We start from the raw sequence: 271856 nt of genomic DNA, 5'->3' as shown, positions 1-271856 counted from the left end.
CACAAATAAATCCATTTGGAGACGCGGATAAACGGAACAAATAACATAAATCGTTGATCTCCGGAGCACTTCCTCCACCTCCTCCTCCTCCCACCTCTCCACCCTTTTGGATAAACCTGCCAAACGTGGGGTGTGGGGTGGGGGTGGGGGGGGTGCTGCTGAAACTCTCAGAAGCATTTCAAAAAACACGCACAGCACAATACAACAGTTATGGTTTATGGTTACTTTCATTTTAGGAGAATGATGCACAAGCTCCCATCCTTTGCGGCCTCCTCTGTGGGTGTAGGTGGTGTAACTGGCCAAACCCCAGCTGCACTGACATGGAAAAGGAATCCAAACAAACACAAAGACATTGATCTCCAAAAATGTGCAGAATCCTCTGGTTGAAACATTGTTACATTTTTAGTAAGTGTTTTTTTTTCAAGATGGGGACTAGCTCACTTGACATGTGTCAACTGATGGATTTCAGTGTAACACCATGTATTGATTCAGACAAGCTTTATAAACTGAAATAAAAGCAAGATTAGTGGTTTGTTGAGTCAACACAGCTTTAGTGTAAAAACACAAAGCATGCTGGCTGGTGTGTCAAGTCAGCAGAGACTCATGGACACAATACAAGTGAAGACAACAGGTTTAACCTTCAAGTTTAACATTTAATTCACAGTGTTAAGTAACACTTGATGAAAGTTACACAACATTTTCACACAAATGAATGCATTCAGTGGGGTTTGTATCCATGAAAAACAGCACTGGGCTCATGCACTGAGGCACACTAAAGCTCTCCTGGTCAGTGAAGTTTAAAAAGACCATGGTACAGGGAAGAACCTGGATCCCCCAGCGAGTGACATACTGTATGTTGCATGTATTGAGCCACACAGCACAGACGATCAAGATCAAATTGTTCTTTTTAGAATGGCCACAAAATGAGAGTTATATATAACCTTTCCCTATTCAGAAATGCCTGGTCTTGTATGTATAGTGCCCATTTTAAAAGTCTTCATTTCATACTAATTTACATGCTGTGCTGCTTTGGTACCTGCTACAAAATCTGAGCTGCGATCTTCTCCAGTTTGGCCTCTGGCTATGAAACATCCATTGCCTTGAGCAGCAGAGGGAGATCGAACACATTCCATCATCCCCATCCTCTCGAGATGCCAGTATGGTGCTAATATTCACCCCCACAAAAATCTCCTATTCACACCGTTTCTTTTTTTTTACACTCAATGACAAGCTCTTTGAAAAGAAGGATTCCTTTGTTTATTGAAGTGCTTGCCTTTTGGTACATCTCTGGCTGTGAAATTTGCAGTCTCTCACGCATGCTTAAGTGTCTGTCTTTCTGCCATGAATCCCGCACCTTTTGATTCCATGAATGCTGTTTGGATGCACTGTATTCTGTTTTTATTCAACATTTTTTTTTTGTATTCTGCCCTGTATGCAGTTGGAGAAATTGCATTACCAGCATGAGTCAGCTGGATCAATATTTGGCTGAAGGTTTGCAGCAGTTCAGGGGACTGATTAGGTCATTGCCACACAATTCAAAATGGGGTAGTTTATTTTGTATACATGCCAGCTGCTGTCTGGAGTATCCTAACCTACAAGGCATAAATTCTAATCAGGGGAAAACCTAGGGAAGCTTATCAAGAGAATCACAGGAAGAAGGCATTACAGATTTTTAACAAAGGTTGCACTTGTTTCAGCCGTGTCACAAAATGGAAGATGGTATACCTTTACTCCTTCAGAGAATCATTAGGCAGTAATAATAAATTCTGGATGTCACATTTTAACAAGGCGAAGCGAGACCATTTGACCCCTGGGGAGTCAAATGGTCTTTTTTTTTTTTAAACAGACATGTACAGGGAACAACCCGAAAGAGAGAACTGCTTCTACTGTCAGACGCCCTGCTGTGTCTATAATTGGACCTCTGCCCCTGCGACATGGGCAAGGATTGATTGTGCAAGATCAACAGGACATCCTGCACTCTGGCCCCGGGGCTGAAACTGCCACAGAGCAGATTGATCAGAGAACCGATGTGGAAAAACTCCAGAATCATGCCATCCTGAAACAGCAGTTTCTGTACTTAACACGTTTTGTGACCGATAAACATATGTTTTCCCATCCTGCAGCAGCGTCTTACAAAACTGCTAGCACAAGAACTGCAGATGCAATTTGCTCATCTCAAAAAAAAAAAAAGGTGAGATGCCGAATGCAAATTGGAAGCCAGCAAAACGAAAATGAGGGAGGCAAAGGGAAAGAGAACTGCTTGCAGCTGTGAAATCTGAAAGGTGACAAAACAGACCACCTGTGCGCAGAGGACTCTTTCATTCTGGGGTTTTCATCCATATTGCCTGTGCGTGTTCACCAATTCATATGGGATTTTTTTTTTTTTCTTTCGCCTCGCTTTGATCCAATAGGGGGTGAGCCGCGCAAATCCACCACCAGACTTCTCCGTCATCCCAATCAGTGCTTTAAGAACTGAGCTCTACAGCAAGCCAGTCTGTCTTGCAGGCATAGATGCACTATTAGAGAAAAATACTAACATATTGCCAAAGCACTTGGAAAAACAGCTGCTGTCAAGTCAATGTTCACATTTGTCAATCCCATTAATGTGACTATTTCTGCCAGAGACATTGCGTTACAACCTACAATACAGAGTAGACATGTTTTATATTTCACCAGAGGGCAGTGTATTATATACATCTATGTGTGTGCATACACATGATATGTACTGTGTATATACATATATAATCATATACTTAATGACACACAGTATAATATTAGTTTATTACTATTATGATATAGTATCCTCTTATGTTGTACTAGGATGAAGTGACAGAGAGAGCAACAATCTGATTTTAGCAATCTATCTGTTAAAATTTTTTAATAAGGCATAAAACAAGCAATATCTACCCTGTTAAATATGCATCTGTCATCTGTCAGAAGACCCCGTAATCCTTTGTTTATCATATCATTTTTAGAACTTCAGAGCTTTACTTTAACTTATAAGATCACTACTTAGCACTCTTTCTATACTTATCATTCATCTTACTCATGAAATAGTTTTTTATAAATGTTTTTACCTAAAATATTTCACATTAGCTATTTGGTTAACATTTGGACAAATCTAAAATTCACACTATTCTATCCACCCCCACCTCTTCTTTGCATGATTAACAAACCATGACTTTCAGTAAGGATCATCCATTATCATCAGCTCATTCCTTATTACTTATTTGTGTCTTGTGTGGTTTGATACAATACTGTCTTCTCTAATTCATTGATTACAGTGATGCCAGCAATGCTGACATGGTACATGAAACTGACAGTGCCAATTACAGTATGAATTGTGAAACAGACAGTTCTCCACCTCAGGCCGAAACCTGTTCACAACTGGCCACAGACTAACTACTGTAAAAGCTAAATACTGTAATACAGTACTTAAACCACTCATTGTGTGAAAGCAGATTTTTTTCCCAGGAATATGTCTGGATTTTTTTCCATGCTTTGAATGGATCCATTGCTCTAGTACACAAAAAGAAACAGCCTACAACACAATTTAAAATGTCACATTTAGAACTGGGCTCAGCTTTTAAAATATAAATGAACCGCCTTGAATTATTGAATGCTCACGTCCAGTAGCACAATCAATCCGAATAACTGTATCCTGTCAAAAAGTTGAGAAGATGAAGGAGACAGTGAACTTACCATCATGTTCCAGACTGATTTTAAGATGTGTAAATTGCATTAGAAGAACTTTGAAGCCACACATTTGAGGATTTTCTCGCTGCCTTTTTATATTGTTCAAAACCTGTACCTTTTATCACTCATAAAAAGATTTCAGTTGGCCTTGATGACAGCCAGGGTTAAAATGCTATTCACTGTCTTGGAATTTACCTTGAAAATGTCTGTCTTCTCAAGTTTTCATTTCTCAGTTGTAATAGAAGTTCTTTCAGTTCAGGTTGTTTTCAACTGGCTGCCGTACTTGTGCCAAGTGATAAAATATTGATATGTTAGTTACAGTTTGTGTTGTGAATAATATAAATCCTCCTTTTTGCCCTGAAAATTAAGACTTTCATATGGTGCATTCAGGGTAAACAGATAATTATTTTGAGCAATTGAATGACCTTTTCTGAAACATGTCATTTACTTTAATTTTCTCTTTTCTAATGAGTCATTTGTTTGTGGAATAGCATTTTTTTTCTTTTTTCCATTTTTCCAGAACACTCTTCATTGGTGCCATGGATATAATGATACTTCTACATACATTCTACTTAAAGAGCTTCATCTATTTCATCCACAGAATAGATGAGGCTGGGATTAATTTTAGCCATCTTTCAGCCTTACAGCCATATGATACAGAGCGGTCCTTTTTTTACTCCACTCAAATCCATCATATCCGTATTAATCCAATCTCATCTCTGAAATCCACCTGTGTGTAATATCTGACCACACTAGACGAACGAGGTCCATGCCCCAGCCAAGACCATTCAGGGTGAGATATTGTACTGAAGAACTTTGCAAAGGCTCTGTGAATGCTTGGTGGTCTGGGAAGGACAGAGGGAAATGAGTCGTGTGAGAAGTGTCACTCAATGACTGTGCGTCGGGAGCGTGATGATCCCTTTTACCATCAGGCTTCTCATTAGATCTGGTGGCGTCACTGTACCATCTCCACAGACCTGAGCCACAAGGTATGCTGGGATACAGAACCAGAAGGGTAAAACAATGGAAAGCACAGTGGGATGGAAATGGTAACGAGGTCTTGAAAGCTGTAATGATAATCTTGCAGTTTGGGAGAAACTTATCCATAAAAGCACTTCCAGGCACAACCACACTGGAGGTTCCCACAAGGCTTACTCACAGCATATCAATTAGTTGAGCGATATCCTTTCATAACACACCCAGTATATCCATTATTACAAGTTCGAAATGCATGCAAGTGATCTGAGTGGATCATTCAGTCTAACCACTGTTGCACATAATTTACTGTCCTCTACTCTCACCGACTAATTCAAGACAGCATTGTGTGCCACAACAGTCATGTTGAGTGAGCGCCCCTTTAAGACTCAGGTAAATTACAGAGGACCAGAGTCTCTAAAGAAGGAGTGCTTTGCATGTGACTGGCGGATAGGCTACCGACGGTGAAATTCATGAACAGCCATGTTCTCCGCCCCTCTGTGTGGGCACTACAGACACGTCATCGATCCTGGCTGACAAAAATGGCCGTGGGCACACCACTCTGCAGCGGTGATTATTTCAGACGCAAAAAAAAAAATGGATAAGGTGACAGATTCTGAACTACAGGGAAAGAGCTGGTGTCATGCCGAAATAATATGAAGGCCTATCATGGCTTTTTTTTTGTCTGCAGACTTCTGAGACCTTGCAGGGGTAGTCAGTGAGCGCAGAGCAAGGACAGCAGGAAGAAAGAGAGGGAGAGCTATACTTTCACCTTAGGAAAGAGAGAGAGAGAGAGAGAAAGCTTATACTTCAGGAAAAGCAGAGAGAGATACACCTTAGAATGCAGTTTGGCTATTGGAACTCCCACTGTGTCCATTAGGCTACGAATGAAGACACAAAGGCTGTCATTTCTGTATTAATTAAACCAAGCTGTTCATGCAAATATCCAGGCACACTCCTGTTAATCCCATATCATATTTTTTGGAATTGCAGTTCAAAGGCAAACTTCTGTTCCTTATCTCTACATTGATTAATGCCTACGGAAAAGCACCGCTCCACCAAAAATTCAGAACATCTCCATTTCACTTGAGCAGGTTCCCTAATGAGCAGGCTAACAGAGCAGCGCAGACCGCAGCTCACTGATGCCACTAAAAAAAAAAAAAAAAAAAAAATCACAGGAGTGGATGATGGACGGCTCCGTTTCCTCATGCGTGAGATGAATTTATACATGTATAAGCGCAGCCCTGACTTTGGCGGCAACGTGACTCACGCTCCCATGCTATTTCTGTGCATTCCCTGGCAGGATCCAGCTTTCTGCTGCCTCTCATTTCGGGTTATTTATTCATTTGTTTGTTTCGCCCCTGTTCCATTGTTCCCTGACAATTTGGACCTCTGTCAAGGTGGTGCGCCTGCCACCACCTGATGTCATTATAAAGGCTCCCCTGCCAGAGCAACAAAGATAGATGGTGTGTCAGGCGCTCAGTTGCCGGTTAGTTCCAGTCCTGCTTCGACCCGCAGTTCTCCTCTTTAGTCAGGTAGGAGAATTTGCAGAGGACAGAGGAAAGACCGTGCGGAGTGGACTCACGCATGAGGGAAGCACTCACATGCATTCATTCACACTTTTGATTATGCCACGTGACGCAGACAGTACTGTAGGCCTGTTGTGTTACAGTACTCTGTTTATCAGGAGCACACTGTGGGGAAATCATCAGTGATCTCATTCATTTTCAGCAAAAGCATTTACAGAGAATCCTCAATGGAGTCTGTGTTTTATGATGACAGAAGTGATGCAGAAATGTGTGTGTGATAAAGCCAAATGAATCAGGACGAATATGCCTTTTTTCCTGTGTACATTTTCTCATAGGAAAGACATGCACAAACAGACAGATTTACACCTTGTTCGATTCTCTTTAATAATTAGCACACAGTAATTAGTCTTTTTTTTTTTATAAATCAATAAGTACAAAACAAAGAATGCAACGTTCAAATGCGTGATACATACCTACAGTATATGAGGTATTAGAACTTATGAGGAGAGGACTGAATTCACCATAAAAACAAGCTATTTATATCTAAAAAAAAAAAGTTTGTGTCTGCTCATATGTATGTGCAAGAGTATCCGTGCGTGTGCATTCATGTGTGCGAGTGTCTGTGCATGTATATTTGAGAACATGCGTGTTGGAGCACAGAAGCACTTAAGATGGTGAGCAGGAAAGGTAAAGTTTTCAAAGCATCAGCATTTCAGAGGGGACATGCATTTAGATGACTGCAGTAACACAGTGTCACTTTAAGAGTCCCCATTCCCTGATTTATTACCACGGGAGTGATCAAGCTCACTCCTGGCAAATCGATGGCACATAATTCAAAAGCAGCTCAAGCCCTGCCTAATTAACGATCTTGGATGGAATTCACCCCTCTCCTCTCCTGTGGCCCCACCTGCACCTCCAGGTGTGGGCTGTGGGGACCATCTCCACTCTTAAGGTACACCATTTCAAAAAGGGCCCATTGTAAGACCACGTTCATGATCACAACCATCATCACCATCATCATCATCATCATCATCATCTTGTGAACCAATGAGAAAAGGAAGCTGGTCTGTCAGCAGATACTGTTATCTGAATCCTTCATTTTGCAATTGCTGGTGTGATTGACTAATTAGGATACAGGAACACTTCTGTATGCATGTAGAGTATGTACAGTTCCAAGTTTGGACACGCCTGGTAAAGATAATGGGAAACATGCATCCAAAGACATTTTCATATAAAGACTTTTGTTTAAATTTTTGACATTTGTTTCTTAGGCAAACATGAATAGTGAGGTTGATGCCTGTGTATGGATTTCTTTCCAAAAAAATTAATTTAAAAAAATATTTTGTGCTACTTTAAAGAATTGAAAATATAAGATAAATTTGATTTGTTGAACGCTTTTTTGTCACTGCATAATTCCATTTGTGTTATTTCATAGTTTTGATATCTTTACTAGTATTCACAATGTTGAAATGTGGTAAATATAAGATAAATAAACAAAAACCCTTCCATGAGTAGGTGTGTCCAAACTTTTGACTGGTACCGTATGTACCACATGGGCAGTGCAGCATGAGGTGAGAGCGCTGGAGGCGAGAGTCATGGATTCCATCTGAGGTGGAATGCTGCTGCTCTACCCTTTACAAAGGTAATTCAGCCCTAATGCTTTGAAAAAATATCCAGACGTGCTATGGAGCACACTGGGTCACTCTCCGCATGCCGACTGTAAATATAATTGTCTATTATTTAAGAGGGTCATTGACCAAGCGACAGCTTTGTAGGTGAAGTTGTTGGTGGCTGTCCTCTTCTCTACACTTAGTTGACACAGAGTCGCTTTTAGTCAGAAGACGCCAATGAGCAAATGCCTTTAATATGTGTTTGTGTGGGCGGGGTGGCATTAGTGCAGGCGGCATGTAGCTGGATTCTTGGCCTTGTTAGCACCATTACAATGACCAAAAGAGCACGGTCAGTGTTTTTCGTTAATTAAAAGGGGAAAGAATGTGACCGGACTGGAAGGGGGGAGGCTGTAAAGTGATCTGGAGTGTTGGAACAGATTCATTTGTCTGAGGCCCAAATATAGCAATGGCTCAGGCAGAGAACTCTTATCACCACGGCAACACAGTCCCTCAGAGTAATCAGCTGAGCGCCTCAGTAATGTAACCAATCCCCTAAAGCTTTGTGTTTCTTCCCATCACGACAACAGCGAGATATGGTATGCTTACACTTATCTGTCTTACTTCTCTAAGTGGAATTGGACTCTAATGAGCCGGCCTGCACCTGCTTTCTAGGGCGTTGGTGATACTCTGGCCTCAAGCACTGCCCCTAGATGAAGTCCCAGTTTTTGACAAAATTGAAAAGGTTTCTAAAGAGCTGGTCCTGAATCAGTTATTGGGGATAGTAACCAGAGCACTTTATGGCTGCACCTGGCAGGGAAGTGGTAGATGGGCTGCTCGTACCCTTAGCTTTTCCTGGAGACGGGTTATCCAGGTATTAGCGTGTGTTCACATTTACAGTTCAAAGCTGCATTAGACGCCTCCTTAATTAAAACTCAGACATAGTACCTGGGTGTGATTTTTACCTTCAAATGATTCTCATGCGCAAAACAGGACTGAAGCTGAGTAAGATTGACAGCCTTTGCCCTTTATGTATCTTCCTTATAAGTAATTTATGATGTTTATACTGTGGATGAAAATCAATGAAGAATGTTCAAAATACAGAGAGTAAATAAGAGAATAGTGGAGAGTGAAGCCTGACCATATTCTTATTGTTTATGTAATATATCAGATGATATATTGTATCATGCCAACATGATGCATTATGAGCCAGAGTTGATTGTTTAGATATTTTCTTCCTCTGCTCTCGAGTGGACAAAAATCAAGAGCCTCTACAGTTCCTTTTTGTCAATAGCTACAACATAAGCACAAAATTCAATAATGGCTCTCAATCTCATGAAGGTTAGGGGGCATTTCGATGTGATCGCGCTGAAATTATAATCCACCTTTTGCAATGAAGCTATTTGCACTGCTTTCTCTTCGAAGTAAACTGCAGTCATTGTTAACATAAGGCATTGGGTGCAAAGACAAGAAACCAATCACAGATTGCTTCAAAGCAAACACATATATGTGAACATGACCTAAGTCCATTTCTTCACTGGTAGGCAGCACCTGGAAGAGGAAAAAAACTTTTTTATATATGAATATGATCTCTGTTTATGGCACTCAGTGGGTCTAAAACATTTTCTAGCTATGTTATAAAGATGTCACTTAATGTTTGCTAACTTTGGTAAACTCAAGTCTACTACTAGTGTTGTCATAAAGCTTTACTGTATTGTTGGTTGGCCCATTCATCTTCTCTATAAAAACATGTTTTGTATTCAGTGCTCACAATGAAAACGATAATTAGTAGAAGTGTTTGCATTTTCTCAGCATTAGTGTCCCGGTTTGGCTATGAATTCTGCTGTTGATTTGACAGTTTAATCATTGGGGCTGATCGGATATGAATTTCACACTTTTTACTCTTTCGGCCTCATTTCATTTTGCATGCTTCTGTCCCTCGTTAAATGAAAACATAACATTTAATGTACCAGTGATGCTGTCTCAAAAAATCAGGTCACTTACACAATAAATAGAAAATTGCCAATAAATGTGCTAATGTTTATATTAAGGGGAGACTAACGGTCAAAAATTATAATTTGATGTGATGTATGACATTGTGGCAAGCATGAGTTTGCCATGGGAGGTGATGAGTTTAATTGCTGGAGCTGGGAACCAAATGTGGTCTCCCACTTAGCAGTGCATTGACATTACCACATAGCCAAAAGGCTGGGATTTGTGGAGAGGCAATAATGTCCTGCTACAAGCTCATACCAGCAACATCATCCTACCTAACAGGCATGTTGATTTCACAATGTAAGACTCACTCCAGCCCTTGCAATATCCTTTAGATCATTTAGACTATGCATTCTGAAAGTCAAATGGAAGTCTGGAAGTTTTTTTTTTTTTTTGACTGAGATGTAGACAAAAACTCACTCCTGCTGTCTCTGAAAGCACATTACTTTTTAAAATATAAAATAGCCTCATTATTCTCTGGCATTTTTTGATACCAGTCACAGAAATAAAACACTTCTGAGGTTCTAAGAAAAGTCCCTTTCAGTTGTTACAGTTGACAAGCAAACGAATAACAGGTCTGTGCATACACAACAAAAAAATACTAAGAAAAACGGGAAAATCTTTTGTCCCAAACCCCTTGTTTTTGTCTATTCAGGCTCGTTCCAATTGTGTCTCTCCAGAATACAGAAGTGTGTTACGAACAGCTGCTGTATGCCCCCTTGTGGTAAAATAGCAGTATTAGGATTCAGGCAATACCAACTTAAGTCTGGGAGGACACAGATGCTGAGAATCACTGTCAATCACACAACCGATCAATTTCATTGCAAGGCACGGGTATAATTAACTCTCTTAATGGTTTGAATAATTGACAATTAGCGAGACCGCATGATAAAACAGCTTGTTGAACCAGGGTCGAGATGCAGGAACAGGCTTCACTATCGACTTCCATGACTTCATAGGAGTGGCTTTCACTGTGGATTAAGAATTCACATCTCAGTTACTGCATAAACTGCTGTACCATGACTTTCAATTAGCCAAAGCGGACATATGGAGGGGGGATTCTTAGTGGGGGGGTGGGGGATGATATGTTTGCAGCGGTTCACCGCTGCTCTGAGCATCAGGAAATAGAGCGTGGAGCGCTGAGGTGATTCTCTCTCAAACAAGGTTCATATGCACAGTCCCAGGTAATATCCTTTATACCTTCAAACATCTTTCTGCATCAGCAGTCTCCACTGCTGCTGCTGCCATTACAGTCAATACCTCTACTGTCACAACTATTTTTGCTAGTACTACAGGTCTGTGTATCCCAAATAGAAATGTTATGTTTTAATATAGCATCCATTTATGTAATTAAAACATAAAATATGTAGTAATAATTTAAAAAATCATTTTGTGTGTGCTCTAAAACATTTTTCACATGGAAAGCCTTTGCTGTTTAATTTGAAATTAGATGTTTTCTAGACCCCATTGAACAACCAGCCAAACAAGTGAATATTTCAGCTTAAGAAGGTAAGGTCTTCCTGTATACAGTATGCATCTACTGTGTCTGGGGCGGCAGTGAAGCACAGAGGTCAAGGCCCAGGACTCATAACCAAAAGGCTGCTGGTTTGATTCCCCGCTGGGGCACTGCTGCTGTACCCTTGGCCAAGCTACTTAACTCACAAACTGCCTCAGTAAATATCCAGCTGTATAAATGGGTAACACTGTCAAAACAAAAAAAAAAACACTTAAACTGTAACCGATGTAAGTCGATCTGGATAAGAGCGTCTGCTAAATGCCAGTAATGTAATGTTTTTATTCTCAGGCATTGTTTAAACTCAGGCCTAGTTTTGTTCCTGTTAGTGCTACCAGTGACCGCAACATGATATACAAATTATCTCTGGCATAGTGTGTTCCCAGCCGTGGGTTGGACAGTCAAGTCGCATCGCCCTCTTCCCTGCTTTGCCCTCAGATAAGAGTAAGGAGAGCACGAGGGAGGGGGGGATGCTCTACCTCACCCACCAGGTGCGTCTAATTAAATTCCACTATATATAGTATGTATCTAACCTACCTTCTCATAAATATGAACTAAAATCCCAGTGTAAAGTTGAATGTGCCTGACATTTCCATCTCTTTGTCTGTGCAGATGGCCTGCAGGGTCTTAGTGGGAGGGTTGAAAGCCTGGAGAGTTGAAATGTCATTTAAACTCTCAGGGGGACCTTGATGGACACTGTGTCTTTGTAGGTATGGGATGACCAGGATGTCTTTTTGCACTTGCACAGCAAGAAAAGGTGAGCATCAAGTGTTGAGCATCAAGGTTGCAGTTGCTTCTGCCCATGCCCAGAATGGGAGGAGGAGAAAAGGGGGGAGGAAAACGCACCTAAAAGTGCTCTGAGAATCATGTAGATTGGACAGTAACTGACCATTACGTTTTTTGTGTTGCAACAGGTTGTGTCCATGTGCACATGATGAAATAACCTGTATCAATGGATTTAGTTTTCGAAAGCTTGCATGGCCTGAATTCCTGAATCTTCTCATTCACTCATTAATCACGATAAAATTGAATATTGGTCTTACTCTATGAGTCATTTGTTGCAGAGGCTCAAATGAATATCATTAATTAAACATCAGCTGAAACATCTTTGCTTGTATACTTCAAGTAGAATAAACCCATTTCAGTTAAACTTATATTTGTAACACACAGCAGCTGGTCCTTAAGTGATGTCAAGCCGATACCTGTCTTCAATTAACAGCTCATTCAAACCTAACTGACTGCTCAGCTGGAGCAAAAACCAGCATACGCGGTGGGTTTCCAGGACCAGATTGTAGAAATGCTATACCTCTGCACTTTATCTACTGTGCATTGTAGGTTGATATCCAGGCTCTGCTCCTATAATAGTAGCTTAGTGCTCAATTTGAATGACCAATGTGGATAAAAAAACTGAAGATGGATAAGACATGCTCATAGTTTTCTCCTCTAGATCTAAGGTCTAGTCATCCCTAGTCATCACTGATTAATCTAGTGATTATATATCACTTTCCTACCAACATGAACTGAGGGGACAACAGAACCTAATATCAACATTGTGTGCACGTCCTGTCTAGCACAGTTAATGAAGATATCCTAATTGCCACACTGGTCAGTTCTACCCGGCACTTGCATTTCTGAAATATTCTGGGGGAGGGGTGACCCACTGGGTGTGAAAATATGCTCTAATTACAACATGGCCAAAAGACCTCAGTTCCAATAATGAGGATACAACATATCATAACCAAGCTCAGTTCTGGTGACATCACCCAGGATTGCCACACTGTAATTAGTGCCACATGCCTTATTACACCTTCACCCCTAATCATTATTGCATTACACAAATTAAAAAGAAATGCATCTGCAAAATGATTTAGCTTTATATATATATACACATATCTTCGCCTAATATATCTGTATTTGAGTTTTAGGCACCAGATGTCATGGAGCCCCTCACGGGGAAGTGAGCCACAGCTCTGTTGCTTTTTAAAATGAATCCTGTACGTTCCTGCTGTGCAGTTTAGATGTCGACATCACTCAGAACGCCTCTAAACCTGTGCTCACCACTCAGTGTTGTTACAGACTCCCTTCAACTCTCGCCCTGCTTAGAAGAACAGATAAACCACAGATCGCTCATTGCCCGCATGATACTGGCTTATGGCGCACATGACTACCTTATCAACTCTGCATAGTGTAGATTAAATTGTACCTGAACTGCTCCTTTGTGTATGTGGAGACTTTGGAGTTGGGAGAGGGAATAAAGAGTCAGAAGTGTGTGTGTGTGTGTGTCTGTTTGTCTGTGTGCTTGTGTGTGTGTTTCTGTCTGTGTGTCTGTGCCTGTGTGTGTGTCTCTGCTTGTGCCTTTGTGTGTGTATGTGTGTCTGTGTATGACTCAGAGTGCGTGTATGTGTGTATGCATGCATGTGTGCGTGTGTGTGTGTGTGCTGTTTATCTGCATGAGTCTCTTAGGCACTGGGTAGACCCTGCAATCCCTGGTTGCACTATTATTGAGAAGGTGACTCAGAGGAGGCAGACCTGTTTGTCACTATGTGGGAGGGAGAAGTGTGTGAGGTTTCAGTGTACAGAGAGAGGATTGTGAGTAGTGCAGTTTGCTCTGCGAAGACTATGTGTCTGATAGCAATACTTCAGCATTCACCTCATCTAATGTGTACAACAATAATTACAAAATTAATGTTATAAATTTTATTTTCAGCATGTCTGTTAATTATGTAACTTATCCGTGTTAAAGATTACTCTCCTCTTGTTTTTTTTCCAGTTGCTCTCTGTCAATTTCTCTCTCTCTCTCTCTCTCTCTCTCTCTTTCTCTCTCTCTCTCTCACACACACATACACACAGGACCAACACATACAAAACATATTATTTGCCTAATACTAAGTAACCTGCTATGTCACAAAACCTGTTTGTTTAGTTCCTGCTATGTCACAACGACCCACCCTCCAAATATGGTGCCGACCTCCGACTGCTACTACATCAAGTTGCCAAGGAAACCTCATCATTGCTATGGTATTCCACCTCCGGAATTATACCTATTGAAACGGTACACTGTGAAGGTCTAAATTTCAGATCTCAGCTGAATTAAATGACAGCCGCATCTTCAGTGCCAGCGCCTATGTGAGGAATCAGGGTTTTATATCAAAAGAAACCCAGTTTTATATGAAAGATTTAGTCCAGACGGTGATGTACACAGTCTCCCTAACAATCACTCCCACAGGTCTGCTCATTTGGAAACGAGGCATCTGGAGGAGACTGTATTAGAAAATGCATAGCAGAAAGTGTTTCCACCTTTGATATTTACTAGCTGATTTATTGAATGATCAGAGGCTTTGCCACAGGGAAATGCAGGAGTTCATTTGTTAAAAGTTTTAAAGCCAGGTTTAAAAATGCTTAATCGCCAGACAAATCTAATTGAGGACTGCCATTAATATTTGGGCTGCCAAGTGGTCACTGGTGCCAGTGTATTTGTGTGAGGACTGGTACCAATCATGCAATTATATCCATCAATCATGCAATTAAGAAGATTTACTCAAGTCTTTTAGCCAACTCATTTCCAAAATATGAATTAAATATTTTACTCTTTCCAAAGGGGAAAAAAACAGAACACTACTCCTGTGAAGCAGGGAGTAAGACACTGCATACAAAAGTGAACCTTGATCCCTCGGTCTGTTAAACAAGGTGAGATAGAGTGAGAGAAAAATAGAGAGGGTGTGACCTATAGCGACACACCTGTTTCGGTGTTCAGGGGGACTGGGAGGGGAGGAACAGGAGGGAGGGAAGGAATGAGACAGAACGGACAACGTTTGTTTCAATCATTTCTCTGTCAGGCAACAGTGGCAAAAGGAATTACTTTACCTGTGGATTATTTCCCTGCACTCAGGTAAACTGACATTGCAATTCAATTTTTCGTATGCCAATGAAGAGTGTTTTGCTGAGAGCTGAGGGCAGGAATGATTTTGCAGGAGGCGTTTGTGCTGTTTGTTCTGTTGGTTCCCTGAAATCAGCATCATGTGACTTTTTGGCTAGTAACTGATTGTCATCAGAAGTGTTTTAGACAAACATTTAATTACTTTGGTGATTTCATTTATATTAGAGTGAAATGGGGCGTAGTGAATATGTTCATTGGGGTAAAATTGTGGCCCTGATACAATACCAAGGAATTTTTGGAAGTGGACAGGACAAATCTGAATTGTGCTGCTCATAGCAACTTTCTCTAGACTTAAATGAAATCTCAGGAACTCATAACCAGGTTTCTATACTGTTAAACTACATGTTAAATCAATTGGTAATCAGAATGATTTACATTCACGTAATTAATATTTTTCAGTCATATGATTCCCTCCAAAGATGGATGCAAGGTTTTACATAACTACTGTGTAAAACCTCATATACTAAGTAAAATCTCATCTCTTATATAGTCTCTAATCCTTAGAGAGTATATAAAAGGCAAAATACTTGCCAAAGAGATAAGCACTATATATTAGTATAGTATCTATGACTCTTGGAAGAGGCGGCTAGTGAATTATATTGTGGTAATGAGTGCATGGCACCTGCTCTGTTTTCTTTTTCATTTCCCTGTAGACTGAACCATCTTGCAATCCTGAACCTTGTCCGTCATTCAAATACTGCAGAAAGGACTGTTTTTTAGTCTCTGCATCCACACATGACAATATGTGATCAGTAACTGTCCTGAAGGAATATTTAAATACCGCAAATATTCACAGCTCCCATTGAATCAATGAAGTCTTACATACTTTTGCAAGATTGCTCTCTGAGGTGATTGGATGTTTGTTAGGCTTTCTGTTTACTGCCAGTCTCTTTGTTATTCTTGATAAAGGTAGAAATCCATGATAGGCCCAAGTTTCTATGACAGGAGAAGGAGTTTATTATTATTATTATTATTATTTGCATCTACAGGTGCTCGTGTCCATAAATTGCATGGGTTTATTTTGTAAGTTCCCATCATGAATTTATCTTGTACATGCCTAAAATGAAAGTTTCCCCACACAATCACAGGGCTGTGATTGGCCAAGCAATCACACAAAAGCTGGAGCTGTTGGTACAGAGCTCCAGTAGCATGGTGGATAAGGATGGGGATTTGCAACCAGAAGATTGCAGGCTTGATTCTCAGAGAACAGGCCATTATATACTTGTGGAAAGTGCATTACCTGAATTTTTCTCATTAAACAGCTGAATAAATGGATGATTTCTGAACTCTTTCTGGATAGGGCTGCAAGGAATATAGCACATATTATTTGCTCAGTCTCCTTATATGTTATTGTAAATTAAACTGGTTTACATACAATGAAGCCTGGTGTCTCAGGAATGTTCATTACACATCTGCTGGAGTTTCTGCAGATCCTGATACTCAGAAACTCTGCTAGAGTTTCTGGTCCATGCATTAGCGTAACAGTCAACACCATTCTTGTGTTGGACAGTGATTGGGTTCATTACCCTCTTTGTTCTTGAACTGTGGGTGGACCGTCATGGTGGGTCCTATAAAAACACTGTGTAACATTTCTTGTATTTGCCTTGCCCTACAGTGCCCAGTCTACATTTTCACTTACTTTCTTCGATAAATCATGTTTGATTGGAACCTGTGTGAACTCTTGAGAAATTTCACAAGTAGCAATTCATACAAGGGTATCTACTAAACAATCAAAAGATAACAATATGTCGTCATACACAACAGTGAGCAGCCACACAGGGTGGAGCTACCTGTTTTAAGACCCATATTTTTTAATCACCCATTGCTTTCTTGTTATGAGTATAAAAAATCTGTATCCGCATGTCACCAGACAGAAACCGTTGGTGTTCTTTTACCGATGATTATCTGTGTGCTGTGCAGTCTGTCATCTCGCAGATCTGATAGAAATCAAAACAAGGAAGTGTGCTGCTGGGTCCCAAATGGCTGAATGTGGGCAGCTGTGAATGAGGCCCTTTTATCTTTGTCGTTTATTTGAGGCATTCTCGTGCCCAATTAGGGTGGCTCGGAGAGTGCCAGAAAATGCAGCGCAGAATACAGTTAGCAAAAAGACCAAATGGATATAGCCTGTAACATGCAGTTTCCTAAAAGGCAACACAGATTCCTAAGTGTACTGTGTATAGCAACTCCAGTGAAAATCATAACTAGCTTTTAGCAATCAGTGCATACAGTACAAATAAAAAAAAAAAATAGATGGGTGTTCTTTGGGTCTTAGCAGATTGGGCCAGGCCCAGGACAAATGGGTCCGGGGGCAGTCTGAAGAGGTGTTTTTGCCAATGATAGCATGTTGTTTAACACCACTGTCCTTACAAATTGCAGTGTTCATGCCAATGATGTAGGATGTTGTTGAACACCTCTGGCCTGACGAATTGCTATATCATTTACCTGTCTACTGTGTTTCTCAGGCTTTCAAAGGACCTCAACATGAAGAAGCACAACACGCAATCCATGATCCTGTGGATTGTGGTCTGTGCAACAACTGTGTACTTGGAGTCAGGTAAGCGGTCACGTCATGCAGTACAGCATAAGATATGAGTTTTACAGGCATGGAGCCAAACCACAGGTAACACAATAACACTAATTTTGGAGTTACCAAGTAGGTCCCTGTTGCAATTTATATAGAAACAAATGAGTAATCCGGTTAACAAGAGCCAGCCCATCCCCTCATTTCCTAAAAGAGCATAAATTATATTGTACATAACATGCATGCTGTGTTTACTCACTTTTGCATGATGTACACCTACCCAGTGCCCCATGCAACTCATCAGTGAAATTTAGCACTTATTAACACTGTTGAAGCAGCAGCCTGAACACCCACGCTTTTAGTTTTTCTTGTGCATGCGCATGTGCATGTGCATGTGCGTGCATGCGTGTGTGTGTGTGTGTGTGTGTGTATGTATATATGTGTGTGTGTGCGCACGCGCGCGCGTGTGCATGTGCGTGCTTCTGTGTGTGTGCGCATGCGTGTGTGTGCGCATGCGTGTGTGTGCGCATGCGTGTGTGTGCGCGCGTGTGTGCGCGTGTGTGTGTGTGTGTGTGCGCATGCGTGTGTGCGCATGCGTGTGTGTGCGCGTGTGTGTGTGCGCGCGCGCGCGTGTGTGTGTGTGTGTGTGTGTGTGTGTGTGTGTGTGTGTGTGTGCGCGTGCATGCGTCTGTGCATGCGTGTGTGTGTGTGTGTATGTATATGTGTGTGTACACATGTGGCTGTTCGCAAACAACTGGCCATCGAAGAAAGGGTAAAATCTCTGCTCCGCTCTTGGATTATTAGCAAGCCGGAGCAAATGTATGCTGACAGCAGTGAGGTGGGTGGCTCGCGGTGCCACAGTGGAACTATGGTAACGAGTACATAAACAAAGCCCAGCGGTGCCAGCTGTCATGATCTGACCCAGAAAATCCAGGGTGCGTGACAGCGGCCCTTTTCATGACACAAGCTCAGACCCGGAAGACTGTTATTTCCATTCATTTATGCTTATTTGTGTTTATCCTTGCAATTGTTCCCATTATTTTCCCTTTCTTTTGAGAGGAACCGTGCGGCAATAGGGAAACGTCACCTCGCTTTGCCGTTTCTTCGGCAGACGGGTTGCGAAAAAAAAGGCGCCCTGATTAAGGTCGGCATGAAAGGAATTCGCGCCATTCGGGGAGTATCTGCCCGGAGGGCTCTTCTAGTGACACTGTGTGCGTTGGCTTTGCGTCAGTAGAGGTAGAACAGTCACCTCAGTGGCAGGCGCTGTCCGTATGCATGTGCGCGGACTGTCTCACAAAGCAAGGGTGTGACAGCTGATTTCGTGAATTCTGGCACTCGCCTTAGGAGCCTGGAAGGGTCTGACATACATACATACTGGGTGTGGCGCAGGAAGAGGGTGTGAGCTGATTAAAGGAATTAAGGTTCCATTTCAGAACGCCCTGGCCTTGGGGTAGGGCTGTTCTCTCATTGAAAGGAATTGGAGGGAGAAGCCAGATAACAGCGCATGGTTTGTGAACATGAATACATGTGTATGTGTGTGTGTGCTCTGTTTGCTTCTGAACCTACAGGTGTCACCGTGGCCATGCAGGTGACCTCGACAGGGCCCCAAACCATTCAGAAAGCCCAGGGGGAGAAGGTGACGATTGGATGCACGTACACTCCGGGCTCCTCTGACACTGGAGAGCTGGACATCGAGTGGTCCAACGTCAGTCCGGACATGACCCAGAAAGACCAGCTGGTGAGCCAAGCCCGAATCCCAGGAAGGGTAGTTTGTGGACAAGTAATGAAGGTCCCTTGATTGAGTTTCTCACACCCATTGTGGCTGTCCTGCAACCCCTTACTTGTAGCTTAGTGTGTCGTCAGAACTCAGTGTGCTCTCTTCTGAACCTGGCTGCGCGAGATGTTCCCACTGTGTGTCATAATTGTCAGTGGAAAAACCTGTTCTCATTATATGGGCTGCGTCTCTCTCTCTTTCTCTCTCTGCCAACAGAACATTTGAACAGCATTTTTGTCTGTCAGATCTTATCTTTCTCAGGTGGGACGAAGTATGCCTATGGCAGTCCAGAGCAAATGAAGAGACTGGACTTCATCATGAGTGATCCCAGCCAGGGCGATGCATCCATCGGCATCACAGACCTCCAGGTCTCAGACACCGCCACCTACCAGTGCAAAGTGAAGAAGGCCCCGGGCGTGGACATGCGCAAAGTGACACTGGTCGTGATGGGTAAGATACATGTCAGATATTCGACCCCTTCCCCCCAGACCGGTTTTGGTTTTGTTTGTTTTTCCTTTTCCCCTCTCTCTATTTCAGCAACCCCCCCTTCCATCATTCTCTTGGGATGTGAAACTTTGCATCCACTCCATCTCCTCAAACCTGTTTTATTTTCCCTTTTTTATGTCTACTCCTCTGCCATTTTCTCAATTTTTTTCATTCATCTTTTCCTCTGAATGGTGGGAGCTAGTTCAACAAGACTCTCACAGGTGAAATTACTCATGAAATTGCTAAATGAAAAAAAACACATTTCTGAAGACACAAACTGTGTAGAATTATGGCTGTGAGATTATGTAGAATTAGTGCTGTGAAAGTATTTTTAAGTTCATCACGTTCATAAAAAAAAAAAACGAATTAATCACAACTGTTTTATGTTTTTACTAAGACAATTAACTTTAAATACAGTTACCAAACATTTATCATTCAGCCTTTGGCTGCAATCCAAATTGAGTCTTCTGGACTTTAAACCTTATGTTTACTTAATCCCTTTTTTTTCCCAAAAAGACTACTACATTACAGCCTGACAAGTTTTGAATGATAATAGGAGGTCTTTTACAACTTCCTGTTGTACTTTATTGAGAGATCTCAGGTGCCCTTTAGTAGTATGTAGTATGAAGTTTTAATTTTACAGTAACATGTTTTCAAGTAAAGGAAGATATTTTTAAATAAATATGATGTATGTAAATAAAAGAAATATATAGGAGACAGTTTTCATCATACAACTTTTTCATTATTTGAATGTTTATCAGCTCCTCAGATATAGTTTTGAAATAATAGAAATATGAATCGTGTGATACTTAGTATATTTTTCATTGCAACATTCATATGCTTCCCTTGTTGTTGAAAGTTGTTGAAAATGTCACAAGCACAATTTCTGTTTTTGATAAGCAAGAAGTTTTGAAACTTATTTAAGTCCTTTTAAAAAAATGTCTGTAGCAGTGGGGCTCAAATATAAAAATCAAGTTAGGAAAGAATTATGTGAGAATCCGCATTATGAAAATAAAGTTTTTCAAAGCTGCTCTTAAAAACTACACCAGAACTCACAGATTCAAAGAGCATTTTCATGAAACAGACATTGCAGTCTCTTCCAGCTTGCTAAGGTGTCGCGACAGGAAACTTGTTTTCAAGAGATAATACTGCTATCTTACGTGCTCTGTTAACCAGAAAAGTGTGAGAAGCCAACAGCAGGTTTGGCTGGCTAGCAATGTGTGGTGACAGATTATGGGGTGGTACTTTGTGAATAGGTGTGAAAAGACACGGTCCCAGGTAAAATGCATTCACTGACACATGAATGAAGTGTGAAATGGGGAATTTTAAGTAAACAAAACTTTGTAACCATGTCAAATTCTCTACCTGAGATTGATTAGGATTCCTCTCTGAAATCTGTAAAATAGGGTTTTAATGTGTCCGCCATACCAGATAGCCTTCGTGAATTGCACTCTTGAATTGTTCACCCTTTTTTTTCCACCATGGACGTCAGTTTGTTTTGAATAGTCCTGGGGACAACGACAGGTTTGACGTGTTCACACCATTTATAGTGGTGGGGACGAAATGGGCCACGACAAAAAGTGGTAGGGACATGTCCCCAGCATAAATGAAGCCTATGCTTTTCACACTGGCCGGCTCTTGTCTTGGTTCCTAAGGGCAACCACACCTACAGGGACTGCCTCCATGGCCAGGCAGCTGGCAGGTGTTACATGCAGCCTGACAAAAGAATCTAGGTCTGCACCGGGTTCAGCCAGCTCACAGCTGCAAAGCATCACAGCTTCTCACATAAACATACGTGAACCGCATTAAACAGGCTCGGTGATAGGCCGAACGAGATGACGAGATACGCCTCCACCTCTTAGATCTGATCACCTTTCTCCATGTTAGCATTTAACTCTTACTTGCTTTTGAGAAGCGAAGCGTGGACACCATGGCCATTTTCACATGCACACCTCTCACTGTGCAGTAAAGGAGATTAACTGGGAGCCCACTCTACAGACATCAAAGAATGTGGAAAAACCACAGGCTCTGCTATGTACTGTACCACACCAACTGCTTGCCAGGGTTTATGTGCATGCAGATTTTGTTTCCAAAACAAATTAAGTACTTTTTGTGAACAAAAACTATTTGTATGTGAAGTATATTTAAGTAATAATAGATTAGGTAGGAGATTAAAATGTATAGTCATGTAAAAACAAGCAGGAAATAGGGATGTTGTATGAAACGGATGCTCAAAATCACAGCTCCACAATACGTGAGCTTCTAATGTAGTGTGTATGTGGCAAGAACACTTCCTTCTAACTGACAAAAAAAACTTATCACCACAATTGAAGTACGGTGTTTACTGAGGGAATTTAAAAAATCAAGTATTTTTAAAATGCATTGGAAAACACCAATTGACTGATAGCTGTGTTTAAAGGTAATGAATGCTGTATTGATACCAAAACATATTGTCACATAATTTTGTATCTTCTCTGTCTTCTCCTTTCAGTGAGGCCCTCTGTACCCAAGTGTTGGGTGGAGGGCAGTGAGGAGATAGGGGGAACAGTCTCTTTGCGCTGCAAGTCCTCCCATGGATCCACGCCCATGAACTACGTATGGAAGAGAGAGAGTGGGGGTGCAATTCCAGCAACTGCAATACAAAGTGAGTGCAAACGCACAAGGGTATGTGCACCCAGAAAAGTGATGCTGCACATTGGTGAAAGGAAGGTTTTTATTTTGGGAAATGAGACAATTCCAAATTTTCCCTCACCAGTTAGCTCACAAGACACATTTTGAGCCAGAAACAAAGTAGGGTGTTGTCATTGATGCAACTCATATATAGTTATGAATCTGTTGTAATATATAAAATGCATAATCATTTAATAGTGTGAGGTTTGAAATGAGCCAATGGTCATTGATTGCATTTTATAACAAGAGTCAAACTCATGGTTATATCAAGGAGGTTTATAGAGGGAAACGACACACAAAGTAAACTCTTTCAGGCATCCTTCTCTCACCTAGCGAGTATGTGTGAATTTCTGACTCACGGTGGGGTTGGGTGGGTGGAGCCCAGGCAGCAGTTTCTCAGAGAGGGCTCGTCTCGGGTGTCCCCACACAAATCAGTGTTTGTGTGCAGCAGTCACAGCATGGGCCTTCACACCATTTACATAGTACAAATTAATGAAGACGCTGACAACCCATCCAGAATGGAGAATGACTGTTGTGAGGGGGTATAAGAAGCTAGCGGGGCGCCCGAGACGGTATTCCCGGATCTAAAAAGCTGTTGACTTAAGCTGAATAGTATCTGTTGCGGCAGCGTGGCGTAGTAGTAACGAGCAGGGCTCATAACTGAAAGGTTGCTGGTTCGATTCCCCGCTAGGGCACCATTGCTGCACCCTTAGGCAAGGTAATTAACTCAGAATTGCCCCAGTAAATATCCAGCTGTATAAATGGATAACATTTAAAAAATGTAACCTATACAGGTTGCTTTGGATAGGAGCATATGCTAAATAACAACAGTGTAATCTACAGCGAGCCTCACAGGAACAACTGAAGGCAAAACTGGTGGTAGTAAAAGAACACAGCAGTTGTTAACACCATGCTCTTCTTCTATAGAGCTGCTTGTTTTAATAAAGCTCTTCCCCTTTGTGTCACCCACAGACTCTCAGACAGGAGAACTTCTGATCAGGAACCACTCTGCCAGTTTCATGGGAAACTACGTGTGTGAGGTGAACAACGCAGTGGGCTCGGAAATGTGCAAATACACCCTACGAGCGGTCAAACGTAAGTTCAGCCGAATAGAAAAATGACCTCCAAAGTAAACAACTTGATCAAACATACGGATATCTTGATAGTTCCAAGAACAAGCCATGGAGTTCCCCCGTGGTGTATCATTCTAAGAGTCTGAGTGTTGCTCCTCCCTCGCCAGCCACCAACAAAGTTGGAGTGATTGTGGGTGCCGTGATTGGTGCTCTGCTGCTTTTGCTCCTCCTCCTGCTGCTCATCTGGCTTCTGGTTTGCCTCTGCCACAAGCGACGCTATGAGAAGGAAGTAGCCAACGAGATCAGGTAAGGGACACCGCTTTTCTGGAATGCAACTGAAACTACAGTTCTCATCTATGTGAATTAATGTGGTAATACATTCCAAAATAAATGAGCCATTGAATAACTGAGTCACTCTAGAGTAGTTATAGATTTGCTGTAGAGATGGAAAGTAAAAGCTTGATTCAAAAAGAAAACAAAACAATTGTAATGGTCCACATAAAAACAAAGATCCCAAAGATCAAAATCTGTATTTATCAATCTCAACCCTCTCTGACTGACCTGCCCGATCTCACAGAGAGGACGCCCCAGCACCCGAGAGCCGCCCGACCAGTCGAAACTCCAGCTTCCGCTCGGTCCTGGGATATCGCTCTCACCCGGGCGTGGCTTACAGCTCGGTGATGAATTCCCGGGCATGGCCAGGGTCGGCCCGCAGCAGCACGAACACGGACAGAAGCAAAGGCACCCAGAAGCCCCCTGCCAGCGTCCAAGGACCACCGCCACTGAAATATGACCACAGATATGGCTATCCCGTATAGGGAGGCCGCTGTTGCATGTCATGCTACCCAGGAATGGGAAAGACTCAGACCTGCCCCAGTGTTTGGGTTTGGAGAACAGTGTTGTGTCACATAAGGACCAAGGTGTTTTACAGTCAAAGAAAGGGAGAAAAGTTATGGGTTGAGGTTATACACTGTCAGTAGTAGTTGCATTCCATTTTGTGTGTGTGTGTGTGTGTATGTGGGGGGGGGGGGGGGGGGGGGGGGGCAGAGAGAGAGAGAGAGAGAGCGAGAGAGAGAGAGCATGTGTGTGAGTGTGCACATATATAGATGATTTGTCTAACAGAACATATTTTACTAATGTATATATTGTGAATGGTTGTATGATCTTTGTAAATATGTACAGTACACTGAAATTGACATTCTGTAACTATAACACAATAAATAAATCTGGCTAAAATATTTATACGGAAAATTTGTTTTAACAGTATCTCTTACTACCGTGTTGGTTATACGGGTCAAGAACTGAACTTTAGAACACGCACTGTTGGGTCTGTTCTCTCCTTAGCACCATAACTGTGAACTGTTCTCCTCTGTAGCATGAGTCCGATAAGGACAGGTACAAATACTGACGTACAGTAATCAGAGTCCTGGAACAACCTCAAGCAGGAACAACCTCAAGCAGCACCCACCTTCACCTCCACTGACTCATATAAATAATAATATCCTGGGCCTCTTGTAAGAAGAAAAACTGCTTTCCATCATTCAGATAAGCTTCACAATCTGACGTTTATCTGCAGTGCAGGGCTCAGTAATTTACACCATGTTAAAACCATTGTCTACCAAGGCTGTGGGGCATAACGGCTGTCAATATAACTGTAGAACAAATAATCTTGGTGTCCTCGGTTTCAGCCCCATTAAGTTCTATCTTCAACTTAATTGTACATATATTCCTCTGCAGCTTTGGTATACATACAGTTTGCTTATAGCGTGATCAACTCACAACTGCCTCAGTAAATATCCAGCTGTATAAATGGAGACTGTAAAAATTGTAAGTCGCTCTGCATAAGATTGTCTGCTAACTGACAATAACATAATGCAATGTAATATAATGTGAGCAACACATAACACAAATATATATTCAGTTAATTGCTGGAATGAAATAAAAGCTTGATGCATCAAGACCAGACAACAATAGTCAAAGGTATTAAATAAAAAACGAGCATAAACTAGGATCCCTTTGCAAAAAGCATACTTTTTGCAGAATGTGTTTTTCTTCTATAAAATACTATAATATTGCTAAATATAAAATGACCCTGAGCTAATATTTGCATTCAAGTAAGTATCTTCCCCACCTACCAGTTCAATAACACATCAGAATGCAGCCCACTCCTCACTGTAGGGTGCTGATCCTACCATGGGAAGAATACATGGGGGAAAAAAATATTGCATTTCTGTCCAGCCTTACACTAAGGGGATATGAAATCTAAGCAGTAAGGTATGTTGCCCTCAACGTTAACTTTTGAGTTTATGGAGCTCTCACAAATTTTGTATGCATGCAAAATAGTGTTAATTTCAGTCATTTCCAAGTTCAGTAATAAAAATATGTCCTATTGGGTTAGATTAGTCAATAAAATGCATGGACTTTTGGAAAGAACAATAGCAAGTTACAATAATCAGTGTTGCCACTGCACTGGCAAGAAACCACTCTATTTTGGGCAATTTCTCCCGTCATTAAAAACGATTCCTTTTTCACCTTTTCTAATGCCATCCAACTTTTCCATTGATTATAGCTTTGCCTTTTAGTCCTTCTGTCATCACACTTTATGAATATTTTTAGTTTACAGCTCACCGGGAGTTTACCTGGGGTGATGCTGCATGCATACCTGGTCTCTGCTATTGATACCACGAGAAAGCTCAGGTGCAAATCAGTGCAAATTGTCGTTTGACAAATTACACACAATTCTTTCAGTTGTGCTTTCTCTGAGCCGAAATATCCACAATCACACATCACACACCACAATCACACCGGAATATTTTTTCACTCTACAGAATGGAATGTTTGTTCTAACGTTATACTCCAAAAATGCATTCACAGCTGTGTAGAGTCATGGGTCAGCACTGAAACCTGTTTGTGTGTGTGTGCGTGTGCATGTGTGTATATGTGTGTGTGTGTGTGTGTCTGTCTGTCTGTCTGCATGTATGTGCACGTATGTGTGGAGAAGAATATGGAAATTTACTGACAAATTTTCTATTGCAGTGCGTTAATACTCTCAAAATGAAATAGACACTCCAAGGATAACGTTCAGCACCTCAGGGCTTTTTATTAGGTTATTAATTAGGTAAAGCTGAGACACTCAGCGTACTCTTAAACTGTCCACCAAATTCCAGATGCAATAAGTCTTAAATATTACAGAATCTAAGCTTTTTTTTCAAATATGAAAGTAATTTTTATAACACAGGTAATGCAGGGGCCAAATCTCAGATCCACACAATGCAAATGTACCTACCCACACACCACCAGTTTCAATACCGGAGGAAGGTCATTGAGAACACTCAAATCAGTGGGTTTGACCACAATGGACCTGTGGGTGACCTTTCATTTCAGAGGAATTGTTTGTTCTCTTGTTCTCAAGGGCAGTAGATTAGACATTCATTTTGTTGTTTATGATGGCATTATTGTTCAAAATTCTATTTGTTCCAATGCATTCACTGGTCATTGTCTGGTGTGACAATTACGCATTTCATGAGGCTGACGTATTTTAATTTTTCAGTCTAAAAAATCAGAGTTTGAAGTGCTGTATTTGAAAAAACAGTGCAGACAATTATTAAAGGTAATTGTGTTTCTACAAAAGGTAAAACAAAAAAAAAAATAAATCAATGAAGAAAGAATATGGTAGTAAAAAGGCTAGCTATAATGAAAACATGTTTTGATTTTCTAAACTCATGACATATTTTAGCAGAACACTAGCATTCATTTTCATGTGCAAGTTTGACTTCTAATTATATTAATAAATATATTGCAGTCCATGGTTTGCAAAAAACCTCTCCCCTAAAGAAAGACAGACCTGAAACCTGAAGAGGGAGTATGCGAGGGAACGAGAGGAAAAATCACTTGGAAACAGAAGTGTGCAGAGAAATGGACCTTTGTTACCTGGAGATTATAGATTCAAAACCTTGAGCAATCTAATAAACCAGGATTTCTTCAGTAAATGTCCACCTCTTTAAATGGATGACATATATGCTCTGCAGCTAAGATACCCTGCATCACGGTGACTTATAAGCAAATAAATACTGTTCAGAAATTATAATAAAAACTGTAAATATTGATTTGAGCATTATGAGCTATGAGGGAGCATATCTGATGACTATTTTGGTAAAGTATGTCTTTTTTATTAACAAGCTATGAAATAACTTTTTAAATTAAATGTGCAGACTGCATACCAGTGTACAGATAGGATAAATCATATTAGATTCCAAGGAAAATAATTTAATTCACAAGAGTGATACTTATTCTGAGTGAGTCCACGGTTTGTGGATCATGCCCTCAATAAGTATCAGAGCATTCGCCAATGAAACTGTACTCTTGTTTAATGGTGTTGAAATCATGACAAATTGATGCGGTTCCACCTGTGATTCAGTTAAAGCAAGTAATTAAAAGTACTGGCTCGGGATGGGAAAGATTAGGGCCATGTCATTTTGCAGTGTCAGCTCACAGACACTTTTTCCTTTTTTACCAGGTAGTAGGCGGCTAAGCTTTCTTTTTTGTACTTTACCTGACACTGTATTTACAGTTCAACAGAACTTTTGATCCAGCCTGTCAGCACTATTCAATCTTCCTTTGCAGCAGTTTAAAGTGCAGTTGATTTGAATTTGCAGGCCTGTCTTCCACTCTCTGTTTTCTTTTAAATGCATGATGCTCAAGAGCGCTGCCAGCTTCAAGGATTGTGCGTATAAAGAGCTCATTTCTCTGTTACTATAGATACTGCTGGATAAACCATCTGGAGAATCAGGCCCCAAAAACATTCACAAATAATCATTTGCAATAATTCTGCTTGAATATTTTCTGTAATTTTCAAATACAGAGCGTCTGACCCCTTCACTCTATACTTGTGTGCACATTGTAAATGACTCACAGTCATTTAGAAAAAAAATACTGTATATCAATATGTGATTAAATAAGAAATCCAATGTGTCCCAAGTTTTCGTAGTTAAAATACAGACCAATGTACAGACCATGCTTGCGTAGCTAAATAAATCTTATATGTGAAATCCGTTCAATTTTTATCTTATACATAAAATTAATTTAGCTGTGTATAATTTGTAAAGTCAGAAATGAATTAGATTAGGCTGTAATCAGAATAGTTCAAGGCCTTGTCTTTTTTTTTTTTTTTTTGCTTTCCACTGCATGTTTTTAGCATGCTCCACCAGAATACAAAGACAAGGTGAGATTTGAAGAGAGGGGGGTGCTCTCTCATTGTTACCTCATGTCTTGTGAAGGGATGGCATGTGAATCTCAGGAGGTAGCACCAGGAAGAGCATTTGAATGTTGGTTTCACCTCCCCACAGACATGACTATTCAGCATCTGTCATTCAGTAAACCAGACATTCCGAATCAAATCAGGCACCATGACTGAGCCAGGTAGATGAGCATCCTGCCCACGCACCTACCTTAAATCATTTCTAGGTCCCACCCCCACCCCGCACACATACACACTCCTTCCCCTCCACACCACCTTAATCCACTGTCTATGCAAATGCAAGCCTAAATAAAGTGGATTGCTCTGGCTTCTCTGACACTTCTACATTTCATCTGCCACTTGAGACACTTGTCTGGATCAAGCCGTGCATCTGCCGTACAAAGTTATGCTCCATCAGCTTCACTTCCTTCTACTTTTTTTGTTATTATTTTTTAACGTTTTAATTGGGATGTGAAGGCTTCGTTCTGACAACTTGTTTTTCAAATGTCTCACTCTTTTTTAAGCATAGGAACAGGAGGTGAGCTCAAGAACATCTACACCTCAAAGGATCTTGGATGTTACAAGCCTACCAAATAATACTGCCTCTCATTTTCAGATCTTCTCAGTACGAAAGCTCGGCACCCAGAGCTTCAGTAGCAGGGACATGTGAATTACTGTATTGACACCTTCAGATATGAAAATATCCAACTGTTATTAAGGAAATAATGGACTTCGGTAGCCACCTGTCATGAGAAAGATTCTACACGGAAATCAATCAGAATAAAATTTAAAAGGACTTTCTCTCGTTTAATGGACTCAATGAGTGGTTGGATGCTGCACGACAGAACAGCTAATGGCTATCTGACAAGATGTGACAAGTTAATATAATACATCAATTCCTACATTGCACAGGCGTCAGAACAAAACAGAAAAAAAAAAAATTTGAGGCTCAGATGAATAGAGGAACGTGAATGATAAGAGAAAAGACCAGCACACTGCAAACTTATTTTTTGTGTATATGGTATTGTAACACATTGTCTTGCATCTGACATTCCTCATTGCACTTTTTTCATTTCTCAATGTTGGAAAACCGACTTTAAACGTGGACCGCAACATTATGGAATATTGAGGTTGGGAAAAGGGATTTAGAGGTTTCTGTAAATATCTGTTGATGTAACACTGCATGCATGCATTAGGTCAAAAGTAGCTACAGATCTTTCCAGATTGAAATTAATTGCTGCTTTCTAGTCTTACTGCCCCACCTACTGGACTCTTTCACATTCACCGTAAATGATTAAAATTACCCTCATATGTTGGCACACATATATTTAGTCCTTAATCAGTGCTATATTTACTGCTGTGATTTTTACAGGCTATTTATTTATAAATGCAGGATATAATCACCTTTTTTCGCCTTGCCAGCAATATAGCGTTTCCTTTGTTTAAAGGCTGGTAGGTTAAACCACACAAATTGCTTTGCACCATCACGTTGTGAAGGAAAGAGAACTAAAGCACGATGCTGTCCAGTGAAGACAAGATGGCCATCTGGATACTGACTGGCATGACTGCAAGCCTCACAATATTCTTCAATCTGTACATCCTGCTGACGAACCTGCGGAGCTACAGACAGAACGGCCACTGGCTTCCCTGTGAGACTATCATCACAGCCCTCTCTGTGGTTAGCGGCACCCACCAGCTGGTCTCTTATTTCTGGATAACAATGGACAAGATGGACACCGACTGTCTCCTGAATAGCCTCCCTTTCTCCATTCTGCTGGTGACGGTACACAGCCTGAAGTTCTCTATTATGTGGATTACCGCCTTCCTGACGTTCTACTACAGTACTAAGCTGGTGATCGAGCCCATCCACTGCTACACCAAGATCCAGGAGGCCATTCTCAAGCACGTCACCACCGTGGTCCTGATCATTCCTCTGTGCGGGTTTGCCAGTTGCATGCCCCTCCTGGTTGTCCTCTCCCAGCACAACAGCACAGAGACTAACCCTAATCCCGACTGCGGCAGTCTGGCGACCACCGGCATCCAAGGCATGGCGTACCTGGCCTACTACCTGCTCATGTCCGACATCATCCCCGGTCTGCTGATGGTGAAGAGCAGCATCTCCATCAGCGTCCACCTGGCCATCCACCTGCGCCACATGAAGGCCAGCACCAACAGCTTCCACTCCCCCAAGCTGGGCTCCGAGATGCGTGTCATCCGCATGAACCTGGGCCTGGTCAGCGTGTTCCTCTGCTTCCTGGTCGTGGACCTCTATGTGCACTATATGAGCATGGTCAAGAGGCAGAACGTCCTGGTGCTGACCATCCTCTTCTCCTCGGTCTATACAGCGGTCAATTCCCTGGTGCTCATCTACGGGAAGACAACCTTCTGGAAAGAGCTGCTCCATCAGTTCAGCCTTTTACTGGATGTGTTCCCCTGCCTCGCCTGCTTCAAGGTTCCAGAGACCAAGCACAACTTAAGTGCCACTTAGTGGTTGGGATAGCATGGTTAAGACCTAAATTTTATTAATTAGCATTAACACTCATTGGCAGAAGAATTCTTATGTATGAGATCATCCCAAACAGGCTGGGTAAGGTAATGCAAGCATAATGGAATCCATGTACTGCATGTGAGACACCTCGCACAGGAATGTGGGGGTTCATATAATGAAATAAATAGTAATCAAAGACTCTTTTATGAAGCAATTTTATACTTGGATTTATAGGGGATGAAATTATCTTCAACTGTAATGAAAAACCCTGTGTGAGAATAAAAAAAAATCATGTCAATTTACCTTATTTCGCACATCTGTTCAGAAATTCAATTTTGCAAAAGGCCAGCTGCACCTTCATGCATACAAGCTGATCTTATTGTACACATGATTTATTCAACGAACCTACAGATCAAGCAGCCTGTTACAGATTAAAAATAAAAATGATATTATATTAGAACATGCCAGAATATTATATATAAGGCATATACATCCACTCGCTGTTACATTACATCATTGTATTTCAACACTGCACATTTTGAGCTTGTTATGATTTGTAGCCCTATATAAAGCTGACTGAAACTATTACTGAGTTCTTTTAAATTCAGAATGTCTATGAATTTTCCCTTGTCCTCAGGCCCGTTATATTTCTGATTAATTGGCTTCCTTTTGTTGAGTGGCCACTTCAGATGAAAACTCATCCATGTCTTTGTTTCCTCATGGCACCACCTTACTGTGGAAGTCCAAGTTGTCAATTCTGTAATTTCAAGGTTTAAAGAAAGAAATAAATTAAACAGGTTCCACCAGCTCTGTCATCGTATTACCATGTCCCTATTAAATAAAGTGCAGGCCTGAGTGAGGTCATTATTGCATATGATCCTGGTAGACCCTTACTCTCATTTGCCTCTTGCAGATGGCTACATGCTTATAAGAGTTGTAAGAGTTTAATCAGGATACAGGGTCCAGAAATTATTGAATGACTTATTTCATCAGATGTGGGAATTAGAGACTGTTTCAATATCTGAATTTCAAATATTATTTCAGCATTTCTTTAGCCTTTTTCATTAACACCTTAGACTCCTACGTAGATGAGTTGCCCTCTGTTCATTCATTCTAGCTTGTGAGCAGCATAGTTTCAAAGTTGCAATGTTACTTTTGTTTTTCTGCTTGGGGACAACTACTGTGTCTTTGCGCTATGTAGAATGAGTGACCTGGCTGAGGTTTAAGTGTATAGCACAATGTAATACAATTAGTCACCTGCTGCAGTACCATGTGCAGAGCTAGATAGCGTACCCCCAGGAATACAAAACAGTACATTACAAAAGTTAACAAATGACCAAATCTCACATCTGTCTTTCCCTTGCTCCTCCTGATCACTCCCCTATGACTACAAATAGCCACTGAATGCTCTTAAATTGTTGGCACAATTACAGAGTGAGGCAGTTACAGTTTAAGGGGCACATTCACTAAATGTTTTTTTCTTTGGGGGGGGGGTTAATGCCCCCAAATTTGTCATCTCGCACAGTAAAGTGCCTGGGAATATTGACTAAACAGGTTCACTACGTACTAGTGAATTATATACGCTAGTACGTATAGTGCGTAATAATATATAATGGGAGAAAACCAGGGGCTGGTATTTTTTTATGCAAATGAGTTTTTGAGAGTTTCAATGTGTGATCAAAACATATTGGGAAGAGTGGATGCATTTAAATACATGAGAAATGCATGCAGCTTATCAACACATGGTGGCAGCTACATGCATTTTAAAACCTTTATGAAACAGCATCAGACTTCCTTGGTTTCACACACTAAAGCATAGGTGGTCTGTCATAGTTGTGTATGTTCACTTTCCCAGCACCCTGGGAGGCAATGCAAGAGTTAAAGCAGCATGGGTTGCTTGATGGCAACATGAGTATCAGGCTTGGGCTGGGTATTGTTTTAGATTATTTAACCTAAGTGTGTTCATTAAATCATACATTGAAAGAGGTATGGCAGAGCCTAATGAAGTTTAAATTGCTTTGAAAAAAAAAACAAAGACCAAAGTGTAATGTTATCACACAGCTGTTAAGTCAAGTGGATGCTGAGGTAATTAAACATAACCTCTTATCGGGAGCACTAATTATGGTAGTGAACAAGATAGGTGGATCGTGATTTGGAAGTGTGTTCCAGTTGACAATGTAGGCTTAACTAGCACCAGAAGTGTTAACATCAAAGTAAGATGGATTGGGCAACCATTCAGTAGTAAAATGCAATCTTTTTCCGCTTAAGATGCTGACTTCTTCATTGTCGTATTAGCCAATGCTTTTAGTGCAGATATTGTGCTTGCATTCTTTGGATGTCGTCTCTTTGGATGTTTTCTCTCTCAGTTATGTGCTACTTGGGCCTGGAAACGCTGTACATTGTGTGATAACAACAAAAACATCAGGCAGACATATGTCTTGCTGTTGTGATGGTGGATGCATTGATGCAGTGTAAACACCCACATTGGAAGATTTCATTGCTTGTTATTGTTTCTCCATCCTCATGGTGACAATGGATCAACAAGCTATGGCAATGGGTTACCATTGTTACCACTGATAACACTGTTGAACTTGTACATTGTGGGTATCAAGGAACACAGGCATCAAGTTCCACAATGCAAGACACGTGTGCCCTTTTCTCCCACTTTAGCAGCCGCTAAGCCATACCCTCATTTTTCTTTCTCTTGAAATTCACAAGGTTACTAAAACATGTTCTGCAGGGTCATGACATGACTGAAAATAATTCCACTTGGTATGTAGCAATTACCAAGCATGCATGTGAATAAAATACATATGAATTCCTCAGGTCAGGATGCTTGAAGATTTTACAAAATGCATAACTTCTGTGAACCACACAAAAGAATATTTCACATGTCAGGCTTTGTGTTGACCAGTGAAGGACTTTCAATTTTCCACTTGTCTGCAAACCTATTGCATTCAAACAGCTTTTGACTATTTTGCTTCCACGTTCAAAAGACTGAACCTTCAAAAGAATGCATCTCTCTCAAAGTATTTCCTGAATGCTCTTCATTTCAGGAGAGATAAGACTTCATTTGCAGTATAAAAGCGGGACAAAAAGTCTTATCACATCCAGTTGTGAGATATTCAGTATAAATCTGTATTGCAGGCCTGGTGGTATTGACATTTCTTTTATGATGCATACCGGCAATATGTAATACTTAATATGGATGTTGCAAAAACCAGGGAAACAAGGGCGTTCCTAAGGCCAATAAACTGTCTGCCATAAATGAAACAAAGCCATTCCGGAAAGTTGACACACTTTATTCCCCCAGAGAAAGCACTGAAGAAGATTGCCATTTCCTGGTTTTCCAGTGTGGTAAGTCTTTGATCATCAATCTTCCAGTTCTTATATTAAATATATGGAACAATGTTTCACTAAATGTAGAGAGAACTACTTTGACAAATTATTTCAGACATGTGCTATAATGTTTATCTGCTACTGTATTTGGTGTAATAGTTTAAGTGGATTGAATGCATAGAAGTTAGGTCATTTTCTCTTTCAATAGTTGAACTTTAACACTAAGAAAAGTTCTTAGGGGGCATAGTATCACATTATAAGAGGATGTTTACTTTTTCAAATTTAATTCAGTGAAACAATCACCATCCACAATTTTAAAAATATTATTCACACAGAGCTGAAGTCAGTTGGCTCCAGTGTAATTATTAGCCCCTTATCTTTTCTGGCATTTCATGGAACTTGAACATTCACCTCAAGCATATAAAAACTAAAAAACATTACCAATTTTGTCATTCAGCTTAAATTTTTAAAAAAAGGGAAAAAGACTTTTGTCCTGCAAAGCCATAATGGAATGAAACATTGAACAAAAATGTAAATGATCATAGCTTTCACATCATTTTCATTTGAAATCACAAAAGACAAATAATATTAAATGAAATGTCTGAACTACTTGCATAGCCCTAACAAGTTTGTGTTGAAACATATGTATTGAATCACCTTTTGTATTGAGGTAGCAATGTTATATAAGGGTAAAGGAACCCAGTCTGTCACCCAAAGGCTTAAGGTTCTGTTCATGGGGGGGGGAGGGGGGGGTTATCCTGAAGCAAGGTGTTTACCCTACAGTACTTCAGTAAATATCCAGCTGTACAAATGGATATAAAATATCTTTAATTAAGCTATGTAACCTTTCCGGGAGAGAAAAGAAGATGGGTAAAAATAATTTTCCTTCAAGTACTCTTTACTCAAGTAACCTCAATTAATGAGATAAAGCTATGGATTTGCTCAAAACTCGAAGTTATTAGTTTGCACTGACCTTATATTACCAGTTTGACAGAAAAAAACTACACTTCCTTACAACTGGACTAATTGCAAAGAGCTGCAGTGATAAGGTGATTCATGCAGGACACAAATCACAGATGTCTCATTCTTAAAATTCAAAAAAAATATTCAGACGTCCTCTGGCAATATGAGTCTCATGCAAACAGAACTTTATTTTCAGTAGTGTTAGAATAACTGCAGAGAAATAAACTGGACAGACAAATAAGAACAGTGCAACAATAAAAAAAAAAAAAAACAATGATGATATGCAGTAAACTCAAATTAGTTGGAATTCTAAATTTAATAGAGGACAACAGTAACAGACAAGTGGCAAAATTTTGAGGGTCTAGTTTTTGTGATCCGTGTTTTCACCTGATTGTTCACTGCGCAGGAGAAAGATGCTTGTCCTGTGGGTGATAACCGCCACTCTGAGTTTGGTCCCCATGTGCTATTGTGCTGGTGGGGAAACTGCAGTGAGTGGCCGTCTGCAAAGAACATCCCCTCCGATGATTCGGCCTTCTCATCAGCCATACTCAGCACAGCAATTTGATCACGTGCGAAGTAGCAGAGCTGTCGACGAAGACCGTGTCCGGAGGAGGAGATGGCAGTTACATAAGAAAATGGCACGATACAGTCGAGAGGCTGGCAAGTGGTACACCACCTCGACCCCTCCGACAACGGTGGTTACACTGACATCTCCAGCACCGACTGCTACTATGACTGCTGGCCCCATAGTTCACCCCTCCAAGCCTCCCCTCACCACCACTCCTCAGTCCACCACTGCCCCGCCCGACGGGGATACCCCAGTCATCACCTTCATCGACGACTGTCCGGATTGGGGTGACTTCTACAACTGCACAGGACTCAGCGCTAACCAGAGCCGGGACGGGATCTGCTTCTATTTCCGAAACAATGACACGCTCAACTGTGAGGGCGCCAAGCTGACCCAGGTGAGGTTTCTGATGGTTCCTTGGGTGCAAGATATAGGTAGAAAATAAATAAACACAAAGAAAATACCTGCATAAAAACACCACTGATACAAAGCTCCCAAAATAAGTATTGCTATTCCCAGTGCAATAATGGACAATGTTTCATCTAAAATCTGGTCTTCATCAGGTCATTGTTCTGGGGGCTATACACCAGTATGCTCCTATTATTTCCTTTATCGCAAGCACATTTGTTCCCAACTGTGGAAGGTCAACAACACCAATGTAATGCCATTATGAATTGCACCTGTCTCCCAATAGCTACCAAAGGGAATCCCCACTAAAGCACGGACCATGCTTCTGAGTGGAAACCACATTCAGACCATCAACCAGTGGACCTTCCACGAATTCACATCTTTGTTTTTCTTGGATCTATGCTATGGCTGGCTTCACCAAGTGGGCACCCACACATTCACTTATGTGAGGTCCCTGGAGCATTTGCAGATTATGCAGCATTACTCCATGTTGCAGGTAGGATCCCAGGCTTTCTATGAGCTCCCCAATCTCAAGTCTCTGCGAATCGGCCCTATCCAGGAGTCCGTTCTAGACACTGTCTTTTTTGACCTCAGGAACTCCAGACTTGAGTACTTAGGACTGTACTATGTTAAATTTGACAACATTATGAAGAGCACATTTGACGATCTCAAACTGTGTCCTCTGGCCACCCTTGAGATCTACGAATCCTCCATAAACCTTTTGGATGCCTTGGCTTTTTCCTATATTTCTGGTCTGTATCAGATGGTTATAAGCAAGTCCCCAATTAATTTGGTAGACCGTGATGCTTTCCTGAGACTCAGTGCCCTCCGGTTTTTAAATGTAACAGATTGTAGCATTAAGGACATCCCTGCTGGGACCCTTGACTCACTTAAGAGCCTTGAGATACTGAATTTAAATAGCAACATGCTACAGAGTCTCCCAGCTGACCTCTTCAAATACAACAAGAACCTGGTACACATTGATCTCGGCAACAACCACCTGGTGACATTGCCCGAGGGTCTCTTCAGCTCATTCCCCTTTGATATTTATGTCGATTTCAGCTCCAACTTCTTCATTTGTGACTGCGACCTTGCTTGGGTGTCGTCTTGGCTCGGCTCCCTTGACAACCAATCAGTCAAGTAGAACTTCCTTTGTCACCTCCCACTCGGCATCCAGGGTCTGTTGCTAGAGGATTTCCACCCACTCTGCATACCTGCGTATATCTGGTATATCCTCTACATCTCGCTGGGGATCATAGTGCTGGGAAGCACAGTTGGCCTCCTGTACTCTTATAGGTGGAAGATATACTATCAGTGGTACATCATGTTGTCCAAGAGAAAAAACAGAGAGGTTTGGGTGAACCACCCCAGGTTTGCTTTCGATGCCTTCGTGGCCTACAGCGAGAAGGACTTCCAGTGGGTCCTGCACGAGCTCATCCCCCACCTGGAGGACAGCGCGGGGCCGCCCCGTATAAGGCTGTGCGTGTCGGACCGCGACTGGGACCTGGGGAGCACCATCCTGGACAACGTGGAGGGCAGCATCCAGCGCAGCCGTAAGACCCTGTGCGTCATCTCCAGCCACTTCCTGAAGAGCGACTGGTGCAAGCTGGAGATGAGCATGGCGCACATGCAGCTCTTCTCAGAGAACAGGGACGTGCTCGTCTTCATCTTCCTGGAGAAAATCCCCTCCCGCAGGCTGTCCCAGCACCAGCGCCTGCGGAGGGAGCTCTGCAAGAAGTCCTGCCTGGACTGGCCAGGGAGCGACCCCAACGCCCAGCAGCTCTTCTGGGAGAAACTGCGGTCACTCATTCTGAAATCACATCAAGAAACAAAGCCAGATGCAGTATTCTGAGATCTTAGGTGCAAACTGGGTCAAGAGGGATACTGCCCATCAATAAGACAAAATATTATCTTACTTTTATATTTCCCTGTGGTGAAATTACAGGCACTCTGTACACAAGCATGGTAAATGATATCTGCTATAAAAGCATATATGACACAGCAGAATATCATACCCATTACCTCAATTCTTTTTATTGCTGCTGCCAATTTGTAGAGGGCAGTATCTAAACAGGGCCTTATAATGTGTAAGATAAGAAGTATTTATCCAATGCAGCAATTAAATGAGCACAAACTGTTGACTGATAAATGGCTTTACCAAAACAACAGTTAAGATGGTAAATTTAATTTAGCACTGTCATAATGATGGCTTGGTGTGTGTAAGATATTAAAAAGAAGACTTATAGTCTATGAGACAGCAGTACTTCAACAAGATTTTTATTACTACTGTTAAATATTGGGCAGGATACACAACAGAGTAGCAGTTGGTAACTGGAAAGAGCAATTGCATTTGATTGAATAAAGTATTTGATGAAAAAGGTTAGCTTATGCATGTCCACTGAAAGTACATAAGTATGTAGCTAATTGTAATTCAAGATTAAATGAAAATTGTGAAATTGATCTTTTAAATGTAAAATACAAGATATTGCACCAATAAATACATTTAAGCAGCTTACAAATCAATCCATCAAACACAGCTGAAGAATTATTGTACATACATGTATGTGTGTGTGTATGTATGTGTGTGTATGTGTGTATATGTGTGTGTAAATATACAGATTTAAAACTTACTTTACTTACTTTAAAACTTATCCCAGATTTAAAACTTGAGTAATTAATTCTGGCTCCCAAAACCTTCTTCCTAGAACTGTAACTGTTATGTAGTGTTCTTTGTGTCTTTACAATACAAACAGTGTACTTATTTCCTACTGGTCAACCATGTAATACTGCCTTTTTCCTGTTGACTTCATATACTGGAAAATCCTGAGCTAACAATCTCACCAGCCAAGCACTCATGAATTCAATCTTTTATTTTTGTTTGGTTAGCTTTACAAGTTGATTAAAAAGTTCAGTGTCTGGCGTCGCCACGCCAATGCTATTGTACATCCCCTCACAGGCGTCTCTTTTACAGTATCATGATTCTGATTTTCTTGTACGTGTTTAAAATAAAAATATTACTTAAAAAAATAAAGTTAGGTCCATTCCCTTCCCTAAAAGTTTTTGTTTAGGTCCCTGAAAATCTACAATACTGACAATCTTACACCACAATCATAGTAAACTGGACATTAAAGAAAATTCCTAAGCAAACTGTACACAAAGCAAGTCTATAAAATGCTCAATCATTTGCAAAATAACTCTTTAAATGGGTTTTATTTTAAAATAAACAGCATTAAAATAGTTAGTCTCTTTGTTTCCATTTAATTGATTTGTTCATTCATCTCATACTTGCAATCACATGGTCCGTGTTGTTCGGTACACTTGAATTATTCAATAAGGAGCGCTAGGTTGTAAACCCAAATAGATGGGACTGCCACTGGAAATAAGTTAAAGGAGGCAACAATAAATCAACAAATGACCAAACTCATTTAACAAAAAGCTGATGTCCCGTGACTAATTCTTATAACAAAAGACGTACCAACATGAACCACTGTTCCATGCTCGAACCTTACAGTGTCAAAATGAAAGACACCAAAATACAAACACAGTTCATTTCTGCTTAGAGAAGCAGGAAATCGCTACAGATACATTATTTTGTTCTTTATAAAGAAAATAACAAAAATCGCATATACATAACAGCCATCCAGTGCATGTCTCAAAAAAATATGATTTGATGGAAGAGGTCATTAAAGCACTTAAGCAATAAATCTTTAGTGTGCTGTCATCCCCCTCACAGTATGCATAGTCAATGTGTCTGCAGATGATTTTAATTATTATTACACTGATAGTCATCTGAGAATACAGTCTGCTCTTCTAGATAAATATGCATACAGCCCCATGTACGAATGTTTGCTTAAACTAGCATCACAGAAATATGAAATGATACTTTTATTACACCAGAAATATTATTGATCCGATGAATGTCATGGATTACCTCAAGTGCGTGCATTAGAGGAAAATTAATTAATTTCAATATATTGTGATCGTAATGGACCGTTTATGATGTCGGAACAGATAGGCTCTGTGAACTCTGGAGATGCTCAGTACAAAATAACTGTTTTACATCTTCATTGTATAATTATAGTCATCTATACAGCAATTATATAAAATGTATGGAAAATATTTTAATGCAGCATCTGAGCACATTTTTAATACAGAATGCCCCAAAACACTCTGGTATTAATGGCTTAATACAGTCCAATTTCAACATATAATGAAAAACCACAAAATAAACCTTTGGTCAACCCTTTGCCCAGTAGTAATACACACGATTTATACAACAGTATATACAAATATGTATTTAAATCATCTCAGTTTAAATGTGCTACAATTTCTAAACAAGCCACAGAAAATTCATAATTGGAATGCAAACCCAAAAATCACGCCTCCCTGTCCAGTTTCATTCCGGGACACCTGGTTGAGCTGGTTGAGTCCAAGGAAACTACAGGCATAATCCTCCTCCATGATCTGGTACAAAGTTTTCCAGGTTCTGTCTCTTGTTCAGTCCCTCAGTATTGCTCACAATGGCCCTAATCAACCCCCTCTTCATTCTCACCGCATTCATGCAGATCAGAGAAGACGGGGAGGTTATGGGAGTAGAACACAACCCCCGGTTCCTGACTTGTTTCCATGTGCTCTCACTGTGGGCTGTGTTCATATGATGGAAACATGGATTTGCGGGTTTTGGGAGGGGGCGGGGGTGGCCTGTTGTCCACTTTCATAGGCAATGGAGGAACGAACTACAGGGAAAGAGAGGGAAACTCAGAGACCATACCTTAGGTTCATTTCATACAACTTCACACTAACCCTACTCCTTGGTCGTATTACTGTTTTCTATGTTGAGGGAAAAAAAAAATTACCTCAGCAGAGTTGCGAGGACTGTCGCCGTCGTGGGGGTGTTTCTTCGGTGGCATTGGCGGGGGGGTCCCTGGGGGTTCAGAGGTCATGTCGTTGTCATTTGGGAGAGCCGTGTAACCTAAGAAAGACAGTGTAAGGCACAGTCTTACTTTTCAAAGATCAACAGCGTCATCAACAGACTGTCTATGTTGAAATCACAGCTATTTCGAATAACTGTTTCTACAAATCTTGCATTTTTTGTTGTGTTCTCATAGCATTAGCTTACGCCACTAGATATTTACTAAAGCTACTCGGCTCAGGTTCAGGTTAGGGTGCAACAGCTGTACCCCACCTGGGAATTGAACCTGGTACCATTAAGTTTTGTGTGCACTGGGCTTGGCTACATACTAGAGCTGCGAGGGGTGTTTGGAGAGGCAGGCAGGGGGCTCAGAGGGTTGGACAGACTGAGCTGAGAGGAAACGCCCTGGAAGAGCGACAGGGTGAGACGCCGGTCTCCAAACTGCAAGCTCTTCGGCCTCTGCTGCTTCTCTGGTGGCGTCTGTAAGAGTGTGAAACAGGAAATGAACAAAAACGAGCTACCCAGAAGTGGCTTTCCCTTTTAAACAGGAAACATGACCCAACTCTGATACACAGCGAGATAAGCTATAATGGGGTTAACTAATTAATGGTAAACAAGTGAACACAGCAGTTCTTAAATATGTTAAGTATATATCACTGTCTACATTCGGCTCTGTTTTTTGCAGTCAGCGGAACCCAGTCACCTCGTCTGTGTCCATCGGCCTCTCCACCAGAACCTGAGACTTGCTCACGCTCCACTCCTTCCGGTTCTTGCGGCCGATCCGGTTGTCCTCTTCAGAGTGGGAGAGGGCCGAGACCCGGCGATCGTTGACACGGGACAGCAGTGAGCTGGAGACAAACAGGCAGGTGAACAGGGAGCACAGGAATGAGGAAGGAACATGAAGCCGCGAAGGCGATCATTTAACTTGAATGAAAACACTTATGCTCTATTGTGCTGGAGGTCGCTCTGGATTAGAGCATCTGCTAAACGCATGTAATGTCATACAATGTAACGCAATGTAATCATGGGACTGAAAAGGCAGAGAGAGCCAGACACAGAGCGAGCGGGGAGATGTCTGTGGGAGGCTGTAGCGTGAAGCACAGAGAGGCGGGACAGGCGAACGTGGGGGGGGTGGGGGCGTGCAAACTGACTCCTGCGAGCAGGGCCGGGAGGGGCCGCCTTCCGAGGAGGCCGAGCTGCTGGAGAGGCCGGAGGAGGCGTTGGAGAGGGTGGAGACGGTGGACATGCGGCGCAAGGTGGAGGACATGATGTAGGGCATCACCATGGAGCCCACTCGGCTCTTCTTCCTCTCCGTCAGCGAGCACGGCTGGGGGGCACACACACGAGGAGGCAATGGGATTACAAGCGTGCAGCGAATCACAAGAATGGTCTAGGCAGGGAGGAGTATGGTTTAGGGTGTGGTGTGTGTGAAGGTTCACAGCACCAACACTGTTATAAGAGGCACCCTTAAGTTCTGAAGGCCGAAGCCAGCACCCACTGACACAGCTACTCAAAATAGCTACTACACTACACTAGATTTTACACCAGCACATGAGACTGACCAGAGTGATGACTCCATATTGTTTCTCCACTTTCTCCTTTAGGTCCTGAAAGCAGGTGACTAGGCGGTTATGTAGGGGCTTCAGCTCTTCTGTCGATTTCTCCCCGTGGATCTGTATTCCGTCTGCCAGGAGGGGAGTCTAGGAGGACAGGACCATTTGGGCTTTTGGCAAAGGAACTGACAACAGGGGGTGCAGGAAGGGGTGGAGGAGGGGTTGCAAAACTCACTTGCAGGGCAATGAGGTGTTTTATGAATGTCATGGATTACCTCAAGTGCGTGCATTAGAGGAAAATTAATTAATTTCAATATATTGTGATCGTAATGGACCGTTTATGATGTCGGAACAGATAGGCTCTGTGAACTCTGGAGATGCTCAGTACAAAATAACTGTTTTACATCTTCATTGTATAATTATAGTCATCTATACAGCAATTATATAAAATGTATGGAAAATATTTTAATGCAGCATCTGAGCACATTTTTAATACAGAATGCCCCAAAACACTCTGGTATTAATGGCTTAATACAGTCCAATTTCAACATATAATGAAAAACCACAAAATAAACCTTTGGTCAACCCTTTGCCCAGTAGTAATACACACGATTTATACAACAGTATATACAGACAACAGGGGGTGCAGGAAGGGGTGGAGGAGGGGTTGCAAAACTCACTTGCAGGGCAATGAGGTGTTTTAGGACCTCGATGCGCTCCAGGTCTTCAGGGTGGTCGTGAATGTAAGCGTTCGTGAAGAATGCCTGCAGAGACACAGAAAACAAAGTCAATTAATTCTGGAACTCCAGACACATTGGAGAGCTTTTTACAATGCGATATCAAAATAAAGTCTGTAACACTACTTGAACTACCATCTAATAAATTTAATATATGCAGTCACAATGGTAAATGTAATGCATTGTATCGATGGTCATTCATTTTTATCAATTCCACTTTCCCTATGAGGCACAAATCTAGAAACGACAATGAGCAAAGATGGATAATGAGGTGAAAGGATGAAGTTACACTGCCACATGGACAGGCAGATAGGGCCGCAAGGCAGAGGTCAACTGACCTTCTCGTAGTTAGAGAAGCCGCCCATGACGGCGGGGTCGACGATGCCGCTGAGCATCATGGATAGAGGGTGGACGGACAGCGAGCGGTCACACGCCTGCTGCTGCACCAGGTTGCTCAGCTTCTCATTGGCCATCTCCATGGCCTCAATGGCGTTCTCCAGAGGGCTAATCTCCTCCTGCAAACACACAGAAGTCAGGTTTAGCATCCAACACAGTCTCACCACTATGCGGAAATATTTTGATAGAGGGTGTCTGTTCCATGCAACCTATCAAAATCACGCTGTCCAATCAAACACACCAATTTAGCCCTGCATGGCTGATCTACCAGGTTATTGGAATCTTTGTGTATGTGTGTGTGTGTGTGTGTGTGTTGCTATGAAAGGCACTTGACCCTTCATACTACAAGGAGCTATCAAGTACTGACACAGAGAAGTCAAAAGCAACAACCGCAGTCGCATTCCTGTCTGGACGGGACACTTACAACAGACATGGACTTCACTTCAAACCACTTGAGGATCCCAGGGAAGCGGTAGGCTGTGATGTATGTGGTCCTCTCAATCCACATGGTCTGTAGAGGAATGATTGTGAAAAACAAGGAAAAAGCAAAAAAAAAAAAAAAGCAGAAACCAGAACAAAGCCACTTCTCACAACACTGCTGGATTCTGGCCAGCTTGAACTGCTAACACAATTGTTAACTGTGAGCAGAGATGGAGTGGAAATCAGAGGCAACAAAAGTCTACAAGCAAAGCCTCCCTCCTGCGCTGAAGGTTAACCAAAGACAAACACAGTACGCAAGGACCTTTAATAATGGATGGCCCTTCAGCCTTGCCTCAGAGAGAAGCCACCTACTCTCACAGAGATTAAACACAGAGATAAACAATGTGTGGTGTAGTGGTAAGGAGCAGGGCTCGTAACCCACAGATTGTCGGCTCAATCCCCTGCTGGGCACTGTTGTTGCACCCTTGGGTAATGTGTTTAACCCAGAACTGCCTCAGTCAAAATCCAGCTGTACAAATAGGTAACATGTTAAAATTGTAACCCACGTAAGCTGCTCCAAATAACAGCCTCTGCTCAGCAACTAAATGTAACTGTAAGACAGGCTCTGGAGGAGCTACTCACAGCAAACTCATTATCTGGGTCCTTTTCTCCTTTCCTGAAGGGTCTAGAGTACTGGAACTGATCCACTTCATTAGCTCTGTAGTAACTGGAAAATACAGGTGACAAATTACAGGTCTGCAAATGTGCCTCCCCAACACAGTGCTCATGGTCTAAGCTACTTCCCAGGTTCTGGAACACTACAAATGCACGCATGTAGATATCATGCAGAGTGCAGGCTATGTAGGTCACACACGACAAAGGCAGCAGATGATCAGACCGAATGACGAGAACGAAATTGCAAAATTCATTACTTGAGAATCTGCTCTGGGACTCCTTTGTCCTTGAACTGCTTGGGCAGCGTGAGGACTGGTTTGACGGTGAAACACTGGATGTCTGTAGGAGGCTGTTAAGGACTGCTGCCGCTGCTTTCTGTGTACCCATCTGCGACGGCACGTGGTCACGGCAGATTCTGAAACGCTCACGACTTTATCTAGAAAATCGCCCGCCCCAAAACAGCAGAAAGATAATTTACCAACTGTTCCACTTCCGCTGCCGTTCTCCACGTATTCATCGGCACACAGTCAGTTCACAAGGCACCAGCAGTGTTATCTGAATTACTGATTTACGCTTTTAGTTTATCATTCAACACACATTTCCAGCTGGCGCTTGAAATCAATTCGGTGTTCTCAGGAACAGTTGGTAAGTTTTTAAATTCAAATCAAGTTTTAGTTTAGTGTAACTAGCACACTTTAGGGTGACGCCTCCTACAATGACAAGCAACAGATGAAGGTTATGTCCAGTCAGGTGCCCCTATTGATTCTTGTTGCCACAGACTAGCCTAAGATGCCTCCTGGATCCTGTCTGTGAACATTTTGCCCCATTTTCCAGAGCCCAACAGTGGCAACAAAGCGCTTAACAACTGAGTACCCCATAGCTGACCATGCTATCAAATCAAATCAAAAAGGATACGCTGCCCCTGTGAGTTACAGATGTCATCTCCAGGGGGCGCTGTGCTGGTCATTTTCACTGCCACAGGGAACTGGGAGAGTAGCTTCATGCTGAAGTCCTCCAGTCGCTCATACTCCTTACCGCGGTAAATAAAGACTTTATTCTGAAACGATTCAAGCAATTCAAATGCAGTGAGACAACAGTGCAGTATACTGTACACTCAACAATGAACAGTTACAAGGCAGAAAATTCTGTTTAGACCTTGTACATCATACACTATTTAACTGACGGAGAGCAATGAAACAGCATTTACTATCACAGGATTAATTGCTGCTTTCAACAAAGTGATACAATGAGAACACTGGTAGCAAACTATTTCTTCAGATTCTCGTCACTTCATTCCAGCTGACCCTGCAACAACATTCTAACTCAGTCCTATTTGAGAGGCTAAACAATGACATGCTTTTTGTTTGTTTCAGGTGAGGAAATGGATGTACTTCTGTTTTTTTAACCAGCAAAAACAATACAGAAAGAAGCAATATCCTTGGGTCAGTGTTGACAATATGTTATTGCATTATATAACTTAGTATGACGGTCTCTCAGGGTCTCCCAAATGCGTTGAATGACTGTTTCTAAGCCGGCGTGGACCATAGAGGGGAGGATATAGAGAGATGGTGGGAGGTCAGAGCTCCTTTGCAAGTAAAAACTCACCCTGAGGAAGGAAGGGAAACCAAGGCCATAGTAACCCACTGCAAAGTACTCAGGCTGTGGACGCATTGCATGCATGATGTTCTCGTAGAACTGTGCCTGCTGTTTCTGTGAACACAGTAGGGGGACAAGGACGGGGACACATCAGGCAGGCGGAACTGGCGCGACCAATCCAAAGGGGCAGAGACATACTGAGACCAGGAAACTGACGTGACCGAGCAAACAGAATGGGGACACATCAGGCAGGCGGAACTGGCACAACCATTCCAAGGGTACAAGGACGTATCAGGTAGGAGGCCGGCGTGGGTGAGAAAAAGGGATGAGAACACTGGGGTCTCTCCAAAGAATGGAGTAATGGCTCTGCACTATAATACTGATTCAGCTGTGCCCTCATATAACTTCCCACTATTACACTCTGATAAGAGCTAAAATGTATTAAGGTAGAATATGTACGAAAAAGCCCCAGCACCCAGGCACCTGTTTTCTCTAGCATGCACTCAAGGCACCGTGCTTGTGTCTTTTCTCCCTCAATGATGAGCACAAGAGTTACAGGACTGGTTATATATTTTCTGAAGCAAATTAATAAAAAAATGTGGCTGGTGGATTTACCGATAACATGGATATTTTAGGAGAGCTTTGTTTCCATAGAGATTTAATATGAGACAGGACACGGGATTAATTTCATTTGCTATATGTGAATGAGTTTGCAAAATTGAAGGCTTTTATTTTAGTCCAAAAAGATTAGCTCATCAAAAATTGATACTTGTATCAGTTATATTCATATTACTCATATTCATTCTAAAAACATTTGCAAGTGGTACAAGAGTGAACTGATTTTTCCAAGCATACAGATATACCACTGACACATTTGACTAATTTTAAAAGACTTGTTGAAGGAGAATCTGCCTTAATAAACCATCTTTTAATAAGAGCTAAATTGGGTCCGTACAAAAGGAAGTTAACTCAAGCTTTCAAGTTGTTCCAGATCAAACTGAATATTTTTGGGGAGACCCATGGGGACACATCAAAAGCACAACACAACACAAATACAAACAATCAAAAGCACAGGGATATATCAAGCAGGAGAAACTGACACACCCTATCAAATACCCAACACAAAGATGGGTCATGGCTGCTGTTGGAATTCATCATAGTAAGTGAACCAGGTCTGCGATTGGAGTAGTGAGAGCGTTTAGGTGTTTGTTTTATCCCAGCCTTAGTCACCATGCACAACTGTTGTGACTCACATCACCACAGATGGTAAACGGCGAAATTTGTCAAGTCAAACAGCATGCGCACATAACAGGCTGGGCTCCTACGCCGATTGAAAGTAAAAGACAAACTGTGCCGACACACCACCGTGGCGCACGCATGCCGTCCCCCTCTGATCGAAGCGACTGCCCTGCAGCAGATGGCGACACGCCCCCCCTTACCAGTAGCTGGCTGAGCTCCATAAAGTCGAACATCTGGTTCTCGTGCATCCTGGCCAGCTGTTTGCTCATCTCGATGGCTTTCTCCCACATCTGAAACCCAGCACACAAACACAGCGAGGACACTTAGCCACCAGCCTCAGAAACGTAAAAGTGAGGGCTGACACTGACAGTTCAATGTCGATCGGCCCCGTGGAGGTTTGGAGACGGGCAAAAAGAACGGACGATGGTGGCCACACCCAGCTCCGAGGTACCACCTGATGGTAGGACCCTCACCGAGCCGTGGGTGAAAGGACTCACCTTGCCCTTGTCCAGGTAGCACATGATCTCCTGGAAGAGCCTCTCCTTCAGCTCCTGCTGAGTCCAGATGTGCGAGCCATCACGAGGGATCAGGTGGGGCTCGCAGGGCTTGTCGGACCACTAGGGGGCACACGTGAGCGCGGCTTGTTACAAACTGCATTCATGTGCATTTCCTTGCAAACACTTTTTGTAATGTGCCGGGAACTGCACCGTTTAGGACGTTTGTGTTTAGCATGTAGCTGGTGATACAACACAAAAGTGTTATGCAAAATGTCCGCCCGTGTGTGGTGTAAGCACACAAGCGCCCACACCCTTCCGCACGGCTCCTCACACCCTTCAGCTGACTGTAACGCTAATGAAGCGTGCTAAGTGCACACAGAACGAGCCACCACAGGAGCTCCGCACCACAGACCTCCAGCAGCTCAGCGTGCAGCAGCAGGGTGTACGCCGCCTCCGTGTAGTTCTCGCTGTCCAGGTGCAAGTCGCGCAGCTTGTACAGATACCTGCGGAGCAGACGGCAAGCCAGACAGATGGAGGAAACACTGGCTCGGCAGCCATTCATTAAATAACAGTTCGTTCATTCAATGGCTCAATTTAGATACAATTCATTCACAAATCAATGGTCTCACCGAATGTAGATGTCCTCCCTCTTCTTTTCCTTGTAAAAGTTCTGTGAACAAAAACAACACAGTCACACTCCACTAAATCACAGAGACACTGTAAAAAGCTGGCGGAGCCACTGATTCATAACTAGACTCATATCATCTGGACATCCTGCAATGTCCAAACAGGTAATTGTCTTGAGATTTAACCAAATTAGTAAAATGAATTACTGCTTTTTACTTTGTGCCTTCCACCCTTTCCCACAGCCCTAAAGAACGGATTCAGAATCTCAGCAAGCAAAAGTCGATACACATTCAAAGGGGCTATCTGACTTATTGATGCTCAGCTGGCCACTCCAGTAAAAGCCAGATTAAGTTTGCATGGGCAGGCGGCCAGAGCTCTTTAGAGCTCTCACGTGTGGCTTTGCCGTGGGCCGGAGCTCACCAGCACGTTGACAGTGCAGCTCATGCGGTGCTCGGGACTCTCGTCGTGCGTTATGGTGCGGTAGGCGAGCAGGTTCTCCAGGAGGCTGCTCAGCAGGAGGGCCAGGGACTCCCCAGACTGGGAGAGGTACCGGTGCCGTCTGCAGTGCTCCAGTAACCTGCGCAACGGGGAAACGAGAGATGATGCTTCTGCTTCACAGAGGGAGCAGGGTATTGTGAGAGGGGCACGATTTCACCGCATTCGCCAGTAAGAGGAGCAGAGAGAGGAGGGAGACATTCTTACGTTTTCTCCAGCAGGATCTTATACTGTTCGTCTCCCCGGCCCCCCTCCACCTCTTGGTCCAGCTTGGTGATGAGTTCATTCTCAAACTGCAACACACGCAGACACACATACAAAAACATATACACAAAGACACATACACAGACACACACACATTAGGACGGCAGAGAAGTCCGTCTATCTCCGTGAACTGAGAGGATCTTGTGTCTTCTGTGAGTGTGAGTGTGACTGTATAAGTTCTTTACAGTTTCATAGGGAAATAGAGGTCAGAGGACAGCAATAACCGATGGAATGGTTACTATGGTTACTATGACTATAGAACATGGAAAAAATAAATGTGAACTTCTGCTGCTATAGTCCAGCTTCACTCCTGGTATTTATCATAAACACATGAGGAAGAAAAGGTCAGGGCCGTGGGTCACGGATGGAAGCCTCACCATTTGGAAGGTGTGGTTGTGGCTGAAGTTGTGCTCGCACTGCATCATGTCGAAGAAGATGGGAATGGTGGCTTTCCTCAGCTCCGGCTCGGGGACGAGGGTGGCCTCCAAAATGGGCCCCACCATAGATGGGATGAACTTTATCTTATGGGGCCCTGATGAGTGTGGGGAAGGAGAGGGGAGGGTTTAACTTACTGCAACGAGTGCCTGCACTCAATTCTATTCATAAGTCACTACATGTACATAGCAAAGGAACTGACCACAGCAAGCTCTTGACAATGCCGTGCTGCCCAAAATGTCATCTTGTCTCATTTTGGTGCTGTGGTCAAATGAGGAATCTACCCATGTTACTAAATGAGAGATGCCATATGATAAAAATGGGAGGGATTCCTTACCAAGGTTGTACCACATGTCTCGGATCTTGAAGCCAATAGTCCTCCTCATGTCTCCGTATCTGTTAAAAAAAAAAAAAAAGACAGCACTATTTGAAATCTGCTTTTTGACTGCAGAGGACATACACAATGTCAACTATGCACACTTCTTCAATAAACAAGGGCTTCACAGCTTTATTATTCTCTGTGATTACTACAAGAAAATGAAGGAAGGGAGTAAGTTCATTTATCATTAAAATCAATTGCCTATGATATGCAGCTAATTTAAGGACACTGCACTGTGCACCACCAGCTACTGAATATTCTTACTTGTTGAGGATCTTGTTGCGTTTCTCCTGAGAGAAATTTTCCAGCTGCAATGACTTGTGGGTAAGAAAAGCCACAGTCAGGTGGAAGTAGTTGTTCCACAGCTGGCAGAGAGAAAAGAGAAAAATATGACAACATTAGTGGTGCAGCGTGATGGTAAGGAGCGGGACTTGTAACCGAAAAGTTGCTGGTTTGATTCCCCATTTGGGCACTCCTATTGTACCCTCGGGCAAGGTATTTAACCCACAATTACCTCAGTAAATATCTAGCTGTATAAATGGACAACATTTAAACATTGTATCTTATGTAAGTCAGTCTGGATAAGAGTGTCTGTCAAATGACAATAATGCAAGGCAATGAGCAACAGTGAAGGAGTTACAACTTACCTTATAACTTATAACTTTACCATAATTTACAATTTCAACCACAGAGTTACACGCTCACCTGGAGCTCAAAGTGTGCCTGGTCCAGGAAAAACTTGTTGAGGACGTCTGAGTACTGATTGATGGCACGCAGGAACACCTGAATCTGCAGAAGGTTCATGATCATCCAGTCAGAGGGAAAGACGTTTCCCATCAGATCCTTAAACATGATGAAAGTCTCCATCAGGAAGTCCTGCAGGGGGAAAGAGAGAGAGAGAGAGACAGAGAGAAAGAAAGAGAGAGAGAGAGAGAGAGAGAGAAACAGAGATAGAGGGATGTGCGGTCTTGTGTGAGCAGCCTTTCATGAGCAAAAGAGAATTCTCAGTACTTTGGTTCACAAGCAACAGTGTTCTATAATTCTGGTCCTAGGTCATCAGAGGCCCGCTGATCTCCATTTGAAATGTCTACAGATCTGCTGGGTTACAGCCCAACGAGACCAGAGCCGAGGAACACTGACATACAGCGTCAGACATTGACAAAACTGGGTCTGCGGAAAAAACTGTAATTAGACCTCAGTGTCACACCAATGATGAATTCATGAGGCAGAGACAGGCTCCGTGAGAGATGGCGCTGCCCTGGGTCACAGGATGATTTCTGCACCAGCCCCCTGACTGGGCACTCTGGGGGCAGATGTGGGCAGGGCAGTACCGGGGAGGGACTTACAATGATGTCCTGTCTGGTTTTGAAGGTGCTGATGTAGTGGGAGTAGTGCTCGTTGTCCATTTGTTTCAAGATTGCCGTCATGCAGGCCAGATAGTGCCCCTGCCACGAGAGAGAGAGAGAGAGAGAGAGAAAGCAAAAACTTAGAGATACACACATCTTTTAAAATCACATGGAATGAAAAGAAACAAGGTAAATGTGCCTTCTGTCCATTGTCTGTCTAGACAGTGTGGTCGAAGATGAACTGGTTTCTTGTTTTAGGACTACATTACATTACATTATTGTCATTTATCAGACACAGACAGCAACTCACATAGGCTACAATTTTTACATATCATCCATTTATACAGCTGGATATTTACTAAGGAAACCGTGGGTTAGGTACCTTGCCCAGGGGTACAGTAGCAGTGTCACAGCTTCCCACACACAGAATTGAACCAGTGACCTTTCGGTTACAATCCCTGCCCCTTACCACTATGCTAAACCGCTGCCCCCCAGTGCTGATGCCGCAATAAGGACTGATGGTTGAATCTGCCTGGTGCCTTACAATGAGAGGAGAACTCCGGTCCATGCTGATGACGGTGCGATTGACCCGACGAAGCAAGCGTTCCATGATCATCTGAACATGTCCCCTTGTGGGGCCCTGGAGATGGAAAAACAGACAGGTGGAAAGACACAGACAGACAGACAGACAGTCAGCAAACTTTCACTTTGGCATCTGCTGCCTGAATATTGCAGTGAAGTGAAGCTAAGCATTGTGTGTATTTTTACATTTAGAATGTAACTGATCATTTATTCATTCTTATTTTAAAAACTACCACACACTATCTACTCAAGGACAAATGTTTTCTATACAGCAATACCACTGTTCTGCTACTACCCACAGCTAATCTACAATAAGGACATTTTATTCCATTTTTATTCATTTTATTCAATATTTTCATTCAATTTTAAGTGTAATTTCAAGATCTCAATTCAAAAGCTACGGCCTTAGCAATGCATCAGATTTGCATTCACTTGTATTCCAGTCTTACTACCAATATGTTTTAAATATAAGGCAAGCATGTGGAAAATACTTTAACGTGAATATGTATAACAAAGGCTAACCATTTTAAAATGGAGGTCTAAATGAAATGGAGAACGGTAAGCTTTCTGCAGAATGTGTTTTTGTACTGTGAAGGACGATGCTCACCACATCCTTGCGGTCCAGGTTGTCCAGGACAGTGCTGAGCAGCTGGACGCAGGCCTCGTAGTCGGGCTTGTTGGAGTGGTCATCCAGCTGACCGCTCAGCTGGTCGGTCAGCAGGGGCAGGAGAACATCACGGCTCTCTGAGGGAAGAGGAGGAGGAGGACATAAGACTCATCCTCTTTTCTCTTGTTACTGATTTGCATCTGCTCGCTAATGGACTGCCAAATAAGAGTTACAGTATTTTCATAGGCTATGACCCTTGTTTGCTTCTTTGAAGTGGTCAGCTGCAGTGATGGGAAAACGATGGCTCAGAAAGCATGAAGCTACCATATGCACCGAATCATTGAGTTTTTCAAACAAATGATAGATGTTTTCTTCACTTCAAACCCTATGAGTGGTTAAAATCAGTCAGTCGCTCATGGGAGACTGTCCAACTTTGAAGTCATGATCCCTCAGGCTCCCATCTCTGATGGTCTGAAGGGTTAAGTGTGGTGAAATGTGTCCACAGAAAGCAAACATAAACCCATAATCTCAGACAGCAGAGAGAAGACACTGAGTTTGAGGGACACCGTGAGGATACCCCACCTGGCTGCTTGAAGAGGTCACTCTCCACCATCTTACACATACAGCCCAGCTTCTGCCGCACTAGCTGGGCATCTGGAATGCTCTCTATAAATTTGGTCAGAAGAACACTGGAGAGAAGAAGAGGAAGAAGGAGAAGATGGTGAGAGAAAAAAGAAAAACAGGAAAGAAGCAGATGAAGATTGGGCTGGTCAGACACAGGGGCATTATCATAAAAAACAAGGCAAAAGGAATATCACACCAGTCACCAATGTTGAAATCCCCTTCCCCGCCAGTCAATAATGGACAATGACCACTGCAAAGTCACAAAAAGAACACAACTCTCTAGGCTGTATGAAGTGACTCTGGTAAGTGGATCTGCCGACCAGCGAATCCTCCCCGGCTTACCTGAGTTCCACAGGGTCAAAGACATGCTGGATATCATTGATGATGGTGGGGAGGTATTTCAATATCGCCCCCTGTGTCACAAAGACAGACCCCAAGACTCAATGACCATAAAAGTACACAGACATTTGTTTCCTTTCCTGTTTAAAATCTACACCAAACCGAAGGTTTTGCAGCGTCCATAGAGTAAGTAGCCTTTCTCCAAGTCACACTTTAGAAATATTTATGGCTGTGTTTGGCTCATTGGCTGACTGCTCCTCTCCACCTCTCCTTACTCACTTTGATTTTGACCCCCTCATCCAGGGGCCTGTCCATCAGCGTGTTGAAGGACAGGAAGAGAGTCCGTATGGAGTTAAAGAATGCGTCCCCGTCCTCGCTGTTCCCGTAGAATCTGCAGAGTGTGACAGGGTTACAGAGGTTAGGACAGCCCAGACCTGAACGTAACCTGGGGACACTACACACAGGTGGGACAGGAGGCTGACCTGAGGTAGAGAACCCGGGACTGGACGATGAACCTGAAGAGGTATTTTAGGGCTTTGAGCGCAGAGTAGAGTCTTTCTGTCAGGGCCGGGTCTTCTGCATGCCCCACATAGTAATTCAGCACCTTAGTCAGCTTCCTGTGAGAGAGAAAGAGAACAGAAGTGAGAGATGGAGAGAAAGAAAGAGGGAAAGGAGGAAAGAGGGAAAGGAAAAGAGGAAGTGGAAGAAAAAGACAGGGAAGGAGAGAGGGAGAGAGAGGGAGTGAGGTGTGGAGAGAAAGAAAGAGCAAGAAAAAGCAAGAGACGGATGATGGAAAGGTAGGGACAAAATAGGGAAGGAGAGAAAGAGTAAAAGGGAGAGAAAGAGGGAGGGAGTGGGGGAGATAAAGACAGAAAATATAAGAGAGGTAAGGAGAGAGGGAAAGAGTAGGGAGAGAGGGAGGTGGGAATGGTGCTGGTCGATAAGAGGGTGAGAGAAAAAAAGAGAAGGACAGAGAGGGAGAGAGCCTTGAGAAAAATGACTTGAGCATTAGCGGACCACCGAAAGATTACCTGACCACAGTCACTGATTCAAACTCAGAAACACCTTGACAAAGTGCAGACTCAGCAAGCAGAAAGAGGCTGCAATTTTGTGAGCACTGAGAGTGACCCACACAGGAAGTCCTAGCTGCCCAGCCAGCACAGGCTGTGTTTACACCGTCACTCTCTGAAGACAGAGACAGGCCTGCACTTTCTCACAGAATCAGACAAGTACAGCCACAGAACAGGAAAAAACCTCTCCCCTGGGTCACTCTGTTCTACCCAGATTTTGCCAATCTGACAACCATCAAAAAAACTACCCATCCTCCTTGGGGGGAGGAAATGGGCAGCATCACGTTGCCACCAAAGCACACACAGCTGCCTGCTGGACAGCTGCCTAACAGCCTGAGGGACAGAGACCACTGATATGCCAGCCACAGGACTTCCTGAGCAATAAGATAATGCACTGCCTGATAAGAAAAAATGGTGAGAAATTTACAAACTGTTCCCCTTGAAGTCTGAATGCTTTGTTATTGGTTTGCAAACTAGCATTGCATGTCATACATTTTAAATCATTATGTCTGATGCCATTGCAAATGCCTTAGCAATATGTCCTGTATTGCATTCCACATCAACAAACCACGGTGGAACAAAGCCTTGACTTTAAAGAGGGTAGAGGGAAAGAGAGAGACAAGGGTGTTGGTCACTGTCATGTTGCTGGGTGGGGCCCTGCTGTCTAAAGGGGGGGTTGGGGGGGGGGGGGGGGGGGGGGGGGTAAAGAGGCAGACCCACGTGTAGGCCAGGGTGGCACTGAAGTGCTTGTTGATGTAGGTCTCCAGGACTGGATTGAAGTGCTGAAACTTGATGTCCCCGATCAGGGAAATGATGAAAACCTGTAACGTGAACAGGAGACACGTGAACATGCTTCATCCTGAGGCATCATGTGACTTTGCGATCATGTTGAATGTGAGAAGCAACATTTCAACATGCAGCAATCCAAGGCAAGTCCTGAAAGATCTAAGAGACGTGTGAACCAATCTGCAAGTTAGCTTATCCTTGATTTCTGATGATTTTTTTAAATTTCTTTATCAATGCAACTAATATTGGAAAAACATTTTTACAAAAACAACCTCAGAACCCCACATCACACAAGGTCACCTGTCACCTGAGCACTCACCAAGGCGTTGAACACTAGTGTGTCGTACGTGTCCTTTTCTGAGGTCTCCATCATGATGTTGAACAGGGCATCCAGGGTGTCCTGCAAGAACTGCAGCCGCAAATGGGAGCACAGTGAGTACATTCCACACGGAGCCACGACGCAGCCCGAATTTCGACCCCTCCCCACCCGCTCCAGCGTAGCCTCACCTTGACGATCTCCCCTCCTTCAACTTCCATGAGGCGCTGAAGGGTCTGATCCAGCTCCTCGGGGTGGGATCTCCAGTTCAGCAGGCCCAGCAGATCCACTGACCGCAAGGACATTAGCATGAAAAGAAAGGGCACTCTGCGCCCTCCATTATCACTGCCCAACCTGTGCTAACACCCCGGCTTATGCACAACATTTTATTTTACTGTGGTGCACGCACATTAACCTTCCGTGTGCTCATTTAAAACCAGAGTAATGGTGTGGCAGTGTAGCATAGTGGTAACGAGCAGGGCTCCAAAAGGTTGCTGGCTCGAGTTCCTGCTGAGGCACTGCTGCTGTATCTTTGGGCAAGGTACTTAACCCAAAATTGCCTCAGTAAATATCCAGCTGTACAAATGGGTAACATGTATAAATTGTAACCTATGTGAATCGCTATGGATCATAGAATCTGCTAAATGACACTAACGTAACATAATGTAATGTAATGCAGCACAACCCAGGACTGAGCATAGTCATCTATGTTCTTTTGCCTTCTGTGTACGTGCAGATACGAATGTAGCGGTATATGCTGGTACAGGTGTATGTGTATGTGCATGTATATGTTTGGGTATGTGGGTATGTCCAGTATGTGAAAGAATGTCTGTATCTGTAAGTACAAATATAGACATAGGAGTATATGTGATTGACGGAATCAGGCCTTACCGTTTTGAGTGAGTTTCGTGGAGCAGGTGAGAGTGGCTATTTGGAAGCTGTCTTTGGTTACAGGAATCACGCCTGAGTGATGGAAAGGCTTCCCGGTCTGTCTTTCCTTCTCCTCCACCTCGGCCCATGACCCGGGCATCGTCAGGTACGTCTTAGCATCCTCTGCCTTCTTCACATCAACCTGAAACATGAAAAAAGGCTAATCGAATCCTAGAAGCCATACAACACGTGATACCCACACAATGGAATTATCAGTAGACTGCAGACTAAATTTTACCAGTATACAAAAATGAACAGCATTAAGGGCACCACTGAATTTTTTGTGATAGTGCAAACTGTCAACATGACTTTTAAAGGTGTCTAACAAATAACCATCTAAAAGATAATATATCCAATCTATAGGGACGGATTTTTACAGGAAAAGTAGACAGGGGAGCCCGCTCAAGGGTACACAAATAGTGGTACAAGTCATGTTTGTGTGTTCCCGTCACACACTGCACTTCACTTCCCCACCTTCAAGTGTCCCAGAGGGGCGGAGCAGAGCTTTGCCTTACCTTGTAGACGATGAGGTCGTGTTTACCGTCGCGCAGCGTGGTCCCGTCGGACTTCATGAGCCGCACGAACGCCATGCCGAAGGGCTTCTCCGATTTGTCCCTGGCTGGAAGAGACAGAGGTGTCTCAGGGCAGGCACTGCACACCGTCACACGACACGCCTTGCGCACGCGTTCCTTATGCAGGCCCCTGGCAGGCCTGGTTAGGTTAGCAGCCACCACCCGGGGCCTGGTGTGCGGCACGGAACTCACAGTCTTGGGACGATCGGTGTCGGAACATCAGCCTGAGGTGACAGCGACACACATCCTCGATTGGAATTGTCACCTGGGGAAGGAAGGAAAGTAAACAGATCGAACAGGGCAGGAGAGAAAGATGCGAAAGCGTGGGTCAGGGAGATGGATTTGAACACTGAATTACAGACAAATGGACAGGCTTCACAGACAAATTAGTGTGAGCATAACATTATTCAAGTTAACTAGTGGGTGGGCTGGAATAGTGTTACACCCACGCTCAAATTAATGGATACGTTTTGGAGTCGCTCTGGATAAGAGGGTCTGCTAAACGAATGTAATGCAATGTAATGCATTAAAATCCAAAGAACATGCTAACATCTACTTTCTGTCTGGGCAAAATAACCTCCCATTTTCATAGCAAATTACCCCATTAATAATTCAAGTATTTGCTGTCATTTTAGCAAATGAGCTCTGCACCGAGCTCCTCCTGTCCACCTGTGCGCCTCACAGCGCCGGGAGACGTACCTTGACAGTTTCATTCCAGCAGGGCTGTTTGACCTGGTAGTAAATAACCGACTTGTACTCTGTGATTCCATCATACCCAGCCCCAGGGAATATAGCTTTCTGCAAAGGGGAGAAGGTGGGTAAAACAACAGAGATCGCGTTTAGATTCCAAGGCCATGTAAATTCTTATCTGCGTTTTCAGAGGAGAAGAGGAGACAATCGCATTGACAAATTCTCACGATAAGATTTAGTGATTTTTTCTGGCGATAAGCAGTTTTTTTTTAGCAACATACTCCACCGTCCCTACATCACGATGATAATCTTATCTGCTGCGGTGGAACAATTTTGTCTGGTTATAAAAATCTTAATTGAAGGAGAAACTATGGGGTAGACTTTGCATAAGGATGATACATTTTTCAAAGGATAAAATCGCTACAGTTTGCAGCCACTGAAGACTGTTGCTGCAAGAGCAGAGAGTGAAGGAGGGAGAGAGGAGGGAGCAGGAAGTTGAGCGCAGGGAGAGGACTCAGCTTACTTCCATGGGCGTGCCTTCATCATCCAGCACACTCATCATCACTTCCACGTTTTTTGGTGTCTTCTTCTTGCCTCGGTCAAACTCCCCCTGAAGCAGCGTCACGTAGATATCGTTCCTCACGTTTCCTGTGGGGGGGTGACCAACACCATTACGCCTTCTTCTTTGCACCTCGCTCAAGCTCTTAAGAAATCTCACACATTTTTACATAGTTCTCGTTCTCTATGCACAAATGAACATTCAGGCCCACTTTTCTGAGACAAAAACACACTCTGGGGCCTCAGACCTGGAAGGATGATTTCAGGGAAGCCCATTTTCCTGACGATGGCCGTGCTGCGGTCCACGAAGTGAGGGTAATCCTTCTGGACCTGAGCCAGATCCCCTGGGAGCAGCTTCAAGGTCACAAATAGTCCTGAAGACATGGCCAAACAGGTAGACAGATGGTCAGAAAAACAGGCAGACTGAATACTCTGACGCTGAATGATATTCGTAAAGATGAACTCCAAGACCGTTACATTACATTCTTGTCATTTAGCAGACGCTCTTACCCGGAAAGACTTACAGCTGGATATTTACGGAGGCAACTGTAGGATAAGTACCTCCCAAGAGAACAACAGCAGCGCCCTAGCAGAGACTCGAACCAGCAACCTTTTGGTTATAAGCCCTTTTGGTTATAAGCCCTGCTCCTTACCACTACACCACACTGCTGACCCACTCATGTGCTTCGGCTCCTACGACACAGGCACCACGGCTGTTCCTCACCTTGACCCTTGTGGTTGACCTCCCGGGTGGCGATGACCTTGTTGAAGACGGCGGTGAGCGGCTCGTTCTCCCCGATGACGCGGGACGGGATCAATGGGGACATGATGAGCTGCCTCTGACGAATGTATGTTTCCATCGCGATCCTAACAGCGAGAGACAGAGAGAGAGGGAGAGACAGACACACAGAGAGGGGGATGAGCGGTAAGAGTGAGAAAGAAGGAGCAGAGAACCATCAGAACAGCAGAGAAAATGGGAGTTAATGAGAGCGAGGGAAAAATATCCCCAGGAGCAGGGCTCTCAGAAAGTGTGAGAGAAAGGGAGAAGGCAAAGAAAGGGATCGCATTTCATGAAAGAACATAGAGATTATATTTTTAACAGACTTAGTTGCTCTTCATGACTAATCATATGAAGAGGTCAGACATGACCATTAAGCACAGTGCATTCTGCGCAGCTCTGAATACACCCAATTAAGCAATTATAGAGATCAAACATACACTCTGCTTTAGATGAAAGCATTAATCAGGCAGTCTTTTAGGTCATGCCCCACTGGCTCCATTTTGGTTAATATTATGAACAACTGAGGTGAAGCTGTTTAACTTTTCAAAAAAAGAAAAATATGTCCCTCATTCAGAACTGACTGAACTGAAAAATTTGTACCATGAATTTCACTAAGGTACAGACTGCGGCGTGCCTCAGCTCGGCACTTCTCCTGCAGGCAGCTACTGAATCCACCTCTCACAGCACCCTGCTATGAAGAGACATGTGAGGACACGCCTCTGTCAGAGCTGATCTCAGATCAGAACTGATCGATCGGACGACGCCCACTTGCTTCGGCCTGCAAACCATGTCGCGTGACTCACTGCTGGAAAGGGATGAAGTGCTGCTTGTCCTCGTCATCCGCCTTCCCGTGAGCTATGTCTGTGATGTCCATCACTGCGAAGACAAGACAGCATTGAGAAAATGAAATAAATGTACTGTAATGTACAGAATGTAATGTAATGCAAATGTCCTTTACATTACATTACTTACATTACATTACTTTACTTTAGGGGGCCTTCTGTTTTGTTGCTGTTGTTATTGCTAAAGCTTTTATAAAAATTAATAAAGATAGCTGTGACATTGACTCAGTTCCTGGCTGCAGTGTGCGACACTCCAACAGTCCTGGTATCAGATATCCAGAGCTAAATCCCTCAGCCTTCACTGAGGAATTGAGAGTGGACCCACAATGCCTTTTGTGCGCCAGATGCCGTTATGGGCCTTCGCACACCTGCTGCCACGCACCAGCGAGATCGTGTGGCACACGACAAAAGAGACGCCTAAATCACAAAAGCAGTGATTTTTACCGGGCTCGTATGACCTTGGATTTGGGTATTGGGATACAACACGCCTCAGGGGACAAGAGATTTCCCCCCCTCCCCTCTCATTTTCTCTCGTTTTTGTGGGTTACCTCTGAGCGGGGCTGAGAGACAAAGAGCGAGAGGCATTGAGAGAGAGAGAGAGAGAGAGAGAGAGGGAGGGAAGGAGGGAAGGCAGTGGGGGAGGGGTGGAACCTCCTTACTTCCTCTATCTCTGATTCAGCCCATTTGCTCGCCATGCAGGTGGCACAGGTAATGACCGCTCTTCATCCGACTGAGAAATCCAATCCTCCTCCCGAAAAAACATGGAGGGAGCAATTCATTACCTTTCCAGTCATTGCTTTTCCAGGGCACAGGGGGTCCAGGCTTTCATGGGTCATAGGAGACAGTTAAGCAGCAGGGTTTCTGTTCTGAGTTTTGTTTATTCAGTTTCAATCCCCTCATTATTTATAGTTTCCCTGTGACGGATTCGCAAGATAGTATCGCCGCAAACTTATGACACCGCTTACAGGGGATAATGGCAGGAGGTGACATAAATTGGAATGATTTATACGTTTGGCAGAGGACTTTTTAGAAAACAAATGAAGCCATGTGCTCTGCTGCAGTTTTTCTGGCAGGAATGAGCTTAGTTAAGATGCAAAAATGAGCAGCTGTAGAATTGCTTGGGGGGGGTGGTGGGGGGAGTATGCTACAGGGGAGCTTTAACTTACATAATACTTAAGACACTTTGCTAAACGTTCAGTTACACAATAAAAGTTCCATTTTTAAAACTATTTACATTTCACACGTTCAGAGAGGGGGTGGTGGGGGGATGCACAACAATAATAATCTAAATTGAGTTCTGCAATCTTAGATAATTCATCCAATTATATTTTTGTGAGTTTGGAAGAAACTATATCTTTGGCACACCAGGACCAAGACTGCCTGCTGCCAGAGTAGACACCAGCTAGCCAGCTTTATGCTGACATGCTAACATCTGACAGAAGTGCACGCACTGTTGCGCAGAATGGCAGACCAGTATTTACATGGAACCTTGGCTTATAGCCTGTAGACAAAACTGCTCCCACATTTTCACCATTGGGAATCTGTATTCCTTTTTTCTTCTGCAAAGATTTTTTTGCACTCTCAAAATGGAAGGTCATACCTGCAATGTGGTTTCACGGAACTATTAAGGGTGCTCAGAGCTCTTGGTAATGCGCAGTGTCTCAATAATAACACTGCAGGAAAGACTGCATTTCCGAATGAAACGAGGAAGGAACACTTTGCTTGTGGTGAAGCCATCGCGCCGGCTTGCCATCTTTGTCCTCTTCATCCGTGATTTCAAACGTTGCGGGTCCTCACCTGCCACTCCGAAGGGTCTCCTCAGCCCTCCGGTGTGCTTCTTGCCCTCCTTCAGCTCCATGCACCCCACGCGGATGATCTGACAGACCAAGAAGACCCGCGGACGGATCAGGTCGCTGCTGCTCAGATCCTGAGAAGAAAGACAAAAATGGAACACAATAAATACATGGGGGACGTGACGATAAGGAGCCCAAGTATCTATACTTTCAATTGGGCTTATTGCCATAAACATGTAGATGATAATGAACATGGGTATCCATACATTCAAATAACCATAAACTTACACAGTAGGGAGATAACCAGGTTTACGACCCTATACGTGTACACTGGGGAGGTGATCATGGTGCATACAAATATGCACACTTTCATTTGGATTTACTACCATCATTAATGTGAAGGTAATGGCAATGACCAAAGATAATTGTAATGTTGAGGTCATTACCATGAATCACACTAATAATTAGGAGACATCTACAATATGTGGGGTTAATGTGTTTAGTGAAGCAAAGGGACCAAACCAGAGAACAAAAGGTAACAGAAGTAAAGAGAGAGTACTTTGAGAAGAAAAAAGAAAAAAAGAGGAAAGGCTTAAAAAGGGGAAGGACAAATGAGGAAAGAGTGAGCACATCTCCTTTACCGTGAAGAGCGCTGGCAGGTTGTTCAGCTTCTCAATCTCTTTGGGCATGCCCGTGCTGTCCCATCGCACCAGGAAGTTCTCGCTGCAACACGTCACATGGTCAGCGAAAAAACTGCCACCCTTCCTCCAACAGGCGATTGTCATCTTAGACGTGTAAATAAGTTTGTCCTAAAGCTTGATGAAACTTGTAGTTACTGTAACAGACCGGCAACATATTAGTCTACTGCTGCAAGACTTATCTCCTGTGCCTGACCACCACCTGGTGTGGGCTTGACATTACGCAATCTACCACATCTACCACATTCCCAGCCTTTATGCATCTCCAAAGAGCTGTCAGCAGAGGAGAAGCCGGAAGGTGACCTCTGACCTGATGAACTCAGACTGGTCCGGGTCATAGAGGGACATGAGCAGCTCGGCGTCCTCCCCAATGTTACACACAAAGTTCTTCAGGTTCATGAAGAGGCTGTAGGTGTGGACTGTGCTGAAGAGGGACTGTCGCCTCATCTCCAGGTTCTGGAGCCGGGTCTGCACAGAGGTTCAGAGCATTACTGTATTGCCACATCAACAGAACTTTCATTACAGTTCACAAATGCTGAAGTTTACCACGCTGCCTAACTTTGGTAAACAGCAAGTTGATTCACAAGGGGCTTTAAATCAATTAGCAAGTGGAGCATAACAGCTAATGGACTAGGAATTTGAGAGTCCATCACAGACTATTAACGGCCTGATACATAACGCCACTGCCAGCACCTTCTCCTCCTGTATCCTTTCATCAATACTTCGGGACGCGGTCTCGTGAGCCCGGAACAGACTGACTGTGCTGGTGCAGTCCGGATCCAAAGTGTTCCCTGCCTCATCCCGCACAACCAGGTCCAAACCTAGTATTCTGCAAAAGACCACATGCCATTCAAACATAATTATAATTGATATGAATATAATGCAAAGCCTTCATCAATAAAGTAGAGGCCTTTCCAAAACAATTAAGAAGCAGTAAATGGCTAAGTAATATCATGCTGTGGGACTATACAGACATGCAAGAAGTCCGAATTGTCTCAATGACAACGTGCAAGAAATATAAAGACTCACCGGTTTCCATAATCAATTTTAGCCGTGACTTTCTTCTTGAGCTCTACCAGGTCATCTTTGGGTAACGTCCCTGACACTATCTGAGATCGATACTCTATCAGGCTATAAGCCATCTGCTGAACATTCCGGAACAGTGTGGTCTTGTTGTTCTGTAACACAGACAAACATTCGTATAAACCTCACACGCTGCATGTGTTTGTATTCAGCTATGAGCCAGACATTTCCCCACTCAGCTCTGTCTTTGAATTGCTCCTTTCCTTTTTGAACTGCCTAATTTCCATCTGCAAACTTTTTAGTGGTAGCACATTAAAGGGAGACTTAAACAGCATGACATTTCATTTAGAACAGAACAGAAAGGGGTACAGGAATTACTACTTGTGAGACAGGTACCCCAGGCAGCACAAGGCAGGGCAAATACACAATGAGAGTCATTATACAGTATTTCACTGGACCCACCATGATGGTCCACCCACAGTTCAAGAACAAGGAGGCTGGTAAACCTATTTGTTCTTCTGTCACAAGAACTGTGGTGACTGTTATGCTAGTACATGGACCAATTAATTACCTGAAGACAGAAACCCTTGCAGACATGTCAATAAGCTGTCCTGAGACACCAGTTTCCAATGTCTACTTTAACTTATGAGTGCATTTAAGGAGACTGAGAAAATCGTATGGCCTTCATTCTTTACAACAGGAACACTCACCACATAGAGCATGTGCCATATCTGGGCCCACTCCCTGAGGGTGGCACTCAGCTCCTGCACCAGGGGAAGATCAGCTGGGATAACAATCTCCTGCTGGCTTCAAGGGGCAATGAGGTGGGACACAGGGACAGGGAGAGAGTTAGGGCTCTGGGCCACAGCCAAACTGTCCTCACACACACATTCACAGGTTGGAATATTATCCCCACACACACACACATTGTAGCTCTACCAAGGCCAGATGGCTTAGCTCTAATTTTCTACTTTTTCCCAGTGGATCAATATTTTCATAACAGTCTTACCTTTGATTTATTTGCTTGATTTTTGCACTGTTGCAAAATTGGAGTGCTTGATACTGCAGCAAACTCCACCATATGACCCTTCAACAATGCTTAACGATATCTGCATTCACCATATTTGACTACATACTGCCACAGTGTTCAAACTGAAATGGTAGCAAATTATAAGAAATACTTCACAGCTGAGCAGTGGGAGTTAGGGAGTCCCCCCAGTTAGCTCACAGGGTGATTTGCCCTACCCTCCAAACTTACCCTGTCCCTTCAACTTTAGCCTCTTTCAGGTGGATGTAGGAAGCTGGGAAAATGCCCTAACGGACAGAACACCAAAAAAAGGACAGTCAGTAATTGTATTTCTTATTTCTCATCAGAGCTGTGAATGAAGTTAGGTTTGTGACCACACCTTGTGTGATTTATTCCGTAGTGTGTATCCTCTGTACCACCCTGAGTAAATGAGGGAGAGACAGAGAGAAAGAAAGACAACTATCAATATAAATATTATCTTTGAGGGGCAAAAACATTAGCAACATTCATTGTGGGTGACTAACGCATACTAGGTGCCCGTTCACATATCCAGTTATTTACTACATTGTACATCAAAGTTTCAGCATCGCTCTGCATTCCACATGACAGAACGGTTCCTGAAGGCAGCAGATTTTCTTTCTGCCCGAACATGTGTCGGCTTGTCATTAGCCAGGATAAGCTGATACGTTTGGGCCTGTTTGGGTTTGGGCGCTCACCTTCAAATGTCTCCAGTATGTGTACCGTGTCCCCCACCTGCAGACACAGCTCCTGCTCTCCTCTGGCATTGTAATTATAGATCGCTAAATAGGCAGGCAGGCACAGAGAGAGAGAGAGAGAGAGAGAGAGAGAAAGAGAGAGTGAGCATTGGTCAAAGGGAGGCAAGTTAGGGAGTCAAAATGGAGAAAGTGTCACATTGACAATTATAAGAAAAGCACAGGAGGAGTGATGGGTAATAAAGAAGGGCGGGAAAGAACAGGTCATCATATTAACAGGTAAATGTATTATAATCTAACAGCAACATAATTCTGCTTCCTGAGTGAAGCCCCATACAAGCTACTTCTTTCAGGGTCCTTATATCCACCAAGGAACGCCTTAACTGAACAAAACCCAAAAACATGGCTCGAAAACAGCCCACCTTGAAAAGCGGATGGAGTGTAAAATCGTTTAAACAGATTTCTGGGATGGGCTGTGCTTGGTAATGGCTCTAATATTTTCCAATTTTCACTCCTAGTCCTAGTTCCGGCGCAACGGGCTTTCATGAGATAAGGTCTGTGCTTAGTGAATGAGGGGGAAGACAGTCAAAGGCTTCTAAAGGAATTGTTTCTGTTGGATGCAGTTTGAAAACGTGGAGCAAAAGCTTTACTAAGAAAAGGCTGTATTAACAGAAACACAAATTCACATAAACAGAATTAATCTGGACTTGACCGATTAATCCTTTCATGTTTGCAACGCTTGTTAATGGTAGTTGCAGAAAGAAAAGTTGCAGAAGGATAACTGAGGTATGTGAGTGTGTGTTGTGTGTGTGTGTGTGTGTGTGTGTGTGTGTGTGTGTGTGTGTGTGGTTGGGGGGGGGGGGGGGGGGGGGGGGGGGCATTACAAGGGGGATATTAATAATGAAGGCTGATGAAAGAAAAGCCTCTTTACTGTAATATTGTACAGCTCTTCAGCACCCTCTGGCGAAGTACTGGTTAGTGTTACTGGACCATGTATTTGGTTTGGGTCGGTAGAGGCATTCAGTGTGTTTCTTTATTACTCTGAGGCTCACTACAAAACTGTGGGCGGTGCTGAAAAAAGTGAGGGGTGTCAGGAGGACATAAGGTTTCTAAATACATGCACCACAGAGGCGGTTTAGCACACACGCATGAAAGTGACTGGCTCGGCCAAGTGGCCATTCTATCAAAGCATTTCTCCCCCATTTGTCGACTGTTAAGCCTTCCTGAGAGACAGGCTGGCTCTGCCCACCTACTCACCCCCCCAGAGACCCCCCCCCCCCCCCTCCCCCGGACAGCCACCTCTGTTCTGAGTGGGAGTGGGAATGGGATCCATCGAACGGGACGCCCGCATCCCCACCCCCAAAAGCTCCGTGTTCCACTCCTCCTCCCCTCCCCTCCCCTCCCTCCTTCGAAAGGCCCGGCGTGGAAACCTCTGTCCTGACTTGCTTTTATGATAATCCCTTCTGCCAGAGGCTGAATTACACTGCAGGCTTGGACTAGCTCTGCTCATAGCACCTCGGTGTATAATGCAGGAGAAACCCTCAGCAATCCCCTTTCTTGACTCTTTTCAGATCAATGTGTTCCAATCACAAACTGCAGGCACAGAGATCTGCAGGCTTTCAATGAACTAGTTTGATCAAGAACGTGACAAGCTAACATTTTTGCATGTTCTGTTCAACAGTATCTTCATAGTTTGAACAATTAAACCTGGAGGGGTACAGCACACATTACTTTATATCACTAGCTTATACAGGTTATGTAACTGGTGCCTAAACGAAGCTACCGCGACACATTTCATGGGGGTGCCTGTGCTAAACTGAATAAGGACTGATTTGATACTAAATTCATGTTTATTTATTGTTGTCACTTTATAATGTGTTGTTTTAACTTACTTCCAGGAGTAAAGCACGGCTACGGTGTCTGCTCGAGATTGTAGGATTAACCTCCAATCGAGTTATATCAAAGGCTTTGAAAATGGTACCCGCTGCCACCCTGCTTGGCACTCAGCAAAAAAAAAAAATGGATTCAGGGTAAAGTTGCTGTGATAGACTGGCATCCTGTCCAGGGGGTGTACTTGTATATCTAGCCGCTTCACGCCACAAGAATGGGGATAAACTCTGACCCTACGGGCGATCAAGTTCCCAACGTGGTTTATTTACTTCGGCAGTCACCATACAGTTCAGCTTCACCAGGCAGCACTGTTCACCTTATCCAAACTAATTTGGTGCTACCATCAATTTCCTAATCATGCACGCTGCGAGGGGTATGCAGAATTTTGGTCTATATGAGTGTGGGTGCACGTCCAACTTCAAAAAAGTTTGTGGACTGCAGATACGCACTAAGCTGTAGGCTTTTATCTCTGAAGAATGACTGGTTTATCACACTGCGCCAGAAATGGTTTAGGATGCAGGAAATGAGAGGGGAGAATTCAGACGCCTCCGGCAGCACTGTGTTAAGCTGCACGTTTTCAGAGTGCCTCACATCGGTCTGCTTGTTACAAGCTGTGTCGGGTGCCTCCAAGACCATACAACATTAAATTGGAATACTATTCTGCAGCTGAACACACAAATTCTTGAGAGTTCCGTGATGCAAATAACAGTTAGAGTTCTGCGAGTGAAGTTGCTCTGTTTGTTCCAAGATTCACTGCCTTACATTTTTGAGGAAATGAAATGCTGGGAATTTAATTATAGAGGACAAAATAATTTGGTGAATATAAAAACTGTAGGTATTATATTTTTAAAATAAGGATATTATCCATCATGTACAAAAGGATTCATTTACAGTGATTAAATAAAACCCAGGAAATGTGTTTCAGCTGGATATATCAGGCTTTATGAACTTGTGAAAAACCCATTTACATTTTTTTTTTTAAATCTGAAACAGGCTGTCAACCTTGTGTGCCTGGCACGGAATGACCCATAAACTTGAACAATTACTGAAAGGTATACTTCTAGGAGCTGTCCTAGGTCCCCTTTTAAATCCTAAAGGGGGAGCTATAAAGAGGATGTCAAGCCTGACACATTGAAGGTTTGACCTACTAAAACTGATTTGGAAAGGGAGGAACACGAGAACCTGCATCCTCATCTGGGCTCCTCCTCTCTCACGCTTCGCATCTCTACCAAATACCAATAAAGGCCTCGCTGCCTTTACCCCAGCCAGATAACAATAGCCTGCATTAAAGCCACATGAAAAAAGCAAGACGCAGCAATCTCCCATGGCACTCACAGACGCTGACAATGGACTGTTTCACGGACTTGACACGGTCTGGATTGTGCCTGCGCCTGGTGACACAGAGGCACTGCTCTGTGGCCGTGATAATGACGGGAGTGTTGAGATGCAGAAGTGCTTCCAACCGACGCCTCTGCCCGTGCCCAGCCACCACTCACAGACCCGTGTCACTCAGCCCTATTGTTCACCTCAACCTGTGACATCACTGCCTGGCAGGCAGTGCATCAGCTTGCACAGTACTTCCTTTTCAGCATGGCATACTGATCATTTCATGGTGTAAAGTTCAGTCACATGCCATCTCTGTTGGCTGCATGTGGCTTCCAAATATGTTCAGGGAAGGATTTTAAAAAAAAAAGGGTCAAGAACCATTAAAAATGTATCTTGGGGTTCAACATTCGATAGACCCATAAGCAAAAAAAAATGATTTCAGGTGCTGTGATTTTGTGTGTGTGTTTGTAAGAGTGTGTATTTGTTTGTGTGTGTGTGTGAGAGAGAGAGAGAGAGATTGAGTGAAATCTATGGTACACTCATGTAGACACATTTCAGTGTTGGCTCTAACCGGGTAAGGACCCAGTTACTGCCAGCTAACCAAACATAATGGTAGTAAAAATGACTAATTTCAGGGAAAAAATGAAGTACACAGGGCAGTCAGCACCTTTTCTTGAAATTTACACCTTCAATCAGTGCTTGAAAGGAGTCCTAAAAAAGCAAGTGACCTACATGTGACGGAAATGACATCTCACCCATGAGCTGCAGCAACTCTGATTAACACTCATCCTTCACTATTCAAGGGAGGAGCAACCCTGAAGCAACTTAACAGCAATTGCCAGGAGCAACGATGAACCTGAAACAGAACACTTACCACCGAAATAAAAACACTGCAAACTGAGCTACACCTTAACCGCTTCACATCACACCAAGACACTACTGTTCTTCAACTGTTTTAAAGGGAAGGTGACGACTTCCAGGGAAAACAAAATTACGCAACAACCTCAAACCCTCGGAGTGTCATGATCACTCCCAACCAGTGAGACAACTGTAGCTGCTTCAGAGAAAACTGCAGGGTTGACTCGGCTCCTGAGAGTACCTGGATTGAGATGCATAGAAACACAAGCACAAATTCCACAGAGCCTTGCTAGTTTGGGTGGGCTGACCACAAAAGGCAAGGCTGTACTCAAAAGTTCAACAGCTTCTGATCCGCAGATTACAAATCACCTCACAGAATTCAAACCAAAAACAAAAAAAAACAGAACGGAACCTGCTTATGTTTTCATGCCATTCACACAGCTATGTGAACTAGAGGAATACCCTTAGGTTTTGGTAGCATGTTTATATCAGCCTGTGTTTAAATGCAAATTAATCTGTAATTTCCTCCATTTGAGATAAGCGCAGACTTTGTTCCCATATAACTGAGTGTGCCCTCAACAAAGCTGCTCAAAGTATATTAAAGTCCTGTAAATACAAATTAAGTTTCAGAAAAATATTAAGGTAGCTGCCAAGTTGTTTCTCCCAGAACAGGACAACAAATTGTCTATATGCAAAATGTAACCAAACGAGTAACACAAGCATTTGAACTCAGTCGTGCAAAGTTGTTACATTCAATTTATTTTCAGAATGCATTAGCTGGTGTGAAAAATAAGCAATTAACCATTTTCAGATATTTTTATTTTGTTGCAAAGAATCTATAGGCACAGTATAATGCAACTCAGAATTCGTGTTTTGAGTCAGTTTAAACAGTGCTGTACTTAACTGCTTTGTAAATAAATTTCTTTTATATATACCTGTAATCCTTACCCTAAAATTACTACAAACATACGTCTCAATGTCATAAATATTAAGGCCTGCATTTTTTCTTATTGTTTTTAAAACAACTCATTATTTGTTGTGTTGGTAAATGTGACTCGCTAGTTATCATAAATTCACCTTGGCCTAACACACACGTCATATTTAAGATTTATCAAGACATTATTTTGGGGTTTTTTTAGTGGTTATCGTATGTAATGGCGAAATAGTTTGCCTAGAGCAATGGCACATTAATGTTTGTGACAACAGTACGTTCAGTTTAAACAAATCCCTCGACTTGGACTGACGCCTAATTTCAAGTGTTGCATTTGGATTGGAATTCCACGCTCCCTTGGTCCTTTTCAGTTGTGTCAACGGTTTCGAATTGTTACTGCAAAGTACAGGGACTATAAAAGCAACTTGCTCACAGGCATCCAACTAACCAATGCTGTTTGTTGTAAACTCTGACAGTCAAACGACTAGGTGTGCCCGAATGCCTTTCGGCTTGCATTTACCTTCTGGGTGTGTAATTTGCCCACTCTTAGCACGCTGGTTCGCATGTCCCTCTACCTAATCTGCACTTTGGTATGTACCTTAACTTTTTCCCCCCCTCGGTGAGTGAAAATGCTTCTTACTCTGTTTGTGTGTGTACGTGAGACACAACGGAAAGTGACCATGCGAAACTGAAAAGTTACCAAACTTTTAGTGGGTACCACCTTCCCAAACAACTGCCGAAACACTGCCGTCCCATCACATACTGAACACTGCGCACTACAGTTCACCCCAAGTTTATGCTGTGGCATAACGAACACTCATTGTATTCTCCCAAACATGTATTAAACATGAATGTGCCAAACTGGAACAGGTAAATAACAGTGACAGTAACACTTTCCAACTTCTGAACTTAAAACAGTTCCAGGGAGTCAGCTAAGCTAGCTACTTAGCTAAGAGTTAGGGAGGAAGGACGGTATGATAATAATAAATCATAGTTAACATCGCCAAAACGACAACATGGCTGTCGTTACTCACCAACACCATATTTCTCTTTTTTAGTCGGAATCCAGCGGGTCATTGTGGGGAGGTTTGTGATAAATAAATAAATAAATAAATGAACTCCAGGGGCGGATGGTACAGTTTTCTCGTCCTGGACATTACAGTTCCGCCATGATGACTAACATAGGGGGGAGGGGTGAGAGCAAAGGGTGCAGTGCGATTGAGCCCAGCGAAACTATTTGGCAGTGGCGGCGTGTGTTGAAGCGTTTGGATCGCAACAGCCCTATCCCCAAACCGCTCTGCATTGCTATGTCTCACTTACAATACAGTAAATGACAAAAAAAAACGGGAAGAGCCAGACCTCGCGCATCCGCATACGTTTAGCTTACTCATTTCTCTGCAAAATTGTGCAACTTAAATTACAACGTAGCGCTAGATGGGTTACGATCTCTAAACAAACATTTAAAGGTACACCAAAATTACAAAAAATTCTCACTATAAAGCGTTCGATGGGAAAAAAAAACACGTGTGAGTGCACCTTGATTTAAAACTGTTTAATTGCTGTACATTCCGAAATTACAGCTAACTAGATAGCTAACAGTATGTGCATATTGAGGGTTTCGAGTATAGATAGTGAGTTCGACTGTGATTCGGACGTCTATCAATAATGGGTTGTTTAGTTATTTATCTTATTGGTACAACTTATCACGCGTCCCCGCTGAGCCGTTACCGTAGTGGCTGAACTTTGTATCCACTTTTTATTACTGCAGCAAATCTTTTTCTATAGTTACCACTTGAGGGCGTAGCGGACTCAAGGTGACTTTCTTCTTAACACAGCCGATTGTATTGACAAAATAAAACAACAAAGCAAAAATAGTATTGGCTAAATACCAACGCCCGGTATAAGTTAAACTTGTTCAGAGTGGAAATTTCATAAGATCTTCCCTTCGAAAGAGACACAAAGGTACAACTGTGTACCTGTCTGTACAAATGTTCCAGATTTAAATATGCTACTTTTATAATAACCTTTTATTTTAATCATTCCTTACCGTAGAGTATTTCATTATTTTATAGTTCTTCTGCTTTTTAATGTATTAAAGATAAGATCATTGCTTATCTATAAATAAGAGATTATACCGACGAAGAATTAAAGAAATGTAAAAATATATTAAAGGCCCCCCCCACCACCACCACCACCACCACCACCCCCTCACCACAGAGTGACTCTGCAGCTGTTAAAGTGTGTGGCTGGTCTGCTACTCTAATTTGCCTTTTGTTCTTCTGGCGTCACTAATGTCCTATGACGGCCAAATTGCGGACCGCAGTCAGCTGCAGTGCGCTTCAGTCTACCTCGTATCATTTGTCACTCGCTTTGCCCATCGCCCCTCGCGGTGTTCATTCAGCTGGTGCTCTTAATTAGATTCTCTGGAGATAGTTGGATTCAGAGATTTAGTGTCAGGGGTAGGGGTGGCGGTATGCTGAGTAAAAGAGGCTATGAGTGTCACTTGTCGCTGGTGTGTCGCCTCCTGTGTTGCCTCCTGTGTTGAGTTTATGCCCCTGTGGAGCTCACAGCCGAAGGGAAGCCTGATCTCGACTCTGAAGCAGAGAGGTTGTGGCAATCGTGTGATCTGTGAAAAGGAGGCCACCTCCCCAACATGATTGATTTATCCACAGGAGACCAGCCCGGTTTAGTCTGCTGGAGAGGTTCAAAGTTACTAGAGAGAGTGTTTGGGAGGGAAAGAAAGTCAATTAGACCGACACAGATAAGGAAATTGTTCCCTAGATAATGACTAATGTCAATGTAAAGCATAACTTCAAAATCAGAGTACAGCATAAGTCGAAGACAAGCAAACATGTTTTCTCTCTCTCTTTCAAACTGTTTCAGTTTGAAAATCTGATATAAATTTTGCTGAATTGGAGGACAAACCTGTGGAAAACTTTATATGTGTTCACAGTAGGTTGACATCAAACATTCTATATTACAATAGATCTTAGCACATGAAAGAATCTCTGTCTCTCTCTCATGTGGGTGGAATGTCCATTGTTGTAAGCTCTTGCAGGCTGAATCACTCATTGTCTGCAAGGTTTCAGTCAAGCTGAAGGGGCTGGAAGAATCCAAGGGACTTTTGTAAGATTGGTTCATGTAAGACAGGTCTTCATGTACAGTATTTGAAACAGCATTGTCATTCTGTGATTTAGATACCGTATATATAGTCATCTAATTTACACTAGTTAACTTGTCATTTCCCTTGAAAGTATTGTCACTCCATCCTTGCAACATGAGTGTGATAAATCTCTCACATTTATTCTCATTTGACAACAATACATCTTAATCCCTTTAGTGTCTGCATATATATTTTGAATTGAAATATTCAGGATGTATAATGAACTCTCTTATCTCTAGCAAGTTCGTTTCTACTCAATACTATGTGAGGACTCTGTTACCATTAGGGACATGTCTGATGTATGGCTGAAAGAATTTAGAGCTAGAAGTCATTTGTCTTAATTTGCTGATAATGGGTAGTCATTAAAAGTAATTTTAAGTTAACAATTCACCCAGTCCATTGAAGCATGGCACAGTGATTCCTATCAAGTGAAGTCTTTGGACTGGGAAATGGAGAAGCACACTAATGCCATCATGTGTTAAAGCAATGTTATTGCAGGCAGATTTCTTGGGAGAATTGGCTATGAAAAATTGTCTAGTCTTACACCTTCTGACAGCTCAATATATGACATTAGTGTATTATTTACTAGAGGGCTGCAAAAGGACATAAAAGTGAGAAGTCCACCTCTGACATGAATCCAAACTTTTGGTGTCTTTGGATACTTGTACTCTATTTGTACAGAGGGCATTTTGGATGAAGTCAACCTGCAAAGCAGAAATTTGGAATATTAGTAAACATACAGCAGGAAAAACATTTTGTTAAAAATGATTGTGGTTTCCTTTACAAAAAAATAATGTATTGAGGCATTGCGCACAATCGATACATTGAAAATATATGAACTATCACCATTTCGGTATATTGCAATATATTTCTGCTTTACGTTAACATATTTGAAATGTATTTGCAATAAATTCTCAGGTTGAACAACATCATTCTCAGTATATTAAATTATATCATTATATCATTTTCATTTGGGTCATATATCATTTTCGATTGGGTTAGTAGAGATGCATACTTTTTTCCAGTTCGGTGTTTGATCTCTCCCTATTATGTTTTCATGCTCAGCCTATCCAATGCACAGATGTTCGAGTACCCTATCTTGCAAAGAAAGTGACCACAAATGGCTGAAGTCAGTGAGTCAGTCAAGGGGAAGGCAGGTGTCTGTTATTTCTTGCAGTCAAGCTCTGATTAGCACAAGTTTCTCCAACCCCCCCCCCCCCCCCCCCCCCCCCCCCGATTGCTTGAATTTAGATCAGATTGCCTCCCTCAAGGGACCAATTTCATTAAAAGCTCCTGAGGAGAAAAGCATGGCTCATTACGGGTCTTCCTCCATCATGCTCAGCAACAAGACGGTCTTTATGTTGATTACAAGATGAAATAAACAGAAAGATTAGCAATACCCCTTGCTTGCCAGAGTGGAGACTGACAATGGTGACCCTCAGTTTGAGGAGTATAGTTGTCTTGTCTTGGAAGCAGCCAACAGGTGTTTGGCTGTACAAGGGTGACAGAAACAGGTGTACAGGTGTAGGCATTGCCAGGACAGTAAGGCATAAAGACCGGACTCTCTCCCAGTCTCTGGGGTCTATCCTTGGAGAGAGAGACCCAGAAGAGCAGGCACCGGAGAGCATGAAGAGATGCGACCAACTATTCCCTCACTGATGATGGCTTTGTCTGTCTTCTGCCCCATCACCACAAGGGGGCTCTATATTTCACACCCTCAAACTGGTGTAGGCCTGGTAATGAAACATTAACTGTCACTTACATTAGCTTTAGCATGCATGATGTCATATTCTCTTTCTGTTTGTACATGGTATGTTTACACAATGCTGGACCGTGATATCTTTAATATATAGGCTGTCTTCGCTTTATAGCAATTTGTGTTTTAGACAGAAACGAAAGACGAGAGAGATGTTGACAATGGAAGCAAGGAAACACAACAACTTTAAAAAAATTCTTTCCACAGAGGGCTACTGTTTCAGTTTGTTAGGTGATCTTTCTTTTATTAGATGGGTGATTTCATTTGGTGAACTTACGAGGAGCTGAGAGAGATGTATTTATTTTACCCTTTTATTTTATTATTTTATGTAAGTGAGTGCTGTCTGACTCACCCTGCAAAATGCCAGTCTGAAAACTGATTTGCATCTCACTGTTCTGTCATTCCAAAGCTGTCACACAGAATGTGTCACGGTATTGAATATTTATATTATACTTTATTTGTGTAAGTATTTTCATATATACAAAGTTTTTTTCAATACCGATGTCCTATAAATATTTGACTCAATTCCATATTTAACTAGTCATCAATGTCCATTTCTAGCTCATGCTCAGAAATATAACCCTTGTTTGTACATATAAAACATTGTTTATACCTTTCTGTCTTTGCGACAACAGGATTCAATTCATTACAGTTTATTATGGGGTATCCAGGGACACACTGTGTCATAGAACCGGGGGCTACCTGCACATTGCTCCATCCTTTTCCTCACAACTGAACAGATTGAATGTGGGTGGCTTTCATTATCATGTTGGAACTCTAACATAAATCTGCTCTCTTCTTTCCCTTAAGATTTCCAAGCCTAGGTACTTTACCCCAAAGAGAAGTGCCCTTGTACTTGGGTCCAGTTCTCACTCACGACAGAGAAATGAGGGTTTTGGGGCTCTGAATGACAAACCGGACACTCCAGGTCCCTCGCAAGACACCAGAGGAGTGACAGAAGCTAAAGCTTCACCCGAAGACAATCAGTACCAAAGCTTTCCAGCTTTCCGTCTCCTCAAGGACAACCAGCTACCGTTCCTTGACCTCCGTGCTCCACATGAGCTCTGTCACATGGCCAGGAATGGCAAAAGAGCGATGGGTGGTTCAAGCAGGGACTGGGACTCCAGGGCGCGCAGGTACAAGCGCTCGCGGGGGCCCAGCTGGTCCCAGGGCCCGATGCCGGGGATGGCGTTTGCCAAGCAGGGGCTCCGGTGGCGGCTGCTCGCGGAGGGCCACAGTGCCCACCTCCCCGCCTGGCAGCAGAGACGCGCCATAGCGCTGGCCTTCAGACGCTGGTCCGAGGTGGCCCCCCTGTCGTTCCAGGAGGACTCCAGCTCTCCGGGGAACGAGATTGATATCCGACTGGGATTCGGCACAGGTGTGAACTATTCATTTCCCTCCAAGCACATAGTACAGTATATGATTATCAAGATCATGTACTGCACAATGTAGTGTAGTATAGTGGTAAGGAGCGGGGCTCATAACCAGAAGATTGCCAGTTCGATTCCCCACTGGGGCACTGCCATTGTACCCTTGGGCACAATGGCACTTAACCCAGAATTGCCTCAGTAAAATATTCAGCTGTATGAATGGATAACGTAGAAAGTGTAACCTATGTAAGTTGCTCTGGATAAGTGAAATGAAAACAATGTACTGTAGTTACACAATGTGTAATCAACCGAAGAAAGCCTGATTTCAGATGGTTTTTTTTCTGATGTTGTTAGCTCCCTTTCAGTTTTGTACATGATGAGAAATTTGTCCTTCTTTACTAGATCCCAGGAATTTGCTCCTGTTGAGATCTGATTTCATATTTGATCCAGACCATTTAAAAGGCTCCCTTTAAAAAAAACATAGCTGGTAAAATTAATCATTTCAGTAACTAATAACTCAATCCAGGGCACATAATTATTCAGAAAAAAATGTTCTAAAATAAATGAGGTGATTATTACAGATTAGATATGGTCAATTTTTAAAAAATGAATCACCATGATGTATGATGTAGAGCTGCATTGCGATGTGTATGTTTTAGCTCACCATTTAATAGATTCACAGTCTAAGGTAATCAGTATTCTAGGCGGCAACCGGTTGTCACTCGCTCTGTGAGGATGTGTACCGAAAAACACTGACCTTTTCTGGCTGTGTTTGTGCGTGTCTGTCAATCTGCAGGGCGTCACCTGGGCTGCCCCTGGCTGTTTGACGGGCCCGGTGGGGAGCTGGCACACACCGCCCAGCCAGGAGAGATACATCTGGATGATGACGAGCCCTTCAGCGTCTCCCCGTCCGATCACGGGGTCAATTTACTGCAGGTGGACACACACACACACACACGCGCATACATGCGTGAATACATGTACACGCATATACCACATGCTCTTTCATACCTACGTATAAACATGCACATTGATACATGCAGGTATTACATTATTGTCATTTAGCAGATGCCTTTATCCAGAGCAACTTACATAGATTACGATTTTTACGGCTGGATATTTACTGAGGCAATTGTGGGTTAAGTACCTTGCCCAAGGATACACCAGCAGTGCCCCAGTGGGGAATCGAACCAGCAACCTTTCGGTTACAAGCCCGGTTCCTTACTACTATGCTGCCACTGCTGCCCAGATAGGCACAGGCATACACAAACATGCGCATACTTACACATACACACATGCACATGTATGCGTGCATACATACACACTTATACTGGCATATGACACAGTAAAAAATATTAATGTGTTTAATGTACGTACATTCCAGGTGGCACTGCATGAGATAGGTCACGTCCTGGGGCTACCTCACCTGTCCTCCCCTGACTCAGTGATGAACCCTCTGTATCCCACCACTGGGGGCAGTATGGAGTTAGACTGGCAGGACAGGAGGGCCATTCAGGAACTGTATGGTGAGTGTTGCACAAGAGGTCACTCTTAGTAACATGAGGTACACAAGAGAAACTCACAGGCTCTCACGTAATCTGCCCTCCACACGGGCATTCACAAAACCAGTGCTGTGGGTGCACAAATTCCTTGTATGACACTCTCATAAATTATGTAGTCATTACTTTGTTTTGGAGTCATATTCAATCATTATTATTCATATACTGTGATTACCACTACACTGTCATTATTTACATTACCAGTTGTACTAACAGAACCCAGAAAAACCCAGAGAGTTTTTTCTGAACATTTTCATCTTTAGAATGCAAGAAGATGCAAAAACATACATGTGCCTGATAATGTAATTTTGTATTACATATTTGCTATGTAAAGAATCACTATGTAACACAGAAGGGAAAATAACAGAGAAGTTATATGAATGTGAAGGCCAGTATTGATGAGGGAGCAACTCTATTAATTGTAAGGGGAAGCAAAAATTCCCATTCTGTATCTGTATTGCTCAGTCTGCGTTTTTTGCTCACTTTTTCAGGGAAGTGTGAGGGTCCCTTTGACACTGTGTTTGACTGGGTCAGGAAGGGATGGAGTGGCCAGCAGGAGGAGCCAGTGATCCAGTTCAGCACTTACTTCCTGCGCGGAGACCGATATTGGCTGTATGACAATCGCCAGGGGCGACCTCGACGGGGAGACCCAAGGAGTCTGGAGCAGGGCTGGAGGGGGCTGCCTACTGGTGGAGTAGATGCTTACCTCCACATCTGGACCACTGACATAGACAGGGCCTACTTCTTCAAAGGTAACCTTTTAAACTGCACAGTGAAAGGCAAAGACTATCAGAGGGCCTTGAATTGCATGGCATTCCTGCAGGCTTTATTGTGCTCTGAGAATATCCCTATAATAAGGTGTAGTAGCGCTCTCTAATTAATCTCTGTCCGGAAAAAAAAACTGCTGCTGTGGCTTTAAACATTATTAATGGTTTGAATGCTGGACTTCCCATGTGTGAATATTATCTTCCATATTTGCAGAAACTCATGTTAAAAAAAAAAACCTTTGCTGACCCCGCTATTTGTAGGCACCCAATACTGGCGTTACAACAGGGACGCCGACCAGACTTTTATCAAGGACGGTGAGGCTGAACGGTACCCACAATGCATCTCTGAGGGTTTTCCGGGCATCGCCGGACCCCTGGACACTGCAGTATTCCTCCAACAGCGTCGCCTCATCTACTTTTTCAAGGGTCATCAGGTCAGTCTCCTCTGCATCACTACAGGGCTTGACAGAAGATTTTGCAGTGATCGGTTTGTCATTATACTCCCAACTTGAAGCTGTAAAGTGGACAGCCAAAACAAATGTAAATCCAAAGGGCTTATGTTCCAACATCAACCAACGTGAATATTCACTCAGACCACTGATTGAATGGCATATGCTGGTATAAGCACCAAGTGCTGATTAGGACTCTTGACTCATGTTTACATTGGAATTCTCCTACAGAGTTAAGAACAGAGAGCATGTTTGAGAAACATGAATTGTTTGTTGGAATTTCCTACTGTAAGCCAGGGCAAATCAAGCAATGTCCTTTTTGGGGGCTACTGTGGGTGTGGTACAGCCAGGCAGTGACTGATCTGTTCAAGCACTGTAATTACACATTACATGCAGTATACCATGAAACAGAACAGAACGGTCTTTAACAAAGCGCGCCGTAATCTCTCCGTGCCTTACCTGAGCTGCACTCCATTGCTTCCTGATAGAGTTCTTCCCCACAATGTGTCAGCGTTTCCTGCAGCCCAGACAAGGAAGGCAATGACTCTCCCCACAGCAGGGGGGGCCAAATCGAATTTGACTGCGCCTGACGCTAACGCCGGCACAAGCTCAGAGCGTTTATAGCTTTACTAATTCAACGCAGAGGATTTTTTTCCCCCGGTCCTACACCCAGAGGGAATGCCCAGACTGCTATTACAATCATCAAGCTCTTTAGGGAGAAAAAACGTCATTGGTAATTTGTGATTAGCATGTCAGTGAAGGTTTCTATTTGAGTTTGGCCTCTCTGATTAAAGGCTTACATTATTCAGGGCTGAGCACTAAGGACAGCAAATGTATTATGCCACGAAGGGTAACGCTGGCAAACTTAATACAGGGGCAGCCCGTGAATAAAAGACTTGAATTTTTGTTCTGTGTGCTTTGTTTTAGGTGTGGGCGTACAATGTGTCGCGTCAACTGACATTGGAAGGGTTCCCTAAAAGTTTAGAGGATGTATTTCCAGCTCTGGTTCCAAATGACCACCCCAAAGGTACAGGGAACACTGTTCTTATGTTTTTTAGTTCCTGCTGCTTTCCTTCTCAGCCTTGAGATGGATCAGAAAAGAATCAAAATGAAAAAAAAATAATTTGTGCATAGCAGTTTTACATAGCCCATGGTTGTGTGTCAAAAAGTATCATTATTGATACATAAGTGCTATATTCGAAGGTCATTCTTAGACTATTTTTTTTTCAATAGATGATTTTATTATTGCAACATGTTAATATCATTATAAAATACATTTCAGCCACATTTAATTCAGTTTGTTCCTAGAATGATTGGTTTTAGTACAATAATTGTTTTGGCAGAAGCTGGTTCCATGTGGTAGTGTAAACTAAAGTAAAATGTACATGTCTCCACCAGGTTGGATATTTTCACCATTGTGTACACATATCTGTTCGAGAACTCATATCTAAATTCCTATTTAAATGTTTCCGCGCACAAAATAGTTCAGAAGTTTTGAGTATCACTGCACTTACAATCATGTTACCAGATACAAGGCAAGCCAGGGGAGGTCAAGGGGAGTTTACAGAACGTCACACTTCAGAGAATAGCAGAGACAAAGGAAGGAGAAAAAAACAGCAAACTCTAACATATGGAAAAAGCAAAGGAAAGCTCAAGGACAATAGCAATCAGAGTTGCTTATCTTCGGCCAACACTGTATGGAAGCCAAACTCTTTTTTCCTTTTCTTTTTCCCATGAGTAATTGCAACCTCTTTGGCAGAATAGTGTAAGGTGCTGCCCCATGGGTCTGAATGAAGTGACATTAAAGTAACCTGTATATTTTTTATGGTTCATCTTTGCAGGCAACTTGGATGCTGCATACTACTCCTACTCCCATCGTGCCTTGTTCCTGATCAAAGGGTTGTACTGCTGGGAGGTGTCCACAGGGGGCGATGGTGAGAATGCCCTGCAGCCCCAGAGGAGAGTAGCAGAGCAGTGGCAGGACTTGTGTGACGTCCACCCCAGCTCTACGGTTGATAGATAAATTTTTAAAGAAAAAAAAGAGATACTTCAAGCATTTTCTGAATTCTTCCCCTTATTCTCAAAGGCTGCCAGATTGTTTTAACATTTTATTAATGACTGCATTTTATTCGTGTCTAGACCTCTCATATTTAATGAAACTGTGTTTATTTTTTTCCACCTCTAAATAGGTACTCATTGTTCTGATTGCCACTCAGGCAATGAAAGAGAGTGATTATAAGCACTCCAGCCTGCTGCTGCCCTCTGTCACTCATATCAAGGGCTCTGAATAGCGTTCACAGCACTTACTCTCAGAGAGTCTTCAGGCAGAACCTTCTAAGTGCTTTCATCAAACGTTGGTTAAACTGTAGGGAATCAAGTATCTAATGTGCTGCTTTTCCATTGTTGTTATTTGTATTGTTTAGAAAGTAGACATAAGACATTTTTTTTTACTTCGCACTCTATCAATATTGGTGCTCCTCACAGACCTGTGAGTAGCTGTAATAGTGTTTAGGAATGCAATCATAGCCTTGTACTGCCTGGGAGAACAACTGCTTCAGCAGAGGTGAGATTGGATGGTACATGTTTGTGAATCTGTTCACACACTTTACTCCCCTCACTGATCTCTGTATATACTGGTAATTCTGCTGTCAGTTCATAATTACATACTTGCATTGCATACATACAACTTCATAATTGCATAGGGCAATGCTTAAGCGTGATCTGAAGCACCTGCCAACATGCTATATATTTAAGCATAAATTTTATTTAATTCATTTCTATGTATAATTTAACAAGCACCATGGAAACTGGTGCTTCAGAGACATAAATGTTAATTCCTTTATATGTCCATAATATAGCACTATTGTGTGATTTCTTTAATCTCATCAACAGATCTGTTTCAATGGATTCGTTACATGTAATGGAACACAGTTCGATCAAAAGGGTAACGTATTCTTTTAACATGGCCATTACGTTGTGCCCATTTCGTGCGTCAATGGTTTAATGTAGACACTAGGTGGCAGTGCACTAGTGCATGTCCCAACAGCTTTAGTACTCCTGTAGTGTCAGTTGAGGTTAGTGCCACAAGGTTTCTGTTAACAGATATATTGAATGGCATAAGACCTGTTTGAAGTATGTCTTTAAAACTTCAGATAAGTGGACGTTTCATTTGGTTAATGCAAAGAGGTGATACCATGGTTCCGTGATAATTCAGATTTAAGAGTTTAATTTCTCGTATTGATTGCGTTACATTTGTTCATTTTGTCAGCGTAATCCGCCCAGGAGATTGTAGACCAATCGCCGGTGCGTTCCGGGGGCGAACGCATTTGGCAGTAGTGCAAAGTCCCTTTCAAAAGTTATTCACTGAAGCCAAGAGCTCAGTATTGTACCTTTAAATCTTGTCCAGCCAAAGAAACGCAGACTCTTTCTGCCCGAAATGCTGATGGAGGGAATGCTGCAGTCCTGGGTGAGACATAGATTATACGGCCCGCTGTCTCACTTTAAAAGGTTCTTTGGCCAGAGTTTTACTTTCGTCTGCAGTTGGAGACAGCCATCGTTCTCGTATAAAGGGTAGGCGCTTGGGGGAGGGGGGGGGGGGATTATTCTTTTAAATAATCCTTTAAATATGTTTCAGTCTGGTGTGGTCTCTTCAGTCTTCACTGAATCCCTGAAATGATTATTTTTTCCATGCATATCCTCTCCAGCGCAGTCCCTGCAATTCGTTCAGAGTTGTTAACGTGTATCTTAACGGCTGTCGGGACACAGCGGGAACTCTAATGGCTGTGCCTCAATTCAATTTATAGGTTCTCTTGCACCAGCCGTGTGATCTCGAATGAAAATTAATATACTCTAGAAACTCTGCACTGCAGACCAGTTGTATCTGGTCATTACAGACTATACACGCAGTTCACTTTCCACATATTTTAAACGGAGGAAAAACACAGTAGAAGAAATAATCGCTGACTGATTTTTCTCAGTAAGCTATTCAGCAGGAGTTAAGGCTGTCTGAAGGATTAAATAGTTTATTAATGCCATTGCTTTAACATAGTATGTCCGATACTTTTTCAGACCTTGATTTTTTTTTCAAGGTCAGAAATGCAGAATTATTTGATCTCCCCCTAGTCATTGCTCTGCAAGTAGCTGGTTATTAAAGTTGACTTGCTGGTGATGTGGGCGCAGGGTGGCATCATGGAATACGATGTAGTTAGTCATCAGTTGTACAGCTCAGTCTGAATTTGCAAGTTAAAGTTTTTTGGTCATAAAATTGTGAGAGTGCCTGCAGAATTGGGCGAATTTAAGATATGCTCCGGTGTCACTGTCCTGCATGTGTGTGTGTGTGTGTGTAGGAGTTGGTCTGTGTGTGTGTGTGTGTGTTTGGGAGGCGGTAGCTGGATGCAGTTGCTAGCTGACAGACGTCACCAATGAGCACACATCTCCTCATCTATCCACCCTCCTCCTCCTCCTCCTCACTGCAGACAGGAGAGAGGGAAAGAAGCAGAGAGAGAGGGGGAGGAGAAGAGGAAAGGGAGAGGGGAAGGAGAAGGAGAGTGGGGGGGGGGGGTGGTAGCAGGGGAGGCGTTTCAAACACTAGTGAGAGGATGAACCTGAGCAAAGGGAGGGAGAGTGCAGTGCTGTAGACTTTGGGCGGTGGCTTTGCGCTTGGAGAGAGGACAGAGAGAATGGCAGAGGGTAACATCAGAAAAGACACCAGCTGAAGCATATGCCAGACAGACAGCTTTTGGCTCTATAACTGGCTGTAGAAACAGATGCCTGTAAGTTTAAATAAACTTTACCTTGGAATCTAGGTTTAAGGAAATACGTTTCCTAATCAAGCAAAATCTTCTCTGTTGAACAGCTGTTAGATAAGGAGATAGGAGAGGTTGTTGTGTGGGAATTACACTGTATTCTTCTGCACTAAAGTTCTGAGATCTGTACTGAACTTGAATCATTGTCAGTTATTGTTTAATAAAGAGAAGGTATGTTTACCTAAAATATTACTTCATTTTGTGGGGATATGCAAGTGGATTATGTAGTTTCCCATTTGGATTATAACTGTTGAATAACTTTTTTGTAAAGTTTTCCTAACATTTGAAGAAAAAGGGTGAATATTTGTAATTTAATGCTTAATGTTAAATCAGTGTATACAAGCATATTATTTCAAACTCTTCTGACTCCTGTATTTAGGTCCTTTCTTTTTTTTATTCGCCTACTTTTGTATGCATTGTCACAACATCAATAAAATTTCATTGGTAAGCATTTGCATATGTCTCTCTCTGCCTGTCTGTGGGCTTGCATCATTGTCCGCATCTATCCCTGCATAAGTATATCGCTGATTGAGCATAACACTAAAGATAACAGTGTGAAAGTATAATGCTGATTGGGCAAAAAGAACAGCACTGAGGATGAAATGGAAAGTGTGAAGGTGGAAGGAATAAATGGAGACTCCTATGAGACGTATCCAGAGAGAGAGATGAATATACAAAAGAAAAAGAAAGTGAGTCTCGGCATGACAGGATGATGCATGATACTCCCTCTGCTGTGAGTGAAAGGCATCCACTGTGTCCCGGATTGGCCAGTAAATCTAACATTTTGGCTGGATGTTACTGACAAGCCATACTTTCCAGCCAATTCCTGTACAGTGCCAATAAACAAGGGTACACTCAAAGTATACACATGCAAAACAGATACAAATATCAGACACAGACTTGATTTGTAGCAGGCGATAAATAGCTTCATGTTGAGTTGAGTTGGGCAGTATTTCTCATGCCGGATTGCATGCCTTTTATGTCAGACAGATTCAAAGTCTGGGGGGCAGCAGAGGGTCGATTTGGTAAAATGCAAAGATGGGATTTGTCATTTAACATAATCAGTTGAGCATGAAAGAAGAGACACAGATGCCGGATTCCTCCTCCATGCTTTTGTTCTCTGCCCCAGCCTTGACATCCTTTACCAGATGCCCCACTTCAGGGCCTCGGAACTGTAGAGAATTGAGTTGTCTGCTTTTCTGCCTGTTCTGTTTTAGCACCAGAGGAATGCCGTTAGATATATGCTCCATCCAGCACAGAAAAACCTCCCCGAGTGTCTCCCTCTGAGTCGCAGTCTGCTCTGCTTCTCTATCAGCCATTTCTTCAAAACCCCAAGCTTGTTCAGAGCCCACAGAAGAACAAAGACTGGAGGAAAGTAGCATCAAAGGGAAACAATGGAGAAGAAACCAGCGCCTCAGCCCAAAAATTGTACTTACTGTTTATTATCCCTGGTGCATTATGGTTATTAGATTCTGCTCACTTCAGCAGCCCGGTAAATAAGGTGTCTGTTAAGGTTTTCAACCGCTGTAAATACACTGGCACAACCATCTAACCACTAACTCCATACACTGATACACCTTTCCTTGATCTCCATACTTTTCAAAGATGTCTTCAGTGGCACTGCGCCTCCTTGAGGGAGTTTTAATAGGGAAAGCAGCAGGGAGCCTTGAATGAAGTCCTGCAAATGACAGATTCTAATACCTGCACTTAGACTCTTAAAAGTTTAATATGGTTGAGAGCATGATATTTATCTGCTTGGCTGCTGAGTCAACCGGAGGGAAGGCTGTTATAGTCATTTCGGAGAAAATTACTCCAAAAACTTCCACATAACTTTTCAACACTATAAAAGAAACAGTGGCACAATGACGCACTGGCAGACTGGCCTACAACTCTCACATACGTGAGTCCGCAGCTTGCAGATACTATGCAGAATCTCGCAAGCTGTTATTTTATGGCTGGCTTTTTCTGGGCTGCTGCCGGATTCAGTTGTGGAGATTGTGCCATCTCCTCTTCCAACTGCCCAATTCCCGTCTCCACAACAGTACGCATGAATTCATGAACCACATAGATGATGTGAAATATTGTTGAGGTCATTTATAGATTCAAGGCAATATTATAAAGACTTAAATGCAAGAAGAATGTTTGACGTAACTAGGTGTACTTGAACTGTGCACCTGCAAGCGGTGGAGAAAATGGAGTAATTGTTTTTCGTGGTAATAACATGAAACTTGATGAACTTGTTTGAACAAAGTTTAAATTATATTTAATAAAGCGGTAAGCTGTAAGCTGTAAGGCTCCGAAATGCCTGTCGAGACAGGGGTGCTTTCCAGTCTAAACAATCTTAATAAATCGTTTTTTAATTAGGTCAGTGTTTTTTTCCTCTCTCCTAGTGCCCTGTGAATCTAAAGTACTCATGGTTCCAAATTATGACAAACAAACTATTTTTGCAGTAATATTATGGAACTACCAATGAAACAGGTACAACGTGTCTAATTTAATTAATGAATATTAAAAAAAAAATTGATTCTGCAGTACTTACACATCAATGCGACCACTGCCTGCATGATCCCATATGCACTTTTGAACTTAAACGTCTGCTGTTAAATTGGCAAAAACACAATCATGTCTGTACAGCAAAGCTGGTGATTTTTTTATTCTTTCCCACCCATGTGGTCAGTCAGTTTTAAATAAATTCTGTCAAACCCACTTCACAGTCCTTCATTTCTGCTTCTGCTCATAGTTCACTGCATGCTAAACCAGTAAATTGTTCAGTATCTATTATGCCGAATACATACTCCCTCTTCAACTAACAAGAATCATAATGACATGTGCTTCTGATGGTATGTGGTTCTTTGTCTAGGGCGAAAATTTGGATGTGAAAGTCTGTTCGCAACTCTGAAATACTCACCCTGAAGTGAGCTGTGGTGCAAACCCTGTGATTTCCTCCTGTTGATATCTGTGGCCATATTCAGACCATTGAGAGTAGTCACTGAACCCTTATATAAGATCTAATATGAAGCTTTGATATTAATGAAAGTTTTTTTTTTTTTTTCAAATGAATGAAGATGACTAGGGTGATCTTTGATGCTGTGTCAAACCAACAAGCTCAGTCCCTTGACAGAGGGGTGAAAAGGCCACTCAGAATGTGGTATGACAAACACTAAAATTGAATTATGTCCTTTCAGATGCTGTTATTTTGTGTGAATTACAAAGCTTAGATTATACCTGTTGTCCATGCATGCAACTCGATATTTACTGAGGCAATCTGGGAATTTGTCCAAGTGTACAACAACAGTGATAAATTACCACCAGTCTGGTGCACAGCCAATCACACATGGGCACATAAACAGCTGCAAAGATGTGGAGTGCCCTGCTCTTCCCCCTTTCAGTACCCGGTGGAAAACCTCAGAGTTGTCACTCGGAGTAATATTGTCTAGCCACCTGCTGCATGCATGGGTACGTGTTTCAGCGAGTGTGGGTGCATTTGTGCGTGTAGCCGTGTACATATGAGCATGTGTGTTTGTGTATGTGTGTGGGTGTGTGTGCGCTGCTTTGTACCCCAGAAGTACTAGCAGCAACTAGATCAGACTATAGCTGGATTGTGTTGCAGAGTAATAAGGGATTGATGCATTTGGCAGCAATTCAATTCCCTTTACTGCAGACTTACATTAAAAATCCGAACCGGCAGCTTGCCGGCCTGACATGGATGAACTTCGATATGTAAGAAAGCAGGGTTCACGACTGCAGAGTCCCAGCCTTGAACATATTCCAATGATGCCGTGGCCTGATACAGACTGATATGACAAGAGATGATAAAATGCACCTGGATTTATGCAGCCACTTAGTCTCACAGATGATTTGTTCGTCTGTTCCATCAGTTTTGCTGTTAGGCGCACAGCTGCATCACCTCTCAGAATGTGTTAGTGAACAGATGCTGTGCTGGAAGTGGAACAGGTTGTTGCACAGGTCGTTGTGTTGAGTCAACACTTTGTTGTGCACCATAACTTTTGATAAGCATGAGCAAAGTAGAGATCGGAGTTTTATGACCAGGGAAGCTGTCCCCCTTGATCTGACAGCTTTTATGCGAGTTCTCTCTCATGCAGTGATATAAAGATGTGATACTCCGAATAAAGTAGGCCAAAAGATCCCCAAGGAATAAAACGGTCCCCTGCAGAGGTTATACAATGCAAACCAGAAATGTTTTATTCATTTATGCTACTGTTTTAGTCACACATCACTGTGAAAATAGCACCCATGTCTGCTGAAGTATAATAAAACAGAAAAAGTTTAACAAGTGATTATGTGAAAAAGTTCCATAACTATTTTAACGGAAATCTTTATTACACTCCCACACACAAATGCAACAAAATCTCTGAAGGAAGGAATATTGTGTAGTACAACCTTTGTACACCTTACACCTGTCTACTGAATATTGTGTCAAATTTCTTGCAACAGGTTGATGGCAGTATTATGTGTTAATTTAGCTTCATGTAAGAGAAGGGACAGCAGGTTCACAAAAGTGCCTGTCTTACATCCCTAATGAGGTGCAGGGACAAATATGTGTTTGCAGTACAAGTGTTTAAGGCAATTTTACCCCTCTTACAGGTGCAATTTACCTGTACTTAAGTACGTCCTAACTGTTCATCATTTTCCCCACAATGAATCACACAGCACCGGCAGAGGGCAGTGTTGGATTATTTGCCGAGCTGACCAATTAGACTAACGTTGAAAAGCACTGAACACGCATCTGCGGACAGATGGTAATGTTAAACGGTTTCAGTTGCCCTTGTCTCATCAGAAAGCAGCACTATAGACGCCTACAGGCACAGCTATATTGCTATCGCAGAGCATACTTTGATCTGTCCAGTTGCATTATTCATGTTATTTTAAATGGAATTTATTACAAGGATGTAATACAAAGATGCGCTCGCTCGGGCATAGGTACATAGTGAGGGTAGTCACGCTTAAGATTAACCAGTGACAATGTAGGACCTATGGCCTGTTATATCTACGTAAAGGTTTTAATGCCTTTTCGGTATTTTTAAAGCGGGAGTGGTGTGGCTGACTGCACGCAGCTAACGATCTCTGTTTACAGCGCTGATTCCCGCAAACGTTGCTGTGAAGTGTCCTCACGTGAACTCAGGGGACTGCTGCTGGAGCTAATGACTGTAAGCAAATCTATATCTTTGAAACATATTACATTTTGAAGACCGAAGATCCCCCCAGCTCAGGTTTTAACGTCTTTATGATGCATTTATCTTTTCTACACCATAAATTAGTCCCATTTTCCTCTGAAAGGGGAGAATGTTATCACTGAAGCGCATCCCTGGCAAAAAAAAAAAGGCAGTGGAAGTTGATAAACTGTCTGTATCCAGGGAGACTGCTAGACTGAAGGCAATTAGCATCAGTCTCTCCGGGTTTGAGCAGCTGACCCGCACACGCCCACTCAAGCAATCATCTCATTGCTGCTGCCCCTCCACCATTTCATTTTCGTTGTCACCAGTGCTGCAAGCAGTCCCGCAGCGTGCTGGCCTTCTCCTGCTGCTCATAGCCCTCGGTAATATCTCCAGGCCCTTCCATCATTAGAGAGGTGATGGATCCTCCATACGGATCAAGCGTTACAGCCCTGCAGCACAGTCACAGTAAAAGCTCCCAATCTTTGGTTTTGCCCCGCAATCGGCCCCTGTGTGACACAGCGGTGTTCTGTTATGTCACAGCATTGTGTTCAGAAAAGCAATGTCAGTTTTTTGCTGTTGTTTTGCACTGTGGCTGAGGCCAGGTTAATAAAAACCTGTATTGATCAGAGATGGGACAGGACTTTTGTGCCCTACAATAACTTGACGTGACATAGTGATTTACCATACATGTTACATCTCTCTCTCTCTCTCTCTATCTCTGTGGCTCTGTCTGCATGCAAGCACTCAATGATTTAATAATAGCCTACTTGCTGCAGAATTTATCTAAAATCATAATGTCCTCAGCAGCTGTTGATTTTAGTGTTTGTAGAGGGGTGAAAATGCTGTCATTAAATAATTAATGATACAACATAAATAATAAAAACAGAGAAATCTCACAGACTGTGTCTATGGAAGTTCCTCACTGTCTGCATTGGAGGGCTTGTGACGGTGGCTGTTAACACTATAAAAGGTGCTAGTAAACGTGATGAATGGGAAGTCACTATAACCATCTGTGCACAAAGGTCATTCATTTTATTTTACAGATATGGACAAAAGCACTTACCACTTGAATTTTTACCTTTTATTAATTTCCTGAGGTGAATCTGCACTAGGGTCCTTGGATTAATGGCGCAGTGACAAAACCAGGGTGTGTTCAACTATGCGGTATTTAGAATGACATAGTCAGGAGGGGGAGAGCTGTGCTGTGAGAGGCACAAAGAAGGAAGTCATCCAAACCACTGCGGAGGGAACTTACTCCCTTTTATTCAAATGATTCTAGCCACAGACTCCTGCAGAGTGGAGGCTCTTAATGACATCCAACTGGTGTGTGTGTGTGTGTGTGTGTGTGTGTGTGCGTGCTTGCGTGTGTGTGTGTGTGTGTGTGTGTGTGTGTGCCCACAAATTGGTGGATGCCTCCTACAAAAAAGTTGGGTTGCTCTAAGGCAATACATATCCTTGAAAATAACAAATTTGTTTATAGCTTAAGTTACTTATTTGAAGCAATATTTTATTCCTCTGTAGAATTTACGCATCATCAGTTCCTCTGTATCCTATTGATGATCCTATTATTCATGACCATGATTTACTGTTGCAAAAGAAAGGAGGACCATTTAAAATGATGGCATCCATGTCCATATGTACTGTAAGATTACTGTAGAGCACAACCCCCCATTTTGGACATTCGCTGTCTGTTTTTTGCTAACTCAGGAAGCAGGCACTTTCTCTCTCTTTGCATCCCAGTGCCTATCAGGACAGCATTGTCCCAGGGGATGAGATCGAGAGACCTACCCCCCCCCCCCCCCAACTCTCCACCCTGGATGAGATGCTGCCAACAGTGCCTGCCATTAAACTGCTCTTATTTATTCAAGACTTGCTTCTCTGCAGGGGCGCCTACCTCCCTCTCCTGGGCGGTGGTGAAAGAGTGCCGCAGTCCCCTGATGGCTCCGTCTCACAGTGATGACATATCCGTTGCCGTGACTGTGCTCCTCCAAGGACAGTTCATTCACTGGGGTCACAGCGCAGGCGCTGAACAGTACGGTGTGCTTAATGTATGTGCGCAGGGGACCTGTTTTACCCCCCCGAACACAGAGCCAACCTCAGAAAAGCCAGCCTCAATCTTTTTTAATAACACAATTCAATTCAAATATTGATCCAATGTTGCTTTATCTCCTTATATATTATTTCTAGAGTATATCACACATCCAATATTTTGTTATCACCAATCAAAATGGAAAGCTAATATTGAACCCAGTAACCTGAATCACTATGGAATCACTATGAGTGTTCAAGTAAAGTTTTAAAGACTTTTGGCCATCTCACAGTGTGCCACAATAACAATATAACCCTTGGAAGTGCATTATTCTGCACAGCATAACACTTTAAAACACAGTACTGCGTGGTATGGCAGGATGTGGATGCAGCAGTTTTGCTCTATAGATCTATTTCCACTAGGAATGTATTTTGAAATCTGAAATTGATTGAAATCAGTGGACTGTAATTTCACATGTTAATGAAAGCTTATTTAAATACAGAAGAAATCTTTTTTATACAGTTTTGGCCATATGTAAAGAGTTACATTGACCTATTAACTAGCAGAGTAGAGCATGGGTGAGCTCATTTTTCTCAATTTTTTATTTTCAGACAGACAAGAATTTAATCTTATTAATTTAAGTAATTAATATTATAATTATAGACTTTTTTTCTCTTAGTTATAGCCACTGCAGAATGCAGAATATTCCCCATTTATACACCTATCAAGTGACTTAAATATATTTATGCAACATGTTGTATTGTATTGTCATTGCTTCAGCTGTATAAATGGGTAACATGTAAAATTGTAACCTATGTAAGTCATTCTGGATGACAGCGTCTGCAAAATTATGATAATCTAATGTAATTTGTCTATCGGCAGCACAAACATTTAGAACACCAAACTTTGATTGAGCTTCAGTTACCTGAAGCTGATTGAGTTTCAGTTACCAATTAATCAAACATTTCTTCTTATAACAGAGAATCATACATATGACAGTGGAGGTCTCTCTGTTAGAATGTCTCAAGGTTGTGGACAGTGAGGTGACGCAGGCATTTTTTTCTTTTACCACGCTTTCACTCCTCTACTCTTCTGCAAGACGTTTGGCAAAACCCCTTGGTGCAGAGTATAAGCTGAGCCATAAATGTTTCAGCCAGCCGTGATTTACAGACAGTAATGGGGAGGGGGGTGAGTCTGCAGGAAAAACAGTGATGTCAGCTCGCTGATGACCACAGGACTGCCAAGTGTAATGAGAGGGAGAGAGGGGGGTGAGGCGGAGAGGGGGGGTTTTCGGAAGCGAGTGGCAGGGAGAGGAAGTTGGCTGACTTTCTTGTGGGTATAAGCTCAACAATTCCTTAATGGACAGCAGAACTTCCTCTCACTAATTACTGCAGCTTGATCACAGTTTTGTGTGTGTGTGTGTGTGTGTGTGTGTGTGTGTGTGTGTGTGCCTGTGTGTGTGTGTATGTGTTCATGTTTGTGGACACTACATATGTGCCCAGGGATGTGCATCAATATGTTCAACACATATTATAAAATCTAACGACACATAGGAGAGCTACATTTTCTTTGTTGTCAGAGTTGAGCTGCATCATCGAATGATTATCCGAATTTCTTTCACAAAGTGAAGGTACTGCAGTGCTACCCTCTAAGCATCACTATAATTCTCTTGGAACTTCATTTGGTTTTTGTTGCCAGAGAGAAGCATGGTGCAGGGCTGAACTTGAAATGATTGCTTTGGGGATTGCAGATTGGGCCACACCCTTTGTCTCAGGCAGTGCAGGTACTTCTCTCTTTATCTCTTATCTCCTCAGTGTCCCCCAGTAACCCTGAAGCACTGTCAGTCGGCTGCAGCTGGAAAGAATTCAGCAGCATTCCCAGCAGGCATGCTTTGCAAGCTGAACCATGCATTACCAGTGCAAGGGACATGCAATCAATTGTTTTCATGGGGTGGGTGTCACAGGTGATTTCAAGTGAGTGTGTATCGAGCTGGCAGGGTACATGAGTAGCTAAAGGGTTACTTTTGTGCTGATTGATAACAAGGACCTTTGATGGAGTATAATGATGAAATGTCAAGGTGTTTTAATGTACAATCCTCTATTGGCCTCAGCATCTCGGTAAAGTGTAGTGTGAGTAAATGGGTCTTTAAAGCTGTCATCTTTGTTAAGGGCTGGAAAAAGGTGCAGTCAGACTTAACAACAGCATCAATGAAATAGCTTTTACAGGCAATACTGGGGAGGCAACCATCATTTTGATAAAAGAACATTAAGTGGTCATAAAAGTGCAATTTTCATGAAATGCCAACATGGATTAAATAATAGCCTGAAATTACTCATAAACTTTTTTTTTGTATTTGTGGTAAAATGCCAGGGTGTTCACCCTTGAGCTATTGCAGATTGCTGCAAGATGCTGACAGGAATCTGCATAAAGGAATCACTGATCCAGGGTCAGCTCCATAACATCTTAATTGTATGGGAGCTGTCTGTAGCTGTGTTGAAATCAGTCTTGTCCTGCACTGTTTGACCATTAAATGTGCTGTCTTCATCACTTCTATATGCAGGGCCATGTCCCTCAGATAAGTATGGTGTCCTGGGAAAATGAGATAACCCACTTTTCTGTTTAATTCACTGCTATTTCAACAGGATTCGTGACAATCACCTTGAGGAGGTTTCTTTCCCCTGAGTGACCTACAGAGGAAAAAGAGCCTTTGATTAGTATTCCATTAAATCCACACAAGCTGTATTCTCCAGAAAATCTAGTTTTGGGATATGTTTTGAGATATTTTCCACGATGCTTATTTGGCTGCTTAAATATTGGATATGAGGATTCTTTAAAATTCCCCCAGTGCTGTTTCATCTCCAGTCCCATCCCCCCATTGTCTGTGTTTTAATTTTATGCTAGTGATGTGGGACCTCCAATGAGAGAGGGGGGGAGGGCTCATAGAGACAGAAAGAGAGGAAGAGAGGAAGATGGATAGGGAACGAGCATCTGATGCATTGCAGATAAAACTGCAGATTCTGAGGCAGCCCTCCCTCTGCTCCACTGGGACACCCTAAATACAGCGCTTCCCCTGCCACGCCCGTCCACCCCCACGTTCGATATGACATCACTGGGAGATCCCTCCTCCCTTTCTCACCCCATATAGCTCATCATCCCGCCAACCTGCTGAAAGCTGTTACCCTAGGGCTGGTACATGTGGAGATAAACAGCGACCAGTTTATAGCAATTATGTTATTGAGAATTCTATAAATAATAATATAATAAATTGCTTTTGGGAGCAGACAGCATGCACACAGTTAATTCTTTGTTATAACACTGTTAGATTGCCATATTGTGTTAAATCATTATTGATGGGGATATCTGGGAACAGTTCTGCAGGGTTTCTTTCAGTGTGTTTTTCAGGGTTCAAGGTGTTTTTCACAGCGGCTGTGTACACTGACACAGGAGGGATTATATGCTATATGTGCATTCAAAAGGTCAAAAAACAACAAGTTTCTAGACTTGCAAGCAATGTTTAAGCTCAAACCAGCAGTGCGCCCTACCACTGAACAGTGGAGCCGCATTCGTTCCTTTAAAAAATTGTTTCAGTGGTCAGCTCGGCACGGGCGAGAGGGGACGAGTGCCAGGGGGCCGCTGCGCGCCATTAGGAGGCCTGTGGCTCCACCGCTGGGTACATTAGCGAAATGAGGTGTCTGGGTCTGAGAGAGAGAGAGGGCTGGGACGGCTTCTTATTTATGTTCGTCTGGGATGGGACAGCACGATTATACCTCACCCCGCCATAATCTCCATTTCCACGTCCCACAGGAAGAGGCAAACAGGGCTTTGCCTCTACAGCTTCCATTTATTTGTCTGACGCCAGTTTTTGCAGTTCAGAAGCAACTTTAAGCAGAATTTACATTTTCAGTTTTTTTGGGGGCTGCAGTTTTGTGTGTTTAGGGTTTATGTATGTATTTGTACTTCTTTAATGTTATTCATTGCTGTATTTTGAATACATTCATTCACAGCCTTTGGTATGCATGTGCTTTATTTCTTTGTTCAGCTTTATATCATTAATTGTGTGAACAAGCAGCCTGGGTCCTATGTGGAGGAAGTGAAGTCTCTCTACTTACAAAAATGCTGTTGTACTTGTGTTGACTCATTGCAGTAATGGTGAGACAGGCTTTGGAATGAATGCATCAGCAAGAGGGCGGGGCATTCCGTGGAGAAGATATATAGGAGCGCATCCTTGGAATTACAACTATGTTGTCCTATACAAACAGAAGAGCAATTACCATGCATGTTAAAAGTGCTGCATCAGTCAGTGTTTGTGACCTTTTCAAATTGTCAAAAGGAAGAACGGCACAGGCATGTGATTTGACTCACAAAAGATTTGGATCTAATCCACAGTGTACTGTAAATTACATAGTTCCCCCTTCTCAGCCCCACTTTTATTTCTTCCCATAAATACATGATGAGGAGTTTCAGGCCTGTCGGTTCAAATGGGGTCGCTCTACTCATGCGTGCTCCTCTTTCCTCTGACTGGCACAGGGCTGTTGCTCAGCGGGTCTCAGAGGGCCTGAGTCACCCCGCTGCATCACGCATTGCTAGCACCATTTCCCCATCATGCCATACTCCTGACAGGCAGTCATACATAAAACATGACCATGCTTTCCACAGCAAAGCAATGAATATCTACTGCTTAAGAATCCATGCAGGGAGTTTTTTTTTTTTTGGGTTGCCACAGGCACACATCTCTTCCCAGGTTTTTCTCACCTCGGTTGACCTTCATGGAGAATCTCGTGTGCAGCCAGTGGTGAAACAGTCTGTGGATGCAGTATGTGTTTTCATTCATGCTGACATCGCACTTATACACACAGCACATACAGCTAGGCCTGTGTATATAGAGCATACAGTGCTGGTCTTCAGAGCTGTCTGCAGTCTGTCAGATTTTGCCTTTTGCCATTGATCTGCTCCTTTGTTGCTACCTTGTTTCTGGTCTTTCATCTTCCTGATCACTCCATCATAGGTACCGCTCCTCCGCTGCAGACTCCTTCCCCTCATCAATTCCTGACCAGCTGCCTCGCCACATTTTAATATTGACTGCTTATTGATTTCCCCCTTTCTGTCAAGTAATGTGATTCTTCATTTACAGCGCTCTCTCTCTTTCACTAAAAGTGCTGCTACTGTCAGACTGATCACTTCAACAAATGAACATTCAGGCAAGAACACAAGCTCTCTATGAGCTAACAGTACTAGCTAGTTAGGCATGAGACCATGAATTCTGTCCTCTTGGACATTTGTATGCCATCAAAGAGCAACTTAGAAGCAGCATGGTAAATCAGGTGTCCCTGTACTGTGTCAGTAGCCACCTGGTCATCGGTGGGCACCCAGGACTCTTGCTGGCCTTCACCATCATTTAAGTCATCTATTTACAATTCACTAACCACTGGTGCTCATTGTTTATGTAATTAAATTATACTGGAATTATATTAGACAGTGAATGACCCTTGCCCTGTTTTCCGCTCTGAAAGGTTTGCATGTAAATTAATTTCTATCAACCGCCTACTCATTCTACAGACCATTTTTGTGATGGACCATGGAAGTGGGGTATAAGATACTGAAGCAGCAAACCTGAAGTTGAAAGAAAAATCCAGCTCCAAACAGTAATACCTGAAACAGATCAAAATGTGGTACAATCAGATTCAAGTCATGACAGCATGATCAAACCACAATGTATCCTCAAGTAAGTTAGCACTAGAGAGCTAATAAAGTTGAATTATTCCAAAATACTGAAAAAATTGCCAAAATGTCAGGTATCTTCTGGTGTTGAAAGGCAACCTCAGCTTATGCAAGCACAGTCCTTCTGCTTACAAGGCTGTATTTGGGCTTTGACAGAAACTGGTCTCCATCTCCCACACCTCATTACAGACTGGATCAGTTGAGTCCCAAAGGTCGGTTACGGTTTCCTCTCTCTGTATTTAACATGCAAGGTGTTTGTGACATTTCGTTAAAGGCTGAGTGCTGAGTGGCCCTCCTCAATAATGTTAGGAACAAGTCACTGGAGCATTTCGCTTAGCGTGATTTGTTGGCAATGTTACGCATCCATTCTGCTCCCCTCTCAGTTGCCTCTCCTTTGGTTCACAGTCATTCATTTGACCTTGGAGAGAGGAGAGTTTGACTTTGGATTCCTTGGCCAATTAGCTAAAAACCCCAACCGTTTTCATTTTCATGATTGATGGAGCACGATTGTCTAAATATGTCCGGGGTTAATGCATAGTTTCTTTCATTTTTAGGACCATATGATTTTTTTTCTTTTTTCTTTTTTTTTTTTAGTATCAGCACGCTGCAATGCCTGCATACCAAATCAGTTCTTTTTATAACCCATGTTTGAAGGTTACAAGATGTGACAGACAGGAATATATAGCTTCCATTCAATAATAATCCTTGGAAAGAGGTGCACTAGGTCTGACTTTGATGACGTGAACTGAAAGTACAAGCTCAAATTACTGGCTGGCGCTCTGTGTCTGTGGATGGTGATCATAGCTATAGCGCCTGTAGTACATGCTGAAGGAGAGCTTATGTAAATGAGCCATAACTATCCGCAGTGTGTGTGGGCGTGTATTTTACATTATACAAACGCCTTATGCAGTCCACTTTTCTAAATCCATTTTCTTTCCCTTTTCCTTTGTCTTCTGCCCGACCTCTTTCACCCTATTTGAGCGGTTTCAAAAATCTGTGTCAATACTTTGTCGATGCCTAAGGGCCAGACACACAGGGCAAAGTCATGACTCCCATGTCCCACTGTCTGCCATTTTACCTCAGCTATTTTCATATTGAGACAAGATACCGGTCTAAATCCGATCCAGTGTCCTGATATCTCTTACTGTCACATGGGTTTATCACGACAGAAGAAATCGAATCAAACTGTCAACGATGTGCATGTGTCGAAACAATAATAATAATAATAAAAAAAATTGCACAAGATTTTTATTTGCTTTTGATCCTCAAAATGAGTGGTGTTTTTCTATAGCTATGTCTATGTCTTCACCTCATTGTATCTCGCTGAATTTGAAAATGCAGAAAGATCATTTTTATCACCACAGTTCAATACTCAGAGGTGGAAAACCCCGGCTTCAGAAAGTAAAAGTCCTGCCACGTATTTGTTCTAGCCATTCACTAAACAAGGTGATTTCACTACTTATCTCCTCTACCTGGCTGAAGAGTTGTGCTAATTAAATTCAGCTGGTGTGGTGCATGGGTGGAACAAATCCGTGGCAGGACCTTTACTTTCTGAAGCCGGGGTGTTCACCTCTGTCAATACTTATTGGTGGTGGTAATGTTGTCAGCCAAATAAAACATTGTCAATTAGGTAATGTTTGTTAGCTTGCTCTGTCTGTTTGTGCTGCTACTTACATTATTCATGTTTACATAAGATTATTTGAGGTATTTTGTTCAAACAATTGAGTCAGAAATAATTAGGTTTCACTGTGAAATTAATAGTCATCTCTGTCTATTTATTGATTTTCATGTTTATGCAACATAGTTACGTAGCCTAACTAGAAATCCAGCTGGTTCATGTTGTCTTATTTAAAAAAAAAATATTATTCACAGTGTAAACCCAACTGGAGACCCTGTTTAAATACAAATGGGTTAGTAGCTAGATCTACCTCACTGATAATGGCCCCTATGCTCGCTATCACATTAGTAAATGTGTCTAGTGCTACAAATAAGTGACTAAATAAATAAAGATCATTCAAAAACCCCTACTTCTGAGTCCACATGAGAATGGCTGCTTTCTACGGTTTTCACATGAGATGTGTTAGCCCCTCCAAAATAGTTCATTCCAGTATTGCTTTGCCATTGAAAGCCTCTTACACTGCTGCAACAGAGGACCTGAAATCCAACACCATAATGTCCCATTGATCACAATTCTGGGAAACAACGGAGCACAAGCGGAAGATTTTCCAGTTAGGACTTTCCAACCATGGATCAAGCCCAAAAATTTGTCACAGTATGTATTGAATTAGTTTCAGTAATACAGAAATAATTCCATCATAACTTTTCATAGTCTCCATATTAAATAGTTTATTCTATTCTAGTATTTATCTATTTATTCATTTGAACATGCTCCTGACTTTAAAAAAGTATTGGAAAATACAATACATAGCAATAGCAATCAAGTGCAGTACAACCTCGTAACATACTGTACAACTACCTAAAAAAAGAAAGCATACTACCACCTTGTCCAATTAAAATGTGTGATTCAGGTTCAGCCTAGCATAGTCGATTTGGATGAATCAAGGTCTAGTTTGATGGTAAGCAAGGTTGTGTGTCACATTCCCAGTGGGGTAAGTAGATCATTATGCTAGCAGGCGGCAGGTACTAACAGTGGGTGTGAGGTGTCACTGTGAATCCTCTGTAGGGAAGGATGGATGGACTAACAGCAGTGGATGGGTACAAGGTGATCTGTTGGCTGAAATTACACTGTATGTTGGTGGGGAGGTAGTCAGGAATCGGTGAGGGCCCAGTTCGTCAGTACCAGTGGTTTGAAGAAATGTGAGTGGGGAGGGGGGGGTGCTGACAAAGACAAAGAAGATGCTATGTTGCTTGTTTGTGAAATAATTTAGGTTCATATGAACTTATGGGAACTCTTTACTCCCCAGTCAGATGAATCCAACATACGTATATAAACAAGGAGCACTCACAGACACATGTACACAAACACACATATCACGCATACATACACTTTCCAATGTGATGATAATTGATTCTTATTATTCCAAACCCAAATGCATATAAATCCATGCCATCTTTTAACAATGGACATTGCCATTTATATCTCCAGACACTTTTACCCTGAAAGAACTGTAGTATACCATTCTGCCTTACTTCCACCTCTGTATAACCAGAGCATGTGGGTGGCTACGGGCACTTAAATATAGCCCCTTTCACCTCTGTGCTCCAGCAGGGTACCCTCTCCCCTGGCCTGTGCACATCACTGACCTCAGATAACTGCACTGAGGAGGCTTTGCCACTATCCCGTGAGTCAGCATTGCCCCGGCATGCTCTCTGATCTACTGAGCTGCCGTCGGTGTGTGTGATAGCGATCGGGACTCTGTGATTGAGTGTCCAGCCACCACAGCATTTGCAATTCAAGTAACAGAGACTTTCCCCCCAGTAACGCTGCTGCTGCCACTGCTGCTGCTGCGGCTGTATGCTGCCCGGTTACATCATCCAGCCTGCAGGGATGCGTGCAGCTAAACTTGGCTCTAGATCAATAGGACTTTAAAAGCGGGCTAATCCATTAGTTCCAGAGATACGAACAAGGAAGTGCTCTGACAAATCTTTTTCCCTATACCAGTGTAATTGGTATGAGAATTAAGTGTAGAGACAGACAGCTCTGGCGCTTAAGTTGTTTAAAAATGTCCGTCTTTCACAATAATTCTACGACTTTGTACTGAAGCAGCAAGGAGCTGCTGCATAGACAGAAGACATGCTATCATCACTGCAGTACGGGTGATAATTGTTAGTTAATGCAAGTGCCAAATTAGTGATAGATCATGCATAAATATGAATAAATATGCCTTGTATGAGGAGCCTGACTACCTTTTAGCTACGCACCGCAAACTGCATAAATATGAGCCCCTGCTGTGTGGGCCTCTTGCAGGTTGCTGGATGAGTGTGAGGTTACTGCTTAAAAAGCTCCATTGATCGGAGGCTGATGAATGAGGCTCCATCGGACAGCTCTGCTTTACTCTCCCCTCTGCTCTCTGAGAAAGGCACCCTGATGCTGATGCGATACTTCTCTGTCCCTCACACCACCTGTACTCTTTTTCATGAATATGGAATATTCCCCAATGCGTTGGAAGGACACAGGATGAGAAGAAAAGAGATATATGGAGAGAGAGAGAAGGAAGAGGGAGAAAGACTGTAGCATCCTACACCTTTATCAAGAGTTATCCTCTCTCTCTCTCTCTCTCTCTCACACACACACATACACACACACACATTTTTCTATATGTATGGATGCTTAAAATTTTGTCACGTGATGTCTAAAAGAAAGGCAGCGTTGATTTGTCTGTTATCAAGCACTGATATCCTTTAATAAGTATTGATGTAGTTTGCAGTAACTGAAGGGTCATGGGGGAACTCAAAATGGGGCATGTTTAATTGTTTTTCCCTTCTTTCCTGAAATAAATTTCATTAGCATAGGTTTAGCATTTGCATTAGGCTTTAGGATCTCCATCCTCAGTGTGGCAGAGATGGAAGATGGTTGTTTACAAGATGAGTCACTCCTCGGGAATAACCATCAATTCTCGTGCACTTTCAGAAGTGTCAGAGGTGTCAGGGCAGAAACAAAAACCTGAGAAAGTCTTTGTCACAGCCTAAAGTAGAAAGGGAAAAATAAAAGACAAAATGGCTCAGTTACTGGATTGAATGGTCCATCAGTTTTTAAGTGGCTCTTCAACAAAACAGCTCAAGAACGACAGGCATAAGTAATATGCCTCATGGTCTTATTTTCTTTGTTTCTCCATAGAAAGGGAGAGCCAGAGAGAGATATCTGCAGGGGGGAAGTGAATTGATACCTCCCACAGTATTGATGGATGAGTGCTGTTAGCCTGTGTCTCTGTCTTTCTATTTTTCAAATTCAGGCTGGATGGACTCGTGGACTGAGTGGTTCATGTTCATGCAATGTAGTCATTATAATGGTCATGCTGCCTTTCCCTTTTACAATATTGTATTCAGCCAAGAATACAGAGCCCTGACACAGATATTTGTAAGTAAGATACACTCAGAGCACCCAGGACAAACCAAGACAGTCTGGATTGTGATCTGCTAGGTGGGTGTATTTATTTAGCATATCATTAGTTAGTTTGTCCATTAAAATCCTGAGGAACTCCTGTTTATAACTGCCACTTCAGTTTTAAAGGGGTCAATATTTTTAACAAAAAAGCATGCAGACATTTTAACAGTGATTGTAAAAGCAGAAAAAGTAGTAGGACAAATGATCAAAATTTAAAAGATGAATGAGGAAGCATTACAAAAGCTTGCATTGTACCCTGGTATAATTTTCCTATTTCAAGTGTTAAAACCAAATTAGAGAATTACAGTCAGCTGAGTTTGTTTGAAGATATCTATGTAGATCTCAACTGATTTTCCCTGGATCTTGCAAGGTTTTGCAAGTCAGATACAAAAGGAATCAATTTCTCATTACTGGTGGCTGGATGTAAAGACTATGTCAATATCTGCTAAGCAAGTTTTGTTTGTCTTAATGTTAAGTGTGGAATTTTAGTCGATGTAGAACACAATCACAGTGAAAAGTGAAAGTGAATTCACATTGCAAAGCAGTGATGCCTTGACTGAAGAACTAATTATAACCAGCGGGCCAGTTTTTTCTTTATGGAAATTTGGTTTGAGTTGTGATGTTATGATGAAAGGTAACACCACTGAAATTCAATGCAGTTTGACTGGATCAACAAGAAAGTCCTTGTTAAATAGATACATGAATCTTGTGGGTAATTTAAGATTTCAAATGAGGCTGCAGTTGTGTGCAACTGTACAAAACCATTATGAGTTAAGTTATCTAGAACCTGTTTTGTTTTCTACAAGCTTATTTTTTTACTCATTCTACAACCATCTTCTGCTTCATGTTCATGCCAAGTACTTGACAATATGTAGTTAGTTTACACTAAGAGGTGATAGGAATTTGTAACCACAGAAATAATAGTTCTACAGGCGCAAGAGTTTATGACAAATTAAAAGTGCATTTCTGATGTGTATCTCCCCATCTACTTTTAACAAACCTGTTTTATATGAGCGCAGATATAAACAATTACATATAATCTATGTCACACTGGTGTTGAAATTCAATCGACTAAAAGCTACACATGTCCGAATTCCACATAAAGGGATCGAGGGTCAGTCAGCAAGTGGGTGGGGGGTGAAGGTGAGAGGTGTGAACAGGGAAATGGCTGTTCTGTATTTTGGCTGAAGTTTGTGCTGAGTTATGAGGTCATTTCATTGCAGCATTCCAAAGGGGGGGGGGGGGGGGCAGATGCAATTGAGTATTCAGTGTAGTACTCCACACTTGGCAGAATTTTAAGTCGCGCTCTGCAATTTCACCCCAACTAAGAATCGATCTGTCAGATTTATGCCACCTAAAAGCATTCCTTTTAATGTGCCATTCCTCCTAGCGATGTATCCATATTCAAATGTCTTCTTATCAGTCCATCTTTCTTATGCATTTGATAAGTCTGATGGTGTTAACCTTATTTTGAAACTAAAGTCTTCACAGTTCTCATTTTATGAGGAAAGTCAATGGTATTGATTAACATAAACTTCACTCCTAAAAAATGTCAACTGATCTTCAGCTGTTATGCTGCAAAGTATGTCGTACCTCCAGAACCAGCATCAACACACTTAAAATGATCCTCATATACTCAGACAGTAATGTTTGTTCAAGAAAATATGTTAAATATTTTTCAGATTAGGCCCACATATTATATAGCATTGTGACTGTGTGTAAAAGAACCTTGACAGGTAAAAACTCTTATATTGTTTCCAATTCAACTGCACTCTGTGTGAATGCATCCAAGTCCTACTGTAACAACACCCAGACTTGAAAGAGATTCTTCTGTGACTCGCCTCTTCTGTTCCACTGCACAAACATTGCACTCAAAAACGGACAATATCTATGCTCTGACAGCAAAAAGGGTTCTAAAAGAACTTTCCGGAAATGGTTTGGTTTGTTTCATGTTGAACACGCAAGTGTCCTTTTTTATTTTTTTTTTTCCTACCTTCATTTTACCTATAGAATGACCCCACAAAATTGTTAATGAGAAATGTACTACAACATTGAATATCCCAGGAACATGAACAATCAAGTCTGATCAGCCATAGAATCCTCTTTGTGAAGAAAAGAATCATTTGTGAGCCCAGTACAGCAGTCTGAAATGATTTACGACATGTCCACACTGCAGAAATTCCACTCAACAGAGAAAAGATAAACTTGAGCCAGCTATATTGGAGGTACATGACCTTGCAAAATTACAAGAGCAACTAAGAATAATTCACCTGCTACATTCTGTGGGGGCCAATAGAGACAGGGTTAGGTAGTGGAACCAACTTTCAGCAGTGATGCATATGTGTGTAAAGAGTCCAATTCCTTCATCACCACCTATTTGCAAATAAATGTTATGGCATGTATCTATACATATACCAGCAAGCAAAGGTATGTGGGAATGTTTGACCAGCATTCAATAAACAACCCTGGCATGTCTTCCACTTTTTTGATCTGTTTTTGTCTTTATTTTTATGTATCTCTCTCTGGTGCCACAACAGACGAAGGTCATCCGGCATTATCAAAAGTGGTTTGTGGAATGTCCGTTTCAGACTGACCGCAGCAACGCACGATACAATCTATACAATGACATCATGACCATGTGATGCAGAAAACTCCTTACATAGAAACACGTGCCTCTGCCCTCACATGCCCCCAGTGGATGCGATGTCGGGCTGGTGAAAAAACAGCGTGTGTGCATCAGGCCTAAAGCGATTAGACAACAACTTTTTATATATACAATAAGAATTGCACTTTAGAGGATTGTTTTTAATGAGCATATGCGTGTACTTGTACTTCGACTCATTTTCCCTACAACAGAGGAATATTCCTAAAATGACGCTCGGTATTGTGGTTGGATCGTAAAATAAATAAATAAATAACTAGATGGAGACAAGGAATAAATGCTCATTTGGCGTACAATTGATTAGTTTATGATTCCTCAAATACCGTACTGTTAATAATCTGTGAGATACCTGACTAAACCCTTTTCAGAACCAACCCGTCTGATCTTCACTAACGGATTTCATTTAAGGAACTAATTACTGGATATTTCATGAATAGCCATATATTTTTGCATAATAGTCTGCTCTTTCTTCGGTTGAAAGGCCAAAGTCCACCAAGGACTGCAAATAATCTTCACTGTTGGTGAATATTAATTTCATACGTATTATCGTACGCCCTGCTGAAAAAATAGATTAATTTTATTAAGGCAGCATGTTTTAACCACGTTGCGCGCTTTCTGTAAACGCGTCTTTTTCACTTTTTGACAGTACAAGACTACAGAAATATGTTGAATTGTTCAGAAATGTGAAGAATTATATGTCTAATTAATGTCTACTGTAACACACGCCCACTGTTCAGTGTTCAGGGGATTTACTTTAGCGCTCGAAAAACCACGTTGTTATAGAGCTTACAAGGAAACTATCTTCCTTCCATACCATTTCGCATTTTCTCAACTTCTCTGTCCCTTTTTTCTTTTATACATGCTTTATCAATGCAGACATTTCATCAGCATACGAAACAAATGAGGGGAAAAGACTGAAGAACAAAAAATAAACCCTCCCCTTCGGCGGATCAATTACCCGGCAAGGAGCCTATTCTTGCCCTGTTAGCGAATATGGCTCTTGCCTCGTGTATAAAAGGGTGGTCGGCGGAACAGACGGCGCTGTGAGAGCCACACACCACACACCAACAGCAAGCAGCATACCCCTCCACTACACACCGCCCCGAAACATACCCACTCATTCCCGGTTCCGCAGGATGAGCTACCTGATGGACCCCATGGGGAGTCCCTCTTACCGGAGGGTACCAGACTCTCGGACTACCTACACCCGCACCAGCGCCTCCCCGTCCAGTAGCTTCCGATCCCAGTCCTGGTCAAGAACGAGTCCCGGGACCTCACTGACGACTTCTTACAAGAGGACCTCCGCCGTGCCCAGGGCGTACAGCTCCACTGTGCTAACCTCATCCGACAGCCTTGACATCAGTCCGTCTGCCTTCAATGGGGACTACAAGCGCTCCAACGAAAAAGAACAGCTACAAGGGCTCAACGACCGCTTTGCCGGGTACATTGACAAAGTGCATTATTTGGAGCAGCAGAACCGGGACATTGAGGCTGAGATCCAGGCGCTGCGGCAGAAACAAGAGTCCCACTCCCAGCTGGGCGACGTTTACGACCAGGAGTTGAGAGAGCTGCGCTCCATGCTGGAGCAGATCCACCACGAAAAGGCACAGCTTCAGATTGACTCGGATCACCTCGAAGAAGACCTGCAGAGGCTGAAGGAGCGCTACGAGGATGAGGCCCGCATCCGGGAGGAGACAGAAGCCACAATCCGAGCCATGAAGAAGGACATCGACGAATCTGCCCTCGTGAAGGTAGAGTTGGACAAAAAAGTGCAATCTCTTCGCGACGAAGTAGATTTTCTGCGCAGCCACCACGAGGAAGAGGTGCAAGACCTCCTGGCACAGGTGCAGGCGTCGCAGGTTAGCGTAGAGAGGAAAGACTTCCAGAAGACCGACATCACCGCGGCGCTCCGCGAAATTCGATCTCAGCTTGACGGCCACTCTTCTCAGAATCTACAGCAGGCGGAGGAATGGTTTATGAACCGCTTTGCGAAGCTGACCGAAGCCGCCGAAATTAATAAAGATGCGATCAAGGCAGCCCGGGATGAAATCGCAGAGTACCGCCGCCAGGTGCAGACCAAGAACATCGAGCTGGAGTCTGTCCGGGGCACGAAGGAGTCGCTGGAAAGACAACTGAACGATATCGAAGATCGCCACAATAACGACTTGAGCAGTTATCAGGTGAGGTCCGCCGGACATTGTTACAAAATTAGTTGATAACTTTTGGAGTGTTTTAAATGTATACAGTATGACACTGAACAGGAGAGGTCCATAACCATGGACACTCATACGCATATCCCGAATACACTGTAACAAATTAATTTAAAATTAGCAGTAAAGATGGAGTTAATCTGTATTTCACCTATATCTGCCTGATGAGGGATATCTGTATTATTTACAGATTATTAGTAGCAGTAGTAGTAGCAGTGTGTGAGATGGAGAAGTGAAACTTCTGCGCGTCACCTTTTAATACCTATGGTAATTACAACTGGCTTTTGAGACAACATCAAGAAAATGTCCACTTTATTTCGAATGAGAATTATAATAATTTCAGCGCATTCGTATAATGTTGTAAGATTAAACAGTCAAACGACTTTCAATTTGTTCAATTCAAATGTCTCTGGGGAGGGCAATCATCTAAATCTGAGGGTTCTGTGACAGAGACGACAAACCTCTCCCTGCAACTGATGACATTAACGGGCAAAACTGTCACTGTTATCTAATATATAAAGCATGAAAGTTCACTATTTCCCCTGTATGTGAACAAATCTTCGCAACAATAAGGTTTGTGAATTTGGATAGCTGAAAAGGTGGTTGCCCACCTAATGCTCTTTTTGCGTAATTCTAGGTATATTTGCCTAATGTTAGAGATAACAATATACATGTGTGGCTGTTTCACCTCACATTTAAAGTAAAGAGGGCAGTAAAACATCTCGCAGTTAATTATTCTCCTAATACATTTTACATGAGCTATCCGCTCGACAGAATACATCTAGCGAGATGGAACTAATCGGACTCCAAATTGCGTTGTCCGAGTCGTTTTTTCAGGCCGTTTGCTGCTGAGTTGAAAATGCATCCCGCATTAGCCTGCTACTTGCATCAGCCCACGCAGAGACTCCAGGGATACTCGAATTGTTGCAGTTCAATGTGGCTATCAGTGATGCATAACGATGGTATTTTTTTTTTATCTGAGTGATACTTATGTAGAACAAATTTATTATTTTCTGAATTTGTTTATAGCTTGTTTTATTATTGCCTCTGACATACAATTTTCTACATTCTGAAACAATGGCCCACTAACAATGCATAATGCTAACAAATAAATTTGCCATCTTACTACTTGTGTCTCTTACCACATCTCAGTATAGTTTTTACTTCTTTGTTTTTGACCTGTGATCATTTTTCCTGTTTTGGTAACAGTCCTTTCTCACATCCTCTCAATTTTATCTTCTAAAGGAGACAATCCATCAGCTGGACAATGAGTTGAAGGGCACCAAGTGGGAAATGGCCCGTCACCTGAGGGAGTACCAAGACCTGCTCAACGTAAAGATGGCTCTGGATATTGAGATTGCTGCATACAGGTATGGTCAGACCATCATGTGAATTCATATTTTTGCCTGGCAGACACACTTATTCAGCTTAATTTGGACATCCTGCAGCTTTTAACTATAATAACTAATAGTTCTGCCTCTTACTCACTCACTGAGGGAGTGGCTGCTGTAGTAACTATGGTTTACCACTAGGGGCATACAGGAGGCCATCAGAGAAGGCCAGAATGAACTGTGTTGGTTCAGTTCTTTTTATTAACTATTTATATATTCATGCATTATTAACTGAACCAGGTAAGGTTAAATTCTGTGTTCAAGGGCACAACAGCAGTCCTCCACATGGGGTGCAAAGCATTGTTTTGGTTGTGTGCCCAGTCCCCAAATATTATTCAGTTCCACATTTTAAACATCATAGCCAGTATGGAGACATACAACAGAGAAACTAGCCTCACTAATCTCAGTAGCGATGTTCTACTGTCTAAAAAATGTCTCTGGTCTTTGTTTGTGCAGGAAACTTCTGGAAGGTGAAGAGACCCGCTTCAGCACCTTCAGCCCCTCTTTCCCTTTCCGCCAGCCCATCACCCCCTCCAAACCCGCCAAAGCCAAACCCGAGACCCCTAAGCTGAAAGTGCAGCACAAGTTTGTGGAGGAAATCATCGAGGAGACGAAAGTGGAGGACGAGGACGCAGAGATCGAGGACACCCTCGCCGCCGTGGCAGAAGAGCTGGCCGCAGACCTTGGAGAGGGCAAGGAGGAAGGAGAGAAGGAGGAAGAGGAGGAGGCAGAGGAAGAGGAAGTAGTCGCTGCAGCTGAGGCCAAGGTGAGCGCCAGCCCCCCTGAGGACAAGGACGAGGAAGGAGACAAGGAGGGAGAGGAGGAAGGAGAGGGAGAGGGTGGAGAGGAGGGAGAAAAAGAGGAGGAAGAGGGTGAAGAGAAGGGAGATGAGGGAGAGGATGAGGGAGAGGGGGGTGAAGGTGAGGAAGAAGGACAGGATGAAGGAGGGGAGGTAGTGGAGGAGACTGCTCTTTCCACCAAAGCCGAGGAGGCAGTACCCGAGAAAGCAGAGGAGGGAGAGAAAGTGAGCAGTCCCGGAGAGGAGGAGGAAGAAGGAGAAAAGAAGGAGGAGAAAGAGGAGGGCAAAGAAGAGGCTGACAGTGACAAGGGATCTAAAGATGGTGAGGAGAAGGAGGGAGAGCAAGAAGCAGAAGGGGATGAGGGCAAAGAGGTAGAGGAGGAGAAAGACAAGAAAAAGGCGGAGGAAAAAGAAGAGAGCAAGTCCGATGAGGAGGCTGTAACCAAGAGTGAGGATGCCAAGGTTGGGCCAGAGAAAGGAGACAAGAAGAGCGATTCAGAGGGAGAGGAGGAAGCTAAAAAGAAGACAGACAAGGAAGACATAGCGGTGAACGGAGACGTGGAGAAGAGGGGCTCAGATGATGAAGATAAGGAACCAAAGGGGAAGAAAGAAGCTGAGGAGAAGGAAGAGGGAAAGGAGGGGGTCGTCAACGGAGTCGAGGAGAGCCTCACCAAAGGAGATGCTGGCCAAAAGGTGGTGATCACCAAGACAGTGGAGACCATCACCACTGGAGAAGACGGGGCCAAGCATGTCACCAAGTCCGTCACCGTCACTCAGACAGTGGAGGAAGTGGAGGACACGGTGGAAGAAAAAATGGTCTCCACCAAAAAGGTTGAGAAGGTCACCTCTCAAGCAGTCAAGAAAGTCACAGAAACAGAACTTAAGGAGTGAATCAAGGGAAGAAACAGGGAGCTATTTCTGACAGATAAGAATCAAGATATTCATACAGTTGAAAGATTACAAAAAACATACAAGACAGCCATAAGATGCAAGAAACTAATCCAAAATGCATGTTGAGCGATAGCTATAAATGGGCTTCACTACAGATGAGGTTGGTAGTCTAATTCTTTTTTTGAGCAGTGCGTGGAAAGGGGATAGGGGTGGGGCAGACCTGCATGCAATCTCAAAGAACTGGACCCTCCCTAGGGCTAGGGAGAGAAAATTCTTTTGTTGTAAGTATATGTACACATGCACAGTGTAAATGCAGACAGCATGGATGAATGAGTGATATTAGTTTAAGACAAAATGAGGTTTTTATTTGAAACAGGATTATGGAGGACACATCACATGTGATACACATTATGGTATCACTCGGATGGTCACTCTTGAGAAATGTTTTAAAAAGAAGCAGCTTATTTATGCAGAGAATGAACTGAGCCAAACACAATACTAACAGTAATGTAAAAATAATCATGAATAACAATAATGTACAATTTAAATGGAACACGATGGTTAAACTGTGGAATGACCAAAACTAAGTAACCAATGAAAAGAAACAGAAACGCTCCAAGCCTTAAAATGCTGTTTATCATTGTCAGTTATGTTTACCCAGGAGTGCAACGTAAAAATAAACACGCACATATGCACACGTTCACTCGGTGATGAACTGAAACTGAAACACAACAAAGGTGCTACAGTTTGCAACTCATGTCTTTGATTTGTGATCAATCTGTCATTGACATTTGCTCAATAAAGATGATACTGTAATACTGTATTGCTGGTGTTGTCTCATTTTTCCATTCCTCGTTGTCCTCTTCTGCATTTTTGTTTTTTTGCTTGCGTCCTCTAGATGAAGGGTATGATGATATGCTTATGGTGCCGAGTTTCCAATGAACGCGTAAATACCAGTGACAAATCACTTTCATTTGCATGTGCATTCAGGCTTAAAGAGAAAAGCTATTAATTCTTGCCTCCTCTGTGTAAGACTCAGATATCCTCAACTGACCTTAAAGATGTTGTTTGTGAAGGTATAGACAACAGGACCTCTATCAGAAAGGCCATGTGACTGTGAATAAAAAACACATCACATTTCTTCATCATTAAATAGCTATACTGTAAAACTGTAAAGTTATTTGCTAAATTAATTTGCATGCACTACTATTCAGCAAGGCAAGGAACAAACAATGAACAATAATGTTGCGTTGGCAGTGCTCCTGTCTAAATCCCTCCACTTACATAAAGTCATCGATTTAATAAAGATGTTAAAACAGTGATGATTCATGTATTTTAATTCGCATAATCCTAGATAAGGACTTTGGTCTAATTGGCTTTATAATTTTGGTGGTAGAATATTCAGAAAGTGTTGAAAGTACCAAAATACAGCACATTTTCAGTCTTTTTTATCACTTATTACAGTTTGTCAGTACATTGTTTTTTTTATTGCTGTGTGTGTGTGTCTGGAACCAGGGATAGTGCTGCTCTTCATAATAAGTAATAAGTAATGAGTAATAATTCCTATCTGGCTTTACTGTAGTCACAAAAACCCATGCTTAATTGTGAGGTATGAGGTATGGGATTAAATGAGGTATGGCATCTTCTTGCCCCTTAGGACTGATGAATTCATGCTGTACAAGCACTTCCGATAAGAGTCATATTTTTGTCAGTACCATAAAATCTGAAGAAATCTAACCACTGAAAATGAAATGCAAGTTTTAGCCTATATAAGTTATACACATGCTGGCCTTTTATTCATAGGCTAAGATGCCCTTTTTGCTTATTCATCATTGATGCCAGGGCCATGCACACTCTTTCTGAAGGTCAGGCACTCAAATTTATAGGCATGGCTTGGCAGTGGATGATCATTCGGGGCACTTTTGACTTTAAGACCTAAAGGGCAGGGGCTCAAGCACCTCCCCATACTTGCTCCTGATGCGCTAGTTTCATGTGCGAATGTAATCAAGGCACACTAACATGAGGAATTGTGATCCACAGTCAGGCTCATATACATCTATATGAATGCCTTTTCAACAAATGACGCCGATTGATTAATCAATGAAGTAAAGAGCAACATCCAATTACATCTCCTTCAGTACCAGAGGTGAATGCAAGTGTGTAACATGTGCTGTGCCTAAGAAAATGCTTTCACTTAATTCAGTTATGTAGACTTGAGTGGGGTGTTTTTATTCTCAAATTCAATCAGGAAAATAGCTAACAATGAACTGAAAAGGAAGACTATGCACAATGTTTCAGATTCAAAAACTGTAACAGTTTCATGGAAACTGCATGCCAGTTTGTATACAAAATACATTTGAACTGTCATAGCTGGAGTAAAGTCCTCTGGCTAATAGATTCTAAAAGTTTATGTACAACACATGTAATGTGATGTACTGTACCAGCAGGTTTAGGTATTTTCACAGAGCACATTTGCACTCTATAGCTTAATTCTTCAATATGCATACTCTGTCTTGGTTTCAATAGTACATGTCATGATTGTAATTTGTGTGTGTAATTCAGGGTCAAGCTGATGATCCAGACAAGGACATTCCTGGTCGTTGGTGCAGATTTGTTGAGCTTGAAACAAAAGCATATATAAATCAAAGTAATGCTGCAACAGCCTGTCCAATATTCTCTTCAAATAAAAGCTATTACAGATACTGGCATTGGAACAGATATCACTGCCAGTTGGATTATGCACTTCTTTAATCTTTAAATATTTTAAACACCGCAATGCAGGGATACCCCAAGAGCTTCTGTGAATAGCATAGCATTGGACAGCACCTGTCTCTTTGTCTCTTCTTTTGTCAAATAACATAAATGATTAACACAGTCCTCCGTCAGATCTGCTGAGAAGAGATTAGAACTCCCAAGTATTAAACCGGATCAATGCAACCAAAAGTGAAGATGATCTCTATGCATGATTATGATGATAATGATAAAAGGTACTTATTGATCTTTCAGAAAAAAAATAAATATATGTTTCTTGGCACACATTAGCACATCCAATCAACCACATGAATCAGCGTGTTAAGTTTACGGATACTTGTGTTGTGGTAGTCAGAGTGATGCTGTGTTGAGGTTTATCAGTTCATTTGCAGAGTTCACGCCATAATTGGAGCGGTCACTTCAGAATCCATTTGTCAACCCCAAAATCACAAAGTTTGCATGAAAGAAGTTCAAAAGCACATGCATTTGAACTAAACCAGGATTTATCAGGGTAAATAAACCTCTGATAGACCACCATGGAAATTAAAAGGGGATAATGTCAGAAGAGGAGCATCTGGGATGGGCCAGATCACAGACTACAGCAAAGGGCTGATTTTAATTCATGGACACTGGCCAAAACATTTTCCCTACCGCCCTTGCCTTGGCACACGGTCGAGCAACAGAGACCGGGGATGCTGGCGGACTGCAATCTAAAGCACTTACTGATATTGCCAAGGGCACAGGTGCCACACAGTGCCCATTCTTTAAACAGCCTCACGTCGGCAGGGGGACAGCAGAATAAATGAAGGGTGCTGCTAATTTAATTTTTTATTTTTGCTCATGGTCAATGCCCTTCCGAAAGTTCTGCATCGCGATGCATTTTTAGTGTTAAATCAATAACGATATGCTATTAGGCTGGGGCACGGCCACCATCGCCTCAGCTTCCCCCCAGTCTGCAGACAGTTCCACTGCTGCATTTGCACTGCCCCGATCCAGTCTCAGCATGCAGGGTCACATTAGCGTTAGGTTCTGTGTGCGTGCATGCGTGAATGTCTGTGTGCGAGTGCACAAATGTCTGTTTATTTGTCTATGCGGGTGTTCACATACATGTGTTTGTGTATATGTGTGTGTGTGTGTGTGTGTGTGTGTGTGTGTGTGTGTGTGTGTGTGTGTTTGCGTGTGTTTGCATGTGTTTGTGTGTGTGTGTGCGTGTGTGTTTGTGTATATGCGTGTGTGTGTGTGTGTGTGTGTGTTTGCGTGTGTGTGCGTGTGTGTGTGTGTGTGTGTGTGTGTGTGTGTGTGTTTGCGTGTGTGTGTGTGTGTGTGTGTGTGTGAGTGTATGTGTGTGTGTGTGTATGCACATTGATTGCACTTCTCTCACAACTGACTTTGGCATTATGATGTTATGATTAGACAGTGAGAATTACATTTTCTGAATGCAATTCTTATGATAAATACTCCCTTCCGTGACATTCCCACCACCTTCATAAAATGCAGTCTGTACTGGCTGTTAAAACACTAGTTAGAGTACATTACATTACTGGCATTTGACAGATGCTCTTATGTAGAGTGACTTACATAGGTTACAATTGTTTTACATGTTACCCATTTACACAGCTAGATACTGAAGCAATTCTGGGAAAAGTATCATTCCAAAGGGCGCAACAGCAATGCCACAGCAGAGAATTGAACCAGCAACCTTGTGGTTACAAGTCCTGCCCCTTATCAGTATGCTACCTGCTGCCCTTAGAGTAGGTTCACACTGTTCTACCATCATATTTTTTACATTCCAGTGTGGTCAGGCTACTTGTGTCTTTGCACGTTTCTGTCTGAGCTTGACTTGGCTGTTCTGGGATCCTTGTCAGCTGTTAGGTTGAGCTGCATCAAATATGTGCTAGATCATTTCCAACATTGACCTAAAAGACATCAAGAGTGCTCTCCATTGATCACAGTCCTTATTAATAAGTAATCCTCAGCATCACTTATAAAATAATGCTATTATCCTGTCAGCTGTTCTCTATGCCTAGTAGGAACCCTAAGGAAAGTGTGTTATCTATGGGTATCGTGAAATATAAACTGCATTATTAATTAGCATACTCCCTGAGCTGTACAACTTTTGAGGTCAGTGATAACTTCATAGTGTTTAGTGGGTGAGGAGTGGTCTACAGTCCTGAGAACACTCCCCACCCATATTCAGTCTGTTAAAAATGACCTTTGTATGAGAAGAAATCAATTTTTATCATATATGTATTTACAGGACCTTATCACTGCTGTTGATTAACTGATTGATTGAGAGGTAATGGTACTGGAAAAATAATACGAGACTCAAGGGCCTAAAAAACACACTGTATCCCAGAATACCAAGAATGAAGCAGCAATTCAATGCTGTGAGGTTGATTTTTTTGGTGTGGGCATGGACCACTAATCTTTGGGAGCCTAAAAAAATTCTTTTGTGAGCAGTTCAGTATTGTGCATATGGTGTCTGAGTTTGGTTATTGAATGACAAGTTTAAATTTCAGCCTCTGAAATCTGTAATAGAGAGCTGTATTAATAGCTATAACTTTTTTGTCTACTTGGCTAATCTCAGTGCTGCTTTGCAAATATAAAGTTAAAACCATAATATTCAGGCTCTGGAGATGTGACCAAATTTCATCCTTATGCTTAGTTGTTACATTTGTGTTCTGAATGCTACAAGTTAGCAGTATTGTTTGAGTTATTAATGTGATACAAGTGAAGTAATAATGTGTATTTTAACAGGTTAATACTGAAATGGGAATATATCAATGCACCATGATATGTGTACACCCAAATTAAGCCCACCAACGTCTCTTTGTGATTAGTGTGTGCTGCTACATTGAACCCTTTGAGTTTTTATTTTTTAAAGATGTCATTAGCATAAGGGGTCAGGACTACTGTATTTGCAAAGCAATCTGCAAAATTATTGCTTAGGGGTGTACGATAATTTGCTATTAACTGCACCCATAACCATGCTGACATCTGACAGATTAAGATGTTCATGCAAAGGCAACAAAACATTATGAAACAAGGTATCAGCTCAAAAATGTAAAACACAACTGAACAGCAGTATTTTCAACGGATTAGCCCACTACATATTCTTTGCTGAGGTTTTGGTGTTGTAGGGACATAGCACTTATAACTTCAACTTAAAAGTATATGAATATGATCCCTTTCCATTCCATAGTTTCAGATCAATGTTATGTTTCACGAGAACACATGCTACTGTACCTTTATCCTCAGATCTCTGTTGATGATGTTATTGATATAAAGTGATCACTTATCCCCTAAAAAAATGACTCACAATAATAGAGTTTCACACAATTACGGGAAAACTCAATGTCACTGGAAAGACTGTAGTTGTAGTTTTTGTAGAAAACGCAAGTGTAATTTAAGTCTATTGAATAGTTTGCATGCTCCTTTTATTTGGCTCTTGCAAAAAAGAAGAAAGATATGAAGTTCAAGTTGGCAGGTATTCAGTCTTTATTTGTATTCAGCACAGTATATTGTAGACCCTCAGTGGAGGCATTTTGGCTAAGGCATTTTGATTTAAATCATTCCGTTCTTTGATAGGCAATTTGTGGTGACACATACAGTGTGGTCCATGTAGTTCTACATACAGACAGGTTGAAGCTTAAAGTCATTTATGTACACACATTTGGCACTCAATCTCGCACTCACTCACAACCACACACTTAAGTATGTGATCATGCATACCCTTCTTCCCATAATTTGTAGCAATTTAGCATCTTTGCAAGCAATCACATTTCTTTTATGTTGATGAATTGTTTTTCCCTTCAATGGACAATATCTGCCCACTTTTACAATAGAGCACCTCAATAATTAGTACACTTGTGAAGTTTGTTTAGATTTGATTTGCTTATCAGTGACATTTCATTCACCTTGTGGAATGGCTCAGGAATTTCCACTTACTCCTTCTTTTTCTCCTTTGGCTTTTCTTTTTCTTCCTTATCCTCAGCCACCTCTTCTTCTCCTTTCTTTTCCTCATCCTCATCTTTTCCTTCATCCTCATCTTTCCCTTCATCCTTATCTTTTCCTTCATCCTCATCTTTTTTTTCCTCATCTTTATCTCCTGCTTCAGCCTCAGCCTCTGCCTGCTCCTTCCCTTCTCCTCCCTCTTCCCCTTCCTCCTCTTGTCCTTCTTCTTCTCCTCCTTCTTCTTTTTCTTCTTCATCCTTTGCCTCTTCCTCCTCACCTCCTTCTCCCTCCTCGTCTTCTCCCTCTCCACCTGTCACAGAAACACAAATAATTTATTTCTACTATGCTCAAAAGCAGAGGTCAATTTCGCTCTAAACTGTAACAAATACATCTTAAATACCATCAGTGTATCTGCAAATCAACAATAACCGGAGAGGAGACTAACCCTCTTCTCCCTCCTGTTCCTCCTCCTCCTCTCCCTTCTCCTCCTCTTCCTTCTCCTCCTCTCCCTCCTCTTCCTCTGCCTCCTCCTTCAGTGGGCGGGCCTCAGCCTGCTGCGCTTGGCTGGCAGCGATGATCTCATCCGCCGAGGAGAAGGAGGAGCTGAGCAGGCGGGAGCTCAGCAGGTAGGGGGCGCCAGAGCTCACGCTGGACTGCAGGGAGAACACGGAGCGTCCGAAGGAAGGGGCAGCCGAGACGCCGTGGGAGAACATGCTGGACACGGCCCCCAGCCCTCCCACGCTGAAGCGGGTCTCCTCTCCTTCCAGCAACTTCCTGGAGGGAGACAGGGATGCATTATGGGAATAGAAAGATTTTGATTGTTAGAACTGGGGTAAGAGGTATTGGGCACTGGATAGAAGAGTGGTGGTAGTAATGGCAGTTGTGCCTATGTGCATAGCAGTGTAACCATTACCATAGCTGTAATTATACAGTGAGAGGATGCATAAAATAATGATTTTAAAAGCAGTTCTGAGAAACTGTCACACTTCCTTGTAAAAAATGTATCCCAAATGAATATGCTATTTGTATGCATTATGTCAATATTTACCCTTTTGTTTGTTGTGCGCTGTTTCTTTAATGTTGAATTCACGGCAACGTTTCATGGTTATTTCCTACCTTCTGACCCACTGACCTGTAAGCAGCAATCTCAATGTCCAAGGCCATTTTAACATTGAGAAGATCCTGATACTCTTTCAGATAGCGGGCCATTTCATTCTTGGTGGCTCTCAGCTCATTCTCCAGCTGGCTGATTGCCTCCTGTGGGGGGGGGGAGATACTGATCAGTAATGTTAGAATAGCCTGACTGTTGCAGACCTTAAAATAACCTGACTGTCTCAGTTTGTTTGACTACATGATGCGCTTTACATGGCATGACCTTACAAATATACAATTAGTCTGTGTGAAAATGTGCTCAGAATAGTGGATTTCTCCATTCTTGAACCTTTCCTGAACAGGGCTTGTACAGTGACTCCCCCCTCAGACTCCGTGCAGCACAAGTATTTCAGTTTCCTTGTGTCTAGTTAAACATAACACACGGGAACACAGCTTTAATCAAGGACATTCACTTCTCTGCCAGTGTGGCTTTGGTCATATGTAGAGCGGTAATCAAAGGCAGAATTACTGTTAAGACCTATTGGGTTTTTTCCAGAAACAGATTTGTGTTGGTCTTCTGAGAGTAAACAAGAACTACCAAGAACACGTGATAAACTATAAAAGTTTTATGTTAACGTTTTCAGGTTAATAATCTTGTATTAAATTGCAAATGTTTCTTTTCGTGATTAAATCACAGTCAGTTCAGAGCTTTTGTAGCATCCAGCTCAAGAGTTTCCTAAGTGCTATTAATCAATGCAAAGTTTCTCACAGCACCCCTGTGCCAGACCAAGACAGTGATGGATGCGCGCTCAGCAAGTCATGACAGTGCTTTCTCACTGTCTCTCTCTGTCTCACTCACTCCATAATTTATCTTTCTGGTGATGTGTCCACTCCAAGGGAAGAGTGCACTCTTAATTTTCCCACCAGAACTCAAGCCCCACACAGAAAACTTACAGATGATGCCTCAGTGTCTTTGAAAAGTAGCCTTATATCAATGGCATTCCCTGTGCTGCCTTTCTCATTTCAGTAAGAGGTGCCTGTCCATTACTTATGCTGGATCCCTAAGCAAGAGGTAATCCATACAGTTCACAGTGTCATTTCACTATACAGTTGAATTAACAGACTGCAGTAGAATATGTTGATGAACTTTGGAAATTTTACTTGAATATAGATTTGGATGTTTATCCACTTCAGGAGTGATTGTGGAGGAATTATTTTTAAAGAAAGAGTTGTGGAGTGTGCGGTAACAGCACTGACCTGCATGGCAGCGATCTCATCACTCTGTTTGTCTTCGATTTCCTGCAGCTGCTTCTCCAGCGACTGGTTTATGCCCTTGCAGGCCTCGATCTCCAGGTTTCGGGCTTTGATGAGGCGCCGGTACTCGCCAGCCTCGTCCTTGGCGTTGCGCATGCTGTCAGTGTGCCGGGCGGCGCTCTCCGTCATCACGGTCACCTTGGTGCGGAACCAGTCCTCAGCCGCCTGCATGTTGCGCTGCGCCAGTTTCTCGTACTGCGTGCGGATGTCGCGCAGGGCGGCGGAGAGGTCGGGCTTGGCCACCTCCATCTCCACGGACACCTGGGCGCTGTACTGCACCTGCGCCTGCAGCTCGGAGATCTCGCCCTCATGGATCCTCTTCAGGAAGGCCAGCTCGTCCAGCAGCGTCTCCACCTTCTTCTCCACCTCCGCCCGGGCCAGCGCCGCCTCGTCCGCCCCCTTGCGGGCCTCCATCAGCCGGCCCTCCGCCTCCTCGCGGCTCAGCACCTCCTGCTCGTAGCGGCCCTGCAGGCCCTGCAGGGCGTCCTCCAGCCGGTCCCTGTGGGTCTGGGCGGCCTGCCTCTCCCCCCGGGCCTCCTCCACGGCCATGCGCAGCTCCCGGAGCTCCTGCTCGTACAGCATCTTCAGCCGGGACGGCTCGCCGTGCTTCTGCCGCAGCACCAGCAGCTCGGCCTCCAGCACCTTGTTCTGCTGCTCCAGCTCGTGCACGCGCTCGATGAAGCTGGCGAAGCGGTCGTTCAGATCCTGCAGCTGGGCCTTCTCCTGCGTGCGCACCGCCTTGAACTCGGAGCTGACCTGCGCTGCCTGGCTCAGGTCCAGCTCGGCGGCGGCGGCAGAGGCCAGCGGGGAGGACATGGCGGCGAAGGTGCGGCTGTACGCGGGGTAGTGCAGACGGGCAGAGGACAGGGGGGCGGAGTGGCTGGAGTAGACCATCCGGGACCCGATCCCTCCCCCGCTACGCAGAACCACCCGGGGGCTGCTCTCCACATAGCGCCTCTTGTATGAGGAGAAGTACGGGTCGTAGCTGATGGAAGTCATGGCTCCTGGGGACGAGGTGCCTGGCTATCCTCTATCTCTGCCTTTTCGCTGCAGGTTTGATTCTGATCTGCCACTGCTGCCAGTGGTGCTTCGGCTTTTATAGTGCCAGGGAGGAACTCTGACGTAAGCGGTTTTTGAAACGCTGGCAGCAGGGATCGATAGCCTGCCGCCCAGCCAAGTCTTGGTTTGCCACGGAGATGGAGAGAAAGGGGAGGAGGGAGAGAGAGTTGGGCGGGGAGGAAGGGAGGGAAGAAGAGGATGGGATATGAGGGGAAAGAAGCGCTATAGCCATTAACCTGCAAGGAGTCTCTTCTTTCATCTCTGAAAACCCCGGTCTTTACAGATAATGATGAGAAGCAACTCATTAAGGTTATTTATGATCCAATACGATCACTCCTGTAATTGAATCTCAGCGCAGCAGACATTAGGGCTAATGCACGGGGATCGTCTGAACACACAGCATTTTCAACTGCTTGCACCTTACATACACAGACAGGCTTTGAGCTTTTTCATATCATAGCTTTTTCATGTGGAGATTCTCAAAATATTTTAACCATACCTATGCCCCCAGAATTTGGACAGGATATATTATGCACTGATTAGATGAAAATGTAGTGCTGGCTTCTGCAGCACCAGGTATGCACACTGCATTCAACAGTGACTCAATACTGCCCCTGCTGGCTGACATGGCAATTGCATACAAGGATGTACTGAAGCCCCTTCACTTTTTAGCGATGTAGCCTCCCAAGTGCGGTTGAGTCTCAGTATTCTCAGTCCCTACTTTAAGTGTCGTCATTTATTTTTCTACACTAGTATCAGTGCAAAACTGGCTACAGTTACTGCATTATTGACTAACAGACAGACCAACAGAGACAAAGATGGTCTGTCTGTTGGTCAATAATGCTACTTCAGGCTGCGATGTTCAGTTATATTTAAATTAGGATACCACTGTACTGATTCCAATTTTTTATTCATTTTGAAGAAGTGGTGGCTAATATTTGATTATGTCTAGTTTGCCCCTGTTTGCATACTTGATTTTGTGCTTGACCCGCTCCACTGACTTTGAATTGAATTATTTTACCCTTCCCCTCTCAGCCTCCTCCCAAACTTCCTGTCTGCCATGGTCTTCCTTCTGTCTCCCTCACTCAGTCATGTACACACCCCACCATCATCACCATCATACACACACACACACACACACACACACACACACACACACACACACGCACACACACCCAGGCTATTTCATCATCATCACTATCAAACTAATTTCACTCTGTCTCAGGTCCCAGCCAGTGGCTCCTCATTTCATTATTACACAGATGGCACTGGTTACACAGAAGGAGGGGAAAAAAAAGGCGATTTAGCAGAACACTTCCATTGCAGGGGGAGATTTAATGCAGAAGATTTCTTTAAACATTCGCTTTTACTGACAATTGGGGTGGGCTTTTCCCAGTCATTTTGCCCTTTACACCTTCTACCAAACAAGCCACAGTGAAATCCGACACCTCCCTCCCATTACCCCCCCTCCCCATCAGTATCTGTCTCTCTCCCGCCCTCTCTGTCATTCTGTCTCTCTAGGAAAGCAGACCGCAGATGCCATTAGTCTGGCTAGTGCCACCATGTGGTCTGAATCTCTGTATCTGCGTCTCACAAACAAAGATGTTATACTGGATTTAAGATATCACAGAACTTTTTACAAAAAACCCTTTTCATATTCATGTCAGCATTTTTATTGGATGTAAACCGATGCACATTCCCTGAATGCACATCACTCTGTAGAGAACAGTGAATAGAGAACTTGATTTTCGTCTGTTGGGCAAAAGGCATCGAAAATGTTCAGCCTTGTGTATATCCCCCTCTAGTGGTTATTAATATTGTAGAACACACCGCGATTGAATATCCATATCTGGAGATATTGCCTAATTTATTATTTCAGGAAGGAATGATAGGAGTAATATCTTTACGGATTTGATTGATTTTATTGCTAATTAGTTATAAAAGTTATAAAAGCCTGGTGGAGGGTGTGTAATTTTTCCTCACCTTGCTCCATCTACTTTGAAGTGATTTAAATACTTAGATGGATCCCTCATTTCAATTAGATTAGAAAGGCAGACTATTTTGTCAATTGCTTTCTCTTATCTCTTTAGAAGACCCTGACTTCCATATAGTTAATTATATGGCTCCACCTCACCATCCCTTAAGCCAAAGTAGTCTGTATCCCAGGGCAATGCAAGTACTAACAGCTATTTCTTTTTAATGAATCTTTAAATTCTTGAAAGTATTATTAGGCTCAGGGGTACTGCGAATGCTTCACGCTGTAGTGGTAATGGTTTGGGGGGGATGCCATTCCTGCCATGTCAGCAATTTTAAAGCTATATAACTGAGGAAAGAAATTCTGCTTCTCAAGGCGCAGAATGTATCTGCTTTCACATACTTGCTTTTATTTAGGGTTGGACTCCTGTGAGACTGTACTTTTAAATTAAAATGGGAGTTTCAGGTACAATGAAAAGTAGAGCAATTCCAGGCCACACGGCCCAGGTGTACGGTGTATATTGAAATGAAGCAATTGATTACTTTGGTACCTCTTGCGGCAAAACACACAAATTTTACGCTTTGGCATCTCACAGCGGGTTTGGGACAAGCCCTCTGAGACCCAATCTGTCTCGCAGTTTGTGTGGACACCGAAGGTTGGCAAATGCATTCCTTTTGACCCCTTCTCCAGCCAGTCCTTTGTTATATCTTGTGAGACACATTTTTCTACTCCCAGCTCTCCAATATAGATGTTAAATACAGCTGGGGTGTGTGCCAGAACCTCAATTTCTGAGGGACTGGGGGAAGCAAGCTTTTCTCTCTCACAGCACTTGACTGAACACTGGGAAACAGACTGACTATACTGTTGGCAACACAAGCCCAGCTGGAATTCCAGCTGGTAACCATGTCCAAAATAATTAATCATTTAAAAGCGTTCTCACTAATTGTTTGTTTGTTAAATTTTAGCCACATATCCACAAAGTTTATATGCAATAAAATTAAACTGATGAAACTGTACAGTGGCAAGGGATACATTTTTAAAGTGGTAAACGCATGGTGAGTGTGCACAGTAGAAAAGTATGCAGATTACGCACAATAACTATCAAATAATGTTGAAGTTACAATGAATATCAGGCCTAATATCATCAGATTTAAATGAGTGTAATAATCCAAATCACTGACGAGGTCTCAAGCCATCAGTAGGGAAAGGGACAGTGTATATCTGCTTGTGTTAATGCAGTGTTAGATTTTAAAGGGAGTGCCAACTTTTTGCTCATCACAAATGCAACAGGGGCACCTTTGAGACACAGAAAGAAGGATGAGTGATTGAGTGAGAGAGATGAAGTGATTGAGAGAAAGAGAGAGAGAGAAAGAGCCAACAGTATTGCTGCCGCATCCTGAGTCATCATTACATTCCTGCTGGCTCAGACTGCCATCTTATTCTCTCTACTTCCCTCTGTCTCTCTTTCCCTCACCCACTGTGCTACATAACATATTTCCCTCTTTTATAGACTGGCAATCTTTCCCTCCTGTCCCCTGCCTTCCTCTCCCCCTCATTCATCCTATATCCTCATTGCCTTTCCTCTCTTTCTCTGCATTGAGATCATTTTATCCAGGCCTCATGTATCTGTGCCAGTTTGGCTACAGGCCCAGCTTTCCATTAGTATCATGATATACTGCGGTCAATATACCCATTTTTCATCTTTTTTTTTTTTGTTTTATAACTGCTTCATTTTAGTTTTCATACAACAGACCTAAGTGGAAGAATCTCAATGATGGACATGCCAAAAAATTTCTAATGCCTACACAGCAATGGAATTTACATTATTGTGAGCATTCTTATGTGTCTGCTCAGTTACAGCTGATGGCATGAAACTTTGTGGCTTGCATTGTTACAGCCAGTTCCTGACTAACATATGCCACAACTGCTCCATATACCCTGAGAAGACAGTTTTACAAGAGAGCGTACTTTTTGTGTATAGGGTGTGGATGGGGGAATTTGTGTGGAAGCTTACCTGTTTGGAGATGTAGTACACTAAGAGCTGTATAAGTTACAAGCAAATGAGCCGAGAGGTAGATTGGAAACTTGGATTTTAACCCCTTAAGCATTGCAGGACCAGGACCAAAGTGTGCTGGTCTGTGTGCGCTCTAAATGAGAGCATACAACTCAGGCACATTTATGAAACAATGAGGGACCCCTATGTCCGTGCAATGAAATGACTGATTGAATCTTGAAAGCATTCCTTGGAATACTTGCAGAGGTGGAGTCACTCTATCATGTTGTAAAGACATCATCTATCTATCAACTTTAAAAATGTTCGATTATGCCGTATTTCAATTAACCAGTTTGTGTTACTGCAGGAGATTTCAATTGTATTTTGAAACCCAGGAAGCTGCCCACTGTATTTTGCATGCTGTGCAAAAGAGATCATTCCACAGTATCTTCACTATTGTTTGTTTTGCAGCCACAAGCCAGTGTGATTTACATGTCAATGAAACCACTGGATATTTGCAATTCAGGTTAAGTGCCCAGCTTTACACAACAGCAATGCTCCTTAAAAGATTATAGCTACTAACCTTCTGGTCAGACCAGAAGCTTTCTACTGCCCACTCATTCCAATAAAATGTGTACAAAGGATGTGCCAACTTGTGTTTGCCAACAGTGACATTTACAATGAGTTTCATCACAGCCTGAGGGTCAGGGAGTGGACAGTATATTTGACCACATCACAGTATGTTTGTGCTTGCCAAGCACATAGCCTTCCTGGTGGGATGCTGCAACTGGCTGCTCAAGGAAAGGTCAAGACTGTGTGCAGGTCAGATGATATAATCCCATTCAGTTTGGTAACCTGGTACACTTCCAATTACAGAAAGCCAGAGGCAACTTCCAGCATCCTTTCCTTCCTCCGTCACCCCATGCTGCAGCAGGCAAAGCATGCAACCTGAGACTAGCGGTAGAGCGAAGGGGTCGCCAAGTTCATTTTGGCAGCAGTGTGACTGCAGAGCTACTGTGTCTGAGCTGTTGTGCCAGAGCCAAATAATGTAAAGCTTGAATGGATTTAAAGGCTACCCTCTCTCTCCAGCAGCAACGGGTCAGTGCAGACACGGGGGTAAAGTCCAGAACAAAGCCTGAGCAGGACGCTGCAGGAAACTGCCAATGAGTAACCGTGATCAACAGTGATTATTTCACGAAGAAAACAAACGCTGAATAAAATTTTAAAAGCCTTTAATGGTCAACAATAAGACAAAACATATAAAAATACATAAAAACCAAACAAACAGAAAAAATGTCCAGTTGACAAATGCCAGCTGGTGATGTGCATTTATTGTGCTTTGCACATGTCACTCCCTTTGGGTGACAAAGGCCACCTCTCTGCATTTTTGTCTTCCTCTGCAGCGTAAAAATCTGAAAGAGACAGTTAAATGCAAGTTAATTTATGGCAATAAACATTTCATGTTTACCCTCCAGAGTGAGAAGCCACACAGAAAAATTTCAAAAAGTGAATCATTTTAAACAATGCAGAATTGTGGACAGCAAAGGAGTGCATATGAAAACCACAAAGTGAATTCAACCCACATTCCTGTGCCCTTGGCCCCCATATCAGGCATTACAATTCTACCTCAGTGTATAACACTACATTCCAAGTGCAGTTAGCTTATTCGTGTTCCAAGGCTTCACTGTGGCAATGCAACCCAACAATCAAGCCAGTTACCAATTTCTGGATTTTGTACAGATCCTGTTGCCGGCACAGGTAGGGAGTATGACACCTCTGATAAATGAACAAACATTTTTTTACATGCTTTACATGCTTAAAAAAAAAAAAAAAAAAAAAAAGGCAATCAGAAAACTCCAAGACAAAAAAAAAAAAAAAAACTATAGCAATAGCAGCAATATAGGGAAGTGCTGGGTGTAAACAAGCATACTGCACCTGGAGTGGTCCCGAGGTTGGAGTTATCAAAGAACTGCTTGGGGCAGTTGGCGGACATCGATTCGGAGACAGAGTGGGCGTCGAAGAACTTGCTCTTGGGGGAGGCCAGGACGTGGCCTTCGGAGGTGATTAGGCGGCTCTTCTTGGTGGGCGTGTGTGGAGACAGCGGCGCCTCCAGGCTCAGTGCTTCCCGTTTGTTCTCTTTCAGCTTGGCGGGCCTCCCTTTCCACCTGGCCATCTCCACCTGCTGGCCCGGGACCAGGCTGCACATACAGAAGGGCGAGAGGAAAAGTGGCTCATTTTAAAATTACGCACCATCCTGTCGTTGATTAAATACTTATCTGGAGCCATTAGTTCTATTCGCACAAAATTGCAGACATAACAAATGTTTCAAATTAAAAACTGCACTCCACCAAGGACAACTTGGTAAAGCCTTGTCAAGTGTGGCATTTACCTCTCAAGAGTCTCAATTTTCTTCAGCTGTTTCACATCTTCAGGTTTGTTTTTCTCCATCATGGCAGTGCTCTGGGCAGTGCGCCCTCCAGTGATGGCTGCTGCATTGAAGCACATGGCCTCGTTTTCCATGACTGCATGAAAAGGCAGACAATTACAACAGGCTTAGAAGAAGGGGGGGGTAGAAACTCATCTCTCTCCCACACTGGTTGTGCGGCTCAATACTAACATGAGTCATCGTCCTGCTGCTGAGCTTTTCTGAGGGTCTCCTTCAGCTTCCTCAAGGCCTCCTCTTTATGCTGCAGCAAAGTGTTCATTTTCTTTATCCTGCCGGGGACATTTCACACACATGCATTTAACGGACATGCTATGGTAACCACTCCGTGATCCCAATATCAACTGCCACCATCTTCCTTTGAGAATTCTTTTTCGGATGGTGGAAGATTCTCATGCAATAGTTGAAAGACCAGTCAGTTAACAGAGTTGAAGAGGACACATCCATGTTGTATGAACATCATCTTTGTATGCATATTGTGCATAATGTGAAACCACATTTTAGCACTGCGATTTTAAACTTCCCTAAAACCTTAACAGATTTTTCACTAGGATAAAATCTCCATTTTTCTTCTTACTCCTCCTGGTGTTTTGTGGACAGTGCGGTTTGCTCCAGTTCCATTTTCACCAGTTTGTTCTTCATCTTCTCCATCTCCACAGTCTGGGCCATTCCAGTCAGCGCCTGGACCTGGGCCTGGATACCAAAGAATTATATTCACACAGTGATCGCAGCTGCACATCTACCTCAGACACGTGGTCGTGGAGATCCAGCCCAACCCCATTTCAAACGAAGTACACAGGTAAAGCATACCTGGCTATCTTGGAGCTGCTTTTTGAGGTTCTGGACGGCGTTCTCTTTCTCCTCCAGCTCGGCGCGGACATCCTGAAGCTTGGTTTGCAGGAGCTGTGTGGCCTGCTTATGGGTCGAGACGCGGTCATCTGCTTTGGCTTGGGCCTCCTCCAGCTCATTCACTCTAACCTGAATCATCTGCCATAGACAGCATGCATGCCTTCAACACACAGGTCACGAAACACACCATATTCACCGAAAGAAAATTGATTTTAAAATAAGCCAGCGGCCACAAATGTGAATACAGCACTGTCAGGAAACATTTCCCCAGGGAGCTGAGATCAGGAGGGTTAAGCCCGAGTGGTACCTTAAGGTCCTTCTCTGACTGCTGTAGTTTGAGGAGGAGCTGCTTGCTGTTCTGCAACAGGTCTGTCTCGCTCGTTCCAGGGCTGTTCTCCTGATTTTGCATCAGCACCAGACTCTTACTCCTCTCCTCCTTCAGCTGATGGCCAGCCTCTGCTTTAAAGTTCTGCAGGCTTTTGTCCAGCTGGTGGTACCTCTCCTGCACATGCTGCAAGGCAAGGATGAAGCCAAAAATACCCCCCCGTCAACAAGCTGGAAATCATTCATTTCAAACACAATGCTAAAAGGCGTGGAATACACAGCTGTGGATGTGACAGAAAAAGCAGGACCTACCAGGAAAGTGGACTTCTTGTTCTGCAGCACTTCGGTGCGTCTGACCCGCTCTTGCTCCAGCAGGTTTTCCAGAGCCGTGAGGTCTGGGGACAGGGCGCTGCTCAGGGCCCGCAGCTCCTCATTGGTCCTCTGCTGCTCTGGAAGCTCCGCAGAAATGGTCCCTTCATTCTTGACCATGCCCTCCTCCAGCTCCACTAACACACTTTTCATTTTCTGCAGGATCCGCGAACAAAAAATGGTCAGGGCCACAGCAGTGTGTTTAGGTGTCAAGCCATAGAACGGACCATGTCAAGACTGACAGGATCGTGTGGCACTCAAACCAGAAACCGCAACCCCCCTCCTCTGTGTGAGGATTTAAAGGCTGTGAGGAACACCCACCTGGAGGCGCTGCTCTCTCTTCTCCAGAAGCTCTGAGAGTCTCTGGTCCCAGACCTCCTGAATATCGCTGGCCTTCAGGCTGAGCGTGCTGCCGGGGGACTGAGCCCAATGGACGAGCAGGTCCTGCAGACGGCCCTCCTCAGAGAGAGCCACGTCCTGCGTGGTTTCAGCCTCAAACTGCCTTCTGTAGACCTTGGCAACGTGCGCGTAACCCCACTGAAAAGATTTCAGACGTCACACCACAGCTCACCGAACACACCAGCCGGAAAGCTTCTTTCAGACGGTGCAAGTCGTCTTACCGCTGTCCGCCACAGGATGTCGTTGATGCTGTCTGTGCTCTTGCGGAAGTCAACGTACAGGTTCCTCAAGGGCTTTGGAATGCAGGGCAACAGTTTGAACATCAAATCATTCTGTACAGTTGAGGCCTCTTTCAACGGCTGAGCCAAGGTCCTTGAAGTGCTCACACCGTTGTCTATGAAGCGCTGATATTTCTCAAACATTTCCTAGAGAGAACAAAAGAGAATAAATTTGATTGGTCAATACATGAGTATGCATTTACACAGCAGCAGGAGGGTTTGACATAATCACACTGATGCTGTATGGAGTGATTGGTGTTGGCCACCTGGAGCTGCTGTTCAGATTCCTCCAGCCTGTGGCGCAGTCTCTGCTCTCCCTTGTCCGCCTGGATGCTTCTCTGCTCAAGGGAACTGATCTGCTCCTTCAGGCTACATATGGTCAGGTTTGCTTCAGACAGCAACTGTAAAGCCAAATGTTGAGGGCGAGTTTAACCAATTATAATGAATTCTTCGTTTAGGAGGTGAAAGGCCTTTTTTTTTGGTAGCGCTCAGAATGAAAAACAAACCTCTTGTGAGGCCTCTTCCAGTTCAGCCTTCTGCTGACTCTCCTTCCTCAGACCCTCCAGCTCCTCTCCCAGTTGCTGGATCTGCAAAAGAAATCAAATTTAACACCACTCAAGTTTTAATCATTTTAAGACACTCATTTCTCACAAATATTTCTAACATATTTACATTTTGCACACACATATAAGTTCAGACTCACTTGTTGTTGGTACTCCGCTTGTTTCTGTTTGCTCATGTTCTCTTGCTCCGAATTCAGCTGTTGTTGATCGATTAATCTGTTCTGAATCTGAGCAACCTGAAATGACAGGGCATTCTTCTCTAAATCCACACATAGTGACCAATGTTAAGAAGAATAAGGAAACATCAAGATTCAGTGATATTGGCAGTAGTACTAACTCTTACCATCTCTTCCCTCTCCTGGAGGTCTCTCTTCAGCTGGTTTCTCTCATCTCTCATTCCCTCCAGTTCCTCACCCAGCTGCTGGATCTGAGCAGAACACACAAGATCAAGACCAGATTTGAATCTAATCCTGCATCACAAGCAACACTACTTCAGTGAGAAGAAAAATATCCGGCGTGACTTACTTGCTGCTGGAGTTGAGCCTGCTCTTCCTCTCTCAGGCTCTGTTCTGAGCTGAGATGCTGTTGCTGTCTCAGCTCCTCCTGGACCTGTACCAACTGAAAACAGGGAATTTCTCCTCAAATTTATGCCCAGCGACTGATGCCTCCTCAATGTTTTTCCTCCTGACATCAAACATCGAAGTTCAGTGAATCCAGCACTCACCATCTCCTCCCTCTCCTGGAGGTCCCTCTTCAGCTGGTTCCCCTCATTTCTCATTCCCTCCACTTCCTCACCCAGCTGCTGGATCTGAGCAGAACACACATCAAGCTCAGTTTTAAAACTAAGCCTACATCGGAAGCAACACATAACTTCAACGACAAAAAACATAGCCCTCATGCTTCACGACTTACTCTCTGTTGGAGTTGAGCTTCCCCGTCCTCTCTCACAGCCTGCTGTTCGGAGTTGAGTCTCAGTTGCTGTCTCAGTTCCTCCTGGACCTGTACCAACTGACAACATGAATTTTCTTCTCAAATGCATACTCTCTGAACAATTTCCTGAGGAAAAACAATGATGAAAACACTAATCAAGGTTCAGTGATAAAAGCAATAGTGGCAGCTCTCACCATCTCCTTCTCCTGGAGGTCCCTCTTCAGCTGGCTCTTTTCACCTCTCATTCCCTCCAGTTCTTCACCCAGCTGCTGGATCTGAACAGAAAGCACATCATCCAAAGTCACATTTTGAACCAATCTTAGAGAAATCATTTAACACGTGGTAAAAAAGAACCTTGAGGACTTACTTGCTGCTGAAGTTGAGCCTGCTCTTCCTCCCTCAGGGCCTGTTGTTCTGAGCTGAGATGCTGCTGCTGTCTCAGTTCCTCCTGGATCTGTACCATCTGAAAACAGAACCTTTCTCCTTAATTCCACAGCCCGTGAATGTTGTCAAGAAAAACAATGAAGCATGAACGTTCAGCTCTCACCATCTCCTCCTTCTCCTGCAAGTCACTGTTCAGCTGGTTCCGCTCCTCTCTCAACCCCTCCAGTATCTGCTGGAGCTGGTCCCTCTCCTCAGTGATGGAGGCCAAGTGTGAGCGGAACTTCTCCATTTCCTCCTCTGGTATCTGAGCTGTGGATGTTCTCCCAGATTGGAGAGTCTCTCTCTCACTGCGCACTGACTCCAGCTCCTCATTCAGTTGTTTTATCTGTGGAGATCAGTTAGGCAACTCCAATGTGAAACAGATTCTAAAACTTGCAGTAGAAAGGGTAGTATAAAAGATGTAACAGCTTAATGCGGTAGACTTTAAACAAACATCACATCATATTTAGCTTATTTTACATCCTGTCACAACATGTTCCATCAACAAATTACCTAATCCACCAAAGCACTTGTCCCTGAGTTGAATAGCAGTGGTAGACAGATAGTTGGAAGCTTTTATTTTCCCAGCATGCATGTGATGAAAGCATGATCTGTACATTGATGCTGATCCAAAATGTCAGAGCTCAGGACATGTCTGTTCAAGGAAGTTTATGAATAAAAACCATATGACCCAGCAATTAGGGTCCTGTTTAAAGATCAGGAATCACCCTCTTAATTTCACAGGTGGACCTGATCCAAACAAAATTTCCATGGAAAACTGCAAACAGAAATACCATCCCTCCCACCCCACTCTTTGCAGCCCTTTAAGCAAGACAACTTCATTGAGAAGAAAAAAATCCTTCGTGACTTACTTGCTGTTGGAATTGAGCCTGCTCTTCCTCTCTCAGGGTCTGCTGTTCAGACTGTAGATGCTGTTGCTGTTTCAGCTCCTCCTGGACTTGTACCATCTGAAAACAGAACCTTTCTCCTTAATTCCACACCCAGTGAATGGTGTCAAGAAAAACGATGATGAAACATCAATGTTCAGCCATAACAGCCACACTGCCAGCTCTCACCATCTCCTCCTTCTCCTGCAAGTCACTGTTCAGCTGGTTCCGCTCCTCTCTCACTCCCTCCAGTATCTGCTGGAGCTGGTCTCTCTCCTCAGTGATGGAGGTCAAGTGTGAGCGGAACTTCTCCAGTTCCTCCTCTGGTATCGGAGCTGTGGCTGTTCTCTCAGACTGCAAGGCGTCTCTCTCACTGCGCAGCGACTCCAGCTCCTCATTCAGTTGCTTTATCTGTGGAGAGCGGTCAAGCAAATCTAACGTGAAACGTGGATCCGAAAACATTGCAAGCTGACAAGCTATTCCTCTGCACAGAAATCTTACTTTATCGTTGAGGTTCTCCAGGTCAGGTAGGCTCTCTTCAGCCACATTGCTGTTCAGCAGCCTTGACTGCAGCTGGGAAATCTGGGTCTCCAAGTCTTTCACAGTTTCTTGCTGCTTTCTGATTTTCTCTTGAGCCGCTCTCAATTCCTCCTGATTTTCAATCATCTGAGAAACACAGCATATACTCAGAATCTCAGCACAAGATACAGTATTTCCCATTAAAGTGTCTTCACCATCCCCTGTGTTGCAGAGTGGAGTCATGTTAAAAAAAACCACTATAATCAAACTCTTCCTCACCATCTCTACATTCTCCTGCAGATCAACCTTTAGCTGGTTCTTCTCCTCTCTCAGTCCCTCTAGCTCTTCACCGAGCTGCTGGATCTAAGTAGGAGGAACAACAGTCAAAATTACATTTTACTGCAATCCTGGACATAATATTCTAACATGTGAGAAATGAAAAGTGAGAAAAAAGAAACTTGCGGCAGGGTCCACAATTAACACACACCAGTCTGCCAATGTAGCTATATTTTCTCTGACGATTTAGAGTCACAAGGTCACTAGCTGCTCTGGCATATGCTCAGTGAATAAATAAAATGATCAAAACCTACCATCTTAGTCATTTAAACCTTGTATGAATCATCTTGCATCTTAAATACATGCCATTTTCAGTACTACAGTACTTTCTATATTCTATATATGTAGTGCATAGCAACTCTGCATAACTCTACTATTTTAAAAAATGCAATAAATTATTTTGGCTCATAAAAAATCCAAATGGTTGGTGAATTTATATATCTGCCAGCCACCTTGGCTGGTGGACCAAAAAGTTAATTTCAGATCCGACTGAGAACTTACTCTCTGTTGGAGTTGAGCTTGCCCATCTTCTCTCACGGCCTGCTGTTCGGAGCTGAGATGCTGTTGTCTCAGTTCCTCCTGGACCTGTACCAACTGACAACATGAATTTTCTTCTCAAATGCATACTCTCTGAACAATTTCCTGAGGAAAAACAATGATGAAAACACTAATCAAGGTTCAGTGATAAAAGCAATAGTGGCAGCTCTCACCATCTCCTCCTTCTCCTGGAGGTCCCTCTTCAGCTGGCTCTTTTCACCTCTCATTCCCTCCAGTTCTTCACCCAGCTGCTGGATCTGAACAGAAAGCACATCATCCAAAGTCACATTTTGAACCAATCTTAGAGAAATAATTTAACACGTGGTAAAAAAGAACCTTGAGGACTTACTTGCTGTTGGAGTTGAGCCTGCTCTTCCTCCCTCAGGGCCTGCTGTTCTGAGCTGAGATGCTGCCGCTGTCTCAGCTCCTCCTGGACCTGTACCAACTGAAAACAGGGAATTTCTCCTGAAATTCAAGCCCAGTGACTGATGCTTCCTCATTGTTTTTCCTCCTGACATCAAACATCGAGGTTCAGTGGTGCCAGCACTCACCATCTCCTCCTTCTCCTGGAGGTCCCTCTTCAACTGGTTCCCCTCATTTCTCATTCCCTCCAGTTGCTCACCCAGCTGCTGGATCTGAGCAGAACACATAACATCAAGATCAAGATTTAAAACTAATCCTACACCGGAAGCAACCTACAGTTGCAAAATTCCAGGAATTTTCAGCATGGGGATTCATGAGAATTAATGAGAATAATAGGTTTCTTGCACACTGACATTTTCCCTCTGAGCCTTTTATTCTTTTTACCAACAATTGAACTAGCCTTTTCTGAACAAATAAAAAAAAATAAGCTTAGAATTAACTAAAGTTAACTAACATCCCTTGAAGCTTTTACACATTCTTCCACTTGTTTACATCCTTTTACCCTTTACCTTTCTTCTGAGTTAAAACCTTATGTAAACTGTACTTAAAAATGAAAATGTCTGAAATGAAATTAAGGTTAAAAAGCCAGTATGATGCAGGGATTAAAGACTTGTTTAAAGATCAGGAAGATCAGGAATCACTGATGGGTCTGCTTCAAATTGAGGATATATTCCATCAGAAAATGTCCATGGAAAATTAACATATTGGAAAATATCCTTTGTGACTTACTTGCTGTTGGAGTTGAGCTTGCTCTTCCTCCCTCAGGGCCTGCTGTTCTGAGCTGAGATGCTGCTGCTGTCTCAGCTCCTCCTGGATCTGTACCATCTGAAAACAGAACCTTTCTCCTTAATTCCACAGCCCATGAATGTTGTCAAGAAAAACAATGAAGCATGAACGTTCAGCTCTCACCATCTCCTCCTTCTCCTGCAAGTCACTGTTCAGCTGGTTCCGCTCCTCTCTCAATCCCTCCAGTATCTGCTGGAGCTGGTCCCTCTCCTCAGTGATGGAGGCCAAGTGTGAGCGGAACTTCTCCAGTTCCTCCTCTGGTATCTGAGCTGTGGCTGTTCTCTCAGACTGGAGAGAGTCTCTCTCACTGCGCAGCGACTCCAGCTCCTCATTCAGTTGCTTTATCTGTGGAGAGCGGTCAAGCAAATCCAACGTGAAACTTAGATCCGAAAGTGTTGCAAGCTGACACTATTCCTTTGTACAGACATCTTACTTTATCGTTGAGGTTCTCCAGGTCAGGTAGGCTCTCTTCAGCCACATTGCTGTTCAGCAGCCTTGACTGCAGCTGGGAAATCTGGGTCTCCAAGTCTTTCACAGTTTCTTGCTGCTTTCTGATTTTCTCTTGAGCCGCTCTCAATTCCTCCTGATTTTCAATCATCTGAGAAATACAGTATATACTCAGTAACTCAGCATAAACAGAAAAAGATGAAGCATTTCCCATTAAAGTGTCTTCCCCATCCCGTTTTGCAGAGCAGGGTCATATTCAAAAACACCACTATAATCAAACTCTTCCTCACCATCTCTACATTCTCCTGCAGATCAACCTTTAGCTGGTTCTTCTCTTCCTTTACTCCCTCCAGCTCCTCACTCAGCTGCTGGATCTGAGCAGAAGGAACATCCAAAGTCATACTTTACACCAATCCTACAGAAATAATCTTTCAACACACAATAAAATAACCTTGAGGACTTACTTGCTGTTGGAGTTGGGCCTGCTCTTCCTCTCTCAGGGCCTGCTGTTCAGATTGTAGATGCTGTTGCTGTCTCAGCTCCTCCTGGACCTGTACAACCTGAAAACAGAATATTCTTCTCCTTAATCTCACACCCAGTGAATGGTGTCAAGAAAAACAATGATGAAACATCAATGTTCAGCCATAACAGCCACACACTGCCAGCTCTCACCATCTCCTCCTTCTCCTGCAAGTCACTGTTCAGCTGGTTCCGCTCCTCTCTCACTCCCTCCAGTATCTGCTGGAGCTGGTCTCTCTCCTCAGTGATGGAGGTCAAGTGTGAGCGGAACTTCTCCAGTTCCTCCTCTGGTATCTGAGCTGTGGCTGTTCTCTCAGACTGCAAGGCGTCTCTCTCACTGCGCAGCGACTCCAGCTCCTCTTTCAGTTGCTTCATCTATTCAGGGGGAACAAACAAAATCATTCAAACGGGGCTCCTAAAAGTTTTACTGATGTCTTTAATGCTTGCGATTAATCATCTGCAGTATGAACCCATTGTTATACGCAGGTCTCCTATTTCTAAATTCTGAAAAAGTATTAATTTGGTTACTCATTTATATATATATATATATATATATATATAAAAAACAAACCACAGGAGCATAAAATGTATAAATGCCTTTGATGTCTAATGCCTAAGATTCACATCTTACTTTTTTGGTAATTATTTTTTTTAAGTCAGCATTTCATTCAGTTCCAGTCAGTCAGATCAGAGAAAGACCAACATGCCCTCACCATCTCCATGTTCTCCTGCAGGTCTTTCTCCAGCTGGCTCCTCTCCTCTCTCACTCCCTCCAGCTCCACAGCCAGCTGCTGGATCTGTTTATCACATTTAAAGACCTCATGTCGTGATTAATATGTTTTATTTACTTCAGCCCCAGACTGAACAGCAGCACAGAATTTTCTAACTCAAAATTAATTCAGCTCAAAATTAATCCAACCTACTAATATTCATCTTGTAGAATTTGACGGCAAAATTGTCAGTGAGCATTATTTGTAAAATGAGCTTCTGCTAGAGAAGGCATTCTCAGATCCAGAGTATACTGAATACTCAAACTGTGGGGATCGTGGTCACAGAGTGACAGCTGCTCAACCCTCACAAGTACAGTCTCCTAGTGTAAAATAAGAAATGCTCTCTTACATTGAGCGTACACAGTACCTGGTCTTGATGTTGTTTCGAAAGATCACTGAAGTGCTCTTCTGTGTGCTTGAATGACTGTTGATCGTCGGCAATTTTCTTCTCCAAGTCTTTCATGAAAAGTTGTTGTTCACATAGCTTTTCTTCAATAGACCTCTCATTTTCTCTGCTCTTCTCCAACTAGAAAGTCATGAAAAATTGAAGTTAAGAGAACAAGCGCAAACACTGCATAATTTTCCCTCTTCAATGCAACTTTGGCCATAAAAGGTGAAAACATGTCATTAGTGTACGCCTTTGCCATAAACAGAGACATACAAAGATACACATATCAGCCTATGAAAATACAACAGTCTTTGGCCGAGCGCAAAAATCTGAGAATTGACTAACATTCAAGTTTAGTTCCTCCAAGGTGCTGAGAAGCTGCCGTTTTTCCTCTCTGAGGTGCTCCAACTCCTCTCCCAGTCCCTCAAGTTGTTTGGTGGCATCCAAGTGCTGCTGGGTCACATGGTCTCCCCTCATCTCTGCCTCAGTCAGCTTGGCTCGGGTGTCAGCCAGCTCATCCTGGGCTTGCTGAGCCTCCCCTGTCAGTCTCTGCATTTCTGCATCAGTGCCAGCCTGAACAGACAGCAGACCATCCCTCTCAGTCTGGACAGCAGCAAGCTCTTCAGTAAGGCTGCAAATCTGTTGAGTCAGAGAAGAAGCCAGGATTTAATGGATGAAGATATGCATGTGAAATTCCAATGCAGCTATCACATGCTTACATAGGCTTATGATGCTGTTGTGCCTTATGGCCAGGCAACTGCAAGGATTTTGCTGCTTCTCGTTTTCATAGCATCTCAGATTTAGAACTGCTTAGCTGGATTTGAAGTTATATCACACATGACAAATTCAAATACTTTTTATTTAAAAGTACCATGAATCAAAAAAAAAAAAAATCAGTCCATGCCTCAGGAACCAGTTTTCTGTCTCTGCTTCTCAGGTATTGATATCAATTACAATAAAGTTCTGTAAGAGACAATGACCTTTTTGTTCAAATTGTCCACTTGGGCTGGGAGGTCCTTGAATGCCTCCAGCTCCTCCAGCTTAGTCTGCAAGGACCTCTCCCGGCCCTGGTACATCTCAAGCTCTTTCTTCAGATCAGAGACTGTTCTTTCCAGTTGAATGCTGTCAATGAGATCTGGGAAGAGGGGAGCGAAGACACATTTTGGGAGTCAATGTTATAAAAGATGTCACTGCTAGTAAACAAAATAAAACTTAGAGAAACAAGGACACATACTTCTGGGGACTTTTCCATCCAGAAGGGTGGTCAGCTTGGTGTTCTCCTCAAATGCCCCTTGTAGTTCCTTCTGCAGATCTGCCTGCATCTTCTTAAAGCGGGCGTTTTCTGCCTCCAGCTTCCTGGACAGGGCTGTCACCTCGGCCTTCATCTTCTCGTAGTCCGCAGTCATTGTTGTCTGAGGAAGGAAAGAAGGTGGCACAACCATCATCAGTTTCCATCTCTTAAGTCACAGAAAGCCAAAGGGGGAGGGGACAGACACTTACATCCCTCTCCTTCAGCGAGAGATTCTCACTGCGCAGGAAGGCCCATTCCTTCTTTGTGTCAATACTCAGAGTCTCTGCATCCTGCAGAGACTGTTTCAACTGCTGGATCTGCTGAACCAAGTCCTTGTCATTCTGCAAGACACATCCGACAACGTGATGAGTCTGACATAGCCAAGTGTTTTCCTATTAGCAATGGCTTCATATAAAAATATATCTGCGCCAATATTTTTGCTGACCAGGCATTTTTAGTTATGAGCAGTTTTAGAAATGTATCCAAAACGCAACCCTTAAACTTACAAGACTCTGCAGTTCTTCGATCCATTCCTCCTTCCGTTTTAGTTCAGCTGACAGTGCAGCCATATCAGCCTGAAAACACCGGAAAAAACATGAATGGGAGCTCACCCACATCAATCCGGAAGACAAGAAAACCTCAACCAAAATGAGTTTTTGGCCAGTTATTTAAAGAAAAAAAAAAATCAAAACTTAAGCCATGCAAGTTTCGCTACTGAAACCGCAGCTTTATTAACATGCATTTGCTAGATTTATGCCTCAAGAAAGGAAGCAAAGTTTCACCTAAGACTGTTAGGAAAGCAAGGCTGCCATGCAACAGATGCCTTGTACCACCCCTTCCCTCTCTGAAAAGACACCGTTAATAGCCTCACCTCAAGCTTTTGGATAGATATGGCAGATTTCTCTGCCGCTTTCTTTAAACTGGAGATCTCATTCACTAGCTCAGCCTGTGGGGGTAAATCAATAAGCAGACAGCCAAATGAAAGATTAGAAAGCAGGATGAAGTCCAGCACCCCTTATTCATGCAGATCAAAGAAGCCACTTCTCCAAAATAAATAAATAAATAAAAAATAAATCACCCACAGCCACATATGCACCAGTAATTTTGATCTTGAACACAATTTCAATCATTTTTGGAAACAAAAACTGATTTAAAATATAATAAATGCAATGATAAGATCAATAAATAAGCCAGGAAAGGAAAAGGATTGGTAGCTTGATATGGTTACACAGCAAAGGATTATAAGCATAGACACCCCTCAGCGAAAGTCACCTCGCATTGTTTGGTGCTCTCTTGTTCCAGTTCTCTGAACTCCTGCAACTCTCTGTGCTCTTCAATTTCCTTCTGAAGGTGCTCCTTCTCCTGTGACAGGATCTGGTTCTCCTCCCGCAAGACATCATACTCCCGCTGAAGGAGATCACGTTCAGCAGTAAGTATGTTCTGTAAGAGAAGAAATATCATATTCCAAATGAAACACAGTGAGCAGGACTGATCCAACATTACTTTTCCAGGAAAAAGTAATCTTACCTTCTCAGACACAAGAGCCTCACACAGCTGGATAGTATCTCCCAGATCCTTCTTGTACTGCAAAAGCACAAGAAGAATTGATTCCATTAAAATACAGTGTGAAAGGTGCAAGTGTGCGTGCATTGCTGGCCATGCATAAGCCAACCTGGTGTCCTTAAATTCCTGACTGTTGCCCACCTCCTCCTGTACATCGTGGGGTATTTCCTGTGCTTTGGCCTCAAGCTCTCTCTCCAGCTCAGCCACCCTCCTCTCCAGAGATGCACTCATCTCCACAGCTTCCTGCTTCTGCTGTGTCTCCGTCTGTAGCTGCAGCTCCAGGCTGGCTATCTTCTCAGACAGTTCATCCGCCCGTATGGGGGAGACAAAATCACTGAAGAGAAGAAAGATCAGTACATTCAATGGATGATTGATTCAGAATGCTAACACAACAGCCAGCCGCTCCAAAGAACATATTAAGAGTGAAGGGTCTGATCTTTGCCGACCTGTCCGAGAAGCACAAACTGCGCATGGTCACATTGCTCTGATTCATTTCAATGTCAAACGGGACGTCTTCTGGGATTTCCCAGCCAGAAGCGAACTCCTCACCATCTGTTTCAACACAAGCAAATAGTGATTACTGCAGGCATTTAGCATGAGGTGAATGAGATAATTACCCAAAACAGAAACAAGAAAGGCATTTTTATATCTGTGCAAATTCAAGTTTGTGATATACAAACACTTCAATTCAGCAAAAAAAAACTCACCCTCATCATTTTCACGCAAAGTAGACAGGTCAGTTTTTCTCTTTTTGACAAATGGCTCTGGGGGACCAAACTCTGCATCACCAATATGAAAGTCATCTGGTTGCACAGACCTCAGAAGCTTGCCTCCCCATGTAACTCTTCTCTTTGGAATCTGCAAAGCACAACAGCATATTTTAGGCAATGTTATAAAACTAAATTTATTTGGGAAAAAAAACAACACATACTTTATAAATTGCTCATCAGCCAGGTCCAGCTTTTCCTTGTCACATCTACATAAAAATCACCTTCTTTTCAACAGCATCAAAGTTTTTAGAGGTAACAATGATTCTGGTCAGGTTTCTAATCCTGTCTTCTTGTTCTCTTTGGAGTTGATCCTTTTCTTGCAACAACTGGGCCAAAACCGCTTTCTCGGTTACGGTTGTCTGCGTAACTGATGAGACCTGAAGAGACACACATACAAGACAGGGAGTTGAGAAGTGAAGTTCAGATACAAATCTGTCCCAAAGCACAATCTTCTGCAAGCGATCTTGTCCACAGAGAGACTTCACAGATATGATATCCTTTTAGCTCTACAGATTCAGATTGAGTTAAAGACATCATATCTTCAGGTAAGACTGCTTTGGTTGGGGCTGTTTTTTGGGCAGCTCTGCCTAACTGGAATTGGTTGGAAGTGACGCATTAATGATTGACCAAGTATCAATACTGGGATAACTTGCCTCCTGTAGGCGCCTTTTGAGGTCCACAATTTCGTTTCTGTATCTTCTCAACAGGGCTCCATCATCGGAAACCTCTGTGACGTGAGGATCATTCTTCATGCGCTTTGCTGTACTGGCAAACTAGATGAGAGCAAAGGGGGAAATCCGCACAACAGGTCAGTTGATTTGAAGTCAACATTTCCAAACTGAGAATTGCTCTGGACGACACATCGGATATTTGTTCCCACCTGCAGAGTGCTGAGTGTCTCGTCTACAGTAGCTGGAGTAATAGTGCAGATGATCACAGTTTTAGCATTGCCACCCAGTGAGTTTTGGAGAATTCGAGTAAGTTTACTGTCCCTGTAATTTGTGAAGCCGCTGAACGAAAGAAGCAAATGTAAAATGTAAAACAGTCAAACCACTGCAGTAAAACAAGACATCACCCAATAAAAAGAACTGTGTAATTATACAATAAACCCTACAAATTTAAAAGTCTTACCCCTGATTTTCATCAGATAACTTCTTGATCACCTGCCCAAGGGTGAACAAACTCCGATTTATATTGCATCCTTCTTTGAGTCGTGCGCCTACAACAAACCATAATAGTTGTTACCACTTTGATGCAACTGTACTCCATTTCTCCGTCATCTTTGGGGAAAGGAAAAAAAAAAAAAAAAAAAACACCACACAATATTGCTCAGTATACATATTTACCAGAACAAAATCAGAAACCAGGCAGCCACAAAATTTTATTTTGTGCATTGTACCAACAGGCACTCCTTACCTTCAGCTCCTGTCTGACTTGCCCTTTCAGCACCAGCCAGGTCAACCAAGTTCTATTGGACAAGAGGGGGAATGAATGATACAATGAATAACACACTGTGCATTCAATTTTCTCAGCGCACAGGCAGGTGTATGAACTCAGGCCACCTTACCAGATGTGACACAATGATGGCACCATCTGCATTTTCACCCGCAGCAGGGTCACTTCTCTCACGACTTTCCAAAATCTAAAGGACACAGAAAATACATCATCGGTGCACATAAGCAGCCTAACTGCTGTAATCCTTCATCATGGGGAATTTCTTACCATTCGGAAAATGGTGTGAGACCGACTGCTACGCTCGTTCATTTTGGTCTTCCCATAATGTCGATTCTCTAAAAAAGTTACATTGAAGACTACTTTTAAAGGAACACTAAAAAAACATTTTTGCAATAAATGTTGGAAAATAATGGCAATAATCTCAGCACTGGTTTTAAAAACGCACTCACTTTCGCCTTTTTTGATCCAGCTGATTGCTTGTTCAGCAGACGTAACCAATTCCTCAGTCAAATCAGCCACATAAACATTTTTCTGCAGAGACATTTTACACAATGTTTTACAAATATGCACTGAGATGTACATACGCAAATGCACAGAAGCATTTAAAAAGCTAAGCTTTGAGTTCACCTACATAGTTCCCTTCACGAATTTCCAAAGGCTTCCTTTTCCAGCTATCACAGAGCAGGTCTGTAACGGTCTCATTGTAGATCTCCATGTAGGATACTCGCAGAAGGAACTCCTTCTTTGGACACTTCAAGAAAGAAATGAGTGAAAGAACATCTATGACATTCAGCTTTTTTTAACATCACTTTAAGAAATGATGCATTTGCAGAGGGCTCACATTTTTAATAGTCTTGAAGACATCTTCCATGGCCAACGGTATCACTCCGGGCTCACGACTGCTCCCCATCATGGTAAAAGTCTTTCCAGATGACGTTTGCCCGTAGGCAAATATTGTCCCTGTGAAAAGGAATGAAATACACTGTTGAAAGCATTTTAAATTGAACCTGAAGAAAATACACATTATGGGTCATGTCAAGCATTACATCAAATCCCCCCAAAAAGGACAGCCATGTGCTCAATTAGGCTACTGAACTCCAAAACCCTTACCATTGTAGCCTTCAACAGCAGAGACAACAAGTGGCTTTGCAATGTCTTGGTAAAGCTGATTGGTTGATTCTTCAGCAGTAAAGACTCTGTCTGTAATGTAAAGAATAGAAAAAAAATAGTACAATTACAACTGGTTTACATATGTATTTTTAAAGGACTCCATCCCAGCATACCATCTGTAGGACGGTGCAAAGGAATTCCAAAGTAGATCAAAATATCTTGACTGGGAGAGCAACCAGTAAAACACAAAGAAATCGTAAGCATCATTGCAAAGCTCTGGAAATCACCCCTTTACAGTTGATTTTATTTACAAGAGCAGTGTGTACGTTGGGTGTGCTCTGTGCTTTAGTCTGTCATGGAATTCCCCTGTGTATCGATGTCACTGTTATATTTAAATGCATTTATGCAAAACACTAACTACTACTGTTATAACAACAACTGCTGTACACCAGTGATTAATCACATTCAACATTGTAAATGTAGAACTAAATCACGTTTGCAGCTACACAGCATAGTGTAGTATAGTGATAATGAGCAGCTTAAATCAAAACCGAAAGGCTGCCAGTTCGATTCCCTACTGGAGCACTGCTGCTGTACCCCTGGGCAAGGTACTTAACCCAGAATTGCCTCACTATATATCTAGATGTATAAACGGATAACATGGTAAAAATTCTAACTGATGTAAGACGCTCTGGACGAAAGCACCTACCAAATGCCAGTAATGTAATGTAATTTTGCAATGTAATGTACTCAACTTACCAAAACTGAAACTCTTAGAAACATTGCCATCATCGATCTGACATACAGTTTGTTTATCAGCTTTCCAGTAGAAAGGGACTTGCTCTGCGCTTTCCGCACTTGCTTCTTCCCTGTTTGAACGAAGAAAGGGAGAAATACTGTAACATTCTATTCCACTTAATGTCAGAATAGGTAGCTTGCTAGCGACCAAAACACCTTGAGTCGAGAACAAACTTCTGCGCTTTACTTCTAACTTGAAACGTACCTGTTGTTCGAATGTCAACAATTTGATGTCAATCAATATCAATATGTAAACAATATATTAAATGGCTGGGTGGAATAGCAGCTATAATAATTAGCTACAGTACTAATCTTTCTGACGACAGTCGAAGACTGGAAATTTTCTTTTCAAATGGTTTTAAGTACAACCATGAACCCGACCAAAATTGTCGGTTTAGGGCCTATAATAGCGTTATAGCACTGCGGTTCGGGTCGGGCTCAACGTTAATGGATGTCAAGTTTTTACTGCGCTAATGTAATCTTTTTTTTTAATTAATGATATATACTGCCTACACAAAAGGGAAATAATGTCTTTAAGACTACCGACCGCTGATGTTCCCTTGGGCACTTAACCCTTAATGAGTAAAACGGTAACCTACTGTATCTAAGTTGCTCTGGATAATAGCGTCTGCTAAATGACAATGATGTAATGTAACACGATGTTGATTTCATTTCATTATTACCAGGAGACAGGAGTCGGTTTGGTAATGACAAACGTTTTCAGCAACCACCCCGCCCCAGCCCCGTAAGGTCGGCTTTGGGCCAGGTTCCGTTCGGGTATTAAAGCGGGCCGGGCTCGGATTTCAGTTGCAAGCTCAAACAGAATTCACTTTTTAAGAAACGTCATAAATGGGTATTAGCCAACTGAAATACAGGAAATTAAGCTGTAAGCATTCTACGTATGTAACATTTGCTAACAATTTCCCATAATAACTTAGTTGCATAGCAAGCTCATTTAAAAGTGTGTATATTCTTAGTTGATTATATCGAGACACATTAGCCAAACCAGGCTGCTAGCTAGCATTACGTTAAGTTTCTTCAGACATGCATCTTATGAAACTATCCGATGTAAACCCTAACGTTGGCAACAGTATAACGACAGATAAGATGATCTAACCTTTGTATTAATGGACGAATCCTGACACAGACTTTAACTGCAGATTCTTCAGTCATTTTCTTTCACAGCGGCCCGAAATGGGCAATGTCCCTCGATTGTTTAGCTAACGCTTCCTACTTGTACGATAACTCTGATTCGAATTTTGTTTCGGAGTTTAAACGTGGAATCTTCGCATTCATTGGTTTGCGTCACCAGAAGACTCCGCCAATGAATGTCAACGAACAGAAAACGGACCAAAACGAAAGATTAAAACAAACGTCATTTTTCTATAATATGAATTTAACTATCATACATATATTCAGAGAAGCTGTAAATAAAAATATACGATAATGACAAATAAGAAATATAGATAGATTGGTTTCTAAACATTTTGTCATCGACAAGCGACTTTGCGTCATCACTCGCGGCCTGAAAATGTCACGTGACAGACACAGTATCCACATGGTTGTGCAGCGTTGAGCAGAGAACGAGTTTGCCGACTAGGTAGCTGGTGACACATAGACAATAAGATAATTTAACGCAATGAATGTGTAATCTGAACAATAGGAAACAGGCATAAAATAATATGATTTTTACAAATTCACATGTGTTTTGACTAGTGCTTGTCACTGATCTCTGCCTTCGTTATTTGTATTGGTAGCTAACTTTGCTAGCTGTCTTGCTACACTTTTGTTATTTATTTGTACCCCCTGTACATTTTCACAGTCAGCAATATTTGAAGATGTCACTCTTCGTTATAAATAGGTACGTATGTCTATTGTGTATCTGGACAGTGTAATACTGTATAATAACGTTAGCTACTCGGTACTGACCCTTAAACCATGGCTGTTCGAAGTACAGTACCAGTAACTACAGGTACCGAGCTTCCTTGACAGCAGGAAAATGGTAGCGAACAAAATAATAGACCAATTTGACTTAATATACTAACATGGATGCAAGTGTACTTTTGAACGACAAAGATAGTTTTTTTCCTGTGTTTTAGTTTTGAAGGATACCTATTTTCATATCTGCTTACTTTATTAAGCCTGCTGTGTTATTTTTTCGCAGGTATTTGGGAGATGAGAATGACAACAATGGATCTACTAGTGAGTCACGATCTAAAGCCCTACTGGCTAAGCTGCAGGAGCAGGCTAGAGCGAGGCAACAGCAGAATTCATCAATTGCAGAGGAAGAGAAGCACGAGCTCTCTGCCAAGGGTGGCTCCACCTCAAAGAAGAGGAAAAAACAACAGAATGACCAGGACGCTGCAGAAAAAGTACATAAAAAGCAGAGAAAGGAGGTGAACCAGGCATCCAATGAACCAGATTGTGAGGACTTGAGTGCAAAGGCACACACGGCAGAGAGGAGTTTGTCAGGCAAAAAAAAGAAGAAGAAAGACACAAAAACAGAAAATGATGAGCCAGAGAGCAGTGACTCGGGTATATGATTTACGACTTGTATGTGATTTATGTTCTGCTGAAACAAGCTTAAGGGTTATGAATTTGGTTATTACATTGTTCGATATTGGTGTATTTAACACAAAAAAAACACGCTGTTGTCATAGTTGCTGTTTGGTTGAAACTGTTTTTACGTTTCAGGTGCAGTGCTGGAGAGTGTACTGGCGGAGGGAAAGTCAAAGCAGCAGAGAGGAGCTGTTGTCGAGGAAAAGGAGGAGTCGGACAGTGAAGAGCGGGAGGAGGATGACGAGGACGAGAGTGATGAAGATGAAAGCACGGAAGAAACAAAGGAACAGACTGAGCAGTCAGCGGAGAACTCTGAAAAGAGTCCCTCACAGTCTGGGTTTACCATCCTAGGCGGATTTGAGAAAAAAACAGTGCAGAAGGTATTAATTCCTCTCCCTGTCGTCACCATCAATTTGTACTGCATATTATGGAAACGTTCACCTTAAGGATGACTTAAGCGATGGAATATCTATGTCTGAAAGTATTTTAACCTCCTTTTTGCAACCCAGGTCCAGATGGTTTTGCCCCAGTGGCTCGCTCAGCCGGACATTGTCCAGAGGGATATTAACAAGAACTTGGTGCCCATCAGGGATGTCCCTGGAATCTGCCCCAGGCTACTGAAGAAACTGGAGAGCAATGGGATCCAGAACTTCTTTCCAGGTGCGAATATATGCTTTACTTGTTTAGTGGTTGTCATGACCTATACCCACCTGAACTGGCTCCCCTGTGCTGTTTATACGTCCTAACAAGGTGTGGTGTATGCGTGTGTGTGTGTGTGTGTGTGAATGGAGCACACACAAAACAAAAACAAAAGAAAAGTAAAAGACACTGCTCCAATGAAGACGGCTCACAATCTCCAAGTGACTTAGCAGGTTATCAAGGGGCTCACCTGGGAGTTGGGGCCTGGAGGACCCTTGAGGCCTGGAGCTGATCTGTCTTTCCCGCCCTTGGGCTGATGCTGTGTCTCCAGGGTTTTTTTTCTGTTAAGTGTCTCAAAACAAACAAAAAAAGAGAAATTCCCATGCCAAGAAAAATAGCAAATAAATATGTACAAAACCTCTGGTTATCAAAAGGGAAAAAATGCATGGACTAAAACAACTGTCTCCAGATTTGAATGAGGTCTTCCAAAAAACAGTGCTTTGTTCCAGAAACAGAAATATTTTCCAATAACAAACAGGAACTCCCATCTCCCTTGGTGGAATCTAGGTAGTGCCAAAGAAAATGTAGTGTAGGCTGTGTAGTGTATGTGCATGAGATTGGTTGCAGCAGTGGGTCCAGTGTGCCTGCATGGAATGATGTTTGAACTTATGATTACACTTCTCTTTTGCACATACCAGCACCATATACCTGAAGGCCATTAAAACAAAGGAAGTAGCTACTGTACTTGATATTATTTTCGATGTAGATGGATATTGACGTGTCTGTGTTTTAAAGTTGTGTATTTAACAGCTGTTTTAAAATGTATATGTCTTAAATGGTACATTGATGTGTAATAGTTACAACATGATAATGGACAGCGTAGCGATGTTAGGTTAATGAAGACGGGCAACTAAACTTTTGGACAACCTGCACGTAGTTAAGGTGAATGTGATGCAGTGTTGCCACCAGTTTGAATGTAAGGTACAACATAAATAAGAATGTTGTGGTCTTCCTCTGTGCAGTGCAAGCAGAGGTCATACCTGCCATTCTGGAGAGTGCGAGCCATGGGCTACTAGTGGGCAGAGGAGGCTACAGACCCAGAGACATCTGTGTGTCTGCACCCACCGGGAGTGGCAAGACTTTGGCATTCGTCATCCCTGTCATTCAGGTATACATTGTGTCACACGTTACAATAGTTCTGTGAGAAATAAAGAGTGTCTGTGCAGTAACATTTGAGCGTGCTCATGAGGGTATCGGCCCAATTCCTGGTTGTCTTTGCAGGCTTTGTCAAAACGGGTGGTGCGTGAAATCCGGGCTCTGGTAGTACTGCCCACGAAAGAGCTGGCACAGCAGGTAACATCAGAGACAAGACACTCTGGGCTGTGGACTTTTCATATTTTTTATGTATGCATATATGTGTATATGTTGCATGAATGAGGAACCTGAACAAATGAAGAGATGATTAGTGTTGTGTCCAGCAGGATCTACTCCCATCCTTCCTAAAAGCTCTTGTTGAAATTCCTGCTCCTTCACAGGTGTGTAAGGTTTTCTGCTCCTATGCCGAAGGCACCAGCTTGAAGGTGGTCATGGTTGCCGGTCAGAAGTCTTTTGCTGCTGAGCAGACCTCCCTCCTAGAGACTAGGTATTGCATCCTCATTGAAGGGAAAGCACAGCATACTGACAGAGAAACGCACATATAATGGGAATGGGTTTAAACCGGGGGTGGGACACTGTACCATATGCCCTGTGGTAGAGAAATAATCTGCTTCAGATAGATCGCTGTATCCTGTGCTCACTGCAGTGGTGGCCGGACCCGGAGCTTGGCTGACATCGTTGTGGCGACCCCAGGAAGGCTGGTCGACCACATCAATAAGACTCCAGATTTTAGTCTTCGGCATCTTCGCTTCCTTGTGAGTAATATGGAACTCCTCTGTTTTATCAGCGACCTTTGTTATGCCGATTCACGTACGGTTGAGTTCTGACTGTGAAGGTACTGGCATCTTAATTTTAATTTGGTGATACCTAAAGGTTATTGTTGTTTTAATTAGTCCTTATGTTTTTATGTAGATAATTGATGAGGCAGACCGGATGATTGACAGCATGCACCAGTCATGGCTGAGTCAGGTGGTGAAGGCAGTGTATGCACCTGGGTGTGGCTCTGATGGGACTTCCATCTTCAGGAGGACAGAGCCTGGACCAATCACAGCAGCGAGGTATATTTTCACTTACTGGGGATTCCTTCATATGATTCTTTTCACCTTATTCTCTGTGACAGGAGAATGGGGCTTCCCTCTATAATCCTAGTGTCGTGTGAGGCACTCCTTGCCTTCACGTGCATCTTAGAGGGCCTTGTGTTCCCTGGCAGCCTGTTCCAGCCCCAGATGCCACTACAGAAGCTGCTGTTCTCGGCCACACTGACTCAGAATCCTGAAAAGCTGCAGCAGCTGGGCCTCCACCAGCCCCGCCTCTTCAGCTCCACCCACAGCCGTCCTACAGCAACAGCCTCTTCCACCACAGACGTCCCCTCCCAACCGCAAGAGAAATTCAACTTTCCCCAGGGCTTGACGGTGAGTCACAGACCAAGGGCAAACAATGTGATTGTTACGCTTTTTCAGAGCATGAGAGGTTGGACCGATGAAACCTTCTCTAATACATCTCTAGTATGTTTTAAGAATAACCATTTTAATGTAGAACAAGCTTGTTGCATGCTTGTTATTGCAGAGTAAGTGTTTCTCGCTATCAGAGCAACCATAGGGAAATGCTATTGCTCCTTCCCCTCCAGGAATACTATGTGCCCTGTACCCTGAGCAAGAAACCCCTCCTCATCCTCCACTTTATTCTGCGGCTCAAGTTCAGTCCAGTCCTGTGCTTCACTAACTCCAGGGAGGCAGCCCACCGGTGAGTGCACGGTCATCCTCTCTTTCTGAATCCTGCACGAGCCAGGTTAAAAGAGGGACTGCCGTCTCATTCATTTATATGTTTCTCAGAAGGTGGTTTTGTTTGGTGGACATGATTTATCTCCCCCCCCCCCCTCCTCCTGCAGGCTGTTCTTGCTGGTGCAGCTGTTCGGGGGTGTGCGGGTAGCAGAGTTCTCCTCACGGCTCAGCCCTGGTGAGAGGAAGAAGACCCTAAAGGAGTTTGAACAGGGCAAAATCCAGCTGTGAGTGTGCTTCAGTACATTAAACAAAACTGAACTGTTGTCACAGTGCCACCTCAAAAACATCTAAACTATGGGCAAAATGGAAGCTTAGATGTGCAGAATGGTTAAGTCCCATGACCTTTATTGTCTTAATTTTTTTTTTTTTTTTTTTTTTTTTTTTTTGGCTGAAAGGTTAATCAGCACTGATGCTGCAGCCCGGGGCATTGACATCAAGGGTGTGAAATGTGTTGTGAACTACGACGCGCCTCAGTTTATCAGGACTTACATCCACAGGTAGGTATCCAAGAAGAACTAGTGTACAAGATTCTAACCTCCCCAGACAGATGTATCTGTGAAGGTTGGTTCGTATTTCAGCATTCAGTTTAATTGCTCATGAGCTGTCAGAGCCTGTCATTGCCACCCTAAGGCTTCTGTTCACTGCTGTTCTTCCTCAGGGTGGGCAGGACTGCAAGGGCAGGTAAAGCAGGACTGGCCTTCACTTTCCTTCTGGGAGTACAGGTGAGACTGAGGTGCAGCTCAGAGAACGAGCTCATCAAGAGAAACCAGTGCTAAACCAGAGCTAAAATACAGCAGGGCTGTGAATGTGCAGACAGAGGAAGATATTTACAGCTGCATGCATGTTGGATGAGGTCACAAGCCTGCATAACACACAACAGCAGGTGTTAACTCAAGCAGCCTTTTTTAGATGTCATCACTGGAAAAGAGAATTAGTTCTCAGTTGACCTAACTGGCAAAATAAGGGTTAAATAAAGGAATAAACAAGGAATGACTGAAAATAAGAGATGCTGGACCTGTACATGTATTGTTGACACTACCTGTATTATGGAACCTAAAATGTTTCAGAGAAGACAGGTGCTTATGAAAATGCATTAGCAGTAAGGCCATTACTTGTTTGGTTACCTGATTAATGATGTGCATTAATGAATGGTAACAGCTCATGTATTTGAATATTAATATTCTCCAGGTCTGTGTGCTCGTGAATAATCATAAGACCTGCCATCACAGGAACTCTTTAAGTAGCAACTTGAAGTCTTCAATGGTGACAGGAAGGAGCACTGAGTGCAGAGTCTCACTGGTGATGCAGGGCTCTTGTATAACTGTGGTGAGGGAGTTTCACATCACCTTGCTCTGATTCCAGGAGAAGAACTTCCTCCAGATGGTGAGGGATGCAGGCAGCCCTGGAATACAGAGGCAGATCGTCAAACCTGAGAACCTGACGGGGATGGAGCTCGACTATCAGCAGACCCTCCTTAAGCTGGAAGATGTCATCAAGGTGAGTTCCACAGACGGAGGATTGAGGGGTCATGTGACTAATGTTGTATTAACACTGGTACTGTTTTGTGGTTTAAAGAAGATCTTTCACTTTTGGAAAATAATCTTTGGGTCAACATTATGATTTTAAGGAGAGATTATTATTGTTTAATTCAATTGTGAAAAATTTCTCTCTTCCCCCTTTCTCCAAACAGGAAGAAAGAGCCAAGAAACGCATCTAAAATCGGCACAAGAGCTGATGTTGTTAATAAAAAAGTGTCAAATAAGAATTGGTCTTGTATTGTGTCTTTTGATTTTTTTTTTTCCCCGCAACACTTTTATATGCACTTTTGTACGTCGCTTTGGATAAAAGCGTCCGTTAAATAAATAAATGTAAATGTAAACACTTAATAGGGTTTAGTCATTTCCTTTTTAAATTTGTCACAACGGTTTCAATTAATGTGCAAAATCTTGCATGTTTTAGTGTGAAAACAGTTGTATAATATAATGTTTCACAAACTAGCTAGGGGACTTTGACGAAAAAAACAGTAGTTTACTGCTGTCTTTGCGTGTTCTAAAACTTCAAACTTTATTGCACTGTTCCGCACTTGTAATATTTGGGTCTTGAAAACTTTTTCATTTATTTATTAAAATGATACTTTTTATTGTATTTAAATGTTGATCGTTATAGCGGCAGGCTAAGTTTAAAGTATTTTAATATCCTGTTCCTAGAAATGTGATAATAAACAGTTCATGCGTTGTCGCACGAGTTTCTTGTCTGAAGGAACGCTCGCCTGAGTATTTAAGTTTGTGATTGGTCCTTTCGTACCGGCGAATACTGTGAGACGACCAGTGAAATTTTGCCTTACTGACATGTCGGTCAAGCAGTAGCTCAGCGCATACTTGCGCATCAGTCAGGTAGGTCCAGCAATTGTTTATTTTAACTAATAATTACGTTTAGACGTGTGTGTGTATCGCAGAGAAGCAGCTCCTACCACTTTATCTTGGTGCATAGAGTGCATAGCTCGATAGTCTGCCCTGATAGCTTGCAGGCATTAGAGTTGCTAGTGCCAGTTAGCAAGCTATGAGAGGCATTGTTCATGATAGCTTGGTAGCTGTTTTGGTGGCTAAATAAACAAACAAAATGCATGCACATGTAAGTGTGTTTTCTCGCAGTATATCTCCAGTTTATAAGAACTGTTTTGATTGTTTGTCACGCAGCTACCTACATCCTTACTTTGTATCCAGATAGCTATCTGTTGTCATACGACTACTAAATTGCCCGCTAGCCATCCAGCTTGCTATTAATGTCACACAATTCAAAGCGATAAAGTTTGTGCACTTGTATTATTAGCTTGCTGCCTGGACAGCTAGCTTCACTAGTAATGTGATTGTACATATTCATGCTTGGAAAGCATGTGTTATGAGTTAGCCTGCGAGTTAATGTACAGTACATTTTAACATTTTAGTATGCTACTGTGTTATCCGTAATTCGTAAAAGGATAAAGCTTGTTCGCTAGGTGAGGTGCATGTTGCAGGTTTACGAAGCATACATTGGTTTCACAAGTTTACTTTTTTTTGTAGGATTTGTCATCCGGAGTCGATGGTGACAACTAGATGGTGCTCAAGTAAATCATGGTATCTATTCCTACATTCATTTTGCCTTAGATATCAGCAAATGTTAGGTAACATATTAAGACAGATTTTCAGTCTAGCAATCAGCCAGCTTGTTAATACTGAAGTATGCGAATGTATATTAAAATACCTATACTTGACTGTTACTACTTAAAAAAAAAACCTGGTAGCTAATATTCACGAACTGCAAAGTCACACACCATCTGCAGATGTAATGAATTTAATCAGAAATTATGTGGCACATGGCAGGTGTCTAGAAGAAGTGTTAATGATCTAAAGTAGATTCACGAACCATTAGGTGTTGATGTCAAACGCTAGCTTTTAGTAGGAGACTAGTTTTGATTGGACTAGCTTACCCTCTCATGTCTTTGAGGTGGGCTTTTGAAATGTCGCTTTTGTTTGTAAACGCAATGGTTGCTTTCTCCTCCGATCTTCCAGATCCGAATCGCTGCACTAAACGCGGCCTCAGTGGCTGCGGACGAGCACGAGGATCCCCTGAAAACTCACAAGAGCCAAACCAAGGAGGCTCAGGTGCGGGTCCCTCCACCGTTATTCACACCGCGGCGGCAAGCCTGTCATCTCCACATTTACATTTCGTTAGTTTTCTGTCCAGTTTCTGTTACTTAATAAAACGAAGCAGCCCTTGGAAATATAGCGTTCCCTCAGTGAATGATAGTTAGCTCAATGCTCAGGATAACGAGAGTACCTTAATTTTATTACTAGATGAGGAAAAGGCACTGTTAATCAGGTTAGCTAATGCTGGAATATGCTGTGAGGAGTCCTTTTAGTGTTCTTATTCTGATTGTGTAATTCATGTACTGCAAGATGAGACATGCTGTTAAAACATTAATTCATGTATTCTAGAGACTATATCTCCTAACATTAATGCTTACAGAAATTAAAGAGGTGGCTTTATCATAAATGACTTTTTCAGTGCTAGTTGCTCTGTGATACTGGACTGGACAGCTCATCTAATGTTTGCTTGACACTCTTGTCATATTTTGTGTTTTTTTTTCTTCCCCTTTGTACAGGAAGCTGAGGCTTTTGCTTTGTACCATAAAGCCTTGGATCTTCAAAAGCATGACCGGTTTGAAGACTCTGCCAAAGCTTACCATGAACTCCTTGAGACCCCACTTGTCAAGGAGGTAAGCGAATCTCAGCAGTTGTAAACACCCTTGTAATAAGGTGTTACGAGCAGATATTTGTCTCCAGCGCTGTTGTGGTGTGCATCTTTCCTCCTCTCCTGTCTCTCCAGGCGATGCCCTCTGATGATGAGAAGGTCGGCCTCAAACACCCGGGGCTGATGCTGAAATACTCCACCTACAAAAATCTTGCCAGCCTGGCCGTGCTTCGAGACGACCTGGAGACAGCCATGGAGTTCTACCTAGAGGTATTGCCAAACTGGGACAAAACTGGAACAAAACAAATGTAACAACATAATACCACAGCAAGCAGAAGAGCCAAGGGCACACAGTTTGAAGGAGAATTAACCCCTGACAGTTCAATCAGTCTGCCTATATGATGTTTTTAGTGTTTTTGGGCGTTAGAGAGAGAATTATTACCCTTCTAATAAAAGACCATTGGTTTTCATATTTTGTCTGAGCTGAGACGGACACGATAGGCATCATCGTGTAACTGGTCACCAGCGGGTTGTGTTAAAGTACCTCTCGACTCCATGTCCTCAGGCTGTGCTGCTGGACTCTACTGACGTGAGCATGTGGTACAAGATTGGCCAAGTGGCCATGCGGCTGGTGCGGATCCCGCTGGCACGGCACGCCTTTGAGGAGGGCCTGCGCTGCAACCCTGACCACTGGCCCTGTCTGGACAACCTCATCACCGTGCTCTACACGCTGAGCGACTACAGCTGTGAGTCACACGTCCGCATTCACAGCTGGACTTACTGTGTATGCCTGCGCGTCAGTCAGCGCTGGAAGTGCTTTAGCGATAGCTGTTTATGAAACAAACGCTCATCGGATGAGAGGACTTCACTCCAGTATATAGTTTGTGAAAACTGATGGAATTACAATAGTGTATATGCAAACATTTTTCTTTAAAATTTCCTTTATGCATAACAGTGCATAAATATATATTGGCTCTAATTGCAGATTCAGGCTTTCACACACATAAATTACATAAATTGAACCAGTGACATCTTGCACAGAAATAATTGTATGTAAACCTATAGAGAAGCCATTATGTCTTTTCTAAGGTGAATGAGGATGTTTCACTATCTGGATGAAAGTCACTGTGGCTGCCAGTTCTCTCTGTTGACTGACAGATGGATAAGGGGGCAAGTGTCGCAAGGGCTGTGATCAATTATACATCACACGCCTCTGAGTCTCTGCTGGGTGGCTGGTCATCTGCTCTTTGCCCCTCCCAGTGGCCCTCTGGGGGACCAGCCAAGGCAATGCACACACACATACATCCACACACACTGAAACAAGACCTAAAGATCTCTTCATCTGAATCAGTGCCAAATGCAGTCTCAGGCAGTGAGCTGTGACAAACCAAGCCTGACATGAAGAAAACACCTCTAGATAGAAGAAGCGGAGATTGTTTTCTCAAGCTTGTCATATTAAGCACTTGTACAGCCTGTGATTGAGAAGCCAATCGAGAAGCATGAACTGGGGAGTATATATAAGGACGCAAAGGAGGAGTGTTATTTTTTGTGGTTGCTTTGGGGGGGGATTTGTGGGTTATGAGTGACATGAACCTCAGTGATTGAGGAGCTTTCATGTTTGTCCTCATTCTGGCCCAGGCTGCCTGTATTTCATCTGCAAAGCCCTGGAGAAGGACCGCTGCTACACTAAGGGCCTGGTGCTGAAGGAGAGGATCTTCCAGGAGCAGCCCTGTCTGAGGAAGGACTCTTTCCAAATGTTCTTGAAATGGTGAGTTTTAGTTTCCACCACAGAATTCTAAAAATGTGGCAGAATACGGCCGGGGACTAGGCAGAAAACCAAGGGAAATTCTCCCCTGACATCTGTGGCTGGTTTGCCAGGACTCTGGCGCAATCCACAGAAGAGGTTGGCAGAGAGGGTTGAGTGACCCTGTCTGCAGTGATGGGGCTGTCTACACTGTGTTTGTGTGTGTGTGTGTGTGTGTGTGCGCACACAGCAGTGTGGTGTAGTGGTAAGGAGTAGGGCTTGCAAATGGATAACATGTAAAACTGTACCTTATGTAAGTTGCTCTGGATAAGAGTGTCTGCTAAATGAATAAGTTGTGTGTGTGGTGTGTGGTGTGTGTGTTCTCCTGCAGTGACATGTCGGTGCACTCTGTGGATGTGGATGAAGAGGAGGCCCAGGCCATTGTGCAGGAGGGGCTGGAGCTACGCCGCCGCCGGCAGGCGCTCTCCACCCGTGAACCCAAGCCCGACTTGACCTTAGTGCGGCCCATCTCTTACTTCACGTATGTGTCCTCTGCCCTCCTTTAGCTCCCTGCCCACCCTCAGGTTTCTGTGGACTTCATCGAGACTGGACTGGGGCTTGTCATTGTCATTTAGTATACACCTGTTAGGCACTTACTAAATATAGAATGTGGTGTTAGTTTCAGGGGTGCTGGTTACACTTACAAACAGAAACCTAGAATAAGAAATACGATTTGTGTGTAAGAGCATTGCTTTTGGATGCTTGCTTGGATACGTTTCTGTTCTTTTGTATTGAAAGTCACACTGGATAAGAGTGTCTACTAGATGAACGTAATGTAATGCTTTTGAATTTGTATCTTAAAAGGAAAGTGATGCAATTTATGTTTGGAATGTTTTGGGACCAGTGGAGTGCAGGTTATGTTGGGTCAGTGCAGTAATGCTGATTTGTGTCTGGCTCAGGTGGAAGTGTGTCGGGGAGAGCCTGCTGGCCATGTACAGGCACCAGACCACCTGCGAGCCCCCCCGGCCCAGCTTGGGCCGCAGGATCGACCTGTCGGAGTACCGCGACCCGGCTCGCCTCCAGGCCTCCCCACAGTCCTTCACCCTGGTCAGTGTGATCCAGACCCTACCCAGCAGCAGCCCCAGCTCCTCCCTGCCGCCGGTCAGCGACATGCCGCCCCTCACCCAGCCCAGCACCCTGACCCAGATCCCTCAGAACCAGAACACTGTGGAGGTCTCCACCACAGCCCCTACCATGGGTGAGTCTAATGTGTTTACAGTGTCGCCTGTCAAATAGATTTTTTTACTTTCAGCAGTCCTGAGAAGTCCAACGACTCCTATGTATCCCAATATTGTTTTGCAAAAATATATTTTTCTCAAGCGTTTGTATGATGCAATCATATAAAATTTTTCAAAAAAAAAACTAATTTGTCTAAGAGTGAGCGAAGTATAAGAAAACTGGTGTGTGTGTGTGTGTGTGTGTGTGTGTGTGTGTGTGTGTATACTGGCCACAAAGACGAAATTTATAATTTCCCATCTGTGCCCTCCAGGAGTGGACAGCTCTCTCAGTGACAAAGTGAAGAAAGCCACCAAGAGGAAGCGTGTGATGGAGGATAACGGGGAAACGGCTAAGCGGCGCTCAGCTCGCGTCAGAAACACCAAGTGCAAGAAGGAGGAGAAGATCGACTTCCAGGAGCTGCTGCTGAAGTTCCTCCCCTCCAGGTAGATTAACCCAAAACCCTGAGCCATGAATGGAGAAAATACCAAACCAAAACCCTGAGCAAAAAATGGAACAAAAGTTCCAATCCAAAACCCTAAGCAACAAATGGAGAAAATACTTCAACAGTTTCTGCCTCTTCTCTCAGGCTAAAGAAGTTTGATTTTGAAGATGACGACGAGAGCCTAAGCAACTATGAGGCGCAGTCCGAGGTCAAACAAGACTCCCAGCTGCTCCCAGGCACAAACTCCATGCCTTTCGACTCCATCATGTTCATGGAATCAGGTGAGTCCAATGATGGCGAGTTTGCACCACTGAAACATTTACACCAGCGAATTTTGCAGACTCCCATTAAACATCACATTCAACATGCATTTGAAAAATGCGTTTGAAAATTGGAAACGGTTCCTGACTGTTCTCTTTCCTTCCTTTGCACCTCTGCCTCGCCAGAGCGACAAGATGTCCATGACTTCCTGCTCAGCAACATGCAGAACAGCGGGATCCTGGAGCTGATGATGCGCTACCTAAAGGCCGTGGGGCAGAAGTTCACGGAGGAGTGGCCTCCAGGTCTGGCAGCTGTCTTTCTGGAGGTCTACCAGTGCTGGAGGAAGCACAGCAGCGGCCTGCCAAACCCTCTGCTGAGAGACTGCAGCAACCAGCACATCCGGGTAAGAGACAGACTGCTTGGCGTAGTATTAATAGTAATAAGGAATATTAGTGATAGTAATAAACAATAATAAATTAGTTTGTTTTGAGTTAGCTTGACATACAATGATTTGACAGGGCAGCAGTCAGGAATATGAAAACATAATCAACTCTCTGCTTTGATTTCACAAATTTCAAGCTTATATTTAAACAGCCACAGTTCACACTAAGCATTTGGCACAAAAAGTGATTTTTTTGGGGAATAAAGACTGAACATGTACAAGGAGAGAGGAGACTGTCTCACTTTGTTTCTTCTGGTTATGGAGCTGTGGATCCTTTCTTTACATAAGTGTGGTTCTGACAGCTCATTCAGGTATTCTGTAGGCTTGAAATTGCTGTGGATTACTAGCAGAGAAATTGTGCTTTCATATTCATGTTGTTTGATGCTTTCTTCTTCTTTTTCTGACAGTCAATTGGTTCTCATTGAAGTTCGGTGGTCTTTACTGCACTTTGGTTTAGAATGGTCATCTCTGAGTTGCTCTTGTCTGGTCCTGAAAGCTGATTGGTGTTTTCTGTGTAGGAAATGATGGTGATGAGTCTGTCATGTATGGAGCTACAGCTGGAGCAGTGGACACTCACCAAAGGCAAGACTGGTAGGATTTAACTGTAACCATGTTGTTCAGGCTCAGCCACCCCCAGTCACACTTATCACCTGTCTAATTACTATTTATGTGTCTTAATTTCAGTGTCTCCACGGAAGTGCACCCTGGGCCAGGCTGGCGATCATAGCAACACAGACTTCCCTGGCCTGCATTTCCAGGGTGACCTTTTGCAGCTGGCCTTCGCCTCCTCTCAAAGAGACCTTTTTGAGGATGACTGGCTAGCCTTCCTGGTGAGGGTCTACTGGCTCAAGGCCCGCTTCCAAGCCCTACAGGTAAAATCTCAATGCAGATTGAGTCATATTATACATTATTTATTGGTGCAAATACAATATTGTCATTCAGGTGATTAAGTCCTTTGACACCTCATGTTTTGAATCGATAACTTGAAAATAGTTGTGCATTACATTAATACTTCTGTATGCCTTTATTTGCTTTATTTCCGTCTATGATGTCAGGATGTAATATAAGGAAATTTCTCCTTTGTCTCAGAGACGTAAGAGTTTTAGATCAGAAGTGATTCCAGTTTGTTGTGTAACAGACCGAGACATGACCTCATTATGTGTTATTTTCAGGAGCAATAAGTAGTCTGTGTGGATTGTGATCTGCATATCCCTGCAGACAGCATGTGCTGGTTTCCCCCTGCAGGGCGATATGGAGCAGGCGCTGGAGAGCTATGCTGTGTGCACAGGGATGCTCCAGAGTCAGGCGGCACAACAGGCCAAGAGCGAGGAGGGGGAGAAGTATACCATCTACCTACCCAACCTCCGGGTGGACGCAGCCATCTCCGTGGATGAGGTCAGTCACACCCCTAGGGGGCGCACTCCCACAGAAAATAAAATCTGTTGGAATAGTTCAATTTTGCTTTTGCAATAAATCTAAAATCCAAACTGGCCTGAGCTTATGAAAACTGAATTTGCTAAAACATGTAGTAATGATTGGGGATGTGGGCTGTTCATGTTACACCTAGAGGGAATTTGCCTGGCTTGATACACATTTCAGCTCACATGCTATCAGTATTACTGATACTTTTTTAAAATTCCTCTCAGATTTAAGTCACTGGTACCATATCAATTATAGCAGAACGTCTTTAGAAGAAGCTTTCTTTTGAGATAAACTCTCATACGTGCTAATATACGGTGTAATTGTGTTGCAAATGGTTGAGTCCTCCTTTCTCCCCACTGAGCAGATCGATAAGAAGCTGAAGTCTCTAGAGCGCTGCCAGTCCCTGGAGGAGATCCAGCGCTTCTTTGAGTCTGGGGACTACGAGGCAGTGGTGCGACTGCTTCGTCCCACCCTCAGCTACGGACCCTCGGGACGGGTCAAGCCGCTGGAGTTCATCAGCTCGGTTCCAGAGAGGCCGGCCCAGCTGCTGCTGCTGCAGGTACTGAGGGGACAGACAGGGGATCTGCTGGTGATGATGGAAGCCACTGTGGGGAGCTGGAGGTGGAGTGAGATTGCACTTGATGAAAACTCTGCCATCTCTGCCCGTTTCTCTGTGTGCATCTCAGAGCTCCCTGCTAAAGCAGCAGGACCTGCAGCAGTGTCTGGAGTGCTCGGAGGTGGCCCTGAACGAGGCCCTCCAGCAGCTCAACAGCGTCTCGTCCTCCTCGCCCTCCGCTAAGGAGGAGTGGGTGGCCACCATCACCCAGATGCTGTCCGGCATCGAGCTCTGCCTCTCCCAGGATCACGAGCTGCTGAACAGCGCCCCCCGATCCGCCAGCATGGCGCGGCTCACCAACAACCTCATCCAGGTTTGAACCCACAAGGGCTTGCTGTCTTCGGAAACAGTACAGGGGTCTCCAGGTCCTGTTCCTCACTGTTTGGTTTTTTTATCCACTGTGTGTCTGTGTCTTTGCTTGTTTTGCCTCCAGCTGATTGACTGCAGCATGGCCCTCCCAGAGGACCCCAAGGAGCCCCACTTCTCGTCAGTCCTCCCCTGGATCATCCTTCACCGCATCATCAAGCACGAGGAGGCGGCCTTCAGCAGCCTGCTGCGACAGCACCTGCCTCACGCGGACGAGGAGGGTGAGCGAGAACGATTCCTATTTCGCACACTCTTCACACACATACTGTGCGCTGTGAGGTTTGGCTGGGAACAGGCCCCCCCAGAGGCAGTCAGACTCCCTCAAAGCACCATGTTAACGCCCCTTGCGTGGCCCCTGCTCCACAGATGACCCGGACACACCCATGCTGCCCTCCTCCCTGATGCTGCTCAACACGGCGCACGAGTACCTGGGCCGGCGGTCCTGGTGCTGCAACTCGGACGGGGCGCTCCTCAAGTTCTACGTGAGTCTCCAGGGACCCAGAGGGGCAGGGGAGGGTGGACACACACTCGCACTCATTGCTCCTGCCGGTTTTCTGTTCCATCCGAGACCTGGAAGTGAATTACCCTTCACGTTCATGCGATTTAGAGAAAAGCTCTTCATAATTTTCTTTTGGAAAATAAGGGCTTTGGCTGCTTTTAACATGATGCGTTATGATTGTGAGCATTCCCTAAATGCTGTGATTTTAAAAAGAGCGCATGTATCCAAGGGCTGGGTAACTCTGCTGTAGTGTGCCATGAAATTTGAAAGGTCTTCTCTTTAAAAGAGAAATGAGTTGTCTGTTGACCTCCCTGGGTAAATCAAGGTTCATCAATCTGACTGAAAATTTGGATACAGCATAATATAGCAAGCAAAAGGAAAATATCAGGTGACACTAAATGGACTAGTTCCAAATGTCAGGAGAGCAGTTGTTCGTACTTGTTTCCTTTCGGTATTGAGAGGTTGCCTGACTCACTTGTGACTGCTTGACTGCGTGACTGCATGCTGGTATAAACCTATGGAGCTCGACCCCCAGCTGCAGCTCAACCCCCCAACCCCAATATCAGTATGCTGTCTCTGTGTGACCCTGTGGCCTGTGCTTTGCGGCCCCTGTTGCCTGTGTGTGGCTGCAGGTGCGGGTGCTGCAGAAGGAGCTCGCGGCCTCCACCTCGGAGGACACTCACCCCTACAAAGAGGAGCTGGAGACCGCCCTGGAGCAGTGCTTCTACTGCCTGTACGCCTACCCCAGCAAGAAGAGCAAAGCCCGCTATCTGGAGGAGCACTCCGCCCAGCAGGTCAGACCCTGCCCACGCCAAAAGCCCTAATCATTTACACACCTGGAATAGTATTCTGCTCAGCAAGTCACCCCTTTTTGCCCCTAAAGCCCTAATCATTTAGTCATTTGGGGTAGCACTCTGCATAGCAGGTCAGACCCCAGATTTCCAAAAGCCCTTAGCATTTACTCACATGGAGGAGCTTTGGAGCCATAGGTCAGGCCCTGCGCTCATCTGGAAGGCGCTTCTGTACGGAGGACCTTACAAGGCTGTTGTGGTGAGATCCATACATTGTGTATCATGATAGCTGCAAGAACAAGGGCACAGGAGCAGAATAGAAACTAAGACATCAGAGAAAAATCAATAAAGCTGATAAACACTCCCAGTGTTACCATACACAGAACACGGACCCAAGCAGCCACATAATTCTGTAAGGCTGTTTTGTTTTAATCTTCGAGCAAAGGAAATGCCTACCAGCGTTATAAAACAACCATAGGAGTAATTTTAGAGCAACAATCTATAACACGACATAAAACATCATTCCAGGTAAGAGGTGATAAAGGAACTCTGTGTAAGATATTTATTGCTTTTGGGAGCCTGGGTGTTGAAAAGGTTGTTAATGATCTTATTAACTGATATAAAGTTATTCTTATGGCACGTATTGCTTCCCCTACTAGCTTCACTGTCCTTAGTTTTGGAAGATTAGTGCAGTGCCACAGTGTGGTGCAGTAATTTGTTACCAGCCATCTGCTGTTGGTTTGATTAATGTCTATTCCCCCGCCTTGTGAATTGTGTTGATGCAAATGGGATGCTCTGTCGCATCATTTATGTTATGGATGCAGTTACTCAAGTGACTACTAGGGGGCAGCAAAGCCCTCGTTTTCTCCTGCGTTGCAGATGGGCTCGGAGGATAGATTGTGATTGTGGTGTAATTGCATGGCGAATGCAGTATCTGAGAGGAGCCGAGTTCATTAGCTAATGAATACAGCCCCTTGAGTAATTAGATGGCCAGTTACCCAGGTCACAAGACCCTGGGACAGTCAAAAAAACAAGTCAATAGTGGTGTAATTGATTAGCTTTCTGGGACCTTGAATTAGATTAATTATCTGGCAGCCTCTGCACCCAAATCTTTACCATTTTAGCAAAAAGTTTCGTAGGCTCAAGTATAAGGTACACCAATGGGATAGGGAAAATAAGTTGTCTATATTTATACTTGTATTTGGTTGTCAGAGCATGCCTGTGTTTGTGATTCTGTGGTTTCCCATATCTTTGCATATTTACATGCATGTGTATGTGCGTGTTTTTGTGCATGTTGTATTTCTGTTCGGTTGTATGCATGTGTGTATTTATGTACATATACGTGTGTGTGTTTTTGTGTACGTATGTTTGCGTGCATGTGTGTTGCTGTGTATGTAGTGTATACTTGTATGAGTCTATTCCTGCATGCATATGTGTTTGCTCACGTTGGAGGATGTCTCTTTGGGCATGTATATTTGTGTTCATGCACATGTGTATTTGTATGTGCATACGTACATATGATTTTTTTGCATGTTTGTGCAAGCATTATGCTTGTGTGTTTCTGTGTTTGTGTTTCTCTGTGCATATGTGTTTCTGTGCTTTTCTGCTTTCCTTGTGTGCATGTGTAGTTGTGTGTGTGTGTGTGTGTGTGTGTGTGTGTGTGTGTGTGCGCGAGCGCACGTATCCTTTGCTTTGTGTGTGTGCATGCATGTATGTTTGTATGTATGTAGTGTTTGTGTGTGTGTATGTGTTGTGTACGCTTGCGTTTTCTGTGTGTTAAGGAGCCGTGCTGCTACTCATGTAAACACTCTGAGGCTTGTGCCAGCCCTGGGAGTCATAACGTGGTTGTGCTGGCATGATTCAGTGTCACATTCTGCTGTGTTTACGCTGTCACACTTCTGCTGAGCAGCATTTAGTGTCACGACCAAAATCTTTTCTCTGTCATTCGCGCTGTGCGTTTTACAGAGTATACCCCATCTCTCTCTAATGATCAAATATACATTTTCTTTATTTTAAATTATTGAAAGGGAGTCCAGCTCCATCAGCAGCTATTACAGATGCAGGAAAGCAATTTTCTTTAGAGTGGAGAAGGAGGGATTGCTCTGTTTCCTTTTCATTATGGCTCCAAGTCATTACATCTGCACCGCCGTGGTGTTGATAAAATGACCACCTGCTCAAAAAAGATGCAGCATCTCTCACAATCTTGCCGTTTCCTTGTTTTCCCTTGTGTTCCCTCCAGAGAGCACTTGCAAAGCCCCAAGGGAGTTGATTAGCAATTTAAATAAGCGCTCTTTCCCATAAACCGCGTGAGCGCACACACCGGTTGTACAGGCAAGGAGAGAAGCAAGGAAATTATTGACTGATGTGAGCACCTTGGAGAGAGTCAGTGCGGAGGAGATGGTACATTAAAAATACATCGACTTCTGTCTGTGTGTGCGGAGCAAGCAGGGTATTCCCTCTCCGTCAGCGAGAGTGGGCACGCAAGCGCGGTCGAAATCGCAGCATCTTCCCCCTGTCAGGGTAGATCACTCGTATTGATTGATTGACCCGTACTGATTTTTTTTTTTTATCTGCAAATTTGAGAAAAAAAGTATTGTAATTTGAGAAGAGGTGTTATTTTTATATGTATGGAAAGATATTCAGCGAGATATGCAGCGCGAATGGGGAAAAATTGAGTTGCGGAAGGGAAAAACACATTGAATCTGTCAGAGTCTGTTGGAAAATAATTATAGGTTCTTATTGGCTTTGGGGCTCTGAAATACATTTCTACAAATATGTCCGCAGAAGATGTTTAGAGCCGTTTACTCTAAGGGAAAATTTGGTTGCGTTCTTTTAAATTATTTTAAATGATGAGCCAAGTAAATTACCGACAAACACTGATACTGCTTTATTCGTGCTGTTTCACTTTGAAAACGATTGCTATTTCAAGAATGCTGTTTCATAGAAATAACGGCGAATAGTTCAGTGACCATAATTGATTACCTTCACCTGGTTAATTTCTGCATAATGAGATTGCTTGCTGAAGAGTTGCGTGTGACTGTGATGTAGAGTTGGAAACTCACTGCTGTACCGTGTGCGTCCTGCAGGTGGAGCTCCAGTGGGCAGATGCCCTCTTCATGTTCGAGTACTTCAAGCCCAAGACCCTGCCCGAGTTCGACAGCTACAAGACCAGCACGGTGTCGGCCGACCTGTCCAACCTGCTGAAGAGGATCTCGGGCATTGTTCCCCGCAGCGATGCTCCCACCCTCACCATGGAGGAGGTGTCGGCCTACATCGAGGGCGTGTCAGCTAAGGTCGGTAGCAGGGTGACGGTGTCACGTGCCTCAGACTCGCAGGCAGTCACCTGTCGGCTCTTTACTCTGGTCTCACTCCGTTTCTCCTGCTGCAGTTCGGGTCTCTCTCTCTCTCTCTGCACATTCAACAGGCGACCCGTAAGAATAACATGATTTGTAATTGCTTGAATAATCACTGCAAAGGAAAAGTCTCTCTAGCTTTTACACTGGGCGTGGTGGACGGAAAAAAATGAAGATTCCATTTTGCTGACACGCTCAGACCGCAAAGGGCTATGTGTCCATCTGGGTTCCACACATCTGGCTGTCAGCATATTCTATTTTTCGATGCGATCGACTCATCTCCTTTGGTGAACATCCCTAGCCAAGCCCCCCTTTAATCTCTGAGCCTCTAACCAGCCACTGAGCAGCTGCTGGTAGTAGAATGTACACTTTGAGAAAATAATGATATAAGTGCAAATGTACCTGCAGAGAAAATGATCAAACAGAGCACTGTTGAGAGGCTGACTTTTAGAGTGAGCACACGTTCTTGTAGAATGTAGTAGGTAATGAATTAACTGGACAGCAGGTGGTTAAATGAAATACCAAAAAACACCTATGAAAGGGCACACATGCACACCTTTTGGATTTCTTTCAACATTTGTGCTGAAGAGATGATACGGTGACTTGGTTTACGGTAACGGAACCTAACCTGTCTGTCACAGAGTGAAAGCTTCCCACTGGATGGAGGAAGTACAGGAAGGGTGTACGGGTTTTGTGTGTAGCTCAGAACTGCAGCAGAAAGGAAAAACGCAACCCACAAGGACCCCCTCCTTGCCACAGCTGCTGTTCACTCAACACTGAACACAGTTGTGAAAGAGTGGGGATGTGTTTGTTGAAGGATCACTCACCAAAAAAAAAATGATTTGGCATGCTGTTCTTTAGTTAAAAATAGTCTGCGTGCTCTCCCCCGTGTATGGAATTGATCTTGGAGCCTCCACACCAGACCAGATCACAAACCTGGCGCAATGTCTGGAATACAAAGTCTCAGTCCATGTTCCTTCTTACAGTCTGCTTCTTTCAGAGGATTTTTAGGTACCAGGATGTATCCTGTTTTTTGGTTGCAGCCGATTCATTAAAACCAGCATGATTTTTGGTCGGTGCTGTATTTTCCTGGTGTGGCACTTTTCCCCCTGTAAAGGCAAATGTTAGTTGAATATGATATTCTCAGACAGCCTAGCGTAGCGTCTGCCTCGTCATGAATAAACCACAGCTTGATATCTGAGCTAATCCCAGGCCTAGCAGCTGGCATCCCGCACAGTGTACATAAACTGGATCCTCTTGTCAAACAGTGTATGTCTGTGTGCGCGCGTATGTATCTGTCTGTAAACACAGACTGGGAAGCATGTCGGGTACAGAACAAAAGGCAGCTCCTTCAGTTGGTGATAATGATACAGCCCACCACGGTGGAGAGCGAGGAGGCTGGGTCCGGGATTGGAGGAGTCTCTGCGCACAGATCACGGGATCCAGGACCAGAGGAGTGTCTGCGTTCAGATCGCCGGGTCCAGTTCCAGACGGGTCCCGGTGCACAGATCACGGGGTCCTGGACTTGAGGAGTCTGGGCGCAGATCATGGGCACAGTGCAGAGACTCTCCTTAAGGAAGGCACTGCACTGCAAGGGAGGCCCAGCTTTTAAAATCACCTTCACAAGTGCAAGATTTCAAATGTCATCCCAGCAAGGGTGTCTGCCATGTTCCAAGGCAAAGACGGTGGAAGACGGCCATGCCTTTATAAGTCCTGGCCTTCAACGTACACCGGGAGGGAGCTCTCCAATTACCACTCAGAAAAAGCAGTGGGGAGTTTAGGAGCCAAAGCACTTTCAAATGTTCCTGTTGGGTTTGGTACAAATCCCTCCTCTCCCCCTCGGTTCATGCAGGGAATGGACCGTGCCAACAGTCATTTTTATTTGTGCCTGTTTACACAGGGGCTGTTCCAATGTTAGTGTGTTCAGCCAGCCAGGAACATAACGGAGCAGTTGGATGGCTCTCTTGCACTCTGAATTTCCTGGCATTCGCATTTTATGCAGCCATTAACCGTTAAAGTAAAATCACTCAAGTTTTAGGCTCCGAATCCAAGTTGAAGAGTTTTAAAAAAAAAAAAAAAAATCCCGCTGTGACAGTATCACAGTCTCTTGTGGCAACTCTTTCTGCATCCCTCTGTTCAACATGGCTGTGATTGGATGAGCAAAGTTTCCCTTTTGGTCTGCTTACCTTGTTTGGATGGTTCAAGGAGCAAGAGCTTGCATTATACTGTATGATGTTCCACCAGAGCTAATTTAAAAGGAAGATGATAAGATCGAAAAGAAAGAGATTGTTCAGAATTTGGTCTGCTTTATTCCAGATTAAGAATTAGTCAGACTCTCAAAGCTGTCCTCCGGGTAATGATTGTACTCCTGCCGTGAGGACCGTGACTTTGACTCACCTTTAATCATAAATGACAAGCTTGCCAGGAAGGGCTTCTTTTTTGAACATAAGAAGGCTCTTGGTCCTACTCCAGGGGACGCCAATTAACAGCACAGGGGTTGTGATTTTGATTAACGAGAGGGTCATTCTCTGACCTTCTCTTACTCCTTCATTGTGTTTTTTATCCAGGTGCCCTCACTGCCTGATGGAGCTAGTCCGGCGCCCCCGCTGGTCAACGAGCTGTACTACCTCTTGGCTGATTACCATTTCAAAAACAAGGAGCAGTCCAAGGCCATCAAATTCTACATGCACGACATCTGCGTCTGCCCAAACAGGTCGAGATTCTTGCTTTCCTGTGATCCATTTTCCAGCCAAGCCACAATGCAGCCTGCTCAAGCCTAGCAGCGGGAAGCGAAATTAGTTGTCTTAATTCGCGAGCAGTTATTTTCCTGTGATGGTCTACTTAGCAGGCTTGCCTCGAACATAATGTTTTGACGTCATCTTTATTATGATGTACCTGTTTTTTTTTTTTTTTCTGCTGGCCATAGTGGTGCACTTTGATTTAACAGAGTTTTGAGAGCACAGTAGTTTTGACTGGTCTGGGATTTGTCAGCAGGCCTCACTGAGGTCAGTTGAGACAGACTCTTGAAGGATCCTTACTTTCACTTTGCTAGTTGTGATAGAATGTGATTCCCCCCCCCCACAGGTTTGACTCTTGGGCAGGCATGGCCCTGGCCAGGGCCAGCCGCATCCAGGACAAGCTGAACTCCAACGAGCTGAAGAGCGACGGCCCCATCTGGAAGCACTCGCTGGCCGTGCTCAACTGCTTCAAGCGGGCCCTGGAGATCGACGGCTCCAACCTGTCTCTGTGGATCGAGTACGGCACCATGTCCTACGCCCTCCACTCATTCGCCTCCCGCCAGCTCAAGCAGTGGAAGAGCGAGCTGCCGCCCGAGCTGGTCAAACAGGTGAGGGGGGAGGGTCTAACCGCAGACTGAGTAGGGTTCATGGTTACGTACATGAGAGAACAGACTGCAACTGGAGAACAGTCAAACTTACTCGGGAATGATCAAGTTTACATTACATTGATTTTACAGACGCTCTTATCCAGAGCAACTTCTCGCACAATGTAACATAAGTGTATCCTTTCAAGTTCAATGGGAAACAGTGTCAGACCAGGCTAACAACACTCCCAGACCAGTAAGAGTGAGGATAACACTATTCAAGCCTTACCAAGTTAACTTGTGCAGCCTGACTACACAAGGGAAAAGTAATCAGCTGAGGGTCCGATGAGCTGATGTGGAGGAGGCTTTGGAGTCAGAACAGTGAGAGGCCAAGCTGCCAGTGGAGAGGTCACTCAGCTGATTGGGTAAAATTGCAGTTTGGTTGTGGTCATAAAAAGAGGTCGATCAGTGAGGTTTAGCGGCGTCTGGTGGAGCAGTGAGATCGTCAAACAGGCAAATAGTCACTGCTAGCAAAGAGGAGAAGATCTCAGCTGCACATATCCGCACGCAGAGATTATGGGATTGTATATGTAATGACACTGGGGGATAAGAGTGACATTACTCCCGTATTCCGGCTCGGCTTTAGCTCCAGGAGCTCGCCGTTCACTTGATTAGACCGCCATCTGTTTGTATATTTGGAAGGATCTCATTTCAGTGCTGCTCCCATTGTTTCCGAGGAGATAAACGCAAACTTTCACAGCAGCAGTTTTATTTATATGCAGCAAATGCCACAAAAGCAAACAAACCAAGATGTGCAGGGGTTTTTTTTGACAGTTGACAGATTCTGGAGAATGTAGTTATTAGGGCCTGGCTAGCCAGCTTTTGCTGATTGGGAAAATGTCAGGCTGCTCCCAGCAGCAGAGGCGTTGTTTTGATTACGCTCTGGTCAGTCTCCCCCATAATCGCGGGCCTCACACTGCTCACAGCCCCCTCCAGAAGCTGTGGAGTGACTGTGACAGTCTGTTTTTACACAGCCAAAGTCATAGCCTGGTTGTTCTTGGTTGTTTGACCTGAGGGTGCTGGGTGACATGTAACAGTGACACATTTTTCCCAGCACCGTTTAGTGATTGGACACGATTCTTGGCTGAAGGTGTGCAGCTTTTGAGAATGCCCCAATTACAGGATCACTCATGCCATGGGGAGCTTATTGGAAACATGTGGGGTATGTTGTGTGACGATTGGCGCGTGTGTGTGTGCGTACGCGTGCGTGTGCGTGCGTGCTCCTGTTTGACTCTCTTTCAGATGGAGGAGCGGAGGGACTCCATGCTGGAGACGTCCTCGCAGTGCTTCCAGGGGGCCTCTCGCTGCGAGGGGGACGGCGATGAGGAAGAGTGGCTCATCCACTACATGCTGGGGAAGATCGCAGAGAAGCGCAAGCGGCCCCCGCGGGAGTACCTGCTGCTCTACAAACAGGTGCGCTGCAGGGGGCGCTGTCTTCTGAGGGCTTTGCCCTCACCTGTCCTTATCTAATGAGGAAACCGCGTGGAGCGCGCCGTGGGGGAGCTCAGGGAATTGCAGGCAACGGAAGTTGCCATGGTAATTGTTTGAAATACTTGCCAGAAGAGTTAAAGTTCATTCATGAATGCGCAGTTGCCAAATACTGACTTCACTGGGGAAAGATGAAAATTGGATGGCGTGAGCTCACTTACTTGGATGGACAACACAGTTGGAGCAGTTAGCAGTGCAATTATCTCCGGTACAAATGGTCACGACAAGACGAAGCAGTTGAAAGTCATTTAAAAGTGAAGTGCCGTACTTCACTACTGCAGTCACTTGAAGGAGGAAGGAGCACATACTGCTGTCTCTAAGGGAATGATGTCTTCAGTTTCACAAAACTGTACAGAAATGGGAATCGCACGCGTGGCCCCTCTGGTGCAAACCTGTCCTGTAAATGACATAACGGCATACAAAACATTTTTGTGGCTCTCAAATTACAAGTTTACACATTGCTTTGCTGTGTTTGTTAACATATAAATAACCTTTCCTGTGTTATTGAAGTGTATCAAATACAGGCTGGCATCTCAGTTACTCGGTCTATTTAACTTCATACAGTACCTTAAATGAAATGTCATTGACAGTGTGCTGTTGTAAGGGGGGGGAAAAAAGGCAAGCATCAGTACCTCAGTGTGTAAGTGCATTTTTATTTAGGCAGGTGAGGACACTAAGCAAAGTGGTACATTACCTCGAGTTTTGTTAAGTTTTACACCCATTTGCACATTACCACAGGTTGCTTACTCTAAAACAGTTCTGCAGTGGCGAGTGATTCGGTGTGCTTGGGTGGCGGATGCTCTGTCAGCCGAATAGATCTGTGCTGGCAGGCCATGCCCCTGAGAGGAGAGCGCAGGTGAGGGTAGAGGAAGCTGACACCCATTGCTGGCCGGGGAGTAGAGGGTACATCCACACGAGTCTCAGAGTCCTTGTTACTCTGATTGCAGAGAGGAAGGAGACTGCATGGCTGTGGGGTACAGGCTGATCTTCTAGGTGTCCACTGCCAGAGATAGCAGCCCTAAATCATGCCCCCAGACCATCAGCATTTCTCTGTTTCAGGAGAGATGCTGTGCTTAACACTGAATGCTTGTGACAGGGGGTTGGGCCTTCCATCACAGTATTTAAGTGCATAAAAGTTGACCAGAGCTTATGTTGATAAAACTGTGAGAAGGTTCCCTGAAATGAGCACTCCTGCCTTTTACACATGTGTTGTTACATGCAGCAACCGTCATCTGAGCGGATGACCATGAGACGAGCAGCTTTGAAAAGGCTGGACAGTGTCTGACCTCCTTTCTCCTGACTTTTCTGTTTCCACAGGCAGCACATTATCTGCATGAGGAGGCGGCCCGATACCCACGCAAAATCCACTACCACAACCCCCCCGATCTGGCCATGGAGGCCCTGGAGGTAGGGGGGAGGGGTTCCTATGTTTGGGCATCCAGAGTTCTAAATTGTATTAGTAGGATGAGCCTTGAACTACAACGTGTAACAGAGTGAGGGGGAAAAAAGGACAGCTCTTGCCTTCCGTTTTGGAGGAACATAAAAGCTAAATTCTCAGACATGGCCTCTATCAGAATGTCAGCGTGTTGTGTTTCAGAATGCCTCTGTCCAAGTCTCTGATGTTTGACACTGTAAATGTGAGCTCCGTTTGGGTCGGCTCCCAGAATTTCCCGCCGTCCCCCGCGCTACGGCGCAGAGGTCTGAGCGAAGCGGGAGCTGGGGTAAAGCGAGTAACGGGAAGACGGAGGCCTCTCGCGCCCCCTCTCTCAGCGGTGTCCTCCCCACAGCTGTACTTCCGCCTCAGCGCCACCATCCTCAAGCTTATGGAGGCCGGGGACCCCGACGACCCCAACCTGGAGTACGAGTTCTTCTTCAACATCCTGTCGGAGGCGGCGGCCGGACCCTTCGCCAGGGGGGAAGAGAAGAACATGCCCAAATCCAGCGAGAAGTGAGTGCGGCCTCAGTCCTTTCCAGCGGTTGTTTCCCTGTACTTTCCCTGTAGGGGGTGCCAGCTCCTCTCTCAGAGAACACGCTCACTAAGAATCCTGGGAAATATGGCCCAGGTTTCAATACTTTCTCACTTGTACTTGGTTATGTCAGCATGTTGTGTATAAAAACAATGTGAGTACAGGTACAACTATGATGGTTCTGTAGGTGTTTATTAACTTTTCTGTGCTCTGTGTTTTTACGTTGGAACATGTACAGGAGTGCATAGAAGTATGTTATTAAGCTAGGTTTTCCTTTGTAGTCCTGTTTGTTCCAGACTATCCTTTATAACAGAGGTATTGTGGGTAGATGCCTCCCAGCTTTCCACTGTAATTCAGTGTGATGCGGCAGAACCTTGTTGTCGGGCCTAAACGAAAAAAATCTGAGAACGCTGTATCAAGGGGGTCTCGAAAGTGATACGATCTCCTTGGAGACGGGAAGCTCCCGTGCAGTGACACCCATCACCCGGGCCCTGCCTGTTTCATAAACCACCCACTGCCACCCCAGAACACAGGGTTATGTAAAGCGCAGGCTGATGTGCTGTCATGTCCTCTAAGTCACACTCCCCAGTATCCAGTTACGTAACTGCAAGAATACCGCTCATCTTTCAGCAACAGTTTTCCTTGTTAGCGCTTAAATAAAACTGTTACAGTCCATTCTCTGGCGAATTTCCTCGCCGAGGATGCTCCGTTTGAACAATGAGCGGTCATTAACATTTTTGCCGACCCCTGACCCTTGCTGTCATGTGTTGCCCCCCCCTTCCAGGGAGAAGGTCCCATCTGTGAACGACGAGGACTCGCACTCCTCCTCCATGGGCGTGGCACCGGGCATCGGGACGTCCCTCCCATCCAGCGGGCCAGGTCTGACATCCCCACCTTACACAGCCACACCGGTCGACCACGATTACGCCAAACGTAAAACCCTCCGGCAGCGGCAGCAGCAGCAGCAGCAGCAGTGGCAGCAGCAGCAGGAGGAGGAGCAGCAGGCCGATGGTACAGTCCCAGTCCTAGACTCCGCCTCTGGGGTGGGGCCTTCTCTTCACTGGGAGAGGAATCGCACTTGGGGGTGATGATGATGATTACGATGATGGTGATTAGTAATGATTCCAGTGACGACCCCACCTGCACCGGGTGACAGGGAGGTTGTAAGATGGGCAATATGGCTGCTGGTAGCATCATCTCAGGTTATGAGGCTGTTCAGACTGTCCACTCACAAGCACCGGGGGGGGAAAAAATTCATGTTGCCCACAGAGATTGGTAGCTTCGAACCCAGCTGTGTAGAGAAGATGGAGGGCTCTGGGATGTGTGTGTAGGCATGTCAGTGCATGTGAAGGTGTGTATGTCAATATGTGTAGGTGTGTCTGTGTTTAGGTGTGTGTGTGTGTGTGTGTGTGTGCGTGCGTCTGTAGACACATCAGCGATGCTGATTGATGTTTGGTGACTGCTGCAGTGTTGCAGTCTCTGCTTTTGGATTTCTCCCTGCTTTTCGCCTCCTGTCTGACTCGTTTCCATTCACACTGCCATCATTAACTTCGAGCCCCATGCCGTGTCTGCCTGCGCACTTAAGTGAGGGTCAGTCATGTGTATTTAATTTTAACACAAGGTTTGCACCAAATTACCCTCTTTCCAGCTGTTTTTTTTTTACTCAACAAGACTTCATTCATTCACTCTTTTCTCAACATTCTGGATACCTGTACTTTTATGTTAGGGGTATTTTTATTTTTTTTTGAAAGAAGCTATTGTCTGCAGGCACAATGCACTTGCAGATTGAAAGCTCGGAGCCGAGGTCCATGCGGCGTGCAGCACGGACAGCCGTGGAAGCAGTCTGCGTCTCTGATGTGTGACGGATAGAGGCAGCAAAAAGAGCAGATAAAAACAACTGCCCACTCAGGCATGTTTATGTAGGAGAGCAGAATCAAAGAGGAAGAGCTGCCAGGCTCTGGGAGCCGTGGGAGAGCCTCGAAACTTATCGACTGGTGATTGGATGGGATGATCTCTCTGAGCCTCGGGCTCTCATGAGGGGTTCACCGCTGACAGAACGGACCCTGCAAGGGGCGCAATTCGCTCCTTGTCCTATCCGCCTCACGAGGGCTGCCGGCTTTTTCGGGAGAGGTGAATTTTTCCGTCGATAAGCGCAAATCAGAAGGGCCGCCGCAGGACTGACGAGCGGAGCAGAAGTAGCTCCTCGGAAAGTCTCCGGATGAGATAACACTCGAACTTAATTAGCCCATTCTCCGAGGCACTCATCTGATCTCATGTCATTAAAATCATATATTTTCAATATCAGTGGCCCTAGCGTGAAGCGGGCGGTTAATAGGATGGCGCGGTGAATAGGAAGCTCCGAATATCTGAACTCTGCCGCGCTCACACGTGGGTTCAGTTCACATGCGTAAGGGGTGACGCCCCTCCACTTCCCAACTGCCACGAGTCAGGCCACCGCTCAGACCGTGTAAAGGTCCTGGCTGAGGAGCACCAGTGGCTTTTGAAGGTGTGACCGCTCAGACCCTATGGCAATCATGGATCAGCGGGGACAGGCCACATCCAGGCCTCATGTGGGCAGTTATCTGCTGGCAGGGGGGAGATGGGGGTTAATCTAGAGCAGGGTACGGAAGCTGGGTCATTGTGCTCTTCCGATGGGACGCCGTTGGGTTTTAGAGGTCGCTTGAGCTCTTTCTGCAAAATAAATGAGAATTGTGGGTCTGGGCTTAATGGGAAAGTCCCTTTAATGCATTTTCCTGACTCCGCAGCAAAATAATGGCGCAATTTCTACTTGCAATCAAAACTGCTTTGTGTGATTTCCCTGGGCATGAAGTCGGACTGAGCTGGAAACTCTGCTCATTGTTTGCAAAAAACACGGCGCCAATCCGCCTTAAAATACCAGCTGAGATGCCCCTATGAGGGAGCTCAGGTGCGCTGTTGGGGCACAGCTGTGCCATTTCACAGTCCCAGATAATAGGATGCAGTTATGCTGCGGTCCAGTTCAGGCAGAGAATAGTCTGTGTCTTTCCCCCCTGTCCTTCCAAGCCGAAGTTAAGCCTGTTAGAGGGGCATGTGAATAATTGATTTACTTCCAGTGGTATCAATTATCAGTCCATACCCTTCAAACAGTCTGAGGGTTAGACAGTCAGAGCTAAGAGGCTGGGTCGTTTGGCAAGGGCAAACTTGTGACAGTGCTTGCCTACTTCTCAAGGTATCCGCTGTCTAGTGCTGCCTTGACTCTCACAGTTGTATTTGTTGCCACATTCTATGTGGTACAGAATGATACGTTGAGTTAGAGTAGAAGTTGAATAATGAATAGATATGATAATAGAAATAGATTAGTAGCAGAAAATAGATTGATTTGCCGTGTGTGACAATAGGACGGTAAATTTATTTTTAAATTTTGAGAACTTTTTCATTTATTAATTGTATGTCATTATTGGAAGATATTTTGGAAGCCTCTTGTTTTATAACAATAAATTACAGTAACTATTACAATATTTTCTTTATAAAATCAGTCCATTTAAGCCTACATCAGTCTTATGCACAATTTAGAAAATTAAGGTTGAAGACCCCTTACAGTCACAAACACAAAAGGTCAGTTTTTCTTAAGGACAGGCCAAAGGAATTAAAAAGTTGCACTGATTCAAAACTGGGAACTAAATACCTGAACACAATTTGAAATGCTCATAACAACACAATGGGGTGGAGACAAAGGCTGCTTTGAATTGGTATATTGTGCAAAGAGCAAGTGGGGGTGAACCTTGATCCTACGTTAATCTGCTCCATTCTTTTCCAGAGAAGTTTGAAGCTGACATTGATTTTTCCTGAGTTTTAAATATCCCTGAGCTTCCACCCTGAACAGTGATGAAGGCACCGCGGCACCCTGCATTTTACACCTAATTTAAATTGCATTGTATCGCTGCGACAGAGTCGGCCGAGGCACGCGATCGAACAGCTCCTCTGTCATTCAGAATCGTCAAGTGAGGTTCACTGCCACTTTGTTAGAAAGGGACTTAATTGCACTCCTGTATCATTGAGAGGGTGGAAGGATTGTCACTAATGCTTTTAGAGCTAATGACACATCCACTCAGCAGCCACACAGGTGACACAACAAATAGTCTGCCGCCCTGAATGATTTTAACATGAGTGAGAGAACATGGTCACTCAACTTGTGTATGAGAGTATTGCTCCATAGGCAGTGGGCTGCATTTAGGCCAGAGCTGAGTGGGTTTTTTTTTTTTTTTTTTGATGACGCTTATTCAGTTTGTGTTGATGACAAAACAATGCTGCTCGCCTGGACTTGTGTCACAGCTGTTAACACAAAGGTCAAATTTGTCCACATTTGAAATTCAGTGTTTTGAATATGAAGGTCTTGAATTTCAAATCGCACTAAGCAGAACATGTAACATGTTGAGGGAACAAATACTACCTTAGATGATAGTGAGATATCTGTATCTGAAAAAAAAAAAAATGTAATTTGGCAGAGAATGTCTGATGCCACCCTGGAAAAAATGCAGCTTAAAAAAGGGTCTGGATATGATGTTACACACGGGAAACACTGAACCCTGTTCAGAATTCAGGCCTGCTGAATATGTGAGACCATCTTATGGTCTATTAACATTATATTAGACCCACTGAGGGAGAATAATTGTAAAAAGCTGCCAGTCTCTAAATTTACCTTTTTTTTTTTTTAGTTTGTTTTTGTTTCACATTTTTCCCCCTATTGTCCTGTAGAGCTTGTATGTCTTAATACTGCAGCCATATTGCCCATGTTGCCAGTTTCTCTGTCAGCCTTTCCAGATTCCTTCCTGCCTACCTACCTACCTGCCTGCTACCTCTCTGCCTGCTTGCTTCTGACACAACCTGCTTTATCATTTTTGTATGCATGTGGGTCCCATGGGATGAAGTCCAGTGTCCCTCGTCCCCCCTCCCCCCACAACCCACTCCGTCCTCTGCCGTGTGTCTGTGAATTTACAGTGTGGCTGGTGGTGGGTTTTTTTTTTGGGGAGGGGGGGGCTTAATGTACACTTAAACGTTTCAAGAAGAAGAAAAAAGGCAAAAAAAGATCTGATTCTGTCTCCCTCTTATTTGCTGTACCGGTCATCCTGAAAGTTCACTTGACACAAAAAAGTTTTTAAAGTGGGAGGTGGGTGCAGGGAATACCCACCACAGTGCCATCCTGGAGTGCCCTTATCCTGGTCTCCTCCCAGTCGGGATTCCCTGAGATGGCGGGCCGCCGCTGATTGCTGTGTCAGCAGGATTGCCTTCGGGAGCTGAATCCTCCCCTTTGCCGGAGGGGGGATCACTGAAACACTTGGTAATGATAGAGTGTCTTCTCCCATGGTACGGGGAAGAAGAGAGCAGTACTGAAACAGTGGGGCACGTTGGCAAACACTATTTTGTTTCATGGTGCCATCACTCCAGAGGGTAACTATTCTTTTTCTATTATTCCAAAGCATTCAAAAATCACTCAAACCCTGTGCATTGTATGTATCTTAATCTGTGTATTGTTTGGGGGGGTACATCGTCACCTCAATTAGACAGGACTTGGGGGGTGGGAGGCCCATTGAGTGTGTGCTAAAGTGACCTCCCGGTATCCTCCACAGCCCTCCCTGCATTTGACCATGATTACTCCCTGCCCAGCTCCCCAGTGCGGCCGGCATCCACGAACGGTACTGTCCCCATGACCCGCTCTTCCCCGGCCTCGCCAGTACAAAGGACAAACTGCTCTCTGTCTCTCTGACCTTCCTGGTGTTCAAACGCACCCTCTCCCACCTTTCTTCAGGCCCTCAGGCAGCCAAGACACCCAGTCACTTCATTTAAGCATGATAGGAGTATATTGATTTGGCTTGAACAGAATTTTTCATAAGCTGTTGTCTGTAGTTTTCTTTTGGGTGGAAGGGTTTTAACATCCAGGCTACATCTCTTAAAACAGAGTTAGAATATTCAGATGATCTGCAGATAATTTCTGGCTAAATTCCTGTTTGTAAGTGGAGCTTGGAGAAGCACGCCCCAGTAATAACTTGCAGTCTCACGCTATTGTTGTAATTTTTGGTAAATCTCACATGGAACACACAAAAACAGCTACAGATGAATGGCAGTAATTATGCACACTTGTTTCACAAAGGGCAGTGCTGTTTGTACAGCCAGTCTAGGTTCCTGAACTGTGAAGGCCAGATGTATTTAGCCAGTGTAGTCTTCTAAACAGTAGAGACCAGCTGTATATAGCCAGTGTAGGCTTCTAAACTGTAAAGGCTATATCTATATAGCCAGTATAGGCTCTTACACTGTAGGGAACAGCTGTATTTAGCCAGTATCGGCTTCTAAACTTGTAAAGGCCAGGTGTATATAGCCAGCCAGTATAGGCTCCTGTAGGCCAGGTGTACATAGTGGAGTCGACCTGAAGAACTGTGCAGCTTTGTGCCAGAAGAAGCAGCCCTACATTACAGAGACCGCAGCCACAATCAGTCATGTCTGTTTACCTGCTTGTCTAATTCTGAAAATATGTCACGACTGCGGAGTGCCAGAAAGCAGCGCTCTTTATGTAGCGGTGGGATTTTCATCGCTGTTCCAAAAATATGGTTTGTCCTTTCTACAGTGCAGCGGCAGCGTTCCTCCGCATGGGCGAATACGTGCCCCTTTCTGAAACGGGCCATCCATCTTGCAGCAACATTCTTGGTAAAAAGGAATGTGCCAGCATTTCACTAATTAGATTTAAGAAAATTCCCCTGTGTTCCCATTAAAAACAACAGAACCTGCTCTCTCTCTCCCCCCACCCTCTCCTGATTTTGCTATTGTCTGCAAGAAGGCTGCTGGTTCTTGCTGATGCTGCGTTTTGAGACTTGCAGTGCTCTACCCATGGCGAGGAAAGTTGGCACCCACTTCTTCACTAGGTGGTGTGGACATGGTGTGCGGTTTTAGCGGTGGCCTCCTGCATTAGCGGGCGCACAAATCACCCTGCCCTTTGCTGCGGACCTTTCTCAGTGGGAAGAGACTCACAGCCAACAGATCTGTTTTGAACTCCCTCATTAAAGCTCAACAGGTTGACTTCTTGCCCGCATAGGCTGCTTTGTGGCATCCCAGCTCTGCTTCTAAGCACTGCTTATGCGGGGTTCCACCATCAACACCAGGGGCTGGATAGTGTCTTTGTACCCACAGAGGACTGCAGTTGATGCCCCCCCAACCCCCGCCCCCGCCCCCGCCTCGCCCCCCGCGCCTCCCGCGCCCCCCGCCTCTCCTCACTAAAGTCTGACATTCCCAAAATGCGACTGAACCAATCATACCCCTCCACTTACGTTGCTTATCTATGTGCCAGTAGATTTGTTACTGGCAGTGTGATGCTCTCTTCTCTCGGTTTGCCACACCTCCAAATGGTGCTTCATCTTCACACCTCTCTGTTAAGTGGCTGTCGCAGGTTTTCAGGTGGTCTTACACTGTCCTGTCGATGCTACTCTCAATCAAAACCTCAATGCCTTCGGTGTCTTGTAATTTTTCAGTGATTCAATTTGGCGAATTTTCAGAAACGGTGTAAACGAGCTGGATCCCGATGGCCCGGCCTTTTTACGCCAGCATTCCCAGCGTCCCCGGCCCCAACTGGCGCTCATGGCCCAGGGCCGACCTCGTGATGTGCGTCTGTGTGTGTCTCTGCCCTATCAGAGCGCAGCCAGGACAGCGAGGTGGTGATGCTGTCTGACTCCAACTCCACCCAGGACCCCTTCACCGATGCCGCCAGCTCCCAAGACAGCAGCCAGAAGGTGCATTCTGGGAAGGGCAGTGCATCCTCTTCAGAGAATACCACTCCCATGAAGGAGGGGCAGCCAAGAGTGGATGATCCAGGTACAATTGTCTGTCTTTCTTTCTTTCTTTCTTCTTTCTTCTTTCTTTCTAAAGTTTGTAATTACTTACTTGTAGATTGTATTAACCTACGTTCAAAAGGGTGCCTGGGCTTGAAAACTATACTTGAATTGGAGCTGCAACTGATATAAGTAACTTAAGCCTTTTGCAAACAAGTCTCACAGTAGATAATTACATTAAAAATGTGGCTGTTCATACCGAGTAGAGGACTGCCTTCTGTCAAAGTAATTGTTGGTCAATCTCTGCCACCAGTAGGTGGAGTGAGTGTCTCGGTCTGTCTGTCTGTCTGTCTGTTAACAGGGTCATTTTTAGATTCATTCTTAGCATTGATGCATGTAATGGGTGGTGGAAGTATGCACTTTACCAAGTCCTGCTCTATTCATTGATTTAATAGTTCATAATTGCTAGGAATGGGGTAAAAGAAGCCACAAATTCACCATGTCTTATCAGTCCTGCATAATAGAGTGTTTTGTCATAACAAAGGACGGCACGTCTGTCTCTTCACATATATATCAAGGCTTCTGGTTAGTTTTAGTCCCAACAACAAAGCGCTTTCCCTGGATTCTGTTTTTGATCTACAGTTTTTTTCAGTGCCTGAATAGGGTTTGTTGCATGTTGTGCCCTCACTGTGGGACCGTGCTTTTTCCCCAGGCACTGTGGAAGAGAAAAGTGGTGAGGATGGCAGCAATCTTACCTTACAGGAGGAGAAGTGCATCCAGGCTGTCCTAGACACACTTTCAATGGCGCTGGCTGAAACTCCCACCCCAAAGCCGCCCGCCGACCCAGGCGCTCAGCCGCCGGCCGTCCCCACCACCCCGACCAAAGCAGGTCCAGCCCCTCCGGCCGCCCCCCAGACCCCAGCCGGCGAGGGCAAGAAGAAGCCAGAGCCAGCGGCGGAGGTGGCGGATGTTCCCAAGTGCCTGCCGGCTGATCGCCCGGAGCAGCGGCGTGTGCTGGTGGACATGTGCGTCCGCGCCCTCTTCCTCTGCCTCAGCCGCTTCCCGCAACACTACAAGAGCCTCTACCGCCTGGCTTTCCTCTACGCCAACGGCAAGACACACCAGGTCAGTCTTGTGTTATTACTGTCTATGACAGTAAATAGTTTATATTTATATATTTATATTTATTCATTTGGCAGACGCTTTTATCCAAAGCGACTTACATAGGTTACAGTTCTTTACAATGTTATCCATTTATACAGCTGGATATTTACTGAAGCAACCTTGCCCAAGGGTACAGCAGCCCAGGGATCGAACCGGCAACCTTTCGGTTACGAGTCCTGCTCCTTAACCACTATGCTACACTGCCGCCCTAAATAGTTATACCAACATCTTTACCTAAACATTAGGAGTACGGCTTCCCTGCGAATATGTCACTTGGGCCACAGGTGCCCCTGTGCTGGATGCGGTTGCGTCACTCGTTTGAGGATTCCTCCGCGGGAGCGCGGGATTTTGTGCTGCTGCACAGCGCTGAAGCAGCGCATCGAGCTGTCGAGCAAGCACAGCTCCGCCGGGCTCGGTGGATGTGCGTGGGCGTCCGCGCGTCCGCCCGCACACGCCGCTCCATCAGCCAGGGCCCGCCCGCCCGCCGCTGGGAGACTCGGCAGCTCCGTCCCCCGGAGTCAGCACCTCCCGTGTAGAGGCGCGCGGAGCGGAGCGCGGCGCCCCCTCGCCCGTCACGTGGGCCCCGACACGCAGGCCTGAGCGGGGAGTGAGCTGCAGAACGAGCTCCTGCTGTGTCGGTGGCGTTTTCGCGTGCGGATCAGTTTCCTCCTAAGCGCGGCTCCTGTGAATTTATTCACCCAGGCCTTCTGATACCACCTCTGATATCACTTCTGATACGGCCAAAGTACAGGCCAGCGCTGCCAACTTGTCAGCGCTCAACTCAGGAATTCGATACACACCCGCACCTGTGGGCAGAACGCGATGATTTGGAGGGGTAAGCGCTTTCTAAAATCGCCTTAATTTGATTTATGTCATGCTTGCGTCTAATTATTTCCTATTACCGCTGTACACACACAAGACCTGCACAAGTTAAATGACAGCTTAAGTAAATGGGCTGGCATTAGTTTGAGCAAAGAACAAGGTGCGTTTTTATGTTGGCTGATTAGACTCTTGTACGAAATTGCAAGGTTATGCCAGCTGGGACTCTCAACACAGTGGTACTATTGTTGCTGTTCATGCCCCCTGGGCTCTTGGTTAATAAGTGATGAGAGCCATGTTTTTCTAGTACAGAGCCTACTGCTGTTTTGCTCTGCTCTGCAGAGGAGTGTTCAGGTGTAGCTCTGAAAGTGAATACAAATCCACTGTCACATGAAGAGCAATGCTTTCTGAGCCCCGGAGACACCTTCAGCATTTCGGGTTTCGGAGCTGCATCCTGCCCAAACGCTGAAGGTGTCTCTCTCCCTCCACGAGGGCAGCTGTTCACAGGGAATCCCATGAGCGCTTACAGACAAACACAGTGCTAACGCAGCCATTCGTGAGGGTTTTGTATCCAGAGTGGTCGTTTGCATTAAGCCTGGATTGTCAGTGGGTCTTCATGGGGGCCATGGAAGTAATGGGTTTTCTCTTTCAATGGGGCTGCTGGTGACCCTAGTGTGATAAAGAACCGCTGCCCTCAGGTGGCCATAGGCTTAGCCTGTGCCTTGCCTGTGCTTTGCCTGCATAGAGGTTCTCAGTGCTGGGGCTAGCTGTCAGAAAGCCTTCGCTTGCAGGAGCTGCTGTTTGCACATGGGCCCATTGTGTGATGGAACGAGTCATTCTTTTGTTTGAAATATTTAACACTGACAGATCGCGCAGGGAAAGCCCCTCTCTCTCCTCCTCTCCGTCTCCAGCTTTGTTGTTCCTCTGAGAATAGCCTCGTGGAGGGAAATTGCTTTCATTCCCTCGCGAGCTTATTACGGTATCAATTACCTTCTGTGACTAAGCAACACAACGAGATGCTAATGTGGCACCTCTGTGGGCGTGTCGGAACCCCTCGGAAGCCCGAGAGCGGTGCTCGCCGGTGCAGCGATTGCCTCGGACACAAACTTTTCACATATGCCACAGCAGCACCATGTCTTCCAGTTTTTCCATGATGTTATATGCAGTGTTCTTCAAATATAGGTCACAAAGAATGTGGAGAATAACTACATGTAGTATACATTAGGCAGTTGTTGGAGTGTGTTTATGCTGGTCACCTATATTTCATGGAGGAGAATTTTCTTCAGCATGATATTTGGATTTTCAACACACCCGTGATACTGAATGGCCTAAAATAAGAATGCAGGCCCATTCCGGCCTTGCCCAATGAGATAAGTCACAGTAAATATTTAGAACCCATTATTTTTCTTAAAATGAGAGCTGTGGTTTGTCTTGATCTCCTTGTTTGTCTTGCTTCCCTTTCTGGAACATTCTTGCTTGTGGGTCCCACGGAAAACCCTCGTAGTCCGTTGCTTGCAAACTGTCAGCTATATTCATGTCTGTTTGAGATACCAAGTTTTATGTGAAAGATTACTTATGGTGGCTTTGGCCTCACAACCCCTGTACAGTGCCATATACAGTAGATTACTGTGGTGTCCTCTGATATGCTGAGTCTGTTAGATCTTAGTTTTTTATAATGGTTACTTTATTGTTACCAAAAATGGATGAGATTAGTTCTTCCTGCACAATCACACGCCATTTTCATTTCAGTTTTAAATTGTAAATGGATTGGTTAGAATCACAGTGTATTTGGTATACCAATGATAATCACATTTATACTCCTAAAACAAGGAACAAATAACTAAAAAATGTAAACCATAAATCTAATTCTTTGAAGGGTAAACCTCTGGCAGCAGAAATGAGCCTAATTCAGGCAGTAAATCATCTCATTATCTACCATGCAGTAGTGCAATCAATGCTGCACATTGTTGATATGAAGTCTTAACTAAAATGATGCCAAAGTTACAAAATATTGTTGATTGTGAATGTGAATGTGAATTGGTAAAGCAATGGTAACCAGCTGCTGTTTTATTTAATTACCTAGAAAATCTAAAATCTAAACTCTCTAAATCTTGAAATCAGGGTGATGTTGCATGGTTAAATCTATATCAAGGAGTGGGTGTAGAAATGAAATACAGTTACGCTACCTGCCATATTTGGCAGCTTCCTCCCTCTAGTAGGTCGCTTTAATCAGCAGATACACACAAGAATTAAAAAAAATCCCCGCAGTTCTCTGATGATCAGGCAGAGGAAGGCTGTTGTTGTGGCCACATTTTGTGTAGCAGTGTAACTTTCCCACAGCATTGGCTTGCAACGCTGCAGAAGGTGCATCAAGACCACTGTGCAGATGTCGCACATCAGAGCACAATAAGCCACAGGGATCCCACGCTCCGCCTCGGGGGTTCTTCTCGATGAAACCCCCTACAAGCACTGCTTCGGCCCAGGGTGTTTCCCACACCAGCGCACAATCGAGGGTCACGCTCTGCAGGTCGGAGCGCGGTGCACCAGGCCTCGTCCCTACCTGCCAACGCTGGACAGGTGATCCGGCACAGGGGAGTGTCTGCGCTGCGGTGCTGCCGGCGCTAACTTCGTTCGTCGGCCCCGATGCGTTGAAAAGGAGTCGCGCAAAAGGGAGCGGAGAGGGCGGAAACAAGCCGGAGATAACCTTTCCCCCATCACTATGGCAACCGCACCCCACACTCTGCAAGTGTGTTGAACCCAGGCGTGTGGAGACGAAGACAGAGGAGGAGGAGGAGGACCTGGGGGACAGTCTAGGGAGCCGCTGTGTTCTTTTCAAATGTCATCAGCCCTCCGAGCTGTGTGTACAGGACAGGGACGGGGCTCTGGGAAGCAGCCTGAGGAAAGGGAACACTACGGCTTCTCCATGCCTCCCCTCTGCTCACAGTAACGCCTTTCTGTTAGCAGTAATGCCTTTCTATTTGCTGTAGCGCCCTTCTGTTAGCGGTGGCGCCCTTCTGTTAGTGGTAACAGCCCAGTGTTCGCAGTTACACCCTGCTGCTTGCAGTAACATCTGCCTGTGGTAACGTCTGCCTGCTGCCACAGTATTCTGTGTCGACCGTTAAACATACCTGAGCGCTGGTGCCAAGGTGACAGTGATGGAACAGGTACGAGGGCTAGGCCAGCGGTCTCCCCGTTGTAAGAGACCCTCCCTTTCACTGTAACAGTGTGTCGTCACAGCATGCAGTCCGTGAGCTCAAACAGCGGCTCAGTCGAGAGGATCCTCTTTTGCAAGGTTGAGAGGCTGCGCTAGACACATAATTCACGGCGTAGCAGAATGCAGCACACACACAACATTTGATTAGATCAGTCGGAATGACATTTAGTCATTAATATCCAAGCCAGGAGGGCCAGTGTCCTCATGCCACCTGATAGCCATGGTGAGACGGTGACATGCAGTACACAAGCCTATCCTCAGCTAATGATTCCACAGTGCAGTCAAGACCTGCTGCTTCTGCTTCTTGCTTGTGAAGGAGGGTATAACCCTTGGATCAGATGAGGTGTGTGTGCGCACAGCATGTGTTTTTTTTTTTTGGTATCTTTGATTTTCTGTGCATCTTGGGAAGCCCCCTCAGCATTATTCCGCATTATTCCCTACATTGTGTCCACTGACCTACTCTGCCTTACCCTCGAGCGCATTTTAACGGTTAAGATTCACACCACCCATGTGAAAGCCTCGTGTTTATAGCCAACAGCCATGACAGTGTACAATAGTACAGTGTACAATAGTACAATAGTACAGTGACAGTCTGTTAACTTCACAGTTAACAGACTGTAGTCTGAGAGAGAATTGATGCAAAAAAAAAAAAAAAAAAACAACAACACAAGCTGATTCTTAATAAAATGAGTCACAGATCAAAGCTTTCGCTGGGTAAATGGAGCTGATTCCGCCCGCCGGTCACCGCACATGGGTGCGGGATGTGAGGTGCCCCTGTTCGACGCTGTCCACACTTCCAGCCCAGTGGATCAGTGCATGGCAGGGATCGCATGACAGGGGCTCTGGGCCCCTGGAGCTGATGACTCGTCAGGAGCGGTGCGTGCCGGGAAATGTGTCACGCTCCCTGGCCTCGACCCTAATGCGTATGCGTTCACATGAACATCACCAGAGTTAATGTGGAGTTAACATAGAGCCATTGCTGCTGTTATGCATATAATGTGCTGCTATGTATGTAAAGTGCACCCCCACCCCCACTGTTACACACAGGAAATATAATCCTGTGTTATTGTCGCATTTAATCCAGGTAATGACGATGCCTTAAGGGGGGAAAGGTCTTGTGTTCGGGTGTATTTGCGAATCCAGAGAAGTGTGGGCAGAGATTAACACTAAACCTATGTGCTATTAAGCTGCTGCTGTTGTCATGTAATGTTTGTCTACTTGTCTTTAACTGGTCGCATGTCAACAGATTTGGTCCGGATGTGGTATTGAATTGTACCATTTGAATTGACAGTAGTTTCATCACTTTAATCATGTATTCATACAATGGAATGGAAATAACTGAGGGATATACTCTAGATAATGCTGCTCTTGCATTATATTTAAACTGTAAGATGAAAATGGATTGCATGTGTAACCAAGCCATTGCTTCTCACTACTGTCTTCCTCCTCCTGTTTCTTTGCCGGTCTGCGTGTGTCCATCCATCCCCCAGATCTGGTTCTCCCAGCAAGGAGCAGTTTCCCCCTGCTCTCTTACCCACAATTCTTTCTGATTATATTTTGTGTTTCCACAGAACCTGCAGTGGGCCCGAGATGTGTTGCTAGGAAGCAGTGTCCCATGGCAACAGCTGAAGCACATGCCAGCACAAGGACTTTTCTGCGAGAGGAACAAGACTAATCTGTTCAATGTAAGTTGCACAGTTGACTAAGGGTGAACAGAACCAATGAGAGAGATCCAATGAGTTTGTAGGCTCCTTATGAGCCCCACCTTGTTTCTTGCATCTTTTGCCCTCAGTATAGTATTTATATCCTGTCCTCTTTGGTCCTGCACAAGTTTCACATCCACTTTATGCAAGGATCATTTCAGATGTCAAAACTAGAGTGAATTTTTTGGGAGATTTTAAGAGGCATTGTGCTGGGGAATCCTTTTGCACACCACACAAAAGTTTACCCGTTTCCAGTTCATTTCCATGGCTCCGTGCTCTCAGGCTTCCATCCGATTAGATGAGCCCTTTGACAGAAGAATGGTTGAGAGTCTTGATAATTAATGCATTGTGTCGGTGCCACAGTCTGAGAACGAAGACGTCATCCCGACTCCGAAAGAGTAAAATGGAGGAAATGGCTTTTGCTAATGTGGACCACGCGCCTCCCCAGACCTCACAGGCTGCTTTGATTAGTCACTCCTCACAGGCTACATTTCTCATTTCCGTGTGCATTCCTTTTGATTATTGCCAGGAATTGAAGGGGTCTGGGGTGGGGAGGAACATTTTTCCCCTGTTGTGTTTTTTTGTGGGTGCTCAGCAGTTACGGTGGTCTGGTCGCGGTTCGCTTTAGAAAGACCTCACGCTGGCTGGAGGTATGTATTTGGATGGGTTTTTGTTTTTTGTGAGGTCTGTGGTTGGAGGGCTGGATAACAGCGTGTGTTCTCAATGGGGCACTGCCTGGCCCTAATGGATGGATGGTGAAATTGCTGCCCACTGCTTAATGGATACGGTTATATGAGCATTTTCAGATTCACCGGGATGAAGTCAAAGTGGAGGTTGCCGTTAGCTTCCCTGCTCCTAAATTGCAGTGCCGCGTGGTAGTTTTCTCGTAGGTCTTGCCGGCACAGTGGTATACCGCGCTAGCGTTACGCGATGGAGCTGTTTGCCGCTGCGTGGGCGGAAGGTGCTGTGTTCTGACCCCTTTCCAGAAGACCAGTGGGAACAGGCTGTAGCCACAGCGAGCGGGGGCCCGTCGCAGGCTTTCTGGGCGGGAGGGACGCCGCTCCCGCTGGGAACTGGGCATCCTTCCCCTTTGGAACCACACCGACCTGTGCTCTGGCCTGCCTGCAGAGCCCAACTGTCGCCCGGCACCAAAAGGAACGAGGCGTTTCTCCACGGAGCGATCTAGAGAAACCTCGGGCCGGCGCGGGTTTTGTGTTTCGGTTTGATGAAAAACTGTTAGGGCTCTGACCCGCTCTCTCAGCATCACCGGACCCGAGTGCTGTGGTTAGCGAGTCAGAGGGAGAGAGCGCGCATTGGGGCGCGGTGCTCAAGCGTGAAACAGCAACTGCTTATGGCGGGGGAGGGAAACGGGTCCAGGCCGCATCAGACACCGCAAGAGACTCCTCCTCAGAGCCCTCCTCTACAGGGGTGTCATCTGAATCTCTCTGTTCCAGCCCACTCACTCTACATTATATAGGTCACCCTGCCCTACTTTTCTCCTTGGATTGGCTGGGGTATTTGTACTGGGCCAGGCTGGGCCCATGAAGGCTGACCCACATCCTGGTTCCCTGACATGTTCCAATATCAAGTCAATATATTATTTATTTGCGCCATCATCACTAATTTATTTCACGTAGCCTGTAATCACTAAATTTGTGTTTCACACCCTTTCCAAAGAGGGCCCAAAATTATCAGCACTTTCTGTATTCTGGTTTAGAGCCTCTGTCTCCCTACAGAAGACCAGACACCTGTTTGCTTGGCCATAAGTGCGTTTCGCTTCTTTCCTCATGGAATTGTGTGTTGGGTTTACTTTGCGGTTCCATCGGTAAGCACTTGAAGGCGTGGCACAGCTGCTGAGATGAATAGAAGCTTAGTGTGCTGCCTTGATGGAGACATTGATGAATGTGCAGCCTCTCTCCCTCAACCCCAAATGGAAGTAGCTGCATCACAGGTCTGTGTGTGCAATGGAGCTGGCAGGTGGGAGTGGGGAAGCATGCGGCACTGTCACGGAAGTGGTGGCAACTGCAGAGCATGGTATCTGAACCCTTAGTTCCTCAAAATGTACCTATCACTGTCAGTATCAGCACAATCTGCGTTCCCGCTCGCTTTGAGAAAGCGAAAGTTCTTATCTGACATGAAAGCTGTGTTTGATTATAAATGGAACCCTTTTTAAAGCAGATTTTGTATATTTGAGTCTCTGCGTATGTATATAGAAGGAGTTTTTTCCTCCTCTTCCTCTAAGAACAGGAGTTGTACTGTGTAAACTGTAATTCGATCTGTAAGCAGTGTGTGCACTGATTGGGAATAATCCACAGGTTATTCTGAAAAGCGTCCAGGGCTTTGCTGTTGTAACCTCTGGAGCTGACGAGGAGCTCATCACGGCTGTTGTTTTTTACACTGCTCCCTCGGGTTGCGGCGGGCCGATTCGGCCTGATCCTGCGAGGGGGGGGTGGGGGGTGGGGGGGGGGTGGGGGGGTGGGGGGGCGATGGCGTGCTCCTCTGCACTGTTCTCCCTGCACGCACCTGCATGCATGTGCACCCGCCCACTCGCCGCACAAACTGTCCTGCAACGCTCAAAAGAAAACTGAGAAGTAGATGCACTCTGCCGTTGTCTCGAGCGGAACCGTAATATGTTGGGGGGGGGGGGGGGTTTGCTCCACGCCTCCGGCGTTGACTTGCAATTAAGATCCTACCCGACAAGCAGCGCTTTTTGCTGTTTGAGATTTTGAAAATTGCCTCCCCAGGAATTGAAATGAATTATTTGCAACAGTGCAGTGGGTTTTTGTTCACTTAGAAATGTTGTTTTGCATGGCTACAGTATATGTTGCATAAATGCTTCACAGATGCATTCGCGTTTGAAAATTCAACAGTGCTGATTTGTGGAGAACTTGCGCTGTGGAAAAAGCTAACCCTGAGGGGATTGCGTCCTGGTTTGATTAAAGGGTTTCTCATCTTGTGTTGCTTAAGCCCCCCTCCCCACCATCCCCCCCCCCCCTCTGTCTTGGGCGGATTGCGAGATTGCCTTCTCCTCCGGAGTTGCGGATTGGAGCGGCCCAGGTGACGGGCATGGCTTCAGGCTCCGGAGGCGGCACGAAAACCGGTCTCCGGCACGGATGCGCGGATCGCCGTTCCCAGCCTCTCGGCGTCGGTGTGTAATCTCACACATCAGGCAGCTCCGGCGTGTTGCTAAGCAGTCGCGGGCCGGGCTCGTGACTGCGCTGCGTCCTCGGGAAAGGGTGCGGGCATCGGAGGTTGCTGTGAAGCGCAGCCATCTGATTCCATGGCTCCCAGCCTTACAGCAGCAGGAGGATCAGCACCATCTGCCTGCGGTCCTACAACCCAAGGCCGGGGAGATTTAAGGCTCTTCTCCCCCTTCCGTTCTCTTCTTACAGGATTTCATTTGATTTCATTTTCCTAAGGACGAGGGTTTAAACACTCCCACGCTGCGGCCAAGGACAGCACTGCTCATCAGAAATGACACAATTGGTTGACCAGTTGGTTTATTCCTTTGCGGGCGGAGTCGTCAACAAGCTGCAATGCCCGGTATCAGTGCTCTGAGTGCCCCCCTATTAAATCACATTTACATTACATTACTGGCATTTAGCAGATGCTCTTTTCCAGAGCAACTTACATAGGTTAGTTTTTTTTTTTTTTATATATATATTATCTTTATACAATGGATATTTACTGAGGCAACTGTGGGTTAAATACCTTGCCCAAGGGTACAACAGCAGTGCCCCAGCGGGGAATCGAACACGCAACGTTTCGGTTACCAGCCTTTCTCCTTAACACTATGTTATACTGCCGCCCTGCTATGCTACCACCCCCCTCCAGCTTTGGCCGCAGACCTGAGCAGCCGAAGCCCCTCCCTCTGTCCCCCTGCAGACGCTTGCATGCACACCTTAAGCCACAGGCAGCCGGAGTCAGAGGGAGCACAGACCGCACGCCGCTCAGGCCTGACTCACTCCAGTGACATCACAGCGAGGCCCCAGTCCTTGCATCGGTCTTATCAGCGTTGTGGTTCATCGATCTTGGCAGGAGGTTATGTAACGGTGGGACAGCCATATCTAGGTGTTTGTGTATCCCCCCCCCCCTCTCTCTCTCTGCCAGTAGCACTGTGGCCTCTATCAGAGGAGCTCTATTGGAAATCAATGGGGAAGTATGAGAGTTCTCTTCAAACCATAAACTTAGAATCAGACACTCTGGGCCACTATCTCAAAACATTACATATCGATTGATTTTTTTTTTTTTTCCTTTTTTTCCCCTCATGAAAGGGAGTAAAAAAAAAGTTGTCATTTTCAGTAATGTTCTAGTAGCAGGGAGCTGAACAGCACAGCACTCAGTAGCTTGCCGCACCACATTTCTGTCTCTGTACCTGTTGTCGCTCATAACGTGATCTGTACCGTAGGGTGTGCCAGCCTTTTGGCTTCATGCTGTGCACACGCGCATGTGTGTGCGTGTGCGTGTTTGACACAGAGAGAGAGAGAGAGAGAGAGGGCTGGTGCGAGGCCAGCTTTGCAGCCCTCTGGAAGCACGGTTGTGTGTTACGTAGGTGGAGTTGAGACTGGGAGAACTAGTTGGTATGTGCAGGGGAGGAGGAGTGTTAGGGGGGCAGATGGATCTCGTTTTTTCATCTGGGTCTCTCCGGGCCCCGCTGGGCGTACGGCTCCGGCTCCGCCAGGCCTGTCTCTCGACCGCTCAAGTGGGTAAGTCGAAGTCAGCACATTTTTTTTTTCGGTACTCTCCTTTGTTATGACACAAGCAACAGGAAACAGGAAAAGCGAAGGTGTGTGTGCAAGCGAGCGTGTGCAGTGAGAGGGGCAGCCCGGCAGAGAGATGAGGAGGAGGGGGAGCGGAGGCTGGCGGTGTGTGTTGCAGTCTGGCGGGGGTGTGGGTTCTCCGAGCACACGGTGCACTCCTGTTGCAGAGAGAGCTCGCGGTTCCTTTCTCGCTCCCGCAGATGCGTGCAGACATACACAAACTCTCTCCCTCTCTATGTCTTTGCCTCTGCCTCTACAGCATGCGTTGTAGCTCCCCCCCCCCTTTCCATCTCAGCAAGGCAGTGTATCTGTGCTTGCTTTGGCAGAGTCAGATGGTGAGCGGCTCTCTCGCTTGCTCTCTCTTTCTCTCTTGCTTGCTCTCTCTCTCTCTCTCCTCTCGCTTGCTCTCTCTCTCTCTCTCTCTTCTCTCGCTTGCTCTCTCTCTCTCTCTCTCTCTCTCTCTCTCTCTCTCTCTCTATCTCGCTCACTCACTCTTCTGTTTGTGTATGTTGTGTGTGGGTGTGTGCCGGTGGGCGGGAAGAGCCCAGCCCTCCTCCCATTGGTTGGCTGCAGCCTAAAGGGGCCGGCGCTGACTGTGTACACAGTGAGCAAGGGAGAGGGGAGGGGAGAAGAGAGGAGAGAAAAAAAAAAAAAAACCCTAGCTGGCTGGGGTCAGGGGAGAGCGGAGATAGAGAGAGTGCGTGGGTGTTTTGTTGTGCCATGGCAGGGTTTGAAAGAGAAAGAGGAGCTAGTCAGCCCGTCTGTCAGTGGCACGCTGTGTCTCTCGCCCCTGACGCCAGCATTGCTGCCCGATCCGTCCGAGCTGCCTCCTCTTCCTCCCCCTCCTCCTCCTCCTCCACCGGCAGAGCGCTCAGCCCCTCTTCTCTCCGGCTCTCTCCCGCCGCACTCCTGGACCCAGCATCTGCGCGCGGCCCACTGCACTGAATCGCGGGAGTTCTCAGTCCGGGTGGGGGCGCTGGCAGGGCTGGCGGTGGCTTTACATCCAGCAGGAAATCCTCCACAGGAATAATAACACAGGCTTTGAGTGCAGTTCCTTTCATTTGTGATGGTGAGTTTTTCCTCTCTCTTTTTTTCCCTCCCTTTTTTTCTCACCCTTTCTTGTTGATAGAATGTTGCTGTTCATTAACGCTAGGAAGGATTCCTGCGCGGCTTTGCTTTTGCGAGTTCTACTTCTTGGGAGCAGGAGGTACGGGTTGGGGGGGGGTGTGTTTTGGGGGGTGGGGAGGTGGAGTCTTTTTGTCAATCCTCTGGAGAAAGCAAGGAGAGTTGACACGAGTCCATGGCTTGTTTCAAAGCAGTCTGTCAACTCTGCCTGTGTTTTCTCAAGTGCGGCGGATTGTTTTTTTCCCAGAAACCGAGCGCTGAAAAGACTTGGAAACTCCTGTGTTTTGCGGAACCCGTTTCTTTGTCGTTCAGATGTTCCCCCTCCGGGGCAAATTGACAGGTTACATCACACAGCGGCCGTGTAGGTCCTTATTAGGGCTTGAGGTGACACGCAGTTTCAGCCGTCACGGGTCAGAGCACGGAGTGGACAGTCACCGCCTCTGTGGAGGGAACCAAACTTGTTTGCTGATGTGTGCCATTGGAGGAAAACAAAGTGCAGTGTGTCCACAGATCATTACCCTCACAAACCGCCATTCACGGGGGTCAGGAGACTGGGGGGGGACCGTTCGTGGGAACCAGGGAATCAAACTGCCAGGCTTCACTTGGCTCGTCTCCAAGACGGTCCGGTTCAGAAAAGCTGGAAGCATGTGGCTCATGCAGTCAATAGTAGAATCCAGCATCTTTTACGGGCTTCTGAAAACCCTTCACCCTCCACCTCCCACACCTGCCAGGTTTCGCTCTGTCTGATTAATGATTTTTTTTAACTCTGTGAACTTTATTGTGGCTTTGATCACAGGTGAAGCGCGAGTGTAATTCATATCTCGGCTATGAATAATTGAAGTTCCTCCTCTGCCAAGATATCCAGGGTTGCATGTTAAGCAAGGAGTTTGCAAGAGAATACCAAAAGGGGAGCGAGTCTGAGAGAGTCATTCCCTCCCCTCGCATCCAGCAGGCTTTATGCTTAATAAATAGGCTATTCAAATAAGCGATGAGAGCTTCTTGTGTAAATTATTTATTTGTGCTGATTATTTGTGTGAAGTATTTTCCCCCCATGGATCTGTGGCTGCTGATCAAAATCCCAGAATGAAAAGAAACAGGATATTAATGAAGACAGTAAGCACACCGTGCTCCCCAGTATCTATGTTTTACTGCAGAATAAATGCTTCATATCCACAAGTCAAAGCAGCACGCGTGTGAGAGCACTTGCCCTGTCTGTACAGACGTGTGTTGGGTCCCACCGCTTTGGCATTAATCTTTAAATAAAAAAAATTTTAAAAAAACACGTTTGGCTCCCAGCGCAGATGGGTGCTAGGAATAGGAAGGTGGCAGGCTGACATTTGCATGTTAATGCTGTTTTCTTGTTTTTGCTTAGCTTGGCAGAGCCAGGCGATAACACAGACTCACAGTAGTGAAAACAGTGCTTTCGGTTATGAGTTTTGAGGGCCCCTTCCCTCCCCCCTGTCCTCACCGCCCCCGTCGTTGCAGGAGGGTCCCTGATCCCTGCCCAGTTTAGCAGGGAGTGGGCCTGGGAGCCCGGGACAGCCCTACGGGGCGGCCGAGCGCCTGCCGGTGCTTCCCTCACGTCCCCAATTAGAGGCGGAGGGGATTCCCTGTGAGGGGAGGGCCAGCTGCTCCAGGACAGCTCCCTGCCTCCTGCCCCTGGCCCATCTTTTATTCATGCACAGCAGCCCTAAGAGAGCAGGGGGGAAGCTTTCTCACTGTCTTCCTCTCACGCTCTCACTCCCTTCTTCTCACACCCCCCCCCACTCTCTCCCTCTCTCCCTCTCTCCCTCTCTTTCCGTCTCTCTCTCTCTCTCCCTTTCTCACTTTCTCCTTCCCTTTCTCAATCTTTCTCTCTCCCTTGTTCTCTCTCTCTCTCTCCCTCTCACTTTACTGCTTTTTCAGCATGCAAAAATGTAACAAGTAACAACAGTGTAGTGAGTGATAATGAAGAACAAACACAAAATTTACATTTCTAATTTTGATGGCAAAAAAAACAAAAATTGAGATGCAACTTTGTTGTCTACATACATAAACACATTTACAAATAAATGTATAATTATGATAACTACAAGAAGAAGAAAAGTGTTAAATTTAAATGTTGGTTCATTGTTTAATGAAGTGTGTGAGTGGTTGACTCACTGTTCCTCAGACCATGGCAGGTAGTGATATACTGTACTGCCAGGATGCAAGGTTTTCTTTCAGGAGAAGTGAAAGTTTTTGAAAGGTAGAGTGAAATAGAGTCTATTTTGATTATTTTAGATGAATATTACTGTTGGATTTTGGTGTATTTTTCACATTTTAAATTGAAATGCTTTGTCAAGTATCAGTTCTTTGGATTTGCAGTGCGAGCACAGCTGGTCATCTTTAGGTAGTCTTATTTGCCTGTGTTGGCCTTTTTCAATGGCGGTGTTCACTGAGTCTGCACTTTGTCAGTGTATACCTCAGATTTTTGTCAGTCACTGTGGTTAGGTAATCTGTCACAGTGAACTGTTTTTTAGAACCAAAATTGATTCTCCCCGCCTCCCTCTCTCTCTCTCTCTCTCTCTCTCTCTCTCTCTCTCTCTCTCTCTCTCTCTCTCTCTCTCTCTCTCTCTCTCTCTCTCTCTCTCTCTCTCTCTCTCTCGCTTTCATTTGCTCTCTTTCCCTGGCAGAGCATGATCTGAAGACAGATTATTATAAAAGTCTGCCTGAATTATTGATGGAACCATTGTTTGGCTGCTGTGTTTGATACCTGATTAAATTGTAAATTGCTTATGATATCGGGAGGGGGAGTTTCATGCTGTGAACCCCTCTTCAACACACACACACACACACACACTCACACACACACACACCCACCCCCTTCATTCCCTTCAAGACCCTCTGCTAAGTGCCAGCAGATATAAAGTGGCGATCCAGGCAGCTGCACTGAGTTTACCTCTCAGTCAAGCATGGAGGCCCTGTTGTCAAGACCGTCCCTGCCAACAGAGCGGACGGCCCCGTGTCACTTCCTCATGTCGATAAGAGTAGAGTCACAGCTGCGAGGTTTGAACGTTGGAGTTGTGCAATCACTCCAGTGAATGGCGAACTATATTTAAACCTGGCTGACTTTCATGAAAGTATTATTACAATGTTGTATTTTTAGTACAGCAGTAGCTTAGCAAGCTAGCTTTCTAGTAAACCAGCTCCGTGAGTACACAAGGCGGATGTACTCCATAATACTCCATAATACTGTAGATACTGTTACCAATTTGGCGATGCCAGCTTCGCTGTGTGCACACGTTTGAGCAAGCTGATCAGATGCTTAATCAAAGATAAAATAGGGCCTCATACGGTTCTCCACTGCGGTGCTGACATTTCCTCCCAGCAGATGCTTTCATATACGCACGCGCACGTGTGTGTGTGTGTGTGTGTGTGTGTGTGTGTGTGTGTGTGTGTGTGTGTGTGTGTATGTATGTATATATATATATATATATATATAGATATATAATATTTTATACCCTCCCTCGGTCGATTGCATCCTCCGCACCGATCCGTGGGCCCCAGCACTGCCGCCTCAGCACACTGCTGCTTTCTCCCCTCCCTGGCAAATAATGACATTCGGCGGTGCACAGCGCTGTATCGGAACGCCCTTTTACTCAGCCTTTTTAAATGATCTCTTCGCGCAGGAAAAAATGTTCTAATAAGGCCGATCCCTGCAGGGCCACGCAGGGAATGACCCATCCCCCGCCGCGCGGCTGTAATAAGGAAGCTCCTGGAGCCTCCGCAAGTCTTCCGTGTGCGGCGCAAACGCGGTCAGTTTTTCCATACCTTTTTTTTTTTTTTTTTTTTTGTAAGAAACCTCTTCCTTTTTTCCTAAGAAACATTGGGAGTTGCTACACTTAAACATTTTGGACATGGGAGGCCTCCCTGTGTCTGACAGGGTTACTGCTGTAGCATGTGTTGAATCTTCAGGTGAGACCAGGTAGGGGGAAATGTGCAGCTAAGTGGATAGGACTTCTGTACACAAAGAAGAGATAGAGATACCGCAGTTCTCCTCCTTGCTTCCCTTCTTACCCTTGACAGATAAAATGCTCCGGTCCGTACACTCTCTGAAAGAGCCTCTTTCATATTACAGTTGTAGTGATCTGGAATGCGCTAAAATGACTATACGGTTTCATATTACCAGGGATAGAAAAGCGGTAGCCGCCAAAGGAGCACTTGTGCCTGACTGTGGGAAGTATGGTATGTTTTATATTCAATGTTATGTAAGTGTAATACAGTATAGTATGATGACTTCATACTACTTCCGCATGGTGAAAGATTGTTCAGATTTCATTCTGGTATAGGCAGAATTTCGCATATGTGTAAATTCTGTATATATATATATATATATAAAACAACTTCTCTTGTAAAGTCCTGCAAATCGGCTTTATCCGTTGTGGAACAGAATAATCTGTGCAAAGCCATGGCTACGGCTCTCCCAGAGCAGATTTGCTGTGATTCTGTGCTGAAGAGGATCCTTCCACCATTAGGTTTGTTTTTCCAAGTGGTCACAGCCCCTCCCTGCCAGGTTCAGCCTGGTTGTGAAGCTTTTGGTAATCTGTGCAGTGGAAGGTTTAAAGCCTCCCCTTGGCCCCGTGTCTGATTGCGCTACACAGAGGCAAATGACTGCAGCATGGCGTTTGACAGCCTTTGCCTGTCCTATTTCTGTATGGATTTTATCGACCGTGAGCCTCCATCATATCGTGGTGTTTCCCTCCAAAAGCCCAGTCATTTAGGGTGATCAGCGCAAAACAGATAAGCCACGTGCAAGCAGTTCTGGGATTGAAAGCCATTCCCCAGTCCCTTTGGTCTGTTGTTTTAAAGCCTCTGGGGAGAGGAGAAGAGAACAGATCAGATCTATCATTGCCGTCATCCACCTTGGTTTGAACCCATCTCCAAGCACTTGGAATGACCTCATGACGTTGTCTTTATCACCCTATGGATTATTTATCTGGACAGTCAACACGCAAGCACTGCCACAGAGACGAAAAGACGTGTCCAAAACTGACCGTCCGACACCAATCACAAAGCCCTTCCACACAGAGGATAAACCCGCTTTACACATCTGACTTCCTTTGATAAATTACTTTTGCGGTGTTTTTTTTTTCTTCCCCCCCCCCCCCCCCCCCCCAGCTGCCGTCCCCCTCCCGTCCTTCTTCCTGCTTCATGAAAATCAGATATCTGCCTCAGATAAACGTGGCCTTGTTTCCTCTGATGAGGAAACTCCCCCGGAACGAGAGGATGCAGAGAGGAGCCGCCGCTGCCGCCGCCGTGCGCTGGCCCACAGAGGCAGCTCATTTGTTTGATTCCATCACGGCGCTCCTGGCAGACGACCCGCCGTCCGCTCTTCCTCTTCCGGGCGCCGCCCTTCTGAGGGACACGTGCTGACCAGGCGCCCAGTCGGTTTCAGCGGCGCGTTGTCCCCCATCTGCGGTCCCTCCCGTCGGGGGCCCGGCTCCCGCTAAGATCCGTACGGCTTCCGGGAGTGCCTGTCGTCTTCAGTTTCCTGGTTGTTGTGAACTGCAGGTCGTTGATCAGAAATATACATTGTTCTCTGCCATAATGCCTTTACCCTGTGTGGAAGTGGTGATGTATTGACTCGGAAGCAGTAAATACATACAGCAGATTGGTGTATACAGCTGGTCCCCTGGTTGCTCGAGTGACACTGATCGCCAGGCTGTCCCCAGGTTCTTCCACTGCGGCTGGACTGCTTAGCTAAGGTTCCAGGTGGTTTTCCATCTGTTTGATTATGCTGACCCAGGCCAGCTCAGCCCTTTGGCTTTCCACATTGCTCTCCTTTGCTGGCGGAGCTAAAAAAAACAAGCAAACTATGGAGAAAGGGTCACTGTGGCACCACTGACCACATCAAACACATAGAGGTATATTGGAGTGATGTACAGCCTTTGTTTTTAGGGGTGACCTGGACCTTTAGCTGCAAAGTCCATGTAGTTATTTCCATCTTTCTGTAGTTTCCAGCATTGGCTGTGACATTATGTGCTCTAGCTCGGGTTACATATGTGGACAAGCTTGCTTGTTCTCTTCTCAGCATTACATTTACCTTATTGTCATTTAGCAGGCGCTCTTATACAGAGTGAGTTACACAGGTTACAGTTTTTACATGTTATCCATTTATACAGCTGGATTTTTACTGAGGCCATACTCGGTTAGATACCTTGTCCACAGGTACAGCGGCAGTGCACCTGCGAGGAGTAGAACCAGCAACCTTTCGGTTACAAGCTGTGCTCCATAACAACTTGGTAAACTGCCACCCCTGCTTACAGGCACTGCAGTAGAAAAGTATTTGTTCTGCAGCAGGTTGGCCACCTTTAGCCACAGCTCATGGTAGCCCAGTTCCAGCACTACAGTGGAAAAGAGGTGTCTCTGTTCCACTGGCCCTGCTTTGAGGGGGGGGGGGGGTTGAAGGGGTCGCACGCGTCCAGCATAAGCTCATGATGCTCTGCCTTCCAAATAGCAGCATGTTTTCCATCCACCCCCACCGGGGCCCAGCAGAACCACAGAATGCCTCAGTGCGGCTCACCGAAATGAATCCCTCTCACCCCGTGCTTCCCTTTCTTTCCTGCGGGTACGAACATTTCTTCCTGTTAATTGTTTCCTGATGTCAGGCCTGCTAACAGGCCACAGTGCTCGGGAGTGGGGGGGGGGGGGGCCCGGGGCTCTGCAATAGGAAGCAGCTGTGCACATCCCAGACGCAAATAAACATTCAAAGGCTCTCAAATTAGCCTGGCGTGCTTCCCTCTACCCAAAAATACAGTTGCGAAAGGGGCCAGAGGGATGGCTACATCACCTGCCCTGCAGAGAGTCTGAAGACTATACACTGTACAATGTGGAATGTCGGAAATGTGGCTTAAGTGTGTGTTCTGCCTCGTGTTTGGACAGCAACAGAGAAGGAATTCGTTCATGGAGTAGGCATACAGTTTTTTTTTTGAGTTTTGAGCAGTTTTGAGCTGTTGAAAGCTGCTTGAGCTGGAAAATGGTTTTAACTCATCAAGACAGCACTGCTGAATATGACATCATAATTAAAACTGATTGTCCTGTGGGTTACATCAGCCGCGGTTAGGTGTGGTTATTGATGCGTTTTCTGGTCCGATTCACTTGAGATTGTTTGTTTGAACGTTTCCCCCTCGCTGAACAAGCTGGTGCCACACCTTCATGTGAGCAGTGACTTATTGATGTAGCCGTCCGGACCTTCCCCAGCTTGCTGGCGAAGCAGATTGCTCCGAAACAGAGTGTCTCCACCTCCCACAATGCCTCGCTCCTCCTCTTAACAGGATTAAGCTTTTCGTTTCATTGTAGCCTCCATTTGCGTTCATTATCCTCTGTGTCCACAGACCCTTTTCATATGAAAATACATCTGTAGAATTCATCAGCGTTGCACACGTAGCTTTTTCTTTACAGAAACAGCCTGTGATGAAACTGTGAGTTGAGCGAACCTGATAAGCAGGGTCGCACATAAGCCGATTTCCGTGACACAACCGAAGTGAGAATTGCTGCCGATGTGGGTTAGACCTGGGCTTGGCTAGATAATAGAATTGAACCTTTTTCTTCTCTCGGGTCTCCTCCAGGGAATCTGGCGTATTCCAGTGGATGAAATTGATCGCCCAGGCAGCTTTGCATCTCATATGAACCGATCCATCGTGCTCTTGCTGGAGGTGCTGTCTCAGCTGAAGGACCACGACACTCTGCTGAAAGTCTCATTCATGCTCCAGAGAACCCCTGACCAGGGAAAGTGAGTATCATTATCTCAGTTCCACGTCAGTGGAGGAGGGGATTTTTGCAATCTGCATTTGTATTGGGAAGTGCAGTGAGTGCTTTGGTTGCTTTTGTAATCACTTATCTCCCTCCATCTCTTTCTCTGTCACTCCCTCTCTCTCTCTGCTTTGACTTTGAAGGAAGTATTTGCGGGATGTGGATCGGCAGGTTTTGGCCAAGAGAGCGTTTTTCCTCACTGTAAAAGTACTGGAGGACAATCTGAACAAACTCACGGGGGTAAGGAGCCACACCCAGACTCGCACAGACACACACATGCATAAACACGGACAAACAGACACACACGCACACACACACACACAACATTGTGCCTTCAAGTAAGTAAGTCACATTTACCAGCAGAACAACAAGCTGCTCAAAGTGAAAATGACATTGAAGGACTTTCAGTTTGGCTGTTTTTACACTTCCAAGTCACCCCACTCCGCTTCTTCTCAGGTGTCAGAGCAGCCTTCCAAAGTGCCGACGCCCCCCATGGGGGAGATGACGACGACGGACGTGTCCAACAGGCCCGGCGCGGAGGATGGCAAGCATGCGCCGCCCAAGAAGCCAGGGCTGACGGAGGGGGCGTGCCCGTCAGGCCAGGAGGCGGGGCCACGGGAGGCCCCTCAGGGACCGACCTCGTTGCAGGTCATGGATATGCTGGAGCAGCAGCAGCAGCAGGCGGCCGAGCGGCCAGAGAGGAGGGAGGGCCCGGGGGGCGAGGGTGCCAGGCCGGGGCACGAGGAGCCCATGGAGCTGGACGCTGGGCTCTGGGCTGGGGCCGCCAGGACCGCAGACTCTTTCCGTGCCCCCCAGGAGCCGGAGGCCCCCAGGGCCGGTGCGGACTCAGCGGAGAAGGGAGCCGAGTGCAGCCGGGCCCCGGAGCTCTCTCTGGAGGAGCTTAGCATCAGCTCCAAGCAGCAGCAGCTGCAGGCCACCGCGGCCAAAGGACAGCTTTCCGGCAGCGCGACGGAGCCGGGGTCGGCCTCGGCACGCAGGCCCAGCAGGAAGAGGAAGCTGCTGGAGGACGTGGAGTCCGGGAAGACGCTCCTGCTGGACGCCTACAGGGTGTGGCAGCAGGGCCAGAAGGTCATGACCTACGACCTGGGCCGCATCGAGAAGATCATGTCTGAGACCTACATGCTGATCAAGCAGGTGACTGATCATGAACTTTGATTCAAAAAGGGGCTTTTTCATATGTGCTTGCTCAGTCATTCAGTCTCTGGGTAGGAAGCTTGCTGTGGGGGAATTCCCCTTCGTAAACACACGCGCACACACACACACACGCACACACACAGTCTTATTCCCTGAGAGCTGGGAAAACCCAGATGCCCTGCACCTGCATGTTGTGGAAGCATTAAACACTTTCCCCAGGCTGTAATGAATCCTTGCTCAGCGTTCTGTGGTGAAAACAGCATGAGGTCTGAGTGTCTGTTTCCTGGAGTGGCCATATTTCTCTGTGCTCAATACGTGGCCAGATTAAATGCTGTTATTATTACATCAGTGACAATTTGAAACCATTTTTTATTTGCGATATAGGTCACTGCTTTCAGTTGGTAATTGTTCTTAAGTGGAACTCCTTATTTGGAGTTTGTGGCTTAGAAATTAAGAAATGTTGCCCTTTCAAAGCAAGATCATTTCTCCCGGAGACGGTTTTCAAACGAATTGGCCATCTTTCCTGAGAATACACAGAGTATATCAAGTGATGCCAGAATGACATGAGAAGTTGACATCGTTAGCTACATAATTTTGCTCTGTTTCTCTTTGTTGTGAAGTCACTAATTCTCGGATATTGAACTCATGCATGCCTCTGGTGTTTGTAATGAATCCCGTACCTGGATGATCATGGGCTCCATGTTCCATGAGATTACTTTGGTCGATCTGGCGCATTGACTGGCAGGACTGATGTAATACTTAATTGAGTGCCGCTAGATATCCGTCATTTCCTTGTGTCCCGTTTCCTGGCCGGTCAGCACTCCACCAGAGTGAGGGCTGGAGCCGGCTCAGCCCTCGTTCGTTTTAGAGGGGAAGCCGGGAGCCAGAGCGAAAGCTGCCTGATTGATTGCGTCGTTTCGGCGCGGTGCTCATCGGGCGCTGCGGAGGCAGCGAGCGCGGTGATCGATGCTCCGCGTGGGCGGGTGGTGGTGGGGGGCGTTCGGAAAGGGGGGGGGGGGGGTGTGACAGCGTGCATCTTGCCGTGGGGAAGCTGGGCCATGGAGCAAGACGGGTGCAGCCTGAGAGAGCGAGAGAGAGGCGAGGACAGGGGCGGGGAAACGTGGCCCCCCCGTCGCTATGGTTTGCCATCCAGCCCACCCCCTTCCACACTGAGCCGAAACACAGGGCGATAACAACACATTAATCAACTGCTGTCAATGCAGGCAGTTCACTCAGCGGCAGAATCGCAAGGCTTCCAGCGGGATTCGGCGTACTTTATACAGTCTCACTCAGAAAAGTGTAGCAAACAGGGTTTTACCCAGGCTTTAGGTGCACAGTGTGGCCTGGGTTCATGGTGTTCCCTCAGAAAGACCATAGTGAAGTCTCTACCTAATACTCCGTGCATCAGGGGATGAACTGTGACAAGTATCAGTGCAAGGGGGAGATCCATCAAGATTGGGTTTATGGGCTGGCCAGGGCTTTCTTGTTACACTGCTTGGCACCCTGTAACTTCTCGGGGACCTGAGAATTACTTAGGTGACATCAGTGGAGTAGCACCTATCCTCCAATGAAGGCCCACTGCAGTGTAGTGCACTGTGGGTTTTGTAGTGTGGAAAAATAGCCATGTTGGTGTGCAGATGTCTCAGCTGATAGCTGACAAACTTACAGCTGGCAATTACCCGAGATACCCGTGGAAAAAAGAATGGAATTTATTTCTGCTAAGGCCAATAACCATGAATTTTCATAGCCTGTTTGTATTGTAAGTGTAGCTTCGGGGCTGTTGGTGGCAGGTGGTGGTTAAGGCCCTAATCAGGTCTGAAATGCACTGTAGGTTATGCAGCATCCCAGCTTTTTTGAACATTGTGCAACTCACAGGGACTGCAATGCTGGCCACCTTCTGCTCATCCTTCTGCTGTCCAGAATACTGCTGAATTCCATCATTCCTCATTCCAAGGGCACAGAGTGACACAAACCTCACGAAAAGCTGAACCTTCCTTTCAAGTCCCAGCTTCGTCCTCCAGTCCTCGGATGTGATCATTTCCCGCCCCTTGGTTTGGTCTAACAAGGACTGTATTCCCCAATCCATGCAACTTAAATGACTTAAGCTGTGGAATCCCTCTCAAAGCGATGTTAGTCAAAGCGTTAGTCTATCTGTCTGAAAGGGGCTTTTGATCTGCATGCATGTGGAGTAAGTGGCTTATGCCTAATGTACTTAATATGAATTTGTAGATTTACCTTTGGTTCCTCAAATCTGCCTCACAAAGCGCAAATATCATTAATTCATTCATCCAGGATGCCTTCTTTCTTGTGTTTATTTTTGGTAAGTGCCAAATCCTTCTGCATTTTGCCCATCTTATTCTTTTCTGTTTTGCAATTTTAACAGCAGCTGTTACATTTAAATCATAAATTACTTAAATTTCCATACATATGTGATTTAGCAGGTGTTTCCCCCCCCCCCCAAGATGGCTTAGAATGCGTCATTGTCTACATTCGAACCCCTGCAGTCCCTGATATTGTTGAGACTTTTCGCTGCTAGTTCCCGCTGTGACGTGTGTGTGATCGGGAGGTGGGTGCGTGCGACCGCAGTGATAACGCGCCACATCCGCGGAGCTGCGGGGACCGCGGCGGGAATCTCACAGCTCCCGCGCGTCAGCCACGGATGAGTAAGGCCCCGCCTCCGAGCGGGCGGTAACGCGGTCCTGTCACCTCGCGCTCGGTCTCGCCGAGCCAGCTCCTTCTCTCTCTCTCTCTCTCTCCCTCTCCCTCTCCCTCTCTCTCACTTAACCCCCATCGCCGAGAGCGGGCGCGTTACACAACCTGCGAAAGGCGTCCGCGGGCAAGGGAGGCGACCAAGCGGCAAATCGCTAATCCTGCCTGGCGCGGGAAGCCGGCACACTGTGCGAATCAAGACAGGGAAATATTTGGTCGCATCTGCTGCGCTTCTCCTTGGCGCTTTCGCGACTCCCACGCAAAGCGCAGAGCAAACGTCGCCCTCTGGCGGGCCGAGGGGGGGGCTCGGAAGCGCAGGGGTCGTCACGGTTACAGAGGCTGCAGGGCCAAAGAGTGGTCCCGTTTGACCACCCTGGGCCACAGTGTTAACAGGTGTCTGATCAGCACGATGCAGGCACCTACCTCGTCTCTAACCCCTCTGTCTACCTCTCCATCTCTGTTGACAGGTGGATGAAGATGCTGCACTGGACCAAGCGGTAAAGTTTTGCCAAATCCAGATGGCCACATCCGCACAGAGACAGGTAGGGAGACCCTGACTGCGCTGCTCTGAAGCCTCCACCTCCCAATCTCCACCCTACCACAAACACACGCACGCACACACGTGCACACACTGAGTCTCCCTGAGCTCCGCTCTGAGTAATGAATCCCCCTGGAAGATCGATCGTAGGGTGAGTCACCACATCACAATACACACAGCTCACCATGAGCTGCCACCTGATGGAGGCGGCAGATGGGACCAGATGGAGTCCGGTCCCGGGATAAATCGACTGTGCCCCCCCCCCCCCCCCAACACACACACACACACACACACCAAGAGACATTCAGCTGAGCACCAATGGATTACTCAGAAGTAGAACCCTGCATTTGAGTTTCATCTAGATGACCTTTTCATCCAAAGCAGTAGATTTTTTGGAATGCGTAGAAGTATTCAGAACTGTAATTCATTTGCTCAATACTTCCCTCTCATTCTCAGACCCCTTAAGGGTACAGCAGAGATCAGATAGGATTCCAGCAAGCAAATCATTTTCCGATAAATGAAACATAGTGGGTCAAGATAAAAACAGGATAAATAAATGCTTACAAAAAACAGGACTGACAGCCAGTAAAATGAGTGATGATTAATTGAATGTTAGCAGTAAACACGTCATGCATGTCACAGTTTCTGGACATCAGCATGCGATAGATCCAGCTAATTTATTTTTCTCAGTAATGTATCGCAGGGTAACATCTCAGTATCTCGGTGACTGAAACCCGAGGCCAGTCCTCCTTTACTGCGGTGAAATTTGAAATGTGGAATCATTCTATTCACGCTGCAGAGACTCTCCAGCAACAGCATCACCTGGTTGCGCTGTCCCTGATGCAGGAGCTGTAGCTCCAGGATAGCACAAACATCAAACATCATGATCAATGCCTTCAGTGAGCTGGGGCCCTGCTTATCTGTCAGTTTGGATCTTCCTTGAGCGTGCTGCAGAGCAATCGTTACACCTGTAGACAGCTGGCCTCCTGGCACGCTGCAGTTGCTGAATGTGCTCAAACATGCATGCGTACGTACATGTGTGTTGTCTGTCACACACCTTTCAAGCACCACCTCGGCTGTTTTCTCTTGTTTCGAAACCCAGTCGAGCTGTTAGCGAGCCCTTCTGTCTTCTCTCTAATGTTTGCATGACACATTTGCTGGCATGTTTTCTCTCTCTCTCTCTCTCTCTCTCTCCATCTCTCTTCTCTCTGCCCACTTATTAACGATTCTTGATTTTTTTTTTTCCTCTCTTTCCTCCGCAATGTTTCAGCAACTGTCAGCAAATCTGAGCCTGAGAGCAACACCCTGTGTTCAGAATCAGAGTCAGGGCCAGGGACAGTGAAAGCAACAGAGCATGATGTAATCTGTTGAGAAAGTGACCGTGGTCACAGCGGCAAAGGGGAAGTAAAATGGAGGGTCCAGAGAGACGGAGGAGAAGCACCCCAACTAAACCAGGGGGTCCTTTTCTTTGTGAGTGTGCACTTGTGTGCGTGCATGCATGCGCGTAGGTGCGTGTGCATGCGTGTGTGTGAGTGTGTGCTTGTGTGCGTGCATATGTCCAGTACCAGTCAAAGGTTTGGACACACCTGATCAAGATAATGTGAAACGTGCATTCAAAGACAATTTGATCTAAAGACTTAGGCTTAAATGCTTTTTTAAAAGTTTGTTTCTTAGGAAAAAATAAATAGTGTTGTTTCTTAGACAAATATAAAATACATGAATTTCTTTCCAAAAAAAATAATTAAAGAAATATTTTTGGCTACTTTGAAGAATCAAAAAAATGAGAGTTTTGATTTGTGTAACACTTTTTTAGTCACTGCATAATTTCATTTGATTATTACAATCAAACATTTCATAGTTTTGATGTCTTTTCTACTGTTTTCCACATTTTAGAATAATAAAGAAAGCATGTCTTTTTGACTGGTACTGTACTGTGTGTGTGGGGGGGGGGGGGTGGAGGGATTCGAACCCTCGCCTCCCAGCAGGAACGGCGGTGTCTGCTGGACTGGGCGGGGCCCCGTTTCCTTACTCAGTTGGCAAAGGCAGTATGTAGCATGGAGCTTCCTAATGAAGTGCGATCTTCCTCCTCCTCCTCCTCGTCGTGGCCCGTGCGAACGGTGGCCCCTTTTGATTAAGATTCAGTGCGCGCTGCAGAAAGTGCAGGAGGCTCTCACAGAGCACTGGGTGCATAAATCCCAGGTCTTTTGAAGCCTTATCAGCACCAATCTGCCGTTGCTTAAAATAACCCAAGGTGCACCCACAAAACCCCCCACGCAGGGCTCTTTCTTTACGTGCACTTGTTGGCAGGTCTCGTTCCCTTTCTTGCACGTGCTGCTTCATAAACTGTGTACTTCCTTTCCAAAACATTTTTGATGTTGCACTGTGCACATTTAGGTATGGAGACTTCTCTTGTTGATTTTTTTTTTTTTTTATTTAATGCAACTCAAACTAGGGGAAAAAGTGTAAAATAGTCTGTCTTCCAGGATAATCAATCCCTGGGAAGCATGTCGCTGTCATATCAGTGAATTCAGAATTCCTCCCCTGCAGAAGACACTGAGATGGTGTCCTAAGCTTTCGCATTCAACCCCCCGACTTGTTTAAATCACCCACGCCATGCCACTGTGCTTTAGTGGTAGTAGCACTTCGTGAAGAGTGAAAGTCATGAGCAGCGCCTGTGTGATACTCAGCGTTTCTGAGTTACGCCACACCTCAAAGCTTCCAGCCACCCACCCTCTGTCTGTCTGTCTGTCTGTCTGTTTGTCTGTCTCTCTCTGTTTTTCAGTTTCTATATCTGACTTTTATTCTCCTTGTCTGTCTTTCTGTCTGTTTGTCTATCTGTCGGTCTCTTTAAGTTTCTGTCTTTCATTTTATTCTTCCTATTCCTGTCTCTTGGTTTGTCTCTTCCTCATTGTTAGTTATGGCACATTTTCACAATTGAAATCGTAGAAAAGCGCTGAACAGTGGGAGTTCCAGAGGGGATCAATAAAGCAGGAAACCCATGGAAAACTATCCTCTGACCCTGAGAAAAACCGGGGGGGGGGGGGGGGTCAAGAGACTCCAGGAGAACGAGCGGTATGCTAATGGCGGTATGAAATGCCCGTCAATCTGTCACCCTCTGTATAACATGTCTTCGCTGTGGTGCAGACCACGAGGCACACGAGGCATGGCCTGGCCTTCATGTGATCAGGTGCAGCGGGAGACTAAGAGCTGCGTGCTGATAAGGGACAGGGGCAGCCCCCTCCCCACAGCCACCGAGCGGCCGGCCCGTAATCTCTGCTCCCTGCTTTCCCTGCGGTACCCGCGAGCGATAATGGCAGCCCGACAGGAAATGAGGCATCCTGGCAGAGTGCGGGGGCGGGCTGGAGTGCGTCGTGTCGTGGGTGATATTGAAGAGCAAGGGCGCACCTGGAGACGGCAACGCAGCGTCGTGGCTCAGCCCCCCCCATCTCAGTCCTGGGGATAAATACACATCTATAAAGGGGAGGCGCTGAGCCAGAGATTGATGTCACTTTTTGTTTCTGTTGGAGTTTGTTTGATTTGTTTGATTTTTATGTTGGACCGCTTTGGTTCTGCATGTCCTGATGCTGGATCCGTGAGAAATGGTAGTGTTACTGTTTTTTGCACCACACCCAGCAGGGCATTTTATTATTGCAGTGCCCTGAGAGCTCCCTCCCAAGCGTTTCCCTAACGTTGCAGCAATGTTTAACAAAGCGTGCAAGCCTGCTGTGGCTGTTTTCTTCTTTTTTATTGAGCTTTAAGTGTTCAAACAAGTGATGTCTCACCTTAGGCACTCACCGGCTCTGGCTGGTATTCATTGGGCTTGCTCTGGAACTGGCAGGACGGGGGCGGGCGTTTAGAGTGAGGTGTGCATGGTGTGACAAAGCCAGCCCCCCCCCCCCCCCCCCCCCCGACTTCCCCGCGTCTTTTGTTTTTGGAAAAAGCCGCACCTCGCCGGGTGTAAACGCAAACACAGTGAGTCAGGCAGCGGAGAGAATGGTCCGGAAGGAAAATCAGGAGGAAAAAAAGAAAAGAAACTTGGCCTGCCGATCTTTGGGAACGGTCGGCTGCACAAATGCAAACGTGCGCACCTTGTGCAGGAGCCGCCCTCCCGAGAGCTGCCCGGCTGCCTGTCCGCCCCCCTCCCCCCCCTGCACCCCTCCCCCCCGTACCCCTCCTATTACAGCGAGCTACCGCACAGATGCAAGGGGCGCATTTACATCTCATCGTAGGTAATCGGGCATCGTGTACTGTTGCACATCTTAAGCCGCACACGTGCACTCAAACATACACACTCACTCACACACTCACTCACACACACACACACACAGACACACACACACACACACACACACACACCTTGTCAAGGTGGCGTGTGTAACCGGGCCCTCCCCTCCTCTTCTCAGAGCGGGAGCTGTAGGAGAGGAGGGTTCCTGAGGGAATCCTGTCCTTCCCATCCCCCCCTCCCTGGAGCCCGGAGCCCAGCCGTCCTCCCTCATTGCCCTCACCCCCCCCACCCCCTCTCTCTCGCAACCCACAGCAGCACAGCATGTTCTGGAGCCTGCGTTTTGCACTGACAAACAAGTGTGCCTGACTGTGGCGCGCTGCTCTCCACTTAACCCGTTGCTCAGCCAGGTGTTCATGTGCACAGTGTGACCCAGCCAGCCTGTGTGTGTGTGTGTGTGTGTGTGTGTGTGTGTGTGTGTGTGTGTGTGTGTGTGTGTGTGTGTGTGTGTGTGTGTGTGTGTGTGTGTGTGTGTGTGTGTTTGAGTGCGCGTGTGTGCGGCTTAAGATGTGCAACAGTATGCAATGCCTGAATGTGTGTGTGCGCGCGCGTGTGCCCTGATCTCTGCAGGCCAGTTACTCAGTGTTAGAAGGATGAAACTGATATCTGTCTTAATGACTGCTGATGAGAGCAGCACTAGTCCTTTATCTTTGCCCTTGTGACCCTGGGAGGCCTGGCCCCCCGCACTGTCCATCCAGACACCCCTCCCTGGGCCCGCGCCCACTCTCCCTCCCCATTGGCTGACGGCTGGGAGACCGGTCAGCCTCATCTCCAACGCTCCAGTGCCACCTGCTGCACTGAAATGTGTGAGATTCAAGGTTCAGTGTGTGTGGGCTGGCATTCTGAGTGGACTCCGCCAAAGCTGGGCTCATTTTATTTCCCAAGAACAACGCTGGTAGAAACTGTGACACTGAGCTACAGCCATGTAAGCAATTAAATTAAAATGCTTTCCTTTTTTGTCTTTCGTTTTTTTTTTATTCTTTTTTGAAACCGTAATGATAATCAAAAAAGGCCGATAACATAAACAGTAGCGATAAGCTGCTTTAATACCCCATTTCAGTAATTGCAGGAAGTCCATTGATTCAGAAACTGAAAGCCCCGGCACCGGTTTCAGAGAGCAGTCTTCACATGGATTACAGTGTGTAGCAAGGGAAAGAGGAAAGGGAAAAGCCTTTCGCCATGCTCTCAGGTACAGTGCTTAGCAGTGCGGAGATTTTTTATTTGTTGCTTTCCTTCATGTTTTATTCATTGCCTCTAACCCCCCAGTCTGTGATTGCGAAGGACTGTGGGTCTGGGTCTGGGTCTGTGTCTGTGTCTGTGTGTGTGTGTGTGTGTGTGTGGTACACTCGTGTCTTGTGTGACAGGAGTCTGCCGTTGTCTTAACCCCTTTGGGCTCTCGGTAATGAAGGGCTATGACTCACAGTTGGATTTGACTCTGTTGCCCTGCAATAGTTTCTCAAGGACGTAACTGTTGTGGTAGTTGTTGAGCTGATTTTTTCCCCCCCTTTCATATTTGGTGCTACATATCGGTACATATTTAGATATTGGTAGATATTTTTTTTCCTGCATAACCTTTCTCCAGATTCAGAAATATTTCGATATATTTCGGGTTTAATAAAAAGTTCTTTTTGGCCCCCCCTGCTCCTCTTTTGAGTGTTTTTCCACCGTTTAAGAACTACTTCTGCCAGCGCGAGAAAGGGGGGGACGGTACGGAATCTCTTGAACGCGCTCCTGTTTTGGAACGACGACCAAAACGAGGAGTGCATCCATTTCGTTAGCCGTCGGCTGCGTTCTCCCCCGTTGCCATGGCAGCGGCTCCGGGAGCAGGGTGGCTGTTGTCACAGGTTGTTTGTGCAGCTCTTGTGTTTATGAGTGGCCCTCAAAAGACGCACACGCACGCACACACACACACACACACACAAAAAGAAAGAAAGTGACAGGGAGGGGCGCAGTGCGGCCAGCGTCATGATTCCAGCTCGCCTCAGGGACCCGGTGGCTCAGGGACCCAGATCCTCAAGCATGGTGCTCCCGCACCTGTCTGTCCACCCTGGCACAAAGGGACTGCCCGTGGGTAAGCTGCGGCCTCGTGGCCCACTTTGAGACGCCTACTCCTGTGCCGTTCGTGGCGCACTTCGTGAGAAGCAGATCTGTTTCCTTTGGTTTTATTCCCCCCCCCCCCCTCATATGGTGTAGTTCGGTGTCTGTTTGAGCTGTAAGGGGCTCGGCTGCTTTGTGAAAGTCGTGCTCGTGTCTCGTACTCCCTTGAAAGTGATTGCAGTGAAGCTGTGCGATTGCGCGCGTGGTGGCTGAAGCTGTTGCTAAGCTGTTTTGCTGCGCTGTTGTACTGCGGCCACCCGAACCTCAGTGTCGATTTCTGGGTTCCGACCTAGTAATGAAGGGTGAAATTATGACAGTATTGCAAAGTCCTCCAGACCTTCTCTCCCCACCCCTTTCACCCCCCTCCCACCCCTACCTCAGGCCAGGTGAAAGTCTCTTCCTCACCTGTGTGCTGTCTGTGTGCTTTTCCAGACTAGCGGTGACACGCCCACCACGCCCAAACACACCAAGGAGCACCGTGACATCTTCTTCCCCGGCACGCTGCCCACAGCGGCACTTCCCAGCCACCCTGCCGGCCACTCCCTGCCTTCCCAGGACAGCGAGGCCAAGCCCAGCTCCGAGCCGGCCGGCAAGGCGCAGAGGACGCCGCCCACCTCCTCCTACTGCCCGCCTTCTGGGCCCCAGGACCAATCGCAGCTGAGGAGACAGCAAAGCCATCCAACGGCAGCCATGGCCTTCCTCTCCCAGACAGGTGAGTGACACGTCTTAATAAACACTCCTTCATTCAGTGTGAACAGGAGGATAGACCTTGGCTTCTTTCTGTCGGTGTCTAGTCTAGGAACATGCCTATGCTGGTTGTGTAAGCCAGCTGTTTACAGTAGACACTATGAACTGGGTAATCCAGTATTTCATTAGGCAATTATGATTAGATTCTAAGAAGTATAATAAGAATTATATTCTTTTGCTAAAGACTAAAGAGAATGTAAGTTACCTGGTGGGGTAAGACATGATGAAGGGAATTTGTGTTTAGTTGACACTGAGGTTGTTGGAGTAGGGTTCACTGTGCAAATACCACAATTGCTCATCAAGACTTTTAAATGTCCAGACCTTTGCAGGACACCTTAAAGTGGATGGTGTAAAAATTTGCATGTCCTGACCAAAGTGGATGATTTTTGAGAGGCACTGGCTGTTCTGCGGGGCAGGAGTTTTGGGGACATGAGGGCGGGCCTTGGTCCTCAACCCTGCAGGCTGACTGTCCTTGCAGTAGGGGGCAGACCTGCTCATATTGACATGCAGACTCATAGCTAGGCTAGCTAGGCTAGCTACCGCTGCTTATTCTTCAGATGGCCAGTACAGAGACTCACCGTGCATTAGTTCTGTATTTAGGCAACTAGTGCGTTATCTTTAAACAAACCCGTGCACTGCATTTGTGGGGAAAAAGAACAGCTGTGCACGGCCAAGACTAGATGTGTGCTGGGGCAGTGTCCATCACGCCAGCCTTAGGTAGATACGTTCAGTGCAAGAACAGATGAGTGTGCTTAAGCTTTATCTACACAGCCAAAGATTGCTACAGCGCTCAGCCATCCATGGTGCGGTTTCCGTACCTCATAGCAGACCTAAATAGACTGTCTCTGGTTTACTACACAGCAATCAGTTACTTAAGCTTAACAGTCATGGTAACACAACAGAATTTCTCCCTGTACACTCCTTCGCGCTCATACCTAACACTCCTACTATGTGTTGACACCACATGTTTGTCAATATTTGTCCTATCATTGTTTCACCGCTGTAGTATTTTTACTACCATACCTACTTAATGTGAACAGATAAAACTGGGGGAAAAAACCACACACAAAGGGAATTTACCAAACCGCCTGGATGTGCACACGCGTACGCAGCCTTCCCGGGCGCTCGCGACGATGATGAGGTGCGAGGTGTGGAGAACGAGGCACTGTATCTGGACACTCGGAGCAGAAAATCTACAAATGACGGTTGCCCCGGCAACGCAGACGAAGAGGTCGCTGCCAGAGTGGATTATTACATTTGCTATTAGTGGTCTTACAAAAGCGCATTGGCGCTCGGGGTTTTCAAAACGGGGCCGTTATCCTGTTACGCACGCTTTATTCTGTTATCTGTTTGTTTATGTATTCGTTGCGAGGCCTCACAGGGAAGGGGGATGGGGGAGGCGTTTAGGGAGGTTTGGGTCCAGGAGACCCAGGGTTACATTGGACCGCTAGTTACGCTGAATACCTGGTTCTGAGCACCAGCCGACCCGGGCTGATGCAATACCAGGCGCAGTGTTGCAGAGGCACTGGTGAAATATCTGGTTGATGCCCACTTAAGCATGTGACGGAGCTGCAGAAGCTGAACACCAGTCGCAGTTAAATATAATTAGGCGATTTGGCCGCCGGTCCGGCCTGTCAGTTCGCGTCGTCTCGGTGCGGTTTCAGCAACTCAATACAAAAACCGCCAGCTATAGCACAGGCAGCCTCCATCTGGGCTAAACGCTATCTTGAGTCTGTAAGGACTCTGTAGGTTACCTGCCCGCATGACTCAACGCTGTGGGTGGTAGTTACGGCGTAATGAGATGCATGTGCAGCTAGACTGCCTTTATTGTTCTCCTCGAGCAGGGATCCACTTCGCATTTATTCACCACTCCACCAGAGCAGCTTCGGCTGAAATCCCACCAGGGGCTTCGCTCTGCCCAAGTCTTCTCAGATATTCGTCTTCCCGTTCTCTGAACGACGGTTGACTTATAACCTTGTATGTTTTATACATCAGTCAACCCTAAGAGAAGGAATCAAAACTTTTGATTATTGCTGTTTGCAACACCCCTTTAAAATACAGCTGAGTTTTGCCTCTGTGGCACAAGTGGGATATGAGGGGGTGGGTGGAGGAAAGAACCAAAAAAAGGTGTTAATTCTCAGCAGCTGTTACTAATTAGACTGTAATCAGGGTAGCTGTATCCTCCTTTGCCTTGTGTGGTCCTGTATTTAATTTCTGAAATTTAACTTAAACAGTGTAGACCATTTGGAGTGTAACGTTTGCTTTTAAGTGAGGTTTGTGTAGCTTGTGTGTGTGTGTCTGTCTGTGTGTGTCTGTCTGTGTGTGTCTGTCTGTGTGTGTGTGTCTGTGTATGTGTGTGTGTGTGTGTGTGCCCGCCTCATTGCGTATGTGTCATACCAGCTATTTTTTTAATTTAATTGATTTAATACTGCATCTGGCTCCACCTCATGGCCAAGTAATGCAGCACTTGCAAAAACCCTCTACAGCTCTCTGTGCTATGATAGTTTACATCAGGGTTTAATGCTAAGCAGTACATACAGAGTGTTGAAAAGAATTATGGCAAATAGTGCTGCTGCTAGTGTACACTACGAATGAGTTGAAATGTGATGTACAGCAGCTAGCGGAGTCAAGTATTGCAACTGCAGATGCTTTTTACAGGGAGTAGGTGGATCTGTGTATTGGAGATGGATAGAGCTGTGTTCGGGGTGGGCGGGGCTGTGTGCAGGAATGGGTGGAGCTGAGTCCATAGGTGCAGCTATGTATATTAAGTGGGTGGGGCTGTGGATAGTAAGTGTATTGTGTATAGTAAGTTGGTGGATCTGTGTGCAGGAACAGGTGTAGCTGAGACCATGGGTGGAGCTATGTGTATTAAGTGGGTGGAGCTGTGGATAGTAAGTGTACTGTGTATAGTAGGTGGGTGGATCTGTCTACAGTGGGTGGGTGGGGCCATGTACATGAACAGGTGGAGCTGAGACCATGGGTGGAGCTGTGTATAGTAGGTGGGTGGAGCTGTGTGCAGGAGCAGGTGGAGCTGTGCAGGGGGTATGTAGAGCTGTGGATAGGGCATGGGTGAAGTTGTGTACAAGGAATCAATAACTGATAGGTATTTTTGCCTCTCTCAGAGGAGCACGAGGAACCACTAGAGGGCCTGGGCTACAGGCAGCAGGAGTCCCGGCTGTGCCAGCAGATGAAGATGGCCAGCGTGTCGCCAGGTCAGGAGGCCGCAGGCTGGCTCACTGAGGAGCCTGCGACCTGCAGTGCTCCACACCCTCCATGCCCAGGTAACCTGTGTTTTGTGCATAGTTAGCTTTTCCAACACCTCAGAGCAGTAAGCTGCTAGATTGCCCAAAGTTCTTGGTGCCTTGACAAAAGCCCTAGAGACATGTAATGCTTTTTCAGAATGCTGTCTTCATTATTAGACATTTTCCCATGATAATAATAAAATATGTAAGTTTTTATTGCTTTGAAGGAAAAATTAAGTTCTAGCAACTTCAGTAAGCTATATAAATGTCACATGTTTGCACTAAATGTATTGATCACGAAGTGGGCCTGGTGCCTTGGATTGTTTGAGGTGTCCTTTTGGCTCTAGCCTATCCTGTGATTACATTACATTACATTACTGTCAATTACTTAGCAGGCGCTCTTATCCAGAACGACCTACATAGGTTACAGTTTTTTACGTTATCCCTTTATACAGCTGCATATTTACTGAATCAATTGTGGGTCAAGTACCTTGCCCAAGCGTACAGTGGCAGTGCCCCAGCAGGGAATCGGTTACGAGTCCTGGTCCTCTCTCTGTCTGACTCCCGTCTCTCTCTGCTCTCTGAAGCGTCGTCCGTGAGCTCCTCTCCGGACCAACCATACCCAGGCGGGGAGCAGTCCAAGCAGACGGACCCCAGCCGAATCCGCTCCCGCATCCCGCCTAACATGCCAAAGCTCCTGATCCCCTCCACCGTCACCAAGTTCCCCCCCGAGATCACCGTCACACCCCCGACACCCACCCTGCTCTCTCCCAAGGGCAGCATCTCTGAGGAGACCAAGCAGAAGCTCAAGGTGCGCGTCTCTCTCTCTCTCTCTCTCTCTCTCTCTCTCTCTCTCTCTCTCTCTCTCTCTCTCTCTCTCTCTCTCTCTCCCATTCTTTCTCTGTCTCTTTGCTTGAGTTTATCTCCCGTTTACTGAATCCTAAGCAAAAATGAAGGCCGCATAGACAGCTCTCCATCAGCAATATTTCTTTAGTCAGTACACTAACATCCATCTGCTCCCACTGCTGTTGGTTTGAAGAGACTACCATACCTACTATTAAGATGAAAAGAGGTATCTTTGTATGTGCAGTTGAATATGGTAGGTTTTGTTTTTTTTCCCCCTAAAGGACGGTATTTATGTGTGATGTCAGGCCTAGTACTTTTTCCGCCAGTCCATGCATTACACTACATTACAATTTTGTTATTTAGCAGATGCTCTTATGAAGAGTGACTTACATAGGTTACAGTTTTATCATGTTAACCATTTATACAGCTGGGTATTTCCTGAGGCAGTTACCACGGCAGTGCCTCAGTGGGGAATCAAATCAGCAACCTTTCATTACGAGCCCTGCTCCTTACCCCTATATTACACAGTTCCCCCATGCTGCTCTGTTCATGCAGAGGTGCATTTTGGGGTTCAGTCATCCACAGTGCAGTTTGCATCTCTCACAGCACGCCTGAATAGACCTTAGGCCTTAGGCTCGTTGCACAGCAGTCAGACTGACCCTCCCTACCCCCTCGCTCTACAGAACGTCATCCTGTCCTCTCAGTCGGCCGCCAACGTGAAGAAAGAGACCCTGTGCCAGCCGGCCTTGGAGGTGCAGGAGACGTCCAGCCAGGAGTCGTCGCTGGAGAGCGACACAGACGAGGAGGACGACTACATGGACGTCTGAGAGGCCGGCGTTGCCGCCTGGCCCCCCGCTCCGTTCTCAGTGCGCTTTTGGGACTGTGCACAGGGGCCGCACACCGCCCAGCCGAACCAGGCTCTGACTCGCATTTGAGTTTGTGTCCTTTTTAATTCATCCCCCCGCCCCCCGCCCCCCCCCTCCCCCACGTCTAGACGCAGAGGGATGCCACGTGTATCTGCAGCTAGTCGTTTTTTCAGTCCTGTGTTGGTACGATCGGTCCCCCCTCTGACCGTGTATGTGCTGTGCATGCCGTCCGTGCGTTTTCAGTTTCAAGGGCTTTTTTCCTCCTGCAGCATTCAGCCCTGTGGCTCCGCCTCTGGGCTGTTGTGTAGTGTTGACTCTCAGCGATTGGCTGGGGCTGCTCTCTGTTTAAGTGACAGTCCAGCAAAGTGCCATTTACTCTCGTCAGACCCACCAACTGAAGGCTTTCTAGAATAAGTGGATGTATTAAAAAAAAAAAAAAAAAAAAAAGATTACATGCAGCAAAATAAATTTAGCAATTTAGTCATTTTCACGTTCAGTGCTCAAAGTTGGTGAATCGTTGCCTACCCTTGTCCTATGCAGACACTTAAACTCCAAATGCAATTAAGCAGTCTGTGATTATCCAAACGATGCAGTTCGTGCATCTATCAAACTTAGTGAGAACTAGAATTAGGCATATATTTTTGCCAGCAAGAACGTAGAAAAAAGAAGTCACTTAAGAGGTGCTGAACTCCATTCTCAGATATGTGCCAAGACAACATATCATTCCTGTGAGCAGTCCTTAATTTTATACACATTGACAAAGTGAGAATCATTTCAAGGAAAACTTTTTTTTTTTTGTTTGACCTGCTAGGACACTAACAGTAACTGGTGAACATCGGCCGCCTCCCAGCTCTTGTCTGAGGGGAGACGCACAACCGTCAGGCAGTCCTTTAGAAATGCAAATATCAGGACCGCACTCCACACAAGAGCTATCCCACCAAGTGCAGCACCTACGCGCAACAGACTAGGCCTTGCAGCCTGTTGCCGATTGAATAGGTTTACATACAGTTTACAGACAGTCCGGTACAGTTTTTTGGTTTTGTTTTTGTACGTACGTTAATGAACATGGTTTATATTGGAGTCACTTGTGCTAAAGCAACTTTGCTTTGTGTCTTGTTATATTGTGTCTTTAATGTATTTTGGGGGTTTTTGTTCACTTGTTTTTTTTTCCCAAAGGGATGATTGATGTAAGGGGTAATAGTCTTTACCACACGGAGGGATTAGCGGTGAGTTCCGTCACCAGCACTGTCACAGATTGAGCCGTTTCTGAGACTCGCTGGGGGAGAGATTCCCTTGGACGGCTTCAGAATACTTTCTGTACATATCTTGTGTGTGCTGAAAATGTCATTTCCTTCAAAATATTCAAGTTGGTCGCCTTGGCCTGGCATTGCACGTTTCAGCAGTAAGGACGTGCAGACGCTCTCGGTTTCACCCAAGCAATTTCTTTTTTCCCCTCCCCTATTGGATCCGTTTTGGAGGGTACACTTAAACAATATTTAAAATGATTGACAAAAAAAAATCAATTGAAGACAAAGGAATGTTTTTATACAGATTGTTTTCTATACGAAGATGGATATTTACAGTATTTTTCTTGAATACTGTTAAAGCAGCATTTTTAAAAAAAAAGGAAAATTCCTTGTAAATAATAATAAGGGACGTTAATCGAAACAGAGTCTTGCTAAACTACCTGTAAATGTATGTTTGTATTTTTCTGGTGTAAGATACTGTTTTATATTCTGCTGCGCTTCTTATGGGAATGTATCATGGCTGAGAATTTAATTCCAAGTTTCAGGCCTCCTGGTTGGGTGAAAGGAATTGAATACTACTGCACTCGAACACCAGGGGGAGATGTTGTACTCTGAATACTGGCGCTGCATTAAAGATGTTACAAACCAAAAATACACTTGATACCACACTCCTGCCTGGTCTGAGTGCTTTTCTGACATAATCACTGTGTCATGTGGAACACAACTAAAATATTAAAAGAGAGTGCCTGGCACATGTGATTTAATGTAAGTGTTTAGATCTGCAAGTTTTTCTCGACGTGCATGCTTCATGAGATCTAAGAGGGAAAACATTTGCCATGTCCATGTAGGTTGATGTTAATATATGTTGCCATTTGAGTTGACCATCCCTGTTCTTCCTAGAAAAGTGTAAATTTCTCACATTTCCCTGTCTGGTAAAAGGCTGAGTTGAATATGTACTGCAGGCCAGACTGCTTGCTCAGAAAGTCCTTACTGATATAGACTGTCTGCTCTCAGATAGCCCAGAGCCACTGCAAAGCAGCCCTATGTTCTTCTGGCAAAAACTGCACTGTCTCTTTCAGGAATCTGTCCCCTTGCTGTGTTTCTCTTCCTGCACCCTCCCCTGCGTATCGGGATCAGAAGAGGGCTCCTCTGAAGGTTGGAGACCACCCATCTCTCTGTCAGTGAGACGTCCCCAACACAAGGAGGCCGTTAGTCCTCATTAGCAACTTCCAGGAGTTCCTTATGAAGTGCTGTGAATTTGTGATCTGCCCCTTTTGCCAGGCAAGCTTAATTTGAGGGCTGTAGGTTTTCCCTTCTTTATGAAGAGGGCCAAATGTGCTCCTCTCTTCCCTAGTTTAAATTTGTGACATTGGTGTCGTTCAGAGAATTTGGGGGCGGGGGGGCAGACTTCTGTTCACAGTTACTAGTCACCAAACCCCTATTTCCACAGAGGTCTGGCTGGGTTTTTAAATTAAGCAAAGAGCACATTTTACATTTAGACGATGCACTGCAAAAACTCCAAATCTCACCAAGCATATTTGTCTCTTTTCAAGTCAAAATATCTCTTTACACTTAATATAAGACACAGTCACCAAACAAGCAAAATTTCCTTGAGCTACAAGGACTTGTTTTTAGACGGTGCATCTTGAATATCTGGTTTGGTGAAACTGTCTTGAAAACATCTTACTTTGAGTGGTATATCAAATTAAGCAAGCCTTTTTGACAAGTCAGAAGGTTTTTAAACTGCATGACACAAAAACACTTCCTAATACCAGTTAAAAATGGATCAAAATTAGTTTTTTTCCACCTAATTTGAAGATCCCTTTCAAGAAATCTTAACAAGTGTATTTCCACTAGTTCCATTGGCAGATTTTTTCACTTATTACTAGCAAAAAAACACCTTGTATTAATTATTTTATTTCTTATCTTTGAAGGGCTATTTTTTGCAGTGTGGATCAGAAATGTAGTGTTTAAGGGATATTTTGCATGGCAACAGAAACAAATGGGACAAACCATGGATGTTACTGTCCTACACCTTTCTGCAGAATATACATTCTATATATATATTTGCATCTCTTTGTGAGAGACCTGAAGGACTTTTTCTCACTCTTGGATGCTTTCAATAATGCGAGTTAGAAGGGTGCTTATTCCCATTCCTTAACTTGGTAACATGTCCACAAGAAAGTATTAATACCAGCACACGGTTTTAATGCCCAAGCAACAAAATTTAATGAAACCAAGTCTTGGTCAGCTTTCAGCTAGTGTTTTTATCCAGGGTGACCCATACGGGCCAGGAACACGGACAGCACTAACAGCATCCATCACCATGGTAGAGTCAGATTGCACATATTTAATACATATAACAGTATAAATCATATGAAGAAACGGCTCCTGTGATAGCTAAAACACAATTAAAAACAAAAATCATTTATGAATGCCATCCTAAACCAAAGCCTAAGAATATCACATGCTCTGAATTTCTTTGGTGTTGAAGCTTGGCTCTCAGAGGGACCGGGGGCCTTCGAGCACAGGCCTGGTTCCTGGCGCTGGCCAGACTTGGCGGTCTCTGCAACCTCTGCTTGCCGGGTGCTGCGGGCCTCCAAAGTGGCCAATTAAGGCATCAAAAGGCTGACTGCATGGCTAATGTGAGTGAAAGGTGTGAGATTTCTCGTCGGGGCTCGGCGGGGGCCCTTTATGGGGCTCTGCCCGGGCCGTCTGATCCTCCGTGTGTATTGGCAGCTGTTAACTGCGCAGAACCCCCCCCCCCACCACCACCACCCCTCCAATGCTCTGCGGTGAAGGCAAATGGCCAGAGGCTGACACCCGGGAAGCAGGACATCAGCCGCAGAGGAGGATCAATGCGCAGACGGGGCTCCAGCCCCGGCGCGGGCCGGAGAGGCCGTTGGCGACTCGTCAGGGAGGGAAGCGGCATATCATCGACTTTGTCTTTCCAACGAGCCCCGGCCCGAAGTCAGACGGCAGGGCAGGGCATGGATGCTGTCGTTTGGAGAGTAGCTGTTTTCTTTTTAATTTCTACTGCGATTTCCCCCCTCACATTTAGATTTCAGGTCTGAACGTGTCGCTCTAATACGTGCGCTGTAGCGCGGGAAGGCTGGGCTTTGACTGTCCAACCAGCAAACGGGCGGTTGCTGTTTCAAAACATCCAGGCGCCCCCCCCCGGGATCGGGGGGCGTTCTCAGGATTCGCATTCCTGAAAGCGGGGCGTGGCAGTGTCAGAACTTCCCGTTGCCACGCGTCATCTGGGCACGTCGGCAGGTTGGGAAACGTGGCCTCTCGGCACAGGGGAAGGCGTAATAGGCCCTCTCCGACAGCGCGTGAGATTTTGATTCATCAGCAAACGGGATCAGGCTGATCGATAGGCACTGCAGCGAGCGTGCCTTCTTTCAGGGTAATTTGTCAATTGCGACAATTTTCCTGTATTGCTGATCCCAGTCCCTCCTGGACTGAAGTGCTCCTGCATTCAGTGAAAAATAAACTTGCAGGTGTTGGAGGCTTCACTCTTACCTTTGTGTATTAGAGAATGTGTGTATGAGCACCCAATTCGTCATTTATTTTAGTATATTTTGTGTGATAGATTTACACATTCAGATTTGGTCTGTGTACTATTGTTCATACAATATATGCATTTTTTTCTAATGGAGGGGATGGCGCTGTGTCTTATGTCTCATATGTGCACCGCCTGCCACTGTATACTTTACATTACATTACTGTCATTAAGCAGACACCGTTATCCAGAGCGACTTACACAGGTTACAGTTTTTACATGTTGTCCATTTATACATGGTCAACTCCAGGAGGCCACCTTAGGTTACATATCATTCATTTTATACAAGTGAGGGTTTACTGAAGCAATTTTGTGAGCCCTGCTATTGTACTCAAAGGTACAATAGCAGGGCCCCACCAAAGAATAAAACCTGCAACATTTGGGCCACAAACCCTGCTCCTTACCAGTATGCCATTCTAAAGGTGTGTTGCCAATGTGCTGACAGATTGTGAAAAAATGGGCTATCTGTTTTCATCTGAAACACACTGCTGTCAAAGCGCTGCAGTTCTAGCAGCGTGCAGTGTGTGTCTCTGGGTCCCCGGGGCCTGGCGACCTCACAGCCGTCACCCGTGTCACACCCGGTCGGGGCCGGCTGTAAAAGCCGACGCGGCCTGGGAGCGTTCGAGGTCCTGGCCTGTGTCCTCTGCCGTGTCCAGCGCCACATCTTACCTGTCACCTCTGCTCCCGGTGCGTAATGGGATTGACACCGCCGCTGCTGAAACATACACCTAAAGCTCCAGCACTGAGCCCCGCTTACGCCCAGGCCTTCAACTCTAATCCCTCTGCCTGCATGCACAAATCTCCACACCTGTCCGCTGCTCCAGCCCTCCAGCAGAAAACGGGGCGAGGGACAGGCGAGGGCTCCTTGTTTGATTTTGTCAGGGCGTATTTGCTTTGAAAGCATCCTTAAATATCCACTTTTAATAATTTGTTTCAGGTGCAGTTTACTTTAGAAACGAATGCTTCTGAATAAAAATCCTGCTTTAAACATATGTATCAGCAGAATATTTCCCAAATCAGACCCAAGTTCCTATTTGAAACACTACATCAAAGAGCTCCTAAGCTCCTTTCCAAATGCACTGCCTCCTTACTTCCTCATGTATGCCTATTTTACGGATGCTATGAACCCATTTAAAAATACACAGTTGAATGTTTGAAGCCCATTGGGGATGGTAGGGATGGGTTATGATAACATTTGTCAGTAAGGGAAAGTTCTGGAAAAAAAAATCTGCAGCTTTAGATTGAGGGGGCTTGAGAATATGCATGTCTCTCTCAGAAGTGCAAAGTGAGGAGAGTAGCACTGAACCTGTAATTAATAACTCCCCTGCAACAATTGGTTTCACGCAAGGTGACTGAAACCACATCGCACATCCAGGGGGTCCCTGAGACTTGCGAGTAGGCTTGCGGAGTGACAGTTGGGACATTTGCAGCAAGGGGCGGCGTCAGCTTTTTTCCCTCTCTTCCTTTTTTTTTTTTAAAACAAAATGGCCTTTTAAGTATAATAGAGCAACAACATGCAGGTGTGAAAGGCTGAGGCAGAAGCTCTTCCCTCTTTGTATGGATTTCTATGAGTAATGGGACAAATATACATCCACTTCTCTTTGCCTCCATTCAGCCATCAGTCAATATTCTCACGGCTCAGGCTTTCAGGGTCTCTGGTCGTAAACACCTCTGCGGGCCTTTTAAACCACCTCTGTTTCCAGAGAGTGTTTTTATTCTCAGTTTTTTGGAGGCCTTTAATAGATCCACAAAGCAGAGTGATAAAACGCACAAATTGATCAGATTATTTTGCACCGAGTAGAAGACGGGAATGCCTGATGCATTCGCTTTTTAAAAGTTTTCCGAACGCCGCTGTAATAGGACTTGTAAAAGTGGTGAGCGTGCCCTTACATGTCTCCCCAAGGTTCTGACTGGAGAAAGGGGTGCATTCCAGCCTAGTAAAACAACTTGTGTTATGCAAAGGCTCCTAATGGTAGCAATCCTTCACAAATAGTCAGTCAATGATTTGACTGAATTTGTGTGGTTAGCCATCTCAAATGGTATTAAAGCACATTTTTGGCATGACAAAAGCTTTTTTTTCAGCAAAGATCCTTCACATTTTAAAATTGCAATGAGTAGCTATATGATTTAAATTACTGGATGACATCCTTTTTTCCACAATGATTTACCACTACACAGAAAATAAGAATAATGTTTTTTGAGTGAAGCTTCTACTCCTCAATGACATTCACATTCTAACAAAGTCAAAGTTTAAATTAACGCCATAATTTCAGTGTCTGCTTGTTTAATTGACACTGCAAAAGGGGTATATTTACCAGCATAAGCATGACAAATAAAAAATGGGATACATGTTCTGAAGCTAAGTCACAATACATTCTGTTCACTATGCTTCTTTTAATGTAGTTTTTGACCCTGAAGGGCCTAGAGTGATTAGGAAGAGCAGTAATAAGGTGCCGTATTGCTCCTCCATGCGGTTAGCATTTCTATGGGTGGAGGACGAGTGTGGTAACTACACTGTGATCCAGTCAGGTCTGGGGTGGGGGGGGGTGGGGGGGGGGCAGATGTGGATTTGAGGCTGGCGGGATGTGTGCCATTAAGGACAGGGGGAACTACCTGTGGAGTGGAGAGAGATCCAAGCCTTGAGCTCCCTCTCTGTTCTCTCCCAGGCAGGCAGCAGCCATTGGTGCTAGCTGTTAAATGCTGGCCCATACAATTCCTATTCACCTGGGGAAGCCCCGGCCTGCAGGAGAAACTACCCTAATGAGATTATCAATCAGCACAATGTCCCGTCTAGACATCCCAATACACAAGCCTGCCTCCTCCAAACCCACTGCCCCCCCAATCCCCCCACCCCTTCACAGGCCTCTCAGGTGTGCCTTACCTGGAGAAACATCCAACAGTATGTAGTTGGATGTAGTTACAAGATACAGCCCCATAATAACATATAATGGATTTAATCTATTATTATTATTGTCTGCTAAATGACAATAATAAGAATGGATTTAATGTGTTCCTCACATTTTCTGCTGGGAAATATGTCTGAACAAGGGCAATCTTAACTGCATCCAAATGTGGCCTATAACTCATAAATATGTGGTAAAATATATTACCAATTACACATCATTTCACTATTTTAGAAATTACCTGAATAATCTATTATTAAATGGGAATTTTCCCTTTGAGCCCACTAATTGTCCCAATTGTATTGACACCATAATACAACATTAATTTGATAAATTGGGAAAATTCACCAACTTTATTGTCACAAGCATTAGCACTGCAATGATAAAATATTGTTTGTTTGGCCAGCCTGTGTAGCATCAGGTGAGGAGGTAGCACTGCGTGAACTTGTTTAGCTCAACATCGACAAATGTCCCACTTCCTCCGACGTGGATTATGTGGATCACTTGCAGCAGGCTCCCCACACTCGAGGGGAAGCCCGTCCATATTTGTTTAAAAGTCTCTTAGCAGTTCATAAAGATGCATTTCCTCCGTGGCCCTTCCTGTGGGGACGGTATCAAGGCTCTGCTAAGTCCCTTTGATTTCGCCTCCCCGCCAATCAGCAGCGGACATTGACCCCTCATTGTGTCACTTCAAAGGCTGGGAATGGGTCCCGAGGCCACTCCCACTCCGTGACTCCCCTTAAAAGCCGAAGACACCCCTTCCTGCAGAGTCACAGACTTGATTCCTGTCTTGTATCTACTTGGCACTCTTTTTGGACTAAGCACCTCGCCTCTGCCTCCCCTAGCTGTGGACCTTACTGGGAGCCGAGAGCAGATGCACAGTGCAAGGAGCTGTTAATCCTGTTGACTCGCTGGACGTTATTGCTGATCTGCAGGCCTCTTTTACCTGCCCTCTCTCTGGAACCCTGTGCAGACCTGCTCTGAAGAATGCAGCCCATACGCGGTGAGTGTCCACATGCTCTGTGCTCTTGCTAGGCAATTGCTTCAGTATCCAAATGCTACAATTAATCAGAGTTCATCAGAGGTCTGTAGCACGAACCCCGAGAGCAATACAAACAAATGCATTGGTTTTACACAGGATGTAGAAAGGCCTTTGCAACACATTGGCAGTATGTTGGTGCGCACACCTAGCTTCCTTTTAATTTAATTTGTGTCCTGCATGATCAGCCTGTACATGTCTCATGACACTTTTCCCCCTCTTAGATCTGAAGCCGAACTTTAGCATCCCCCCCTCAGCCTCTGTGGCGGGGAGCCCTGACTCCTATCACCAGGGCAATGTCAGGATGACACTGGAGGACTCTGACCTTTGGAAGGCCTTCCATGAGGTTGGGACAGAGATGATCATCACCAAACAGGGCAGGTAAGAAAGCAGCAGCAGGCATCTCTGGGCTCTGCCTATTACTAAGTTACTCTTCCATCTGCTCTATACTGAAGCATATGTGTTCTCTGCTGGAAATTGCTCCCATGCAAAGATAAATATGCAGCAGGGAGCTAGAATTATTGTACATATGTGTAGACAGATCTGAATTGGTTATCTGTCAATGCAGACAGGATCTGGTATAGAAATGTACTGAATAAATAGTGAAGTAGTGCTACTGTGATGCTGATCGTACTGTGTCTGTGTGTGTTTGTTTCAGGAGAATGTTTCCGCACTGTAAGATCAACCTGTCTGGACTGCTGCCCTATGCCAAGTATATTATGCTGGTTGACATGGTGCCTATGGATGCCTTCAGACACAAGGTAAGAGGACTTCTCTTTTAGTCAAGAACATATTTAAAATAGCCAAAACAAAACAAAACAGATGCTTTTAGTGGATCAAACAGCAGTGCCCAGGGTGAGGGGATTCCTCCAAATGCTCTCCGTCTCCAGACGCAGCTCCACCCAAGTCCCTGTTAATCACCATACTGGCACGGGACATCAAAGGCCATTATCTCTTCCTGTTTTTCTACCCCCTGCTGGGTGCCCACTCCATTAGACCCCCCACCCCCCCACCTCTCTCCTCTCTCTGTGGGTGGTAAAGCCAATGAAGTGCCACCATCATCACCACTCACTCTGAATGCACCTATCCGCACAGCTGACCTCGTATTTTAGCCTCGTCTCTCAGCTAGTACGCTGGTTCTGTGGTTCTGATGAGCAGGACTGGTCCCTCTCTAGCCCGAGGTGCTGGTCCACCTGGTGCCAGATTGCTGATTCAGTTCGTTTTCCTGCAGTGGAACAAGAACAAGTGGGAGGTGGCCGGGAAAGCGGAGCCACAGCCCCCCTGCCGGACCTACCTGCACCCGGACTCACCGGCCCCGGGGAGCCACTGGATGAAGCAGCCAGTGTCCTTCCTGAAGCTGAAGCTTACCAACAATACACTGGACCAACACGGACATGTAAGTGCCTCTCCATTGCACGCCTAGGGCAAAGCTTCTCGCAGCAAATGCCTAGTGTAGAATTCAGAGGCAGCTCTAATATTTCTCTCCATCTCACCATCTCCCAGTTAATAATTCCCAGAACTTGACAATATCCTGCACTTACACCTCTGTATCTGATCACCCTATACCTTGAGGGAAGTTTAGATTCATTGGATTCATTATCCTTTCTGGACAGTGAAAGTGTACGCTTATGATCACTGGCATATTACGTGTTATTCTGTAGATGAGCCCTTATTCTTGTTACTATTCTGGATGAGAGCGACCGTATCAAATGAGTCGTAATAATAATAATGGTGAGATGGAGGCAGCAGTGGGAGAGAGCGTGCATTAAAGGCCTCGCTGATGACCGCTGTTCCCTCCTCCCTCAGATCATCCTGCACTCCATGCACCGCTACCAGCCCCGCTTCCACATCGTGCAGGCGGACGACCTGTTCAGCGTGCGCTGGAGCGTCTTCCAGACCTTCACCTTCCCCGAGACCTCCTTCACCGCCGTCACCGCCTACCAGAACACCAAGGTCAGTCCGGCCGTGCCCCGCCCACACACCCCGCCTCTGCACCAGCTCACATTAGCATACGCGCTGCTATTTTTTGCATCCCGCAGTAATGTTGGCTGCGATGGTGCTCTTCAGAGCAGAATCGCAAAAGCAGGATGAATTCTCTTTTAACTCTCGCTGTTTCTTTCAGATAACCAAACTGAAGATTGACCACAACCCGTTTGCCAAGGGTTTCAGAGAGGAGGGCACCAACAATAAAAGGTGATTGTGAGGATATAATAATATAATATATATAAGATATATAATATTTGCCTTTTCCCATTGGATGGCTGGTGTCTCTGTGATGTAAACACTATTTCCTCCTCCCTCAGGCGTGCGCACAGAGGGCCAGGCTATCCAGAGAAGATAAAGAAAATGAGCAAAGACTCAGATGAGCATGGAAGTCCTCCAGGTACTGTCCTTTGCTGACAGCTTTTTAAGATCATTGCATCACTGAGCGTTAATATCATGGATTGTGGCATCTCTATGAAGCGCGGTTACATTGAGTTTGTCTCTTATAGACTTCCGCAGGTCTCCATACGAAGCCTACGAAGATGACCCCATGGGACATCCCAAGAGCAAGGAGGCCGCATTGGTGAAGGAGGAGCGCTACTCACCCTGGGGGTCTGAGCAGGACCCATCCCTCAACATACGCACGGAGTCACCACTGGGCACCGATGGCCGCGACATTTACAACTCAGAGCAGCTCGTGCCCACGCCAGCCTCCTACCAGCCTTACAGGTACCAGCTGAGCTCTCACAACACACATGCATCAGACAAGCAGAGTGACTTGTGCATTGCACAGCACTTTGACCTATTGCTATGCAGACATTCCGTCTTGAACTGACACTGATCTTCTCTCTCTCCACAGGTGCCACGATTATGGAAAGTCACCCTCTCCCTCCTCCAGTGTGGGCAGCAGTGGTGGCAGCACTGGGCGTCCCAGCTACGAGTCCAGGGTCCCTGATGTGGCCACTGTCCCTGACCACGATGCTCCGAAACCCCTGTCCCTGGAGCCAGGACCCTCCTCATGTGCCCCTCAGCCAGTGCCTGGGCCCCAGGACTACCCAGGAGTTCTGAACATGGCAATGCCCCCCACAAGCAAGCCAGGTGTCCTGGGTCACCACCTGTACACACCCTACGGTGCGGAGCAGGCCCTCGGGCAGTGGAGCGGGCCCGCCCCGGGTCAGTACCCTCCTCCACATCACCTGCCTGCGGACTACAGCGCACAAGCTGTCCATCACAGCTATCACCACGGCAACATGGCCGACTGGAGCCAGTACCCACTCTTCTCCTACTCTTGCTGGTGAGTGAGCGCCAGCTGGCTGACCTGGGACCAGCGTTGCCAGACTCAAATCAGTTAGTGACTGCAAGAGACTCCCTTATTCCTGCCGCCTGCTTCCTGCAAGGCCCGTCCGATCCGGGAGGATGTGATACGCACGACGCTCAAGCAGACTTCCTGTAGCATGCTGCATCCGGCGGCTGGAGGCGGGACTGAATGCTGAGGGAGCTGCCAGCATGCAGAGGTGTTCACAGCGCCCCCTATGGAGCCATTGTCTCCATTATCCAGCTTGCAACCTGCCTGGTGTTGTAGACTTGTTTAAGACCCTGTGCCCAATTTTTGCAGAGTTATGTCACTGCGTAGCACGTGGTCCATGCTTTTGGACGCCTCCAATATCATATCAGGGGACTTTTGTGTGGTTTTCAGATGTTTATTTATTTTTTACGACTGCAATTTAGCCCATTCTCCCCCTTATCCTGCCTTTTAAATGTTATTTTTGTAAAAACTTGGAAATTTTGTTTTTATTGAATTAGTGATTTATTGAAATTTGATTATGAAATGCTTGATGTAAAATAATAATAGAATGAACTGAAAAACTCATTAAATTTTGTGTTTGCATCCTGAAAATATTTCTTAACCCTGGCAGCATTGTTGTAAAAATCTGCTGTAGCCCTACATGGCCACCTGTAATCAAGGTAGTGATTTAAATGTCTGCACTGTTTGTGTCTATGGTACTTTACTGACCTGCTGCTTCTCAAACTCAAACAGTAGGGACTACTGTAGAGGTGTAACTTATGCACCAGATTTATGTACATTCTATTTGTATACCACATAATAAAAAAAGAATAATATGAAATAATCACATAACACTGGCCTTGTGGTAAATGCAGAGAAAATGCCTTACATTGGTTCACCCTAAGCGGAACAGCGCCTGTGTAACATCACCAGTACTACGTCCACACGTCTCTTTGCCTTCCTGCCTTTCGTCACATCATTACAGAAGAAAGAGGCCAGGCTGTCAATCACCTTCACCATTTGGTGTTGCTTTGGGGGGGGGAGACAGGAACCAGCGCTGGACTGCTCATAGGGGGGGGGGGGGGCAATAGACCTGACTTGTTAACTTGCCTGGTTGATAAGAGTAATTAGGACCCCCGCGCTAGATCCTAAATGAGGATGCGTCTTATTTCCTTCTTGGGGATAGTTGTGAATTTGTTGTAATGATGGATGCAGTTGTAGCTCTCCAAACACAGATTCTGCTCCAAACGCAGATCTGTAGTCTATATACATCTGTAGAACGCAGCAGAATAACTATGATAACTAACAAGATACATCAAAGTGAAAGAAATGCAGCTCAGTTCAGAAGGTCCTGTTATCTAAGCGGTTATGGATAAAAATTCCTCTTTGTTTCAAATGCCTTACATTGCCTGTGCCCCTACAATCCATTTTATTCACTCATTTAATCTCACTCATTATTTTTTTCCCGATTTGGATCTTCTGGGGTTTATTTGTTTTGTAGTTGCCATTTTGTAATGTCATATCACTTATATCTGCACACTGACAGAAACAACCACCCAAAATGAGCGAAAAATCTGACTAAGAGAGGGATCTTAAACCCCAGTTTTTGAAAACAGTCAATAAAATGCAATTCATGTCGAGCGTTACAAAATAATGCTAAAAATAAATAGGTATCAAATTCTTAAGGGATATCCTTTACTGTTCACTGTTTTACAAATAATGAAGTGAAATTAATTTCACTTTTTCACTTACCATAATCAAATGAATATACATTTTGCATAGGCCTACATGAATATTGTGCTTCTTAGTGTACCAGTTAATATGCAAATTTATGGTGGCTTTAGATTTTAATGTTTAATACTATTTATGACAGATAGCAAGTGTTAACATTGTTAAATGTTTTAGTAAAGACGGAGGAAAGGAGAAGCATGTATACCTGTCTTGGGTAGGCCATCATCATTGCCTCCTTACAAGGCAAAGTCACACTTCTAATGCAGGGTGCATGTTGCAGGGCTCTCATTTACAACTAATGATTTTGGAGTAGCGCAACTCATCAATGCATCAATGAGTCAGTGAACATGGTGAATATCCAGTTTTCAGCTGAACGTTGAGACACTCACAAAGGAGAAAGGACTCATAATGGAGAACAATGTAAAAACCTGTAACTGATGTAAGTCGCTCTGGAAAAGAGCGTCTGCTAAATGCCAATAATGTGAATGTAAATGTAATGAGAAACAATGACAGATAGAAGGCAAAATACACTATATATTTGTTTACGGTGGATAAGACTGTGTGCAATGTGATATTTTAAGATGAATTTCAGGGAGTAATCGGAAATGCCTAAGTCCATTTTAAATATCTGGAAATCTGCAAATTTTATCTGCAGAACAGATTATATGCACCCCGGGTTGTCTGTTACATCAACCAGCAATTGCGGAAAAATACAGGCAATTCATGTATGCGACTGTAGTGCTGTTTGTGGCAGCAAATTGGAGTTATAAGACATAATGACAAGTCCATTTCCTTCAGTGCTCCATTCAATATCTAACAATTTGCAAAATCTGCCTTTCCAAACCAATTATCCATCCTATTTGAATTGGAATTGGCTAGATTATTTCAATTCCACTCAGAGTTGACCCTTGCCTTGACCTGAAATGAGGGAGTGCTTGAAACTAGTAGTGTGTTCTCATTGGTCACATCCAAATGTACTTGGCCCATGCGATGTTGGCTCTGAGCCATATCAAATGGTCATTCAAATACTTGTGGAATTTCAATGAAATGTAAATGATAAAAACACACCCAGGTAAAGATCAATCCAAGCTTACTTTAACATGCCATAGGGGTTATATGGTTGGCACAGCAAAAGAAAGAAGTGAGACCATACTTAGGTCAGGACAATGAAATGAATCGTTGTAACGATTCACCTCTCATGATATGCATACTGATCTTTCAGCATTTTCAGTGTCACAGAAAGGACCTTGACCTGGCCTTTGAATCCAGATTGGATCATCTTGTCTGGACTGTATGGGTGAAAGAAGGCTCATGCAGGCCCGGGGCTAGACGTCTTTATAGCGGGGTTTGTTTGTGTTTTCCCATTGTTGATCTAATGAAGGACACACTCGGGTGTCCCCCTCCGCTTGAGGGGGGCACTAACAGCCCTCCTTCCATTGTGCCTCTGGCAGGAGCAGTATGGTTAGCAGGCGGGGGGGGGGGGGGGGGTATTACCTGCTCTATAAAGCCAGTGCTGTTTCGATGAAAAGTCGCTTAAACAGCGTGAAAGTGGGGGGCTGCAGGGGCTTTTCACAGGGCCAAAATGAAGGCCCATTCTGATGGCCCTCTTCACAGATGTGAGCTGCTAATGACCACTGTAAAAGCCAGCCGAGGGGGGGGGGGGGGGGGTGGGGGGCGGGAGACCGTCCTCGAGGGACAAAGGATGCTTGCACTTTTACTTCTCTCAATTCATTAGGAGTTTTTTCAGGGCATTAGTGGCCCGGGTCCTCTGCTCGTCTCTCTCTCCCCTCCCAGACGTCGCTCCAGACGCCACATGATTCCTCCAGAAAGGTTATTCTGGAGAATTTTTTTTTTTTTTTTACATTTCATTGCATTCATTCAGCAGATGCTCTCATCCAGAGCGACTTCCAGCACAACAGAACATAAGCGTGTCCATTCGAGTTTAAAGAGCAACAATGTCAGAGCTGGTTAGCAACACTCCCAGACCAGTGAATGTAAGCACAACACTATTCAAGCAATACCTGTGCTAACCTGTGCGATCCTGACCTGACAGCCCAGAAACCAAGGGGAGCCAAGTACACACACTACCATACAGCACAGCCACCAGATCACAGAATCCAAAACACATCATGGTACAACACGTAAAATCAACAGCAAGTCCTGGCAAGTACTTTTTTGTGCTGCAGCCATTGCCGTAGTCTGACTGAAGTGTTGAGTGCACGGGATCCCAAAGTTATGTGCTTTTAGGTGCTTTTGGTTTTGATTCCTAATGTAGCAACCTGAGCAGTTGCCAGGAGATAGAATCACCCCCCGTTGCTTATTGCTGTCATTGTATGTGAGGCAGCCTTCGCAGCTGTTCTTCCTTATGCTGAGCTACCTCCCACTTACCAGCATGCTTTCTTGTGGGAGATGGGCTGAATGCTGTGGTGGGGATGTGAAACAGGGGGTTTCAGTTATAAAGCTCAAAAAACTATCATGGTATGGCAGCCAGGGAACTGAACACACAGCCAGAAGGCTCTAGGTTTCAGTCCCTGGTCGGGGTAGCATTAGTGTATCCCCATTCAAAGGCCTACTGTAGGACTGTATCCTAGAGGAGGGTAATGGGAAATAAAATAAATCATAAAATATAAAATGTACACAAAGTGCCTTGAGGGAATACATGATGCAATGTCATGTAATTTAGTGTCTGTGTAACTGAAATAGACCTTGAGGAGGATGAACTGTTAGAGTATTTGCGGGGGATAGGAATGGGGGGACTTTGGAAACATGAAAACCAGCTCTGAAAATCACAGCAAAGTCAGAGGATCAGCACCTCCATAGCACAGGGCTGGTACTAAGAGAATATTCCCACCACCCCCCCCCCCCCCACCCACATGGAAGGGGGAGGAGCAGGGGGGTATTGTTGGGGGAGGACAGCTGACTGGTAGGGTACAATGCTGGGAGGAGAGCGACTTCTGGGATTCCCCTCCCCCTCCCCCCTCCCCCCTCCTGTATTCATGCTCCATATCCTGTGTTTGTGTTTGAAGAGCCCCGGTCTGAACAGGAAAAACAGAGTGCCCTCAGTTCCCCTTTCACCTGAGAGCAGCATACGACCTGAGGTGTGCTGGTCTGAGAACAGTGCCACAGTAGTGTCAGAGACACTACACCCCACAAACTGCACTAGACACAACCCTTTAGTGCCCGATCAAAGGAGATGAGTACATCTGTATACAACTGTGACACTAAAATGTAATATGACGCTATTACTTATGAAAAAATACCTGACATACACAAACATAAAAAATACTAATATCGATTATACATTTATAATTAATCAGATCTCATCACTTCTGTGCATTAAGAATGCATTAGGGAAGTGAAAAGTACTAAAACTGAAGAAGAAAAAGTGGAGAAAGTTTGTGACATGGAATCAGGTAACACTGCTCTAACCTTTTGCACTCTACAATTACATTTATTACAACCAACCTACCATTCTTAAAATAAACATTCAAGAGTGCAACACAGATGTCTTTGAATCTCTGAGGTATGACGGCTGCAAAAAGCTCTAAAACCTACAAAGAAACAGCTCACTACCTCAGATGGCGCAGTGCCTCATGCAAATTCTCTTCAGTTCATTGGTTTTCAGTGAAATGTATGTTTGTAAGCGGAACAACTGAGGAAAACAAGTCTATCAGCCTAAAATATTGAGAATATCTGTGCTGCAGGTATTTTTGTTGATACCCAAGAGTCAAGCTAATCAGGGAAATTCAAGCAGAATTACAATCAGCTTCAGGGTCGCACAGAGTGAGAGAAAGAAAGATTGTATTGCATCTTTCAGTGGTAATATCTGTGCCTGAAGTAGAGGTCTAATTAAAATGAGATAATTGCATCTTTAGCATTGCCCCATTACCTGGTACGGTATAAAACACCCTAGTTTCTCTTACTTCCAACACTAAAAGACAAATAGATGAATGTTCAGCAATTAACATATGCAGATCCTCTCATCTTGAGGGCTGCATATAGGAATGCAACATTAAAGACAGCATCCATCTTGAGATAACAGCTCTATCTCCCTGATAGACAACAGGACTGATAAGCCACAGGAGGTCCCTCTGTGATCTCCTGACCTGAAGCAAGTACAGTGAAAGCTTGGTGTAATGATGGTCAATTGACCGCAATGGTCCCATCTGAACCTGGAACCAGGGCAAAGTTGACTGAGAGGGCAAGGAAACTTACAGCGGAGTGTACTAGTTTGAGACCTTCTCTAAGCCCGGCGTCAACTCGGAATCTGACCCAGATGCAGAAAAATATCAACAATACACTGTGGCCTCATTCTTCCAGCCATGTCCAACAGAAGGAAAGACAGTCGGCCCTGTAAATGTTTTATCAAGCGAGCCTAAAAGTAGGGCAGCAGATCTGATGGAAGAAGAGAAAAGTCTAGAAGTTTCAAATCAAACTGGCATTCTAACGGCAAACCTGAAGGATGAGGGCGAACCAGCCAAGGACAACATGGGTATGCACTGAGGACACAAGCTCAGCGTTGGAGAAGAAATGAGTGTGGGGGCGAAGACGCTGGACTGGCATCAGTGAGTGGGACTGCGCAGATTTTTCCGCACGAATGGGAGCTCAGAGAGGTAGTGTTCGCTCTGAGACTCCCCCTGACCCTGTTCAGTCAGAGGGACTCTTTTCAAATGCAAAGCAGTCTCTGCAGGTAACTCCCAGCATTGTTTTTTTCTCTCTCCTGTGCAGTAATGTCCCTCTACTTGCACTGACAGACCGACTGCCTGGCCTCCAACTCTCACAGATTGAATGTGGGGAGTGTCTTGGCATGTGCATATTGCACAGGACTGCTGCTCTAACAGAGGAGTGGACACCACCCAGGCTAAAATCAGATACAATAACTGCCTTTCAAAAGCTATTTTATTAAAAACATCCCACACCCTTGTCTCATATCCAGACAGACACACAGACATAAACACAGCAGTGTAGCATAGTGGTTAAGGAGCAGGACTCCTAACCGAAAGGTTGCCGGTCCAATTCCCCTCTGGGGCACTGCTGTTGTACCCTTCGGGCAAGGTACTTAACCCAGAGTTTCCTCAGTAAATGTCCAGCTGCATAAATAGGTAACATGTAAAAAATTGTAACCTATGGAAGTCGCTCTGGATAAGAGCTTCTGCTAAATTCCAATAATGTAATGTAACACACAAATAAAGAAACTAACACCTAACTGATTTCAACCCTGACACTGCTCTTCTTGAAAGCATTTTTGTCTTTGTTTTCTCTTTTGAAACACTTTAAAACAATACAGACGGTTGAGTTTTCAAGTGATCAGCTGCCTGCAATTGGAGCCCGAGAATGATTAGTCCATCAGAAGCAGCTGCCAGACAGCAAAAGAAATGCAAATGAGCAGAATCCAAACGGGAATCGCCTGGAACGGCAACATTATTCCATGTACTTCAGGGCCTCAGAGAGTGACGCTGGGCCGCGCGTTGGCAATCCATGCAAGCAGACGGTTTAAAAGACTGCAGATGGAAAAAAAAAAGCAGGGAAACATCAGAAACGCATCGCTTGTGTAACAACACCCAAGATGCTCATTGCCAAACATCTATTCTGCATAAACATATGGGCTGCCAAGCTTTCAAGGGGAATGTGGGGGAGCGCCACCGGTCCAAATTAGACTTAAAGTGCCTTAATAATGGGCGGCAAAGAAGCCTGAATCGACCCGCGGAGCCATTGGATGGAACTGACGATACTGAATAAAGAGGGTTCGTTTCAATTAGTCCCCGGGTGGCCAGCAGTGTTCGAATGAATTGATCATGCACTTTAATGGCACCAATCTAGCACAGCAAGATGTGTGTTGTTAAAAAAGAAGTGTTTTACAAGCTCTGAGGCAATAAAAGATGAAGGCATGTGATCCGGGCAGAGATGGGGCAAGAGGGTGTGTATACCAGGGGAGCTACACTGTTGCATGCAGCACCATATTAATGTAGTTATTTAAATTTAGTTGCTTAGCAGACGGTGTTATCCAGAGCAACTTACATGCATTACAATTCCGACGTATTATCCAGTTATAAAACTAGACATTTGGATTAATTCTGGATTAAGTACCTGGATTAAGTGTAACAGTAGTGCCCAAGCAAGGAATCAAGCCAGCAACTCTCCGGGCTAAAAGCCCTGCTCCTTACCACTACACCCCACAGCTGACTCTTTGTGGCTATGCAATTCTAAATTAGATTTTTAAGTTCTTTACGCAAGCCTATGATTTGTAGATGCGTGTTTCAGCTTCCAGTCAACTTGTGTTCTTAGCCATAAGAATTTTTTAAAAAATGGCAAAGAAGCAGACTTCAACAACTGATGGGGTTAGAATTGGGATCAGAAACATTTGGGGGAGAGAAATTAAGCAATCAAAGTGATCTTAGAGGTTATTCATTTTATGTGTAAGCAATCTTAAATGTGAGGTTAATCACGTTTGTTTTATAAAAGTAAATGTTTAATTTTTTTCTTGTTGGCATGGTGATTTGGGGAACTTGAGGTATTAGAATAGTCTCAGATTGAGAAAGAAGGCAAAAACCACTGTCATCATGAAAATGCTGGGCCTTATGCTGCTTATCAGTCTTATAATAGAAAGGAGCAGTCATGAAAAGCAAATTGCAGACTGGATCTTTAACTGGAAATGTCACCAAGGAAATGAATATGCAACCATCAAATCACCCTAGAAAAAGATGATGATTTGCTGGTTGCATCCCATAAAAAGTACTGGTATTTTTATGTTATAATCACAAAAAGAAAATGACATCGGGACATCCAAGCCTAAAAAAATGAGATCAAATAATGTTAGCACCAAAAGTGTATGAAATGCAAAAAAAGAAAAAAAGGGTGGCTTGAGACTGATCCAAGCAAGGCTACTCAGCAAACCATTTTCCAGTGCTTCACAATGTGGCCAAATGGAAAGGAACTGCCACAGACCAGACAGGAGAGAGGGGGTGAGGGAGATGCTTCAACTTTTAGAGGGCCCTTTGAGCAAGGTCGACCCCCTCCTCCTCTGCCCCTCCCTCTGCTCTGAGCACTGCCATTTGGACCCCCCACCCCTGTCTGTCTAAGGTGCCGCACCTGAAAAGGTTTTGTACTCATGGCAGGCAGTGATTTGTGCATTGGAAGCAGGCATGTATTTCCCATGCAGGCATGGAGTGACCTTATCAGTTCTTTCCCTTCCCCAGACATTGGCATCATCTTAACCAGGAATGCATATATTGCCTGTGTCTTGCAGTTCCAACAGCAATACAGGGATACATGCAGCAGCTTGATCTCAAACTCAGCTGAGGAGACGTCTTAACACGTCTTGAGTGTTCAGACTTATCTGCGTTCTTCCCTTGCTTGTGCACCTGTAACAGCAGTAACCGAAAGGTTGCTGGTTCAATTCCCTGCTGGGGCACTCACTGCTGCTGTACCCTTGGGCAAGGTACTTATCCCTGAATTGCCTCAGTAAATATCAATCTGTATGAATGGATAACATGCAACAACTGTAACCTGTGTAAAGTCACTCTGGAGAAGAGTGTCTGCTAAATGACAACAGAGGCATGGGGGTCTGAGCCTGAGGATTGCAGGTTTGATTGTGTTGCATTTGTCCACTTGGATAAGCCTGCACATTGAGGAAAGAGGTAACAATGATTTGGAATTGAAAGGAGATGTGAAATGCAGCTCTGAAATAGCTTCCCACAGCCCTGTCTCTGAAGTTTGGTCTGACAATTCACAGAGCTGTGGGGCTGAACTGAACAGAGGCCGAACTGAGCTAAATTAATTATGTGAAGATTCACTGCCACAGATGTTTCGATATTTGTACCATCTGTTTAAAGTCGTGGTGAAAGCACAGGCACTAAAAAACCTTTCAGAATTTAACTAATCAAAGGATTCTGGGCATCTGCAGATATACTGACAAACTTCTCTTTTCCATTTAAGATGTTTTTAAATATCTGTTTTTGATCTGTCATCAGCTGTATACTACAGGACACCCATGGAGCCATACTGTTACTGTTAATTAAAAGCATTAATATTCTGTCTTCAGTGGTCAACACCAAAATCATGTGTTAGGAAACGTGTTCATTCTCATGGTTCAATGCTTCTCCTTCTTTTCAAAAATTGAGAAATTAGAATTGATACAAATATAACAGGCCCTCGGCATAACGTCAAGCACATTTGAATAGAGACTTCAATCCGGTCTAGCCCACTTTTTAGCAAAAAGATAGTGTCATTGTTGTTTTATCAATGCGAACCTGTTTGCAGAAAAAAGGAACACTCTCCAGAAAACAATCGTCGTGCCTCATACTAAATTGTCAATTCCCCCGATCCATCAAGCGCCGGGTGAGAGACCGCCCTCTCGCGGTCGAATACACATCGAAAGTGTGTAGAACTTCTATTGAATTGACCACCCCACGTAATAGTAATTTCAACGGGCGGTACTGGAGCGAGCATAATCTTTTTTATGGTTTCTTCCGCTTTTCATATTTTTATCATGTTTTAATCACGTGATGCAATCAAATGGAGCGGAAAGATGCCACGTCTGACAGTAAACGAACTCATAAAAACCGAATTTAAGGTAGAGCTATCTCAGATTTTTATTCGGAAAGCAAAGCAAAGCTGCATGCTCACTGCCCTAGTTTCACTTTTTAATATTTCAAAAAAGGCACTATGGTTGAAGTTAGGAGAGGGCAGATAAAATCCGAAAGGTTAAAGAATGGTTCCTAAAAACTTTACAGAAGGAAATTTACAGAACACCTCTGCTGTTACTTAATCTAGATTTATCTCGACCTTAATCATTTCAAATTCACTCCACGACACATTCAAATCTTGTGACAGCATAATTGCTGTCAAGCAATAAGTGCTTGATATTTAGTTACCTAAACTCAGCTGACAGACACCGTTTGTACTGACTGAATGTCAGTTCAATCTTGTGCCCGTTCTACCGTCCAGCTCGGAGATGATTAGTGGTTTATATGAATTCATAATTCTTCTAGGGGCTTTGTCATGTCCAGGGGAAGCTCTGTGAGTTAACTGTGCTCACTGCTTTTTCCGTTTCGAGATCACGTGAGAGAACATTTCCTTTCTTAAGCGTCGCTTAAATTATGATAAGCGGTGGGCATCCAATAACCATATACCTAAGATACAGCATTGGGTTTTCCCCGGCAGCCTAGCAACACTGCAAACGTTCCCGTCAGATTTAATCTGGGCACCCATCTGTTAAAGCACATGTTGGTCAGCAGCCTGCCACCAAATATCAAAGTCAACGCGTTGACCTCACCCGACTGAGCATAAGGAAGCCTTGCAACACCTCGTTTAGAAGCTAGAGATGCCTGCAACGATCGCGCAAGTTCCTTACTTATTTAATGTTGCGGGGTGTCTACCAGATGGCGCGCCTGGGCCACCTCTATTTTGGTTTTTCATTATCATTATCAAGATCGAGCGTGTATAGAACTCAGGGAAGTATTGATCTGCACGACCGCAAAAGGGTTAGCCGTGTGGTCCACGCACGAAAGACGAACGAAATTGTGGCTTTCTTCTAATAAAATGGTTAAATCGTGGCTTTAAATTGTGGCTTTCTTCTAATAAAATGGTTAAATCACTCTTCACTTTCACTTTCACCTTTTGCACAACTTTGTATACGGGGAGAGGAAGCTAGCGTGTTGCTATGCCACCAGACTGCAAAACACAAGGACTGTCCACTGGTCAACAAAAAAGAGTGTTTGACAACAGGGAATTTAGCCAGTATCTGTGAAGTTGCGACAACTGCTTTCTTCACTTCGAACTTCGGTTAATAAACAGTCAGAACAGCGAGTGTCTCTCCATCCTTGTCATTTTCTTTTCCTTGAATGTTTAACCGGGTAAAAATGCAGCTCGAATAACACGAGGGGAGAACATTTCAACTTATACCGGGTATTCTAGCCCACGTATGTCACCATAAAAATAACCCTATCCATATTACGTGATACATATCCATCCTAACAGAAATGGAAGAACCTAGACTGACCTTGAGAAGTTTTTCATAGAAGTTCACCAGTTCATAATCTCCTTTTATAGCATCTCATTAAGAATCACTAATTGCTTGCTCCTTCAGGGCAAAACCAGGAAAGTAGCACTGAAGAAAATTAATACTATATTATTACAGCAGTAATTATTTTAACAATCATCTCTCTCATAATTGCCCCCCGACCTAATTAAATATACAGGAAAAACATCTTTCATTTACAAGTTTTAAAAAAATCAAGCCATAACCAAAATAAAACAGCATGATAAGTTGACAGTAATTTTATTTACTTGCACTGTACATGATGGGTCTTACCAACACGGGTATTATATTAACCATGTGATGCATTACACACATAAATGGAGTAAGAAAATAAAAGGCACAATTTATTTATTAAAAAATGAAACAAAAGGACACTGTACGCTTCCTAAACAAAAAAGCACAGTAACACTGGTAGTATCAACAAAATGGAATACAGTATGGGGCAACCTCCAGATTTTAAAAAGACAAATTAATACAGCACTTAAGAGACAAGGAAGTGATATTGCTTCATTTGAAGGGTTAGAAAAGAGATTGTGCAGGTACTGGAACTACACACATTGAGGTATGGCAATCCCACTAACATGTTTCAAGAGGAAAACGGTAATTGCATAAAAGAAAAGAAAGACGTTAGAGGTGACAAAGCAGCATTTCGACCTTGAACAACACAAGATCATGCAGAGGCCACTAGCAGGCATTTTTTCCCTTTTCTGAAATGTCCTTTTCAGTTGGCAAGTTCAATGTGTGTGACCCAACAGCTGACCGATTTAATGACAGACATAGGAAATGGGGACAACTTTATTGTACAGCACTGCTATTCTAGCAAAGAAAAAGCTGGACCGGGGAGAAAGCACTATATAGAGAGCAGCATGTCAACTTTTTTTTTTTTAAAGGAGAGCATCTACTGATAGCCTATGAAGCAGGAAATCCATTAAGCTCAAATGTCCAAAGGGGGGGAAACCTGCCACACATGTACTTAATTTAAATTTCTCTTTCATGTTTTCCTCATGTGGTAAATCTTCACATTGATGCAAATGTTTCTAACTTTCTTGTACAGTGACAAATCGTCCCTATGAAAGAAAAGCTGGTACAAACATGATTTGGGGGGGGGGGCTTCATTTGTGCAACTCCCCAAATGAATGTGAAGGGCGCCCCCTGCAAATTAGCCAGCATAAGACGGCCTCCGATGGCTCCCCCCGCCGATGACTTTCTGGCATGATGGTGATTCGTGGCACCCCAGCCAAAGCTAATGTTACTACAGTTCCCGTTCCGCAGACTGTGGCCATCGCCATACCAGCCACAACCATGTCCTGACGTGCAAACCTCATTTCCATTTGGCATACTCTGCAACTCAAGCGGTTTTATGGCACACTCTGCAAAGGCTGTAGACCACAAGCTTTTTTTTTTTTTTTTTTTAAATGAGACATGTGAAGTCCACTTCCGGGTCCCGCTGACCTCAACGCCAGTTTCTTTCTGAAAAATCTGGCCAGAGTGAGGTTCGCTCAAACACCTGCTGCCTCTTCCCCCACGTGCACAAGTCAATCAGTCTCTACTCCTGGTAAGTGTTTATCCTTTTGCACCTTGGACATTGCTGTCACACTTAAAATGCATGTAGTTGGGTTATTCTAAAATGACGGCAGTAACCTTTCTTGCTTTAATGCGTTTTTTACAAAAAAGAAGAGACTTCTCCTCTCCTTGTTTGTCCTGGTCTGGTCTTCCCCAGCAATGTCTGTCCTTTCATTACATTAATCCCTTCTCATCAGCGACAAGGCTAAGTTAATTTTGGCTCACAAAAAAATTAAAACACCTTGAGGTTGGAAGGGGAGGGCAGGGGTGAAGGGTAAAAGAAATGAAATTCTAAGCATCACAAGGAAGCTACAGCAAATCAACTCACCTCTGTGCAGTGACAGGCTGCCAAATGTCCTAACCCAAAAAAAAAAAAAAAACATCGCAACAAAAGAGGGTGAAGGGGTGGGGGGGGTGAACTGATGTTGGCACTCCTGTCACCAGGTGAGGGTTGGTTAACAGCTGTTTGAAGGCAGAGCTGAGAACACTCAGCAAGCACGCCTGAGCAACTGGGGCAATCCACGGGCCCGGAGTTCACTGAAGCGATGCAGAGAGAGCGAGGGTGGCGAGGCTGGGAGGACGAATGGAGGCGGCGTTCAGAGAGGCGGGTGGGGGAGATGGCCGGGGCAGGGCGGGGCAGCCATTGCTTCTCTCATTCGTTCTCATCTGGGTTCTGGGGGTCGATTATTTTGACGTGGGTGAACGGGAAGAGCCCTCTCCGGCCGTTCACCTCCCCTTCCCACTGGCCGCTGATGTTCATCCGCGTCACTTTTACAATGTCACCCACCTGGACACAAGACAAAAGGTTGACAACTTTAGAGAGAAATTCAACAGCTGTCAGCGTATTACAATTAAAATGGACTCACAACAGGTCAGCTGATCCTCTGCTTTACTGTTGGCTGACCCTTCACTTTAAAAGTCTCTAAAGAATCAAGGTTCACAGCTTCTGCTTTAGCAGTGAGGGACATTTGAGTTTTTGGAATAAAGCCCCTGAAATGCCTAACAACTAACTGGCAAATTGTCCTATCAAAATCATGTTGAGATGCGTGAGGGGGGTTGGGTGAGGGTGGGGGAGAAACTACATCATGAAAATACAGATACACAAGGACATCAGAATGTCTGAAATAGAGCCTTCAACACTTCTCAATGTTACAATCTCTGATGATTTAAGTGTGAATGGTATGGCTTCCGTGGGAAAGACCCAAATGGCACTAGCCATGTAGCTGTGGGAAGACTTCAGCCTTCAAATTTAAGCCAAGAAAGCCTTAATTATTGATATTGCTAATCCATATCTCAACATTACCCAAGATAATCACCCTTGTTCAACACCATGTTCAGCTTCTAAATGATCAAAGAATGAAAATGAGTGTTTAAAATACAGCAGCCGATTCAGGTTTCCCCCTCCTGCTAAACTGCTGTGATTAAAGAGCTCAAGTTCATCCTGGCCCCAGTGTCAATTTTCATTTCATAACAAAGCTTTTTCCCAGGCCACTTCTTCTATTTGTCTTCAGTAGCACTCCCTGTAGTTTCCTAACATCAGCTTTCATTCAGCATAATTGCTCACAGCATCTACTGTATGCTTCCTGAAACAAATTAGCTGAAGAGAGGTCGTGCCAAATCTGATTTTTAAACATAAAACAACACAGATAAAACAAGCAGCACGTGTGATGTCCGGACACATGGTTAAATACATTTAATGACACAAACAGTTGACTATATTCCAAGTTAGCACTCCCCCTCAGGGATTTGGCAGAGCAGGTAAAGCATGACTACGTTATTATTCTTTTTAAAAAAACATGCCTTTAGAAAGCATTCAGAAATCTGCAAGCTTTATATGGCACCATTTATGCAGCAAAAATATGTTCATAATTTGCCAGAATAGTCTCCAGAATAATCTGATTTGTGCAACCGTAGCAGAAATAGTGAGCAAACCATTAGTTTATCAATCATACATTCCAATTACTACCTTTCGGAAGCAAGCATACAGGTGTAATACACATTCTGCAGAAAAGTGCTGGGAGTGGCTCTCATTACTAGTTAAGCACAATTCATGCTAGACCCCACAGTAGCTATGTGACACAATGCCATTCAGATGTTTGCAAAATGATTTCCACTGTCTGGTCTTGTGAGCACTACATCTCACGAAGAGGCTTAAGAACTTACGCAGGGGTGACCAGCGGTGCCTATATTATATCCATCCCCGTCATTCACTGCAGGCGCGGCTGCTCGGGAATGCACTGCCGCGCTGAACTATTTGCTCACAATGGTAGATTGTTTGTGGAGAGGCAGGGCCAGCAAGGGCAGAGCCAGTCAGAGTGCCTGTCAGCATGACATGTTCTCTGGGCTGGATTTATGGTCAAGTATTCCTATCCCCGGGACAGCCCCCTGGCCCTTCAGCTGCCAGGTGGAGGTACTTCCAGACAACTGCTTTTCCCTACTTTGTCCACAAAACATGAAAGCGTTACGAATCGCAGCTAGAAACATACTGCTATCCCATTGAAAGTCTTAGGGTTATGTGGCAGATTTACAATAACAGAAGCTGTGTTTACCGTGTCAAAAACTCAGTTAACACACAATTCACGCCAATTAGTCACTGCTATTATGTACGGAGTATCAACAGCACTACGCTGAAAATACTGCAGTGCTGCAGGCTCACCAGGAGAGTAGAAGGGATGGAACAGAAAATGTGGTTCAAGGAAGAGAAGGGTAGTGCTGTTAGCTCTTTTCCTTTCTTTAAGCATGTCTAGACTCTAGTGTCGCTCTCCCTCCCGCAGTCTACCGAGCACACGCCACCCATACCAATAGTCGCCCCCCCCCCCCGTCACCCTAAAACTGAGTAAGCAGCTGCGTGACTCGTCTCAGAAGTCAGAGCAGAAATGGCAATTTGATGCAAATCAACTAAACACCACTTCTCAATCGAGGAAGGGCCAGACCCACAGGCTGGGCACAGGTGCACGATTCCACTCCGAATGCAGCACACTGCACATCAGCGAGCAGCAACAGGCTTCCACTGGTCTAAACAAGTGTTGCCTGCTGTTTGAAAATCTATTACCTTACTCCCTCTCCTCTCCATTTTGTGTTACTGATGCATAATGGAGATGCCTACTTACTTACTCTTGGAACTGATACGGATTTTAGCGTGTAAATCCTAGAATGAAAAGTCAATGCAAATATTACCGCTTCAAACAGACAGTGTTACCGGTTATATAGCGATTAAGGGTTTACCAAATACCATGACTTCCATCAACACCAGAAGAACATACTACTGGTGTCTGTTTTTTTCTGATCGATTCGGTGCACTCTTCACGTGGCGTTTCAGATGCACAGCGCGGATACGCAGCAAACGGGGCACTGGCGTTGCTCACTGCTCAGTCAGACCCGCTTAGAGGGTGTGACTCTGCTGTGTGGCGGGGAACCACCCGCCCGTCACACCGCTCTCTGCAGCCGGCTTGGGGACGGCCCAGAGATTTCCACGAAGCGGCGCCACCGGCGATTTCGCGCCGCACGTCGCGTTCCATCGACATTTCGGATTAGCAGAGGGCCCCGCTCTTAACTCCTCTGTCCTCGTTTTCACTCCCTGAAAACAAAGCTGTCTGCAAAATGTTCAGAACAGGCCATAACACCGCTTAAATAATTCAGCCTTCATATATAATCCTCCCACTCTCCCCAGAGGGCAGATCCCTGGCCCAGGCTCAGTGCCAGTGTCAGATGGACCTTTACATTTCACCAATGAGGCTAGTACATACAATTTTTTACATCAAAAGCAAAATGCTCTAATCTAAATTAAAATCACGCAACAGACATCAATTCCTTGAGTGGAACTGTGAATCTCAAATGCCGGCATTGGAATATCGGTGACAGTCCCTGACTGAAAATGTCAAATCTTCATCTCCATCAGCGGAAGACAGCCAGACCACATTGTACATTGTGACTGCATTCCATTTCAAGTATTAATGGACAAAGCAAACCAGTGTGACACACTGCATGCTTTCTTTCTCCAAGACAGCAATTCAATTTAACAGCATTCAGTCCAAAACCATGAATGGCTCACTTTTTCAAAAGGGTTAAAAAAACAAATTAAAGACTGAGATACCACATCCTGTGTACTAACAACACTCATATGTATGTGAAACCAAATGTTTATCTATCATCTGTGAGGCCTCTTCTGCACTTAACAACTGCAGCAGGACCTCTTTCACTATAGTGACATGGTTTTCTGGGGTTCAGGGCACTATCTGAATGACGAAGCAATGATCAAATCTCAGGGAACTTTAACCATCCAGATCATTCAGAGAGCACTTTACTGACAGTCCTCCATATATCTTTTCTGTGAATATTCTTTGTTTTCCTTTCAATTTAATGCCTTATTGTTATTTATTTATTTATATGTGCATTCATTTTGTAAAATTGTTAATAAGGACGGAAATAAATTATTACTACTACTAAAGAGGTCAGAGGCAAACTGAAACTTCTTAATCACAATCAGATATCTTGTCTTCCCTTGAGAACACTGATGCAGGAAGAAGAGAGTGTCACAAAGACAGATGTGTCAGTTTTTGGTCCAACGCCTTCTGACCACTTCTACAGCACCACTAACTGCTGTCTGCTTTGCTCCTCTACAGAAACCCGACGACACAAATCGATAGACCATCCATCAACAAAATCCATATTACTGCCCAAGAGGCAGGACCTTCATGGTTTAACATGAGTAGACAATCTATAGCCTGACCTTATCTGAGCATCAAAAGCCTCCGCCTTAAACTGAATTCAAGAGTGAGGTGTAGGAAAAAAAAAAAACATCACAGTGATGGGAACAGGAACACAGACGTGTGACATTGGGCCTACCTCCAGTGCCAGGGCAGTCTTGTCGTAGGCGCACGGCACTCGTTTCTGGATGGCCTTGGCCATTACAGGTCCGTTCTGAGTGGAGGGCAGGGGGTTGATGATGGCGCCGGGCGTGCCGGGGGGCAGGGGCGAGGGCGTCTGGGGTTGGGCGTAGGCGTGCGCCGGCTCTGGGATGCCGTAGCTGTTGGAGTTGCGGTTGCCCTGGAACTGGTTCTGGTGGGGCGAGGGCCGCACCAGCTTCTCCACGTAGGGGACGGGGATCATGCCCACGCGGCCCTCCTTGCTCTTGGCGCTCCACCACTGCTCCTCCGGCTTGTCCAGGATGATCAGGATCTCGCCCTTCTTGAAGGGCAGGTCCTCGGCGTCGCTGCCCGTAAAGTCGTACAGAGTCCGCACGTATTCTAGGTTCTCCTCCGGACCCCCCATCAATTGCGCCGGGCTGCCGCCGACTGCTGGGTTTGGGTACCTAGAGCCAGGAAAGCAGCCATTAAGCCCCATTTTAAGTGACAAGGCAATGCATCGGTGCTGGCACTTCCCACGCACAGAGGATCACGTCTAATCACACTGTTTTGTTTCTGCTTTGGGATGTTGTAAATATGATTCAAAATTATGTCACGAAAAAGAAAGGACATCATGAGCTGTTGTCTATACAACAGAGTTGTGTCGTTGTACTGACAGCTACACATTGAGCAGTGTATGCTCCTAGTGTGAGCAAATCCTTGTTTATCTCAAACACTGTGGATCTATGCGAAAGACAACTGAGGAGTTATTCGAATGACATACATTTTTACAAGTGTAGCTTGAAAGCAAAATTCTGTACATTCTCTGTGTCACAGGCTCACTTATGATCTAAGATATCTGCTGAATAACAAATGGGAACAGAGCAGGAACTGAAAATGAATCCTTCCAGACTTAGCTCACAAACTCAGTGAACTAAGACTGTCATCAATACAACACTGTATGTTATCTGCAACGTGAAAACCCGTCACTCCTAATCATTGTACTTGGTGAGCTTAATGTGAAACGATGCATTACAAGGTGTGTGTGTATGGGAGGGGTTTGATTGGAACTATGAAATGACAGCAATCTGTCAATCTATGTTTATGCGACAATATACCGATGCACACAATTTCAGCTGGTAAATAGCAAGTGCAATTAACGTCACCCGATGTTTGATGCATTTTAATAAAGGATATGACTAATCTGCTAAATGCACCCAGCCGTATTGCTACTGAGTGAAATAGCTACTGTACATGCAACCAACTTCAACCACCATGCCGTATGTTAATAACCAAAGTAAAACTACCAACAAATGAACTCTACATTCGTTAATCAATTTCAAATATTCATGGACATTGTTGTTCTCTTACCTTGGAGCTGGTTCTATAAGTGTTGTTGTGTCTAAGTAATGGATTTTGTAGAATTCCAACAGTGCCGGGAGATGATCGAACTCTTGATCGCCGATCTTGAACCTCTTGTTAGGCAGCGAATTGATAATATAATGGGAGACTTTTGAATTTTCTGACACGGACAGCACATAATCGCCTGGGCATGTTGAAGAATCCCGGACCAAAAACATACCATGTCTCTGTCCCTGCAATCTATTCTGTGCCTCCTGTCGCGAAACGGGACCGAAATACCAACTGGACCGGTCTGATGAATCGAACCGTGCGGATGACATAGTTAGCAAATACGACCAGCTACGTTAAACAAACTAATTGGAGAAGAGTAATAAATTAAAAGGAAACTTAACTGGCTAGCTAGCGTAGTAGCGGCACGAAGATATCTGCGCTACACAGCTAATTTGGCGCATAGCGAGCTAGCTGGTTTAAATTCCGGGATTCAGCCAGTTAACTAGAGTGAACACTCACCCCTAACATTTAATTTAACTTAGATGGCTTGCTAGCTAACCAGCTAGCATATATCTTGAGGCAAACATTCATCTCCTGTAATCTAGCTACCAAGAGGTTAGCTGGCCGGCTAGCTAGACACAAAACCTGACGTTTCACAATGAAGCTCCAAAAAGCATGAGACCACTGTGTATCATAGTTCGCTAGTTTGCTACCTGACTGGCTGTTAAGTCAGCCTTTAGCAGTGCCACTAAAGATTTACAAAACTATACAAATTGCTAGTTCCCTATCTGGCTACCCAGGGGAATCCCGGGCGTAAAGTTAGCTACACGTCAGTGCTTCCCTTGTTTTCTGTTGCGAGGAAACGGCTAAATAGCTAACAATAACTCCAAGTACTGTCAGTCCATATACGCAATAGCTTGCTACACAGAAAGGTTAGCCAGCTAGCTAACAAGCTAGCTACTTTTGTAAGCTACTCCCATATCGTTAGCCAAGTTATACTGCTAGCAAGGTAGCTAGTTGCCATCAAAACTGGTCGCTTATGACTTATTCTGATGTTTTATTCTAACCCTAAGAAAAAAAGGTTTGCGTCGGGGAAACGTATTACAAGCTAACGTTTGCTAGCTACACATTTATTTACTCCTACGGAGTTTTGAGAGTAACTAGCCACCCAGTTACCTAGTCAGCTAACTTAGCGAGCTAGTAAGCTAACAAAAATGGCGGCCTTCAACACGTCCTCGTTAAAAAGACTTCTGTAGATAGCGGTACGTCTCCGTTGCGTCCGTATCAACAGAACAAAGCCTTTGCAAGAATGTCTCTGTATCTGTGCAATATTTTAAAAGACTGTGACGAATTTAAGCCATTACATCTATTAGGAGCCTTTCGCCTTGTTGATATTTAGTTCCTCTCTTGAGACTGAAGTCTGAAACTGAGAAATGGCGGACAGAGGGCGGGTCCGTGCTCCCCAGTCTCTCAGAACGTAGATGAGTGACGCCGAGCGGGCGTTGCAATGAGAGGGTTGAAACAAGCGGGGCGCAGTCCCACTGGTAAGGGAAATAGTGTGTGTTATCTCCCCGTGGAGCTACACCATCACGAATTATATTCGGGTGTTTCGAGCAAGTACCATGTCCTAAGCACGTGTTCCAAAGTAGGTTTAAAGCTTTTAACTTTTTCAAATGATACAGAAAAAACTTTAACATATTACAAGTCGCAAGCATTTTTTACAAACCGCTCTTAGTATTGTTCCGATCGCGGTCAGCATCACCTTAAACTACGTTTTTGCCTTTTACAATCACACCGCTATGACACCATAAACGGTGCGTTTCTGTATTGTAATATAGTGTATAGTTTATGGGCATACTTGCCATCCCAGTCAACCTCAGCATAGATCAAATGCAGACTCACATTGAGCCAGCGCCCTGCCTTCAGGCACAACCATTTTACTATATGTTTATTACATGATACGTGTTCAGTTTTCCCGTAGGGGTATTTCTTTTTTCAGCATTCTTTTTCAACACTCTGGGTGTGTTTTCTCTGAGTTGGTGCACTTCTTCAGCGAGCCAGATTTTACAAAGTCCCACAGATAAACCTGAACAGTACTCCTAATAAAACATGGTAATTATTGACAAAATACATTGTGTAGCTTCAACACACATCCTCACATTCTGCATCCCCTAATCAACTCAATGCCAACACAGAGAAGCTGCAAAGTAGATGAAAGGACATGTCGAATTGTATCTCCTTGGGACAACAGAGGTTGGCAGGTTTAATACAGTGCAACCTACATCAAAGGAATCAAGATTTGAGATGGTGCTGATGCAAAGAAATTGCAGTGGAATCATTCAGTTACCGATATTTGAAATGAGCACATCCCTCAGTGTGTCCACTGTGTAGTTGGACCTGGCCTGTGCTTATATTCACAGCCCCAGCATATCTGAAGATAGAAGGCTGGAGTTAACATCTCAGGTCAGTATAACTCTTTGCACACACCAATTCCAGAAGTAAAGACCATTATTATTAGACCATGGAATTAGTACTGCTGAAAGGAAAACATATATACAGTTCATTGACTAATTTCTGTCAATCAAAATGCATGGTACATGTTGCATGCAGCATGCATTGCTTTTTAATAACACATATCATCATATTAAATAGGGAAAAAAGGGTTATTTAGTTTCATGCACTGTTTTACTGCTACCCCTAGTAGTGGCATTATCACTATTACTACTACATCTGAGAACATTTTTTTCTCTTATGTAACACACAAAATCTGAAATTTGTAAGAGTTATGAAACTAAATGCTGTGAAAAGACACTTTGAAACCTTAAATTATTTCACATTTTCTAAGTTGCGACCATGTTCCCAGGGGATCAGACCGATGGTTTCACACTCCAGGGGAATAAACTTGGTTTTTGGACACAGGAGAAAAAAAGGACCTTTCAAAACACAGAGCTACTCAGGGAGCGTTGTGAAAGCTGGAACACAATATCCCTCTGAAAGTTCTCTGCCAACATGGTCTGTCTTCATCTGTGAGAAGAATTAGAAGTAAAAGGGGGTTAGACTGACTCGTCTATAAGGGTTTGGTGTTTCCAAGCCGGATAAAGCCGCTGGCCAGCTGCCCTCCTCTTTCATCAACACTCAGTTTGGGTGAATTTTAATGCCTGCACCCATAGGTTCTTAATGACTTGCGTCAACCAGTTCTCTGAAACCGACTGGCCTCGGACCAGTGGCACAACAAAAAAGATGAAAACAAGTGGAAAACCGGTCCTACCTCAGTCTTTTGAGAGCTGCATTTTAATGCCTGCTGATTCACTCCTGAAGTGCACAGACACACTACAGTATGTGTGACATATATGAGAACGAATAAGTGAGCAAGATTCAAAGGAGTCCACAATCAGCAACGAAGAATTTGTCCTCAGAGATCCTCTCCCGCAAGTAAGAGTTAGAGAGGGCACTGTTGTGTTAATGGAGCACTGCCACATTTCACCGGAGTTTCAGCTGACATCTTCAGCAGACTACCTACAATATTCATTTTAAATTAGGACTGGCACTAATTGATGTAGACAGGGTGTATAAGGAAAGGGCATGAACTGCACTTTGGTATTAAATCTGCTGACCACATGGATAGTGCTCCTAAGTTAATTCAGTCTTTCACTGTAATGGAATGTGTGCCACACAACAATAAATAATGACTCAAGCAATGTGAGATTTGTTATTCAACAAATTTGTTTTTATTAAATCTTTCACAAATATGCAAAGAAAGTCAATGAACAAAACCTGAAGCACAGTGATTTTTTTTCAATCTGAAAGCTTGACTTATGGACCATGACAGGCAATGGGCAACCCACCACTTTAATGTCATATAGTGACAATCAGACACATTTATTCCTTTACTGCAATGGTATGACTTTACAAATAGGCAAATTACAATATGGCGAATGCTATTTTTTTAACAAGAGTAAAAGCAAACATAATTCTTTGTATCAAGAAAGAAAAAGCCTATTTTGGCTAGACATTCATGAACAGTTTATTCTCACTGCAATCTAAGTTTGACACAGAGCTGAAATAAAGTGCAAGGCATGCCAGTAAAAATCATCTTATCTAAAGGTGCCAGTAAGTGGTTCAAGAAAATCAAAAAAAACAAAAAGGCATTGACAGAATAAGTTAGATTTCTTTGTAAGTGAACAGCAACCCAATAAGCAACTTCCTGATTTTATGAAAGCAACAGTTGTCGATGCAACGCGACATTTTCTGGAAGATCAAGTCTTCAAGTCTTCTCTAGTTCAACCAACCGACTGATTAGGAGTGCACAGGGGGGTGGGGGGTGTCGGCCTAGGAAAAAAGTAGGCCACAGTGACCCAGATTTGGATTCCCTGAGGAAACTGCACTAATGCTCCGTGTGAAAAGTAGATGAGTGGTGGATTGGGGGGGGGGGGGGGGGGGTCAAATTAAACACGACGTGCCACCCTCCTTGCTCTGACACCTCCCTCTCCTTCCCATGGTGCAACACAGGCCTCTCGTGAACATCATAAATTCACAGAGACGGTTCTCCCACAAAGCCTTCCTACATCACGATGCTGGCACTCAAGCTCACGCTGATCGCACTGCACTCTTTGTCAAAAGAACAAAACACTGCAAACCTGTCTGTGGATGGCTGACTATCCTCACATTCTGATTCTTTTTCATTTTTTCTCCTTGTTACCTGTGGTTATTTCTCAACTGTTTTGTAGAGAACAGCTCTGCTGATGCTATGGTACCAGTTTCTTTATGGAAATCTGAACTTTCACCTAAATAGACAAGAAAAAAAGACTTATCTATTACTGTATTCACAGTGATTGTTCTGATACAGTGTGAGTAGACTATACTGTAGGGCTTCTTAGGTGCAGCATTCAACTTGCAAATCAGGATATGGGACTAATGAACCTGTAGAAATAAATAAGGCACCCTGGAAATAAGACAAAACTAGAACAATTTAAAGTGCATGTGTTATGTCTTCATTTTGCCAAACTAGTGCCCATAATTGCCCGGTCCATCACTACACCTATTGGTGCTCAAAGTCAATTGGCATTTGCATGGACATGAAACATTAAGAACACACATAATGTTATTTTCAAGTCTTGCACATAATGTCATGCAATTAGTGGCCTATTTCATTATTGCCAATCATGATCATTTCACGCAAGTCCTTGTTAAATAATGCCTAGTACACACTTTACGATTTAGCTTTTACTTGGCCTCCCAAGTTTGCTGTGGTTTCCCACGATTCTTGGTGAAACTTGGCATGCGGAAGCTGACTTTGTACCTCTGGTTAACACCTTTTAAGACTGCGAAGTGTGCCAGGGCCTGAGGAAGGATAACTGTTCTTTAAAGCGCCTTACAAACTGCTAGCAGTCTTGATATTCTCACCCATTCCTGTTGAGCAGGTTTTCACAAGCAGTGAGGGACTGCTAGCAGCCAGCCATAACACAGAGCAGAGTTTAAAAGACAAAATGCAAAAGAGAGAGCGTTGTGCCAAAAGTGCACGCAGAACATGAATTTATTAATCTGCGGCAAGATCATGAAGGCATATTTAATCCACCTGCAAACAGCTACCGCTACAAACAACGGAAGCTTGTAAGTGGAAAGAAATAGCCAGGTAGCTTGACAAAAAGAGCCCAGTGTTGCTCTGTGTGTCCTAAGGGCTTTTTAATCTAATAGGCTGGCATCAGTAACTAGTGGGTAGCACCATCCAGCTCAGAAACGGTTGCTGAATTCTGAGGTGGCGACACGATTCCCCAATTTAAACATTTTCATGGCGTGTCAGCGCCTGCTTCCTCAATTTTGCAATTCCCCAGATGTAATGTATGTCAGGTTAACTTACAACAGACTTCCTAGAGATTTTCACAAATCGTGATATGTGTACTAGGCTTCAGTGAATCAGTGCTGATTTGATGAGGAGACATCTTACAGAAATTAATGGTCTTTGTTTTCCTTTGTTTCAAACTATGATAGATTATAGGAAAGTCAATTTATACAATTAAAAGAACATATCAAGAATGTTCCATCAGTTGGAAATTATTCTGTGTCAAGACAGAGACCCTTGTTCTACCTAACCTCTCTTCATAAAATTTGGCAGGAAATTACATTTCCACAACTACTGCATGTGTCTCATTATGGACCAAAGTGATTCCTACAATGCAGTCAATTAAATGATTTCACAGTCTGTCATAACTCAGATAATTCACACAAGCTTTTAGCATTTTCGTATGACTTCACAGCATTTCAAACAGTGACTTCCTTCTTCCTCTCCCACGAAATCCGTACTTCAAAACTAGGCAGGGTCCACCGAGGATACAGTCAGCCCGACATGCAACAGAAAGGAAACGAAAGTGCTCGAGTTCAAATTCCCCTCGCAGAGCCCCCCCTCCACAGCGAGCAACAGGCCGATCAGTCCTCGCTGGAGTTGTCGGAGTTGTCAAAGTCCACCGTCTCCCAGGAGGCCTTGGCATGCTGCTCCCAGCTGCGGGCCTGCCGGATGACGGAGCGGGGCATGAGCAGGACGCAGGCGGCCAGGCCCGAGATGCGGTCCTCGAAGGCCGTGCCGCTCTCCCAGCGGTCCGCCTCCATGTCGTATATGTGCACGTACTTGGTGCGGCTGCCCTTGTCGTGGGAGCGGCCGCCCAGGATGTAGATGCGGTTGTCGAGCACCGCCATGCCCGGCTCGCCGTGGCCCGCCGGCAGCGGGCTCAGCGTGGTCCACTGGTTTGTGGCGGGGCTGTAGCACACCACCTGCAGGGGGCACGCGATCACAGGTCACGTGTTAACGCGCCGTGCTACCGAAATCACGTTTATGTATGAATTTCAGCCACGCCCCGGCTGCCGTACCTTGAGGACGTCACGGCGGTAGCCGCGCTCGTCGTTGCTGCCCCCGATGACGTAGGCCCGCCCGTTCAGCGCTGCCATGCCGTGCCACGCCCTTTCCACAGGGCTGTCTGCGCAGGGGGCCCACTGGTTGGCCAGGGGATCATAGGAGTAGGTCTCCTTCAGGTACGAGAGGCCCCGTCGCCCACAGGTGATATAAATCTTCCCATCCACTACTGCCCCAGCGTGGGCATACACCTAGAGAGAAAACACCATGCATAGGTCTGGAGTTGCCAACAGGTTAACATCTTTCTTTCAAATAAGTCTATTGTTAGTATTGATTTTTTCAAGAACATTGTGTTGCTTAAAAGTTTTCTCCAAATTCATACAAAAAGCTTCAAAACCCTGTGTTAAAACACTTTTTTTTGAAGAGACCGAATTCTGCAGTTCTAACTCCCTCTAGTGGATAACTTGAGCAACTGTTGAATTTTGTCATTTTTTTATACATTGTATCCTACTTTAAGTGTCATTATTGTTTATAGAAAGAGGGTCACACGCTCATAATAATAGACTGTGCACAACCAGAGGGGGAGACTCATAACAATTATTAAACCATCACATCAAAATCTGTCAGACCATTCCGAGCTTACCCTTCTAGAAAAACACTGTGAAATTTATACAAGAAAAAGGTGACGGTTGGTTAACTGGATGGATAACAGGAGAACTCATAAATGCACCCCGGGCCCCCAGCAGGTGACAAATCGACTGTGCCAATTATCGTTAGACGCAGCGCTCGTTACCTCCCGCCTGAGCGGCGCCACATACTCCCAGGTGTTGGTGTGGGGGTCGTAGCACTCCACGCAGTCCAGCTCGTTGCTGTAGTCGCGGCCGCCGATGGCGTAGATCCGCCCGCCCAGCACACACACGCAGTGGTCCGCGTGCTGCTGCTGCAGGGGCTTGATGGTGCACCAGCTGTTGTGACGAGGGTCGTACCTGTGTGGCGGGGCAGGACAACGTTGTGGGAATGGCCTAAATCAAATCAGTCGTCTCATTAGCAGATGATGACGCCACAAACAATGCCGAACTCCTTCCTGCGCACTCGGGGACGGTCACAAGACGCTATTCGCAAAACGCCTCCTGGCGCAATTCCAGATTTTTTCCAGTGCTGTCAAATAAATGTGCAATTCATTGTCTGCAGAATTCTTTGCAATAATAATACTTATGATGACTATAGCTGCAAGCAGCAATGACTAGGGGCCAAGAAAGAAGAAAGAACCCAAAGAGCAAAAAATATGTTTTCACAAAACAGACTTTGTCTTCAATTACTTCTAAAGTTTGATGGGTTCATGACACACTTGAAAACTTTCAGAACAATTCCCTCCATGGGATTTCCAACTGACGACCATGTGATCACAAAGCCAGCGTTTGATCCACTGTGCCACCAAACAGCCTGTGCTGGAACTGCATCCAGAGCTTAACTGTTGAGGAACTGATGTGCAAGCATTTACTGGAAATAAATAGTACGACAACCAAGAGAGCCAGTCCCCAACAAGATAAAAGTACAGATAATAATAACAACTTACACCAATAAGGCTAACAATGCTATTTATGCCAATAGTAAATGTACATGATATTTATGTAATGTAATATTTATGTGATAAAGCCGATATGCTAATAATGCTATGGATTATGTTTATGTTAATAATGCTAGTTATCATGGTAACATGCTACTAATGCCATAAATCACGTTATGTTGCCTATGATGATTATCATATAATTAGATTATCAATAATTAATTAATCAGATGCAGCCTTCCGTGCCTGGCCCTCTGACAGCAATAACTTACAAATGGCAGTAGAAGATCTGTTCACAATAGCTCATTTTCTATTTGAGACGAATACTGACCGGCTGTCATTTTGGTTATGAGAGAGTAAATAAGGGGTACACTGATGCTTTATGAATACAGCCCCCCTGTGACATCATACAGAACGGTTCCTGGCCTCACCTCCAGCAGCGCGTCTCCGCCCGGAAGCCGCTGGTGTTCTTGTCCCCTCCCACCAGGTAGACGAAGTTGTTGAGCACGGCGATGCCCTGGTTGGACATGCGGGGCGCCTGGGCGGCGGTCAGGGTCCTCCACTCGCCCCAGGAGGGGTGGAAGATCTGGAACTCGTCGCTGGCCGTCACCGACCCGGGCGAGTACATGCCCCCGAAGCCCAGGATGCAGCGGAAGCAGGAGCGGGGCTGGGTGAGCGGGCTCTGCAGCACGGCCTGCCACAGCTCCTGCCCGTGGTAGCGCAGCGCCGCCGCCACGCAGTCCCGTAGCGGGCAGCGCTTCAGGCGGTCGTGCAGCCGCTGCAGCACCGGCCGCTCCATCAGGCAGAAGCGCACCGCCTCCAGCATCTTCAGCGGGTCCTACGCAAGGTTAAGGACAGTGGGGCATTATGGGTAACAGGCGTCTAGACAACAGATTAAAAATACCAACACCCCAGCTAAAATTAACATTCTCTAAAAGCCTGCGTTACCACAATGCTGTTATGGTACTACAATATTATACCAAGATACTTTGAACTGGCGGGGACTTAAATGAAATCATTCTTTGTAAATGTGCTTGCTATGCTCGAGCAATGAAAAAGACACAGAAGCGAACCAAATCCAAGAAAACAGGAGCAACCCTGCAAAAAGGGGAAGGAGGGCTCCCCCTGCTGGCCTTACCTGCAGGCACACCTCGTCCGATTCCACCTGCTCTGGGGTGTAATGGTAATGCAATGCTGCCTCATACACCTCGTTCTCAGAGCTGACCTCCAGCTCGTCGCTGGACAGGACGCTGAAGACCTTTTCTGGAGGGAGCTGGCGGTACACGGGAGTCCGGGAGAAAGTCTGGATGTTTTTAAGAATGTAGGAGTGCACCTTGGCTCCTAGCTGTTCCAGCCCGTACATATCCGCCAGCTTGTACACCTCAAGGATGTTGTCATCGTCCAGCCATGAGAAAAGGAAATCACAACAAAAGCCAATAACATCCTGAATCTGCAAGAAATGGAGGACAGAGATGAGCCATTACACAAAGCAAAATGTATGAATTTGACATGTTTCCTCAGTTAATCATGTAAAGTGTCACCCTGTTACTGAGTCCTGTACAGTATGCCATGGTAAAACGGTATAATGAACACCTCAGACCTAAATTAGTGCTTCACCACTTCTGAATTTTTTCTTTCTTACCGCCATTTCAGCCAGGGCTGACAGCCTAGATTCAGATCTTGTTGCTTCCTATTGGTAAGATCCTTCTGTAATATGTGTCCCTATGGAATGCTAACTCATGCCCAGCCAATTCAAAGCTCTCTTTATTTTTTTTTCTTCCTCCTCTGAAGACATCCTGTGCCTTTACTCAATGGCTCAATCTTCCCCTGACTGTGTCTCTTACGGAGAATTAAATCACTTGTTGTTAAGCTGCAAAACATATCAGCTAAAATGTAGGATACACTCAGACACACAACATGTATAGTTCCTATCTTCAAAAGCAGAAATTTAAAAGAGGCACAGCTTGTGTTCCAATTCAGCTGTGACTTTTGGCAGGGTGTAACAGCTGAACATAAGCAGAAAGGGCAAGTTTGAGAAGTGTCATATAGATGTTACATGTAGACTTGGAAAGACAGCTTCACCTCATAAAAAGCCACATTCACGCCTATGTTCAGCTGCCTGTATAATAAGACCGGAAATACAAAAGAAAAACAGAAAAGGGAAGCTAATACACAGTGATCTTATTTCTTGAACATAAAGATACACCCAGCTACATGCTACCTTTTGTGAAAACAGCTCTTCAGCTCATGAGAATACTTGGATTTATTTTAGAGTATCTAATGGCTTCTGTAACTAGACCTTTCATTATCATATCTAATTTGTCTTGAGGACTGAGTAGTTTGGGTTGAAAGAAAAACAGTATATCACAATGGAAGAGGCATTAGTTGTTTTGGTAAACAGGTTTAAAAAAAAAAAAAGGAAAAACAAAGATAAACTTATGCAACAGTTGGCCTGCATACCTGCAGCAGAGTGGCTGCACACAAGATCTCCTGCACGTTGTCCAGGTCCAGCTCCAGCTCTGAAGTGTAGATGAAGTCCAGCAGCTTAGCCATGGCAGTGTAGGTCACACCATGCACTGGGATCTCGGACTCCTGCATTTCTCTAAGCCCTCCAGCAAACATTCCTCTGAGGAGAAAAAAAAAACAACAGAGCAGACAATACAGGAGGAGCTCCCAAGAAAGCGAAATAATCCTCGGCTCAAAGAGGACTGCAGACCGAGGTCACACGTGGATGAGGACATGTTTTTTTTTTTTTTGGTTTTCTGGGGCCGATGTTACCTGAAGTAGTCGCATGAGGCTGCCAGGAGAATGCGGTGGGCCTGGATGGGCCTGCCCTCCACCAAAAGTACCACGTCGAAGAGGATGCCGCCCTGCCTCAGCGCTAGGAGCCCGCCCAACAGACTCTGGGAGTGGTTACTGCTGCGGTACGTCTGGCGACTACTCTGTGCCGTCGAGGGGGCTGCCGCGCCCGCCGGGTTCACCTCCCTGTCCTCTGCCATCACTGGTCACAGGCACCAACTCCTGTCGCTCACATCACACCTGTCCTCACACTGACGCACCTGTATGGGAGGCGTACAGTTCAGTCTCAGCTATGCAAAAAAACAAGTACATGGATTAACTGGTGAAAAACAAGTGAATTTCCATGGCATATGTTCGCTGACATCAGAGGTGCACAGGAGGATTGGCAAAACAGAAACAGAAACTAAATGTGCAATGAGAGATGGAAGATATAAAACGGTATTTTTTTCAATCTGGGGGAATTCTTCCTCTTCACCAAAAAGGGAATATCGTTTTCGTACTGGCTTACTGTAAGGTATTACCTAGAGAAACCTTAAAGCTGCATATATCATAACATCTGACACTTAGTTGTTTAATATACCATGTAAATTGCTTTATACAGAATACTAGACGTCAGGTGTCACCACCAAAAAAAAAAAAAACCAGCACTTAAAATATTGTAAGGTTCAGACCAGATAACACAGCCTAAGTTGATACATTATTGGTTCTAGATGCCACTGTGTAAAACAAAAATAATAAATGATAAAAAAATAAAACATACAGAATATGATTGTTGTTACTCATTAGATAAGTTCGCTGTCGAAAATACACATGTATTAGCAGCTAGTTAAGCATGACATTCGAATGTGAGACCCTGCTCCTCTTAGACTCCCTGTACTTCAGACTGTTAAAAATGACAACTAATTCCTAGGACGCAGCAACACAGATCGCCATGAACTTTAGCTTAGCTAATGCTTAGCTTGCACACTCGCTCTCGTTAGCTGGCTAGCAAGCTATCGTTATAGAAATTCACCCCAAAAGCTGGCTCCCAAACCAAAACATTCCAAGATATTTTGACATGATTTCAACGTACGAACTCATGCAATCTCAGCTGAAACGAGGAGAAATGTGCCGGATTTTCTGAAGTAGCTTCAAGTGTGATAGTCACCGAGCATTTCGCTTTCGGTTGCTGCTTTTTCTCCAGCATTCAGGATGTTTACTTTCTGAGTTCGGCGTCGTGCGTCCTAGTTTCAGGTATACACCCCTAGTCAAACATCACATCCGTCTGCAAAACGGTAACGTTACTTCCGTTCCCACCACTGCATTTGCGCAACGGCAAATCGTCAAATTCTGCTATTAGTTCAGTAATCGTTACCACAATATCTTTGACTCAATATTATTCGTATTGTAGTTACCGAATGGAAATGGACACAACAGTTACAATCGTTAGCTGATCTGAATGTTTCTTTTTTCCCTCATCTTCCTTGCAAAGGAGTAGAGGAATTATCCCATCAGATGACTGTAACCCGCCAGCTGAAGTGATGCGCGTGCGCACCGTCAACTAGCGTTACGGCAAAACGTTAGAAGTCATAAAGGTTTGACCAAATATTAGAAGTCAAATTGATGCATTTTTTTTAAAATGCACGATTTTATTGCATCGGCGTTTCAGGTACACAACGGATTGAAAAAGAAAGAGCTGTTTTGATTCCACAGGTGTGGCGATGCTCGAAGTTATTACAGTATATTACTTTATCTAAACGCATAGCCTCCATTTTCCAGTTTGTTCATACCTACCTTAAAATTTAACGTCGCTTGTTTATTACTGAACCAAGTGAGGGCCGCAAGCGGACACTGTTTAGATAGAGTGCAGATGAGGTGGCCCTACGTGGAAAATGCTGAGACGAATAATAACTGCTGGTAAATGAGAATTAAGCGCAACATTACATACTTTGCATGAGGTAATACCTGAGAGCAGACAAAGTATAGAGGATATCTGATGCAATGCACCCAGTTTAGGTTTTATAGCTATGCATACGTTAGTTATTATTATTATTACCACAAATATTATTAATTCTAATGGTTTTTACTGCTACCACTGAAAACGAGTATTATTTACTCAGTAGACTACCCAGAGCAACTTATAAACTTACTGTTTTACTGTTACACCTATTTTATGATTAAACCATCAATAAAATTATTTATCTTCTATCATTATTTTATACGATCCCATTCAGCTGAATGACAGATATCAAGCTGCTATGCTGCAATTCAGTCGAGGACACCTGGAATTTAGTTGATAGTGAATTCCGTCAGAGATACAGTATCTTAAATTCTTAAAGGCAGTTGCAATTAAATTTGAGGATATCTTTATTCATTTTCAGGTGTCAAAACAGAATGTCTGTGGTAATAAACCAATTAATTTTCTGGCATATATTCAACAATTCCATTGTGGATGTTAGCAAATGAATTAGAAACGTCTATGATCGTCTTTGAGGATATTAGAATACAATGTGTGTGGAAGAAAAACATGAAAGAGTAAACCATCTTTCCACATATGCACTGTAACCATAGCCATAATTCAATTCAATAACTCAAGCCATAATTTGTTCACAAATGGTCACACTTAGACACCAGTAAGGCTGCCTCATACTCTTTAATATTAAGGAGACCAAAGATAAATAGGTTAAATGGGGGAAGGAACTTTTTCAATTAACCATATATCAAAAACTTACTTCAGCATGAAAAATGTATGAGCCAGCTTTAAATAAAATCTGGGAGGACTGTGTCAGTGAAATTGACTTCACAGGTTTTATGAAAAGTGAGACAGACTATTTTGAAAAATAACCCTCCCAAATGTACACAGGAAAATTTGCAACTTGGCTATCCTTATAAGCTGTAATGCAATCCACGGGTGACATGGGCAGGATGTTATCTCATTAATGCATTTGATTTAATTTTTTTCTTCCAGGACAGAGGCAGGCTTACTGAGAACCACATGGTTGTCAATACCAGAACAATAATGAGTTGCGTTTTCCTTCTATTTGAAAAAAAAGTTTTGGTTGGACTATTTTGGTTGAATTTAAAAATGCCTTTATTTTTGTTTTTAGGAAAATGGGAATATCACAGCTGAGCCTCAGCATGACATGGGTTATTCACTTTAGAGACATTAGACAGCAAACAGATAATTAACATGCCTCAGTGATGGTAAGCACTAACATCTGTCTTGAGGGTTCAAGTTAATTTAGTTTACTGGCAAAAACACATAAATTATCAATGGGTACTCCCACCTTAAATTTCAGTAAAATAATGGCAGTTTCATTTTTTCCATCTTAGTACAAAAAAGCCAAGGTAAGCAATGAGTTAAACTGTAGTCATGTATTGAATGGTATCATAATTAGAAAAGCACATTTGTGAAATTGCAGAATTAGGCATGAAATTGGTTGATGGAAAGTTAGTCTCAAGACTTCGCAAGCAATGAAAAGGCAGTATGGTGGAGTCAGAGTGGTGAACTGTAACAAGAACAAGAGCACGAACCTGACTGAAAAAGTATTCTGATTTTTTACAGCTCATCTCTTCCTCCATTCCTGCCCTGGGAACAACTTGCAAACATCCACCAGATCTGGTTTGGGTGGGGTTCGACATGTCAACATGGAGCCTAGCCTAATGCCTGACCCCCAGTGCAGGATAGGACGTCATTCCAAAGCATAAGTGTAACACAGCATATCAGATCTTGTCAGAAACCCAAAGCCTCAAAAGTATGTTCGCACGTGAGCTTTCATAATCTTCACAACCTGATCAGTGATGGCTGCCAATGTGTTTGGTGGTACGCCTGAGGACCAGTGTTTAAATTATGCTGGTGATCTGAAGCCCTGAATACATTCTCAGACTATACATCAGCCACCTGAATTCCTTTCCTTGTCACAAATCCTTCAGGAGCCATGGGAATGTCATTTTCTGGGCTTATTATGCAGGAGCCGTTCCGTTGCCATGGCTTTTATGACTTGTTTAAACCAAAAGAACAAGCCACTGAGAAATTGCATGCAATAATTCACCTCATACATTTCTGTATGTTTATCAAGATACATTTACATAAATACTCATTCTTCAAGCATGCACTTTTGGGAAACAAATACATGACGTCTTTTTGCTGGTCTTAAGTTGGTGTCCTTGCCCTGGGGCAGGAGTGTATCATAGTGGTAAGGAGCAGGGCTTGTAACTGAAAGGTTACTGGTTCAATTCCCTGCTGGGCCCTGCTGCTGTACCCTTGGGCGAGGTACCTAACCCACAATTGCCTCTGTAAATATCCAGCTGTATAAATGGATAACATGTAAAAATTGCAACGTATTTGTGTTGTTCTGGATAAGAGCATCTGCCAAATGCCAATAATGTAATGTAATATTGTATATGACATTCTCACATCCTCACCTGTTCCCTGTTGTGTATAGTAGCCATAATGTTTACAAAAACATTAAAGATGGAGGAGATTTTCAGAGATAACTGTTGCTTACATGAAAACAAATCTGAGCATTTAGCATAATCACCTCAGTTCTTATTCAGATGAAGTTGGTGCTGAAGTCAGTCACTGTCTTTTTTATGACAGAGCAGCAGTCTTGCTTTACTTTTTTTTCCCGTTACCAGTGAAATGCAGACTGCAGTGCCATGTCGTCTGTGACTGCACCTCACTTCTCAGACAGCTGTTCTGCATGGCCTGTATGTTCTTCTGTCTCCATGTTACACTTATGTCCAGGTTCTGCCTGAGGGCTGGGAGCATCACTTTCTCCACCTTGCTGTCCTAGGATGTAGGCCTTTGTCAAGGGTAAAGGCAGGAAGTTTATCGAACTAGGGTGCCTTTTTCATACAGCCCACTCCAGACTACTGTGGCCAATTCACTCACAGTTTCTTTAGCTGTGGTTTGAGTGGTGTTGTCAGAAACCTCTCCAATTCTTCTCTACTGCAGGAAAGGAGAGAGAAGTAAGCCATAGAATTTGTAAATTTCTGTGTGCAATCATGCCTGAGGTTTAAACAGTTATTAATCATAATGAAGTTTGCCCTGTACTATGAGCACGGTCAGGATGTATGCCTCAGGAGTGATTTTCTTCTTGTTGAACACAACATCTCAGAGGATCGCTTTCTTGGGCAAGACCTGAAAAGGATAAGAGAACCACGTGCTGTGATGGTAGAGGAGATGAAAGTAAAATGAGAGCACAGGCAAGTCTGCGATATGTGGGACATGTGAAAGTGACATATTCCTGGAGGAGGGTGGAATTCACAGATGATGATCTGAGATGCCCACCTCCTGGGAATGCAGACTGTTTGCATTGAAGAGATGCTGAATAAAGACCTCACACACCTGCAGGGTGGGGGGTTTGAGTGGGGTGAGATGAGCTACTGTGTATGCAAAAAATAGCAGGGAGGTAACGAGCATCGCCCTTAATTTGTTCATGGGCTCTGGACTCTGAGGGGCTTAGATACCTTTTTTTTGGCATCAATGACATTCTCGCTGCTTGGAAAGAGTGGAGGCTTTTTGTGTTAGTCTGTTAATGTGTGTGGGACAAGTACTGCAGACCAGAATCAACTGAAGAAAAACTTGCAATTTGCAGGGCACAGTTGTGTGTCGTGCTGTCTGTTCCGTAATAAGAGCTGTCAGGTGCCAAAGTGTCTTTTCCTGTGAAGATGGAGTGAGTGAGTCTGCTCCTGGCAGATCCCTTTTCTGCACAGGGACTCTCTCTGTGACTGTAGTGCTTTTCCTCTTCTTCCAGAACCTGAGCACACAGAGGCAACAGGAGCTGGACGGCAGCTTTATTAGGCAGGGCATTCACTACGCTCTGAAATACTGAACTGCCCCAAACTGCTTTTCTGATCGTGTATTTATAGTGCTATGGATGCCATTTAGAACAATGTTAACTTTAACTGCAACTCCAGCTGCAACCTATAATATTGCATGACAATAATTAAAAAAATGCTTGTTGATGGCAGTATCTGCAGAGCTGACTATGACAAATCCAAACTCAATAAAAGACACAATGGAATAGATGTCAAGGGCTTACGGAATGCATCACTATGCATGTGTGCTATTGAAAGGCTTTTGAACTTACGAGCAAGAAAAAAAAAGTTGTTTACAGTTTGGCTGGAAAAGATAATCCATGTTGAAAAAGCAGTTAACAGCATTGAAAGCCAGACAATAAATTAAGCATTCTGTTTATACATCAACTCCATTTCTCAGTCTTGCTGTTTTGTGAGATTTCTAATTATCAGTGTGACCCAAGAAGACAACATCAAGCTAGCCATAAATCACAATCTAATGGTAACATTACCAATATGCATAAAATTCCTACTGTAATCTTGATGGCAGTATTCAAAATGTCTAAATATAGTTTCTGTATCTGAAAATACAATGACAATACAAATGTGACAAAATAATTCATTTTAATGTTTCCACTTCAAGCACAGCACTATAAAATATTGTGATGACAAAAAATATATATATACTGGGGTCCTTGCACTTGCCTTCAAAATGGGATTATAATAAAACAAAAAACAGAATCCTTGCCATTCTCAGACTGAATTAGTTGAGGGGTAAAATGTTACTTATTCGTTGATTTTCCAGAGAAATCAAGATATAAAGCAGTATCAGTACCTTTTCTGTACAGTTGTGGTGGCACCATAACCAGTTCATATTGCAGTTCTGCAAGAACAGCCAAAATAAATGTAAAGTATATTCAGCAAAAGTGAAGGCAATACCTATAAAGTTAAACACTCATATGGTTCCAGTGCAGCTGCAAGAGAGTGTGAAATCTCAAAAATCCTCTGGCAACGCAGACATTTCAGTCTTTTGAGAGAACAAAGAAACAGAACACAAAGATAGTTGACTATTATGAAAAATTATAGTTTTACAAAAGTTGCACGTATAATTGACAAAATAAATAAATATGTCGCTGTTTCCTTACTCTTTCAGTGGGAAAAGGCTTCTCGGGAACACAATTATCAAGACGAAGCTATGTCCAATGAAACAGAAACCTAGCCACTTTTAAGGCACCTGGATACGCTATACTGGAAACCAAGTATAAGGCAGCACTGTAATTGTCGATAAAAATATTTAGTTTGCCAATGTGCACATAAATAACAACTTCCGATTTAAAACACTGGATGAATGCAATGTGATATTAAACAACTGTTTTAAAGGTTAACCATTTTCTCCAAACAACCCCCGCTGTTGGATGCTGTAGGTTATGCAAACAATTAAATTATTACATATACTAGCCTAAACTGCCATCTTCTATAGAGTGGTCCTATTAAAATTTACTTTCTTACATCCTGAAATTTGGTATGACCATGTTTCATCATTAACCCTATCAATTTCAACTTCAGAGAGGGATTGATGTTACTGCTGTCTATATTTCCAACAGTGGCAATAAGCCTAAATAGCGGTAGGCCTATATTGCAATAACCGATCTCGCCGATCATCCCATTCGCATGGCTCGTTTAAATGCCTATTAGTCTGGATTCTGTTGTTAGTGGGTGGAGTGGTAGGTTTGCCATAAAGTTACCCGGGACTTAAAAACAAACTATTGCTAAACATCGTTGTTAACATAAAGCATAGAAATGTAGCGAAGCATGAACTTATATTGCCCATATAAAATTACACTGCACATACGCGTGGAAGGTAGCGCACGACTTGCTAATAACATGTACCGACGTTGCACATGGTAAGTACACGTAAGACTTCACCTGTGTTGTCCCGGTTCAGGGCCTCTACAGTTTTCTCAAGGTATCTCTGTGCTGTTCTTGCAAAAACCGAAGGTCTCGCTCATGCAATGCCACCCACCTCCGATGCAAATCCGTATCCCCGTGAAGGGAAATGCAGTACAGACCGAGGGTGCATGGCGGGAGATGCAGACTGACTAGAGGAAATGGTCTTGGGTTAAAGGCCTTATCGCGGCTATCGACACGGGACCCGTGGCAAGTTCCCCTAAGGTAGACTGCTAAACATACCCAAAATGACCCGGAGACAACCAACTATCACTTTTGAAACGGAGCATCACAAAATGAATGGAGAGGTTTTAAATGCTGTATGTTGTTAGCAGTATTCAGTTACCCAACACCTGTCATGATAAATTGCATCGCTACATACTTACCATTTGTGGGCCATGCATTAAAGTAACTGACAAGTTTTACGATCTACCCCTAGTTATAGCAAACAACAAAAGTCATGTGCAACCATGGTGTTTCTGCTTGGAGTGGATAACGCTACGACCGCATCCTCGAACGGGTTGTTAATAGCCACGGAGCTAGATGGCCAACTTGACGCAGCTCAAGGCGGTGACAAGTACAAAATAACCGCACTCTGCGCACAAATGTAGGCTACTTTTTACCCGATGTGATCAACAGCTGGCCAGGAAGGTGGATAACTGGCTCCAATATAGGTACTCCAGTACTGTGCGCTTCCCCCCCATACATTCCTTGATTAATAAACACATAATGTATTCACTATTCAACATTCGCTACGCCTAATAATCCATCGCTAAAATTTGTACAGCTAAATTTATATATGAATCTAATTTACCTAGCTATAGCAAACCACAGATCTTAATTCTCCTCTTCATTCACTATTGCCCTTGCCTTGACAACAAGGCCGCTACGCTATACAACAGTTGGGTTCTTGTGGAGTGGTTCGAGGTGGGGGAGTTACAGCAAAATATCATACATGTACAAAACAATCCCGTTCAATGCTTTGACAATGGATGCATTTGAAAAAATATCACATAGAATATAGCAGCGCACTTCGTGCTTTCCAGGCAGTAATCTGCATGCCATTTAGTATGACGTAGATGTATGTTGCATTTTACAAAAGGCCACACAGCAGTGAGTGGTCGATAAAGAAATGAATATCAGAAATATGCAGACTTAAAACACAGTTTAAATGTTATCCTAAGGTTATTTAGATCTGTAATACAAAAATGCCAAAACAAGCAACACATGGTCAAATGTTTTCATAACATTTTTTTTCTGGTCAAAAAAAGTTTTTCATAATTATTCCTGAATTCTTCACATTCTGAATTGCATGGCTCCCTTTGAAGCAAAGACACTCATACCATTCGCTGTAACATCTGTTTTCACATATTGCATTTGGTTCTGCCCAACTGGAGGCAAATTTTAGCCTCAAAACAAGACGAGTAACTAAAACTGTTCATGATTTTATACACAGGGGGAAGAAAAATTCCTCTGTCCTTTCAGCTAATGCTTTTTCTGCTTGCCAGCAAATGAGGTCATGAAAAGTCCATGAATGAAAGCAGCCATTAGGATGAGGCCAGTGCTGGACAGCAGGCCAAAGGAGAGCAGGGCTCCCGTTAGGTAGAGCAGGGCGATGGTGAGTATGGTGCGATAGCTGCCGAATGTCCGCAGGCTGAGCCGTGGTCCCACGGGCCGCTCCAGGGTCCGGCGTGTCACTGGGCTCCTCCGGCACGTGTCAGCTGAGGCGGAGCTCATCAAGTAGTACTGACCCAGGCGACCCAGGAAGTCCCGCCGCAGACAGAGGGCGTCCATGTATCCTCCAAACTACATCAGGGAAACTCTGGTTAATGGTCTTACTTCCAATCACAGATGAGTCATTTCTGTGTACAGTCTGAAATCTGTATTGACTTCTCAAATGCTAAGAGCTGAAGTGCACGCTTACCTGCTGGTTCACAAGTGATGATATCCAGAACATTAGCCGAACTAGAACTGCGTTTTCATAGGACCTTATGGGCTGTAACTCCGGGTCCCCTTGATACTCGATCTCAAATCTGCGCAGCCCGTTAATAATCTGCAAAAGAAAAAAGCATGCATACAGAAAAAGAATGCATATGTTTTTACAAGTTGTGTTTAAGTGTTACTACTTTTATTACTACCAAAAACCACTAAGGAAATAATGGAAACAATGATTCAGGATTTATAATGAGGTAATAAACAATAATCAGCAGATACTTTTCCTCTTTTCTATATTTGACAGTAAAAACATACCAAAGGTCTTTCTGAGAAAGGAATATCATAGTGATATCCCTATGGTTTCTTTCACCAACAAGTCCCTTTCATTTTTACACAAATTACAGACCCCCTAAACCACTCATTCTCAATCCTGCTCCGGGCCCCCCCCTGCTCTGCACGTTTTCCATCTTTCCCTGCTCTACCTACCTGACTGAACTCACCAGTGGCACTTTTGATTAGCTGAGCACACCTGATTTAATCACTGATTTCATTCAGGTGTGTTTGGAGCAAGGATAGATAGAAGATATGCAGGACAGGGGGGGCTCCAGGAGTAGTATTGAGGAACACTGCCCTGAACAATGCAAGAGACCATCTTACCTGCATCCTACCCAGATCAGTGAGGATCAGCCCGTTCTGACCCTGAATGCAGTCAGGAAGCTGCTTGGATTCTACATCTTCCTGCACTGCTGCCACATTCACCAACAGCTGAGACACCTGCCCAGAACTCAGCTACACCCATTCATAAAAAAAAAAATAAATAAATAAATAAAAACACTATCAGGAACATCATTGGTCCAAGGGAAAATTTCGAGAACTTGGTGAAGGACTAGGGAGCGTTAGATGTCCACAACTGATAATAGTTTTCATACGGCTATCCATCTACTTATAGTGGTGAAGACACCTAAAGACTGAAGTATATAACTCCAGATGCGTTTTTTTTCCCCCCACCTACCCGAAAGATCTGAGACAGGTAGTCCAGAGCCCTGCCCAAATGCTCATCCGTCTTCTTCACGCTCTCCTCCATGTCATCCACTTCTCCACCTGTGCCAGTGCTGTTAAGGTCTGAGGAGCCCAGATGAAACCACGAGAGGAAGGACTGGTTGGCAGCTGTCTCGCCCGATCGAGCTGATCCGTGCTTTATGGTCTGCTGGGCCTGTGCTATCAGCTGCACCAGGCGCAACACCTGAGTTAAAAAGAAAAAAATAAACAACCACCATTTTGTGAACTTTCTGAGTCCAGTTTCTGCTTTTTGCAGCCAGTTTAGTCAGCTAGGACATTCAACAACACTGCATTCAACCACAGAACCCAGTTACACACCATTGAGGACAAGACCTGCCAAAATAAAATCAATCAATTAATCATGAAATAAATACAGTACCACTGCTCAGTCAGAAAATCATTTTCATGACGCTTTTCACAACTTCCTTCGTAATGACTAATGTAATGATCAATTTCTTCATTCCACAGTCACACTTTTCACAATGACAAGGACTAATTCTCCGATGCCACAGTTGACACCACCTTTCATTGTGTGATTGACAGATTTCTCTGTGCTTGTCAAAAGAAACGGTGCAGTCATTCTGTGATGAAAATTTAATTCTGAAAAGCATTTGGTTATGAAATTAAATTGAACTGTCACTGAGGAAAGTTTAACAAAGACAGGACTTCCTACTAATGATGTATTTCACGTTT

The 271856-nt window shown here is 44.5% G+C and overlaps 13 protein-coding genes across 16 annotated transcripts in view; 7 read left to right on the top strand and 6 right to left on the bottom strand.

The window, feature by feature from the left end:
• The first annotated feature begins 15110 nt into the window (after nt 1–15110).
• vsig8b (V-set and immunoglobulin domain containing 8b) lies at nt 15111–24782 on the top strand. Its single transcript, XM_036526017.1, has 8 exons — nt 15111–15204; nt 17715–17806; nt 19342–19511; nt 19793–19997; nt 22525–22677; nt 23676–23798; nt 23944–24082; nt 24354–24782. Exons 2-8 carry the CDS (start codon nt 17734–17736, stop codon nt 24592–24594), a joined length of 1104 nt encoding a protein of 367 aa, XP_036381910.1. The 5' UTR covers nt 15111–15204; nt 17715–17733; the 3' UTR covers nt 24595–24782.
• A 5746-nt stretch (nt 24783–30528) lies between these two features.
• LOC118776092 lies at nt 30529–31500 on the top strand. Its single transcript, XM_036526173.1, has one exon. It carries the CDS (start codon nt 30529–30531, stop codon nt 31498–31500), a length of 972 nt encoding a protein of 323 aa, XP_036382066.1.
• An 8160-nt stretch (nt 31501–39660) lies between these two features.
• dock5 (dedicator of cytokinesis 5) lies at nt 39661–72527 on the bottom strand. The gene is made up of 51 exons (XM_036526320.1): nt 72340–72527; nt 66304–66387; nt 65967–66007; nt 65819–65874; nt 65271–65367; nt 64567–64715; nt 64231–64366; nt 63848–64005; nt 63481–63562; nt 62844–62973; nt 61008–61080; nt 60148–60290; nt 59672–59797; nt 59389–59513; nt 58875–58973; nt 58368–58440; nt 58119–58222; nt 57565–57745; nt 56865–56962; nt 56677–56766; nt 56292–56392; nt 54984–55118; nt 54781–54892; nt 54505–54575; nt 54121–54227; nt 53539–53675; nt 52894–52989; nt 52350–52448; nt 51709–51879; nt 51268–51368; nt 50962–51020; nt 50567–50721; nt 50133–50218; nt 49851–50007; nt 49433–49473; nt 49216–49306; nt 48804–48923; nt 48507–48596; nt 47077–47181; nt 46387–46528; nt 45729–45810; nt 45439–45523; nt 44801–44887; nt 44319–44495; nt 43924–44007; nt 43253–43390; nt 42842–43017; nt 42394–42538; nt 42020–42170; nt 41635–41750; nt 39661–41514 (listed from the first exon to the last, which is right to left on the bottom strand). The coding sequence occupies exons 1-51, from the start codon at nt 72380–72382 to the stop codon at nt 41413–41415; spliced, it is 5607 nt and encodes a 1868-aa protein (XP_036382213.1). The 5' UTR covers nt 72383–72527; the 3' UTR covers nt 39661–41412.
• Nucleotides 72528–77319: 4792 nt separating this feature from the next.
• Nucleotides 77320–82392, top strand: LOC118776091 (matrix metalloproteinase-21-like). Its single transcript, XM_036526172.1, has 7 exons — nt 77320–77602; nt 78391–78530; nt 78979–79120; nt 79645–79905; nt 80182–80354; nt 81297–81396; nt 82211–82392. The coding sequence occupies exons 1-7, from the start codon at nt 77320–77322 to the stop codon at nt 82390–82392; spliced, it is 1281 nt and encodes a 426-aa protein (XP_036382065.1).
• Nucleotides 82393–106878: 24486 nt separating this feature from the next.
• Nucleotides 106879–111200, top strand: nefmb (neurofilament, medium polypeptide b). The gene is made up of 3 exons (XM_036526554.1): nt 106879–108005; nt 109281–109405; nt 109883–111200. Exons 1-3 carry the CDS (start codon nt 106962–106964, stop codon nt 111114–111116), a joined length of 2403 nt encoding a protein of 800 aa, XP_036382447.1. The 5' UTR covers nt 106879–106961; the 3' UTR covers nt 111117–111200.
• A 6611-nt stretch (nt 111201–117811) lies between these two features.
• Nucleotides 117812–121279, bottom strand: neflb (neurofilament, light polypeptide b). Its single transcript, XM_036526166.1, has 4 exons — nt 120171–121279; nt 118954–119078; nt 118267–118595; nt 117812–118131 (listed from the first exon to the last, which is right to left on the bottom strand). Exons 1-4 carry the CDS (start codon nt 121224–121226, stop codon nt 117812–117814), a joined length of 1830 nt encoding a protein of 609 aa, XP_036382059.1. The 5' UTR covers nt 121227–121279.
• Nucleotides 121280–126718: 5439 nt separating this feature from the next.
• On the bottom strand, nt 126719–145604 carry cenpe (centromere protein E). Its single transcript, XM_036526164.1, is given in 56 exon segments — nt 126719–126723; nt 127190–127452; nt 127644–127776; nt 127872–127969; nt 128275–128384; nt 128508–128684; nt 128854–129057; nt 129183–129395; nt 129561–129776; nt 129860–130063; nt 130183–130317; nt 130423–130503; nt 130620–130715; nt 130823–130906; nt 131005–131097; nt 131204–131287; nt 131604–131684; nt 131777–132178; nt 132705–133130; nt 133221–133385; nt 133518–133601; nt 134285–134368; nt 134461–134556; nt 134663–134746; nt 135264–135359; nt 135444–135665; nt 135754–135918; nt 136058–136141; nt 136232–136327; nt 136440–136661; nt 137000–137083; nt 137424–137582; nt 137790–138083; nt 138425–138579; nt 138679–138856; nt 138945–139076; nt 139242–139310; nt 139607–139681; nt 140008–140175; nt 140263–140319; nt 140440–140632; nt 140745–140850; nt 141006–141156; nt 141290–141445; nt 141722–141841; nt 141949–142078; nt 142200–142287; nt 142485–142536; nt 142636–142710; nt 142791–142858; nt 142973–143054; nt 143155–143274; nt 143365–143483; nt 143634–143723; nt 144393–144502; nt 145549–145604. Coding segments are annotated over 56 exon segments (7590 nt in total).
• A 375-nt stretch (nt 145605–145979) lies between these two features.
• Nucleotides 145980–152282, top strand: ddx51 (DEAD (Asp-Glu-Ala-Asp) box polypeptide 51). Its single transcript, XM_036526163.1, has 16 exons — nt 145980–146292; nt 146596–146966; nt 147126–147370; nt 147500–147650; nt 148652–148797; nt 148911–148982; nt 149165–149271; nt 149431–149539; nt 149697–149842; nt 149995–150196; nt 150412–150527; nt 150673–150789; nt 150961–151062; nt 151224–151287; nt 151928–152062; nt 152256–152282. Exons 1-16 carry the CDS (start codon nt 146270–146272, stop codon nt 152280–152282), a joined length of 2133 nt encoding a protein of 710 aa, XP_036382056.1. The 5' UTR covers nt 145980–146269.
• A 633-nt stretch (nt 152283–152915) lies between these two features.
• cabin1 (calcineurin binding protein 1) lies at nt 152916–217791 on the top strand. The gene is made up of 38 exons (XM_036525895.1): nt 152916–152958; nt 153625–153678; nt 154114–154206; nt 154707–154820; nt 154931–155065; nt 155361–155541; nt 156434–156563; nt 156931–157080; nt 157499–157797; nt 158089–158260; nt 158404–158540; nt 158706–158923; nt 159481–159553; nt 159647–159834; nt 160208–160357; nt 160749–160943; nt 161071–161313; nt 161434–161587; nt 161733–161848; nt 162498–162659; nt 165743–165949; nt 168577–168722; nt 169094–169355; nt 170634–170804; nt 172197–172286; nt 172667–172827; nt 173631–173857; nt 180503–180682; nt 181352–181764; nt 187408–187521; nt 201014–201177; nt 201341–201437; nt 201654–202352; nt 205529–205603; nt 212411–212690; nt 215848–216006; nt 216555–216778; nt 217497–217791. Exons 2-38 carry the CDS (start codon nt 153676–153678, stop codon nt 217638–217640), a joined length of 6726 nt encoding a protein of 2241 aa, XP_036381788.1. The 5' UTR covers nt 152916–152958; nt 153625–153675; the 3' UTR covers nt 217641–217791.
• An 8590-nt stretch (nt 217792–226381) lies between these two features.
• Nucleotides 226382–229714, top strand: tbx16 (T-box transcription factor 16). The gene is made up of 9 exons (XM_036528051.1): nt 226382–226397; nt 226658–226814; nt 227092–227194; nt 227665–227829; nt 228240–228386; nt 228556–228626; nt 228737–228816; nt 228926–229145; nt 229276–229714. The coding sequence occupies exons 1-9, from the start codon at nt 226382–226384 to the stop codon at nt 229712–229714; spliced, it is 1398 nt and encodes a 465-aa protein (XP_036383944.1).
• A 12013-nt stretch (nt 229715–241727) lies between these two features.
• On the bottom strand, nt 241728–250661 carry LOC118777077 (crk-like protein). Its single transcript, XM_036527796.1, has 3 exons — nt 249250–250661; nt 247880–248345; nt 241728–243821 (listed from the first exon to the last, which is right to left on the bottom strand). Exons 1-3 carry the CDS (start codon nt 249558–249560, stop codon nt 243687–243689), a joined length of 912 nt encoding a protein of 303 aa, XP_036383689.1. The 5' UTR covers nt 249561–250661; the 3' UTR covers nt 241728–243686.
• Nucleotides 250662–253658: 2997 nt separating this feature from the next.
• Nucleotides 253659–262277, bottom strand: klhl22 (kelch-like family member 22). Of its 4 annotated transcripts, none has more exons than XM_036527750.1 (8): nt 262215–262277; nt 260421–260701; nt 260103–260268; nt 258781–259092; nt 258074–258480; nt 256869–257061; nt 256093–256326; nt 253659–255996 (listed from the first exon to the last, which is right to left on the bottom strand). In XM_036527750.1, exons 2-8 carry the CDS (start codon nt 260639–260641, stop codon nt 255655–255657), a joined length of 1875 nt encoding a protein of 624 aa, XP_036383643.1. In that variant the 5' UTR covers nt 260642–260701; nt 262215–262277; the 3' UTR covers nt 253659–255654. The 4 variants fall into 4 exon arrangements, with proteins under 4 accessions (XP_036383643.1, XP_036383640.1, XP_036383641.1 ...); XM_036527747.1 differs by lacking the exon at nt 262215–262277 and adding an exon at nt 261514–261668; XM_036527748.1 differs by lacking the exon at nt 262215–262277 and adding an exon at nt 261518–261668.
• A 7377-nt stretch (nt 262278–269654) lies between these two features.
• Nucleotides 269655–271856, bottom strand: part of LOC118776085 (sphingomyelin phosphodiesterase 4-like) — a 10641-nt gene continuing 8439 nt past the window's right edge. The window contains exons 16-19 of the mRNA XM_036526162.1: nt 271117–271347; nt 270762–270893; nt 270094–270222; nt 269655–269975 (exon numbers count right to left, since the gene is read on the bottom strand). Of these exons, the coding sequence (XP_036382055.1) occupies nt 269655–269975; nt 270094–270222; nt 270762–270893; nt 271117–271347 (813 nt within the window). The remainder of the gene's footprint in view (nt 269976–270093; nt 270223–270761; nt 270894–271116; nt 271348–271856) is intronic.

This window comes from Megalops cyprinoides, chromosome 4, assembly GCF_013368585.1.
Source record: "Megalops cyprinoides isolate fMegCyp1 chromosome 4, fMegCyp1.pri, whole genome shotgun sequence".
In the NCBI taxonomy this organism is placed as follows: domain Eukaryota; kingdom Metazoa; phylum Chordata; class Actinopteri; order Elopiformes; family Megalopidae; genus Megalops; species Megalops cyprinoides.
Note: the sequence above shows the minus strand (reverse complement) of the source record. Positions and strands in the feature narration are given on the sequence as shown.

Bases quoted from the DNA above. Each gene is read 5' to 3' on its own strand.
- LOC118776091 (XM_036526172.1), top strand. From the start codon at position 77,320: ATGGGTGGTTCAAGCAGGGACTGGGACTCCAGGGCGCGCAGGTACAAG. The intron at 79,121-79,644 runs GTGAGTGTTGCA...TCACTTTTTCAG, and splicing joins GGCCATTCAGGAACTGTATG to GGAAGTGTGAGGGTCCCTTT. The intron at 81,397-82,210 runs GTACAGGGAACA...TCATCTTTGCAG, and splicing joins TCCAAATGACCACCCCAAAG to GCAACTTGGATGCTGCATAC.
- ddx51 (XM_036526163.1), top strand. From the start codon at position 146,270: ATGTCACTCTTCGTTATAAATAG. The intron at 149,272-149,430 runs GTATTGCATCCT...TGCTCACTGCAG, and splicing joins ACCTCCCTCCTAGAGACTAG to TGGTGGCCGGACCCGGAGCT. The intron at 150,197-150,411 runs GTGAGTCACAGA...CTTCCCCTCCAG, and splicing joins ACTTTCCCCAGGGCTTGACG to GAATACTATGTGCCCTGTAC.
- neflb (XM_036526166.1), bottom strand. From the start codon at position 121,226: ATGACTTCCATCAGCTACGACCCGTACTTCTCCTCATACAAGAGGCGC. The intron at 119,079-120,170 runs GTCAGTGCTGTT...CCCCCCCCACAG, and splicing joins ATGAGATCGCTGCCATGCAG to GAGGCAATCAGCCAGCTGGA. The intron at 118,132-118,266 runs GTTAGTCTCCTC...TTTCTGTGACAG, and splicing joins GGAACAGGAGGGAGAAGAGG to GTGGAGAGGGAGAAGACGAG.
- nefmb (XM_036526554.1), top strand. From the start codon at position 106,962: ATGAGCTACCTGATGGACCCCATGGGGAGTCCCTCTTACCGGAGGGTA. The intron at 108,006-109,280 runs GTGAGGTCCGCC...TATCTTCTAAAG, and splicing joins ACGACTTGAGCAGTTATCAG to GAGACAATCCATCAGCTGGA. The intron at 109,406-109,882 runs GTATGGTCAGAC...TTGTTTGTGCAG, and splicing joins ATTGAGATTGCTGCATACAG to GAAACTTCTGGAAGGTGAAG.
- dock5 (XM_036526320.1), bottom strand. From the start codon at position 72,382: ATGACCCGCTGGATTCCGACTAAAAAAGAGAAATATGGTGTTG. The intron at 49,474-49,850 runs GTGAGCTCCGGC...TTTTGTTCACAG, and splicing joins GCTGCACTGTCAACGTGCTG to AACTTTTACAAGGAAAAGAA. The intron at 44,888-45,438 runs GTGAGTAGCTCC...ATTCCTCTACAG, and splicing joins ACCCAGATAATGAGTTTGCT to ACCATGTGGATTGAGAGGAC.
- klhl22 (XM_036527750.1), bottom strand. From the start codon at position 260,641: ATGGCAGAGGACAGGGAGGTGAACCCGGCGGGCGCGGCAGCCCCCTCG. The intron at 256,327-256,868 runs GTAACGAGCGCT...TTTTCTCTCTAG, and splicing joins TGGCGCCGCTCAGGCGGGAG to GTGTATGCCCACGCTGGGGC. The intron at 255,997-256,092 runs GTACGGCAGCCG...TGCCCCCTGCAG, and splicing joins ACCGCCGTGACGTCCTCAAG to GTGGTGTGCTACAGCCCCGC.
- tbx16 (XM_036528051.1), top strand. The intron at 228,817-228,925 runs GTACTGTCCTTT...TGTCTCTTATAG, and splicing joins TGAGCATGGAAGTCCTCCAG to ACTTCCGCAGGTCTCCATAC. The intron at 229,146-229,275 runs GTACCAGCTGAG...CTCTCTCCACAG, and splicing joins GCCTCCTACCAGCCTTACAG to GTGCCACGATTATGGAAAGT.
- cabin1 (XM_036525895.1), top strand. The intron at 154,821-154,930 runs GTAAGCGAATCT...CTGTCTCTCCAG, and splicing joins AGACCCCACTTGTCAAGGAG to GCGATGCCCTCTGATGATGA. The intron at 160,358-160,748 runs GTCAGTCACACC...CCCACTGAGCAG, and splicing joins CAGCCATCTCCGTGGATGAG to ATCGATAAGAAGCTGAAGTC.
- vsig8b (XM_036526017.1), top strand. From the start codon at position 17,734: ATGAAGAAGCACAACACGCAATCCATGATCCTGTGGATTGTGGTCTGT. The intron at 19,998-22,524 runs GTAAGATACATG...TTCTCCTTTCAG, and splicing joins AGTGACACTGGTCGTGATGG to TGAGGCCCTCTGTACCCAAG. The intron at 24,083-24,353 runs GTAAGGGACACC...CCGATCTCACAG, and splicing joins GAAGTAGCCAACGAGATCAG to AGAGGACGCCCCAGCACCCG.
- LOC118777077 (XM_036527796.1), bottom strand. From the start codon at position 249,560: ATGTCATCCGCACGGTTCGATTCATCAGACCGGTCCAGTTGGTATTTC. The intron at 248,346-249,249 runs GTAAGAGAACAA...TCCTGGCTCTAG, and splicing joins CTTATAGAACCAGCTCCAAG to GTACCCAAACCCAGCAGTCG. The intron at 243,822-247,879 runs GTAGGCCCAATG...TCTTGTGTCCAG, and splicing joins AGACTGCCCTGGCACTGGAG to GTGGGTGACATTGTAAAAGT.
- LOC118776092 (XM_036526173.1), top strand. From the start codon at position 30,529: ATGCTGTCCAGTGAAGACAAGATGGCCATCTGGATACTGACTGGCATG.